Below are 286,724 nucleotides of genomic sequence, written 5' to 3' on the forward strand. Positions count from 1 at the left end.
GCTCCAGGGACTTTCATGGGTATCACTTAAGAGGACAATTAGAGGAACTTTAAATGCTACACAGACTTTCTTTTCCCTATCTATGGGTCCAGCATCTTCATGTTTATGCTAGTTTTATACCACCATACTTGCCTGTGGGGAGAACTGGGCCATAACACGCGAAATCATTTTCTCCAAATGACATGAGAGAAGTCCTATTTGCCATGCCTTTTTAACTCGCAGTCCAAGTCAAAGTGACACATTCTTGTTAAAAAAACCCAATAGTATATTGGAATGAAAACAGTTAATTTGGAATGTTCAACTTGTAATCAATTTTTCACTTAAAAGTCACTTGGCATTAAACGTTCTTTGATGTGACAGGTTTTGTTCTTTTTTCATATGTTCACAGGCTCATAGGTAAGCTGCACTTGGAAAGAAACGGGCACTGACAGACCAAAGCTGCCTGTGTTTTTTATAGCTCACTCCTGATACCAGCTTAGGTCAGAACCTCCTCAAGGAGATGAGGTGGCAGGATTGGCAGTAGCCTCTGCTCATGGAGAGAAATCACCCCTTTCTTCTCTCACCTCAGATGACTGGGGAGGTACAGGGAGGAGGATGAAGGAGTGAAGGAGCAGGACAGAGAACTGCATGGGAAACAGGTGACTGGGTTGTAATTCTCTAAGCCTGTGCTTGATCTGCTTTAGGATCTCAGGTGATCACTTCAACTCCAAGCATTTTTACTACCCTTCTTGCCCTGTGTCTTTCCATAAACCTTTTGGGCTGTTTGTCCAACACGGAGATCTGCCAAGCTTGGATCACTGTTGGGTCTTTAGTGTATCTTGCAACATAAATAAGGAACTGAAAAGGAGGAAATGATGCCTCTTACTTCACAGAGAAAGACCCCGAGCCGATGTGTCAGAAAACAGGCAGGTAAAGAAAGGTCTGCTTCTTCAGGCTCTACTCGTGAGGTTACTCGCTGTTTCATGACAGCATCCAGTGGGATTTGAAAGGCAGCTGTGAAATACACCCAGACTCTTGTTCCTTTCTATCTGAGGCTGTCTGGGAAAGCTGTGAGCAGCAAAAAAGACACTGGGACTGTCTGTCTGCAGAATCAGCAAGATCATCAGGAGACATTTACATTGTTCTCTCACTTGAGGGGTTATTTTTGCAAACATATGGCCTGGAGTTAAATATGGTTTTTTTTAAAACCTGCGGCCAAATTCTGTGGCCATTAATGGTGCAAATCACTTTCTCTACAGAAAGATACCCATTTGTAGAGTCCAGGGGAAACTCAACCTGTACAACAAGCTCCAGGTTAAACTGCTGCTTTTAAAGCTCTTTTCTGATCAACTCTTAGATTTAGTCACAGAGTGGTAAATATGCAAACCTTGCTGCAAAATCACTTTAGCATATTTATGCAACTAGTGACTTTGATGGGCCTGTTAACTTGAAAAGATGAACCAAATAAGTCCCCACGTGCCCCTAATCATGTAAGCGTCTTTTCCTTGGTAATAAACGGTAGTTCATACATCTTACTCAGCTAGGCTTCCTCTGCACTCCTTTAACCATAACTTCCAAAAAGCCTAATTGCAGAAAAAGCGATCTGCTTGATTTTTCCTAAAAGAATACTTGTCAGCATAGTAAGAATTCAGAAACAACGCAAAGCTGCAATTCATTATAAGCTTTCAAAGAGACAGAGGGTACCACTATGCATCTATTGCATAGAGTGATGTTGGAAGGGAACCATAGTCAGGAGCAATTTCAAGAATGGCTTTGCTTATATTATCATCTAGTGATGTTTAAACATGCACAGCATGTCCTTGAAAGCCTAGGGATAACAGGAAGAGAAGTGATGAAAAATTAAGCCAGAACTAAAGTGTTTGGAAAGAATCTGAAGCTTAGAGTTGTTTCTGGGCATATTAGTTTAACCTTCAAATGAATCAGTCATTTCTTTCCTTCTCTGCAAAGTAACACTTCTAAGTCCCGAAATTTGACTTTGAAGCTGAGATCAATGCTGGTAATGTTCTCATAACACCAACTCCCACTGGAGGTGAAATTGGGAAGGGGGGGGGGACTTGTGGTTTATTCAGAGATTCCACACAACACACCAGGCAAGTGAATTTTGCATCAGCTGTGCTTCCCTAACTAGGACAGAGAATTTTAATCTTGCAGACAGGGTTAGAGCCTTACCAGCTCCTACTGACCCGGCACCTCTCAAAGCCAGCTAATACACGATGTGGCTCTCAGCTGCTTCTTTCCCATGGTCTGTGAAATCCTGGAGGGGTGCGGGCTGCCTAGAACACTCCACAGATTAGAAGTAAAAGAAAATGTCTCTCGTCAGTTGGTGTCAATTCATCATTCGACAGGAGTCCGTGCTTCTGTTGGATGAATACAAAAGCAATCTATGATTTGAAAAACACTAAAAGTCACTAATCTTGTTTCATAGCTAGCCAAAAAGGGAATGAGGAAGCTATGAAATGAGCTATGCCTTAAATTCCTGAGTTATATGTGGTTGTTTATCACTGATTCGTAACTGCCCTTAGTACTACCTAGCCGTGTGGCAGAAGACAAGAAGTCAAGATCAGAAGAGTATTTAATACCTTAAGTGCATTTACTATATCTGTATTCATACACCAAAAACCGTTGATCTTCAAAGCACTGTACAAACACTAAGCAGCTAATGACTCCCCATGCAAAGCCACAGCAACAGCTATTTTTAATACATCTCTTACTTGTTTGTGCTCATAAAAGGCTGTTTTGTGCCATCAGCTTATTTAGCCAAGCATGGAAGGGAGAAGAATGAATGTGAACAGAGGAGGAAGCAAGGAATATTAAACGGCTTGAGTGGGTTCTCCGTGCACTAGTTAATGGAAATGGCTGGACAGAAAAAGAGTAGGTGAAGATAAGGTATGAAAGAGCCACAAAACAATGAAAGGGCTGGAAAAAAGTGAGTAGGTTACTAGATAGAAATGCATCTTTGGGGGAAAAAGGCTAGTTACTAATGATTTAAGTCTAGCAGAGAAGCATAACAAGCACCAGTAGCAGGAAAAGTCAAGTAATTCAAAGCCTGCTTTTTACTAATGAGTTACAAAGCCAAACAGAGAATTTCTCATCTCTTTCTTCAAATGCAGGCAAAGATTTAGAGGACATCCTATAGGTAGACCTTAGTTAGAGCAGATGTGCAACCCAACGGGGTGGCAGAGGGCAGATACCCCTTCTTCTCCTCTGGACTTTCCTGGAGCACGGGACAGCACAGCTGCCACCGCCGAGATGGCATGCCTCCGAGTGGCACGCAGGGAGAGCCATGGGCTCCTCTGCCGGGACATGGACAGCAGGCAGCGATGAAACCTTCCCCCCTCCGAGGCCACATTTGGCCTCTATCCTTTCTCTGGCATCTGCAGGCAGCCCCTGGGAGGACAGATCCAAGGATCTGGACCTGCAGGTCTATAGCTCACAGACCCACCTTCCTCAGAAGATGTCAAGCCCTGAGATGTCCCTTTCAGGCCATCTTCCTCACCGATGTCAAGCTCTGAGGTACCAGCACGTGGGGAAGTGCTGATCATCCCGCAAAACCAACTAAGCCCCCTCAACTCCACAGAAAACATGTCCCTTAGGGAGTCACCATCTGGGGAGGATTTGGGCGGGGGGTGGCTTGGCAGGAAGAGGGTGACACCAGGGTTTCCTTACACAGACTAAAACTGCCTGAGCGCCGCGGCGCTGAGGAGAGACCCCTCATCCTGCCGGGGGCACCGAGGTGGTCTCACACCCCCTTCCCGCCTCAGCTGCGGAAGGCAGCTGCCCTCCGTCCCCCCCGCGCTTTAAATAACGACAGGAGCACACCCCCCCCGCCCGGGCCCCCGGCCCCCCGCCCTCTCCCGCACCGCCGCTTCCCGCCCGGGGCTGGGCGGGAACGGGCAGGCAGGCGGGGGAGAGAGGCCGGGCTGGGCGCGGGCCGCTGCCGCCACGCTGCGGAGCCCGTCCTGCACCAGGCGGCGGAGTCAGAGCGAGCGCCCCGGCGGCACCGCAAGCTGCGGCGGCCGTGCCCGCACCGCCTTCCTCCTCCTCCTCTTCCTCCACCTCCTCCTCTCCTGCCAGCCCGGCTCGGCTCGGCGTCCCGCCTGGCCGCCCCGCGCGCGGCTCCCGCCCTCTATGGATGGGAAGGCAGCACCCAACGGCGTGGCCACCATCGAGGACAGGATCTTGCGGATCACGGGCTACTATGGATACTACCCGGGCTACTCCAGCCAGAAAAGTAAGGCGCCCTCCCGCCTCTCCCGGCCCTTGGGGGTGTGTGTGTATGGATGCGGGGAGGTGGTGGCGGAGCCCTCGGGGTGCCCGTGGCCCCCCCCAAAGCGCCCTCCACAACCCTCGGGGGTGCGTGTGGGGGCCCCGGGGCGGCTCGTGCCCGCCTGCCCCTGAGGAGACGCGGCGGGGTGGCCCCGCGGCCCGGAGGAGCGGGGCCGGAGCGGGGGGCGACGGCGTTTCGCCGCGCAACTTCGGCTCCATCCCGCAGCCCGCGCTTAGGGGGGTCGCGGGGGTCTTTCATTGTCGTGTTTAGGTTTGTTTTTTATCCCTCCTCCACCTCCATGGGGGGGGTGGGATTTGGTCACCGGGTGCTCCGCATCGCACCGGGAAAGTTTGGGTCCCGGTGGGTCTCCCCGGGCGGCCGCTTCGGCGTGAGGCTCCTGGGTTATTCATCTTCCTCGCAAAACTAATTAGATTATTCCAGAAAAGTGGGGAGTCACCGAGGGGTTTTCCTTCGTGCCATTTTAACATGAGACACTTGTGGTTTCGGGGTTTGGTGTTGCTTGGTGTTTTGTTTTTTTTTTGTATCTTTGTTTTTTCCTTAAAAAAGCAAATGAAATTAAACCAGTTGGTCCTGCAGAAATTCACTATTTTTGCTTCTGAAGTTTTTAATTAGGAGCAGCGGGTTTCTAGCAACTGGGAGAACCTTTGTGGGTTTCTCTAGTATTGTGGCTTGTCCCAGTGCTCTGTGGAGCTATTTAACGGGGAAAGTTAGGCTAATGAAAGAAATGATTCTTTTTTACCACCGAGAATATGGATGCATTAGGGTTTTATTGTCTGATAGTTGCTTTGCAGTTTGCAAAAGCTACAACATGCTGCAGCTTAAAAAACAAATGGAGGCAAAGGGGGAAGGAAAGGCAGAAACCCCCCACCTTAGTGAGGTGAGCACTAAGGAGCAGACTTTCTTCTGCGTATTTAAACTCCCCTTGGAATCAGAGGAGGGGAGCTGCTTTCCAGAACAGGCAGTGCAGTGCTCGCTAGCTCTAATACAATAAACAATAAACCAAACACAATTAATAAACTGATAATATCAGATAAACATGTCTGTGTGTTTTTTATGACAGAGGAGAGCCATGCATTGAAACCACTGAAAAAAAAAGTAATAATTTTGTAATGGTCAGATGAAAAAGCAAATAGTCAAGCCCAGTGGTTTTATTCAGCTGTTTTTCATAGCACGCTAACAGCATGGCAGCTGTTAGCATCATTTGGTGAGGTCGGCTGGTTTGTCTGTAGTCAGAGGAGTTGGGAAGAAGCTCAGAGCAATCTGGAGGAATGGCTGCATGACAGTGTAGGGACTATTTAAGTCTGAGCTAGGTGGGACTTGTGTCCCAAATCCTGCAGTGGCTCCAGAGGATCTCTACAGATCTACCAGGGGAGGATGTGGGTACTGGCTTAATACTTTGTCGCAAGTTTGCTTCAGTGGCAGAATGCAATTTTTCAGTCTGCAGCAACACTCCCACTCCCTATCAAAATGCAGACCTGAATTCAGTGTTGGCATTGCAAGTGGCTCTGCATGGGTGCATCAGGGAGGCCAGGAGGGGACTGCCCGGACAAAGAAAAGCTTTCTTAGTCCAGGACCAGGTTTTGCAGATGTTACAAATTGCATCTCCTTAAAATTAGATAAAGCTGGGAGAGGCCAAGGCTTTCAAAAGTGTTGACTCTCGGGTTTTAACTGCAAATCTCCTAGCCTTTTTTATTGTTGCTGTAGACTGGGTGCTGTGGCAAAAAAAAAAAAAATATATGGTGATTAGTAGCTCAGGTTTTGCTATTTGAAGAAAATACGCAAAATTTATGGTTGTCATGGTTAAAGAAGAAAACTGGAAGTGCATAACCCAGAGAAGTATCCCAACACTCAGATGCCCTCAGGTAAATGAAAATTATGCATCCCTTCTAAACTATGAATGCTTTTTAAAGCAGTCTCATAAGTTTTGGAACCGTCATCATCGTTTTTGGAGTGCTTGCAGTCGGCGAATTACTACCTTATCCTCATGGCTGTGTGTTTTGGGTTTATAAAGTGTTTTAATGTGTTAGGATTTTCATGAAGATGTTCTGCCCCTACCTGTGGAAAAAAAACCCAGGCATCCTGAACATACAGCCTCTTGGCACTGAGGCAGCCAGAGTTGCTCTTGGAGGTCCGTGCTTGGAGGTCTTGCTCCGTTCCTGTGTCTAGGCTGAAATATCGCCTTCAAGGTGTTTTTGACAGTACTTCTGCTAGCTGGTTGTTCAGCTACAGCATTGTCAAAATGTAAACACTCAAAGTGGGAGGTTTGTACAGCTACTTATTAATGTACTTGATATCTCAGTTTATTTTGGTGAGGGCATGATTTTGTTGCTGCTATTCAAATATTTAGTGCAGCTGAACAATGCTGGTGCCTGTTGCTGGAGAGCAGCATGCTGGTGGCGTGCAATGTGCTCAAAATCTCAGGTAGCTTGCATCCCTACCCTCCCCAGTGCAAAGGAGCCATTGTCCTGAGTATGCATGAACCTGTAGCATGTGCAGTCATCTGCTTACGCTGTCACCTTGGTCCTGCCTGGGTCTGAAGGGTGCCTGAGCAAGAGTGCAGCTGAGGATGAGCTTTTGGCCCCGGGATGGCTTTGTGCTGTCTGCTTCTTTGGGTATACCTCAGGTCTGATCGGAGAGCTGGCCAGGCACCAGATGGGGATGTTATTTGGATGATGACAGCTTGGTGATGGTCACCACCTTCCTTGAGGCTCCTTTTTGCTCCCAGCCTGCTGTGGTAGCATCCCTCCAAGGGACAGGGACAAGTCTCTTGATAAGGAAAGGTGAAGGCAGGGGATGGGTGGCTGCTGTTCTGTTCACTCTTGGGGCGTCCAGGAAAATGACAAAAAAAACCCAAGGCCCTATAAATTGTGCAGATGATTCACATCCCTCCCTTAGTGGATTTACATGTATTCCATGGTTTAACAGGAGATCATGCCTAGGTTTCTGTCTGTGAAAGCTAAAGACTAGTCAGAAATTGTCTTGAAATCTAATGTCAGAGATCTGTAGTGCTCAAGAGCTGTTATTACAAAGAACTGCAGTATCTTCTAGAGACTTTTGCTTCATCTTCTATATTTGTGTGCACTAACCTACTTCAGACTTGAGAGTGTGCATATGATACTTTTTTAATTTTAAGTCAGGCACTTTCAAAATTTTATTTATCCTTAAAAAAAAAAGATGTTAGAGAAGAAAAATACCTTCTTTATTTCTCTGTAAGTCATCTGATTAAGTAGAAGCATGTATTTTGGTCTGGTATTTGCATCCATGTATATTGCAAAAAACCCCCCATATCCTGCATAATAATTCCTAGGAATTGAAGAAAGATATGACAGGGTTCCCCCCCCCATCGTGTTCCTTAAATGAAAAGGGCTCTTCCTGATCCCAGTCATCCTGTACCTTTGGATGTGTGGCTTGGTCGCTCAATTCCTGCATTTAAAATGTACAGAGTATGTGTGGGGTCTCTGTCTTCTGTGGGAGGGAAGAGGGGCTGTGTCTCTCTTCCAGTAAATCTCTTCAAAGTCACTCCATGGTTTCCCAGGGCGTGGTGCTGGTGTAGAACGGAGGCTCCAGCCTTTCACTTGGGGCTGCAGATGCTGCGCCCATGTTCGTGACCCCTTGGCTTCATGTTTCAATGTGTGCATTTTCGTTCGGTCTGATCCAGCTTTTCCATCTATACAAACAGTGGGAAACCCTATTCCCTCTCCTCACCTTTGCCATAACTTCTCATTCTTCTCTTTCTTTTTGCTTGTAATTCAATCATGTTTAGTGTCTCCAGTCTTAAGAGTCTATGGGTTTTGTTTTCTGGGTTTTTTTCTTTCTTTTTTGACTCTTTCCAACTGCCACTCCATCTGCCTTTCATGTCAGTACCGAAAGCTTTTTTACTTTCACACTACAAAGTTCCTTCAAGTCTGTCCTAACACCTTTTCTGTGCCTTCCACTGAATTAAAACTGCTCCAGCCAAAGTTTCTCATCTTTAATCTTCATCAGCTTCACCAAGTCCACCTCCAAGTCAAGCAGTTTCTGCTTTTTTTTCTTCTGTCTTTTTGTGGGAGCTCTTTTCACCATCCACAAAGTTCTATGTCTTGTCCTGGCTCTCAGCATTGCAGATCTGTATTTCTGTAATGCTGTTTTCTCAGGCCTGGACAAAAACAGTACATAACTGTACAGAAAATGCAGTGGCCGCACTTATTCTCCTAGTTCTTTACACGGGCCATCATCTTCTCTTTTTCATCATGCTTGGAGAGTTTCTCTTGATATGTAAAGCTTATTTCTGCCCTTCTGGTGTCTCTCATTCAGATCTGGAGGGTTTGATTCCCACCACAGCAAGCCATGAATGCTGGTCTTCAGTAGGCACTTGCTAGTTTTAAACATTTGTACGTTGTCTCATGCTGCTTTGAGCTCCCCTTCTCTCCTTCAGACCTGCCTCAAAACCCTGGAGTTGTGTAAGCTCCTAGAAGCAGAGGGTGGTGTCTCGTGTCTATGCAGCAGTGGGGCCGTCGGCCCTGTTCCTGGGCAGACAGTGTCATAGTGGGTGACCGCTCCTCTGGTGCAGCTGTGTGATCGGACGTATCTGCCAGGGAGCTGGAAAACCCTTACAGCAGTGTGTGTCCTGCTGAAGAGAATAAGCTTTGTGTTTTCTTACTTCCCCAGAACAGCTCAAGCAAGGTTTTGTGGTCTAATTTGGCAAGTTAAGCCTCAGGTCAGCAATGACCTTAAGCATCTGCTTAAGTGTGATCTTGCACTAAGCCACTGGGCTTTGACAGTGTGTTTAAAGTTAAGTCCATGCTTAATTGCTTTGCTTGATAGGACTGGGATTACAGGCATGCTGAGCCAGCATCAGTGGCTTAGCATTTCAGCTCCCTTAGCAGACTAAAAGGCTGTAGAGGGGAAATCTACCTCCAAAACATTGGAGGGAATTTTCTTCTGGTTATTACAGCAGCAGTGCCAGCAGCTTTGCTGCAGTACGAATCACATGGCAAACCAAGATCATCTCTGTGCTTACTGAACACTGTGCCCTCCTGGTGGCTTGTCACTTCCAGCGAGAGGAACAAAGTCGCAGTCTGTTTACTGGAGGCACCCAGCAGTTCGCTGAGCCCTCGGTGTCTCTGTACAGAGCATGCACAGTGGGAGAGGCTGGGAAAGGAGCAGTTGAGGAAAGGTGCTTTGAAATTTTTTGGTGGATGAGGCTGATTTCATCGAGCTGTGTTTGAGGGTATCTGGGAGGGAGGGAGTCAGTGGTGTCTGAATCAGCCTCTGTGTGACCTGAAGAAGTCTCAGGGCTGCTTCATCTTGTACCACTTGTGGCAGCTGCCTCTCTACTGCCTGATACTGTTTGGGTCGCAAGGACTCCAGATGCAGGCCTGGCCTGGGATGAGCTTTATTTCAAAGCCCTTCCTTTACTTACTGGACAGGGATTTTTTCCATACGAGTTATTTCCAGCCCTTCTTTTAGGGAGGGTGTGCTGCAGTAGGGGCTGGATTGCAAACTGTAGATTTCGCAATCTTTTTCCCCACCAGCTCTGGGGGCACAAGCAGATGTCACCGCATGGGATGCAGTCCTGTTGTAGCTGCTTCTTCCTCGCAGGCTTGTCTCTGTTCAGGAAAAAAAAAAGAGATAAATGTATGGCTGTGTATCAGCACCGGTAGCAATAACTTCTGAAGTAATTTCTTTCAACAAAACAGATTTTATAAATATTCCTTTGCCCACTAATTTTGGCAAGACCAGGTATGTATTCTGTAATGGAGTAGGGCCAGACTTTGCATGGATTTCTGTTTGTGCTGGAAGGGGCAGTATGGCAGCTTTGCACTTGTGGTTGGAGTGTGGGACCTCCCCTTCACTGGGCACTCAAAGTGTTTTGGAGGATGCGGGGTCTCATTAGCTGATAGGAGAAGGAACTCGTTCAGCCCTTGGTCTTGTCAGGGACTGATCTGGTCCATTCTGGTCAAATCCCTGGTGAGCTGACCCATGAAACTGTGGTACCTGAGTATGCCATGGCATACAGATGTGGTTCTGAACAACTGAGGGCAGCAGGGATTAATTTAAATCAAGAAAGATGCCATGGGGACCAGGGCAACGGGGAGCATACCCTTGCAAGAAGGGACTGAAAGAGCTTGGCTTGTGTGGGCAAGCCAAGATGGGAACATGGCTGCTGCTCCAAATACATCTTGGGAGAACAAACAGGGAAATGTAGGAAAGAATTATTTAAACTGAAACAGGGTGTTGGCACACAGACAAATGGGCATGAACAGGCCATGAATAAATTAAGGCTGGAAATTAGCAGAAGGCTGAAATTAATGGCCAAAAAGTCTCTCCTGGTCTTATGTATCTAAATAAGAATTATTTCCGAAGCTTTAAAGATGCCTCATAAAGGGGTTTGCCAAGATTTTGAGAAAAATTACTCCTATTTGGCAGGCGAAGCTGAGACAGTAAGGTGGGGGGAGGGATGTTTGTTGGCCAGAGATGGTGCAGAACAAGCCATAATGTTTGTTGGAGTGATCTCTTCCTTCACTGGTGACTGCACAGCAGGTCTTGTGCTGAACCTGGCCTGGTGCTAAGGTTGGTAGAGGTGCTTTCAAAAACTTGGTAGCTTTCTACATGTGCTCTCTGCCTTCTTTTCAGTTCCTCTGCCACCTTGTGCTCATTTGCTCCAGCCCTTCTTGCAGAAAGGCTTCCTTGCTGCCTGGCCATCTGGGTGATGGCTGGGCCATGGCTTGTGCTACCACGTGGCACAGCTCTCTGTCAGCCTGCTGCTTTGCCTCACTCGCACTGATTCGCCTGAGGTGGCTTTAAGCTCACTCAGCTTGCTGTTATGGAAGCATGGAGCTGCATGCTGCCTTCTTTTCTTGTTTTTCCTAAAAGAGTTGCTGCTGCATATAGCTCATTAAGAAATGACCTGTGTATGCTGTGAGCTCCTGGCATTCTTTTGGAGTGCATGGAAGACACATCCCTTATCTTTACTGTCCTTCCAGCACTCTTTCCCTTATGTTGTCTTTGCCATCCTACTCAAGCAGGCAGAGGCATCTCTGGTCTTGATCAGTAAAATAATATTCCAAAGTACCAGATGGTTATGAGTAAACTTTCCCATGCTTGCACTCCTTTTCTTTTTTTATTTTTTTTTTTATTAGCAGTTTTAAAAGTTTGCAAATTTTTCTTCTGCACACTTGGAAATTGGTATGCTTTTGGTCAACTACCTGCACGGGGAATTCACCCATGGAAATGAGTTTGTGGCTTGCTGTTTGTTGAACAACTGGTGGCAGGATTTTTTGCCCACAAAGCTGCTGCTGGATGTTCACAGTAACAAATAATGAAAATACTTGCAAAAAAATTCAATGTCTCTTTGTGGCAAATGTGCAAATAGGATGGGGTGGGAGGGGGAAGTCAAGTGCTTAATTGACTGGTTAAATTATTCACCAAGTGGACCAGCTCTACTTAGTGAGACTGAAAATCTTTTTTTCTTGCAGTAAGGTGAAGTGGGACTCCCTGGTGGCCTACAGTTCAGGCTGGCCCTCTGCAGAATGGCAGATTTCACTGCACGAGGATGGACTCTGTAATGTTATGCCTAGCTAATAGCTGGGGTATGGCTTACACAGGGATGGCAGAGCTGTAAGTGAGAGCATCCCAGGCCCTTTGAGTGGCAACAGTGAATTTATTCAAAGGCATGCAGTATGTGTTCAAGTCACAGGCTTTTGGTCTGTCTGCCGCACAAAGACCACCTTTCTGTTATTACTTTAAAACATATTCTTCCTAGACTTCCCTTGCAAATTCTCTTGATAAAATGGACTTGCCCTTTCCTGCATTCTGCTGGGCTGGATCAGGGGTAGCAGAGTGAGGGAGTGAGAAAGCTGTCTCTGCTGTCCTTTTGTAGAGGCAAGGAAGGAGGAGCTGACTTGCTCCTTTTCTGGTTTCCAAATGAGCTAAGGCATGGGAGCGGGGTTCAGGTCTAGGGTGGGAGATGCCGTTTCCTGCTGTTTCTGGCAATCCTAAAAGCTGTTCCTTGTATCAAAGCTGTCCAGTCTATTTTGTTTGATGCAAGAAGGGCTCCCATGCCTATTTTGATTCTCATTCAAGTTTCCAATTACATTTGGGGGGGAGGAAGAGAGAGGCAAGCACCAGCAAGGCAGTTGATGGGCCAATAGGACTCCACCAAAACAGTTCCACCAAATCCACTACTAGACTTGGTAGTGATCTCTCCAACCAGAGTGAGAAAGAAATTGTAGCTTGAGGCCAACCTGGCGACTCTTATAGTTTTATTCCTTCTTGTTTCGGGCATTTTGTGCTTGCGCTATGACTGGGAAGTGGCTGTTTATGGCACTGAAGTTGTATTGCTTGAGCAATTGCCAGCTGAAGCAATATACAGTACAGCTATCTCTCTTCCTGCAGAGGCTTAGTCTTCTGGGGGACATTTTTGATGAGGGCTAACGCACACCTTTATTATTAATGGGGTAGCTGGAGATGCTGTGCACTTTGCTTACAAAATAGTTTCCTATTGGGGACTGATTTTTTGTATGATTCATAAGAACACAGCTGTGCAGGTCTATTCCAGCTAATGGGCTTCATACACCTGAATGTCTAAGGACAATATTGAAATCATGTGCTGCTGTTCCTGTGTAAAATAAATGTGAAACAGGGCTAGAACACACGTTCTCTGTCAGAGTGCTCTGAGACAGAAAAGCGATTGCATTAGTTCATATGGTGTGAATTTTATTTGGCATCTTGAAGTAAGATGGCATAGCTGTTATAGTGCAGTTGATAGTCCAGTTGTTATAGCCTTTTTCTTTTATATGTCTAAATCCTGGGACTTTTTAATACTTTTGTAGACAAAGCTTGCCATGTGGAGTTTGCAGCCTCAGAATTGTGTGGGTGCAGATTGGGTTTTTTTTCTGCAGTGCCAGAAATAACCTGTTGTGTGATGCGTTACAGGGGCTAGAATTTGTAGCAGCTTGTGTGCAAGTGGGATGCTTCGCAGTGCTCCACCAGAGGAAATTCTTCAATGCTGACAGGAACGATGGTAGAAAGGTGAACTCTTCTTGGTGTTTCTGTACCACAGTTTGGACTTCTACCTGAGAAGGACTGGTTTTACATGTGAGAAAGTACTCAATTCTCAGTACTCGGTGAGGCTGCTAACACAAAGAGCAGGTGGAAAATGATTGAACTTACTATTTACTGGGAAGATGGAAAAGAACACATCTGATGAAGTTTCCTAATTTTCTATCAGTTCTTGGTTCTTTCTAGGGTGGGATGGAATGAGTGAGGAATTAGATAAGAATAAAACTTTAAACATTTCCAGAACATTTCTTCTGAGAAGAAAAATCAGACTGGTGAAATGTCTAGAGTATCACTAAAGTAATGCCGCTTTTCACATGCATTGAAAAAAAGCACCTTGGAGGAAGGAACAAAAGACATTTTTCAGCTGAAAAACATAGTTGAGCTGCTGTTGGTGTGCCAAGCCATATGTGTCCTGTTGAGCTGATTCATCTAGTACAAGGCCTGCCTTCTGTCACTCTTCTTGGGGGTTCCTTTGGCAATGGGCATGGATTTATCTGTGGTTGTGTGGCACGAAGCTTGATGCTTGCAGAGAGCCTTTGGACTGACTTCAGTGTGCAGTTAAGTGCACAACTGTCATCTGACCTAGTGTCTTCATGGACGTGTGGGTCCAGGAATATGCCTTCTGAAGGCCATCTGCTCGCAGATGCAGACTTTGCTGGCTGTTCAGAGGGTCAACTTAAAAGGCTGAGGTTGTACTTCACCTGTAGATGCACTGCGGCAGGTGAAAGCGCTGAAGAGCTGCTTAGCTGGGCGTTCCAATGCATCCTATTTGTTTCCACACATTCAGTGTTGGAAAGGAGGTTAATTAGATCAAATTAGGGCAAGTCTGTTTCTAGTTAGGTCTGTGCGGCGCCTTTGTGTGCATCTGCTTTGAAGTGAATTCAGAGCAACTGTTTTGAGCATCCTTGTGAAGACAGGACCCCTCAGCTACGGGCTTAGAGAAGTCATCTAGAAGAAAAGATGTCTGTACGTAGCCAGATTCTAGAGAACTTGCTTAAACTTAGATATTCATACTGTGCAGATGCAGCAGTGGCTCTTCTGAGCGCCAAAGTTTCTAAGGCAGATGCCTGGAAACACCACTCTGGTGAGCATGGACATGTGATTTAGCTGCAGTGCTCTCAAATTTTGTATGTGCAACTTTTAGAGGCACTTCTTTGAAAATGTGCATCTTAATTATTATTGGTGTAAAACATTTATACAAGGTAGGGAAGTTTCATAGCACTTTGTGGAGATGAGACACTCCTTATAGTTTACTGCTCTAAGGAGGCAAACAAAATGGGAAGAACAGCTGTCAGATTTACCCTTAGTAGGGGAATGGAGGGTGGAAGAAATCTGTCACTATCACTGTGCACATTATTAACAGATCCTGGATTTGGTCTCTTATTTTAGCTGGAATTTCAGGTTTGCTGTACAAATAATAGTATGGGACAGACCACAGTTTTCTGGGTTCAGATTTACTTTAGCTCCAAAGCTGCTCCCAGATGTGGGATGTTCACAGCTGAGCATGTTTTCGGTTTAGTTGTAGACAAAAGTTAAGCTGCCTCTTTAGGATTTTCTGATGAGCACAGTTCTGGAGAACAGCACTAAGTTTCTGATCATTTCCTCTGCTTCCTGCCCCATTGTGAAGTGGTCCTGATGACTTGTTACCTGGCAAAAGATCACCTTAGATCAGAAGAATCCTGTGGTGGTTTAATGACTGTTGCCCTTCACATGCTCCCTGTGGTGATGGGTGGTGTGTGGCTGGGTAAAGCAAGTCATCCATTTTGTTCATGTTCCCCAAATTTTTCTGTTTCCCTACTTGGGACTGTGGACAAGTACTGTAGTTTAGAGCAGCTTGAAATGCCAAATATCCTTTATGCCCTTGAAGAGAAGATTCATAGGTCTTCATTTGAGGGTTACAGTCATTATCTCCTGTTGCATTCAGGTATTCAGAAGCAGGTCTCTTGGGAAGCCAGCTGGCATAACACGGTGCGGTTTGAACTGAGTATGTGGATACTGGGTCTTCTGCCGCATTTAGGCGTTTGATGTATATTTCAGTGGCTTAAGCCATTCTCCTTGGTTTTGACTTTCCCTTTTCACCCTGTCCATCTCCCTTGTCTCCCTGAGTCTGTGGCATCGGACTGGGCTTGTTGAAGGGAAGATCTGAGAGGCGATACATTTGGTTCCTTTGATGTGCAGAGCCTTTTTTATAGGCTATGAACAAAAATTGTGTGTGTGTATTCCTAAACTGAAGAATACATGATTGCTGCTCCCAGCCTCCCTCTGAGAGCAGGCTTTGACATCATTCATACTCTATAATTGATGGTATTTTTGTAGCAGTCTGTTAATGTCTGGAGGAGAGTAAAAGGGATGATTTAAAAAGGAAAGAATAGCCCTGTGCCTTGTGGTAGGTCTGTGAGTGAGCAGGTTCCTGCTCTTTGGAGTTGCTACTGGGTCTCTTTTATCATGGGATCATTTTTTAAAGATGATGTTGTTTTGCCTAACCTAAGCACTTGCTCCTTGTCAAACACACCCTCGTATGCCCTGTTAGGACTTTGCACCTCATTCCTGGGTGTTTTAAAAGCAGATTACAGAACGTCTTGTAACTCATCTCTTGATTTTTTTTTTTTTTTTTAACCTGGTTTCTTAAAGAAACAAGGCTTATGTGAACATCAAATCTCTGTCCCTGCCCCCTCCCCCTGTAACTTTTGAATCTATTGGCCAAATCCAAGCAAACTTACCAGGAGTCAGAGAGTGTGAAAGACATGGAGCCCTGAGGGGCCTTATAAAAACAGGTGGCCAGCTGGAAAAAGGTGGCCCTCTTGGTTCTCCCACAGTAGGAAAGCTGTAGAATTAGCTCACTCCTGAAGATGAGATGTACTGCATAAAACTTTTGGGGTCTTATCAAAGATGTGTCTAGTTGACATCCAGCTTGGACAGTGGTCAACAGGAGATGTGCAGAGAAGAGTACAGTGCGGGTTCCTGGTGCGCTTCCATCCTTCATGGATCTGTGCCTTGGGAAGTTCTTAGTGTATGTCTATCTTAGTAGCTTTTCGTGGATATTTCTTCTATGAATTTATCTAATTGCTTTTTAGATACCGGAGAATCTGGCCAGAAGACACAACTCTGTAGGAAAGTGACTTTGTCCATTTTGCTGCGGTAGAATTGCTTGTCTCTCTTCGGGATGGTTCTTTGGATAAGGCTCTTCAGCTGACAAATGAGGGTAACTCGCACGAGATCCTGCAGTCGTGTCCATGTCACCCGTCCCCCTCCTCCCCCCAATATATGTGGGGACAGAGGAGGAGAAAGAAAGCAAAGCATTGGCCTGTGTTGATCTGAATAAGCATTCTGTGAGGCTAATACATCTTTTATTTCATAATTCCTTCCAGTACATTGATAAGATAGTAGCCTGGGAGGAGAGATATTGGCTTCATAATATTTGACTACTACTTCGGGCTGTACTGGGATGCCAGGAGTCTCACAGGGCACACCTGCCTTTCTTTGGGATTTTGAGATTATGCAGTAAAAGAACCATGAAATGTTTCTACAGGACAGTTTCAGGTCTTGTTCTGAAATTCAATGAATGAAAGGTTAATTCCAGAACCACAGCTATTGGTAAAGGTCTATAGAGCATTGAGATGATGGCTGTGAACCCTTTGCAGTTTTAAAAAATGGAGAGGATGTAGTTGTTTTATTAAGGCTACAGCAAATGATATAAAATATTCATGATGATCATCTCCGCTTATTTGAAATAATAAATCCAAGGTTAATTTTGTACTTGCAGAAAACTGGTGGCTGACTATTGGCCCTGTATTTCTTTGCTGGTGAAACGTAGAGATAATACTTAATATTTTATCTACTTTGCAAGGAAGTTATTAGGCTCACAAATATGTCATGGTGCCCAGAGAAGTAAAAGTAAGCTTCCCCCTTTTTCTTCTGCAGGTTAGTGAGATAGAGGCTTCTGCAGCCATTTCAGACATCTTGGCTCCATAAGAGCCCAGGGAAAGAAAACAGTGCTGCACAGCAGGGCTCATATAAAGCATAAAAGCTTGTCTGTTAGCGAATTTAATCCTCAGTCTAACTCTTAGCTTTTAAAAAAGGCAATAAAGAAATGCCACCAGTTCTGTTTGTTTATTTTAAAGGCTGAGTTCCTGTAAATGATTTGTCACCCATGCCATGTGTTGTGTTGTCAGTTATGACATTTCTGACCTGTGTTGAAAATCAGAATTTGACATTGTGGTGACCGCACTGAATAAGGAAAAATGCCCCAGGTTTTATAAATAGGATTTAAAGCAGCCTTCCTATGGTTGCATTTTATTATTCTGCTGTATGTGTTTTTGTTATTTATTTTTTTTCCCCAAAGAAATGAACACTAGTTTTTAATATAGCCATGTAGCGACAACATGAAGCCTTTTTAGTCACTGCTGCTGCACAAAGTATTGTAAAGTCTGACATCCCTTTGAAGAGCTGTTCTTAGCCACTGCTGCTATTTTTATTTTTGAGTTGTTCTTTGCTAGAATATTTTTTTAATTTTGTCCTCACATGCCCTGAATTTTCGAAACACTTTCAGATCAGCTTACAACAAATCAATCGAGCTCTTTCCTCCCTCTGTTTTCCCCCACTCTTACTAACTTTTACTGGAGTGTGCCTTCAAAAATCTAGTTGAAGAATAGGTTTTTTTTTTTCCCCTCTTGAACTCAGAACACAGTTTTAAGAGAAATATCTGCCAGAAGCACTGACCTACAAAATCTATTAGGCTCTCCCCACTGGTGTGAAACTCGTTTATGTAACGCTGCCAGATTGGAGGACTCTGCTCTGGAGGTAAAATACAAAGATCAGCCTTGTTTTCATAAGCGTAAGTGCAAAGAAGTGGCTGAGCATAAGATAATGTTTGCAAACCCATGATACGAAGTTCTCTCCTATTTTTACCTTACGGGTTTGCAGGGATTCCTTGAGGGCAGGGGCCGTTTGATCAGGTTTAACGTACAAATGCCGCCAGCCGGGCACTCTGGGCTGGCTCTTGACCTCTGGGGGCGTGATAGGGAAAACCAGGCTGAGCACGCTCTGGGAGGAGAGATGCTGAAAATCATCAGTGCAACTGATCGGGTTATCCCATTTCTGTGCTGTTCAAACATAAACTACGTAACGGGCAGTTGGGAGCTGTGTGCATGGAGTTGGGTGGAGGACTCGCAGTGCAGTTTCACTGGCTGCTCGAGGTCCCTAGAGACCCTCTGCTGATGGGAACTAGGAAGTGACTGTTGCAGCTGGACAGCAGGTTAGAGCTGACTTTCTCTGCTTTGACAGAGGCTGCGAAGAAGCCTAGATGGCTTGAGAAAGACTAGTCCCAAGGTGTTTTTAATGAGTTCAGCTTCCATCATTTTCCTCTGCTAAGATCAGATACTGGAGTAGAATTTTTGGTGGAGTCCTAGGGGTGCTGCTGTGATTGATGGAGAGGTGCAGCACTGGCAATTAATGAGTTTGCTTTATTGGCAGAGCTAAAGACTCTAGAGCAACTGACTTTAGCATCTTGCCATGTACCTTTAGTCTGTGGGTAGAGCTGAATTTGCTTTGCTCATGCTGTGACCCATGTGGATGTCAGGCAACTCCCAGCTGGAAACCATGGTGCTATGGCAGCGCTACGCTGTGCTAGGTCTAATAAGCCCTGTTATGCATGGTGGGCTCTGAATGGGGCCACAACTTGCTGATGTCTACCTGTGAAAGACTGTGGGGACATACTCATAATTTCAGTACTCTCTCTCAGAGAGAGGCTACAGAGACAAGAGGTTAAGGAGCAGGTGGGTCAGCATTTATCAGTTCCTTCACTGAATTTTGTAAATGCATCCTTGTCACTAGCTGGAAGGAAAGCGTTGTAGGTTAACTGTGATCACATGTAACTTGTCAGTTCTGGTGTGGCAGAGAGGGTGGCAAGAATAGGGAAGTAATTTGCAGGGCATGTCTGAGAGAGAAATGGTTCTTTCCTCTGTTTCTAAACAGTAATAATTTAATGTAAGGACAGCCAGGATGATTAGTCTTATTACAACGACAGAAATATAAACAGGTGATGGGAAGCACATCACTAAATGACTATAGATTTTATAAATGATTTAGTGTCTTTTTAGTCTGATTGTTGCAGACATAACTAGCAACTTATTCACAGTCTGTATATCCTTTATAAATGTGCCCTTAATGCAAAGTGTGGCAGAGTGTCAGAAGCTTAGTTCTTTACCCTCTGAAAGATCTTCCAGTAGTGGAGATGCAAAGGTGCCTGTGCCTGCTCCATCAGAGCACACAAGTGCAAGAAACAGGGGAAATAAAATGTGTGTTTGGCGCGGATCAGACAGAAGGGCAACCAGCCCATAAATGGCAACTTGTGCTTGCCTGGCGTTGATGTGTGGGACGAGCAGAAGAAAGCTCTGAGTTTCCCTCTTCGACTGTTTTTGGGGATTTTGGCCCGGGTGACAGTTCACTCAGACCTTATGCCCCATTGGGTGAGTGAAGTTAAAGCATAGCAGTGCCTATAATTGTCATTACGTAAGGTTATGGAGCAGCTAACATTATATCCAGCTGTTCTCAACGCTTGGTCTGAGTGAGCAAGAAGCTGCCTAGAGCTGGATTAATTGGGAATGCAGCCTTTGGTGCAAACCCGGACCAAGTCTGATCTTTGCCTCTCTGGGTTGCTGAAAGGATGCCTTAATCCTTCTGCCACAGCACTTACTTTTACAGCTATGCATGCCCCCATTGATTTTTTGGGAAAAAGGTTTCTAATTTCCCTTGAATTCTTTGAAAGTGATCGTCTTTATCTTTTTGAAGAGAGATCTGAAAGCTGTGAATCCCCTCAGTGCCATCCCCCAGGGAGTGTTGGCATTTCTGAAGTGGGCTGGGGGATGTGTCCCAGACACATTAATAAAGTTCCACATCATGAACTGTCAGAAGGAGCTAACAGAATATATTATGCCTGCTCTTTCTCTAACCTTCCATAATTGCCTCTGATTGTTCTATTACAGCAGAACATTTTAAACTAATTGTGGGGATTGGATGTAAGTGTGAAACCACCAAGGTAGTCCTAAAACTTTACAAAATCATGGACAGGCATCCAAATTGTGAGTCAGTCTACTATGATTTTCTTTCTGAAGTGGGATGTTACCTAGACTGATGATTTGTTCCTCAAATGAAGTTATGTGGTGAAGACTGTCAGAACCTGACATGGTCTTTGATATTTGCCATTGATCCAGATTCCAGAGTCAGGGGAAGTTTTGTCTGAGTGCAGTGTTTGGGATTTGGCCACTTTTAAATAATGTTTTTGGTGAGCTCCAGGTATTGAGCAGTGGTCGTCTGAGAGGATCACAGACCTGTCTGAGGTATGGAGAAATAACTAGTGTCTTAATGAGCAGGGTGACCTGTATCGTTCTTCATGGATACCTGTCTAATCCATTTTTAAAACATCAGCGGTGGAGATTGCCCATCCTTCCAGGCAGTCTGTTCCAGTGCTTCATTTGCTGTTGTTTCCTCACGGCAAAATCTTTCCTGGGGTAGTTCAGACCCAATGCTTGTCCTACCAAATGACTACCTTGTGACTGATTTCTTCTTCTGCAGCAATATCCTATAGATCTCAGGACCTTTTTTCTTGTTTTTCTTCACCTTTACTAAACAAACCAAATTCTTCCACTCATTCTGTATAGTCATACTTTCTAGAAATGTGACTATCTTCTTTTTCTTCTGGATGCTATCCAGTGAGCCTACACCTTTCTTAAATCCGGTTCCTCAAATGGGACACAGGGTCTTCAGTTGAGATCTCACCAGTGCAGCCTTGCAGAGAAGAATTACCTCACGTTCTTAGTGTACAGTGGGTTATCCATCTCACTTCTGTGTCTGAATTTTTGGCATCAGTATATCAAGTGATGCAGCTTCAGCTTGGGGTTTCCTCCAAACTCCCAGTCCTCTTCTAGAAAACTGTGGCTATTCCCTGAACTGTGTCCATACAGCTGATTCTCCACTTAGGTGGGAGTAAGTTTTCACTTTTGCAAATAATCCTTTTTTTTTTCAGGTGAATTCTCCATGTTGTTAAAATCATTCCTCCTCCTTAAAATATTCCTCTGATGTACTTGCAGCCTTCCTGTTTAACAGAATTTTAGACATAATGATTAAGCTTCCTATTATGAAAATAACAAATGTTAAAAGGACCCTCACTTAGCATCCTTCTGTTTGACAGTGAGCCACTGATAACAGCCCCAGGTTTGGCTCATGAGCACTTTTCCACTCAGTGAAATCGTTTCCCTGTCTTGTCATGCTGGGCAGCGTCAGCAGCCATACTGGCATCAAGCTCTGTAATGTCTCCGGTTCTTCGCTATTCACAGACCTGTTACTCTGTCATAGAAAGAAATTACATTAATCTGGTGGGATTTAGCCTTGACGAACCTCTGAATGTCATTCTTCTGGAGGTTTTTTTGGTTTTGTTTTTTGTGGGTTTGGGTTTTTTTAAATGTGTAGCCTGTTTGATTAGTTGGTCTGGTATTTTTATAGGAACAGAGGACAGGCTGCCTATTATATCCAGCTACTCATACTCCTTTTTTATTCAAGTTTGTGCTTTTCCACTGTTTCAGAATTTCTTCTGCCTACCTAGAGTTGTCAAAGGTCCCTGTAACATTTTTAAATCAAGTTCCCAGAACTGAGACCAGTGCTTTTTTCCTGGATATACCAGACCAAACTGTTGATCTGAAATGCATCCCCCTAGATACAGAAGTTCCAGACAGACCTTGGTTCGGTGCCATCTCATCTCTTCAGAATTTACTGCTCCACAGAACAATGACTGCTGAGGCACATTTAAGATACAGTATTTCATTACTCTATTAAGAACTTAAAATTTATATGTTAAGATGAATTTCTCATTTTCCTCTGTTTGAGATGATCAAGGCCAGAGCTGGGCAGATGAGGCAAAATTGTTGCAAAGTTATCAGCGACTTTGAAATGAACTTTGTAACTTCTTTTGTGATCTTTCTCTCCAGTATTTTGCCAGAGTTTGCAAGTGAAGTTATCTCGGCATATTGTTCACAGATGGTGACACTGTTAGATGTGGTATACGACAAGCACAGGTTCAGGTACCATTTGGAGTTAGATTTAAGTGCTTTGTAGACACCACCCTGACCTTTACATAGGTTGAAAAATTCACCTACTTAACAAATTATAGGAGGCCAAATGAATAGTGAGGCAGAAACTGAATACCAGAAGAAACACGTTTAATGGTTCCAATAAACTAATACATTGTAGGAGTGTTTAGGAGTCTGTTTGAGATTGTCCAGTCCAGACCATCTAGTCTACTGCCTTTTGACCTGCAGCCTTGGGAAGCCAAGGATATTGGTTAAAATAGGAGATGGGTCTGCCAGCCAGTCATCTCCCACTTCATCACTGCATGAAAAGGCGCTTGAGTTGGACCAAGAGATGCAGCTGTATCCATGGGAGGCCTGAAGGGTAAAGGGGCTGGAACTCAAATCTGTCTAGCTCGTGACTGAAAAATTGGAATATCTGTAGGTAGGCTGTAAAGGATGTTGTCTTAACAGGGAGCTGTGACTGGGGTAAGGTTAGAGCAGGCTGCTGGCAGATCTATTACAGCGTATATTAGTTCCCACCTTGGGTAGGAGCATTTCCTTTCCATTTTTAGTGTGCTGGGGCTGGTCTCTGGGAGGAAGTGTCTGCCTATAGCCACCCTGGGGAAAGGGCCCAACAAGCTGAACTATTCATCACTTGCCACGTACCAAGCCTCAGCAGGATAGGTCATGACCATATTGGTTTCTGAAAATGCCTGAAAATAATTTATTGCGCATGTGAACATCAGTGTGTCTCTTGTTAGTGTGACTTTCACTAATATTTTAAAGATTTATATACACCCACCCCCCTGCAGTGCTTTGTCTCTTGTGAAGTGTTGTGTTCCTGGTGGCCTGACTTTGGTTTAAGCATCAAAATCCTCATGCAACTCAAAAGGGGTTGACGACTCATCTGTCTTAAAGCTACTGTTCCTGCATCTTTGGAGACTGTAGCAGTGCATGGTATATGTGACATTTTTTTGTCAAACTGTCAGCCATTCTTTTGTTTTGGAAAAAAGGAAAAAATTAAAAGCTAGAAATGTCTCTATTGGGAGCTAGGAGTTTGGGGTAGTTGCAGGGCTTCTGGAACCAGCATCTGAGAAATACTTCTAAATAACTGGACTCTTAATCCAGTGTGGCAGAGCACAAAATTTTCCATATGTCGACCAGAAGCCTGTTTAGCATGGGATCCTCACGTGGCAGAGCCAGTAAGAGTTGTTGTAGGAAATGAAACAGGACATGAATAAAGTGACCCTTTTCTGTCATCGCTTCCCAATGTCAGGCTGTCAGTCACTTTCAGAATGAAAACTTTGAACTTTTTTGCTTTTGGCCTCTATGACAACCTCTGGCAATGAGTGCCCCAGTCTCATTTTGCATTGTGGGGAGAAGCTGCCTGAAGTCAGTTGCCCCCAGACTCTGTGCTCCAGAACCATCTAGTTTTAGCGTTAGGTTGGGCCCTGGAGCTTGATTTTTTTTTTTTTTTTTTTTTTTTTTGCATGTCAACGACAAGCCCTTCGTGGCTTTCCCGTTGGCTGGATCTGGTGGGCACAGAGTGTTTGTGGCGTCATGGGGAATGGAGAAGCAGCTAATGAAAAGAAAAGTTTTGTTCTCTGTTACATGATTCAGGGAGAGGTACTGATTTCTGGTAGAGTTCTTTATGTGTTGGTTATTCAGCTGTAGTTAGAGTTCTAGAGCTGGAGTTCCGATTCAGGCAAAACTATTGGAATTAATGGGAACATTGCCTTGAGTCAGGGCTGCAGAAGTCCGCTCTTGGTCTTTTTTTCCCTATTGCGGTATTTTGTCTTGTTTGAAACTGCATGCAAATAGACTGTACTTACTGGAACATGAAGTGAGTTTTGATCTTGGCTTGTACTTATTTGCAGGTACTCATCTATCTGCACTATGCCTGTAATTGTTTCTTTTGGCTTTGCTTGCTTATATTATGCCAGATAATTTCTGCAGGTCTGAACTTGCAAACTAGAAAGAATCAAACTGGGAGAGCAGGTTGCTTAGGATACATTCAGGTTTTATCTGCCGTGTTGTGGAGCGTGTTTGCTTGTTTGAGTTGGTTTTTTGTAGGAAAGCAGACAGCTGACTAATAATCTTAAATGTTACATACTGTTTCAAAGTGATAGCAGTGCTATTAATTTAGTGATCACAAGAAGATGGGACTGTTGTGTGAAATTAGAGAAGATTTTATCTTTGTTATTTTCTTTTATCTGGAAAAGCAAGAAAGCCTACTCCATTAGTTTTTCTAGAGCAGCAATATGTTCTTATCTTAAACGTACCATGTAACATTAATTATTAACCACAAGAATTAAAAATAGAAATAAATATAGGGTAGTAATCTTGCATCTAGATGAGTCCTCTCTCCATTAAGAAAAAAAATACAGCATTACACTGGTGTATACCTTGTGTGAGTGTGATCAAAATTAGATCACTGAATATTTAGGTGCTCTGGCTGTGTTTAACAATTGTTATGTCTGGATGCTTTTCAGAAGACTGCTGGAATCTATTTATAGCACAGATTTTGAGCATCTGACACATAAGCTCCTGTGGACAGTCAGGATAGTTCTTAAATACAGAATACACAGGGTTTGCTCAAGTTGAAAATATCTTTTTTTTTTTTTAAATACTTCCTTGTTAAGCTGTCACCTTCCCCTCGAAGATGTGAAATGTGGCCATTTGTAAGCAGTTACTTCAGACTGAACCCCAGCTCACGAGTAACTCCATTACAGTGCAGGAGTTTATTTCAGGTTTATACTGATGTAACCAGTGTAGGAGTCCTGCCCAGCCCTTTGGATATCCAAATACTACAGAAATGGAGAGTAGTTTCTTAGAGTGCTTTGTGGTAACTTGGAACTGAAATTGCCTTTGAGCAGAAGTATAGTCTGCTATCCCTGTGGTCTGACTTTTTGTTGTTGTTTTTGCTTAAGAGCATAATCAAATCAAATTGGTGTAATTGTTTGCTGGGGGGCGTGTGTGTGTTGAGTGACTCAAATGTAATAAAGATGCTAGAATAGCTTTTGCAATTCTTGCAGACTTACAGATGAACCTCCTGGGGCAGGTAGTATAAGGGGGAATGGACAGTACTCAGCACTCTTACAGCTCTGTGGATGGCTATTAATGACTTCATTCCTCTCATAAATTTGCCATATGTTAAAGAATAAATTAAAACTTCTATGTTTTCTCCTCTGTGGGATTTCCCTACTAGTCGATCAAGGTAGACTCATAGGGTTTGGGTTGGAAGGGACCTTCAGAGGCCATCTAGTCCAACCCCCCTGCCATAAGCAGGGGCATCTTCAACTAGATCAGGTTGCTCAGAGCCCCGTCCTGCCTGACCTTGAGTGTTTCCAGGGATAGGGCATCCACCACCTCTCTGGGCAACCTGCTGCAGTGTTTCACCACCCTCATAGTAAAAAACTTTTTCCTAATATCCAGTCTGAATCTACGCTCCTCTAGTTTCAACCATTGCCCCTTGTCCTGTCACAACAGGCCTTGCCTAAGAGGTTGCCCCCAATCTAATTCACCCAGATCTAATGCATCTGAATTTCAAACTGTGTCTGGTTGGTAAGCATGTGGGAGAAGAGGTTTTGATAGCCCCTGAAATGAACAAGTAGTGGAGCCTTCTAGATATCGTTGATCCTCAGAGGTCTTTTTGAATTTTCCTGAGAACAGTTGTACTCTAGAGCCATTTCTCAAGGAATTCACTCTAGTATTTGGGTTCCAGAAGTCTCCTTCATGTGTGTGCTTTGTGATCTACTGAGATGAAACATGAAAGCAGAAGTTTAAAATGCCTTTGGTGTAAATTCTGCTCAACCTTTACCACTGTTGGTACATACCTGCTGGAGGTATCCATGGTACCACCGGAGACAAGCAGTCCTACCAGGACTGGAAGTGTCCTGTCAGAAGTGCAAGCTGAGAAGGACCTCCAAAGTTGCTGAGTTTCACCCAGCAGTATTATAGGCCACCATGTATGTCTAATAATTTCTTCGGAGGCCATCTGCTCACTGTGAATCATGAGCTTTGGTTGTCTACTAGCAGCAGTGGCATTGGTAAAGTTTGGAGATGTTTGAACTGGGGATTTGCTTATCTGGTCAGTCTCCTTTGACTGAGTTTGCCTGGCAGCTCCATCAGCTGGTTCTGTGTATGTGTTCTTAAAGCCTTATGCTTCATAGATATTTTGAATGCCAGAAAGGACAGTATGATTACTTAATCTGACCTCCTTTGCTTTGCATTAATTATATACAAATATACATTATTATATTGTCTAACATTTAATATATAAACCAAGACATTTATGTAATAGAATTTTAATGTATGTGCGTTAAAACCATAGTATAGCAGTCAATTTTTTTAAGCTATGAGAAATCCTTGGAGAGTCAGGGTAGTCTCTGGCTACCTGCTACAGTGGGACACAGGCTCTGAATCTTAGCAAGGGAACATGAAGACTTATGCCTCAAGCTTGCTGTGAACTCGGACACTGTGCCTAGCCCCTGGCCTCCCATGTTTGGACATAAATTGGTCAGTTCTTTCTTAGGGGAAAGTCATTTCAGGCTCAAAGTGAATGTTTACAGATACGAATCAATGAGAAAGGGACTATAATTATTTCTAGTCATCTGAGCAAACACAAACTCTTTGGTAATATACAAGTTTGTTCTAACACCTTATCCTTGGTGTGTGTCGTAGCTCAAGCTCATGTTAGTGGCGCTTGCCCATAAGTCACCTGCTTTTAGCAATTAGATTTGACCATAATTATGTGCTCTGGTTGACAGGCTGTATCTCTGAATGAACTTTTGATTTTTCACATTCTAAAAATAAAAAGGGACCAGCCTTGATGAGAAATTCAATTTACCTTTACTAGTGAAATTCAAGAATAACAGTGGCAATCAGGGGAGATCTTTCCACCTGTTTTACCCCAGTGGAAACCCACAGATTTTACTGGAATTGTTGGAGATTTATCCTGGTGTAATTGAGAAAATCTGGCCATGCGTTGTTTGTTTGTTTGGGTTTCTTCTCCAAACACACACTATGTGTTTCAATCAGTGCGTCATGTCTGGAGCATGAAATCATTAAAGGAGAAAAAACCCCATAAAATCCTAGAAAACCACGCAGGTTGGCAGATTTTCATTTGTATTTTCACTGACCTTGACCAATACAAGTTCTTCTGATATCCTCAGGTACTTTAGCTTCACCTGCTCTTAATCCTCTCTAGTGTTTGTAGGAGGGATGTTTGCACATATGTGTTGGTGGATGCTCAGCTGATGTGGACCTCCCAACTAAAGTCAGAATGATGGTGGATGGCTGGCCACAGGAATGGGAAAATCTGTCCATTGAATTTTCATTCTAATGTCTGATTGCAATAAACAAAACCCACACCAAAATTGAAGGGGTTTTCTGAAGTTTTTTTCAGGCTGTTCTGTCTTTGATCGGTATAAATCCAGGCTTGGAAGAGTATTTAATAATATATTTTTGCCTACTTTGCATACTGGATTACACATCCATCCAGGATAAGAATAATGCAAGGATAAGTCCAAGTATCCAGCTGTTCATTTGTAGTAGAAATTATTGTGCGATACTGAATTAATTAGTTCTTAATGCAGAGGAGACTTATTTGAATAAACACTTGGAAAGAAAGGACAGAGTGATGACAAAAAAATTTAACTGGTTATGATAAAATTAAGAATTAAACCTAAAAATGCTTCAGTAAGCTTCTTCCCATCACTGCTGATAAGAATTGTTTAGAAGTTTTATAGAGGACTGCATTTACTTCATGCTGTCTGATTAGAAGTTTTGGCCTTTTATACGTTTCAACTTGGTATGTTTGCCAAGCACTCTTATTACTTCAATCAGTTTAAATTTGCAAGACTGATGATCCTGACAGAAACCATTGGCATATCATGTGATCCTGGAAGCTAAAAATACCATTCTCTATGGGGCTTACTTATTTCATGCTTCAAAGCCTAAGAAATGATCATTTTAAGAGAGAAAAAAAGAAGTTTGCACTTTGTGTGATACCAATAACTTACTGAAGGAAAAATACCTGGTGTTTTTCATGGAGTCTTGGGGATGTTTTGTTGTTGCAGTAATGAATTATTTGTTTTATAGAAGTGCCTGAAGACTCCAGTTGGAATCGGGGCGTCATCCAGCTATGCACACACACAAATAGCGCGAGAGAATGCATACAAAAGAGCATCTCCTCTCCTGAAGCACAAGAGGGTGAGGCTAGGAAAGGGCTTGGGGCACAGTCACAAACCTCTCACCTGCAGGGGTAGGAATAGGACCAGCTCTCACATCTTGTTTGCTTAATCCATGCTGCCAAGCTTCAAATCTTTAACTAAATGGTGTTCCCTTGCCCCAGATATGATGGCTGAAAGATAGCTACAAGAATTGCATTGAGCCTACCTTGAACTGCGACTTCTAATTTTAGAGAGCGTGTGTCAGAGTCTCTGGCCATCCCAACTTTTGCTTTGGCCTATTTTGAGGTCATTTGGCTCCACCATTCACTTGTGCATGTGTGCAAGTGAATAGTAGTGGGATTCTTGAATTTTGACTGTTGAAGTCTTTTGCCGTGGTGGTTCTGTGCTTGCCTTCCTGATCACAATACAAAATGCTGCTGAGAACTTTAAAATCTGCCCTCTGTCACTTAGCACTCCTTCAAAGCTAAGGAACCTGAAGAAACTCAGTGCTCCGTGGTCTTGTTCTGTTTGACTGGCGTTGCATTGGTATTAACCTTTGCAGTAGCTACAAGCTGTAATCTCATCTTTTGAGAACCTCTAAAGTTGTTGCTGTGTCTTGCTGCCCCGGCTGGACATAAACGTAACAGTGAAGTCTAGCAGCCTATTAGAATGGGTGTTGCAAAGGTGATAGAGCCAAACTCTTCAGCATAATACAAACAATGTGATAAGGGACAATGTCATTCAAGCTGCTGCTTGGGAGGTTTATTTTGGGAATTTTCACTAGAGGATAGTGCTGTACTGGAGCGAGCTGTCCAGGGAAACAGCAGAAACTCCATCCTTGGTTTTCAAGATTCAGCCGGATAAAGCCATGGCTGACCTGATCTAATACTGGCCTTGGTACCACTTTGAGCAAGAGGTTGGTGGGATGTCTCCAGCATTTCTAGGATGGAGACATTTGAATGTCTCCAGCATTTCTAGGTCTGTGTTGTGGAACAGCTGCTTTTTACAGCTGATGAACGAGCAGTGGTTAATTAGTGACCAGCACTATGGGTTTCCAGCCGTTGATTGTGTTTGTGTTGTGTTGGGTTTTTTCCTAATTTTCACCTGCTTCTTTCTGCACAGGCAATGGGCAGCAAGGCCCATTGCTCAAAAGAGATCCTACTGTATCAAGAATATATTCTGTAGGCTTAGCTTTTGCACTGTACTTTGTGTGAGCACATACTTGCGCCTGGAATAGTAGGATTCAAAATGAAGCACTTTTTCCTCTGTTTGTCCTTCACATTTGGAGAGCTGAGCTTGACTTCATTCACACTTGGACTATTTTCTTTACTTGTGTTAATCCTTATTCCACAAGTATTTGTGCCCCGTCCTGAGATGAGAAGTTTGACATATGATGAGCTATCATCTTTCAGCTCCTCAGATATGAGTTGTGTAATGTGGAAAAGCCTGCATGATGGAAGAACTGCTTTTGAATTGCTTGTATGAGAGTTGCCTTAACAGTACTAAATGCCCCAGTGTGTTAACCTGCAGCTTGGTACTAGTGGAGTCTTGTAACATCTGTAATCCTTGGGGGGAAGAGTTGCCTGCTTGCTGTCGTGTCCACTCTCTGCTGCTGTGACTGAAGCAGTATGCAAAACCTGGGCTCTCTTTGCTCTTCAGAAGCAACCACAAGAAACTTTTTGTAGCTTCTGATGAGCATTTCCATTTTGTCATTCTGGACCACTTTGTGACACCTAAGCGTTAACTTAGTTCTGACAGAGGCAGGAGAGCTTGAGGCTGATGTGATAAAGATGAGAAAGTTGGAAGTAAAGCCTGATGCAAAGAGCTAGAGGGTTACTTAGAGAATTACCTTGTATAGTGAAGGATTTGACTCAGCATGATTGTCCTGGCAGGGACTTAATATAATTTGCAAGTGGTAAGAGTTCTCTAATGGGAGAACTAAACAAAAATTTGCACTTTGGGGATGAGCAGGTGTTCAGTCCTGCTTTCTTTTCTTTTAGAGGATTTTCTTTGCAAATAGTGTCTCAGGGTTGCTGGAAAATCTGGAGATAGTTTGCTCTTTATGTGTAAATATATTCTCTTTCTACAAAACCGTAACAATGAAAAAGGAAAAAGGAATTTTTTTGGATGGCCTGAGGAAAATCTTCCTTGCAAAGTCTAATAAGGATCAAATTAGAAGAAATAAGGTTTGATTAGCTCCAGAAAGGCCAGCTTCATAGCACTAATCCTTGGCTTTTTTTTTCCCCCTTAAACTACTTAGTCATCAGGCAACGTTAGGATTGCTTTCATCTGCTGGCGGCAGGAAAGAAATGAACCGATGTACTGAGCAAAACGCTGTCACCCTTCCTTCCATATTCACCTCTTTGGTGTGGAGCAAAAGAGGTTAAAACCTTGTAACGTTTGTTTAGGTATGGCCCTTGGTGATACAGAGTCTCACTACCATTGGTGCAAATTGTGCTAACTAAATCCAACATCACTCTACCAAGTGAAGCCTAATCACTTTCCATCTAACCACTTGTTTAGTCTACTTTGAGCTAAACAGAAGTCTGAGCTTGTTCTAGAGACCATGGCTGCTGCCCACATTGATAACGCACGAGCTGGGGCGAGGAGAAGGCTGTTGTGTCATCTGCAGTGGCGGAACCGGTGCATTGTTCAAGGCCGGTGTTCCCAAGTTGACCAGCAGTTGTTCCCGAAGTCTGGGATGATTTTTAGAATGGGTTTTAGGTCAGCTGAATAAAGAGCTATGAATGCTTGGAAACTTCCACAGCAACAAGCTGCGTTTTTAGGGTTGGAGGTGTGTGTGGTGTTGTGTGGGTTATTTTTTATTGGTTTGTTATTTTAAATATTTTTTTGTGTACCTTTGACAATGATCTGTCCTGTAAAACTCTGTGTAGGATGAAACTAGGCAAAGGCAAGTACATGGATTTTTAACTATTTTTGCTCAGCTCTTTTTCAGAGCTTTGGCTTAGTTTATCAGTAAAAGGAGCTTTTCCTGTCTTTCTGGATTCTATTATTATTTTGTCTGTAAGAAGTCTTTGATGGTGAAAGGAGGTATCAGGCGAAAGTAAGCCATTCCTAATTCTAGCAAGCAGAGCCTGCTGCTTCCTTTATAATCAAGACACAACAGCTGGATAAGAGAACCTGATATAAATACACGGGCCCATTTAACATTCTGGCAACTTGAAGCAGACAAAGTTCATATTAAATTTACTTTGTCCCTTAAAAGATCAGCATGGTGAGACATGCCCTTCAGGACTAAGTTCCTCTTATCATAAATAAAACATGCGCTTTCCAAGGAAGGCAAAAGATGGAAACAGAATTGAAAGATTCAGCAGTAAATTAAGACTATTGCTTTGCTTTTCTGTGGTGCTTTTCCCGTTAACAGTATAGCTTTCAGTTTTGGTTGATGCAGGCAAATGTTCTGTTTTGGTCTCCTCCCAACTCACTTCCTTGAATTTTGCTTTATACTGGTGTGAAATGATTTGGATTGTATAAGTAGATGTTTTTTTGTTGTTTTTCTTTCACCTCCTAGTATTTAATTATGCTTTTGTAAGGGTACAAGAAAGAAAACTCGTATTTGGGATCAGGTTGTCTGCTAGTTATAGTGCCTTCTCTTGCATCATATTACTGCAGCTGCTGGATTTCTGGCTTTCAAACATTTTTTATTGTAGAGTAGAAAATACGAGGCAGGAATCAATGCCTTACATAATCAATCAACCTTCCTCAGTGAGGTTCTCATGCTTTTGCTGGAATGCTAACAGTTTGTTTATCAAAGACGAATTTTTTCTTTCTTGAGGAAGATTCTTTAACTGCTGGATGCAGATAATCTCCTGTAAACTGTAAAACAGACACTAAGGTCAATACAGACCTTTGTGATCTGCCTGGCTAAGCTGGTAAAAACCAGGCACATTTTCTAGAAAATAACTGAATTTGGAGTAGTTGTTCTTGCCTTGCAATTAAATGAAATAAAATGCAGTATAAAAGCATTGCAGTGCTTGACCATTCAGTGGGAACTTTATGGTTATATTCTGAAGAAGCTGACTCAGATCTGCAGTAATGTATGTTGATCCAAGAAGAACACTTCTGTCAGTGAGTTTGATTTGGTATTGAGCATTTGAGAAATGGGAAAAAGGGAACAGTGGTTATAAATACTCCCTTGTGCCCTGGAATTTATTTTGGAGACTGTTTTCTTCAGACCTGTTGCACTGTTCTGGCTGACGCAGCTCGGTTATCGCTTCCTCTGATGTGGCCAGGTGTCCCCATTGGCAGATGATGCTCATCTTGAGGTTCTGCACTGATGTCAGGGTGGCAGGAATGTTTTGGCTGATCATGCTCTGAAGCGCAGGCAAGGAGGAAAGTGTATCTTTTTGCTTCAGTGTTCACCTTTCTGTTGATAATACAAACCTGAGCTGCTTCTTGTGGTGTATGGCACAACAGCTGGACTACACAGCTGGATGCTAGGAAGTAGACACTCCAGAAGGGAGTGCTCCTCTGCAGGGAGATCTGGATAGGCTGAAAGAGTTGGGCTAACAAGAACCTTATGAAGTTCAACACGAACAAGTGTAAGGTCTTGCACCTGGAAAAACATAATCTAGGAGTGCAGCACAGACTGGGATGCACCTGGCTGGAGAGCAGCTCTGTGGAAAGGGACCTGGAGGTCCTGGTGGGCAGGAAGCTCAACATGAGCGAACAGTGGCTGCTGCGGCCAAGAAGGCCAACAGGGTGCTGGGTTGCATCAAAAAGGGCATCACCAGCAGAGATAAAGAAGTCATCATCCCGCTCTACTCAGCGCTTGTCAGGCCACACCTGGAGTACTGTGTACAGTTCTGGTCCCCGCTATACAAAAAGGATGTGGACAGGCTGGAAGGGGTCCAGAGAAGGGCTACCAGGATGATCCAAGGACTGGGAAGCTGCCATACGAGGGTAGGCTGGGAGAGCTGGGTTTGTTCAGCCTTGAGAAAAGGAGGTTCAGAGGGGATCTCATCACCATGTAGCAGTACTTAAGGGGCGGCTACAAAGAAGATGGAGACTCCCTTTTTACACGGAGTCGTATGGAGAGGACAAGGGGGATGGACACAAGTTGCTCTTGGGGAGATTCCGATTGGACACCAGAGGGAAACTTTTCACACTGAGGACAGTCACCATTGGAATAATCTCCCCAGGGAAGGGGTTGGCTCGGCCACGTTGGACACCTTCAAGAGTCGTCTGGACAGGGTGCTGGGCCATCTTGTCTAGGCTGTGGTCTTCCTAGAAAGGCTGGACTAGATGGTCCCTGAGGTCCCTTCCATCCTGGGATTCTGTGAATGTGCTTCTGGTGGATGGCAATTCTGCAGGTAAAAGCAAATTCCCCTTACTCAGTTCCAGGGTGTTTGGCAGAATTTGCTTGTCAATGCCAGTAGAGAATTGCTCCCAGATCTCAATCCTCAGACCGTGCAGGCATTTGAGTTGATGGGGACTTCCCAGTCTGTGCTTCCTGTTCTCCGGTCCTCCTGTTTTCAAGGAAATACACAGCAGCATCAAGCCTTTTGCGGAATTGCACGTCTAAATCTGAGATGCCTTATGAAATGGATTGCTTAATGGAATGAGCACTGCTGTAATCCTAAGTAATCACCAATATGCTGATGTCTCAGGGGAGGAGAAAAAAGAATCTGTGAAATAATTTTTGTTAAAACAGTAACGAAGTAGATTGCCTGGTGTGTTCATTGCTGAATTAGTTACATTGGGTTGGAGCAGAAGCCATTATTTTTTTGCTGAACTGTCTGATTTTTAACGAACAGCAAAATTATATCTATGTTTGATTACTTGGGGGTGTAGTAATGGGGCAGGTGAGAGCACAATCCTCATTTTACTTTAGGAAGGGTATTTTCTGATACTTTATAACTCTATGTTGTTGACACAACGCAACAGCGCAATAATCAAAGGTCTTTGTGGAACATTTAGTAATTTTGATCCTTAGATAATTCCACTAAATGTTTTGCTGAAGCATGAATAATTTTGCAGAGGGTAACAGTGTTTTCTAGTCATCCATTCAGTAGGTTTTCCTCTTGTCATGCCACTGAGAGTGTGGTGTTTCCTGCTTTTGATTGACAGTAAAACAAATGCACATCCCATTTTGCTTGGAATGATTTTTATTGCATGATGAAGGGCACAGTGGTGCTGCCTGTGGAGTGTGGGATGTGCTGGTTTTAATGCAGCAGACTGAAGGACTGTGGTGTGCTCAGAAATCTCTCCAGTGATTTTAGGACCTTTCCCATGCCCACAAGTGTAGCTGAGTCATTTGTACCATGTATCCCACAGACCTGATGCTCTTCTGTGCCAGCTCAGTCTCTGATACACTTTCCTGCTGTGGTTACTCCCGTCCAGGTCTACACTTGGGTCTTTCCTAGAGCAAATCATAGCATCCTGACTTGAGGCTAATACCAACCTTTTAGCCCTTTCCTACCTCTGCATTAAGGAGAAGGGAGCACAGGGGCCACATAGCAACTTGCGTAATACAAACGGAGAGAAGTTTCAGACTCAGAGTCCAGCCATATCCGCACATGGAAATGCATAAGCCTCTGATTCTCCGTGCAGTTTTTAGCCCCCTGTGGCTTTTTGTTGCTGCTGTTTGGTACTCGGTGTTGCTCAGGACAGCTCTCCATCACTCCTTCATTTGTCTGCGTTGTGCAGGCTACCTGCCAGCTCTGCAGAGGGTATGGCCTTGGTAAACTAAATCCACTGTGCGAATAATCTTGCTTCTCTTGTTTGGCTTGCTCAGTCTTTTTAGAGGAGGCTTCCATACTCTGAAGCTAGTCTAGTGAAATAGCACAAGTGCTAAAGGCTACTGAAAAAGCAGGTGCAATCTGATGAAGACTCTTCATCAGGTGCAGGACAAGCTATCAAGCTTGCACCTAGCTTTGCACTTGCTGGGTCACATTTATCCTGCTTGAGTAGGACAGTGCAGTGTCTGACTCCTTGGGGTGAAATGGAGCTTGATGCTTCTCTCCAAAGGTTCCCTGCGAGCGGAGCCAGTGCATCCTCCACCTATGGCAATCCTGAGTGCTGTGTGGTAGATTTGCCCAAATACCACAGTTCTGTCTGTGGGAGGGATTTGGCATCTGTCTGTGCTGCTTAATTATTTAAGTACTTAAGCAGAGTCAGCCCAAGGGAATTTAGGAACAGTTGTGCTTTTTCTAGGCTTCTCATTCCTAAACCATCTAAACATTTCAAAACTCTTCAGCTGATCGTGTGAATGAAATACTTCAATTACAGGTTTTGGGTATTTTGCTGTGTTTGGAAAACTTAACATATCAGCCACAGGATTACAGCACCTGTTGTTGCTGTGCAGAATAAGGATATTCGCACTGGATCACACTAGGACAGGCAGGAGGTCGTGGAGAGGAGTCAGAACTATGCCAGTCTAAACCCAACTTCCCAATTTATTTTATTCTGCTGTCACATCGCCGAAGTATTCTCATTCTGCTCCTATGGCTTTTGCTCGGTATGATTGGCAGCATAGAGGTAAGGTTATGCTGGCGCACAGAACTGCATCTCCATTACAGGTTTGGATTTGCAGTCTTAACTTAGAAGTTCCTACGCCTGCTTTGTGTCTGATCCTGCAACGAATATGAGTCTATAGTGAATATTGCCCTGAAACTGAGGAATATGTTTTAGATTAGCTGTTCATAGTGATTGCATCCTATTTTTGGGTGACAAAAATGTTAAAACTTGGCTGTCCTTTACTTTAACCTTAACTTATTGATGTGCACTCCCAACTTTTCTTAATGTCTTTTTTTTTTTTTGCCTGAGTGTTCACATAAGAAAGAGCGCACAGCCTGAGCCAAGTTCAAATTATTACTTTTTTCTTTTGTTACTGGTTAGTCAGTTTCTGATTGCTCTTGCGCTGGCTCTACTTGATTACTGTCTATCACTATTTAGAGGCATTGGTTTGCCACTGGAAGGTGTCTGTATTGTTGACTGAATGCTACTATTTGGCCTCCTTTTCCAGCCCGTATCAGACATGCATTTTTATCAATATGTTCTGGGCAGCAAGCAGCGCAGTGTGAAGAGCGGCCAACTGAGGCAGGACAGATATTGGATCTGAGCGGTGCCTTTATCACATAACACCCAGGTGGGAATTTTCCAGCTGACAGATGCTAGAAGGTGGCAATTTGTTGGAGGGATGGCATTCTTGTGGGAGTGCTTCATCCGACCTGACAAATGAGGAATACCTTTCAGGTGAAAGAAGAAATTCTGATCAAAGGGAGTAACCAGTACACCAGTGCTAGGGCTGTGCTGCTGGGGCGTGGGGCTCAAAACTTGCCATTTGCAGGAATTTTCAAGAAGGACAAATGCAAAATCCTGCCTCTGGGGTGGAGCAACCTAATGCATCAGTGCAGGCTGGGTAAGCAGTAGCTCTTCAGGGCAAGACCTGGGGTTCCCGGGGAGCAACATGTTGAACTTGAGTCAATGTGTGCTCTTGTGGTGTTGAAGGCTAATAGTATACTGGGATGCATCAGCTAGAGTGTAACCGGCAAGCTGAGGAAAGTGATTAATTTCCTTGTCTCAGCATTGGTGAGGTCACACCTGGACTGCTGTGTTTTGCACCCCCTGCCCCTGGTTTGAGAGAGGTTACTGGACAGGAGAAAATGCAGTAGAGGTGGCCAAGGAGGCCAGTGCACAGCATGTAGTTGCTCTCTCCAGTTAGTTAAAGAGGTGTTATAGAAGATGGAGCCAGACTCTTTTCAGAGCTGCACAGCAGAAGTCCAAGAAGCAATGGATGTGTGTTGCAACATGGAAAATCCATTTGGATAATGGGGGGAAAATTCGCCATGAGAGCAGGTCAGCACTGAAATAGGGGTCAGTTGGTGAGTCTCTATCTTTGGAGGCATTCAAAACTTGACTGGATGAGCCCCTGGGCAACCTGACCTAACTGATGTGGGGTCCTGGCCTGAGCAGAAGATTGGACAAGGAAATGGAAGCCCCTCCAACCTCAGTTACTCTGTCATTGTAGTTTAAATATTGGTCTCCCAAATCCTGCTGAGTGCTCCCAGCTTTGGGGTGATGGCTGTTGTAGGGCGAGGCTGTTTCGCTCCTGTTGGAGCAGGCAGAGCCTGCTTTTCTACTCTAGTGGTTGAACAGCCTGTCAAGGAAGAGATGGGGCCCTTCTCTGGGCTGCTGGAGTGCAGGATGGGCTCCCTGCTCCAAAAGAGCAGGGTGCCTCTCAGATTTGTCATAATAAATGTTGTAGGGTCTCAGCTTTCTCCATCTGTGGAAAAACATTTAATGTGAAAATCTTAATGTCTGTTTTCTGGGCAGCTCTTGTGTTTCCAGGATGCCCTGTAGGCTCTGACATCAGCCTTGGATATGGAGGAGAGGAGAGACCTGGGCTGTTGGGTAGGGAAGGATGGTGAACTGATAATCATGGGCCCTGGGCATGCAGATGGCTTGTGCCTAGAGGAAAAACGTGACTGTGAGTCCTTGCCTGGTGAACTGTGTGCTCTCTGTGCCATGCAGACATCACCTGGACAGCTTGTAGGACCCTTGTAGGGGAAGGGAGGAGCCTCATCATAAAGGTGTATGCTGCTCTGAGACATTCTGCAAATCAATGGGAATAAAGTTGGTGCTCACACTGGGCCTGGAATAGGAAGAAATCCTTCCATTAGGTGTTTTGCTGTGGGAAAATGTAGTGTTTTAGAGGAGGTGGAGTGTACCTCCCAGCTTGGCAGCCTTTGGCAAGGCTTGTCTTCAACAAAAGCTGTGATCCGTTGCTTGTTCAGCAAATGAGAATTGCATTCCAGCTGTTGGAGGGTAAAATTTAAACTGTTTGGGGCGGTCATTTAGATCCAGTATCATAATTTCTGTGTCCTGTCAAGGTCACTCCAGTGCCTTTCTGAAAGCAGATGGGTGATGACATCTGTGGCTGTGTGAAGTATGTGGTATTTCCTCAAACTGAACGTGCGGGATTGTTCACTGCAGGACAGAGAAGACAGGTCACGTACGTATCTGTCTTCAAAACATTAAAAGGAAGGGAATGAGCTGTTCTCCATGTTCCCTGAAGGCAAGGACAAGAAGTATTTGGTTTGAGACTAAAACGAGATATGTTTAGCTTAGACTTTAGGAACGATGGGTCAGCATGTGGAGGTTCAGGGATAGATCTGAGTGGTGTTTTTCCAGACAAACCTCTGGCTATGTTTGGTCGTGTCTTGGACCAAGAGAGGATCAAGTGAGACCCAGCCACATTTCTATGATTTTATTGGTTGTTTTACATATGTTGGGGCAGAATACGTTTAGGGCACTGACTACTATGCTGCTACTACTACACATCGGTTGTCTTCCTTAAAAGCCATGGAGCTGATTCACCTGCTTGAAAGACTCCTTGTTTCAGAGGCATAAAGAAGTTAGAGAGGGATGTTTGAGTCCCCCTGCCTTTATGGCAAGAAGCATAAGGTGGAAGTGGGCAGGTGGCACGGCCACAACCGCCCCTTCAGTATCATCCCTTCTCCAGGTTTGCAGCTGTCCAGGTGAAAACAGCATGGCTCCTGCTGTCCTCCAGAAAGGCTGTGCTGGGCACAAGGCCATCGATCACAAGACCGCTTGACAGCTCCAGAGGCTGCACGGTTGTGAAAAACATGAACGGGAGAGCAATCTGTTCCGCTTCAGGTCTCTGTAGTGGATTTGCAGTGTTGGCACAAAAGCCAGCTCTGTCCTGAAATCAATCTGCCGCTTCACAGAAAGCGAAGGTGCCAGGGCTGCTTTCTGCCATAGCGATATTCAAGCTGGGTATGTTCATTGTCTGCCCTGGGCAGTGGTTGACCCACGCGATGTTGTAGCTAGAAGGCCCTGCTGATGGACTCCAGTTGCAGCGTTGCTTGAATCATTTTGGTTTCCTGCCTGAGGAGTTTCCTTTCTAATAATTTCTTTCCCTGCAGTGGTGTTTGCCTTTGTGTCACCTCCCCACCATGTTTGGGGTAAAGTCAGGGTAAACTTTTTTCCTGATTCTGTTGCAGTCGATGCTGGTACTGTAAGAAGCCCAAGGGATGCTGAGAAAAATGAGATAGGATATAAAACCACACACTTTTATGTAATGTATTTCACTTTATCATTCTGGGTGGAGATCGCTGGTGTGCCTGATCTGAGGGGGAGAGGTTCTGCTCAGTGATGCTCTCTTCTCCTTTCCTTTACCCTGTGTTTTCAGCACATTCCCAATGGGGGTGATGCTGACTTATCTTGTGTCACTTGGCACCATTTCACTGCAGTAATCTAACATGTAAATCTCATAAAATAAGTCAGCAGGAAGCAAAACCAGCTGATACATTTGTTTGGAAACTGTGCTACTCTTCCTTTAACCCCCAAGACTTCAAATTCTCAAATACTGGCCTTCACAGAGGAGTCGTAAATAAATCAGCTCTGTGTTTTCTAGGCTGACCTCTTTGAGGTACAGCACTCGGAGGGTAGCGTTTGTGCAAAAGGGAATCTCACCTCTATTTTGCTATGCCTGATTTATGGTAGACTTTGCAAACCAAGTTCTACTTGTATTAGAAAGGCACGCAGTGAAAATTCATGAAAAAAAGCAGCCTTTTGGGGCAAGTTAGAAAAAAAATCTTACAAATATTAATGTTAGTCTCTACCCTAACCATGAAAACAGTGTGGCTGTTCCATAATTTAAAGGTAACAAAATTAAATAGGTTTATAAAGATGGATCTGCGTAGAATAGACCTGGCTTACAGCTGTAACAGGCTATGAAGGATCTTTATAGAGCCTCTTTGACTCTGGTCTGCACCTGAATTCACCATGTGCATGCATTGTGTATGAAAGAACGTGACAACTGCTCCGGTCAGTCAAGCCTTCCAGCCCAGCCTCGTGTGTCTGGAAGTGGCCACAACTGGATTTGTCAAAGCAGTATGCAAGAAACACCACAATAATTGCTACCTCAAAGGAATAAGATTTCTCTCAGCCTCCCCTGCTGGTTAGAGGCTGGGTGGCATTACGGGGCATCAGCATCTACAAGGAACATCATATATTTACACTGGTTTTGATCTCTCACATTGATCTCGCTTTAAATCAGTGCTGTGACAGACAAGAAAGAGGCTGTTCCTTTAAAAAAATAATTGCTCTTTGACTTTGAGTTGTTTGGTGATGAGGGCATGGACTAACAGGCTGAAAAAAATTGTAGTGGTAGACCTGACAAATCCATTTGTCAGTATGTGGAGTGGCTTTATGGCTCAGGATAGGGAAAGGCAGCTCTCTGAATAGCTGCTGGGTTGCTCGAATAGAGTACCTGCTTAGGCGGGCAAAGTAGCTCATTGTAATGCTTGAATAGACTGTTATTTAAAGGCCTGCAAGTCTCATTCTATATACAGCAACATTTCAAGGGGTAAAAAGACTACATTTATATTGCTGTTTTATTAAAATTTATGCTGGCACGGCAGTACTGGAGCTCCAGCGGAAGCTGAGTTGGCTCTTTCATTCAAAGTCATGGTTCTGCCTGCGCATAACTTAGTAAAAAATTACCTGTGGAGACGACATTTCTTCTTCCTGCTCTCAGCCCGCCAGGGTGTTTATTCTTTTAAATGCTTCGTAACAGCTTTGTACTGATGTGGGTTTTTAAGTGGTGGGGCTGGAGGAAGGTGTTTTCCCAGCTCAGCTTTCCTTACATTTAGGTGTTGATGTTTTATAATTTTACTTGGCTAGTTCTTTGCTATTACAGAGTGTGAGGACATGGCTTCAACTCTTCCTGTAGGAAAGAGGGGAGCTCTTTGACCTCTGTACCAGGTGGGAAGAGGCAGGGAGGCACAAGGACATGAAGGGCTTTGCCTCCCCTGTGCAGGCCAGCCAGCAGCAGAGCTGAATCCCCGGCCACCGCTCTGTGCCCTGACCACCCTCCACCCTCAGTTAATTAGCTCCCCCTTCTAGATCTAACGGGGAAAGGCTGAAGTTACTTGGCCACTTGCCGTTGTGCTGGTGTCCCTTGTAATGTGCAAGGCTCGTATCAAAGCAGGACTCTGTTTCTCAACTGAGAAATTGAGTTGCACCTAATGTGTGTATGCTTGCCACTAACGATCTCTGTTCTTGTAGCCTCTTTGCTCAGGGGATTGTATGTGTTGAATTTATTGTTGCATGTGCCTCGTTGAGGAAATATTGCTACAGTATTTTGGACATGCTGTTTTGCTAGCTGGGAAGAAGTTTCTGGGGTTTTGGGTTTGGGGTTTTTGGGGGAGGAGGGGTGGGGATGTTCCCCTTTAGAATTTATTTCCATTTTTCCTTATTCTCATCTCTTCAGACGAACTGAGCCTCATGCTCATTTACTGAGATGCCTTCTTTACACATGCTGGGGAAGTTTGTACATGGCAGCCTTGGCCCAGGTGATGTCAGGGCATGGCTCAGTAAGGTGTCCTCAGAGACAGGAGCCATCTGTCTTCACTGCAAATTGATGTTCAAGCCTGGCAAATCTCTGCTAGGCTGTCTTTGAACCCCTATTGAAATTCTGGCCCAGTGCTGCTTTGAAAACCCCGCCACAAGCGTTCACGTTTGGAAATGCTGTAGCCTTGAAGGCGTCCTGACTTTTGGTCCCAGAGCAAGTCGTTCCACCAGAGGATCTGGTAAAGAGGTGTCCCTCAAGGGTGCTGATGATTCAGCAGAATTTGTTTTCCTGTCCCATGACTGCCCCAGGTGATTTAATTTTCATCTGAATGGTTACAAAAGTCACCTCTGAAGTCCTTGTGCCACATAATAGTCCTTGCTAGATAGTTACAGCCTGCTGGCTCGAAGGCCCTCTTGTAGTTTCATCTGTGTAAGTTTTTGGCTTTGCATCTTACAGTCACCTTTACCATGGCCCGCCACATGTGCCTGCCTTGCTTTGCCTCAGAAGCATGAGGCGTGGGTGAGCAATCCCCAGATCTGAAGTGCCTCAGGAGCCTCTGGTGACGTGCTTTGCACTGGAGGAGCAGACCAGCTGCTGGTCAGTGGTGGATGGGAAACAGGACTTGTGTGGGCTGGAAGTATCTTGGAAGCTCTTGAAGAATGACGGCAGGAAAAGAGATGCTTTGGTTCTGCCTTTCTTTAAGAGCAAAAATGTAGCTGTCCTAATTTTTTTAACTTGTTACTTTGTCATCCAGGATATGGTCAGAAAGAGAGACTAAAATGAGCAACTTGTTCTCTCTTTTCCCCCCCTGCATAGTTGATAAACATATCAACAGGATTGTGACCCGAGACTAGAAAATGTCTGGCTTCTTTCACTTGTTCTCTTCCTTCTTGCTTCTTAATGAGCAGAAAGAGGGTCTCTTTCAGGGTGCTTTTATGACAGTGATTGCTTAGGTGGAAATAGGTTGGCAGGGTTGGTGTGCTGCACTCACAGCACTCTCGTTCCTGTGCTCTTGCCTGTATTGCTACAGTGCTGTCATGCTCTGCAGTGTTTTTTATGATTTGATTAAGAATGTGTCAAGGCAGTTATGTTTGGATTCTCTGTCTTACCTGAGTTGTTCATGCAAGGTCTCGCTTAGTTTTCACGGTGCTGTACTAGCTGCAGACTCTTCCCTTCCCACCTCCATTATTTAGGGCTTGGTACAGCAAAGCTCTTAAGCCCATAGTTTATTCTGAGCCGGCAGATGATTTCACTGAGAGCAGAGTTTAGGTCTCTGTTCCAATTTTTGTTGTGATTGTTTCAATGATAATCAGAAAGCCAAGATAAGACAGGTAGAACCACAGACATGAGCTTGAGGTTATTTAATTTCTTGCATCTCTGCAGCAAAGAAGCCAGTGGAAAGATCCTGTGAAGTGATGCAAATACAAAGCAGATGCTCCAGCTGGTCTGGACTTACTCCAGATGTGTGTCCTTATGAGAAATGTACTCCTTGGATCTCACTAGCATCTGGAGGAAGGTGCTGGTGGTTCCACAGAGGGACAGCGTCTCTGCTGGTGACAGGCCCAGAAAAGGCATTGCCAATGAACAGCTCCTTCTGTCAGTCATCCAGCTGTTTCTGTAATGCTAATGAAGTACGTGGCTTTACCCGAGGCCTGTTTTGATGACTAAGCCATTACAAGTATGAGGCAGAGAAACACTGAGAAATTTTCTGCTTTGGAAGGGAATATTGTTGCTTGGTTGATTTGAAAGCCAATTTATGGCACCAGGTCAAAGGCAGCTGCTTCTGCTGCTTCCCAATTAGAAGACTTATTTATTGATGGATGGCTGAGGTGAGGAAGTGAAAAAATCTTGATTTGCTTTTCCTCCTAGAAGAGTTGGCTTACCATTGAAGTGGTCATTTATCTTCTCTGATTAGGTCCTTGTTTATCTTAGGAGTGTGATGATACCAGTAGTCATTGTGGCTGTTTTGATGCTGTGGAGATACCATCTACCAAAACTGGCCTCTGCTACCTCAGTGACTCACTGTCCTTCTGGGATGTTCTGAGGATACGCCATGGAGCAATCTCTGTCGTCCTGACCTTACAGATGTGGAACTGCACCTCAGATGGATGAAGTAATTTGCCCAAGGTTACCCAGGCAATCTGGGGCAGGGCAGGGATTCAAACTCATCTCTTGACACCTTTTGGATCATTCTTCCTTCCGCTGGTGGTGTCTGCTATGACTGAAAAATAAGAATTCATGCAGGAAAAGTGATTCTTGTACTTTCTGTCCTTTGAGGTGGGAGGTGGCGCTATCATGTAGTCATTTTAAATTGTATGTTTGGGTTACTTGATGAAGGAGTTTCAGCATAGCTGAAGGTCGCCACTCTCTGCTTCCCCCTTTTGGGTCCCATCCCCCCCCACCCCAGCAAATACAAGCAGGCCTGGTATGTTGGTGATCACAGGACCAGCCACATGTTTTTCCTAGTCCTGGTCTCTGTGTGCTGCCATTCAGAGTCAGGCTCTGTCTTCGGTCTTCTTGACACTGTCTCAGCCTGGTGACCCCAGGCTGTTTCAGCATCCTTGCCCCAGCAGGTCACACCCCTGCAGTTTGTCCTTAGGCTGGTGACACAGTGACCAGCAGCAGCCTTCCCATGCCCCTCCACTGGGGCACAAAAGAAGAGAACAGACTTACAAACCAACAGTCAGTACGGCAGTGCTGTGGATATTACGGCCTTGCTTTGTTTGATACCCTAACACACTTCCATGTGCAAGGCTGAGTGCTCCCTGTTATCCTCCAAGCAACTGCTCCCTGTTCATCTTCTGTAGCAGGTTTGAAAAAGACCCATTCCTCAGTTTTTGTGGCTTCCTGTGAGCATTCAGCAAAGCGGTAGTAGCAGGCTGGAGAAGGCGGCATCATCCTCGGTAATAGCTTGCGCACTGTCTGTGGAGTATTGGCTGACTGAACTTATTCCTCTTCCATGTGTCACCCTTACAGACACCTCCCACTAGGTTAAACTGGCATATCTATGCAATGAAGAGCTTTCTGAGTCTGTGCAGCACTAGGGGATTAGTACAGGGCTGGTCTGTCTGCCTGTGTGGGCTCTGAAAGACGTGACACCCACCAGAGAGATCACTGCACATCATGGATCCATGTGGTTCGTGGCTGTTGTGAGCAAAGCTGTCTCGTGCTCTGCTGTGCAGACAGAGCATCTCATGGTGGCTGTGTGGTGTAATCCTTGTATACTGGGGGAGCTCTGTGAAGGCTTTGGGGAGCATCAGGCTCACTTTTTGGCACATTGTCCAGGAGTATTAAGGGATTCACCAGTTCAGAGGGCTGATGAACACAGCCTATAGGATCTTTGAGTCCAGGTGAGACAGCACTGAGGAACACATGAGCTTTCAAATTTGCGAAAGACAGAAAGGAGCAAACCACTCTCCAGGACTGTTGTTGGTAGGACAAGAAATGATTTGGCTTAAGATGATGCAAAGGAATTGGGCTTTTTATCAGGAAAGACTTTTCCAAGATTCGGTAGGGGAAAAAAATGTATGAAATGGTGGGACTGACTGAAGATGACTGTGGAGTACCTGCTGCTGGTGACTTTTTTTTTGTAATCAGGGTGGATGGTGGTTTGTCAGCAATGGTTAGTACAGCGGAGCCTGCCTTAAGGCTGGGCAAAGGATAAAGGGCTCCTGAGGTTCCTTCTGGCACTGTCTTCTGTGATTTCTGGCTTTGCTGAGGAAGGTGGCTTTAGGAGCAGAAGAGGCTGTGGAGGAGGATTGTTTCAGGGGATCCAGAAGGTGCTACTGATCTTCCCATGGCGAATAGTAAGATGAAGGAGAAATTGCTGCTTCAGAAATCATACGGCTTTCTTTTATTTTCTGTGTGCAGGTTCAAACTCCTCCTTCCTCCTCTGCCCTTTCTCACCCCTGCTCCTGCTATGGGATGGATGTTCATTTCTAATGTAAAGAACTATTCCTGCTCTAGGGTCTCTGCGGCTCTAGTGGAAGGTAGAGAAGGATGGGGAATGAATGGTATGCTGCACATGTTACCAACCAGGATGGGCTTTGCTTGCTGTTGAGGGCCAAAGGGCTTTTGAATGATGGGATGGAGCTGGCAGTGCAGTCTTGAGGCAAATTTTAAGGGATCTGGGGGGGATCCAGCTTGCAGCCACACCTCTTCTTGTCCACATGGTGCTTAAAGAGTCCCTGAGGCACAATACCTAGGCTTAAGAGGATGGTTCTCATCCTCAGCAGGTTCTTGTGGGGAAAAAAATAAATCAAAAATCCTGAGTCTGAGGTTACTTAGGCTGCATTACTAGCCTGTAGCACTGAAACACTGCAGGTTGGATTGCAGAAACTGAGCTACGCACTCCCACTTTACTTTGCACAGGCTCTGGGTGTGTCTTAGTGCTGTGCTGATTTGACTCACTAAAGTGGCAAAAAGCAAATGGGGGGGGAAAGAAGCATGAATATTCTTTTTCTGCCTTTCACCCTTCTCAGCTAGCAATCTTAAACACCGTGAGTTGTGCAGGGGAGAGCTGAGCTTGGGTGGCTGGAGGCAAAACCAGGATCACTGTGGAAGGAAGAGAAGGGACGCATAGTGGGCACAGAGAGACTCTTCCTAATAGTCACAGTGCAAAATACACCTCTGACTGCACAAGTGAAGCAGGGGGGTCTCACAAGAACGTTGCATTAGCATCCTAGGCTTCCAGAAAAAGGAAGGTCGCAAAATTTTAATGAAGAGTGCTAGCAGCAGTCTGGGGAGCGGGGTTTGCCTTCCTGTTCTTTGGAGAGCCATTAGGTGAGGGTGGGAGGCGTGATTCATCTTGGAGCTGGTCACAGACTGCCTTGCCGTAAATCCTTTGGCAACAGCAGAGCTGACGGTTGGACAGGAAAGAGGAACATGTTCAGGACTCAGCTTGGGACAGTGCCATCATCATCTCAGCCTCTCTATGGCTGAGGTTTTATGGCAAAAAAAAAAAAAAAATTTAAAATCCTTGAATAAAAAACCGTAAAGAAACCATTTGAGTATCTGGGGAAAGGGGTTGGGGGTGGGTTGAGCTTTTTGTCTATGGAAATGTGCAAGTAGGTATTCTGTGCTCGTCTTCCCCTTCCTCCTCTTCAAATAAGATAATACTGCCCCAGCTCATCTGCATATTTTTGGTACTCGCATACCTGCACCCTGTCAGGTAATGGACTTCTGTGGCTGACTAACAAGATAAAGCTGCCATCCTCAGGGTTCAGCAAACCACCTCAGTTCTTAATCTTTGTCACTGAAAATAACAGGTTACTGTATGAACTGTGCAGAGAAAATGCATCTGAGAAACTGCTTTCAATAAATCCTGCTTTCAGGTGCATGAAAAATGTTGTGAGAATTTCTTTCCTTACATTTTAGCATGATTTCTTGGGAGGCAGTTGAGATGGCGTGTTGTTGTGGTTCTTGGCTCAAAAGTTACTAAGTAAGAACACGTTGCCGAATTTGAAGCAAGCTAGGTGCGGATCTTGGTTGTTTTATCTTACAAAATATTCTTACTAGAATAACAATTGATGGTTACTATTAAGGTCCTATAAATCCATGAGTAATTAGTTGGTATTGTAAGTCAGAATTGATGCAAAAGGCCAGTGTGGAGTGGGAAATCCCGAAGAGCCAGGCTTTGCTGGCTTTGGTGTTCTGGATTTGCTTATTTCCATCCTAGATGGAGCCAAGGGGACTTGAGCACATCCAGCAATGACTGGAAGTCATAGGGCAAAAAAAAAAAGAATCAAGGCAGGTTTTCAAATGTCTTTTAGTTTTGAGGTTTTTTTTCTCCAGGTGCACCAGATTTTTGCTTCCCCCTACCTCCAAATGAGGTTATATCCTCCTATTTCTTCGATTCTGCCAGCACTGAAGGAAAAGTAATTTTTCATGTAAATCTACCTTGCATCTGTGACTAGGACAGGCTGCTTGTTACTTCGTGTGAGATTTCTGAGCAGTTGTTGATGATGAGGCTATACTGATTAAACTAAGTCCCCAGTTTGGTTGCCAACTGAACAACAGAGACTTGGCCAAACTTCCCAAATGTGGCTTAGCCAGCAGCTATATTAGCTGAATCCCTGTAATTTTTCTACTGATCTCAGGCACCTTTCCCTTGCAGTGGGTCAGCCTGGGGCTAAAGATGGAGGCAAACTGCAGATATGACTTATCTTAGATGCCTCCACCCCATCACCTAATGGATACGGGAGCATCTTTCAGACAGACCTGCACAGATGCCTGAACAGCTGGGTATGGCAAAATGAAAGTTGCAGGGAGGAAACAGGGATTTGCAGAGAGGCCTTTGAAAAGGCTGTGATTAGTTGTGTTGGAGTTGCTGACCAGCTTTGAGCCCTTTAGAGGAAGCAGACAGCTCTAGAGCAGCATCCCAAGAGAAAGATTGAGGTTTTCTTGAACAGCTATAGCTCATCCTCAGGTACAAAAATCACGCAAAGTGAGCGGCACTGCTGCAGTACCAGCCCAGCTTGCACCTTATCCAGGCAATGAGAACTTATCTTACGCCAACTTTTACAGCCTCAGCTATATGTCCACTACGCTTCAGTCATCTGCTTCTCCTTCCTGTGATCCTTGCCTAAGAGGGACTTGTGACTGTGGTGATAATTATATCCCTCTCTCTATGTCTTCATATTCTGCCCCTTGAAGTGTCTGAAAGCTTCCTCTTCGATGTGATCCTGCTCACCAGAATACATTATACTTTCCCAAAACAAGTACTGTGCTTGTTATAAGTATTGCAGAAGTGCTGAGCATTTTCAAGTGCTTTTCATCATCCCCAAATGTGGAAATAGATGACTTGGCACTTTCTTTTTACTGCCAGCTGCTAAAGAGGCCAGTTCTGGATTAGTGGAGCACAGGCAAAGCAACTGCAAAGGAAATGTCTGTGGTGATTGTACAGCACTGGTATTGTTTAAGGACTGTGACCATGTAACGCTGGAGATTCTGGTTTCTCTCCTCCCTTGTAATATAGGCTGTTATTTCTCCTTTGACTTAGTTTCTAACTGCAATTAGTTCTCAAGAGCAGGTGCTGGGCACTGGGACGCAGTGTCTGGTAGAAGAAAGGGTCCTTCATGCTGTTAATCATATCACTTGAGGCAGCATATGGAAACTTCAGGGACTGTCAGGGGTCTTCATCTCTCCTCTGGTGGGAAGCATCAACGAAAAACCTTTGGGCTTCAGTTCCCCCTTGGCAAAGGGGCAGCAGTCAGATTATTAATTGTTTAATGGACCAAGCTAGCCCCTGGGTAGGGAGGACCTGTGCGCTAGGTGCTGTACAAATAAAGGGCAGAATGATGTTCTGTTAAAAATACTCTGCTTGTCACAGTCCCAACACTTGCTGTCATCTTCATTGTGGAGGAATTCCCAGATTCTTATAGCAGTTATTTGCTTATTAATAATTTTCGTACAGTAGAAACTAACACTAGTAATGATCATAGAATCATTTAGGTTGGAAAACACCTTTAAGATCATCGGGTCCAACCGTTAACCCAGCACTGCCAAGCTCACCACTAAACCATGTCCCTGAGTCACATATCTACATGTTTTTTAAATACCCCTGGGGATGGTCACTTCCCTGGGCAGCCTGTTCCAGTGCTTGACAACCCTTTCGATGAAGAAATGTTTCCTAACATCCAGTCTAAACCTCCCCTGGCACAACTTGAGGCTGCTGCTTCTTGTTCTATGACTTGTTACCTGGGAGAAGAGATCAACACCCACCTCACTACAACCACCTTTCAGGTAGCTGTAGAGTGTGATAAGGATTCCCCTCAGCCTCCTCTTCTCCAGGCTCAACAGCCCCGGTTCCCTCAGCTGCTCCTAATAAGAGTTGATCTGTCCTGGAGATATTAAACTGAGGTAGACATCACCTAAGCTGACTAACATAACCAAGACCAGGCAATTCTGTATAAGGGAGCCTCCCCTAGCAAGTTTTTGAACTAGACCTTTTTCTTAATTTTTTAAAAAAGGCTTGGTTTTCAGAATTGTACTCTAATTAGCCTGTGACTCTCTGCAGATGAATTTCTATCTCCAGAATGTAGCTTCTCTCTCCAACTTCTAACAAAAGCATTGAGAGCTACTTGCAAAAAATCAGTATTTCAAATTAAATCTCCAATGAGAATTCTTAAGAGAATACAGCTCCCCAGACAGTTTGATTCAATTTGTTGTCCTTAGAAAGAAAGCATAGAACCTATTAATTTAGGGAGCGGGACATAGGCTTTGCTGAGCTGCACAAACATATTATGAACACAAAGCCAGAAGATTCTTTGCTTGCAATTGAAAAAATAAAATTTCACTAAGCCTTTAATAATCTAATCACTAAAGAAAGCTAAGACTCTGAAACACAGAAACTTCTCCAGCTGGATTTGTTCTTTGCAGTGAGCCACTTTACCTGAAGACATTCGTGGATTGCTGGAGAAACAACTTCTGGTTAATGCTACTTTTTTAAAAATGGCCCTGGCCCTTAGTAGCTGGGAGTCTTCAAGTGCCAGGTTTAATGACGATATATCAGTTTGGCTGATGAAAGACAATACCCCTCCCTAAAAGCAAGCTTTGCTTGCACATTTGCAACTTATCAAAAAAACAGACCTATCTCAAATGACGAAAGTTGCCGAATGAGTTTGATATTTCTCGCTGCTTTGGAGTTCTCCAGGGGACAGGAAATCCTAGTTTACTTGCCAGCTTCAACTTCTGTCTTGAGACTAATAAATATTTTTACTACAAGACCAGTAATGTTGCATCAGTAGTGCTGGTCCCTTTCCCTCCTCTTGTTTCACTGCTGCCAGATGATAGGAAGATGGAGGCAAATTCTCACTCATGCCTCCAAGGTTTAGGGATGGTGCAAGCCACCTGATGTTGGTTTGCAGAAGTTCATTTTGTTGTTAATAGGTGCTGGTTTGGCCTTTACTAACCCTTTCATACTGAATTTCTTGGGAATCTTGTTCTGTACGCTTCTGGCTGTTCATTCACATATTTCAGATGCTAGTTGCAATAATGCTTCTTTCAACCTCATTTTCTCAGGATCTGAGGAAGTAGTGTTACTGTCACTGCATGTGTGTGGTGCTCGGCCTGTCTTCAGAATTTTGAATTTCTTGGGATCTCAGTTGAATTCAAATTCAAAGAGGTTGTCTTTTTGCTAGCCCTGCGCACACAGCAGGCAGGGTAAGGAGAGGAGCCCTCTGCACCTCACTCTGGGAAAGTGTGAGCTCAACCCTTATTAGGCATCAGAGGAACAACAAACAGGTAGCTCTTATCTACTTTCTAATGACAAGAAATTCTTCAGTCTTAGTTCACATCTTCTTGGATACCAAAGCTAAATAATGGTAGGAGGCAAAACTGCAACAGACTAGGATTTCTATTGGAAAACCACTTCTGGTTTTCCCAAATTGTTTGTTTTACTCTGTCACAGTTATTTCCCTGTTAATGTGCCTAAGCTTTTTGTGGGTTGTGTGCCACGTGTAGTGAAGAAATAGCAATGTTAGGGAAAAGCAGGTGGGTCATATTTCTCTCCAGGAAGAAGAGCGAGGATCCTGTTGTTCCTGAAGTTTCTGAATGATTATAGCGCAAAGATTGATCCCATCCCTGTGGATGCAGGAACAGGTCTTGTGTTGCAGCAGTGTCTGTGTAAGCCCAGGGAAAAGGGATGGTGCTTTCCTTGTTCGTATCGGGGCTTGTTGAGCCCCACTGTAGCAGTCCAGAGCAGTGAGAATAATGTTTTAAAATGTTTTTTCAGAGAAGTGAGTTTTCTTTGCCACAGAGCTGACCTGGATTTGATTAGGGATATTGTCTCTGACTTGAACCCAGCCTGCGTGCACACGTGGTCAGCAGAGCCATATCGGCTTGAGGAGAGAGGTGCTTTCATCGTCAGATGGTTATTGCACGAGGGTGATGGCCGTGGCATGATCCTTAATGACAGTGACTCACCAGGTTGTCATGGACATCTCATTGCTTTGCCTGTGACCACTTCTCTCAAGCAGAGGTGAAGGTGGGGGCAGATAATGAGCGATGTTGAGTAAAATTGCAGCCAGAGGAGGAATCTGTCATTTTATCTTTTAAGGTCATTTACTTTAATATTTAGCTAGGATTAACCTAACTGCACCAGTTTGGGGTGTGGTGTTCCTCCTTCCAAATGATGGCATCCTGTTTTCAAGAGTTTCTCGGGTATCCTGAAAGCCCTGAAAATTACCTGCTCTGAAGAAGGGATAGTTGCTGGCTTTCGGATTCACTACCTGAGTCAGGATTTCACTGGTAAGTGTGATTAATGGGGATGGTGGGGCCGCTAAAGATGCAGCAGGACATCTGGGCAGCCATGCTGTTGCACAGCTCGTGCTGCTTTGTGTGGGGTTAAATAAAACTGGGAGCTCCATTTGCTATCTGAGGAGCAAGTTGAATGCTGTGGTGGGAGAAGCGATTTGGGCTGTTTTGTGCCATGTATTTGCGTTCTTCATCTCTGGTGTTCTGCTGAGGAATTAGTTATTTAGCAGAGCTTGGAAAAAGACAAGGGAACCATATCACAATGAGGCTGTGCTGCTTTTGAATGGTCCAAGTCAGACAGTAATTTAAGTTCTGATTCATGACACAGAGCTGCATCCCAAAGCTGTGCTTAGAGGTAGGTGGTTTCCCCCCGCACGCTCACATGCGGTACCTGGGATCTGCTTTCAGGGAAGCCTTTAGGTGGGTTTAAGTTATTCCAGTACATTGTGGTGCCTGTGGGCCCCCTTTTACTCCTCTTCCTTGGTGAGAAGGTGGTACAGGGTCCTCTCTGCGTTCTTGACGCAGGACTTAACAATTCCACCTTCAGTTCTGTTTTACATTTCTGTTGTAGCAATAAGGAAGGACTGAATGCAGGTTGGGATCTAATGTTTAAAGCTATTGCTGGAAATCCACCAGGAACCCACTGAGCCACTGAACAACAAAACTGGGAGAATATTTCACTGTGCTTACGTCCAGTCTTAAGCTTTCTGCTGGACATCACTGTTGGCCCTTGTTGGAGATGGGATTCCTGCCTCGACGGACCTTTAGTCTGACATGGCAGGATTGGTTTTATGTTAACTTTCACTTCCCCAAGTGGACAGTTTTAAATGTTTTGGAGTTTTAATTGCCACTTTGTTCAGTGCATGTTATTGTTTGCTAGATGCATTTAGTGATACCATACAATAGGCTAAACAGAAGTGGTAATGGCTAGAAGTAGTTTTGTGCTGGGAGGTGTGGTGGCTTGACTTGGGCATGTCAGGTGCCCACCAAGCAGCTCTCTCGTCCCCCTGTTCAGCTGGACTGGGGAGAGAAAATATAATGAAAGGCTGTGGGTCAAGATAAGGACAGGGATATCACTCAGTAATTACCATCACAGGCAAAGCAGGCTTGATGTGGGGAAGCTAGTTTAATTTATCACCAATGAAATTGGAGTAGGATAATGAGGAGATAAAAACTAAATCTTAAAACCCCTTCCTCCCACCCCTCACTTCTTCCCAGGCTCCACTTCACTCCCAATTTTCTCTACGTTCTCCCCCCAAGCAGCGCAGTGGGACGGGGAATGGGGGTTGTAATCAGTTCATCACACGCTGTCTCTGCTGCTGCTTCCTCCTCAGGGGGAGGACTCCTCACACTCTTCCCCTGCTCCAGCGTGGGGCCCCTCCCATGGCCCACAGTTCTTTATGAACTGCTCCAGCGTGGGTCCCTTCCACAGGGCACTCCTTCAGGAGCAGACCGCTCCAGCGTGGGTGCCCCCAGGGCAGGTCCTGCCAGCAGCCCGCTCCAGTGCGGGCTCTCCACGGGGTCACAGCCTCCATCAGGCACATCCACCTGCTCTGGCGTGGGGCCCTGCACGGGCTGCAGGTGGATCTCTGCTCCACCGTGGACCTCCATGGGCTGCAGGGGGACAGCCTGCCTCGCCGTAGTCTTCACCACAGGCTGCAGAGGAATCTGCTCCAGTGCCTGGAGCACCTCCTCCACCTCCTCCTTCAGTGACCTTGGTGTCTGCAGAGTTGGTCCTCTCACATATATTCTCATTCCTCTCTCAGGCTGAAGTTGCTGCTGTGCAGGGATTTCCCCCCCCCCCTTCTTAAATATGTCATCCCACTGTCGCTGGTGGACTCAGCCTCGGCCAGCAGCGGGTCCATCTTGGAGCCACCTGGCATTGGCTCTGTCAGACATGGGGGAAACTTCTGGCATCTTCTCACAGAAGCCACCCGCGTAGCCCCACCGCTACCAAAACCTTGTCACACAAACCCAGTACAGGAGGATAATTTTTACAGGCCGTCCGTATGATTTTTTTCACCTTTTATTTGAGCTCTGAAGACCTGTTAGATTCTGGAGATGCCGTAGGACATGTCCTGACAGAGTTTTTTCTTTTGGGAAGGGTTTATCCCTAGAAATGGAAGTATTTTCTGTGAACAGATGTTTGGTTTTCCATCCGGTTGGTGTTCCCAGCAAATACATACCACTCCCTTATACATGGAGTTGGATGCTGGTCTTAGCAGATACTCTGACCTCATGGTGACTGGCTGTTCTTTTATTTTCTCATGTTGAATGGTTTTCTGCTGATCCTGGTGCAGAATGGGAAAACTTCCAATAGGCAGGGATCTGCTTCCTGCACAGCCCATTTCACAAGGCCAGTGCCTTTAGCAATGCATTTCTTCATTCTGTCTATAGCATAGCTATATTTTTCCCTATACCTTTGGCTTTACCAGGAATTATGGTAATGTCCGGTCACTGTCTACAGTGTTCTATTTGTAAGGAGGCCCTGTGACTCCAGAGGAATCTTGCCTCATGGGGACTGTGTGTCTTCAAGGAATTTTAATCAGTTAGCAATGCTTTTGTCCCCTCCTTTGTAACAGATAAGATCCATATGTGGATCAAGCTTTTTTTTTAATTTTTTTTCCTCTTCAGCTATGTTTTACACTTTCAAGGGTGCATGTGGCCAGCTGGATGCAAGTAGCTTTCAAAGACCTGTTTGTGAACCAGAAAATGGTTTGGCCTTGGATTGCTGTGGGCTGGGCCTCATCAGCGTTGCATTGCAGAGCAGTTCAAATGGGAGTGTTGGGTCACTGGGCTGACTGAGGGTTCATGTAGGAGATGTGCTCAAAATAGGTCTCCTTCCAGCTGGGCTGCAAGAGGTGGTACTTCTGCCTTGGCCAGAGAGTACGCAGTATCCCCATCATGTGGTGTAAACACCACTTAGTGCCTCAGAGATGACTTTTTGGTGACCTGGCTAACTTAAATGGAGGAAACTGCACACTCAAACCTCCCTGGGCTTTTTGTGGTGTTGCCTCTGCTGCTCCATCCCTTTGGAGGGGCCATCTGACCTCATCCCTCAGAAACAGCTCTCTGCTTGGGCTTGGCACTGTTTTAAACCTGGTCACTTCAGTGATCCAGTTAATGAAACAGGCCCACAAGCATGGTGCAGCTGAAGGGAGGAAGTGGTTGGAAGGGAGAGCATGGCACGAATAAATGTACAGGAAAGAAAGGGAGGGGATGGAAACACTCAAACCTGGCTTTTCTGCCAAAACCAGAACCTTGTCAAACTGTCCCTCCAGCATGAGTCAGATCTCTGCAGCCTGGCTGGGCTGGATGTGGAAAACAGATCCACAAGCTGCCATGGCTTGTCTTGACTGTCCCAGTGTGGTCACCACTGCGGCAAACCAACAGCTCAGCTGAGCTAAGCAACCCAACAGTGGCTGTGGTAGCACCAGTCACAGCAGCTCTGGCGTGTTCACAGCAGGCAGTTTGGTTTATATATAATTTATCTTGTTTGCAGGCAGGGAGCTTGCTGCCCTGTCAGCTGCAGCAGGGAACGGCTCTGTGCTGGGAATTTCATTCTGGACTTTAAACATGGGTTTTGAATGCTCCTCTTCTGCCCTGAATTCAAACTAGTTTCTTGAGTCTTTGGGTCTGCCTGTTACTTGTGGTTCGCCAAACTTGTCCCATGGGAACAAAGTAGGCTTAAAGTGCTCTGCAGAATCTAATCTGAAAAAAAAAGTGCAATGCTGGTTTGTAAGGGTGTGGGTGACAATGCTAAGCACAGTGCTAGAGAATCCAGCCTGCTGTCTTTCAGTGTTTCTTAGAAGATGGGCACACAGGTGTGATACACAGGAGTGGGTTCAGTGCACTGCTCAGATTTGTCTGCATTTAAACATGTAGTTCAGTGTTTGCTCTCCTGTTTTCTGCTGCCCTGGTGAGGCTGGGACTCATGTGGCCTGGAATACCTTGCATGCCACTTCAGCAACGCAGGACCCATTGCCTTCTTGCTGTGGGAATGTGAACCGATTTCATGCCCAGTGTATGAGATGTGGCAGCTTTAAGTGTAATACAGCTTCCCAATGCTAAACATTTTGCAGTATCTGTAGGTTGTGCAGAGATATTGGATAAGGTGAAAATAACGTGTTTTTAGAGTAGTTAGACCTGCTGCTGCTGCCTGCCTTCCTTCCTTGAAGTCCAGCTACAAATGCTCAAATAGGCCCCACTGGTGCTTGCCAGCCAAGTACTTCTTGAATGAATCGGTGAGTGTCTGCTTACTCCTGAATCCCCAAATAAAACCAGCAGGGACCAGTAAAAACACTGCTGAAAATTCATATAGGCTTTACTGGGCTTTTCAGCCGACTCTACACTCCTTGATTATTGCTTACAGAAATTTTCCACTTACTAGAAATACCTTGGTCATGTGAGCTAAAAATAACATAAGACTACAAGGGCACAGGGTGTAGCTGCAGTCTTTCAGCATTTCTCTGCTCCTGAGAGATGGGTGTGCTGATCCGAGCCAGCTTCTACAAGGTGTCTCTACTGATCACGGGCTGTTTAGCAAGGCAGAGTCCCAGCTTAATCAAATAATCTTCAGTATATCTAGTATGATTGTCTGTATCTGACTATTTATAGCCTGATACCATGTGTGTCAGGCACGTGTCCTAGACTGTGTCTGAGAGTATGTTTGATAATAGATTTACAACTGTGGGAAAGAGTGGCGACGGGCATAGAATTTAGATGGCTCTCCGCTGCTGCTCTGCTTCATATTTGTGTTTCTTAAGGATGTTGTAGAAACGCACTGGTGCTGCTGCAGCAGCAGTGATAGTTGTCTCTGGGGGCTTAATGTATTTACTTATACGATGACCCTGTCTGTGATTTATACCCTTGACTGAAAGTGAGAAACGGACTAGCAGCCATTTCAAGAGATACATATACTACTGTACCTGATCTTGGAGAAGCCTTTTGCAGAGAGACAGTGAATGCAGCTGGTGCCTAAGCCTCCATAGGATATGGGGTATACCAGGTGGATGTGTATGTTGCAGGCATACAGACATACCTGCCGGGTTTGTAATCGTCTATCACCTGCAACCTTAACATCAAGACTAAATGTCTTCAATTTGGCAAGATAAAAACGAAGCTGAACTAAAGCAGAAAGCCCCGAAAGAGGTTCTGCTTTGTGTGAGCAGGCAGAACCTGTTCTCCAATGGGTTGGCTTTAAAAGCAAAGAATTGCAAAGACGGTAAAAATCTCCAGTTTGCTCCTGCCTTCAGCTATACAGCTCTGAGGCTTGGAGTGATGCCTTGTGACCCTCCTGCCTGCAAACTCTGGGGCATCTTGCTTACCATCTTTATTTGTCATCTCGGTCAAGATGGTTCATCTTTATAACAGCTGTGGACAACTGGTGAGACTGCAGGCAAGTGCTTGTGTGCTCATTGCATCTAAATTAAGAGAGGGAAGTTCTATGTACAGAGAAGGAATAAGTGGTATATATATAGGCTAATTGTTCCCCAGCTGCTTTCTGTTTTTCTCAGCCACAGGTAGAAAACTTCAGCTGTAGCTTGTGTATGACCATTGAGGTCTTTCAGCTTGAAATGTCAGGGAAAGAGCTTTATAAGGTGATTCAGGGAAGAGAATAGTTTTTCCAAAATTTCATGGAGATTTGGAACTGTGGCAAAAGTGGAAGCAGGGTTTCTGCACTTGTGCAGAAAAGGGATAAATCTGTAGGAGAGCAAGGCATCATCTGTTCTCTTGCTCTGAGAACAGCTTGTTTTTTCAGAGATCTGTCCCTTCACATGGGAGAGCTTTGTCAACAACAAAAAAGTAACAAAAAAAAAAAGTTAAAAATTCCTACATAACCTACAATTCCCACTGGTCCCAAATAAAATGAACTGTAAGCACCTTTCTGACTTTAAATAGCATGTAGGTAATCAGTCCTCAGTCTGGTGATAGCGTCAGTAGCACTGATTGGATTCAGGGAATTAAACAAAAGAACCAAATCTGTGTTGCTTTTGTCTGCATTCAAGTGGCTGAGGTAAAAAAAAATCAATACTTGTTAGCTAAATAGGGACAATATGGTCAGTGCTGAAAGTTATTTTCCATTCTCTATACTCTAAATAGTGCTTGAGAATGATCTTGGGTCTGCTCAGCTGAGCCTTTGCAGAGGAGGCAAAGGATTATTTGGGGGTTAAAACTGGAAATGGGTCTGAGGTCTGGTTTTATTTATCTGCTGTTCCACAAGCTCCTCGTATGACCTTGGGAATATTCTTAAGCTTTCTGTAAGGTTTAGGCAACATGTGTCCTTTTTATGTGCCGCACTCATTTAGATGGGGAGCAGTTATGGGCTGGGAGTCTCTGTTTATGACCATGTTCAACTTAAGCCTTTTGTTCCTGATGGACTTGAATCTTTCTCAGTTTTGGTGTGATGATGGTGTCTCATCCTTCGATGACTGGAGCTGCTCTTTGAGCCTGCTGCTACCTACTCCTACTGGTTAAGGTGGGAAGGCGGGAGGGCTGCTAAACCTCTCTGGTTCAGGCTGGTCATGGCCAAGAGGCCCCAGCTTCTCCCTTTCTGTAAGTTTTCAATGTGAAAAACAACTCTGGCAGCCAGGAAGGGTGTCTCTGCTGCTTCTCTGTGCCAGCTATAATCTGCACCACCTTAACTGGCTGAACACTTTTCAGTGATTTGTAACTGAGACACTTTCAAGGTCTCAAAAAGTGGTTTCAAGAGGCACTTTTGTGGCTTTTTTCCCCTGGTCCTGCCTATGCTGACAGTGACCTTATCTGCATTTCACTTTGCCTTCCAGATTCTTGAAGAGAAACATGGATTTAGCAGTCCAAAAGAAAGATTAAGCTATCGTTTTAGCTAATCTTCATGCAAAGGGGACTGCCTGCTCTTCCTATCTTGGGTTTGAGAAATTCTATTATACTACAGCATATCTCAGAGGAAGGATTTGTGATGTTAGCAGCCCACCTTACACTAATTTTTATTCTCAATTGCACGTGATAAGTCTGCTGTCAGCAAAGTAGCATTTTCTCCTTGAAAAATGAGTCCTGTCATTTGTTGTGCTGCAGCATGAAGGCATTTTGCAATTTTCTCTCAAGAGTTTGACTCTAAGTGTCTGCAGCTTGGTGATTATTTCTACTTTGAACCCAACATGCACCTGAGCCACAGTTGTTGCTAGAGGTTACGGGAACTTTACAGTCACAGTATTCCCCATGGACTTCTTGCAGTGTACCTGATAGACTTGTGAGGTGTTTGATCACCAGTCAGTTCTCTGGGATGTGCCTTTGGGTCTTCAATTTGTCCCTTCTTACAAAGCTTCCTGCCAAAATAATTCTCTTAAAAGACACTGGGCCCCTTAGTCCAAAGCCACTTGAAGTCTTAGAGCTCTCAAAAGCCTTCAAACTGTGGCATTTCTGCCAGTCTGCCACTTGCGGAATAATCTCATGTATTTTCCAAAAGACAGTCATGGCTAATCTCCTGAGACCTCATTAGAAGATGCAAAGATCTTCCCCTATGGACTTAGGGCTTGGCCCTGTATCCTAGCAGCAAGAGGGTCCCTGCTAGCTGTCATTCATCTTTCTGTCCTGCCTTTCCCTCCTGGCAGATCTGCAGAGAGCTCTTCGGTCTGCTGCGAACACCTGAACCAGGGTAGCCTCAGAGCACAAGGTATTGTCAGGACAAACTCCTTTGTCCACACTTCTTCACACCTTTCATGAGAGCTGAAGCTGAGTTTCAGCTGACTGTCCTCCAGGGCATGATGTGGCTTTCATCAGGAGACATCGTCCAGCCAAATAGGTGGAGTGGTGGGAGACATCTCAAGCTGTCCTGTCATAGACTGGGAGAGATCTGGCTAAACTTTGTGCCAGCTAGCTCTGGTGCAAGAGCGTTTTGTGCTCTGCAAGGGAGGTGATCTCTGGCTGTTGTGTGATGCTTTGTAATGTGGAGCAGTGCTGGCAGTGGAATGTGGGCCGGGATCAGGAGGGATGAGAAGAGAGCAAGAGACTTGCAAAAAGCTCCTTGATTTTTATCAGAAAGATGCTGGGTCACAAGATTGTTGGCACCTTCTAGAGTGCACCAGACCCAGCAAACCCTTTCTCAGAACTTACTGCCCTTACAGAGGAGGGAGGCTTTCTTTACATCTTTGAAGGAATGGTGGCTTCAGGGCCATTGTGAAATCTGTACGGTGCAGTGTACTGTTGTAGCAAATCTTCTTCCTGAAGGATCTCTGACATCTTTGGGGTGTACAAACGCTGCCTGCAGTGTCACCCTGGAAGGGATGTATTGCATCATATACAGGGCAGTGGCAGATCAGCGTTTTGAGGCTTGACAGGATTGCTGTTTGCTTTGCTGGGTGGCTTTGAAGACCATACAGGTATGGTAGTAACTCGTCTCAAAAAACTTTCTTGCCCCGATCTCTCTTAGATGTTTTGACTCTGATCTTCTTCACAGGCAAAGCTTCTGCACAAATGCACAATCTCTGCTGAGCTCTTGCGCTTCAAGCTAATTCTCCTCAGCGTTTTTCCTTCTTTCCAGTTTCCTCATTTTTATTCTGTATTCTTCTTCCATGCCAATTTCCGCTGTCTCACCTACCTTGTAGTGAATTTTTCTGGTATCTCTGCTTTTCCCTTGTATCTTCCAGTATCTCCTTCTTTCCTGACCAAGTACTAGGACCTTTGTGCTAGCTTTCACCATCGTTTCCTGACCACGTCCACAGTCACTGAGGTGTGGCTTGTAAAGCTGGCTTTTCTTTAAAGTCAGTCTTGGGCCTGAAGTCTGCCATGTGGTACGTTTAAAATCTCTGGTTTTAAAAATCATTAAAAGAAAGCCTAGGAGCATCAGCTTTGCCTTTACAGACAGAATGTCATCAAACTGCTGGGTTGGCCAAAATGATGTGGTCATTAAATCACTGTGGTGATTTTCATTGTCAGGTTGAAGTTCTACCACTCGAGCCTAAAAATAAAGTGCTTTCCATTCTGCATGTGCAGGCAAACAGTCACTTTATGTTAAATGGATTGATTAAATGTTCTGCTTAAGTGTGCTCAGTGAAGCAAGTGCTACCGAAACTGGATCATCTCTGCTAAAACACCCTTTCCATTCCTAAGACTTCTTTTAAGAAATCGGAGGGCCTATTTAAGCTCAGTCTTGAGCATTCAAAATTGGCTGAATTTTGCCAAACTTGATCCTTTTCATGAAAGAATCACTTGCTATCCAGTACGCATAAATTTAATAGTGGCTAAACCGAAGTGGCGGAGCCTGCGCAGCAAGTTTGTGCTCTGCCCTTGAAAGTTTGTGATTCCTGCTGATGCCAATCTAGTTCTATTTGTAAGTGAAGCAAGAATTCAGCAGTTGTTTCTACGTTGGCTAGACAGCCTGGCAGTTGGAGAAATCACTTGTACTTGGGTGTCATGAGGGCTGACAACTTCCCCGGCAGCTTGAGCTGCTGCAAAGCTTCCATTTTAATTGTTTTTACAGAAATTGCACTCCTGAATTTAAATGTTTCTTCAGGCAATGGTGGATGCAGGTGCAGGCAATCGCAGTCACTGCTGCCGATGGGGATGGGTACCGCTCTGTCAAGTCAAGGTGGGCAATTGAATCAATGTCAATGGAGTAACTCTTTGAACCCGATGACTGAAACTGCTAAACCTACCTGGTCAGAAAAATATGTTTTAAAGTCACAGCTCAAGCCTTCACTTTTTTTAGCCTTGTCTTGAAACTTTGACTAGTATCTTAACACTATAACAGAACCAGTTTCTAGGAAGTGTGTTATTGCCTTCTTCATTATTTTTTTTTCCTGCTTTTGTTAAAACAGATGGATTTCAATGTCTCCTTGGTATAGCATTTGCTCTAGATTCCCCCACCTCACATACAGTTTCACAGGCTCTTTTCCTCAGAGAAGACAGATGAGTGTGATCAGAAGACCTCAGGCAATTTGCACAGCCCCTGCAAAAAGTCCCTTGGCCTTTGTCTCCTCCTCAGAGGAGAGTTTCAGAGGCTTCAAGCTGTACAACTTCTGATGAAGCAGCCCAGTCAACTGCATGATTGCCTTATAGCTAAATGAGCTGAGATGATTTTTATAAGCTGCTCTTTTTTTGAAGATGGACACATTCTATTGTTTAGGGGAAGATTTTCAAACAGATCTGATTGTCATGTCAGCTTCTGAGTGAAAAGTGCCTGTTTCACACTGAAGGGCTTTGGAGAAGTTCCTGCTCTAATATTTGTGGCTGTGTCCAGGCAACTTAGGCTGCATTGATGTTGCTGTGCTAGTTTTTCTTATTGACTGAATAGGTTTTGTGGTCTTTATCAATTTAAGTGGAAGTTGGGCCATCTTTGGCTTTACTTGGGCTGTTTAGTGGAAGGACAGAAACACCCCAGGTGAGTCTTTGCTGTGCGAGTTGAGGACCTCTGGTCCCGTTGGACTTCCCTACAGGCCTCATCACAGCTAGAACGGGGAAGCTGGGCAGGGAAGTCCTTTGCTTTGACAGGTCAGTTACAGCTCTGGGCATCATCAGCTGCCCACAGCTCCCAAGCGTATTTCTTGCAAAGCAGCATCCGAGTGCTGGAGTACTTGGAGTTACCTGAATCTCCTGCCCTGTTATATACTAATGCTCAGGGATGTCAGTAGCTCGCCTTCTCCTTTCACAGTTTGCTCATGCCATGTGTGGACAATTAGATTCCAGGCTGTGTTCTCAGGTGGCTTTGTCCAAGTGGGCTATATTACACAGAATCACAGAATCCTAGGATGGAAGGGACCTCAGGGATCTAGTCCAGCCTTTCTAGGAAGACCACAGCCTAGACAAAATGGCCCAGCACCCTGTCCAGACGACTCTTGAAGGTGTCCAACGTGGCTGAGTCAACCCCTTCCCTGGGGAGATTATACCAATGGTGACTGTCCTCAGTGTGAAAAATTCCCTTCTTGTGTCCAGTTGGAATCTCCCCAAGAGCAACTTGTGTCCATCTCCCTTGTCCTCTCCATGGGACTCCGTGTAAAAAGGGAGTCTCCATCTTCTTTGTAGCTGCCCCTTAAGTACTGGTACAAGGTGATGAGATCCCCTCTGAGCCTCCTTTTCTCAAGGTTGAACAAACCCAGCTCTCCCAGCCTACCCTCGTACGGCAGCTTCCCAGTCCTTGGATCATCCTGGTGGCCCTTCTCTGGACCCCTTCCAGCCTGTCCACATCCTTTTTGTATAGCGGGGACCAGAACTGTACACAGCACTCCAGGTGTGGCCTGACAAGCGCTGAGTAGAGTGGGATAATGGCTTCTTTATCTCTGCTGGTGATGCCCTTTTTGATGCCACCCAGCATCCTGTATTTCCCTCTTTCCCAATTGAATTATTCTTCTGTTTTGAAAATTTAAGTTTTCCACACTATCGTAAGCTGCTTGTATAAGAGCTAGAAGAGATGAAACACTGCACAGTGTGCTGCTTGGTTAGGACCTGCAGGGGGTGGACATGTATATTGAGCTGGTGGGTACTCTCTAAAAAGCCACGCCAGGTCACATAAATTAGAGCAGCCATTTAACTGCTGTAAATTGCACTGGCTTAGATCAGGCTGAGATCAACTATGATTAGAGAATTGTGAAGCTGAGAACAGCTCCCTGATTTATGCGAAGAAGATTCTTCTGGAAGCAAAATTTGACTTAATATTTTTAATGGGTTCTTGAGACAAAAATGTCTAGGTGAGGGCTTGTTTCCTAACAGTTGTAATACATATATTGTTGATGTTCTGGAGTTTAAATATGTTTACAGCTTCTTTAGCTGAAAGAAAGAGTATTCTTATGACATATCTGTAAAATATCCTGTATCAGCTATGATATCACAGCAATAAACACATCAAACCGTGGACTACTGGAATAATTTATAGCCTGTGTATGCAGAGGCTTTGTACATCACTGGGCGTTGTGCCTGACAACTGCAAGGATGTTAATTATTATGCCATAATTCATCAATTGAAGTATCTTGCAGCACTGTTAAGCCAAATTCCAAGGCCTTTACTAGGTCATTAAGCAAAAAAGTAAGTAAAGACTAATTTACTCTGTTATTAATCAATGCAATAAATACATTCTGAAGTCCTGTTTTAAAAAGCAATGTACTGCTTGGGTGAAAAGTGACTGAATTAAGTAAAAATGTGTAAAAAGAAGAATAAACAACTTCCCATCAGTTTAAATAATTTTGGAAATTAATCATTATTTCTGCAGAGCCATATGAGCCCAGACCAATTCCTAATTTGAGGAGCTACTAGGCTCACCAGAAACAATGAAAAATGTGGTGGAATTTTACCCGGTACAGTAAGTCCCGTTCTTGATCTGTGATCTTCTCCCTTCCTCCTGTCTTGTGCCTCTGCTGTGGTATGCAACTGGGGACCCTCTTAACTGACCCAGAGTAGACAAGATATCAGTTTTTCAAATCTCCCCCTGTCCTGCTTGGGCTTACGAGTTTATTGATCTTCTTGGCCTTGGTTTCAGGGCCCTCAGGTTCATCACCTACCTTGAGTAAGACCCAGACCTCAAAAAATGAGCTGTGCAAGGGGTGGCCTCGGCCATCTGGGGATTATGTGGTCCCAAGTATGAGTGACCTTGTCTTCAGCGGTCACTGAGTCACTTCTCAGATCCCAGGATTTGTGTTATCCTGAAGTCCCTCTGCTCTCTCTGGCACTCAGGTTAGTTTCTTCTTCCTTGGCATGTGGCTGACCAGGGACAGGCTGGTTTTCCAGCATGATTTTCCTGTGGCAGCAGTATGGTGTGACCCTTCAGCAGGAGCCAGGACCTTCCCACTGGAAGCACCGGTCAACTCCCAGTTTAGCTCTGCAGACCTCATACCCAGCTCCTGAACCAAACCCAGCTCTGGCCTCTGGGGTCCCCTGCATGGCCCACTGCTGCTGCCAGCGACGTTTCAGTTGCCAGGGCCACCTGTAGGTTTAAACACCTTTTGGAGGTGCCAACTCAATGGCTTCCCACAGAGACAGACCAAATTTAGGGGCCTATCAGCTGAGTGGCCTGTGGGGTTTCCAGGTTTTTTTGACCTGCTTTTGCATCAGTATCTGACAGTCTTAAATCCCACAGTACTGAAGAATTACAGAAAATATTTATTATTCTTTCTGTTTTGGTAGCACCTGAGAGGCTGTCTCTGAAACGTGAAGCGTATTGTGCTGAAGCACTGTTCATACACTTGAATTTGAGACAGATCCTGCCCCAAAAGCATCCAGTACAAGTGGATAAGGAAGCTGCAGAGATGTGAATGTATTCAGACAAAGTCACGAGGGTGTCTGTAGCAGAGAAGATATTAAAAAAAAATAAAATCCTCACAAGCTCCCTTCCACTGCAGACCGTGGTACCTTTTGTAAGCAGGCTGCCGCCTCATCGGGCTGGACTGCAGGGGTGCATTTTGTAGGCACACCATGTCTGCCGTCACCCCACCAAATGAAGGGAAGTTGGAGAATGCGGTTGTTGCTTGCTTTTTTTTTTTTTTGTTATGTAAGGATGTAAGCTGCTAGGATCATTAGAATGAACTTTTTCCCATATTTCAAAACCAATCACTTGTTCTGACATTTGCAATCTGGCTCTTTGCTAGTGTTTTTCTGGTGGTTGTGTCGAAAGGAGCAGCCTGCATTCTCTCATTCTGTTTAGGTGACTTGAAAAGAGAAGGTTGGGCATCTGTTAAATTTCCATTGAGAAACAAGCACTGAAATGTGACCTAGGTAAGATTTCATTCATCTTTCCTAATATTTATAGTTCAGTGATTTAAACCACATAAAGTAATCAAGTTTGGGTGAGAAACACATTCCAGCCTGTCCCTATTACTGTGGGATGGCCAAGGAGGGAAGCACTAGCGAGTAAGCAGAGAACTGCAGTAGAGGCAGAGCGGGGGACTGACGATGGCTGGCTGGTACCGGAGGCAGTTTCTCTTCTACTGAAGCATCTATTTCTGGCTCATGCAAATCATGGCACAGATATTTCCCAGAAGATAATGTGGCTTTTATTTGAAGCCAGCTCTTTCTGCTGACTCCAGGTGGAAAGCCAGGGTATTTGGGTTACGGGCTTATATGTGTGAACCACCTTCAGTGTAATAGGGAAAAGGGGCCCAGTTCTGCTCTGGATTTTATGTGAGGCTGAATCCTGCAGTTGGCATAGCTAACCTGTGGCTTTTGATCCACATGTGGCTTAAGTGCAATACAAATGGCTTATCTGTGTGCCGCTGGCAGTGGATCTATGCTGAAGGAGGTCCTATGGGCTGAAAGAGGAGATAAGGCACCATTGATCAGGGCCACAACAGCAATGCCAGCCCAACACTATCCTGTAGTGTGGTGGGGAGCAATGAGCCTTTGGGGAGCTGCTGACCCTTGCTTTTGAGCCCTGTTTGGAGACCACCTTGTCTTTTGCTCTCTGGAGAACATAGTTGCTGGATCTCAGCTAAATGGAAGCTTGGGGTGTGCTACCTGCAACACTGGCCTCCCTGTGGTGATTCATTGCTGTTTAATTACAGTGGAGTTGTTTTGTGTAGGCTTTACAAAGTTAAGTATGGGGTGGTCGAATGTTATCGTCTATAGGGCAGGATTGTACAAAGCTAGCTGGCCAGCCAGGCAGTGCTTTTTGCAAAATCTAGAGTTGTCCCAGGGCTGCTGCTGATCATTCCTAGCTCTGGGGAGCACAGCAAGGCAGGGACGCTGCTGACTCCTTGCTTGGGCTCCTTGCGCTGAGGGCAGGGAGATTTGTGCTGCGGGCAGTTGCTGTGAGGCTGTCAGCTGCCTGAGGGTGTATTGATGTGCTCTCAGGATACCTCGTCTGCCGCTCCGTGGCTGTTTTGTGGCAGCAGAGATGCACCAAGCAGCCAGAGCCAGGGTCAGAGTCTGCGTAGGGGCTCTGCACTGCAGTTTAGGAGTTGTCGCTATTTATCTCTTCAGGGTTGCAGTCGGAAAACAGAACAAGCTTTAACTGCTGTATGGGCAAGCAGGCGTGTGAGATCAGACCTGCGATTTGTCTTCAGCTGGGTTCAGCTTCAGATTTGTCAGAGAAAAAAGATGTGAAAACTAGTCACCAGATGCCAGATACGTTAGTATTTTGTCCATCATGAACAAATAAGACACGGCAAACTAGGGAATACACGTGAAGGAGTATAATACTACGGTGCAGAAAGGCCATGTTCTGCCAATGCAAACAGCACACAGGAAGAAAAAAAATAACAGTACAGAACACGGTTAACTTTGGTCACGAATGAAGTACTTAGAGCTGAAATCCATCACTGTTATAGCTCTGCAAGCGGAGCGAGAAAGGGGGAAACTGTATGAAATAAAAAATCCAGTTGCAGCAGCTGCTATTGTGCCATTGCTGTCTTCTGTGGCTCAGATGTGCCTGCCTTTGTAAGGGCTCTGCTGACCTATCCATGTCCTGTCTGTGATCTCCTGGTTGCCTTTGCAGATCAGCTCTTCATTGCCTGTTGAAGACAACTTCTCAAAAAGTACCCTCATGCTTTCACCTCTGCTGCCCTTTGCGTGAGGGGAAGCATCGTCTAAGCAGCCACATCCTTTCTGCTTGTTCCTCAGATCTCTGCTTAAGAATCTCATCTCCTGGTGTGCCTCTGAACCTCCAGAGCGAGTCCTGTAGCCCATCACCTAATGCCCAAAGGCAAACTCATGGGACTGTGTCTGGGCACTGACCAGATGCTCTGCTTTGTGTCTCTGTTCTTACTGCCTGTGGGAACAGAAGCCCTAAGGTGGGTGACTACCACAGCAAGCAGTTGTGTTAAGAGTCAGTTTTCCTGAACACTTTCTCTCTATGTCAGCAGAAGTGACCTGAAACTCCTGCTTTTCATCAGGCACCCTGGGGAAACCTTGCTATGAAATACTCTTGCTCCCTTGCAAAATGCTTTGAATCAGAAGGAGAAAGTGTTTTCAGTTAGGGTTCGGGGTTTTTTTTTTGACCATGGCTACCACAGAGGGGTGCTGGCTTCTCAGACAGACGAATATGCAGGCATACAGTCTGTCTAAACTGCCCTTGCTTTGGAATTTGGAGTGCATCCAGAACAGGACAAAAATCCTGTCCTGGGATGCTGTTGAACCATACTATATGTGAAAGATGTTGAAGCAGAGACCTGGTAGTTTTGGTCAGTTGTAATGGTATGTACAGACCCAAATAGGATTCATGGCCATAAGGACATCCTCACACCCACCCCCACACCACACCACGCGCGCCCCCCCCCCCCCCCCCCCCCCAAAAAAAAAAAAAAAGGCGACAATCCCCCAAAAATAACAACAACAAAACCCAAAGACCAAACCCCCCCCCAAAAAAAGAAAACCCACAACAGCTTTCTTAATGGACCAGAGAGGCTTGTTCTCCTTGAGATGGCATCTCTGTTCTCAAAGTGAAGCTGCAGACTTTCCTCACTGGATGTGCAACACCAATTCATGTACAACACAGTTACACCCAAGTGGAGCTAACACAGGTCTAAGCCTTGCTAAACACAAGCTTATGTGTCTCTGCAGCTGGATCACCACTGTGTACAAGGTACTGAGCATGTGACTTGTTTCCAGGATCATCACCCTAAAATCTTTTTCCTTATTTTACCTGTAAATCGTGTGGTAGAGCACGTAGCAGGGAGAGGAGCAGCAGCTGATGCTGTGACATGTCAGCCTGCTTAGGATATACTTGGTTGGGCTTCCACAGGTATAAAAAGGAGGGGGGGAGTATCAATAGGACTTGAAATATCCCATGTTTGTTAGCTCAGATACCTTATTTGAGTCTCTGGAACTGGTAAATAGGCACTGAAGTCAAAGCAGTCAGAATCTGTTAGTATTTTACTCTTGCAAATGGCTCTGGTAGGTGCAATCAGATTGCTGGCAGAACATGGTTTGAGGTATCTAACTTGAGGAAACACAGGTTTTTAAAACCTTGGTGTCAAATTCTGCTGGGGGAGAAAACTTTGAAAAATGAAGCAGAAGGGGAGGGGGGAAAAGAGGAGGAGGACTGGGAAGCGAGCTCTGACTCTGCAGAGGCGAGCGTGGCCTGGACGTGGCTATCATGGGACTCCTTTGGCTCTGCTCCTGCCAATCACCTCTCCCTGACCTGCCAAGCTGAGCCGCCCGGCTCCATCCCTTTCCCAAACGCTTCCAACCAGCTGACCCTCCTGGCTCTGTCCCTCCTCCCTCAAAGCAGTTGAAACCCTAATTCCTCATGCACTTCCCTGTCAGTTGTTGTTCATGTCAACTTGCAATATCTGTAAATAGCAAAAAAAATGAAGCCTTCCCTTTTGGTTAGCATCCACAGTCCCTGCTCCCTGGCACGAAGAGTCAAAACGATGTGTATGTGATGTGCAGTGAGGCTGCTCAGCCCGTTGGATCGATGCAGAAGGTACTAGCTGTTACTGAGTTAAGCACTGAAATGAATAAACAAGAAGGATTGAATATACACCCCTGCAAATTGCAGTGATTTTTCTCACTGAAGCACTGATCCATGAGGTTTTGAGTTGAGCACTGGGTAAGTGGATTTAAAAATGCATCCAGTTCTGGCTGTAGGCATCTGGCAGGCTGGGGCCTGGGGTGGTACAAAGGAACAGCTCCCAGCGGTTCGTGCTGCTTCTTCCTGCCCTGGCTGTGGTGCCTGCTGCTGTAGGTCTCTGGAGGGGATGGATGGGTGGCCGCCCTTAGCAGCTCTCTGCAGTTGGTTTGTGGGGCTGGGGCACAGATGGGTCCTGTTCCCCGTGGTCACGGGAGTGGAATGTGCTTGTTACGGCTTTGTAGAGAGCAGGGGTTGTGGGCAATAGTTCTCAATCTGCCTGGTGATTTTGGGGTGTTGCGCTTTAAAGGCTATTCCTTTTTCAGAGATGAAGCCCAATTATCTTCTGAAAATCAGGCCCATTGCAGCTTTCACGATACAAAGACCCCAAATTAGCTGTGTTTTTTAACAAAGCCTGGCTTGGGAAATGTCCCTTGAGACATTTCTAAGAGTCTTGCCTGCAAAACTATCTACTGATGTGCTCCTAAGTAGCGTCATCACATTATTTCAATGATGCCTCCAGTATAAAGGATTTTATCTTATTTTTTCCTAATACATGGTGTTTGTATTTGGATTTTCTTTGGAATTGGATGTTGTGATTAGAGCTTCTAGAGTCTTCTAGGGAGCATGTGCTCCCTCTTACTATACCAAAGGGTATATGGATAAGGGAGGGGCAGTTTCTCGCTCTTCCCTGCAATGAAGCACGCTAGAGAGCAGTGCTGGGGGTCAGGTTGGTTTTCCTTCAGGCCTTTACAGGGTTTAGTTGTCCGTTGCTGTGGTTGTCTTGTTCTTCTGGCAATTTACAGTTTAAAGGTCAGCGTGAAACTTAAAATATCTTTTTGGGACTGACTAGTATGGGGTTTTTTTTGTGTGATTTGTTGTTTTTGTTTTGTTTTTTTTTTTTTTTTTAATTTCAGCTATTGGAGCAGGAGGAAGAAGACGACAGGCTTGTAGTGAAGTTACTGGGCAGTAGCTGAGGTCTCAGTTCAGTTCTGGGTTTGACCTGTCTTCATCCTTGAAAAGGATGCATGGACTCTGATCTGCAACCGTACTTTGTACCTTAGCTGATGAGAATAAAGTGCATGGGTATCTTTGGGGGTGCATGAAAACAGTTATTTTATAAATATATAATCTCCTTTCTTTTCTATTTTATACCTCCTTATTATATAATGCTTCTTTTCTTTTCCATCTGAAGTATTTCTCTTGTATCTCTTTGCACGCAGCCTCTTCAGGCCAGGAACCGGCTCTGCTTGGTGTAATTGCAGTGCCAACTACAGTCAGGGTTGGCTCCTGTTATACAAGCAGAAGTGAAGGGAGCTTCATGGCTCTTCTGTTGACAAAGATTTGGCCTTGACATATGTTGCCCTAAAGCATGGTGGCTGGTATGATTTCTAGGAAAAACAGAAAAGAGACAGCGGGTTCAAGTCTTAATGGTACTGCCTGTACTGAAGGCGTGCAAGCCAAGGGTCGCTCTGCTCAGTTGGGCTCGCGGTGCTGGGTTGTGCTGCCTGGGTTACCTTCTGAGGTTTCTTCAGAACAGGTACCTTGGACACAAAGCCCTCGTAGTGTCCTCTCTCATGTTGTGAGAGCTCCAGGAAAGCTCGGCTGTCGTTCTAACTGGTGTGTAAATTCTAGTGAGGCACTTCTGTATTCCCTCCCACTCCCAGAGTTTCCTGAAAAACAGAATCTAAAGATGAGTTGTTTTGTCTGGGATCATACTGCCTGCTGCCATACATTGACTGGCAGAAAATAGGGTATCTGGGGTCAGGTTCTAAACCCAGCAAGGGGAATACTAGAGCTGCCATCGATTTCAGTGGGGCAGAATTTTATGTTTTGTTTTTTTTTTTTTTTGCATGGGAACAAACCCTAAATGACTAAAAATAGCCTGGACTGGAGTCGTGTTCTCCATTCTCTGGTAGCTGCTGTTTGTGACACGTGTTCAAAAAGCATTTTGAATCATTACGCTTTCCTAACCTGGCACTGTTTCATATGCTTCTGATGCACACTTTGCATAGAGGTAAGTGAAACAAATGAATCCAGAAGCTGAAATGCTTTTGAGCCAGGCCCCTGGGGCAGAGAAGGTCAGGACTGCCAGAGGAGATGGCTTTTAGAGGGTTTGCAAGCACTGGTGCTTCTTACTTTGGAAAACTGGAAGGAAAACGGTACAGGCTTCAGTTCCCCAAATGCCAGCAGAGTCGGCAAGAAAGTGTTCATGCTGACTTCTGTTAAGGTTGCTTAGAGCAGTGGTAAGTAGTGGGCCTGTATGCTTATTAATTGGTTGATGAATGTGGTTAACATCATGCAGTAGCTGTATTTTCAAGGATCAGGTCTGTGATACTTTATAATTTTATTAGTACCTTAATCTTCTTAAACCTGCCGACATTTAGTTTTTTTCCCAAGGGACTGAGCTGTGATGATGCTGGACTGTTTTTCTGACTTTCTCTGCGGGTGGATCTCAGAGCAGTTCTCAGGAATTTGTTGTCGGATTTTTTTTCCTACACCCATGTGAGGCAGATAAATACCACATGCACATCTGCCAGCTGAACCATCCCAATTCACAGGCATGAACTTGAGGTCTCATGTAGGCTGCTTCTGACAGACACCTAATTTAGGTAATGTAACTATCAGAGTGTCTGTGCTTAAGACAGTGAGTAGTTTGAACCATTTATTACCCAGGGTTCTGGTTTCCTATGTGGAGAGAGGAGCAGTCAGTGCCTTCAACAGCTGAGCTCAGCTCAATCCTTGCTGCGCAGTGAGCTCTCTGCTGCTGAATCCCATCGGATGGAGTCTTCCCATAATCAGGTATCCGTGTCAGTGCAGCAACATCGCGAGGTCCCTTCGAATCCTGATGACGAAAGGCAGAGTGAAGCCGCACCCTCCGGTAATAAGCAGAGCACAGCACTTTGATGTTTTCCTTGAAGTCAAATGGGAAGTTGCGTTGCCTCATGGGATTTATTTGCTAAACACACATATATTAGCATGGGGTTGGGGAGGGGGGATATCGGAGAATGTTAGGATAGTGTAACAGCTTTGTGAGAATCTTGCTGGCAAGGAAATACGGTGTCTCTGGGAGCTGGCTGCTCATGGAAAGGGGAGTCTTTATGCTTTTAATCACATGCACAAAAATGAGGAAGGGCAGGATTCCCTTCCAGACCTGATCCCGAAGGGGTTGTCTAGAGGAACCTGTCTCCTTCCATGACCAGCAAAGAGAGGGTGCCTCAGCGGGATGGTGTGAGCTGCCCTGTGCTGGGATGGAGGGAGTGACATGGCTCTACCGCGCTTTCCGCAGGCGACCTCAATGGGACTGTCCAGAGGCGCTTGGATGGGCATAGCCAGATGGCAAAGAGAATTACTGGGAAACCTTGCAACCCTTCTTCCTTCCTTCAAATACTAACGGGCCTTGCTGTTTCTAACCAGAGCAGACTAAGCACCACCTGTAGGGCTGTCTTCTGTGTGGGACAATCCATCTTCAGGTTGTATAAACCTTGCTCAGTATGTGTCCCTCCCTCATCAATTAATTTGCAGGGAAATACCTTTTAGGATGAGCTGAGCTACATTTGTCAAGCTTTGATAGCGTATTTGCTTACATAAGGGCAGCAGTTTCCCTCAAAACTCAAAACCAGCGGCATGACCATTGCACACATGTTTCAATGCTACTGGCAGCGCTGTCAGGGGAACAGCTATAGCCTGCCCATGGCCATGCATGAGAGAACTACTATAGCTCTAATATGATGCACACTCAGTAGCTCAGAGCATGGAAAGATGTTGGAGCAGACAGTAAAGCTTGAAAAGCTTGCACTTTCCCAGATTGAGGTGGTCAACTTGCGTTGGATGTAGCCGGCCACTGGGAACAGGATGAGAAGTAATAGGCTTCAGCTGCGGTCAGGCAGAGTTAGGTTATTTGTTCAAGGCAGTGAAGCTCTCGAGCAGATTGTGGAGTCATTACTGGAGGGTTTAAATAGCAGGTTGGGCACACATCATCCTGCAAGGCTGAGTGAATCCTTCACTGTGCCAGAGAAATGGATCGAGTGACATCTGGAGGTGTCGTCTTAGCCCTGTTACATGTGATTCAAAGTTGTAGCCTTGAAGAATAACTTTTTTTGGCAATTGCATGAAATTTATACTGCAGGCATTGTCCTTAAGGTTCCTTATGGCCTTGGTCTGGCTCTGGGTTTCAGTAGGATTGTAAGAAAGAAGAAATTGTGAGGGTGGTTCAGCTGCCAAGCTGTTTAGCTCCTTAGCCTCTCAGCAACGGTGGCCACCACTACATATGTCTTGGAGAGCTGGCAGAAAGCAGAGGCGAGGTAAAATGTGTTTCATATTTTATGGTGATTTGTAAGAGCTGAGTTTGACTCTGAAGCATGAATTGTGATGTCTGTCAAACTAATATCACTATTGGAAAATTTCATATTAGGGAGATTATACTCATTTACTTTGGAGTTTTGGCCAAACATCCAAACTCCGTGGTGCAAATTTAACTGCCGTATAGATTTGCTCAAACCATCGCACTACACACTTCCGAAGGCTGGCTCTCAGCCTTCAGCAAAGCTGGTCTAAGTGAGTTGTAGTGTTGGTGCTCTACCCTTCGGGTGCAAATCCAGTGTTGCTTGCATGCTCCAGATCACGTTGTGTGCATCTGTGTATAGGCCCAGAGCCAGGTGGTTTCCATGCAGTATTTTCAGTGGGTAAGTGACCAGGAAAAAGTACTAAATCTGGGAATAACTGGACTTTCACTTTAATTTTCAATGTCTGCTAAACACTCAAAGGAATTTTAATGTGGGGTGTGAATAACTAACACTAGCTATCAGTTTACAGCGGTTCTCTGACTAAGATGAAACACTATGCAAAGAAAGTAAAATTAAAAAATCACTCTTCAAAATTTCCTAAAGGGAAAAGGAAAGGTAAATAATTACCTAACCTCCGGAGATTCTGGTAAAGTCAGAATCTTCCATTGAAATGACTGAGAAAAAAACCTGGCCTCCCTCTAAGTCAATTTAAGATTTTTAATTGCAGCAAAATTGGGTAATTCAGTTAAGATTCCCAGAGAAAACTGTAGCTGTGTCTCCCTGGTTACACTCATCTCCTTTCATGATTATACGTTTTAAAGGTAGTAACCCAAAATACGGCCTGTGTATCCAGAAAGTTCTGAGGGAAGTGCAGTTCAAAAGGTAAAATATAGTATAAAAGCTGGAAGTCACATCTAGTTTGTCTGAAGGAGTAACCATGTTTTCCCATTCCATAGTATTTTTCTGAGCGTACATCACTTCGCCTCTGTGCTACTGTGTAGGGATGAAATACTTGCGCTCGAAGAGGGAGAGCCAGAGTGGTACTGCAGGCTTTACATCTCTGTCTCGCGATGTTGTACAATTCAAGGTCCTGATTTTGCTTTCACTGAAAGCCTTGTCTTCTGTGACAGATTTCCTTTTAAAGCAAAACAAAGAGCACAGTTTTGGATTAAATATGTCATCAGAAGATTGTACTGCTATGTATGCTGATTATCATAAAGAAAATACTGAACAGATTATACTTAGACTCTCTAAAGAAATTCACCTCCAGGCTGAAAGCCAGTGTGAGAAATATTGGCTTGGAAGGGAGCAGTTTTGGAAGGTGATAAACCCCTAGAAACTGGATGAAACTTCAAAATGCTCCAGAACTATAACAAACAGCTTATGGTAATAAAGAGTTGACAAGAATAATCCCTGTTTGAGAAGAGCTTCGAGGGGATGGAACAAAATAAAGTCACTTTATATCCGTTGAAAGTCTAGCCTCATTAGTGAAGCCATTTTTTTCAGCTAGAGACTGGCTCATCTCTGCACAGGGGGAAGAGTGAAGACTTGCCTGTGGAGGCAGGAGATGCACCCAAGGGTTATTTTCCCCATGGACTCAAACCTTCTTTCAGGAGTTCCCCGTCTTAGCACTGGGGATGAGGTGGGGTAGGTACCTGTGCCCTGTGTGTTCATCCGCTGACTCCCCTACAGCTGCCAGGGTGCTGAGCCCCGCGTAGGGTCTGCCTTGGAGGAGGCAGGGTTTCGTTGTTAGCTTCTCTCCCCACTTGGCCTGAGGTGTCTGGGGCCACCTGGTAGGTTGCCACTCAGGACTTGTGCCTGAATGAGCAGCTAGCCTAGGCCAGACAGTGCCTGGGTTATACTGGGAGGCATCTCGTGGGTTGGAGAGGGGGTTGAGGAATAGGTGGCAAGAGACAGGCAATAAAGCAGACATGGAAAGAAGACCACAGCCAGGCTGTGGGCAATGAGGGGGTATCAGCGAATGAAGTTTCCTACACCCGTGCTCCTACGGCAGGCCCTGCTCTGTCATCCCAGGCATGCTCTCTGTTAGCAGCTTTGTGGTGACCATTGGACCACATGGAGGCATGGTGTCCCTGCTGCGAGACCTGGCATCCCAGCTTGATCTGGTGATACCGCAAGGAGGCTATTCCTGCTTCCACTCGTTGCTGCCTCCCTGACATGCTGCAGAGCACCTCCTGAGGTGAGGACAACCATTTGTAGAGGGTTGATGGAAGCAGCAACGTGGCTGTTCTTGCCCCGCACCTTTCTGTCTTCCTTCTCTGGCTTTGCAGGCACAGCAATCCTAGCAGTGACTGGCTCCTGATGCAGCAGAGATCAAAGGCAGAAACTCACTGTTGGCTTGCCCAGCTACTGATTCCTTTGAATGTATTTGGCATGGTGATCCCTCCTTGTTCTGTGATGGGGTCACCTTATAAAGTAGTTCCTCCTGCAGGGTTCACTACCTGCGTGGCCACGTGATTCAGTTAGGTTTGTTTAATGGTGACTAATACCTGGTAACATCCATCAGAGTCAAGCTGGTTAGTGGAGAGCAGCGCAGCGTATAAATCTCCTTTCCTTCTGTCGCCACCTTTCAACAAGCTAATTCCATTTAATACATAATAGTAATACTTAACTGGTGATATAAACTGAGAGCAAACGGGCAAAAATGGATACAAATGCATCTTGGCTCTGATTCAGCTGGTCCTTAACTTCCTCTGAATCCGAAGAGGAATATTAGAAAGGGACAGTGTGTGAAAAGCCTCATCAGGAAAGTGCCAGTGAAAATACACTGTGTTAATGTAGCTGCTGTCAGGCAATCTGACAGCTCTCTACTGCAAAAAGCAGGATGCTTAACACATTTCCCTTTAAATAAGGGTGTTTTGGGGCATTTTTGTGTGTTTGATTTTTCTCTCTGAATTTGTTCCTAACCCTTATTTTTTCTTTAAATTTTCCTTTTCTTTGGAATAATTAATAATTTCGTCACATAAAATACAAGAAACACTATTCTCCCAGATTGGCTTCAAATGTACTTGAAACCTCAAACCCAACCACTTCATCAGGTGCAGAATTACAGCAGTATGTCACTGCAGACTTTTCTTTTCTTCCTGCAAATATATCCAGATACCATGTCTGCCCCAGAGCGTGCTGTGGGATGCTGACTTCATCCACTTGCCCACCTCGATTTGACACTGCCTTGAGATATTGATCTATGACCTTGCAGCCTGGAAAGTGTCGTGTGCAAGAAGGAGGCATGAAAAATAGGAGACTGCGGCTTGACTTGCAGGTTTCCAGTGAATTTATGATGCAGGTGGGATGAGTTTGTGCCTGGAGGTGAGAGGTGTCCAGATGCAAAGTGTGGCCTGTGGGTTCACAGGTGCAAGTACCAGCAATGCTTTAGTGACACAAGAGGGAGCTATGGGCTCTCCTGAGATACAGCAGGGTTCACCCAGGCATAAAAGGCACATGTTAATCGGCAGGAGAAGAAATCTTGGAGTACAGCAGCCTCTGGAAAGACAGACCAGACATCTGTTGTGCTTGTACTTTAGGGTTACTTTACGACTAGTTAACCCTAAATGATCTGGAGAGGAAGCTGGAAGGGAAGACTACTTCTTTGGGGAATACAGATAAAAAATAAGAGGTGGTTGTTCCTGAATCTGGTACTGTGTGGACATGTGAGAGGGATGCAAGGAATTAGAGTTGCTGTCTGAAGGTTAAGCTCCATTGCATATTCAGTACCTATTTATTTTAGAATAGAGTAAAATTATTTCAGTTGGAGAGGACCTACAACAGTCATCTAGTCCAACTGCCTGACTCCTTCAGGACTGACCAAAAGTTAAAGCATGTTGTTAAGGGCATTGTCCAAATGCCTCTTAAACTCTGACAGGCTCGGAGCATCGATTACCTCTTTAGGAAGCCTGTTCCAGTGTTTAAATTACACCTGATTGTAATTCCATCTGCTAAATGGTCAATGCTTTTTAAATTTGCTTTGCGTGAAGTGTTTTTCCTACCTTTGCCTTACAAAGGAAAGGATGGCCCATGGGGCAAATGCAGTGAGCTGCAGAGATATGTGGCTCAGGCCTCAACCTGGAAATGAGATTTAGGGAGAATTTAGGATGTGAGACTTGGGAAGGGATTCCTCCAAACCCTTGCCTAGTTCTGTAAGCACCAGCTCATCAGCAGAGCTTACTAGAGGCTTCAGATCAGCTGCTGGGTGAGTCCAGGGCTATCGCCACTGCTTGGTATTCTGTGGTCTCTCGTGTAGGGCCAGCCATCATCTTCAGAGTGGGAAGGGACATGCTCGCTCATCTCACAGCAGCGTGCTTTACACACAGCACAACGCTTTGCTTCAAAATCATGCCAGGGTGGAGAAGCAGTGTACATATGAGCATTGCAGCGTAGCGGTTAGAGCACTTCCCAAGATGTAAGAGTCAGTGTCTCAATGGCTTCCTCCAAGCTGACCACTCCGGTTGTGAGACTTTGGGCATTATGAGGATACCTACTTAATCTGTATTTAATTTTTCTTCCTTTTTAAGTCCTGATTTTGGAAAAAAAACCCCAGGTAATTCTGCTGGACTTTGTAGACTTTTTAGTATCTGATTATGGATGGGCAAAGAACTGCAGATATCCAATTTTCACATTGCCTGGCTCAACCTCGCCTTATAGATGATGGCATTGCTCAGGTTATCAGCTGTGTAGCTCTGAGCACCGTCAGCATCCCTTGACCATTGGGTCCATTCCCTGTCCTGTGTGTTGGGCTGTGCCTCTTCTCAAATAACCAGTGTATTTTTTGCTAAAAAAAAAATAATAATAATAAAAAAAAAATTACTGTTTTCCCTCCCCCTTTTTCCTTTAAAGCTCTTTAAACACCTCTTGCATTTTTGTCCTCGTTCTTGCCTTTCACCCCAGTTCCTGGGTGGATACTACGTGCTATACTTGATACAGTCTGAGCTATAAATAAGGAACAGTTTGTTGGAAAGTAAAATTGGCAGGCCAGATTTTCAAACGCGCTTCTAAATCTGTCCCTAGCCACCTCAGAGTGTACATGTCCTCGTTTTCTGAGGTGCTGAATCTTGTTGTTATCCTTGATTTCAATGGGAATTTGTGATGCTTGGGAGTCCTGGAAATCGGGTCACTTTTATATTTGGGGCCTGAGCCTGGATAGAAGAGTCTGATCTCCACCACTGTGTTATCAGTGGAGAGACTAAGTCATGGAAGGGTTGGAAGCTTGCCCCAGGGCAGTCCCTTACCTAGCAGCAGAGTGAAGCAGGGATCTGGGGGAGGAAGGCCCCTTCCATATATGAGATAATATGAGACTGTCAATGAGTGACCATAGACTCACATCCCCGTGGTGAAAAATTGCAAGTCCTTGAATTCACATCCATTGTTTCACTTTGGCTTTCGTGAAATGTGGTTGGAGGCATTTGTCAAAAGCTGGAACCATTCCCCTGATCTGAATGTTGCTGAAAGGGGTTTGTCCGCAGATCCGCTGCGGGAATGTTGCTGGTGAGTTATGGCTGGAGGTTAACCGCAGAACTCTGTCCCTTTGTCATTATCCTAACGTGGTGCCAGCTCTCTTAGACTCACTGGAAGTGTTGCTGTCTGTGGGAGTACAAAAGGGTTCAGTCAGGTCAATGAGCGAGAATTTCTTTATAAGAAAATAAAATCAGGAATTTAGGCACATGGAAGAATACAACTGTGAGTATCTCATGGAAGCTCTCGGGTTAGTCTTCAGATCCCATTAGATTACCCAGCTGAGTGTATAGGACTGAGTTACCACACTAATGAGCACAACTAGAAATGCCCGCAGGTAGATTTCCTGATCTTTGATTTTTGACACTCAAAGAACTGATGAAAATCAGAACGGGGACGGCAGGTTGTGCCTGTGGAAATGCACTCTGTTGGGGTGCTGCTCGCTGAATAACGCCGTTTGTGTTTCAGGTTAAGGGAGTGTAACACTGACATTATCCCAGTGATGAGCTATTTGAGATCAGAGTTTCCAGCCAGTATCCCACTAATGCGAAGGAAAATCCTTTTGAGGTGCAGATTATCATATGGATTGCTTCCTGTATCAAGGAGCTGGTAGCCTGCTGTGAAACAACCAAAATGCAGCTGGTACTGCTGGGGAAAATAGCACCTATATATCTTTCTTTCCCAGGCTGGAGGCATTCACTGACTAAACTGCTGCTGCTGCTGCCCTGGTTGGGGGCAGAGGGAGCCTGCACGTGCCTGTGCTGCGCTCTGGCTCCGGGGCTGCCCCTATGGCCAGCACAGCTGCCACACGTTAGAGACGGGACAGATTGAGTAGATGCTGGGGCCTGTGCCCGGTGCTTTTCAGCCTCTTTCAGCTTTGCTATGCACTCGGCATGTGCCACTGAGAACCGAAGGATGTATTGTGCAGCGGTTCTGCAGCCTGCCCTAGCCTTCATGCTTGCAAGGCCCACTGACCTGGGCAGGTGTTAGAAAATGGGCAGAGAAACAATTCATCTTTCCTAGTTTATGAAGATCTATAAACTCTGTAGGAAGACTGTAAAGGAAGTGGACCCTGTGGCTACTTTACACATGCCACAGAAGCTCATGCAAGACAGCATCGTCAAGGGAGATGATGCATTTGTTACGCTGGAGGCTCCTGGTGCTGTGGCTGGACCTGCTGGATGGGTGCCTGGTCCTCGTGGCTCTGAAGAGTCTCCTTGCAGGCTCTCCTTGTTCTGGGACAAGTTGAGAGAGTTGGCCTGGAAAACAGGGGCTCCACAAGTGGGAGAAATGGCCAAATCTCATTGAAGCACAGGCATCATTTTTGTCTTTTAATTTGCTTTGAGGTTTAGAAAAAAACCCAACAGTGTTCGCCTGCAAGCCAAGTAAGAGGGAGATGCAGCTGGAGTGACAAAGGGAAGGGATGACAGAAGAGACGCTAGTTTGATGGATGCTTGTTGACACTGCAAAGAGAGAGAGTTGCTTCACATGCCACCAGGAAGTTAGTTTTGGGCTTCTGTGTTTTTGGCAGCTGTGCTTAGCACAGCTTTTATAATTAAATTGAGCCTCTGGTTAGGAAAGCACAGGTAGAAGATGATGAAAGCTTCAGTGGATGTGGTTGCTGGATTTCTCATTTCTACAGCCATGTAACCCAGGCCTCTGCTCTACAAAACCAAAACAGACAGAGAGTATCAAGGAGAAAGATGTTTGCATGCAGAGCATCCAAAAGAGGTTTTATTTGTTACCTCGAGAGCCTCCAACTTCTCCCTCCAAAGCCTCCTGCGTGCTCGTACGCCAAGATGAGTACTTGGCATCCTGTTCCACCGCTTGGAGCTTTGCTGGAGGAAGAGCAGCTGCTTCAGTCTACATTTTCCATGCCCTCTCCCAAAACAGCTTTTCCCTCTTTGGAAAGAGTGTTTAAATAGCTATTTTAAACAAGCAGGGATTATAGGAAGGAGAGGTTGAAGCTGAATTTGACTTACGTGACTTCCTAAAGTTTTATCTTGGAGAGCTGGTCTCCAAGAGAGCACCAGTGTGGCTTCAAGCTTGCTCACAGTCTGCCATCCTCCCTCCTCATTGCCTCCTTGCTTCTCCTCCTGGGCTGCTGCCCTCTGTCCTGCTTTTTGCCTTGATCTCCATAGCTGTCTTCTCACTCCTCCCTGTGCCCAGCGCCTTCCCAGAGCTGCCTCCCGTCTGTCACCCCGAGCTGCCTCTGTGCTGCACCGCTTCCTCTGTTGCCAGCCCCCTACTGCTGCATCCTCCCAGGGGTCCTTCATGGTGGTACCTGGTCTGGTGGGGACTAGGAGCTCCTGAGCCCGGAAGAGGACTAAGTTTCAAGATCAGTTAACTAACTCAGGCCGTGATGCTAAAGGGCTGGTCTAGTGCCCTACCTGGCCCGTGTATGCTTAGCTACTTGTTCCCGCCTCTTTTTTCAGCTCCCCACTTACTCCAGTAAAACCATCACGAGGTCATTTGGGGACCAGGTTAAAACTAACTTTTCTTTTGCCCACGTTGGAGCCCAGCTCAGCACCATTCCACAGCTCTGGGGATACTTGGGCCAGGCAGGGAAATCTCAGCTGCCCAGGCTCAGGCCAGCAACACTTGGCTGTTACCTACAGCATAAGCCAGGCCCCGGGGCTGCCTGGCACTGCTGCCTGAGCAGGCTGGGCTTGAGCCCTGTGCCTGTTCCTTGCTGTACGGCAGGCAGAGCGGTTGTGTGAGCCAGTACATACCCTGGCTGCCTGAGGGAGAGATGCTGTGTCGCTCCAGCAATGGCAGGGGATGGCTGGCCTGGGCTGCTGGTTGGTGTCCTTGCATGCCAGCTGCCCTCACAGTGCTGCAGTGACGGCACAGAGCCAACATGTATGTGTACATGTGTGTGTGTATCTATATATGGCTATACACATACCCTTTATAGACACACAATGGCACAGACGTGCTCACAGGCCAAAGAAAATGAGGCCAAACCCTCATTAGCTGGAGTGCTACTCTGCATTGCTTTAAAGACCAACTTGCTCATGTGCATAAAATCCCTGTCTCAGGTGGGCTGTCCTGTGCCTCTTTTCTTTTACACCTTCCTGATTGCTTTTGGCATTCAGGAGAGAATCATATTAAACACCCAGAATCCTGCCATGGAAAGAGCAGGGGGCAGGGGAACCTATCTAAAAGAGAAAGCAGAGATAAAACCCTCTGCAACCTCCTTTTGAAGTAATTAGTTAGGTTAATGCTGAGTTTTTCTTCTGTTACAAACCCCAGGAGATAATAGCTGGAGAAGCTCTCCTGAAATAGGGTTCCTCAGAGCAGGGAAAGCCATTCCGGAGGGCGTACTGCAGAGTAAAACTGGTTCAAAATACCGCTTGTGGGACAATCCCTGAGGGAAAAACTGCTGTGCAAACGAGAGCGTGGTGCAAGAGAGGTCCAGCGCTCTTGTAACGGTGCTCAAGCAATACAGGGGGACACGTGGTTCCCCAGGTAAGTTCATGGGATACTTTGCATCATTAGAGCAGTTTGTGTGCATATTAAACGCAAATCTGAATTGCTGGGTAAGCCACAGCGGTGTGAACCTGGAGAGGCTTGGGTGGGCATGACACATGGAAATCTGTTTTTTCTTCTTTTTTTTCTTCTTCAGACTCTTGATGTTTTGGTGGAGAGAGGAAAACAGGTTGTTAGTCCGACTGAGCTCTCCCAGGAAACTGCATTTGTACTAAGCTCTTGCAGATTGAGGCCTACAGGCATTTTTTGTGCTTAAAAAAACTAATGCAAAGGTTTTTTGCTTCTAAGATGCATCTGTAAGAAGCCAAAGAGTCTGTGCACTCTGCCAGAGCCTCTGCACTCTTCCACTGCATTCCCATTACCCCTGCAGCGCTGCTCCCAGAGGTCCCCTTCTGCCAGATCCCAACATCCAGCTACAAAAGGACCCCTGTGGAGAAGCCAGCGGCGTTGGTACTGCTGCATCGCAGGGGCCGCTCCTTCCCCAATATCTGGCACACCTGAGGGAAGCGCACCACACCCAGCAGTGGGTTTTTTTGTTCTTTCCTTGCCGTTATCTACATCTGTTCATCCGTAACCTGAAGCTTGGGATGCTTGCCACAAAGCATCCTATGGTGTACCTCAGTTTTGTGGCCTCTTTAATCTCCTGCTGAGAAGGGTGGTATAGTCATGTTTCCTCACTGATACACTGCTGCCTGATTTTGGACTTTTGCATTTTTAATCCCCCAAAGTTACCAGTTTAGTCACAGGTGTGCTGGACCAGCCTTGTTTTATAGTGCCAGTTCGCAGATGCCCAGGCTGCTGTCTGTGCTGGAAGCCGAGCCCAGGAGAGCCAGTGGGATGTGCCAGGGAGGTGAGCCCACAGCACCCATGAGTGCCAGCAAATACACTCACTTTATGAGAGGCTGAACACACCAGCTGTGTGTTGAGGCCATCGGGTGGCTAGGGCTTGCTGTATGTGGTCCACGTGGCACTGGGAACCTTATGGTGAAAGTTTAAGCGCCGGGATTAATCATGGTCCCTCTGTCCCCTGGACAGCACTTACTGGGAGTAGACCTTTTGTACATTGGTACAGTGGGCAGGATGTGGTGCCTAGTCAGAAATGCCGGAAATCAGCTGTTGTGCTGTGATTTGTTGCATGGATGGGACAAAACTTTTGTAAGAGCGTCATCAGGGAGAAAAGTCTAAAAAACACCTATCTTTTAATTAACATGGATCCCAGGCACTGAAAGATTTTGGAAAAGTGGGGGAACCCTGCTTCAGATACTTGAAATGAATGCTGAGGTGTTAGAAATAAGCCTCTGAGTGAGTTACTGTGCCCCACAGGCTGTGGCAAGCTGTGCTGCTCTCTGCTGAGTCTCTCGAGGACTGCACACTTGACCTGTTCTGACCAAACCAACCAGTTCCTCTCTGTTAATGAGCCGTGCTGACACACAGTTATTGTAGGCAGAGGGTTATCTCAGGCTTCAAGATGCCCCTAACCAGCAGGGGACACAAGGGAACGCTTGGGTGCCAGATTAATTGTTTTGGGCACTGAGTGCTGATAGCACAGCGCGTTCTCTAATGAGAAGATGAGCTCTCCAATAACTTAATAGAATCCTGCTGCAGACTCTGATTTACCTCTGACAAGTTAAACCAGCACCAGATCAATACCGTGCTCTGTTGCAGTAAATAGGCTTGACTTTAAATATTGAGTAAGACTTTATTTCAGATTAAGATCTGGTTTTTAAAGGATAGAGCACGCTGGTCTTTCAGGTAAGGAGCAGATCAAGTCTGTGGATGGCTGCTGGCCACCGCTGGTCCAGATCTCTGCTCCTGCAAAGCCTTGATTGGGGAGCTGGTGGAAGCAGGGGTACGTCTCTTTGCTGGGAACTGGAAGGTGGCAGAGATCTCAGGGTTACTCTTGTTTGGAGTAATTGCACTTTGAGCCAGCTTATTGTGAGCCACTGGTCAGTTCTGTAAGTGGAGTGAGGACCTGAGGAGACTACTCATAAAAATAACTCCCATTTCCACCAGGTAAAGTGGGTTTGCATGGGACTGGGTCGAGAACACGTCCTGTGGTGATGCATCTGGTTCCCTGGCCCAAGACAGGGATGTGTGTGGGGAGGGTGAGCTGTCAAAGCATCCCTGAAAGAGGTTCATTGTGCATGGGGCTGCCAGTTCCTCTCTGGAAAAGAGACCCTTCTGGTAACCATAAAACCACTTTACTAAAAGGGTATCATCATCCTGAAGAAATGTAAAGCAGTTCTCTAGGAAGAGTCTGTTTTGCTTTTGCTGTCCATATTCTGGTGCAGATGCACTCAGCTTTTCATATATGTTGAGAACAGCGTCCGTATCCATCTTCTTACGGTGGAAAACTGTCCCCAGTCATGAGACGATGGCTGGGTCCTGCCACCACTTGTCACACCAAGCACAGTCCCGCGGGACAGGCCAGGGACTTCTGTAACTGACCCAGGGAGAGTATTAGAAACCAGACTAATTATGGTGAACACACAGCTTCAACGTTTTCATTGTGTCACGACTGTTTAATCCATCCTTAATCCCCTAATGCTGCTCAGTAGACTTTTCTTGTGTTATCTTCATTGTCTTGCTAATAAGATGTTGCACATAAGAGATTTACACTGAGAGGTATTAGGGAGGATTATATGAAGATTAGACAAGAAGTACTCACAAAAGGTTGGAGATTTCTTAGTACCAAAATTTTTAATTTCTATAGTGCAAGGATTTTACCTTCTTTTTCAAAGAATTTGTAGAGAATTTCTGCTAGAAAATTCAAAAAGTTGCTACTGTTCAAAAGAATTCTCTTGCGCTTCAGCACTGGTTATTTTTCAGACTAGTACTAGCTGAATTTGTCATCTGGGTGTTTTTTTTGTTTTTTTTTTGGTTTTTTTTTTTTACATTGGCCCAAAATATGGGGGAGTAAGAGAGGGAATTAAACTCATGTGGGACCCTTCTTCTGCTGATACGCATCAGCATCCTCTGTGGTACCCCTGCTGACGAGTGCAGATGGACTTTGACGCTCAGCAGAGATCACTAATTTCAGAGGAGCTCTGTGGGTGCTGGAAGACGTTTTGTGCTGAGCCTTTACAATCACAGTTACCGAACTGCTAACTCCAAGGACTGGCTGTGGTGTGTTAAGGCTGGTGTCTTGCAGCTGAAGTATTGTGCTGTTATTTCATCATCAGTAAATAAATAGAGCTGTAATTATGCAGAGGCAAAGCCACCCTGGCGTCAGATGAGCACTTAAAATGGAAAATAGAAATGCCTTTAAATAAAATAGCAGAAACAAAGGGGTGTAGTAGATTTTATGACTAACCATCAGAGCTACTGGAAATTAATCTTACTTTAGGGCCTAGACCAGAACCACACATTGAATCAGGACTCGGTCACTTTGTTGTCTTTCAAAAGCTACAACACTGTTCAGCGTCAGCTCCTGAAGCCAAGCTGGGACACAGAGTGGCTTGTTCAGGTTTGTTCCCTGTGAAACCCTGACACTCTGCCATAGGAGTTTTTCACAAAGCTTCACACATGCCTCAGGAATCTTCTAAAATCCAGTGTCTGATGCTAGTGGGTGTCAAACTATTTTAACTTTTAGAGATCTAAATACCTTCCAAAGAAGGCAGAGAAGCCCTAATAATAAGCAGTATTTGCTGGCAGCAGGCTTGCTTTTCTTTCTAACATTTCCTGCTTGTCCTTAACAGTGGTCCCGAGTTGCCTGTGGTGTGCAGGTTGGAAAACACCACTTGCAGTGATGGGATACTTACTGGGGAATTCTGCAGAGCATCCTACTTCTGACACCCATTCTGAGCTCACAGTATGTTTCCTTCACCCTAGTTTTTATTATTAGCTCAGCTAATAATAGCTAGTTTTTATTATTAGCACCTTTTTATTGTTAGCTCAGTGTTGCTCGATGAATATAGGTTGAGTGAATGAATGGGACAAGCTATATGAAGTGCAAGGCCTTTACTTTCAGGAGGGCATAGGTACCCACATGTAGTCACGTTGAAGGATTGCTATTTCTGAATATGTTTATCACCTTCTGGAAGTTTGGTCTTCATTGGGAGGTAAAATTATTTATCACAATCACTTTATGATACAAAGTGGACCTGCTCTGTCTTCATGCTCTGAGGCAGTCAACATCCACTTCATCCACGGCTTGATCTGAAAACCCTCCTGCAATGGGAATGTTCCACCTGGCATCATCTCATTTAGTGGTTCACTGTTCTTGTTCTCCAGTGGCCTGTCTTCCCACTGAACTTTCCATTAACGCAGCTAAAGTCATTAATGCTCCTGGCCCTGTCAGCACAGACGTGCATATTTAATCCTTTCATTTGTGCAGGAACCTTTTACCCACATGGAGTTGACTTTGCTGTCTCCTCTTTGTCTTCTTTAAGTTGTTTGACCCTACAGACTATGGGGTGTGTTGGTTTTTTTTAGGCCTCTGATCTCTCTAGGCCTTTTTCAGACCTTTTCTGAAGCTTCAGATCTTGCTTCCAGAGGTCTGTAAATTCTGCACGCAACGTTTAAAATTAGAGGGGCTGTGAAATGTAATGCAGCACCACTAACATGACAACAAACATTATCTCGTGCTGTAATCTGTCCTAAAAATTGGTTACGTTTCTTCATCCAAGGAGCTTTGTGGTGCCATCTGGGGTGGTAGGGGTTGCAGTGATGCATGGTGCAAGCTCCTACTCCTACTGCAGAACCTGCCTAGGCAGGAACACACTGATGGGTACATTTTGGGACTAACCAGCCCCGGATTTCTAGCCTGCTTTCCTATTCTGATTACAGTATTGAAAAAAGCCTGAAGCCATCTAATTAACTGCTGGCTACCCAAAAGATAGCAAATATAAGAAGTGATTTACTGTCTCACTGACATGCTCTACAGTCACGATGAGAAACACAAAATGGAAGTTTTCTCAACTCAAATGCTCTCTCGCAGTAAAGAGGCACTTTATAACTGCAGAACCAGAAAATGGAGACAGCTTATTTCACTTGTGGCAGCTTTGTTAATAAAACATTGGGAAGGCAAATAATTATCTGGCATGCAATTACATCTAAGCTGTTTTCCTCAGGGAAAAAAAAACAACCCAATGAAAGTGCTGGGTGTCTGATTTTATTATTCTGTCTGGAAAGCCTGTATTGGATATTTGAAATTGATAGCCAATATATTCTTTGTTGCCGAGCAGACTGTGCATTGGTTGTTTACTTGTGATGTGTTTTACTGCCAGGGAGTTTGGAGTGGCCAGGCTGAAGAAGGAACCTTCCTCTTAATCTCTTAAACTTGGAAAACGTTTGAAATTCAGGTGACTTTTGATGGGGGGTGCCCAGACTCTGGGTAGCTGAAGGCTACCCAGGTAGTTTTTCAGAAGCTCGTGGTATGACCATAGAATCATAGAATGGTTTGGGTTGGAAGGGACCTTTAGAGGCCATCTAGTCCAATCCCCCTGCCATGAGCAGGGACATCTTCAACTAGATCAGGTTGCTCAGAGCCCACCCAATGATCTCATAGCCTTACTGTTTTGCCAGCACTGCTTCTCTGATGAGCAGATCCTCCCAGCTCACACAGGTAGGCCCTATTGTAGGGAGTCTGGTGAGCTCTGCTCTCACAAATGAGGTCTGTGCATGCCACAGATGAGATTTCTGTACGTTCCCCATAAGGTTCTTGCTCTTCACCATGCCTGGCTGTCAGTAAAGCCCCTAAGCTGAAATTTATGATGGAGTACTAAACACATTTTGTCGTGTTGATTCAGGATTAAGACAGCAGGATCCATTTGACCTGGCAAAGGCTCTGAGGCCAGTGACACCGTATGCACTGTGCAGCTGAAATCAAGCTCCTCTTGAAGCCTTTTTGGTTTTTCATTGAGCAGGTTTTTTTATTCTTCTGATTCTTCTGTAAATATGAGTTTCTAATGTTGGAGGTAACTTTTAATATTTTTGGCAACCTGAAATCCATGTCTTGTTTCTTTTAACGTCAAAACGTTGGAGATGCATCGAAGTTGATATATTTGCTGTTTCCATGAAACGCTGCATAACGTTAATTAAAATTGAAGAACGGCTCGCCATGCCCACAATTCATATTTTTTCCTTGTACCTTTAATTGAATTAGAATTTTAATATTTCTTACTATATGATATTTTCGTGTTACAACAGAATTAAAATAAATCTAAGGAGCTGTATTGCCAGCTCTGGAGACATTAGCCTGAATATCCCGATCATTGCAGGTGGGCGGCTTATGTTTCAAAAGTCACATGATGAAGGAAAATCTGAGGTTTATTTTAATTGAAATTTTCATCCCTGTGCTTCCCACAAAAGCACTAGTTGTCATATCTATAAAATCACGTAGCAATAAAAAGCTTTCCAAAAGCACTGGGGTAGAAAATGTTAGTACTTTCAAGCCAGCTGAGTACTTCTTGGGGAGGTGGTGCTGATATTGGGGTGGGGAATCACCAGAGACTTCGGGTTTGTTAGTAAGCAATGTATCGTTGTGATGATGTGTAACATCTTGCCCATTTGGTAGCATCAAAACTATTAGGAGCTTTTGAGGTACGTACGGGATCTGGCCTTTGGTAGCCAAGATACAGCTGGCTGTCAGTGATCTGCGTGGTTTTGCACTGGTTTCGCAGTGCTGCGGGAGCCGGCTGCAGTCAAGCTGCCAGCTGGTTAGCACCAGCAGCTCCTTGGGGTCCGGCGGGACATGGCAGACTGAAAGGCTTTTACATGTGGCAGCAGGGAGGAGCTTTCCTGTCCTGGGCGACAGCTGAGTACCACTGCAAATCTTCACATCATCATCTTTCAGTGGATGTTTAGCTGGTAGTGTTAATCTTATTTCTGGAAATAGTCTGCTTGGGAAGCCTAAAAATAGATTGCATTGCATTTTTCTGTTAGAAAAACCGGGGTGAGCATTAAGGAGTGAATTCCTGGGCTGATTTACTGAAAATAGCAACTCACGTTAATGTGGATGGGAGATCAGTATATAAACATCCAGCCCCCAGGGGAATTAAAATCTCATCAGATTTATTAGGTATTTCTAGCAGTTATTGGGTGATATTTTAGCAGGCAATGGGTACTCTGCTTCTTGGTATTTGCAGAATACCAGGAAATCTGGGTAGAGTTCAGTTTCTGCCCCAGTGAACAAAACATGTGAGACTTTAGCGTGCCTTCAACATGAATATTGTCAAACAAATCATAATGGTTTATTAGGGAAGTTGAAGTGAAATGTTTCTACCACAAATCAAGTGATGGCCGGGAGCGGTGGCTCCCAGGCTGAAATGCCATTGCAGGATCACACACCTGGCTCCAGCTCTTTGGACGGAAGATGTGGAGAAGAAAGGCAGGAACCCATTATTTCTGGAGTGGTGATTCTTATGCCATCCTTCAGTTAGGTGATGGAGAACACCATTGCTTTAAACAAGTGAGTGGGACCCTCTAAGCACTTGAATACTCTGAGTTGGGGCTGCCGTGCACCACGCAGCCCTGCCTCGCCTGCAGGTGTGTGAATCTGGTGTTCACCACCTGAGTAGGGGCTTGTGGGCGCTGATTAACTTACACTTGGGGAATGATTAATTGCCATTGCCGATTCTCTGTGGGGGAGTCGTGTTTGGTCACGTAGCCACTGGATGTGTGCAGAGACAGTTGCTGCTCCTGCAGACAGCACAGAGAGAAAAGGGGTGCACAGTCTTGTCCGCACCACATGATGTGTGAGTATGCGCTGGTGGGGCTGAAGGACTGTGACCTGCCTGGTAGATGCTAATGGGATGTTTAGCAGAACAGAACTGATATTCTGGTTGCTGAGCAGGGGTCAATGAGAGTTAAGACAGTAAGGAATTCAGGATTTGATTCTTCAAAACCCATATGGCATGACTGGGTGCAGCAGTAAGATGTACGGTTCTTTTTTCTGAGAGCCTTGGAAGTTGTTTTAGATTGAGTTTGTTGTTTGACTCAAGTAGCATTTGCTGTATGCTTCTGATTTTGCTAGAAGCAAGTTAAAAGTTCAAACTAAAGCCTTGACTTTGCTATACATAAAAATCCCTTTTGTAGGATGCATCTGTTTTCATCTCAGTTTGACTGTTTGTCTCTTCTGTGCCTTGTATCTAATTTATATTCCAACAGGATAAAATGAACTTGATAATGGCCTTTTAGCTTGTCATCTTAAAACACATGCTCAGCCTGGAAGAGCAAATGAAAGTCATGTTTATGAGAATCCTATAGTCTAGTGATTGGGAACGGACAGACCTGTCAGCTGCAGGGACGTATGCAAAGTGGATTTCATATAGGTCTTGTAGCTAAGTGGTGTTCAAAACAAAGACTGCTGTTTTGGATCTGAATACTGTTCCAAAATTGATTAGAGTCAAAGAAAGTCCTTTCATGTCTTTATCAGGCATTCACACAGAGTCTTTCCTACTGGGAACATCTGCCCTAACTAAGGTGTCTAAAAGCTAGATGTAAGCAAGTCACTTCTCCACAGTCATAGTCAGTGGGAAGAAGTGTGTGCCTTCAGAGAGCTGCTGATCTCACTTTCCAAGAGACATCTAAGAGAGACCAGGCAAGTTGTCTTCTAGAGTTATCAGTTTCCCACCACTCGCCTTAAAAAGATTTCAGTAGAGATGGTTCAGACTTTGGTGTCCAAAGTCAAGTGAGATGAATCCCGTTATCAGTGTGGAATTGTGGTGTTTCATGTACTTGTGCAGCTGTTTTCCTTTAGCTGAGATGATTCTGTCTCCCTGGGGCTGTAGCACACATGTCATCTTATCTGGATCAGATATTCTGTCACTTCCTGTCAGGATTATATTAATATTGTAATTTTGGTTATTAATTGTTTCCCATAGGGAAAAAAGCTCCCCCGACTGAACCTGACATAGCTCAGTTTGTTCATTGATTAGGACTACAGACACCATAACCAGCTAGCGAAGTGAGATGTAGTGTCCTTCATGGGGACCTTATCCATTATATCTTACCACAAGGTAAACCTCCAAATGATTTTACTCTCTCTTGCCGGCTTTGTCAGCGGACACTGAGTACATCTGTGGCTGGAGTGCAGTTCGTTGCAAGCAAACATCCATCTGTGTGGGGCTGACAAGATAAACCGGTGGTTACCTGGAGTTCGACTACAGCTTTTGATGTGGGTTGCAACTTCATTGAAGAAGAGTAAATTGCCTTTACTTTTGCAGTAGGTCCCTTAAATATGTATGACTAACTACTGCAGAGATGTAAGCCAAGAGCGCAGTGTGTGTTTTGACAGCATCAGCCCCTTTCTGCTGTGAGCGTGGAGTACTTGTTAGTGGATGTGATTCAGCACACTCTAATTCTGACTCCGCTTCCAGCATTGGGTTGCTGTCTGGTTGATGAGTCAGCAACACTTGCAGCTTCCCCATGCTCTCATCTGGATTAATATTTACTGAGCCAGGGGACAGAGTGTGCTGCAGGCGGCGTGCACCGTGCCTGCACAAGGAGGACGGTAGGAAGCAATCTGGATGTGGTTCAGAGGCCTCCAGCCGCTGGGACTCTTGGCTGGGGATGAGGAATCTCTCCTGAGACACACCTTATTCAGTGATTATGTTTTATGGTAAAACCGGTGCAAGGGAGTGGCTACTTCATCTGGCTCAAGAGCTTTGGTTAGTGTCTTAACAGTGTTTGCCTTAACTAGGAAAAGATGCTGCAACCCTGCAGCATGGGTTATCATTTCCACTGTAGAGTTCCACACTGTATAATTTACACTGCTATAATTCATATGTCATGTATCCTTGACAAATAGAGACTCCCTGAGTGAAAATAATCGGAGATGTAGGCTGATTATGTGGAGCATTGGATTGTGTTGGGCTTTGTTAATGCGAGACTGCTGAGCCAGCATGCTCGGCAGGGGCTGGCGGTGATCTGGGTCTCACGGTCAGGGAAACCACGAGCCAGATTTCCAGGTGTCACACAGCTTGCACGCCCTGCAAATAAGAAAACTTTTAACATGTTGCAGACTGGAAGTGTGGAACTTGAGTCAAGCAACAATGCATGAAGATCTGTTTTAAAGGTACCTGGAAACTAGTTTACTGTTGAATTTTGGGGAGAAAACCCTGTATTTTCCCACTGTGGTACCTTGCATAAACATTAGGTGAGGACGATGGCAAAAGACTGCAGATTTCACGCTGACTTTTGCAGTCTGTGGAGAAACTATTGTGCCATCCTGGTAAATCTGGACATCACATTCCACTTGTGGATGGATTTGTGTCTGATTTACCTCTGAAGAGAGGGACAGAGTTTGCTTCTCTCACTTCCACTCCATATTATTTTATTCTTCAGCACACTTAGAGCTGAGAAAGAGAGTACATAGGAAGGATCAGAGGACCTATATGAATAACATCTCATACAGAAATGCAATCAGCTATTCATAGTAGGAGCAGAAACAGATGGCCAAAGCTCTTGCTTGTGTAGCCAGAGAAGCTGATGCTTTTCAAGTTGCAGTCTTTGATGGGAGTTATAGGTACCAATCACACATATTTTTAAAACAGTTTTGTATCTGCTGCTTTTCTCTTGCAGCTGCTGTACAAAGCAGAGATAGCTGGGGTAGTTATTTGAAAGAGGGCTTTGTGGGTTTGAGTATGGCTTCTGGGTTATAGTGTTAAAACGATGACTGATCTTTCTTTGAAAAAAGAAGCAGCAACTTTTAGATGCAATCGCGTTCTGCCATTAATGTTGAAATTGTCTGAAAGAAACGTCTCGAATTGCTTGACATTGTCTCATGTGTTTCATCCTCACCATTGTTAAGGTTCATTAATGATTCCATTATAAGCTTCTATTTGCAGAAATGGTTTTCTAAAAACAATCTCTGTGTTATATTATTATGTTGTTCATATTATATAAATGCTCAAAGACTAGATGTGTATTAATAGATAGCCTTGTGACTGTGGAGCCAGCAATTACTTGACTAGTGATTATTCTATCACGAAGTCTGCTGACTCTCAGTACTTTGGAGGGGAGAATAAAATTCCTTCTGCAAATTGGGAAGATAATTTTCTTTGGAAGAGTGGTTGTTACAGAGAGCTGGAAATCCTCTGCATGCAGATAAGCAGTAAAAGCTGGTTAGCTTTGTGCAATGCAGTGTGATGCTTTGGAAAAGACTGTCACGGTGGAGAGCCTTATCAGTCACAGGGGATATAAAGAAGATCCTAAAGGAGAGCTCCAAGCCTTCCAGGAGAGGACATGCTAGGTGGAACACCAGGCAGCTGTAATCACATTTTTTCCCTGTACTTTTTCCATAGTGAGTCCAGGTACTCAATGCTGGGGCAGGATGGCCTTGGGAGATGGGGTGGTGAGGTACTCTTGCCTTTCTCCTGCACTTCCACAGACCACTGTCTCTTCCTTACTGTGTCGCCGCACCCTAATAATAGAGTGCAGGCCACTGTCTCCCAAAGAGAAGTAAGGAAGCAGGATTAAAGGGATGTGCAGGGCAAGATTGTGCACTTCAGATGATGTCTTACACTGCTGGCTTGGTTGCCCCAAAGACCTAAGGGTCACTTCCCCCTACCCCTCTGGGTACAATGGCATCATGGGCGGCCTCATCAGTTAGGATGCCATAGCTCACTTCTCCACATGTGCCAGGCTCTTCTGTGGCTGCATCCGAAGGATGATCTGGCCGGGGACTCTACATCCTTCCCTCTGCTCCCCGATATGTCCTGGCTCCTTACAGGGGAGTGAAGGGAACAGTCCTTGCACACATACCCCATCATGGTGCTTGTTACTTGTAAAACACTTGAGATCGCTGCAGGCTGCTTTAGGAAGCCCAGCACGTGACATTCTAGGTCGGTGATTCTTGATCCTTTGCAGATAATTTTATGGCCTTCCTTACAGCCGATAACTTCACCCTGTTTGGTGGTATAGCAGTGGATGGAGGACCAAGCCCCAGGCCAGAAATCCCCGCTCTCAGTTGCCATCAAAGGCACAAAAACTATAGGTGAAAGGTATCTACTTGTGGCCCTTAAACGTTTGACAGCTTTGCTAGCAGATTCCAGTAGAGCTAAGCTACTTTTCTGTCCTTTTCCTTTGTGTTTCCCATAGTTCCTATAGAAGATACCTTGAGTATCAATGGTAAAACTTTCTACCTACAAATTCTTGGATAAGACTTGATAGTATTTCTCTTGGGAAGAGCTCTGAAGCCAGGGCCCTTAAGAGATGTTGGTAACCACCTCCTGGCAAAGAAAGCTCCCAGCACGGTGCCAGGTTACACAAGTGAGCAGTGTTTTCTAAGAATTGCAAAAATTGTACAGGCTGTCACTGTTTGCTCAATGAAACTTTCTCATTGCTCCAAGTGAACAACTTCCAATAATATAAATAGCGATAATAAAAAGGGTGTAGAAGAGAGAGAAGATGTCGGGGAAAGAGGGAAAAAATGTCCTGGCTGCCTCAAGGGAAGCGAGGAAGGAATGTAGACTAGCCATGGCCTATATATATCTCCTGGTTGTGACAATTTTTGTAGGGCATTAAAAGAGAAGAGACTCCTGCAATGTCATTGCTTCGTTACCAGATACAGAGCTGGATGTTACTGGCTCTGTTGCCCAAGGCATCCCTGATTTAGGGGCTCTATAGGAGTTACATTATTCAAAGTTTATTTAAAATAATTACTGCAATCATTCGTATATTGTCACAGTGTAAGGAACCGTAAAATTGCATTGCATAATTCCCTTGCAGTTGTCTGAGAAATCTCCCATCTGCTTTGGTAACACAGCACGGATATTTGATGTGAAATCCTTGCTTTAATGCAAAGGGGCTGCCACGCTTTCAAGTTTATGAAGCGCGATAGCTAATATATTTATATTTTATCTGCTGCGCTTAACAATTGAATGAAAGAAAAGTGTTAGCAGAGGTCAAGCATTGTTTGAATGTGTTGCAAATGGTTTCCCAGGGAAACAGCAAATCAGTACTCGTAGCCTACTGCAGCATCTCCAGAACAACATCTAGCCACCAGCCATAGCTGAGTGTTTACTATAGTACTCAGGACCCGAAGCGATGCAGACTAAAGACGAAGTGAGCGTGTGAGTGGGAAAGCAATTTCAAAGGATGAAGAAACATTCAGCAAGAGTGGCACCATTACCGTCTTACAATGTTTCAGAATTAAATTCACCTGTGCCAGACGGTAAATGTTTTTTTTTTCCTGTATATCTAACCCTAGGCAGGAATTTACTTTGCATGCTCTTCCTGATCTGTTCCATGCAAAGTGATGTGAATATGTGTGTGTGTGTGTGTGTGTTTGTGTATTTTTAAAGTAACTAATGTTTGGGTAGTATTTTTAGCACTTTAATATCATCTGGGATAAGTGTAGTTAGGTTTCTGTTGCTTGTGTTCAACTGCTGTGTGAATTATTTCTGATGAAGAAACTAACGCTGAAATGTGAACAACTGATAAAGAAGTTGTACTTCAATTCTGGCTTTTAAAATGATGTGAAGTTAGGTCCATATAATGTTAACTAATTTTCTGTCATATTTTAATATTGTGGTCTAGATTTATCTTTTTCACTTCAAAGACAGAGACGTGAACTTTTTTCTGCTTGCTGTCCCTCAGCTAGAGATAGCTTAGACTACTTCCCCCCCCACCTTATTTTCAGAAGTGTCAGCTCTGAAGTAATTCCTTAATACAAAAACCACAAGATAGAAATCGTGAAATCTGTTGTGTGCTCTCGATCAGACATAACAGCCTCGTTCCTTGCAGAGTGCAAACCAACTTCACATCACACTTTTGTGTCAACTGGAAATGTGGTGGTGTTGTCCAGCATGAGATATGACTGCGCTGATAGCTGTGATGCAGACAGAAAGCTCGGCAGGTAGAAAAAATACAGCGGGTATACGTGCTGTATAAATCAAAGGTCGAAAGGCAAGCTTTCTAAAAATATTCCTGATGTTTAAGTTCAAGCTTTTATTTTAAGCGTCTGTAGAAATCCTGGGCTTTAACTGCAGTGTTGCAAGTTTATTATATTCGGTGTCAGATGTTTTGAAGAGCTGAGTGGTGCTTTCTGAAGTTGCTTGTTCTGCCAGAAATGAACTCTTTTCCCACCAGGTGTGGTACGTTGTTAAGAGCACTCAAGCTGTAAAATTGCAAGGTGTCTGCTGTCTCTGGTTTGAGCTTTGTTATGCCGGCCAGCAATGAAAATGTGATTCCTTTTTGTGAGTTAAATTCAGCGCTACATCCAGGATAAAAACAAAGCAAGAGTCACGGTCCAGTGCTTGCCAGCAGAGCGTGACTTCCAGTTCTTCAATCCACCTGGGTTGCACTGGCTTAAATTACAAACAGGGCTGGGTTTTGATAAAGCAGGCAATAGTTTGTGTCATTTTTCTTAGGAGTATACATGTGATACTGAGAATTCTGCTGGCTTTGCTGAAGGCGCTCATAGACCTGGCTGCTGATGTTGGGCCATTGCTGTTGCACCACGCCAGGTTTTAGGACGTGTGAAATTGTAATTTGTACGCTCACCTACTTTTAAAGGAGCAGCGTTACGGCTGGGTGAGCTGGCTTGCTGTGCTGGTTAACGGGGTGATTTGCTGCTTTTTACTCCCTGAGAGCTCCTAGCACCGACTGGGCTTATGTCACGCCAGGCAGTGAATGCAGAGGATTAAAGACTGTCCCTACCCGATAGGGTTGAAGACAACTCACAAGCTGTGGTTGCCGCCAACTTAACCAGTCCAACTGCTGTAGGCGCCTCTGTTCAGTCCGGTCTTAACCTTCTCCCCATGCTGGGCTGCAACAGTGTCAAATATTGCACTGCCCGTTTCCTCAGAGAGGGAAAATCCAGTCGTCGTAGGAAGAAAGGGCAATAGACTGGAAGTGACGACCTGACAGCACCTGTCAGATCCGACAGGCTGAAAATGGAAAGGTTCTTGCTAGGAATGAAGCTGGCCGAGCTGAACTAATATTGGACCCATACATTAAATGTGAGTGTTGGCAGCCAGTTTTACAGATCAGCAAAGATTTTAGCAGGGATTCCCAAAGAATCCTAATGGGGTAGGGCAGCCGGCTTCCCAAGACCACTGTGCCTGTCCCCAGTTCCTTCCCATGCCTGGGGAGGGCACGTGGAAGAGATGCTGCAGCAACCTGGGCTCTGGGCCTGTATGCTGGGAGGAGAGCAGGGAAGCAGTGCACTCTATATTGGCCGTTTTAAAAACAGTTGAGGTTTGTGGCTTCCTAGATATCTTCTGGTAGAACCACAGAGACTGCTGACTCCTGGATAGTGGAGTGAAATCCAGGTAAAAAGGCTCCTTCGGTAGTAAAGAGGCACCCAGCTCAGAAAACACTGCTCGTGTGGGAAGAAACAGAGCAGAGACAGCTGCCGAGAAGGGTTGGTATGAGGGCTAAGTAGTTCTAGAGGATGTGGGGTGTGTATCAGGCTGAGACCACGGCCACCAAATACTTTTGAGAACGTGTCTTCATCTCAGTCTGGCCAGGCCTCGCTCCCCAGCATGGCATCAGCTACAGCGAGAGGACGGTATGTACGTGAGGTGGGTTGTATGGAGACTGCGTGGAGGAGCCTTGTCCCAAATGTGCCATCGTGGAAGGGCGGGGGGAGACCTGTCAGAGCTGTTGCTCCAAGGACAGTGAAGAAAACAGTCAGAAGTGTCTCCTGGGGTTACAAAATGCAGCAATACAGTGATAAATACTTCTGCCCCAGCTGCTTACCTGTAAAATGTTGTTTTAACACACCCTTCCTCAAATATGCTTAATTAGGCTCTAAGTCAAGCAAGGAGATTACAGCATGTGTTTATTGCGTGTACCACAGTGCTGCCATGGGCTGAGCCTGGGATGGTCAGGTTTGGACTCATCCAGATGCATCAAAATGTAAGCCCTGGTAAGTACGAAGAAAGTTGTCTGAGCTGCCTGGAGTCAGCAGGAGAGCTGGACACCTCTGAGAGGTGATTCATCTCCTAAGATTGGTATCTAAGGGAGCGAGAATGAATCACTCTCTGGGGGCACCCATCAAACAGGAGAGGCAATAGTTTGTGTAGGAGATAAATACAAGCAATTTGATGTTGTGTGTCAGTGTGCTGACTGCTTTTACACTCAGATCTTAGGAGATCCGTGAACCAGCCTGGATTTATTGCAGTGTTTCTTGAAAGTAGAAGCTATATCATAATTATTTAATAATGAGATGCATATAAGTGATTTCTGGAGTGTCCTGGGTCTAAACTCCTTTCACAACAACTTTATGTCAAAGCAGCCTCATGGCTTTCATTGAAGCTACTCTTGATTTACTGCAGTGAAAGTAAAAATGAGAGTTTAACTCGGAATGTCTGTTTCTTTTTGGAAATGTCACTGAATTTTAGCAGTGACAAGATTAATTTTCAAAAGATTGTTTTATAGAGATTCATAACCTTTTATTTTGGAGTAAAGTGTATAAATTGTGAAACTATTGGAGGCACATCTGGTATAATTTATTACAAATTTTGTAACAGAGGTAACAGGTTTTCTTTAATGGGATGGTGTGTGGCTTTGAATCAAATGATTTGTGATTACCAGTCAGTGCTGAAGTGTTGAAGAGCTGGTCTGATCCCAGGCCAGTGAATCTTGCAATTGGCTTGAGCTGGTGACGGGTCAAGCATATCTGGGGAAAAGGAAGTCCCGGACGTCTGTTGCAGCGATGGATATCCCTTTAAATGTGCGTTCAAGGGACTCATTCAGAAGTTGTTATTGAGGTGGTCTCATATGGACTGTTTGTGTAAGCAAAAGCTTAAAATAAAGTCCTTGCTCCAGAGCTGCAATAAGGGGACAAAAGCTTGTAAGTCCTTGGGGGCTGTTCCCTCAGACAGGTATGTGTGGTTTCACCTGAATAAAAATATCTGATGGTCCAGCTCCCTCCTCCTCACAGAGCAGTCCGGGGTGGGTCGTCCTCCTTGTAGGCTGAGCCAAAGCTCACTAAAATCAGTTGGTCTTCCCAGGAACTGCATCAGGGATTGGATCAGTCCCTGTGATCTGGAGCTGTTTGCTGGCATGGGCTTAGCTTGGCTGGATACTGGGGTGCAGACATACTTCTGCATGCCTCTACACTGCCCTCTTCTTCCTCTGCAGCACCGGGGCACCTTGGCTTGGTGCCCCCAGCAGCACTTACCCAGAAATTTGCCCTCCGAGACGTTCATGGTGTGGAGGAGTCTTACAATCTTTCACGCGACTTCTTTGCGAGTTGCGTAGGTAGTGGAGGGAGCATATTTGTGTGTCTGGTCCTGCCCTTCCCAGGCTTCATTCTGGAGTCAGAGTCCAGACAGGTAAGGAAGGAGCAATAAATAGCTGCTCTTTGCACGGGAGAAGTCTGTGCTGAAGGAGGAGATGCTCATACCTTTACTGGAGGTCAGTGTTGTCACAGCCAAGTGTGAGATTTTGATACGGCGTTTGTTTTTCAAGGTGGATGGAGATGCCAGCAACGTTTTCTGACAGCAGAATTCAGTCAGAAATATTCCACTCCAAATGGATGTTTTAAATAATTTTTTTGTAGATCGGTGTAGATCATTTTGTGTAGAAGGCGTAGAAGTTTTGATTTCAACATGCAAAAATCATTCTTCATTTGCAGCACTTCTACATTCCTTCAAACTCCAAATATGTCATGTCACACCCAGTAACTTTAAAATATATGTAGGCAGTATGTTTCAAAACACATACTCCAGCTGCCAGTTTCATTACAGATGTTCTCAAATGAACTTTTTTCCAAGATCTGTATTGAATCTGGTGCTGGTGTATTATTTTTGGTGTCAAATCAATGGAATTCCTTGTCAATGCTTAAACAGAGGCAGTGATAAATTTGTTTGAGTAATGCTGAAATGAGAATGGGGGGAAAAAGTTGTCTTGGCTTAAAGTGAGTAAGGAGAAAAAAAAAAAGCCAGGAAAAAGTATTTCCTTGCTTTTAACTATACTTTCAGTAAAGTGTAGATGGATGAACAAGTGGAACAAAGATTTGAAGAAAGATTTGGGGGTTTTAATAATTGTCTTTATGAGTTTTGCGGAAGGGTCTGGATCCAGAGCAATACAAAGAGGAGCCATTTGCTTCAGTAAGGAAAAAGTTGAGAAGTCCTCCAGAGATTCCTGGCCATTACGGTCGTGCATCAGGGCTCCTGAAAAGGCAGTCTGCAGGTTGCTTACAGCCAGCAAAGCCTTTATATGCTTCCTGCAAAGGTCTTTTTTTTTTTTTTTGCCATTTTGTAATGGTTGCAGCCGTTCAACATAACGGATGTTGCAGCCTGGATTCATTTTGTGCTGCAGTGCCCAGCTGGAGATTTTAGGACACAGCATTGGATGCAGACCATGCACATCATATTCCCTGGTTTGCCCAGAAAGCATCCATCTCAGAGCAGGTCCTTCATAAGAAGAATGTGTAGCTGATGTGCAGAAAGATGGATTTACAGATTTGCAAGTGTGTATCAGGTTTGCATGCAGAAGCCAGGCATCAAGCATATAGCAATTAATATGGGAACCCCTGTCTCAGTGATCAGCAGCCAGCTGTGAGGATTTGGAGAGGTGAGAATCAAACATTGCATGAGTAGATGCCTTTGTGCAACTTATTTAGTATTTCCCACTTTCCTTTTTTGCAAAAGGTGATTAATCATATATATATCTCCACCCATATGACCTGGCTGTATTGCCTCTTCAATATATGTGTGTTAAATCTCAGCATTATTACTGCTACTACTTCTAACCGTAACATGGTGCATTTGCATGTCTTTTGTGTACAGATCTCGCCATCTTTCCATTCCAAGCACAGCCGGTGCGTGCAAATGCTACACCTTGTCTTGCTGGGCACTTTCACAGACCTTGAAGTTTATGTGAGCAGGTGTCGCTGATGCTCTGACTGCAGATTTCATCTAGCAGATCATATCAGGCACTGGGGCAGTAGCATGATGTAGCTGCCATGTTGGCAGTGCAGTCCAAAACCATCTTCTGTGTGGCAACCAAAGAAGCTGGGAGCAAATACATGCTGCAGGTGCCAGCACCAAGTGGAATCCCGGGTTTTCACAACTGACGTGGGTCATGCACAGATGGTCCTGCCCCATTCCGGTTTTTTAAATTTAATTCTGAATTCCTTAAGTTGCCAGATCTCATAGCTGTAGATGCAGATGCACTCACCGCCTCCTCATTAGCTCTTTACATTTCTTTTGCTCAAAACTGACTTATGGTATTGCAGTTGCCCGAGTTGGGCACACCTTTTCTTTCTGATTTAATGGCGCATCCTCAGTCTATCCAGTTATTGAAAGGTTTTCTTGCTGTTTATATATTGGTTTAGACTGTTATGCTTCTTTTCCAGATCTTAGTTGTAAGTGAAATCAAGGTCCACAGCCTTACTGTTCAGCAGTCTGGGTCTTAAATCAGGAGCAGCTGCCACCTTGGGACTAGGTCCCAACCTGTTACCATCATAAAGCCAAGGAGACGCAGGGCTGGAAGGTGACTTCAAGAAGTTACCTGTGTCACCCCTCCTCTGAGGCAGAGTCAGATACACCTTGACCATCCCTGACAGATATCTCTGTCACTTGTCTCTGCAGTGAGACCATTTCTGAGGCACTTAACGGTCACTGTGGTCAGAGCTTTCCTTCTCCCCATGTGTGATCTGAGGGTGGTGTTTCCCCAGATCACAGAATCACAGAATGGTGGGGGTTGGAAGAGACCTCTGGAGATCATCTTGTCCAACCCCCCTGCGTGAGCAGGCACCCCCAGAGCAGGGGGCACAGGACCGCGTCCAGGTGGGGTTTGAATGTCTCCAGGGAAGGGACCCCACAGCCTCCCTGGGCAGCCTGTGACACTGCTCTGGCACCCGCACAGGAGAATTTTTTTCTCATGTTTAGCTGGAAATTCTTGTGTTCCAACTTGTGCCCATTGCCCCTTGGCCTGTCGTTGGATGGTGGATGGTGTAACAGGGAGGGACCGAGCTCTGCCGTCACAGTGTCTGTTCTGATCTGGAGCGCAGTGCGTTGGTGGTCAGAGGAGTGGGAGGTGGGAAGCCGTGTGGGTGAGATTTGGTACCTAAGCACAAGACAGGACTGCTGTATAAAGGGTGGGGGGATTTTTTTATGTCTGACTTACGATTTCCTCACCTGACAATTAGGCTGGAACTGCTCATCTGGAAGGGTAAATAGGTGCAAGGGTGTAGGGTGATGTATCCCTTGATCAGGCACTAAGTTAGTTATAAGATGTGAAACTGAAGTTATTTACTCCATCTGCTGCCTCTTTGTTCACTTTATTGCAAGGATAGGAGGGCATGTGGAAGTTGTTGAGGTTTCTAATTGTAAGTGGAGTTGCTGATTTGAAGTGAACGGCTGTGTACAGACACTGAAGGGATAATTGGCAGAAATTGCTGATGGGTTGTCACTATTAAACTACAACAGAAATATCTGCTTTTTTGCTTTCTGCTCTTGACAATAGTTAATCATAGTACAAGGCAAATGCTGTACACCATCACTGAGTCATTTGTTTTTCATTAAAATCTGAAAATCTTTCTTTCCCGTAGGACAAAAAAGAAATTGTTGTAACCTTCTCATCCCCTTCAAACATAAAAACTTCCAGAACAAGCAAATAGCGAATGAACAGGACATTACTCTGAACAGACATATGTGCATAACTGATACACAGAGACCATTGCAGCGTCTCGGAAGGATGTGTTTAAATGGAGAACATTGTCTTCAAACATCCGAGACATGGTGAAATGGTTTTCCTTCACTGAACAAGAGCTGCTTATTCCTCAAACCTGTGTGGCACTCTGTCTGCAAAAACACCCTCCCTGTTTGTTTCCTTGGGTTTAGTAAATGTAATCACTGCTTCATGTCCTGAGCCAAACTGCTAGTTCTGAACTCATCAGAAGTTGGGGAGAGTTTGCCCTTCAATTTTAACTTCCCAGGTCAGCCATTACCTTCAGGTACGTCAGCGTACGCCCAGGCAGCTTTGGCTGATTGTACTGAGTTGCTGTCGGTTTATGCCAGTGTAATGAAGGGCAGGGTTTGATTTTACAGACAGTCCCTTTGGCTGAAATAAAATTACCTATGGACCTAACTTGCCGTTGGCCTGGTGGTGTTGGAGTGCTAACAGTAGCAAACGATCCAATTAAAGTCATGGCTAATCCAACCTAATGAGGTTTTATTGTAAAATAAACAGAATAAGCTCTCTTCACCTCTACCAATAGCAGTGCAACTCAGTCCCCTTTCCTGTAGGGCCATGTGCATCTGTTATTTCCCTGACCACAAAATTCACGTCGACATCTCCTTACTGCGTGGCATTAAGACCAGAATTTCATTGCAAAAGTCTCCAGCCCTCACGGTCATGAACTGTTACCACCGCGAGCTTGTGTACAGGCTGCTGGAAACAATAGGCTTGTGATGTGTGAGCAGGTCCGTCATCACCGCGGATGCTCGCTCTAACAGGTAACGTTGCAGTGTAAAGGAAATGTTGTCAATTCTTTCACCGGTGCCCAATTTAGCAGGAACATTCAATTGACGTACTTTCCACATAACACCAGACTGGCTTCTACCTCCATCCATCTGTCAAAACCCAGCAATTGTGTCCGCAGCAGCGGTAGGAAGACATCATTTTGTCAGTGCAAAAACAATGACATATTAGGAGCTGAGATTTTGAGGACATGGTAAAATAAGCATATTTTAATACTGAATAAGTAAAAAGGTAGATTGTAGGTGCCTTGACTGACTTTTTGGGAAAGCTGGTCTCTCTCCTGACTACAGTGGTAGCCGCAGGTGACCACTGCTCTGCAGGGCTTTGGGATCATAATACAAAGAAACTGTCCAGCTTATTGACATCACCTATTTAACCATTGGTTTCATTGTGTAATCAGAAAAAGAGTAAGTATTTTGGCACATATCAGCAAGCCAGATGTTGCTGTCTCTAAATAAGGCAACACTTTGTGCCAGTGATCCAGTGTTGTGAATTCACAGGTGGATTTCAGAAGGGAATTCAGTTACCTGTTTGAGACGTTCTTTATTTACATCAAGGCAGTTGGTTAAAAAAGAAAGGATCAATTCTGGGATGACCTGGCCATAAAAGTTACTTCTAGGGTTGCATTTTTATGTTGTGTTGATTATTTTACTGGCAGTCCATTTGATCCAGTTTTAGTAATAATTTTGAGACCAGAAGAGTTGTCATAAATGACATGGCATAAGGATGGACAGCACTGCTGTCACATGCTAAATATGTCCTATACATGAAGATAATCCAAAAAAGAAGTGTTTTTGAACCTCAAAGCACAATCCCTACTCTCCAAGCCCCCTGCAAAATAAAAAAGTGATTTTTCTAGCCAAGGTGAGGACATCTTTTCTCACTGTGTGAGCTGCATATTCATATTTGTAGACAAACAAAAAGCCATGAGTCACGTGTCGCATCTCTCAGAGGGTCAAGGGGCAAGGGAGCTGTACAGAGTTTACAGATGGATGGTGAAAATGGCTGTCAGGACAAGGCACGTGCTGCTGGCTCATGGTTTGCATGGGCATGGCAGCAGCAGCAGCAGCGCATGGTGGTCACCTCCTCCTGCAGCCGGGACTGAGAATGGTGTACAAGAACATGAAAAGGCACAGACTTCAATGATACTAATCATGTGGTTTAGGTTAGTCACAAGTATCATTACCTTGCTAAATTGAAGTACACTGGAATAAGTAGGTAATAATTAATGCAAGATAAGGAGAGACTTTGTTAGAAGCATGTGGAAAGCCAGAGGTTCCCCTTGCTGGTGTCCCTTTGGTTTCCATGTGCAGAGAAATTGCTTTACTTCTTATGCTATAAAGCATCTGCAGTTGCAGGGCAAGGAAAAAGATTTGTTGAACGGGAATAATAATAAACTAAAAATAATCTTAAAAAATTGGAAAGAGCAGGGTTTTGGTTTTATCTGATAATGAAAAGTCATCCAGATGGATTTGACTCATTAAGATGTGCTGTATACAATCATGTGTGGTCCCTTCCAGTTCTCCCTTCCCTCCTTTGTCAATCCCTGGGCTGAGTGTTGCTTTGACACTTGATTATAACCTCCAAGTAATGAAGGAACCCTTGTAGCAGCAAGATCTGGCAGTCTGGCAAGGTTTTTCCTATTTGTTAGTTTTTTTCCAATCTCTTTGTGTAACATTCCCTTAAAATATCAAATGATGCCCAAAATGTAGATTAATTATCAGCCTGTGATTCTTCTCTGCTAAAGCCATGAACTGTGTTCACGCTCCGCATTGACACTACTAGTCTACAGAAACTGGATGAGGCTTCTGTACACAGTGAGTTACAGATGTCTGTTGCAATCTCTTACATTGAGTAGTCAGTTAAAAGGAGGTCAGGCAAAGTAGTCAGATAAAAAGTCCCACCCAGTGTAAACATCTCTGCTCAGGATGGATGTCCAGGGCCAGGTTGGACAGGGCTCTGAACATCCTGATCTAGTTGAAGATGTCCCTGCTCATGGCAGGGGGTTGGACTAGATGGCCTTTAAAGGTCCCTTCCAACCCAAACCATTCTATGATTCGGTTATTCTCTGTATGGTCATAGGGAGATGCAGATAGTTCCAGGGCACTATTTTTCTCATCCTAAGGCTGACATCTAAAATAAGCCAAATGAATCCAACCCAAGCAGTGTCAATCCTCCTTTGGAGATGTATTATGGTACCTCTTTAGTACATAATCGCTTCTCCATTTGCATGTGGCAAGTTGTGGCAGCGCCCTGCTGTTGTCCTCTCTGGCAAGGGCATGATTTTGCTGCCTAAGACCTGAGGTCTCAATAAGCAAGTGGGATTTATGAAGGTATAGGGAAGTTCAATGGAAAATGCTGCTCTTGATCCCCCTAAATTTGGAGGGTCTTAGTGGATTCCTGCTTGATAGCTGGTAATTGCTGTGTGAGACGAAGAACCAGAGTTACATGAGTTCTGCCTTCCGTTCCTCTCATGTGGGGTAACTGCACACGTGTGAGGTTTCATTGCTGTACTGCGTAAACGGTGATTTGTTGTCCTTGGTGCTGATACCAGGTTTGGCTAAGTTAGCCCAGCATGTATCTGTTCACCTTCCCTGTCCAAGTATATCCTTAAAATATGTTCAAATTCAGTAGTGTTAGATGGCCCGGGCTTTCTAGCTGTAACAATGAAATATTGATAAATTGCCATGCTATCTGATTACTTTCAAGCGTAAGGGAAGAAGAATTCAATAAATCAAGCAGTGACTTTCAATTAAATGCAGTCTCTTGAATTGCAGTTTAGGTCTCAACTGCTGAGTTTCTCAATGTACAGGAAAAGATTGATGCTGCTTTGTTGTACCAGATATAAATAACTCAGAGTTCTTTTTGCATGTGAGGAGAAATAGGTTTCCTTGAAATTTTGGTTGCAGATCATCTGCTAGACTTCTGCTGAGTGTAATGTGAATCTTGATCTTGTTCTAAATTATATCTGAATTGAGATGTAGCATGTGTCTTTCAACTTAATGAAATCTCCTTAGATGATACATATCAAAGTGAGTAGTGATTTGGGTCGAGGCACCTTGGTGGCTGATTCTCTGAGGACAGGCAGTCAGAAAACACTTTCTGAAAATAAAACTTCTTCAAGTGGGGTCCTGAAAATTCTCAAGTGCCTGTTTGAATATTTAGCCCAAAAAGTACTGATTGTCTCAATCTCATGGAGGCTGGAACTAACTTTCAGCTGTCAAATAAAGGTGTTATGCTGCTTCTGGTGGGGTGAATAGCCCAGGGCTGCCATTTCTAATGTACTATTCAACCTCAGGGTGACCTGCAAGATGTTTACAAAGTAGGTAATGTTATCCTTGTTTGTTACAAGTGGGAGGAGTAAGACTTGGAGTTACAAAACGAGTAGAACAAAGTCATGGGTGGAGTTGTGTGGCTGTTAGAGAATTTTCTCCATTAAAAAGAAAATATATGAAGATGAACGTTTTTTTAAAGGTCTGAAAATATCCAGTAAGCTCTAAAGAGCTCTGTAGAGAGTAATGTTCTTCAAAAAAAATGAAGAGATGATAACAGTGCTTAGACATCATATAGGTCTTAAGTCTTCAAAGTTTACTTTTGTGGGTCTACTGTCATAGACTGTGGCTTGAAACTGCACTGTTTGAATCTGTAGAGCTATGTGGCAAGGTGGGACCTGGACTTGGGCATCCCTCTTGTGTCAGAGTTCCCTCATACTTGGACAGAGGAGAAACGGAAGAACATCTTTGAGAGATCCACCTCTAGGGGGTTAGCTACTGGTTCAGTTGCTTGTCTACGTGGTCGGTAAAAACTGACTTTGGAGGCTCTAAATAGGCTGAGAGAGGATTTTTCTGTATAATACCATTTTCTATACCTGTCTTCCTTTGCAATCTTTGTAATTAGACCTGGTGAATCAAAGATAGCTTTAAGCTCATTGAAGTTTATATGAACCCTCTGAACTTCATCTGGCAAAAGAGTGTTGACTCATGCAGTCTCTTGAATCTTGAACAGACCTTGCTTTGGAGTCTACTTGTATGCTGTTGCTTGGCATGGAGTTATTTGCCAGTTGGAGTGTACTTGAAGGGCTCCTGTTGCGAGGAACAGTGTTGCCCTGTGAGATATCTGCCACATTTGTTGCACATTTGGCACCTTACAGATGAGTTTGTGTCTCTTTTTGTGTTCTTTACAATGTGAAATAGGTGTGATTGTCAAATTCAATCTTTCCAAGTCATAGCAAGGTCAGTGGCTGCTCTGGGTATATGTAAGTTTAGGCAAGATGGTCACCAGTTGAAGTAGCGGCTGCAAAACAAGCTGTGGGTGATCTCAACTGACCATGAACACACATTTATACTTACCAAGATGGCCTGTCATCTTGACTTTCTGAGAAGAGGACTCTCTTGTGCTGCTCGTGTTGACCTCTTACGCAGATGCCTTCAATAAGTTCAGGAGTATGTGCAAGACCACAAGGCTCACTCTGCCACATTCCAGCACCGCACTCTTTTTTTTGTCATTTGCTGGTTCTTAATCCTGTCCTTCAAGCTCTTGTAAATTGTGGTGTCCTTCTCATTGGAAAACATTTCATCTGGTATTTCTGGGACCTGGGTCTTGTCTGCTGCCTTGTGCCTCTATACAGCGTCTGTGTGAAATGCAGCATCTTGGTGTTGTCTGCACCTAGCAGAAGAGGAAAAAGCAACTTCTCTGAAGATGTGGAGATTCTGATTTGGTGCATGTAAAGGCTTAAAACTGGCATCTTCAATGGTTTAGCAGAAGCCTTCATCCAAAAGACCTGTCACTGGCCGTGGCTTCATTCCATACAAAAGTCTCAAGGATCATTGTGGAGGATGGAAAGGGGAAGCTCTCCTCTGGAGAGAATGTCACCACTGACCCCGGGAGGCAGTGGTACCTCAGCCCTCCTTCCCACCCTAAGGGAGAATGGTGACCTCTCCTTTTGCCTGATTCAGTGTTAGTGCTCAGGAAGGGGCCCACGTGAGTACAAACGCCTTTGACTGTTCAGACCCTATGGATGGAGCCATGGGGCTAAGAATATACAGCAGCATAGGGCGCTCATTTCTTCAGGGGGAAAGACTGGTTTTCATACAGCACCTTTTTTTTCTATAAGGGGGGAGAGAGTTAAGTATTTATTTACTTACTTATTTACTTTATTCTGACCAGAGCTGAAACCTTGATTTTTGCAGTGTGCTTCCTTTCTCCCGCTGAATCATTTGTATGCATTTCGCTGACAGAGTGTTTGAAAGTCCCGCTTTCCTCCAGGGAGTTTACAGCCAAACTGATGCAAACTCTTTCTTCTCAGGTGCCTCACGATCATCTGTCATCCAATGCAAGCCAGGAGGCAACTGCCCCAGCAGACACAGAGGCATGACTAGGCAGCTCTCCCCTCTATCTGTTGCTGAAGATTCTGCTGCTCCCATTCTTGAGCTGCAGAATCGAAGTCCCTCGGGAATCTGTCGGCACAGCAGAGTCGAGAGGCAGAGCAGATCAGGTAGGCATAACAGCCGCATTCCCGGCGTCACAGCATGCCTGCGAAAGACCTCTTTCGTCTGTCTTTTGAGAGATGGTGCAGAGTCTGAGCATGTTGACATTCGTTTACGGTGCTGCAAACAGAAAATCCACATGAAAGTCCTTCCTGTACCTGTGTGCAAACTGGGGTTAGGCGGGAAGGAAGCAAGGATGGGAGGAAAAGGCCCGGGCCTCAGGAGGAGCATGTAAAGTGTTAGATATCTGAGAAATCGTAAGGTCAGTAGCCACAGAAGACCTTGAAAGGATGATTAATGTTAGCACACAAGTTAGTTTTTACAAAGTGTTTATGCTTCGTCAGCTTCAGCCTGGCCGCAAACCAGGACCCTTAAGAGCCAGCCATGTTCCTTCTCAAAGACAATGTCAATCTCAAGCTCATACCATGGACGGTCTGATGAAGAGAAAGAGAAGGAGCAACAGGTGGAAGACTATCCAGGGAAGACCATCACAGTTCAGATCATCGATCAGCTGCACATCAGGGCTTCCATCAGGAATGTGTCGCCCACTTTACTGCAGAAGTTTAGCTCAAATGAGCCTGTAGGTGTGGTGAACACTGACTTCTTCACCATGGCATCCATCCGTCACCAGCAGGGATGGGACGAGAGCAATTACAATACGCAACCACAAGCCTTTGAGTCTGCTGAACTGTACTGTTCAGGAGGAGACAGCCGTTAAATGACTGAAATAATTTAACTGTCCAGGTTCTTTGGAAGACTGTCTGTATAGATACTGTGAGCAAAAAGGAGAGGAAGAACAGGTTGGATCTCCATTGCACACTGGAACCGAGGGAGATGAACCTTCCTCTTGTCACTTCACCACTGATGGCAGCAAGAGTCAGCCATTTTCTTCTTGTGTTGGAAAATGGCAGGATCTCATACTCCAGGAGTAATCTCTTGATGGAAACCCTCAGAAAAATATTGGAGGTGATTATTGCTGCAAGGAGTGAATGATTTTTGCAGTAAAAATCATACCTAAGATACCAGAAAACCAATTTATCCTCTTTTTTGCAGATATCAGGCTGAAATAACTATGCATGCTGGCACTAGAGTACATCCAAAATCAGAATCCATCTTCTCTAAGAAAGGACCTTAGTCCCGTTGAGAAAAGAGTAGTGCCTTGACATCATACTCTTCTAAACATTTATTTTGCATTTTTCAATTTACCTTTTTATCCTGATCTTCTCTTCCTCAGCAGTGAGGTCTAAGTAGGACTGACCTGACAGGTAGGTAAACAAATATAAAAAATATTTTCTGGGATGTAGATGCCAAATAGTCAAAAGAGTTCAGAAGAAAAGCTGTAGGTTTTGATTTTCCTCATCTCACTCTTCTGAAAAACAAAAAGAAAAAGGCGCTTTTGCGACCATCTTGTCACAGAGACATCACAAGCAAGAATTGTATTACAGACCAGAGGACCGTGCAGGGGTATTTCTGCTAGCTGACTTTCAACACAGTTTGCCACTGACCACTGTCATCTCCATGTGTCACCTGCAGTGTCATCTGCTTTCTTTCCCTGTTGTTTCATTCTTGTTGAGTTCTTAGATTGTTCCTGTGCTCTTGACAGGGTAAGGTTTGCTTCAGACCGAACTAAATGCAAACCCCGAGGGTTTCTCCCACCTTGCTAATTGTACAGTGCTATCTACCAACCACTTTGGCTGATTGATTTGTTTTCTCCTCATTAGCATATCATTTGGTATCTGAACACAAGTGCTACTTTCTAGCTCAGTCCAGCCCCAGCTTCATGACTCGGAAATCCTTAAATCTGTTTAGTATGAATTGTGTGCCTGCTTGCCATGTGTATTTGAGTTCAAGCCCGGTGATTATTTTAAAAGATATTTCTTATCTTGTCCTTTTGATTCTTTGGCCAAGATTTAGGTGTGAACAACCCATGGTTTTTGAAAGCAACAGGCTACTATGTCACTTTGGCCAGGGATCCATCTCAGTTTTTCTTAAATGTAAATATCCAGTCTAGGGAGAGATAAGGACCTCCAGTGGGGTTAGGTAAAAAAGGATGAAATCAGCTACCTTCTCACCATGCCTGTCCATTATCATTAAATATAAAGGGGCCCTAGACAACATGTTTAGTCTGGATGCACAATTATTTGCTAACTACATTACATGGGCTGAATCCTACCCATTAACCACTTAACGAAAACTCCACTTTAGCCAACTCAGGCTAAAACTTCCATAGGTCTTTTAATTCAAGGTAGGACTTACAAGAATTGTATATTTCTGTGCCTTTCCTTAATACTCATACCTGGGACTGTAAAATCCAAGTCAAATGCTGATGGTAGTGTCATGCAAGGTAACAGCAATTACATAGTTACTTGGTAATTGGAAAACAGAAAGCATGGATAAAGTTGCTTTAGTCTTCTATCATTGTATGATTATTTTAACTGTTAGCTGAAGAAGGGCTAATTGCATGGTAGTTTTGCTTAGCAGGAAAACCTGCAAGTGGATGTTACATAATACATTATTTTTAAGCCATTCTGCCTTGCAAATAACTGTAATTTACCCCGTAATAGAAGATGTCAGTCATTATTAGTACCATAAAAATATCTATTCTCTCAGCAGCCAAAGCAAATGATAAAACGATGCTTGCCTTTTCAGAGCTGTGTCTGATTATCCTCTGCATGTTTTTAATAAACCTGTAATTTTATTTAAATTCTTGATTCACCACTAAACAATGGAGCCACTGAATACTGATTATTTTTAGAAAAAAAATACAGCATACAATTACAATTACAAACAGCTTCATGTCCTGGTTAGGAGAATTGTTGATTGCAAATGCGTTCCCTGCTATGTGAATCATTTTTTAGATGTAATGTTGGGCTAATGTAATAACTTTGAACCTCAGTTGGACATTTCTTTATGGCATAGCAGAAACAGTAATATAAAAGGAAAGTAAACCTGAGTCTGAAAGGGTATCTTTTTCACATTTCAGTTGAATGTAGGACAGCATATGCTCTCACTGCAGTGGATCTATAGCACTTCTTAACATCAACGAGTATATTGTTTCTTATATATATCACATCATGTGTTGATGCGACTGATAATTGATAGTAATTGTTAAGAATAGCTGCAGGTCAAGATTTTTGGATATGGTCTACTGGGGTAAATGGTTGGAGCTCAGTGCTGCCACATGAGTTCGTGGGGCAGCAGTATTAGTGCTTCTCAGTATCCAATGCAGTTCGATAAGTTGTTTTCAGCTGGGATCTGTGAAATCAAAACCAAGTTCATGGGTTGCATCTCTGGAAGATGTGTCTGGAAAGCAAGTCATCAGTCAGTAAGGTTAAATTCTCTGAACAGTCTGCACTTCTGATAGGAAATCGGCGGCAGTGTGCAGATTAGGTCTGAAAATTACTAAAACGGGAAATGACAACTTTCTGATTCCTCCTTGCTTATGTGTAGAGTTTTATTTCTAGGCATGCCAAGCTTCAGTATTGCCCAGTTTAATTTTAAACTTCAGAAATGTAAATACACTAACTTGTCTGAAAAAGCCTTTCTCTGGTTGGGTATATAAAACCATCGAACTGTTTCTTTTTCCCCTCCCAGCTTGCAAATAAAAAAGTTATTCTTGAGTTAGAATCTTGAATAACAAGAATGTGTTCCTGGCTTCAGATGTACAGGCTCAGATAGCTTTTATGTTGCACACATGAACAGTAATTGACTTTATAATGTAGCTGGTTCCAAGGGGTGTAGCTCTATCCTAGATGTTTGGCTGACAGAAGGAAAGAAGGGCTGATAAAGCAAAAAGTGGCAACAGCTCAACCATAACGCTCTTAGCTCAGGCCTCTGTATTGTGTTTGCATTTTGTTCCTATCCCCTTGAAAGGACAGAGGTGGTATTACTGAAGTATTTCTGAGCAGGATTTCAGTGTTTGTGGGGCATAAAGGAATTACAGGGAGAAAGCAAGAACTGTTCTGAATGCTTTCATTTTGTGTACAACTCCTCCCTTTTTTCTTTTTTTTTTTTTTCCTTTTTTTCCAGGAGAAGAAGGAACACAAACGCACACAGAGAGCAGCAGCCAAGAAGCTGAAGGACAGGCACGATGCCAGTCTTGCACATCCACATTTCTCAAGCTTATCTGGAGATTTCTGATCATTTTGTCCGTCTCTTCCTCCTGGGTTGGGACCACGCAGTTTGTCAAAATCACTTATGAGACCTTTGACTGTCCTTTTTTCATGACTTGGTTCTCAACAAACTGGAACATTATGGTTTTTCCCATTTATTATTCTGGGCACCTTGCAACTGCACAGGAAAAGCAGTCTCCAATCAAAAAAATCAGGTAAGCTTTATTGTCGCAATATCGCTTTAAACAACCTGATTTCTGTGGACTGACATCACTGTTCTTCTCAGTTTGACCCATGGTGTCAGAAGGCCAAATAAAGGTCATGCTGCAGAAAATCTCATTCATAAATAGGTTACAGAAGGCTAACAATTGAGTGATATATGCTTGAATAAATGGATAATTGATTGTTAGAGTGTTTTTTTTGCTGATATGGGAAGATCAATTTACTTACAATCTTGCTATTATATTACCTAGTATCTCTGTATTTTGTGTTCATGTCTGGATCAGGCTTCCACTGGCCATTATTTAATCTGTTCTGGTCTATTTATGGTAGAATGGTAGTACGAAGTCCAACCAAAACAACTCATAAGTTGAGAAGGTGCTCAAAGCTGAGGAGATGGTTTCCATGAGGAAGACCGTGGCTTGCTCTCTATGCTCAGCAAGTATAGCAGGATAAAACATGCCCTTTCCTCCTCCTGCCAGATCATAGCATGGAGGAAGGGCATCCCAGTAGCCTTCTCTGCTCCCTTCTACGTGTGGTAGGAATTAAAGCAGGTTGCAGACTCTTGGCTGTCCTCCCCCTATAGCTCTGAGGGTTAAGTTGGCACAGCTGAGTGGCTGCCATCCTGAGGAAATTATGTGAAGGCTTTGTCCCATCTACTTTGAGGCTCCATATGGAAATACTTCTTGCTGTGTATTGTGAAAGCCAGGGGAAAACATCTCTCTGACCTCAGCCTTTCCTTACACCACGTGGCTGCATGTTGTAGCTGAACTGTCAACCTCAAGTGCAGAGGATTCCATAGCACTAACTATAGCATTGGTCTGCAGAGGAGGTAATTTATAAACCCCTCTTCAGTAGCCACTGTGAAATCATAGAAATACAAGGTTGGAGGGGAACCCAAAGAGATCATCTGGTCCAACTACCAGCACTGCAGCAGGACCAAGCTGGCTTAGCTTCTAGCCATTTCTTAAGATAGCTGTGTCTAACCTGTCCTCAGGGCTCGGAAGTGCCACCACCTTCTGGGACAATTTTTTCCACAGTTCCTCCTCTACTTCCATTACTGCACCAATCTGACAGTGAAGTAGAAGCTGCTTTAAAGGATAGAGCTAAATTCAGCTTGCCAAGAGATAACACACCTTGCCCATGGAGGGAAGAAATTCACAGAATAATTTTGAGCTGGGACCCAATTCTGTTACTCCAGTGCAGACTTGCTTTGAAAACTCTCTCACTGACTTCAGCAGAATTGTCTGTTTTGCAACGTTATTAACCAGCATGTGGCCCATACCTTGCTCCCGCTGACAGAAGGTTCAGCACAGCTGTCATTGAGCACACAGGGAATTCAATTTGTGACTGTCAGGCTGGAGTGTAGCAGGGCCAAATTCTTCCCTCATCTGCTTTTGCCAGGATCTGGGATGTAATTTAGCCCTAAATTATCATTTCTGTCAAATCAGCGTGACTGAAATTGAACAGTTGCACTTAATTAACTGCTTCTCTGAAAACCCTGGTACTCTGTGCGTTAATGACGCCTTCATTCAGATTCTTGCTGGAGTATTTGTAAGAACATTAACAGTGTCAGCTTGGCGTCTGGGTATGGGGTAAAGTAATAACAAATGCACAGAAGACAAGGAAGAAGGTGAGAACAAATATCCCTGCAGATAGATCCTCTGCACTTGGTTGGTCAGTTATATATCCATCAGAGCAAAATTTTGGGCAAAACATTTGTGGCAATGCATAATAAAAGTATGCTTAAATAACTGATACGTTTCCCACGCTGTTAAAGTTGAGGACACATGCTTACATGCCCGGAGGAATTTCGGCACACAGGAGATGTGAAGTAGTTTTGTGAATGTGTGGAAGCAGGAGACTGGTGTCAGAGCTGATGGGCCAGTGGAAAGGCATCTCCCCAGGGTATTTCCTACTCCAAATATATCGGGAACTCACATCCCAGGGAGGAGGTAACTGCTGGCAAACACTGACTTCAGGATGAGCACCAACTGCTTGGTCTGCGTCGTGTTATAACTTGACAAGTCAAACTCTTTCAGTTTGGGTATGGGAATTGACATCTCTTCACGATGAGTACTTGATTTTCTGATGTCTTAAAGAATTGAAAAGCATCATTTGTAGTTTTTAAATTCAGAGAGTTATAGACAGATTTAGTTTGGAAAGGATCTTTGGAGGTCATTTAACCCAGCCTTCTGCCCAGAACAGGGTTATTTTCAAAGCTAGATCAATTGCTTGTATAATTGATTGGTTTGTGTTCTGGATATTGTTCCTGCTACAAGGCTTTTTATTACATTTTGTAAGATATTTTTTTGTTGCTTCATTTGCTGGTTTTATTTCTGTGGAGTAGCTAATTCTTGTCAATAAACCTTGTCCTGTAGCAATTCCAGGCCTGCCTCGGAGTCCAGAGGTGATTTGTCTTTATTTCTGGAGGATGTAGTTACTCACTAGGAGCTTTAAAGACATGACATTTTGTCCAGCAGATATTCCTAGTGGATCAGAACAAACAGCTTCTTTGATATCTTGGCAGATATCAGTGATCACGCGAGGGACTTGCAGAGTGCTGCCCCAGGCTGGCAAAGCTGTATAGAGCCACTGTTACTTCAATAACTCCCCCTTGGAAGGATAAAAGTCTCAATCTTCAACTTCTGATCGGCTTTCTGAAAGGTTTCTAATCTTTGAGATTGTAAATTGTGTATTTCTTACCTTCCACAATTTACCTTAGAGATTAAATTTTGTGGTCTTAGAAACTAACTCACGGTTTTTACCTCCCTGCTGCATTTCAGTAAAGTGTCTTGGTTGTATTGAGGCAGAAGCCACAGCTCTTGGTATCCCCTCACTGTTGTAGATAAAAGATATGTCCCACATAAAGAGCTTGAAACTGCTTGCATTAGAGGTGAATAAAATGATCTGAAGCTCAGTAAGCTCAGCAATAGGAAAGCTAACCCTGCTGGTATTCACCCCAGCAGAAGACACTCCACAGACTTTGACGTAGGAGCCTAATAGAGTTATGATTTGGAATAGGCGGATGATATTTTCAATGTCAATAAATTTTGCCTCCCTATCCGCCGTCTGGGCTTCTCAAGGACAAACGCTGTGATGTTCAGCAGCTTTCTGCCAGAATATCTCCCCGATGTAATAGCTGAGGTTAGTCCTACAGGCGCTATGCAGCCTTGATGCAGTGGCTAGGAAGAGTATTGGAAGGTGCAGGTTTAATAAATATGAATGTTTTGGGAAGAGTTGGTTTTCTAGGAAGAAGGGTAACAAGTTGTGAGCATTACTTGAAGTAAAAACAGCCATAAGTAGCTGATATTTGCTATCATTTGTCATCTGCAAGTTTGTCACCCAGAAATCTCTCCACTTATGTTGCAGCAGTAGCTCGGTCCAGCTTCCTCTCAGCCCCATATGGAACAGCATTGCAAATCTAGATCTTCACTGCAAAGGGCTTTTCAGAGGAGAGATGAGGATCTCTGTTGCCTGAAGCTGATCAAACCCCAAATGGCTTAACAGTAGGGAGGAAGAACAGCAGCACAGAACCAGGGCTTCCTTTGGACCATTCCTTTTGGGAGACAGCACTCCTGTGGTGCCGCCCCGCAAGCCAGCCACTGCTTATGTGAGAGGTTCACGCACAAAAGTAAAAGGGTTACTTTTACTCCAGCTCCTGAGCAGACAAATACAGCTGGTCAGGCTCTTTCTTAACATTCAGACACTGTCAGTCTTGGAAAACAATTCACCAGTTGCTTAACCACCATTACTCTGTTTGGTATCTGTCTCCTGAAATGGAGCTGGAAGATATTTTATTGCAGCAGATGCCATCATTTAGATAGAAGCACAAAACGACATAGTAAGAACTTGTGCGCACAAAAGGTCCCGCAGTGCTTCTTGCTGCCATAATGTCACTGGTGGCCTTGCCAAGTTTTAATTCGGGTGATGTAATTACATTCGCTGTATTCACATTACCCCAGGTAATGTCTGTTAGCTCTGTTTTTTCTGTAAGCTGTTTTAAAACCAGCTGCTGCATTACACTCCAGAGGCTGCTGTACGTCAGGGGTGAATAAACCCATTCTTCTATGGGGGCTGGCATCAGCATATCTAAGAGGCACGCAAGCTATTTAGTGGGTGCCAGGGGCAAAGCTACATGACTGCCTGAGGTGCTGTAATTCCTGAGAGCATGGCACGCTGCCCAGAGCTGATGGCTGAGGGCTACCTGCAAGCAAAAAGAGCTATTTATGTTAGAGGGCAGGTTTTAAATAGACTTCTTGTGCATTTGGAAATAGTTTGTGTCATGGTTTCAGGGTCAGCTGCCCTTAGATATGTCTCTGCCTTTAAGTCGACAGCCTACGGATATTATCTGTATGGGGAGGCATCCATGGAGCCATCTCTCTTGAGCCCAGGGTTTTAATCACTGCCATGTGATGACTCCTGCAAGTTTAATTTTAGTTGCATGCCAAAGAGGCTGAGTTAACCACTGAGTGACCAGCCCTCACAAAGCCCGAGGCAATCCACTGTAGCCATGACTGGGAAAATAAAGTATTCTTCCTAACTCCTTACTTGCTGAGCATTATTCACAGAGTTCTCCTAAGCACAGAGGTGAATTTGTCATGTCTCCGTCTCGCTCAGCCCAACCCTGTCACAAGTGTTTGCTGTTTATTTTTAATTGAGAGGAGAGGAACCGCTGGCCCCTGTTTTGTCTGGTCATTGTACACTGCTGTGTGTGACGGAGGCTCTTCCACCTGCTTAATCAGTCCATTGCCTGGGGCCTATGAAGTGAGTGTTTCCAAACTTCTTTTGCTAGCTGTTAATCTGCTGGTCCCTCCCACTGCTTCTGGGAACTGGGAGATAACTGGCATTTGCAGCATTACCACAACTGCTGCTCCCAAATAGTTGACCAGCCCGCAGAGTCCAATCCAGAATAATATAATAAACACTGACGCTTCCTCCTTCTGAGGAGTCACAGTCAGGGCACTTCAGACTCCATCCTCCTGACTCTGCTCTGAATTTGTGTGCAAACATCCCAGAGATCTGCAGGACAACAAAACCTGACCTTTTTGGCTTTGGAAGCCACCCACCCTCCCCGTGGAGAGAAGAGCAGAAGCGCTGGGCTTATTCCCAGCATCTCCCTGGCAGTGGGGGGGGGGACATGATATGGATGCCAGGGGTATAATTTCCCATAACACATTCGTAGAAGAGCTTTTCCTGCTGCCTTGCAGCCTCGACCAGAGTGATGTGCTTGGATGGTTTTGCTGTTGCCTTTGTACGCTATTAGCATAGCACTGGGGTACTTAACTATGCCCTGCATTACTGTAAGCAGCCTGAGCACCCTTCTCTCTTGTTTTAACACAGTTCAAGCTTGTTTCCTCTAAGACAGATCCTGACAGCTTCTGAGGCAGGTTGGATTTACAATCATCTAACAATCCAATCGTGCATCAAAACCGATGGCAGATACCACTGGGTAGGAGAGATCAGGCTCTGTAGAGGTCTGTAGTTCACAATGCAGATCTGTTCTTGCCAGGAGATGGGGTGTCGGGCTCTGGTGTCTTGTAATGGCAACACAGCCACGGTGCATCCAGGTCAGAGGCCACCTGTATTGAAGTGAGATATAGTCTGAGCTCAGAATCGCCCTCTCCATCCACCGAAGTCTCAGGGGGAGAAAAACATCTTTTAAACATAAACTGCTATATCTGCATGTAAACAAGCATTCAAGTCTGTGCGACCAGTGAGTCCATTCTCAGACAAGGAAACTCGTCACCCCTAACTCCTGTTGAAATCAGTGATACAAAAGCCTACAGTCAAACTTAAGCATTAATTTATTTGCTTCACTGAGTATTTGCTTTGCATCTCAGATAAATGATACAAGCTATTTTCTTTCTATGTGTAATAGTTCTGTACTGATCTTTGGAGAAAAGCCGATTTCTGAGAACGTCTAGGTCAACCAGAGTGAAGGAGGTAATTAGTGGATCCGCCTGTCTAAGCGTTAACTTATTGGACACCCTTGCAGAGTTTGAGAAAGGAATTTATTATTGCCAGAAATTACTGCTTTGTACCCCAGGTCATTTTAGTGGCAGCAGGGAATGAATGGTTATTAAGTAAGACATAGCTGATCTTATGTATTACATAGATGTTATAATTCTACTTTCCTCAAAACTAGAAGTGGTGGTTTCCATTCTTAATGGTAAAAAAAAAAATGCAATATTTTTAACAGCAGAATTCCTCTGAATTACTAAGAGTGGTTTAGGAGACCTAAAAATGATTCTGTCTTTACCCTGATTTGGCTTTGCCTTTAATGATTACACCAACAACAACAGTGACCAAATAACAGGGTTTTTTGACTTCACATTGCAGTGCCTTCTTTGAAGTTAGTACTTAGTTCTACATAATTAGTGTTTTAGCAATCTTCCAAACACAGCCATGTTTGGCTGTGAATACTTTGGGACCCCGAGGCCTCGTGGCACTTTGATTAGTCCCTTAATGTTGCCATGTTAAGGGTGCGTTGCATTTTGATGGTACCTTGGTTCACTCCATTGGTGTTTCGCTTGTGTGAAGCATTCACTTGTGGGACCTCTTGTGTTTTAAATAGAGGGGTCAGAGAGCCTGCCGTGTCACGAAATGAAGCATACCAGGAATATCATGAGGAATCCCAAGAACACAGACAGTGGAGTTGCTAAAAAGCTTCCTTCCCTGTTTGGGAAAGGTAGGGATGTTTCAGGAGGGGTGCAGCGATGGGCCTTTAGTGGCGCTGTGTGCTTAGCCTCCTCTTAGTCCATGCAGGTACCACTTTGCACAGGAGTGCTGTCCCTGAAAGCAGTGTCTTCTGAGCTGACCCTTCCATTTCATGAAATCCTCAGAAGCAAACAGTTCACTTAAATTGTGTGTGACACTGTTTGGGAAGCTAGAGATTTTCTTTGCAATTTAGTCCGCAAAGAAGCATCTCTAAGCGAACACAACTTTTCACTGTAATAAAATACAGCTGTTAAATACCCTCCCCCTTTCCTTTCTTTCCTTACGCTCTTGCTTGACTGGCTCAGTCTCACTGGCCAACGGCTCTTTCTTGATGTGTCTGGCAGTAATTTTTAGTATTTTTAGGTGATTCTTAAAGCTTACTTGCCCTTAGAATATACTTCAATATGAAGAAAAACAGGCTTTGGAGCAAAGCAAGAAAATATTGTCAAGCTACAGAGAAAAAAAAATTGCAGTTATAACCCCTCTGTTCATGGCCTCGAAGTCAGAGTCAGAGAACGTTACAGATAACCTACCTTTCTGTGTGTGAGTCCCTGGGATTATTGTTGCATAGAGTGTGATTATTCCAGGTAAGTTACTCCTTTTCTATTTGCAAAATTGTTGTTTTAAGAAGATTGTAGGTTGTTTTCTCTCTGTGAATTAAACAATAGATTCTTTTGGGTGTGCAGAGTAGTTAGGAAAAGCACTTAACTGAATGCGATAAAAGTCTAATGAATGTTTGTTGTGCTGGAGTGAATGAGAAGGAAAATCCTAGCTGAGTTTTAAACTCTTTTCTTTTCTTAGGGAATGCAGTCGGATTTTTGGTGAAGATGGTCTGACGCTGAAAATCTTTCTTAAAAGGACTGCTCCCTTTTCTATTCTGTGGACTTTGACTAACTACCTGTATTTACTGGCTTTAAAGAAGCTGACAGCCACAGACGTCTCTGCCCTATTCTGTTGTAACAAAGCTTTTGTCTTCTTGCTTTCTTGGATTGTGCTGAAAGACAGGTTCATGGGAGCAAGGGTAATGACATGCCTGATTTCCAACTCTCTCCTGTTTTCATAAATGCCCTTAAATCCATAAGCTATTGTGCTGCCATAGTACTGCTGCATTATGGTATGTATATACCATGAAACCATTTCTTATTTAATTTTATGATGCAAACAGAAGCCTGAAGATCAGTTAGAGATCTCAGACTCCAGAGGTAATATAATGTGGGAATTTCAAGAAGCTATTACAGCTAAGTGTAATTGGATGATTTAGAATAGCAGGACTTGCAGTTTCTCATAAACTTATTCTGTCTTGGGTTACAGTGCTGCTGAAGTGCAGTCAATTAATTTGATTTTAAACTTGGTGATAAATGTTTAGGTTCTAACTAAAGCAGTTTTATTCCTTTTTTGGGTAGATAACTGTTTTCAGTATGTAATGTATTTTTTCTTATGCCACCCTCTTACTTTTTACATTCACATAAACAAATACACATGTGCATGTGCCTAATGTAATTTAAAAGGGACAGTAACCGTTTTGCATGAAGGTGTATTTTGCACTAAAGTGTTACAGGACTCACTGGTGGTAATACGGACCCTGCAAAAAGACAAAAACAAAAGAAAAGAACTTGAGCAAAATTATGTGCGTCTGGATCTAGCAAGCATGTTTTCTGTAATTTTACATACACAAATCTCCTAATATGCAGCAGTTTAAACTGTTGACTTTATACCTTGGCTGAGGACTAGCTAGGCCTTCTGCCAGGTCTGCTGATGCAGATTCCCCTGTTGAAATGGCTCGAGGCCTAATGGTCATGTTGGGTACAATTCTGACTGAACTATCAAGGGCCTTGAACTTCATCAGGGACTGGCTGGGGCCAGATGTGATGCCTGCAACCAGAAGGGGCCACCAGCAACTGCATTTATGTTCCATGGAAAGCAGGATTGATCAGGACACTCATCCAAGTGAGTTTGGTTTTTTTTTAAAAAATGAACACAGCAGCTTTTTTCAATTAATAGTGTGTTAGGAAGGCTCAGAAATGAAAGGCAAAGGTGTCCTGTTTTACAGGCATCTGGTCTAGCTCTAGAAGCAGCCACCAGCACACGGAACAGAGCTCTGTGCCTGTGGCTTGGGAATGGGAGAGGAAATCGTTTGAAGCAGAACAGCTCCCCTGCAACCCTGGTGACCCGGGGCTGGCTGGGCGGTTAGTAACAGCACAGGGCCTGAGCACCTCAAGGCGTGTGCCATCACGCAAGTGACCTCTTGGGTAGGGATCTGCCAGGAGGGTTTGCTGGACTGGCTCAGTGGAGGTTCTGTCCAGACCAGGCAAAGTTGAGGAGGTGAACCACTGTTTCACAGACCTCAGCCATGGTGCCCTTGAAGGTAAGGGCACAGACATTGCGTCTTGCAGTGCTAACGCCAGACATCTGTATACCTATTTCGTATACAAGCTAAAATATGGAAGCATCAGGTGGATGTGACCTGCCCTCAGCCTGCTGATGACTACTCAAAGAATAATCAGGGTTTGAAATCCTTGGTTCTTTTCTACAGAAATTAACAGGAATGGTAACTTTGGAGGCTGTAGTTCCCTCCTCTGCCTCTTGATCATCTCAGGTTCTAGCTGAAAAATAGGAAATGTTGTACCCTTTAAGGTAATTTTTGTCTGAAATCAACCTCTTTCTAGAAGCAGCAGCATAGCTATATTTTCCAGCCTACCTCTTAAAGAAACCTAGATGAAAAATATTAAAGCTATTTTCACTTATTTTTCACTGACTAAATAAAATATTGCTATAAATACACATTAGTATTAATGCTGTAAACACCGTGAGATTTGCACAAGAAAAACCTGGCAGAAGAAGTGAACAGCAAATCCTTTACATAAAAGACACTGCTTTTGCTGCGAACTGGCAGATTCTGGATTCATGGTGCTGGAAAGGTAATTAGCAGCATTTTCCAGCAGCTCTCCTGCTGGAATAATACTTAATGATGTTAATAACCACGCAGGAGAGTGAGAATTAAAATACGACAAAGCAGTGCGGACCCAGCCTTTTGTGCTTTGAATTCCTCTACTGCTTTCACCCCCCAGCCTCTCAGAGAGCAAGTGTAATTAGGTTATTTGGACAGTAAGGGGATGAAAAGAAGTAAGGGCTTAATCATATACTCTGAGCCAGTGTTTGTGCAGAAGCACTCAGCACCCAGGAGCACACCCAGTTTTTCAAAGGAGCTCAGCTCCTAACAGCTGTTTCAGAGCTTCGGAGCCGTCAGGCACCTCTGCGGCGCATCGGAGGTGGGGATGCAGCGGCGCCTGTGTACCCAAGACAGCTTTCATCCACCTGGGCTTGAGAACCAGCAGCCGTCAAGGCTCAGCGGCTCCGCGGCAGATTTCCAGCATCACCAGCTCCCTGCCCGCCCGGTGTTGCTGCAGGCAGTCTCCAAGCTGTCTCTAAGCAGCCAGCTGCCTGACGGCTCTCCGATCCCCCAGCTGCGTGCCAGCACAGCGCTCCCGCACACCTCGGAAAGCACCTGCTGGCCAGGCTGGGGGGGCGGGATTTTCAGATGGACTGTCTAAAGACAAACTTGTCTTGATGGCCACCTTGTGGTATGGCATAATAACGTGGAAGTGTTGACTAGCTGTAGAAGTGCTGCTGGGGACTCCATGCAGAGGTCTCGCTGCCCTGGCTGCGTCTGAGCTACCCGGAGTGTGTGTCGTGCAGTGAGAGCTGTGCGCCCGCAGCAGTGATGCTGGAGCGTGGGAAGGAGCTTGCACCCAACCCAAGAGGCAAAAGCACCAGCTGGAGAAAGAGTATTCCTATGAGAAGGACATATACTGTAATCACTATATGGCTATTTACCGATAAAAGTAGTGCAGGTAGACCTTAGGTACCTTGAGTATCTACTGCCCTGCGCAAGGAAACATAGCACAATCCCTGCCTGCACCATAATCTTCTTTCTGTAGACATTTCTGAACATCTCACAAAATAATAATGTATCTGTGTGACACTGGGACTCCTGGAAGTCCAGACAGCTTTGGCTCAGAGCAAGCACAAATATTTAAAAGACTTTGTGTATTTGAGTTGTTCTGTTGGTTTGTGTTGCTTAGATTTAGCCATGTGCTTAAATGTTTTCATGTTTGAGCCCTTGGTTGTGTTTCATCTGTGAAGTTGAACTAACGCTTATTCGGTAGGTACAGAGTGGTCTGAGGACATTTTTCACTCCCCAAAAGGTTGGCTGCAGTCTGGAGGCAGGTCTCTCTGCTACAGCACCTCTCTACTACAGCATCCTCCAAAGGACTGGGAAGCTGCCATATGAGGATAGGCTGGGAGAGCTGGTTTTGTTCAGCCTTGAGAAAAGGAGGCTCAGGGGGGATCTCATCACCATGTACCAGTACTTAAGGGGTAGTTACAAAGAAGATGGAGACTCAGACTCCCTTTTTACAAGGAGTCCCATGGAGAGGACAAGGGGGATGGACACAAGTTGCTCTTGGGGAGATTCCAGTTGGACACCAGAGGGAAATTTTTCAATGAGGACAGTCACCATTGGAATAATCTCCCCAGGGAAGGGGTTGGCTTGGCCACATTGGACACCTTCAAGAGTCGTCTGGACAGGGTGCTGGGCCATTTTGTCTAGGCTGTGGTCTTCCTAGAAGGGCTGTACTAGATGGTCCCTGAGGTCCCTTCCAACCTGGGATTCTGGGATTCTGTGATTTACTGCTGTGGTCCACGTGGAAAAAGAATGCTCTGGAGTAAAATGGTGGTTGGCCTCAATCTCTTCCCCAGGGCAGGGGGAATAGGCAGCCTAATTTCATTCCTTACCTAGGAGTCTCCAAAACAAAGTTACTACCCTGTTCTGTTAATTAAAATCCTTGTTTAACGAGCTGTCAGCTGCAACAACCAGCTTTGCTTTACTGTGGCCTTGCTGCTGCTTGTCAGCCTACAGAACCCTGCAGCATGTGCTCTCAGGTTTCTAAAGCAAACACACGACAATTGCTAGGCAGAGGTCAACTGTGCTAACGCAGTGGTGTATAATTTGCAAGAAGGGGGTTGAACTTGAAACTTAAATAATGTTCTCACTGTTTTCCAGTGTCAGCTCTTATTTATCTAATGTCTCATGAGATGGTGCTTCTTACATGTCCATCATTCCAGTCGTTACGGGGGGGGGGAAAAAAAGTGCTTGGCTTTCTAAATATTTGACTAAATGAGGAAACTGGCTCTCTGAATGTGGTGTAGTCAGACTGGGAAGATATTTTTCCCAACAGGAAGAATCCCCTACTGGGGCTGATGGATCTATTCATTTCGACTAATTCAGGGAAAGGACTTACTTGCTGGGTCTGAGCAGTGAGTGCACTAAGAGTTAAATCTTGATCCTTTCCCTTTGAAGAAGGGGATAACTACATTGGACTTCTCTGTTTTGCCTTGTGGGAGACATTGCTTGAAATATTACAGCTGAAATATTCCAGCTGACAGCTGAAATGCTACATCTGAATTTATGTGCAAGGCAAGATGTATAGTGCAGCCTGGGATGAAACCAGCCAGGCAGTGTAGCAGGGCAAGGGAGGGGCTTCTTGAGACTGATAGAAGGGGCCCTGCTGATGTCTGAGAGGTCCTGAGTGTAATTCTGCATTGCTTCAAGACTGTACTTTTGTGGTATTTGTGTCCCAGGATAAGCTGTAAGGAGAACAGCAGTATTACACAATCATGTTACTAACGAACTACTCACTCAACCAAAGATAGGAGGGAGGAGCTCTGCAGGGACTGTCCCTGCTGCATGGGACTGAAACTCATTCTTCTAAGAGACTTAACTTTGCTTTGCACACAGGTCCTTGGGTAGATGTGAGCTCAGGGATCAAAATAAGCATTGCTGCATCTTGGGTGATGGTCACTGTGCCAGATGTGCCCTGACTTCTCAGCAGGGTGATGTCTTCCAGCACCCCAGCTCACTTAAGGAGTGACGGCCAGATTCCCATTTAGGTACTGGAAAATGCAAGATGCTCCCCTCTCCTCCTCAGCAGCTTGCTGGTGAGAGCCCTGAGTCCAGAGATGGCAGCCTTGGATCCATGTTCCTCCTCTGGATGACAGGACTCAAGCCCCCTGCCTGGGGTGACCTGGCTGCTGGGATGTGTTATTCTGGGAAGGAGGGGAGGGAAAACTCCCCTGGTCCCCTCTTGCTAAGGCCCTTCCAGATCTCATCAAACCATTGCATGACACCTGGGAGACCACAAGTACGTATGTGACTCCAGTCCATGTCACTAAGTTGGGGGACCAGGATTTCAAGTGCCATTTCATGGTGAATTTGGAGTTATCAGTGGTATCTTCAGGTTTAGGTGACAGCTAGGCAGCTTTGTTGCTTGGAGCTTGGATGTTTTAAGCAGAAATAAGGTGGGATATAGGCATGCACTGTGGTTTGTGACTCTGCCTTCAGCATTGAGACTGCAATGCGAGGAGAGTACCTGAGTGCCTCAGTTCCTGGTAAAATAGGGCTGATGGAGCGAGGGAAGGACTTAAAGCTGCACCCAGGAGGTTAGTTCCCAGTGAAGATGTTGGTCCAGGTACCAATGGGATTTAGAAGCACTAACATTTTTACCTGTAGTCTCAGAGATTGCCTCCACCCTGGGAGATGATCCTTGGTTCCCCACTGTCTTCCGTGTGTGGACACCTTTACCTGAGTCAGGCATGAGTCACTGCCCTGTGTGTTCCTTGAAACATGGTTTTGCTTTACTAACTGGCTCTGTTGAAATTGTTTTGTGGGTTTTTTGTGCTTATTGCCTCAGTCTGACTCACATCTGCTTGGTATGAGTATCAGTGGGTTTTCTGGGACTCCTGGTAAAACTGTGTGAGATCTGGAAGTCAGGCTTCTCTGCAAAAGGGCACATGATTTGATCAAGATGCCTTTAAAGTCTGTGGTGTGAAGCATGAGAAGCTTAGGCTTGTCTAGTAGTAAATATTTCTTAAATGAAGTTTAATGAGTTTTTCCAGGAAACAAGTGTCCATCTTATGTTGGTCTTGGCTCAGGAGTTGTACCAGGGCTGCAGGATCAAGAAGGTATAAAGCCCTGCCTGGCTCAGCAGTTGAGTTCAGGAGCCATTTAGTGTGGAAGTGCTTGCAGAGGCTAATGCTGTTGAGGTGAACCACATTAGTTTCTTCCTTTGTATGAATAGGGAGAGCCTGCCTTACCTATCCACCAGGGAGTTGTGTGGTTTAAAGGATATCTGGGAATAGAAACAGGGTCTGAACCTTAAATGTTGCTGCTGGTTCTGTAACAGCCAGCTTTGGGTATCTGCATTTGTGCATCTTTTGCTCTACACCCAGCTCTAGTACATGAACAGCATTTTTATAATGGTAAGATGTTTAATGTAATACTAATTACAAAAAAAAATAAAATCTATAAACCCCCCCATCAGAAATGGGGCTGTGATTTTCCACAGGTCTGAAGAAATACATTTTCCTTTGTAGTCCATGGAAGATAGGCATTCAGTGCCTTTGCAAATCAGATTCCATATTTACCTGCTGAGGGCAGTTAGGTAGAGAGAGGGAGTTTTTCAAAGAACAAAACATGTCAGGATCCCTACCACTTCCTTAAGGTCCTCGGAGTCAAGACCCAGGATTTTTGATATGGTGTAGTTAATTATTTTGTTGTTTTTCTTTGAAGCTCCTTAGAAGCTCCCTCTGGGATTTTCAAATGAGGCCAAAAACCTAAGCACAAAGGTAAAGGCTTCATAAAGAAACTTGGTTGTGTCTGTCCAAGAAAGCTGGCAGGGCTGTTAGGAAATACCATGCACAGCCGGAGCAGCCTGGAAGAGCTCCCAGTGGTACATTGGTGTTCCATAATGCAGGGGTCATTCTCCTGGACTCATGTCCAGGAAGGTTGTCTGTCTAAATGTTTGCATTTCGAGCCAAATCAGTGGCATTGCTAAGTATTTCTTTTGTTGTATAGTACAGCATAATGTCTTAAAATTTCTTGATCTTGGAGTCATATTTCCAAAGTGGATATTTAGCTTGTAAAATACTTCATGATGGATGTTCTGTCAGTAGGTACCAGGAAAATCTGCAGCACTATAGATCCTTATCACTGGCTGCGCATACACTTTCATTATGTTTTACATCTCTCCCAACCATACATAATTTTCCCTATTTAAAGGAAAACAAGAAAGCTTCAAGTCAGAGAAAGTAGCTAGTGACACTCATTAAAACCCCATGCAGTGGTAATCTCTTTCCATGTAATGAAATTGCACTGAGCTTTACATTGCTTTGCTTTGTCTGTGCAGATAGTTGCAGCAATAATGGCAATCACAGGAATCGTAATGATGGCATATGCAGATGGTTTCCAGGGTGATTCAATTATCGGGGTAGCATATGCTGTTGGATCAGCCTCTACATCTGCATTGTATAAGGTAGGTCATGACTCTTTATTAGTATCCATATATTCTTTAACATTGGGTGTTAAAACTGCATGAGTACAAAGTGAATCACTATAAAATAAATGCTTTATTTTATTCATCCCTCCTGCTCATTCAGATTGTGACCAGGCGATGTCACAATGTCAGGAAATCTACTATGAGGGTAATTAGTTGTTAGCTGCCAAATATTCAGAATGACTTTGCTTTACGAGCCTTTAATGAAACCTCCATTGCTATGCTGCAAGGAGTTTAGGATCATGTTTTAATCATTTCCTGCCACCGCAGTTTATCGACACTATTTCGAAGGAGCTTGCCAAATGCAGCAGGGAGGAGAGCCTGAATGCAGGTAGCGCTGCTTTCCCTGAGCAGGGGCGGACGGCTCATCCCCGATCTGCACTGCAGCTCTCTTGCGTATTCTGCGCTCGTGCTGGGCTCGGAGCCCCTCTGTGTTCCTGGTTCGGGCCATGCGTTAGAGACGTGCAGGGCTTTGCACCCTGCTCGAAAGTAGTGGCTGCTCTTGAAGATGAGGGATGAAGAGGGCAGGGATGTGTCTGAGTTAGAAAGAGGTTGGGCTAAAGGTGGCTGTATTTATTGTCAGCTCGGGGAGGGTGAAGTGTGTGAAAGAGATGGAGAAGTTTGGCGTTGGTTGTAGTGGAATGAGAAGTTGCCTCCCAGCTTTATACTTTGGTTGTCTCGCTGATAAATTGGTTGTGTCCATTTACAAGTAACTCAAGTGCATTCATTTAAGCTTGTGTAGAACAAATCCTCTGGGAGGCTTGTGCTGCCTGTGAAGCTGAAGTGAGTCCCTCCAGGCTAGGCTTTCCTCTCACAGCAGGGTCATGCTGTGGAGGTCACTGGAGTCCCCTCACAAATCCTAACGGTGCCAAGCAAAGCCCAAATCCTGTAACTTTTCGTTGCATGAATGGTGGTGTCCTTGGGTTCTTAGTTACACTTGCTCCTTGTTGCACTGTGTTAAGTTTTGTTGTACAGACTCAACGATCCCCACTGTAATAACACGGTATCCCCTTCTGTGCTAAAACACAGGAAAGGGCAGAAATTGGACTAAAACTCTTCTGCAGGAAAGGGCTGAGTTGTGGCACGCTGTCCTGGTCAGGGCTGTCCCCGTGCCCCACTCTCCCCAAGGGAGCAGAGGACTCTGCGCAGGCAGACTTTGCTTCCCATGACAGGCTTGAAGTCTAAAACCTTTTTCTTTCCTCTCCTTTGCAGGTTTTGTTCAAAATGTTCCTTGGCAGTGCAAACTTCGGGGAGGCAGCTCATTTTGTTTCTACTCTGGGCTTCTTCAATTTAATTTTCATCTCTGTTACCCCGATAATACTGTATTTTACGAAAGTGGAGTACTGGTCCCCCTTCTCTGCTGTGCCGTGGGGTTACCTGTGTGGAGTAGCCGGCCTCTGGTTAGGTACGTGTTAAAAAAATTTAGTCTTTTTTTTCTCTTCCACCCCAATACAAAATCAGCCTCAGACACAAGCATCACCCCTCCTTAAGCATCAGGGATCTCTCTCAGATGAAATCTGATCCCAGTGCAAACTGGTATGCCTTGCAAAATTATTCATACTTTTCACAGGAAGCCTTAACACTAATGTTAACAGCAGAGAATAAACAAGATACTAAATGCCCACTTTACTTCTTTGCACACCTACTGTAGTTTCATTGGTCTTTCCCTGTCTCTGGCACAGCTTGATTGCTATAAATCCAATTTCGGAGAGCTGCATGTACACAGTAGCTCTTGGCATGCTCTGTGAGGGGTCTGTGCACTGACATAGGGACCCACAGCACTGGGGCAACTTTCTGCAGGTGCTGCAGCGCTCTGCGCAGAGCTTGCGCAGCTTTGCCTTAGCCTGCAAAGGCTGGTGCTGTTTCTTCTCCTGCGGTCTTCACCTCCTCTCCGCTCTTCCACAGCCCTTCCTCTTTCAGAGCCACAACTGCTGTCCTCTAGCCAGGCAGAATAGCTGTTGGATTCAGCCCAGGGGCATTTCAATTTCAAGATATAACAACATCCTTTCCTTTAGTTAAGGCTCTCTTGAAGAGGGTTTTGTCTCCACTGCAAGTATATTAAATGGAAACAAAGAGGATGTCATTGCTCATCCACACAGCCGTCCTGAGACGTGGTCGGGCTGACAGCTGCAGTGCTGTGAGCACCTTGAAACTGCTCTAACCTGAATTGCAGCTGCTCTGTGAGCACCTGAGGGACAAAAAGTAGGGACAACTTACCACCCAGCGATCTACCCAAATGTATAATCCCAGCCAGGACAGAACAACCTTGCAGGGCAAAAAAACTTGCTCCTTTTACGTACGGGACTCACCAGCAGGACTGGGTGGTGGGTGATCGGGGGGACCTGGGGTCCTACCACAGCACCAGTCCTTTGGCTGAGAGAGCTGGAAGAGCACCCTAGGGAATGGTGTGAAAGGGAAGTCTTTGCTTTTGATCTCTCAGCAAAATTGGAGCTGGCTGGGAACACTGTCAGTAAAAAAACCCAACCCATAAATTAAAGGTTTTGACCATTTGTACTTCTGCCAGCTTTCATTTTGCCTTCAACATGGCAGAAAGACCATGGTCTCGCTCCAGTCTGCTTAGTTGGCAGTTAACTTGGTCGGCTAATTTTATTTAGTGTCCTTTAGAGTATGAGTTCCTGCTGCTGTCACCTTTGGTGTGTGGTCTGGCCTTTCATCAGTGAGATGTCCTGCTAGGCCAAGGACAACACAGCCTCAGCCGAGAGGGGAAGCTGGGATCACCAGCCTTCTGGTAGGAGGAAAAACGATGGCTTATGGCAGCAAAACTGGGTTCTTGGTACCTGACTGAAGCTGGGACAAAGCTGTGAAATACAAGTGTGATAACTCTGGTATTGCAGTTTGTGAAAGGACGTACAGCCCTCCCTCTTCCCCCATGCACGACTTCCCCTCATTTCACACATATATAAAAAAATAAAAATCAGTCACTTTGTGACAACCACATCACTGTGGTGTGCGTACCGAGGATATATCGTACCTGTAGGGGCAAGGTGGAGAAGAGCCTCACTCTAGTGTTTTCCCCATAATCATGTTGGGTTTTTTTCCTCTGTTTTTCCCTAGCTTTTAATATTCTGGTTAATGTCGGCGTTGTGCTTACATACCCCATTCTGATCTCTATCGGCACAGTGCTCAGCGTCCCTGGAAATGCAGGTACAGGTACCATGGCTGTTGGTGGAAAAATAAGGACACGGGCATGCAGGCAGCGGAAGCGGTTTATTGTCTAAACAGTCAAAATCTGTTGTCACGTATTTCAAAAGCAGTTCAGTCTCCTTGAGCTTCTACGGATGCTCCTGGTGATGGTGGTAAAAGCCTTTTCTTTTTGTCTTGCCTCCTTTCTCTGGGAGTGAGGGGATGCATCTGTACGATGCAGAGGAGAGGGCAGGCTGATCCCCAGCCAGCAGCCCAAAGCTGGTTGCTGCTGAGACGTGGCGGGGTCAGCGTGCTGCTGCTGTGGCTCAGCACGGTGCTGCTGACTTGCCGTGCAGCAGCAGGGCAGGGGCTATAGGTGGAAGTTCACTCCCGAGTCCTAGCTTGTCTCCTCCTCCTCCCTTCACCCTCTTAGCCTCGCCACTCCAGATATTTCAGCATATTTTCAAAGAAACATCTATTTTTAGGGAAATGCAGGTCAGAGCTGTGAAACAGTCAGTACCTGTAAGAGGCTGCTGAAGGGCTCAGATGTGCTGTTGTGGAGTTGGGCGGCTGGGCCTGGAGGCGTCGAATCCAGCTTTCTGACCTGCATGCTGCCCTCGCCCCATCACTGGTCCGTGCAGCCCGAGGAAACATCGTGGTGATGCAGCCTGCTGTAGATAGCGTTACCGTAAAGTACCTTCCCTCTCAGAGCAGAAATGGAAACTTTGAGGCTTAGACGGGTCCTACAAGGCTTCCTCAGAGCCTGCATGAAGGCAGTGAGGAGATGTGGCGCTTCCAGTACCACGCTGTCAGGTCAAAGCTGTCCTCTGAACTCAAGGAGCTGGTCACTCTAGAGGACCGAGAGCGATGGGGCCAATATCACAGCCAGAGTGCAGCACGCAGGTCACAGAGACGTGCCGGGCTGTAGATCACCCTGCTGCAGTTTTGATGGCATTGTCGTTTCTTCTTCACAGCTGTGGATCTGTTGAAGCACAAAATGATCTTCAGTGTAGTGAGGTTGGGAGCCACCATCATCATTTGCGTTGGTTTTCTGCTGATGCTCCTCCCTGAGGAATGGGATGAAATAACGCTGAGGTTCATCAACAGCTTGAAAGAGAAGAAAAGCGAGGATCATGCCGACGACATCACAGACACCAGCATTCACACGAGAAGCAGAAGTAGAGCTAACGGGACAGTGTCTATACCACTAGCTTAGGGCTGGTGGACTTCAACTGCACACAGATGTATATTCTGTGAATATAGCTTAAATTTCCTCACTACTTGTATGCTTAAAAATGACATTTACTCTGAACTGGAGATGAGCTGTAAGATAAGAGAAATACATCTGTAATAAATGTTTACATTTATACACTTATCAAGGAACGGGTGTAAATAACTACAATAAAATGTTTTATAATAAAAACAATTTAAGCTTGTGTCTTACTGAACTGGTGGGTTTAAAATATGGATGGGGTCTACATCGTTTATCTCCTTTTGCTGGCAAAAGTAGAGCCATTCTCAGGGATACAAATCTCGGATATTTCCAGCTAAATCTCAAAACTGAACATGTCGACTTACTCTCAGTAAAGTAACCTTCCATTCCAGACCTCTCCCAGCATTTTTGAGAATTCACTTCTCAAAGAAGCCAGTGTTCACATTGGTATTAGGAATCATTATCAGAATAACTATTCTCTGAAATGCAAAACATCAATTTTCCATTAAGTTAATGTTATTGTGAAATATGTGATGAAAGCTACTTTGCACATAACCTGGGCAGGCGTCTGTGCGCCTAGCCTGGAGGCGCAGCGCTGCAAGCTTGTCACCTCTCCATTGCGAACCGCACCTGTAGCCAGCAGAAATCCACAGCTCAGCACCCACGTCCTAACCCACGCCACTCATACCCTCGACTCCAGGACTGCTGCGGCACCCTCAGCTGGCTTCACGCCTTGGCCCAGCCTTTGCTAAAGAACCAACCCCGCTCGTGACACCCATGGGCTGCTCCAGCCTGTGACCAGGTAGTCACAAACGTCCTGTAAACCTGAACCCACCCGTGGCTTCGGCCCCCCCGAACGGCACGAGGCTGCGGCGCTAGCCCCGCATCCCTCTCGGAGCCATGCTGAGCTGTGCCGCTTTCCAACACCAGCTTTCCTAGCAGTGGCGCTGGATCTTGATTACCTCTAGTAAAGCTAAAAATAGCTTTAGTTCTCTCCTCTTCTCCCAGAAAAGCTGTACTCCCAACTGAGCAAGCTTCTCGTGAGCGCTTGAACACCCCCGTGATCGCCAGCATCCCTGGGGAATGTCCGTTCCTGTTTTCTAGAGCTTTTCCTTTGGGCCAAACAAATACTTTTCTTAACCTCCAACATGAAAAAAAAAGCAAGCTTTCAAAAGCCAAAACAGACCAACCAGCCCACCTAGCGCCTGCCCTAAGCCTGTCAGTGGGTAATTTAGTGTGGCTGGTTTCTGTTACAGCAGTCCTAGGCTCAGCCACGCGAGAGGGCGGTGATGTGCAGACAGCAGCATTTTTTTCTTCCTCTTTTTAAGACGAACAGAAACAAATGGAAAGTAACACAGCTTGCTGAGCTCTACTGGCCTGCCCCCGGTTGGTGGGCTTGATTAGCAGCTAGTAGGGGTTGTTTGATGGTATTTTTTTGCCAGGGAAAAAAAAAATCATTAGGGAAAGGAAGTGTTTGTCATCAACAATACCAGCTACATGATAGCAATGACTGCGGTTCTTATTACAATAACAGCAAGAGCACGCCCAGCACTGAAGCCATGATTAATTTTGGGGCTGACTGCAGGCTCACCTCTCTGCGAGCACGTCCCGGCCAGCGAGTCCTGATGCACGAGGGGGGTCCCGTGGCAGCCCCATGGCTCGGCGAAGCGCACTGCTGAGGCGGCAGTGGTAGGGCTGCAGGGTGGTGGGCAGCCGCCGTGTCCCCCGGCCCTTACAGCCTAGTACTGCTGCACAGGGCAATTCATGCAAATAGTAACAAAAGCACCTTTTTATTTGAGACTCTTCTCGTTGATGGTTTTTAGCTTTTAACATTCATGTCTAAACGGTTCCTTGCAACCATCAGAGCTAACAATATACTTGTGTATATTAAAAAAAGAAAACAAAAACAACCCCCCCAAAAAAACCCCAAACATACCAGCTTGGGCTCTTCCATCACAGAACTGCAGAATTAGGGCTATAGAAACCAACCCAGACACCCCCCGCCCCGCTTTGCACTAAAGCCAGAGGTATAAGTTTGGGTACAGATCGTCTTTTTAAAGTCCCTTCTAGCATTTGAGAAGATGAGCTCAAGCTCCTCATCTGCTGCTTTTGAAAGGAGCTTGACATTAAAAATATTCTGAAAAAGTGAATTATATCTAATAGGAGATACTGATGGGACGATATGGCTGAGAGCAAACAGCACGTGGCAGCTTGGGTACCACCAAGTTGATATAGTCTTTTACACTAATAGTTTTAGCGATGTGGGTTACTGAAATTTTAGCTCCTGCCAAACAGAACGTGTGGGAAGAACAAACATTTCCTTTTAGCATGCATTGGTGAGTACATTTTGGCAAGCAGCTTCATGGCAGCATCTTCAGGCCCAGGACTGGGTCCTTCAAGGAACCTCATTGAGTATTCAGCAGGGAAAATCAAGTGAAATCTCCACGTTTGAGTCAGTTTTCCCCTACTTGAGATGTTTCATGGCCAGGGGCACAGCGTGTTACTGTGCCAGCCTGTCACTCTCTACAAGCAGCCCCTGTGCACGTCCCATCCCCAGGGACCTGTGATCACCTTCGCATTCCTGCAGGCAGGGAAGGCGTAGCTCTGAGCCCAGCAGTCACCTTCCTCCTTACCTCAGGATGAACAGACAATGTCTAACCCAGCCCAAGCTTTCTGCTAGGAGCAAGCACCCCCCGCATTGCTGCCTGTACAGCGAATGGTGCCGAGGGTTGCACAGGGGCTGTGGAAGGCCTTCCCCTCTCTGCCACCGCTTCGCTCCCCTGCTATGGGAGGGCAAGAGGGACTTGCTCCTGCATCCTTCCCACCATCAGCTCCAGGCAACATCCACCACTGTAGCTACAAGTGCCCCGGATCCCCAGAGGCAAGCAGGTACCTAATCCCTCAGTTGCATCGTGCTCAGATGCTTTCCAGCAGTGCTCGTCCTGCTCAGCAATTCATTAAGGCGCCCTCGTTCACCCGCTGCCCAACCTGCAGTTTATCTTCGTTATTAAGCGAGGAAGGTAATTGTTTTCCCGAGAGTACAGCTCAGCCTTTCAGCCAGAGAAAACCCATTAAACCCAAGAAATCAGACAATAAATGGAGGCTATTTTGCATTACAGCACTGACAACCCATCAGAGGGACGCAAACCAATAATCACACCTGTCAAGTGACCGATCAGATGGTTACTTCTGCTGCTGCAGGTGTCTCTGATGAGTCCTTTTATTGTCTCCAGCAACATGAGAGTTTCATTTCAGTTGCACCATCTTGTTTGCACCCCAAGGAAACCGCCAGTTTTGATCTGGCAGCTGCGTTATCAGATTCTCCTTCACTCCAGGGCCCGGCTCTCTGGCAGGAAAACAAAACGTGCTGTGAATAACCCGCCTCGAGCATCGCTGCCTGCGCACGCCCTCTCCGGGGGGCTCAGCAACCAGGCACTACGGACAATGTTATCTCGGCACCACAAGTATCCTCAGCCCTGGCTGGGATAAGATGAACATCCCCTATTAATATAAGCGACAAGCAGCTGAGGGAGGAATGAGCCATATTTCTTGACTTTACAGATGTGTAATAATGGGATCTATTAGTCGCACCGGTCTGTATCCCAGGCAGTGCTGGATTATTTTCCTCTCTTCACTGCTCTGTTTGTTCACACTATCACTAGCTAAACCTGCTGCAAGCATAATAAATGACAACAAGCCTATTCACATCATTATGGTTCCTTCTGCTTTACTCACTGGAGATTTGCACAAAGTCCAGCCGTTGTTCTGGCAAAAATCCATGTTGCCCACTTTCCATCTCCTCCTGGGCCCGTGTTTCCTGGGATTCAAGGGCAAAATCTGCATCAGGCTCTGCAACACACTGGGTTCTTGCAACTCACCTCTTCCACTTGCCCTCCCAGCCAGTAAAAGACAATGGGGATAGGAAACACCTACCCGACCATGCACTTAGAATCACAGAATCATTTAGGTTGGAAAAGGCCTTTAAGGTCATCATGTCCAGCTGTTAACCCAACACTGCCGAGCCCACTACAAACCATGTCCCTAAGTGCCACATCTACACGCCTTTTAAATACCTCCAGGCACAGTGACTCGACCACTTCCCTGGGCAGCCTGTCCCAATGCTTGACAGCCCTTTCGGTCAAGAAATTTTTCATAATATCCAGTCTATACCTCCCTGGTGCACCTTGAGGCCGTTTCCTCTTGTCCTACTTACACAAGTACCTCTCAGCATTTGGGTTTTTTTTTTTTGCCCAGTGTTTTTCTTTTGGACCTTAAGCTTCCCCCCACCTCAATCTCTGTGATGAGCTGCGATGCTCTGACAAGCAGCTGCTTTCCCTGTGGTTTGGCACAAGACGCACACCATGGAAAGCAACACACGCCGCACATGCAGCTGCAGCAGTAATTTAAAACTCGTTTTCAAAGAGAAGTTTCAAGGCAGAGGCAATCCGTTGCTGTGGCTGGACATTAGGTGGGTGTCCCGAGCCAAATCCTCCCCTTGGCTCACCTTTGCTCCACCCACTGGTGAGTAACAAACTGCTCCTCTGTGGGAAAATGCCCTGCCCAGAGTCATGGCACTGCCCTTCCCTCGGGCTTTTCCCTGTATCTTCCTTAAAACAAGGGCATCAGAGCACTTAGGGGTCAATGATTTCATTTTGACTACAATAAATCTTCTGGAAAATCCAATTCTGGCAAGATCAGTATCACTTATAGGTTCCAGCTGAATTTGGCGGAGGGTTTCAGGGAATAAATAAAGTGGCAGAAAGGTATAAAGAGTTTTCAACTCTCTTGGGAAGGCCCACACACTGTCCTTAACAGCGACGTATAGGACCAAAGCTCCTTCCAGCCCCATGTTTCTACAGCAGAGCACTTGGGTATCAAACTGAACCTTAAATACAGGCAAAAAACAGCATTAAATAACCCCTCAATTAATGAAAAGGATAAGCTTCACATCCCCAGGAGGGCAGTGATGACACCAGCCTGAAGCTCAGGCTTACCTCAACGCATCCTTGCCCCCATCAGACGCCAGCGCCTGGTGTTAAAAGCAGGTTTAAGCAAGGGGGTTGACACAGATTACTTTGTGCTGTAGCAGGGACTGTCACTGCTCACTCTCGAGCCGAGCAGGTCAAGGTGATGCCACTAACCACCATCTCCCCCACCACATGTGCACAGCTCACCTGGCAAACCCCGCAGCATCCACCCGACACCCTGCACAGCCTCAGTCCAGGGGTAATTTTGGCCCAGCAGTTGCAAGTGATAATATCTGGCAGCCTCTCCCAGTAGCATCGGGCCCTTCTGGGACCCAGCTCAACCCCAAGCTTGCTCTCAGTTTGCCCCAGCAACCTGCAGGAAGGACATCTTTTTGCAGCCTGCCTGCCTCCTCCCACCCCAAACCCACAGCTGCTGCTCTTGGCCCTCTTTATTTTATACAGTGAAGGCATGTGGAGACCAAAGCACGGCTCCAAATTACACAGACACTGATATTTTAAGGTTTTTCTGGGAGATATTGGTCATCAGCTGACGCAGCATCAAGCTGTGAGCAGTGCTGTCAGGCTGACGTCCGTGGGCACGCGTACCTCGGAGCTGTACCGTAGCAGGGGAGATGGGCCTGGCACCCATGAACCAGCCAAAAAACACTGCATCACTTTTAAATGCAAAAAGAGGAGCGCCTCTTCACCTAGAGCTCCTCGGGATGAAGTGCTTGGAGCAATATCAGCCTCGGGTATGTTTGCCCCTTTGCAATCACTGTGCGACAGGCCGTGGTGCCAGCCTGCACGGCGGGCAGGGAAACCCATCCGGCTTCGAAAGAAACCTGGCCAAGAGAAGGGGCTTCACAGAATCCCAGCATAGTAGGGGTTGGCAGGGCCCTCTGGAGCTCACCCCATCCCACCCCTGCGTGAGCAGGCACATCCAGAGCAGGGGGCACAGGGCCGCGTCCAGGCGGGGGGTGAATGTCTCCAGGGAAGGGACCCCACAGCCTCCCTGGGCAGCCTGTGCCCCTGCTCTGGCACCCGCACAGGGAAGGGGTTTGGCCCTTCACGTTTAGCAGCATGGGGAGCAGTGGGACCCTGCAAGGCTTCAGCAGGGTCAGGGCCACAGCACCACACCCAAATACAGCACGGCAGGCACTAGCTTTAACATCCGCGGATTTTCCACAGCTCTGACACATCCATTATGACATTTAATTCACATTTTTCCCAAGCTGCTAAACAGGAATTACCTGTTCTTGGAAGGGGAGGGGAAAGAGTGGTGGTGGGGAGGAATAGATATTAGCTTTGGGAAACTCCGGAGGGAAGCAGGGTGTTAAGTTTATATTTTCATTTGAAAAGGAGAAAAAAAATACCGAGTAAGATACTCTGCTCCCTCATGCCCTGTGTGACCTGTTGTAAAGTAAAGTCATAAGTGATGTTGGTGCTTTGGGGCTGAAAACATGAACAAGCTGGGTTGTTCCAGGGACGAATAATTTCTTCTGGGAGGTGCCACCCCTGGCCAGTAGCCTTTTGCAGCTCAAAACCTCTCTATTTCCATCAAGGGGGAGCTAAGTGGTTTATCTGTGCATCTACTGGCAATGAGTGCTGGATGCTTGACTCTGCCATGAACCTCGGTTCCCTGTGCAACCCTCCTCTCAGCACTCCTGTCCCAAGAGAAATGCCAAAAGAGGGCCCAGTCACTCCACACCTGTACAGGACTGTTCCAGGAATCCCAGTGGGATGAGCTTCTGCTAAACGAACCCCAGCTCTGACACTGTTTTAGGCTCTCCCTCACACACTGGGTGTTTGCCTGTTTCCATGTTTCACAGCAGAGCACACAGGTGCTCTGACCTCCTCCACAACCCTATTCCTTCCAAAAACACCCAGCCTGCAATAGTAAACTTGTTACATAAATAATCCTCCCTAAATATTTTTCCAGCTGCTCCACCTTGGAAATGAATGACTGACTCCCTACAGCTCCAAGGAACCTGTGCCCTCTGAACCCCCTCATATGCCTTGGGAATAGAAAGGAAGAAAAAAATGAGACACACACATCTTTCCCTTATGCACCGATCCTGCTACATTTGGCCCAAATCCTGCAGCAGCTCTAAGACTGCAGAATATGGCTCACTTTGGCTGATGTTTTCAGCTGGGTTTGTGCTAGAGCTGTATTTTTTCCAGCAGTGCCACTGGCCCGCAGGAGCAACGGCAGAGGATGCGCCTCAGCCAGCCCCTCCCTCCAGGCTGCTTCTCCCACGCAGGTGGGAGATGCTTTAACCCTTCTGGTACTCTGAGGATTGAATTTCCTTCCAAAAACCAAAGATTTAGCAAAAGAACTGCTTGTAAAAATACCTCCAGGTCAGCCAATGGCCAGGTGAGTGGTGCGCCTGTTGAAAATTACTTGTAGGTAAAAAGGAAGCTTCCCCAGGGCTTGGTGCTGGCTCCAGGAGCTGCCTCCCCCTTCTCCGTCAGCAGCAGCCACCTTTTATCCCTGCGGGGGAATGGCCAGGGCTGGGTCAATGTTTAACTGAGCAGGGAAGGACATGTGGGCACGACTGTGGGAGCCAGCCCCGGCCTCGGCCACGAGCTCCCTGGGAACTGCGGTCGCTTGCAAAGGTCCCTCTGTGTGCAGGGAAGACAGTGCATGAGGGGTTTTCCTTCTCCTTTCAAAGCCACTGCTCTGCAAAATGGGCCTGAGCTCTTCCAAGGCACACCCCAAGGTGACCAAGGTGGCACCGATGCACACCGGGGAGGACCTGCCCGCTCTCGCTGCCCCGTACCAGCTCCCCGGCGTGCCAGGAGAGCCCAGCCTGCGCCCGCCAGCCACGGCAGGGTGGGGAAAACCCACGTTTCACCAGCAACTTCCACCTCTCCGGGAGACCTGGTATGGGAGAGCCTCTGCAGGTAAGGGGGTCAACAAATTATTGCGAAGCACAGGGCAGAGACCCACGGGACATCAGCGGGGGCTGCGGGTTTGCTTGCTGCAGTGCAGGGTGGGGGTAGGTCTGTGCACATGCCATGCTGCATCAGCAGCTTTGCGCCATTTCCAGGACAATTTAGCTTTGGGAAAACTCTTTCCCTGCCACCCAGCCTGTTTTGGAAAGCATCTCAGTCACCAGAGCCCCAATCCCAGACTCCTTCCTCCCACCCGTCATCCCCCTGGGAATGACCCCACTCCCCAGCATCAGCCTGGCATGCAATGCCGCCAGCCCGCATCCGAGCAAGCCCTCGTGCGGCAGCCCCGTAACTCCCGGTTACACACCCGTTCTGCTCACCTGCCGCCACTGGGCATACCCATATCATTAGCTTAATTTGAACTAGATTGTGGGTAATGTGCTCAGCAGGTGAAATTCCGCATTAAGATAAATTATAGCCATGTCTCACACAGGATTAATTTCATAAACCAAGAAGCAGAGGAAGGCAGCGTAGCTCTGTGTGTTTTTCTACAAGTAGCATTGTGCAGCCTGTCCTGCAGCCTTTCACAGTAGGGTTTAAACTCCATCCATACCCAAACCTTTCCCAGAGGCAAAGGAGGAGGTTTGCACCCATCTGAACGTGGCTGCATAGCTCTGTACAACAAGCCGGACGGTGACGAATGGCCTCCCACAGCCACAGTAGGCGAGTGTAGAGAGAAACCGCCATGAACACCTACGTGGTTCGAGGCAGGGCAATGCAGAGGAAGGAGGATCTGCAGCCCTAGCACCCCCCTCCCCTCTTTTCCATTCCCAAAAGTTAATTTCTTACACACGCCGAGCAGCGTTAAGCACCGCTGCTTCACCAGCGGCTGGATATTTCTTTCAGGATCATCCACCGAGAGGCATCAGGAGAAGGTGAAAGCAAATAAACCTCTGGCACGATAGCAGTGACGCTCCCGGAGCCGGAGGTCGTGGGGCGAATACAGATCAGGTCTGGCTGTGCAACAGGGGGTTTCAAGTACTTCATGACAGCAAGAACAACCAAATATTCCTGTTCTGGGAAATTATCATCACTGGGTATTTAACAAGTGCTTGAAAGAGTGTACTTTTATAAAAAATACTTTAAAATCCCCTCAATAAATGTCATTTTCTATTACTTTTCGTTTTCAGAAATAAAAAGCATATGCTCAAGAGCACTTGAGCAATGTATTAGTTTGAGCTGCTGTCTAAATAAGCAAAGCCTCCAAGAGAACAGGTTTTGCTTGGTTTATGAGGGTTCGTCTTGGCTTGTGTTAAATCCCGCTTCCTCCAGTGCAGAGGATCTGCTGCTACTAAAGTGCAGGGTATTAAAAAAGAAAAGCCACAAGGATGACTTCAGCTTGGGCCCCACGCTGCCTCGGCGGTGGCTGCGCAGTGGGACAACAGTCCCCACCAGCATCACGCAGGTGGGCCGGGGACCGTCCCTGCCCCGGGAACGAGCAGGTCTGGGGACAGCGAGCACTTGGCTCTCGGTTCTGTATCTGTAGGGGATAAGGGCAAACCTCCTACAAGACACACGCATTGATAGGATGAGAGGGAATAATTTAAATATTTTTTTAAAAAAAAAATCTCATAAGGAAGAAATAACTTCCCAAAGCCATACACTTTGCCAGAACGAGGCTCTCCCAAACCTGTGCCAGGTCCCACGTTCCCAGCACCGTGAGCCACCTCCTTACATTTTACTCCCCCTTTAGAAATTCTTTATGCACTGGCTTGTCCTGCAGATTGAGAAGCAATAACTTCACCACCACCACCACCACCCCACCTTCGCTATTACAGGCTGCTGTTTCAGCGTGTGCTCCCTAGCAGCTGAAGGCTGTCTCTGGAGCTGGAAATTTTCACTTCACGCTCCCATTCCTGCATGTGCAGAGCTGCCGCAGCTTTTCTCGGCTGTTAATCATTGCCGGTGCTCAGCAGAGCCCAGCAATCATTTATCCAATGCAGTCACCACCTCGTCCCATACCCCATCACCTTCTCTCTCTCCTCTCCAACAGCCCTGCCTTGGCAATCTTCCATGGGGCTCATTTAAAGGGACTGCTGAAGTCCCCCATGAGGTGGCCGCCAAGTTCTAATTTTTCTTTTTAATATAACTCTATATTTGGCACCAACTACAATGTAATTCCTCCACTTTATCCCCAACTGCCGTCCCCTGCAGCCACCTCGGGGCTCCCACCACAAGGAAGCAGGAGCTGCTCAGCAACACCTTGCTTGCTCCACATATAAAATGGCATTTGAGTGCACCAAGAGAATTTTTTTGGAGAACAGTTGGAACAGAGAAACTCTTTTGTACAATAAATACTTACTGTGCATGCAAGTATTTACTCGTGCAAGGAAAAGACAAGGCAGCATCGTCCATCCAAGAGCACCAGCACAGAACAGACCCAAGCCCAGATGAAGTCCAGGCCTCAGCAAAAGCACTGCATTAATAACTAGAAGGCAATCGCCTGTGTGTAGCACGTTATTTCAGGCTGATTTCCAAAGACGATGACACTCTGATTGTACTGCTTGTCTGTCCATAACCAACTTCTGAACCCACTGGCTGGCTGTAGCCCAGCTCTGCCACAGTCAGTAAAAACATCAGAGAGATTTCCTCAATTCAACCAAAAAAGATAATAAAATCTCAGGGATTGTGCAGCAAGAAGAGACCCAAACTGCTGCCCCTTCCCCACTTTAAAAGGGCAGGCAGGTTTCTTGGCCAGCTGATGGTCACAGGCCACTGAAGGAGAAGAGGACCCTGGGTCACACAGGGAGGCCACAGGAGACTCGGAGGATGGTTATTGTCACATACAGGATGCACGAGAGCTTATGGGGGGAAGGAGGAGAGGTACGTGGCAGGCACTTGTTAGAAACCACAGGCACAGGTACGTCCTCACTTTATTTCTGCAGCTAATGGAGTAATTTATACCATGTGTTACTGGGGTACTCAGACCCATTAGTAGGACATGCCAAGCAAAAAATAGGGCAGAAAACTGTTGCTGACCACAGCCTAGCAGTAGATGATCACACAAAAGTAACTTCATCCATTTCTTCTCTAATTTTTAAGGGCCCCTTTCTTTCAACACCGTGCCGGAAAAGGGAGAAACCAGCATCATTAAACAGCACCCGCCTCGAAGACCTCAAGTAAGACAAGTTTGAAAAACTCCCTGTGGAATGGCTCTGGTTGACCCATTGACATGGGCTTTCTTGGAGATGTGGGCACATGCAACAGCAACATGGTGGGGGAAACAAATATCCTACAGCAATGCAAGTAGGAGATCCTACCTCTAGATGATCATCCCTAGATGAACTTTATCACCAAACCAAGTTTGATACCTGGGGCAGAGGTTATTTTTGGTTCATTAGCACAAGGGAGAGGTCTTCATAGTCTAAGACACGGCAAGGCCCTGCCTTTGCCCATCCACCTGCCTCTGTGGGTCTGTGTCTTGCTGGCCAGCCCTTGTGTGCTACGGAGACACCCAACAAGGACACATGTCCCAGCGCTGGCCACAAGGCCACCTCTACTGCAACGACCGGCTTTGCTTTGTGGTATCTGTGTACCTGCTGCCAAACCTTAGTGCTCCCACGGGGCTAATGTGGCCAAGGCAGAGCCCTTTGTGGGGGGATCCATCTTGCATCACATGGGGCTCATTTTGGCTGTTCAGGCCAAATATCCCATCAAGGTCTGGCATCAGCTTAGGGGCACAGAGACAGGTAAAGCAGACGGACGTGCTTTGCAATAGTGGCCAGTGAGAGTATAGAGAAGTTATTTAGGTTTTAAGAATTGCCATGCATGCTGTGTACCTACATGTGCCTTCACCTTCTCCCCCGAATAGCACAGTATATCCATGTGCACGCACACACACCTGTATGTCCCCCCCCAAAAATACAACACCCTTGCTCAGTCCTCCATGACCTTCCTTTCCCCTTCCTGCACTCCCCAGATCCCCTCCCCTCCTCACCCTGAAACCCATGACTCTGCCTGACCTGGCAATTGGGGTTTTTCTCCACACAAGTGTTATCACAACACAATTAAAGCTGCAAAGGTATATTTATAACCTTATAATTTACTGCAAAGAAGGAAAGGAAACAACACTAATATAGCTTGGCACACAAGGGTTACAGTTGCTATTTAATTAAAAAAAAAAGACAAGAAGCCCTCCACATGCATTTTCTGTGGCGATATTTTTATGCACTGGTGCTTTTACACAATACAAAAACCTGGCTGAGGCTCAGGCTATCACATGCTCACAAGGCTAAGCTGGAGCTGCGTTACCGGGCCTGTACAATTCTTGCTGTGAACCAAGTTATTTAAAACCCAAACCCAGAGAAGCACAGAGCTTTCTGTCCTCCACCTGCATTTTCATTGCTTCTCCACACCCTCCCAAACCAGCCAGCAATACCTTACAGCTTCCCACCTCTTACCTGCTAGCTATTTAAGACACAAAGCTGTCAGTGTTTGGCTGAGACAGAGTTCTCCCTCATTGCCTACGTGCCCACAGGGGGTCAGGAAGGGATGCTGGGGAACACCAGGATTTCCCAGAGCGCAGCTCCCTCACTTAGCTCCTCAGATCCTTCTCCTTTCAGCTGCATTTCTTCTCTATTGCTTGGTCCAGGTCTGGGGACTCCAAAACTGAGAGCAAACAGGGCTCTGAAGAGTAAAAATAAGACAGGGAAAGGGGACAACTTGAACAGCCCCCTCCAAGCATGGATGCAGCAGGGTATCCTGCTTTAAAAAGCAGCCAGCTGCTGGAAATACTACCCCACACACCCCCACCCCATGCTCTCATTTAGGCAGGACTTTTAATTAGCAATTAAGTGCCAATGTGGTACCTGCTGCTGAGACCCTTCGAAGAGAGCCCAGCTGCACGAGGCACATCAGCAGCTTAATTAGGCAGCTGGAGGGAGTCCTCGGCAGTCGGTGGTTGGGGACAAACAGAGGCAAATGCACTTCTTGGCTGTTTAACCCATGAAAGAGATGTATTTGTCCCGACTGGCCATGTGCTTCTCTGTAGCACTCCTGTAGGTGCTGGGTCATCCCAGCACTGGGTGCCGCTTGGACCAGATACCACTGGGCATCTTCCTTCCCAGGCACCTATATCACCCCTTGCCATTAAAATCCTTGGGTGAACATCTCGCTTCCCTGTGTGGCTTCAAGACCCCCCTGCTCCTCCCTGAGGGCATCTCCACTCTCCCAAAATTTGGTGACAAACCGTTTGCAGGTGTCCCACGGCAGCAAACCTGCTGAAGCAGGGGTGCTTTGCTCAAGCCTTCCTTGCTGTGATTAAGGTCTTTTTAATATAATAAAGAACAGAGGAGCCACCAGATGGGGTCAGCTGAAACCCAGGCTGTGGCTCTGGCCAAGACTGGTGGGTTCAGAGAGCTCAGGTGGCCACCAACTATTGAATAATGTGTCCTTGGATTTGGTGGGGGGATGAGCAGCAGCAGCACCTGGAATGAGCCCAGCTACGCCCGATGAACTGTCACATGGAATCACAGCCCCATTTAAAAAAATCTCCTACCAGCATGTAGTTCTTAGTCGTTGATCTTATTCTCATTACGGCTGTATTTACATACTATTAAAACACTGATAATACTCATTGCACAACAACACTGTTAATCCTACCCCGTGCTTCTGCTGTTGCTGTTTTGGAGTGTAAACAGCACCAGCAAAAGCCCTTTTCCCTGCGGGAATATTTTCAAAGGCAGCGGAGCAGGAGGACGTGGCCTTCTCAAGGACTTTTACAGGATTTTGGTCGGGAGCGTTTCCAGGGGAAAATCCCATGAGGTTCACAGAGACGACAGAAAAGAATCAATTTTCCAGCCTGTGACACGACTTTAGCCAAAAGCCCGAAACTTGGCTTCCCCGCCGGGCGCAGCGAGATGAGCCGAGCCGACAGATGCGGGACTTTATCTGCCTTCAGCCACCCTGCGCTGGTGGCCTTGGTGGCACCTAGGCCTGATGCACAGCCCGGGCCACAGTTTCTGGTGTCACATGCTGCCATCTAGTGCCATTTTTTTAAGCTTCATATTCAGTTTTGTGGGGTTTTTTGATGCCGAAAGACTTGTGAACTTGGCGTTCAGGACTGATGGGGATGCCTCCTTTACATGATGATGCTGACATGTTTTTCTCCTGCGTTATTGCATTCACTTCGAGGATGCTTCAAAATTACGGCTCAGGCTTTGGCAGCGTTCAGTGCAGACACCCAGAGACACGTCACCATTTAGAGGGCACGCTAGTTCATATTCAAGAGGTTAAGGATGTCTCACGTAAAGTGTAAGTCAGGTCTCCTGATGAAGTCCTTGGTGATGTTCCCCTTAATTTTTATGGAAGCTGGACTGAGCTCCTTTCCTAGAAGGGGACACTGGCAGTATCAAGCCGTGAAATGACCCAGTGTCATCTAGTAGCTTGGCACAATTTTAAGACACAACTTAGGTCCTTAAGATAAAAATCCATGCTCAGGGCAGTCTCTGCACAGTCCTGCAGAGAAAGGTCGTACTCAAGCCAACACAAAAGAGACTCGTTTGACAGAGGGAATGGCGCTGTGGGTCACAGGTATCTGGGATCTGACCTTGGATGACCAGCTTGGAGACTTTATGTATTAAATGATGCTTCAGTTTCAACATGAAGCAATCTGGGCTGGGGTTTGTCTTCACTCTTGTCGTGGCTGGAGCCTTGGGTGCTGTTGAGGCTCAAAGAAAAATACCTACAGGGATGAAACTAATGTCCAGCTGGATTTTTGCTGCTTTGACTCTAATGCAGGAGCTTCCCCCAGTTTTGTCCACTCCCGAAGCACCTGAGGAGATGTTCATCTCCCCAAGCATCTGCTGGAGATGCCAATCTGCTTCCTGTATCCGAAGCAGCTGGGCCAGAATTGGAGCTGGAAAAATGTCGAGGTAGTTTCATATCAGGTTTTATGATTGTATGGAACAAGCAATGCTGAATATTATAAATATTAAACTTGTAGAGGCTTGAACCTGCTGTCCCTCCACAAGCAATTGCTCCTGCAAAGCCCCGGAGTCAGCAAGAAGTGGCTGCGAGCCCAGAAACGAAGGTAAGTGCATGACTCGAGCCCTGTGCATAGGTCGTTGCTGGCGGCAGGCTCCTTTCCCTCATGGTTTGGGCACCTTGAAGAGCCAAAGAGCAGCAGCTGATGTTTTACACCAGCTGTGCTCCCATCCCTGGATAAGCCCAGGAACACACTGAAACACTGGTGCGTGGGTGAAAGGGTGTAAAATAAGAGGAAAGTTTTTGAGTCTCAAACATGACAGTTCCCTGGATGAGGAGGACCTGCTGAGCCAGGACCTTAAATATTTTTTAGGCTAAAGGTTTGAGGACCACTTTTTTTAACAGCTGAGCAAGTTGAACACGCGTTGCTTGCAGCTGGTAGGGAGAGGGCTGCTAGTGCTGGGTGCCATAAACACACCCTGGACACCCCAAATGCGCAAAAGTGCTTCCTCCCTTTGGATCATGAGATTATTTTGGACAGCTGATCCAGAGCGGTAACACCTTGGGGGAGCAGAAGCATCTATACATTATTTTAATGAAGATTTTTTTCTGTCATGCCCCAGAGCTGTGAGACAAACTGCAAGCACAGTGGGAATCTGTGATAAATTTCTGCAAGTTGGCTATGCACGGAGACACTCGCTGCCTTTATCTAGGGAGCGCCCGAGGGGCCGGGCGTGGATTTGTGAGCTGGTGGCTGTTCCTTTCTCTTTCAGAAAATGCAGGTGTATTTATTTATTTATGTTTTTAAATACTTTGTAGGCTCTGGAGAGGAGGGGGCAAAGCCTGAGACACCTCCCTGGCAGGCGGCAGCACTTGCACAAGCTGCAGATGCTGGACTTGACCCGCAGGCGCCGAGAGGTAACGCCAAGATGGATTTGGGGAGAGGCTGGGGCTTCCCCTCTTGGATGGGGTCTGCCCATCCCGGGTGTCTCTCCTGTGGACTGAGAGGCTTAAAGCCTGCTGCTGGGAAGCGCAAATGAAGCTTTCCTGGTGGTTTAGACAGAGGCAAGGTGGGGGACATCCCCGGGGTCCCCATGATCAGTAATTTCTTCTGATTTTTGCAACACTTTGTCCTCATTTGGCTGTGTCCCATGGAGCACCAAAAAATCTGTCCAGGTCATGTTCTGTCACATGCCTAGTTTGGCAAATACCATTTGCCCTGGTTAAACTACTTGACTGTGTAATTATTTTCAGTGCCAACCCCCTAATGATATGCTGCGTCGAGCTGTTAAAATGTGTTCGCTCCTCTGCTGCTTGTGTTGATGACTTGTTTGCAAACCCAGGCAGAGCTGAAGCGAAATCTCCACAGGGAGGCAAATATCAATAAACAAAAAATCAAGGAATTGAGCCCAAAGAAAGTCCTTGACACTCTCCAGCGTGGCGGCAGTGATGAAAGCCGAGACCTCGTCCCTGCTGAGCACAATCAGGGTTTTCATGGAGACAACCATGGTAAGTAGAATAATTTTCTAAGGAGATGTAAAACTCACCAGCCTCTTAAATGTCATCAGAGAAGTTTCCCTGTGGAAGCTGCTTCCACTGCTCTATCTCCTGCTGTGACACGGTGCAAGTTCAAAAGACTGGAGCAGGGGGGAAAGCAGTGAGATGTGGTCATAAGGCAAAGCGTTGGGATGCCTTGGAGCAGGATGCAGGTCTCTGGGATGCTTCCCTCAGCATCCAAACAGACCTGAGTAGATGTGAATCAAGAGCTATGGAACAGCTGTAGGGGCTTAAGAGCAAAGACCCCAGGGCCAGGCCCCTGCAGGAGCAGGTTTCCACCGGCAGAAGAGTCTCAGCTTGTCCCACATGTCCCCTGCATGGCAAACTGAGTGCAAGAACAGAGGGTGTCCCTGGGGTCCCATGCCCTCGGAAAGGCAGGGAGTCCATTGGGTAAGAACATCCCAGGAGGTGAGCATATAGACCGCTGCATAGGTGAACATATGTGGGCTGGGGGAAACCTCTGAGCCTCCACCAACTTCAAGGCCAGAGGGGTGAAGGAGAAAAAAAATTGAAAACGACTGCCTGAAGACCAACCCTTACACCAGGTTTCGCCTCCTGCCCTCTGCCCCAGCACTGGACACCTCCTGCCCAAGCCTGGGGCATGCTCAGGTGGACGTAGGCTGTGACAATATCACAGTGGTCACTCTGGCAGGGTTGGCAGTTGCCCATTAAAACGTGCCCTGCCAGCTTTCCTTTAAGCACAGGATACGAGTTACTCTGGCAGAGTCTCCGCCACAACATGCATCCATCCTCAGCTGGGGAGACGAAGCCAAGCCCCAGCCCCGCACTAACCCGGCGACTGCCCCGTGCAGGCATGGAGCTGGTCCCTCCTGGAGGGAGCGCAGGGCTGACCCGCTGGTAGCTGCCGCCATTGGTGGGTACACAACTGCGTGGTTCCCTGAAAAAGTATACCAGGGCACATGGTGCAAACAACCAGCTCAAGTCTTCAGCTGGGGTCAAGCAGGGTGGGCTTCAGAAGAGCTCTTCTACTGCACCAGGTTGGTTACATCTCAAATTCTTCTGCTTTGGAGAAAGGAAGCATGACTTTCCCTTGCAGCAAAAGGGAAACCTGGATGATTTGAGATCACTGGTTATTTTCAGGGACCTTGTGAGACTTTTTTTGGGACAACAGTCAGCCTTGTCTCTCCCCTTTGACATGCATGAAGGACTGAAGGAGGGCACCCACAAGCATTTTGGGGTGTTGAAGCTTGCAGTAAGTCTTCTCTGGCAGGGCACCCTTGGGCATGCTGGGAAGCTGGAACTGGGCTCAGCGGGGCAAAGAAATGGAGAATGAGCTGCTTGAGCGATAGCTGCCAGAGATTTGCTCCAGGCTTCATCATTGCACTGTCCACCAATATGTTGCATTCATATGGATGGTGTGACCACTGGGCTCCTGCCATCCGTAAATGACCATGGGGTAAACGTTACAGTCAGTGAGGTTACACACTTTTTAGGTTTAGGTTTATATGATGTATGGAAACTGCTTCCCACTGCCCAGGGCAAGGCAATTTCCATTGCAGCTTTGCATCCCTCTGGGTGATGTGTAATTAAGGTGAGATGGTCCCGGTTAAACGATTTCCAGCCATGGCTCCATGCTACTTTCAATGTCTGATGTCAAAATGCAACAGGTGAAATTAATTTAACAGCGACAGCTCTCAGCCTCTCTTGGGCATGTCCCTCCTGCAGCCCATGCTGTAGCGCAGGAGGGAGCACAGCACGGTCTGCGTGCCAGCGATGCCAGCAAACACTGAGCAGGGGCTTTTCATTCCCCTGGGCGCCTTGAGGTTGGGTGAGCGGCAAGAATGGACGTAGCGTAATTCTGGAGGGCCGACCTGCAGGGCTTTGGATTCGGCCATGACTCCGACCTAAGCTTTGGGGCACTGGTTGATGCAAGCTGGGGAGCAGCTGGGGCTCTGGAGGTGCCAGGGCACCAAAGTTGACCCTACTGTCCCCAATGAAGGGGAAACCGAAGCAAATCTCAGCTGCCACTCCGTACGGTCATCCCTGAGTCACGAGCCCAGTTCCGCTTTGCTTGCACATGGCAACCTTTGGCACAGGCTGGAAATGTATTGCCCAGGATAAAAACGCTTAAATCAGTGAAAAACTTGTCTGTCGGTGAACTTTCATCAGGAGAAAGGGTGAGGAGACTTTGCTGCTCCTATTCCCTCGTGTTTCTTCACCTCAGCTCTCTTCTGGTTGGGGATAAAACCATACTGCCTCTTGCCAGACTCTATAATCTCACCAGATATGATCCTGAGTATATTATACCTTACCCTGCCCAGCCCTGAGCACAGGGTCTGGTCTTACAGGGGTCTCTCAGGCTCTTTTTTACCTGCCTCCAGCTGCCCATAGCCATTTCCAGCTAAAGTCTAGGGGACTGGGTCTGCAGTGCTGCAAAATTATGAATTTTTTTGTCTCCCTAAGGTAATACATGGGGCAGAGGACTCTCCAGGCACCATGATGGGTCTGAACTTTCTCCAAGCAAGAGCAGGAAGGTTGACCTGTGGTTCTGCAGGGAGTCACGGACGAGGGATCTGTTCTGGGACACATCCAGCACTGGCTCTGACGAGTGGGAAAGGGAAGAGAGGAAGATTTGCCACAAGCCTAGGCTTGTGAGAACCAGGACAGAGAGAGTTTCTCTCTTTGATGACTTCTTTGATAAGGATCTCTAGTGGCATGGCTTGGGGTCAGAGGGAAAGAAACAAAGCCCAGCTCTGGTGGGGCTGAAACCCCCCCCCCCCCCCGGCTGGAGGGACTGAGGGTGGAGACATGATGCTTGCAGTAAGCGGCGTTTCTGGGAGTATGGGCCGGTGGGAAGGACAGCTGGAAATAAGATCACTGATGTGGAGTGAGTAATGACTGTGGCTGAATCAAAATATCTAGGGAAAAAAATGGCTTGGACTTAGCAACAGTGAAGTGGGGTTAGAGGGAGGAGGAGGCTGGCAAAAAAACAAGCAGAAGCTGGAAAATATTATGGGTTAGCCCCAAATATTATGTTCCAACTGAAATGCAATGTTTTGCTTGCCTTTGGGTTACTCAACCTTTCTGTTTAACTTGTTTTTAACCTTATGGTCTTTTGTAAACCACAAAAACCCAGTTCAAAATACGAAGTGAAATGATTAATTTAGGAAATCTTTAAAAATAAATATTCTGGTATTTCTAAAATTCTTTTTTGACATTTGTTTTTTATTATTATTTTGTCTTCTTCCCTGCCCCAGACACAGAAATACATGTACTTTTTTCAGTACCAACTTCCAGTTTTATGGATAATCTTCTGGAAAAGCTGGCTTTTGTTCACTTGCCTTCCCCGCCCAGGGTTCAGCGCTGCACAGTGAGTGGTGGAAACTGAGGGCTCTCCAGCACGGCCTGCAGACACATACCCCAGGGGTGCTGGTCGAGGCTGCTGCACCCACCAGTAATTTGAACAAATTGCCCTGTTACGACCTGACATTTCCAAGTATATTGAAAAAGGTGATTATATGAAGGGTACCAGATCTATCAAAGAGATCCATGCAGTTTCCATCTCTCCTAAACTTTATTTTTTTTTCATAAAATTATCTGCTTTTCCTTATGAAATTATTTGTTATCTGAGAGAGAGCGTCACCCAGTTCTCCTATCTCTATCTGGTTGTCTTTGTAGGACTGTAAAGGCTACTGCAGTAAAGGTGCATCATCCTTGTGGAACACAGTAAGTCATTCAAGCACAGATATAAAATGATTCCCTGGGCTTTCAGTTACACATTGTTATTGTGAAAACGGGATATGTGGGGGGCTGGTGCTACACAAGGGAGGGAGAGAGCCCGTCACCAGCCCTGGCCCTGGGAAGAAGACCTGCCTGATTCCCAGCACCGGTTTTACCTCTGTTTGAAGTTGCAGAGCTGATGAAGGGCATTGACTCTTCCTCGTACCTCCTGCTTGTGTCCCTGGGTCACTTTCCACTTGGTCTTTCTAAAACCTCCCAGAGGGTAATACAGCTTCAAATCAGCCCATTGGCACAGGACAGGGACCCCAGGAGTAACAAGTATGATTATCATCACAGCAACCTTCATTTCCTTCAGTTGGAAATCTTATCCTCATTTTTCAAGGCAGGACATTCAGAATAACTAGATCTGGAGTCAGTTCTAAAACACCCAGGACAGCACAGGGGTTGGGTAGCTCAGGGCAGATGAAGCACATCCCACTTCACTATCTTGAACCTCCACTACCTCCCACAAAGCTGTTCTGGCTGTGTCCACGCTGCATCCTCAGTTTCCTGGATTGCATAGCCAGAAAAAGAGCAGGAGACACATTTTTAAACATATTTAAGGGAATTAGACACCCATGGCTGACTCAGTTTCAGCGGTATTTAGCTATTTGTCTCTCGCAGGCTTTATTGAAAATCCCAGGTAGAGCAGGAGCTGGAAATCACAGCCAAAGCCCCAAATCAAAGCTGGAACCTCCAGCACGGCTGCCCAGCACTGAGCATCTCTCTCCTGATTTCACCTTTCTCTCTCTTTTTGACATCCCTAAGCGTATAACCCATTACAACATGACTACATGCTTCATGGAGAAAACTGCTCCTTGGAGAAAGCCCACACGCCATGCGTGATTTTGCTGAAAAGCCAAGAAACCAAACCCCAACACAGAGAAGGAAGAAGAGGAGAACTGATTTTAATGAGAAAGGAGAACTGCTCGTGGCTAATAAGTCCATGTCTGGAGTCTGTGCATTTTAAAAACACCCCTGAGAACTTTGCTGATAAACACAGTCATCGTGTATGAGCTGGAAACATCGTGAGAGCTTTGAATTCAACGTTGAGGGTATGCTGAAAAGGTCAATGATTTAATGGGCTGGAACAATTCATCTGGCACTTGTCTATACACCTGTCCTCTTAATGATGTGACACATCTCCCTTCTGTGTTCCCATCTGTCAACAATTAAGCTATAATTGGTGGAAATGCAATTTATCTCCGATAGAGCTGCTTAGTTTTCCAATAATCATGTTGCCAGCATTGGGGAAGAGTGCTGCCCACGGAGAAGGGTGTGTGGACCAGTCGATCCATATCACAGACTGTGCAGAGAAGAGATTCTGAGCATTAATTTATGAATTTGCAGGGTGCAAAATTTGCTCTTATGGAGGTGATAAGACCAGCACACCCGCTTTCTACATCTGGTGCTCAAAATCGTTTGACCGTATTGCTCTTAATTGTATTAATTCATCATAACCTGTAGAGAGGCAGATGGAACCTCATCCTCTTCTCATGTTTTCTAACATCCTTTCCAGAGGCTGGAAATGAAAATGTTTTCTCTGTTACTGAAGGTGAAACTTTGACTTTTCTACAAATTAGAGAAGACGGAATAAACCCCCACAATGCATGTGCTACAGCTCAGCAAGGAAGACTTTACAGAGCTGTTTTTCTCTGAATAGCTGCCGATTCCAAATGCTCGATATTAGCTCATCATTTGAAGGCTGAGTCATTACAGCCAACTACGGAGAGGATGAAACTTGCCACTCAGTGTAACTGGGCACACACAGCTTCAGTCCAAGTCACGCACTGCAGAAACCAGCGCCTGTGTTTCGGCAGAGCCCCTCGCCTTGACCCCAGCGTGCTTCCCTGGGGAGGAGAACCTGGAGCACCGCCGCATCCCGGCTGGCAGCCACGGAGGCAGGACGAGTTTTAAAGGATAACAATGAGGAAACCTGCGTGGGGTTTGATTTTGGTGGTGCAGAGCAGGTCAGAGGAGGAAGAGCCAAGAGGGAAGGTCTCAGAGCAGGGAAGCAGGGTGGGATTTGCCTGATGTAAATCTGGGCTGTGAAGCTGATATAAAACAGCCACCTGCTCTATTTATAGCTGAGAGCACGAGAGGAGGAGCAAGGGGCATCTTGAGAGGGTGACGTTTCCCCGTCTATCCTGGGATGGTGTGAGTTACCTGCTGGCGAAAAGGGTTTCTGTATCTCACACCAGCCACGCAGCTTTGAGGCAAGGCTGGACCCATCCTGCAGGTTAAACGTGTCTCCCCACAGGAGCTGTGCCGAGGCAGAGGCTGCTCAGCCCAGGCGCAGCACCTTCAGAGGATTCATGTTGTCACTTTTCACCAAAATGACTAAGACTGGAGGTTTTATGCAGCTAATGGGTATCCGCACATGGCACAGCCCTGAAGAAGGGGGAGATGGCGATCGATAGATCCCTGCCCCAAAGCACAAGGATATTCAATCTTCCTAGTGAAATGATTATAGGATGTCTTTGCTGGTGGTATGAACATGGCCAGAGCAACCCAGGTTCCTCCAGCTCAGGGTTAGCTGAACCGGTTTTGCTGAAATGTTAAAACAAAATGATAATGCTCAGCCTGAAGCAGACACCCGAGCTGGGGAAAGTCAGCACCAGCGGTTAATGTCTGGCAAAATAATCAGCAATTAAACGTACAACTTGTAAGAGGAAATGTCAATGAACCTTACCTCTGTATTTAACAAAGCAGGAAGGTATTTCAGAGACTTTACAGCCAGGGTTGCTGTAATATCTCTGTTATTGTTCCTGAGCAGAAAAATTACTTACTTACACTTAGTAAAGAGACATGTTAGGTAAATAAAGTTGAATAAAGCCACGCCGTAATTGGATCCCATCAAGTAATCTGGATTATTGTGATTTTCTAACCTTCCTGGTGCTCAGAGTATTTGACCTCCTCAGGAATGCAAGTTCTCAGCATCATACGACATCCTCCCTTCCCTAACGCATGCACACGTTCAAAAGCAGAAAAAAACCCACTACCATCAAAGGCACCGGCATATATCCACTAACCTTATTAAACCCTTTATCTGCCCTGCCTCCCTGGAAGGCGTGTGGTATGTAACTGGGATTGCTTCAATCTGCTTACACAAAGCCGCAAGAGAGAAGCGCCCGAGAACGTTGACTTGAGCAGCTCTGTTTCAGGCTGTACATGAAGATTAAAATATTATCATCAGCTTGAAAAGTATCAGCCATGGAACGTTTTGGTTTGGTCTAACTAGGTATCCTCAGACTGCGCTGTGATAGCACAGCCCTAAACCTATCGTTTTCCAAAGCTGGAAAGAGCAATTAAGCCCTTGGATTTCCAGCTTGCTTTAAATAATTCCTGAGCAAGGTCAAGAGATGGCACAAGGGTCCCCTGACGAATTAAGAGGAGGGAGGCAGCTCCTATTTCTCTTCTGAGCCTCTTTACCTGCTCCCGATATGGGTTGTTGCCCTTTCTGGGACGTCCCCTCCCTCCCAGCAGTGCTGGTGCAGGGGTCCCTGGCCCAGCGGGAGCACGATCCGTCTCCACCGATGGGAGAGAGCTGCCCACAGAGATCTCAGGTTCTTGCAGGAGCAGGAAAAATATTTATTTCTTGCTTAGCACAAGGGTTGTAGCTTTTTGCCACCTACTGACACGTTGTGGGAACGGCTCATCCCGTGAGTTGCTGCAGAAAGGCTTAATCGTGCGCTGGCTCTGGCTGAGAGTGCGCCCAGCACCCGCTGAGCGGTCTGCAAAATCAACAGCGAGAGTAAATACGGCGCTTGGCACATCGACAGGAGAGCAACACGTATTTGATTGGTTGTCCCTTGGTGTAATTCCCTCCTTGCCCCATACCTTGAGCACCTCATTTCATCATTCCAGAGAGCAGGAGCATGGGAGAAATCAGGCATCTCACTTGCAAAACAAAGCCTTGGCTTCCTCCCCTTCTATCTTCCCCCCTGGTTAGTCTCTTTTTTTTTTTTTTTCCCTTCATCTCCCCTGAAAGTCTCTGCCTGGCTTTTGTCCTTACCCAAGGGACCTTCCTTCTTCCTTAGCTCTGCTGGGGGCTTCTGGTCAGAGGACAGAAGGTCTCTGTGGGACCCCACACACTGCTTAAGCTTCATTTAAATCCTGTTTTGATGGCTTAAGCAATGCACAAAGCTAATAGCGCTAACTCATTGCTCAGAGTGGACTTCAGCCTCCGCAAGGGAGCTGAGCATGTCTATTCACGTCTCCTGCAGCAGATGCTGAATGAGGTGCCACCTCTGCAGCAGCACTTTTGACATGGCTCTTGGACCCTCGTGGAGTTTCAGTGAAGCTCAGCTGGGGCATCCTTCACCTTCTCAGAGCTTCTCTCGTTTCGGTCCATGCAGCTTTCCTTCTGCTTCCCTCCCGTCAGCAGCGCGCTTTGCTAACACACACCCCCAGTGACGGGCTTGAGCAAAACCCTGCTGTGATGCCGATCCAGCCTCGAATTTCCCCGTTCCTCCTAAGTCACGCCGAGACACAGCAGGTACCCGTGCTGGCATTAGCTGGTGGTCCAGGCAGGCTGCAAATGACCTGTTTAATCAAACTAGGTTTTATGCAGCATATGATTTAACATCCAAAATTACTTTATTAACTTGGTACTCAATTAAAATGCTAGGTAACAACTGTCTGGGGAGAAAAGAGGAGCAAGGAAGCACCAGTTTTGGAGTCACCCCTTGCAGAAACACACCTTTCATTAAACATTGAGGATGAAGAACTTGCCTCTTGCTGGTAGCCATGTGATCCTGGTTACAAACACCATCCAAAAGCAGCCAGCATGGCTCCGGCTCACGACTTACGTCTGCACCGCAGAAAAAGGCTGAGCTTAAAAGCCAGGCGGTCCTTCTATTTAACACACAAATCACCTCCTTCAGTTTAGCCGAGCTGACCTAAAAATACAGCTTTTTGCCACACAAAGCCTCCCTTGTGAGACTTGCTGGAGCTGATTCTTCTGACAGGGCTCCTCTGTCTTGGAAAAAAGCTACTGAAGCTTCATTTCACTATGTTGCACTATACGGGGACTGTGAGCCCATTACTGCTTCTGCGTGATGGGGACTGATAAAATAACATGCTTAAAGCTTTTTTTGAGCTCAGGTGGAGAATTAGCGTAGTGCTGCCAAGGTTCTGGATGTTTTTCCAAACTTGATACTTGAAGAAATAGATATTATTTTGAGCAAAATTAATTTTGTTCAAAAATGTGTCTGTATGTCTTTGCAAAAAATATTTTTTAAATTGCACTTTTCCTTAAGAATTGGCTCCTCCTAAAAAAAAAACCAAAACAAGCTTAAGGGTAGGGTTTTGGTCTGGGGTTTTTCTCTGTTTTTCATTTATTGAAAGCCCAATTTTTAGCCACAAGAAGTTATTGTCGCTATTTTGGTAAAGGCAGTTTGTCACAACGATCTAGCTAAATGTTACTAAAAATAATCACAAAAATGTAGAAGAAAGTATTGTGCTAAAGCTAGAGCAGGCAAAAAGGCAGAAAACAGGATCTTCGATCTTTAAAACCAACTTTTGCAGTAACCCTTGCTTCCAACCTGTATTTTGAATTTTCTCATGCCAAGGCTCTCCAGGTCCACTTTGTGCTTGTGAGCAGAAGGACTGGAAGTGGCCATAAAGCAAAAAAAAAATTCAAATCTTCCTGCAGACCCTAAATCTTTTTTTGCTGAAGGATTACCTGCTAAAAACAAATTGCCCGGCCCCACTTTTGAAGCCAAGGGTGCGGAGCTGGGAACAGCCCTTTGCTGCTCTGGCTTTTGATAACTGCTTCCTTCATCCTTTGGGCATGTTACATTGCTCTGCCCTCAGTTATTATGGTTTTTTTCCTCCCTTCCATCCTTCAAAAGAAGATGATACTTAATTAACTACCTCCAGGGATCTTGTGCAGCTCAGTTAATGTTCAGAAATTGCTTTGAAGGCAGCCAGCCTTGTACAGTTTCTAAGGATGAGGGGCTCCTCCCTTTCTGACTCCCAGTGACACCCATGTGCTGCTCTTGGCCCCGGGAGCCCACTCCGACCTCCTCGTACGGACCGGTCCTGCCCGGGCCTTTGCAGCCTCTCACACCACGGCACCGACTCCTGCACTGTAATTAGCAGAGCACTTTCTCCATGCTTAAGCAAACAGATTTCCCATCGATATCTAATACACAGGGATGGCTTCAGGCATGGACAAAATAAGCCATCTCCTAGAGAAAGAGTGCCACGAGGAGGTAAAGCCACCACGAGGAGGTAAAGCCACCACGAGGAGGTAAAGCCACCACGGGCCCGGCAGCTGCAGCTCAAAAATTAGGGCATATGGGGCTTTGCCAGCCAGGCACTCACTGCTCTGACTTATTTTCCCAGCTCTGCCCCGTTTTCTTCCTTTCTACCACCCTGTGGCAAAAGCCCCTCTGTGAGCCCCACATCTTTGGCATATCAAGCTTGAGGTTTTCCTGCATGGCCAGGAGAGCCAATCCACAGTTAGGCTACAGGCAAAGGAGAGCGGCTCTGCAGATCTCGGGGAAACGCTTCAGTCTGGTTCTGTAATCTTGTGGTTTTACTCCACGACAGTGATACTGAGGTACTGTTTCATCAGTTCCCTTCTCACAACTTCCATCCCTCTTAAAGACCTCAGTACAGCAAAGGCTGGGGTGACCGTGTGCACCAGCTTGTGTCGGCGGGAGGCCACTAATGATGTGCAAGAGCAGGAATGAGCTTTACGGCTTCATGCGAGCACCTGGCTTCTAGGGGTTGGTGGTGGTCCTTGATGGGTGTGGTGGTCCGTGGAGGTGGCAGAGGGCTTCCCTTCAAGTCAAGCGGAAGAGAGTATGATTTTGCAGCTGTAGGAGCAGATGTTTGGTCTCCTCTCTGTGGGACTGTGGCCTCTGCAGAAAGGTGTCACTTCTGGACAGGGAACTTGAAGGGACACAGCCACTGCGATGCTTCTTCGCTTACCATGCCAAAATAGATGTGCGGCTGCACATAATACAAGGTTAGACACTGTTTTCGCTCTTTTGATGCAATGCACTGAGTTTTCTGATGCAGGTGTTTTAGTTACAGGAGCCTGGTCTTCATCTGTGTAAGAAGGAGAAAAATAATTACAAAACACTAAAAATTGAAAAAAAAAATCTATTATAAAAAAACCCTGACAAGACTGCTAAGTATTTGTCTGAGTTAGAATGAGGTAGCTGCAGAGGTGGAAGAGGCTTTTGTTTATATTGAAGAGAAGTCTTTAAGTGGTTACGATATGGGAATAGTTAACATGAATGAGGTCTTACCTCTTTGTTTCCCAGCTTTCAAGAGCTCAGATTTTGTAACTGATGTTCTAGTTAAGCACAATAACACCTGCCTTTGTGCTCGCACCACGAACTGGAGAGGGGCGCTGAGATTTGGAGCAGGGAGTGAATCTGTGCTAACAAAAGCCTCTGAAGAAAATCATTACTCTTAACCCAGATGTGTTCGGATTCAGGCCCTGTACCAACAAAATAACACCCACCTATGGCAACACTACCTATTTACTTTGCTTGTTTGTAGAGAATGAAGTCCTTTGCCTTTGGGGCTCACTGTACTGATGGTCATTAAGGGCTGTTTTTGAAACGGTGGTGTTTCTGCAGAGGTTTCACAAAATTGAGGAGGAGGGCATTATAAAATTTGGCTCAAGGTACCAAAGTGCTTCTATTCAGACAGCTTCTTTCATAAGAAAAATAATGAAATGCTTTTAGGGCAACGTTTTCCCTGAAGTTACTTCCCTTCAGTGGTGGATTTTGCCAACCATATGCAGATTCCCCTACTAGACAACACCGGTGAGTCAGGTATAAAGTCGAGTCTTACCCTGCTCTCCGCCAGGACTTCCACTCCTTCCAGGGATGCCTCCAGCACCACCAGCTCCCCTGGCCATGGCTATCATCTTCTAGCCATTCCCTAACGACCTGCTTTGATGTCCAAGTGTAATAGATTCAGCGGTGCTGGTTTCATTGATTAGCATACAAATCACGCCCAGAGGCTGGATGCTTCCCGCACTTAATCATCCACTTGGTGCATTTCAAAGAGCCCAAGAAAGATGATTGTCTTTTTTTTGTAAAAGACAAACAAAAAGATCCCAGACAGCAAAATAAAACAAACAATCGCCCCCAAACACGTGAATATAATCATCTCAGGTTTTCTGCTGATGCTTTTTTCACAGCACAGAAAGCACTACCACCTTCCTGTTGTCACAAGAAGAAAGGTGTTACTTCGGGGAGCAGACAAATAAAGGCACATGAAGCTCCTAACCTCGAGGAGAACCGTCCTTGCTTTCAGAGGACAGCCAGTAACCCAGCACCTGGAGAAGCAAGCGCATTACCCACCCAGTTAAAACCTGTTAATGTGAAGCCCAGCCTTTTCTCTCAGAGAGATGGCTTGGGTTAAATGTGCTGGAAGATCAGGAGAGCAGAGCCTGCTTTGAAAGAGCCACACGGGCTTTTTCCCCATCCCCTGAGGTGACACTATGTGACACTGTTCAGCTTCTGCCCATGTGCCCGACCTGCAACACCTTCTGCTGCAGCGATACGTTTCCTAAAGGTTTAAGACTTGTAGCTCCTCAGTCATTTATAGCCAACGTATTTCTCCTCATGGTGGTTTTTCAGAGAAGTACATGGACTTGGGCTCAAGTACCCTTCAGGGGACTCTTGAGGGATTCAAGCATGATGATATTTTGGTACCGAAGCAGATGAAGTGAAGCTCTGAGCAGGGAGCCCTGAGCATCCATCTCCTGCGATGCTTCGAAGCCGACGCAGCTGGCTCAGGGGGATGCAGCCAAAGCCTTCTAAAGTGGCTCTTCCGACCTGAAGGAGAAAGGGTTCTTGCACAAATTTTCATTTTTTTTTTTCCATTTCAGTGACTAGCCAGAACCAGACAATAACTCCAAAAGCATTCTTAAGAAAGAAAAAGCTTTATTAAAAGGAAACAAGTGAGTTTTCAAATGGAATAGTACGTTTTATAATTTCAGGATTCCTTGGTAAAGCTTAATCTTGTTTACCAAGAAGGATTTGGCAGGTGTGATTAATTCCCTGCTCTTAAACATGAAAAAATTTATCTGCCTGCATAAACAATCTCAGAGGAGGCTCAGCTCTGCAACAGGTCAGAGCACCCAGAGCATGCCTGTACGAGAAGGACGCGGTCCTTCCCTGGCCATGGGCACGTTGGGGCAGGGGACATGGTGGGGCCAGAACCTGGGGGCAACTTCCTGAGAACTCCCTCTGCTTTCCTGCTCCTCTGGGAGAGTCCTTGCTGCTGCAACGTGTTGGGGAAAGAAAGGTTAATCAGAGGGGCTGGAAACCCAGAGGCTCAAGGGCAGGTATTTTTCTTCCTAGAGGAGATGCACACACATGAGCAGGGTTTAGTCTGGGTTTAAAATCTGGGTTATTTTATAAGAGTTGGGAGCTACTCAATGGGAACACACCCAGAGAGGACAGCTAGCGGTGCCAGCATTCAGCTGCGACCTCAACTCTCTCTGGGGGAAGTTACAATGGCTGAGCTAAGCCACTCTCTCGGTTTATCACAGCCAATATATGGAGGTTCACCTCTCCCTGCCTTTCCTGTGCTAGCTGAACCTTTCCGGGGGCTGGTTCAGCTCACTAACCCAGCAGAAATACATCACAAGATGTATATCCTTGCCAAAGAATAGTTTTCTTGCAGGAGGGTACATACCTGGTCTGCAAACAGGACTGCTTTTTCACCCTATTTCCGTTTTCCCATAGGGTCCTGTGGCCCATTCTGCACCAGAGTGGAAGGTTTTTTTGGCTGGTCTTCCTGATCTCACCTCTCGACCTGCTCTGGTATCTCCTTCTGGTCACACGCAGCCCCACAGATGAGTTAAGTGTTGCCCTTTCAGTGCAGAACCTCCTGAACCCTCTGCAACAGGCATCATGTTTTCATGCTTTTCACTCACAGATTATCTGCCAAACCCCACTGCAAGCCAGCCAGAGCGCCTGTCTCCAGGCATGCAGAAGACATGGGAGACAGTTCATCTGCTCCACTCCCATCACTGCCGCCTTCCTCCCCTAATCACTCACCAGCCCCCATCCCTTTCCCCCAGCCCTGCAGGGTAATTTGAGGGGTGAGTAACCAAGCACTTACTGTCAAGGAAGAATCTGTTTAGCCAGGTTTGGTTTACCCCTAGTGTGTAAAGCACATGAAAGTATGGGACTTTTGTGTCCTTCCTCTCCATCCTCTGCCCCGTGGTACTGCTTTATCCATCAGCACAGCCTTGCCTACCTGCTTTTCCTCTTATTTCCTATAAAAAACCAAGCAGAGAGATTAGACCTATGTATCCCAACCTAATTTCTACATAAACTTCTTACCAGTCATGCCAGCAAGCCCAAACCACGGCTGCTGCAGATTATTCACCTAACACATACGAGCTGGCTCATGTAGGCAGTGGTGGAGCAGACTCCCAGCAGAATCCAGACGCACTGTACATACTCCAGATCTTCGGAAAGCAGCCTGGTAATACTTGTCAAACTAGATAAAGAGCAGTGTGGGGCACAGCTGTAGGAGCCAGCAGACTGTAAAGCAGTTGGAAGCTTTACAGAGCCTTTCACAAGGGGAAAAATCTTGAACTGCAGTAAATTTTGTCTTTAAGATGTGCCCAAATGTTAACATGGAGCAAAAACTGGCTACTCTGAATGAACTGTTTCTCGCGAAAGGACAAATCCTTTCTACGGGGTCCATACCCTGAGATTTTTGAGTGACCACCATGAATTCAGAGAAAGAATATGGAAAAGTCTGAAGCCCCCCAGCCCTGTATCCAGGTGTTTACATTTACACCCAAACCGGTGCGCTTGTGGATGGAGAAGTCAGACAAGCCTAAATGAACCAAATTAAACATGTAAGGCAAGCTCACGATAAAGAACTGTTTGAAAATTCACTCATACATCTGCGGTAAGGCAAGCAGTCGGAGAGCAGCAAACACACGGCGCTGTGTCTGAGAACTCCAACTTTCCCTTAGCCTCTGAATTAAAAAATAATACTTTTCTATTCATTTCTAAGCAAGTTGGGCCGGTCTATGGAAAAGTGGGCTGTGAGCACCATTTAAATCATGCATAGCCTGAGGTTTAGGAAAGGTAGTTTTAGCATTCGTTCACTGCTTAAATCCACGTGTGCATGGGGGTGAGCTGGCCTAGGTTAGGGAAGCACCGTGATACGCAAATTTTGGGGATGAAATTCAGCTTGTCAAATGTACTAGGAAACTAGCAGATTTCTAAAGGAGATTTGACTTCCCATTCAGCAGATCTGCACGTTTATCCACACCAGATAGGTGGACAGTGAAAATATCCCACCAAACTCTTCTTTTTACTCACCTTCACGGATTTTTTCATGCTGCCTTTTGAAACCAACCCTCTTCCCTGTACCTTCTTCAACACCTTCACCACCCAGGTCTGCTGGACAACAGCAAGGAACAGGTAAAATGGCCAAAATACCTGGGGGTCGGACTGTGGCTGTAGTTTCACGGCCAGGGGGCCCTTGGCTGTCAGTGGTGGGTAACGGGGAGCAGCAGCCCAAGGCAGGGTTACAGCCAGGATGGCTCTGATGGGCAGCAGTGCTTTAGAAGCACTAACTAAACCTATTGCCTGTTCCAGAAAGGTTTCCGACAGCTTCCCAGGCTGAGGCAGCTTCTGATGTAGCTGCTATTTCAGGTGTCCACTAAAGGATGCTTTATTACTGTTTTCTTAGCTATAACTTACTGTAGTTCACAATTTTTCCCCAAAATCCTAATTTTAAAGAAAAATTTGGTTTCTGTGGGGTGGTCTAACCCTCGAGCCTCATCTGAGTCACAGGAGTCAAAGAGATCCCACCCTGTGTCAGGACCAGCTTTAAGGATTAATCCCGTGGCTGCATAAAATCCCCAGCAAAAACTGCTTTGGCGCAAGTCCATGAGATCAGGCTCCTGTAATAACCAAGCACCGACAAAGGGTAACTCCCAAACCAAATTCCTGCTTTCTGTTTTTTCATGCATTTCCCCCACCAACGTATGATCCGCTGCTTTAAGCAGGCTAATGCTAGTTGAAGTCATTCTTTCTTGTGCAGAGAGAAGAAAAGCGCGGAGGATGAAAATTGCAGGTTTCCTGAGGTTACACACCCACGGTGCATCCCAGGCCTCCCATCTGTACGAGACTCAGACAATCCACACGCTCCAAGGTATGCTGACAGCACTCACCACCACAGCAGCAGCAGTTCTGATTTCCAGAGCTTGTGTATCCAAAGGATGCCGGCACACCCAGACTCGTCTGCCTCAGTTTCCTTTCTCTCCCCGTCTGTGGACCGCAGGTCTTTCCTAACCTGCCCCACGACCCTCGTGCGACGCTGGCTGCACCCAAGCGACCGCACAACTGCGCCACGCTCTTCGCACGGGGGCGCGGGGGCTCTCTGCCTCGCCTGCAGGAACGCCGCCCGGCGCGGCATCGGGCAGCGCTTCCAGCAGCACCGTAAGGTGACAGGGAATGCTTTAGAAGCAACTCAGCGCAAAACAGCCCCAGCAGCACTGCTCGATTTCCGACAGACACCAACAGGAGATAGGTTTGGGGCTGGACACAATTGGAAGGAACCTCAGAAAATTATCTTTGAATTTCAAGGATCAGAAATTTGCTGCTTAAAGAAGTTTAAATCGCCCTGGAAACTACCAAAGAAAACTTACTCACAGTAATACCTTCTTTCAATGTTAGAACAGGTTGAAAATTAAAAAGTTTGCAAAGCTCAAACAGGAGCGGGAGAGGGCTGAAGCTGGCAAAAGATCTTTAAAAAGATTTTTAAGAAATGTGTTTTGAAACCTTTTTTATTTCCACGCTTGGAAGTACTTACTAAGCTCTTCAGCTGAAGAGCAAAAAAAAAAAAACCAAACAACCCAGGAGAAGTTAATTCCAGGATCTGCGAAAGAAAAAGGGCTCTTTCTGTAGGTTTCAAAATGTTCCTGGGATTTTGATGCTGGAAACATTTTCAGAGCATACTTCTTCCAAAGGACTCCCCAGGAATGCAGAGTGTACACAAAACAATCTCACAGAGAACTACAGAATCTCTGTCGAGAGATCGAAAAGCTGTTTCTGTATAGACAAAGCCAAAACATTGAAGTTTTACATTTCAATAAATGTATTTTTGGCATATTTCAATAAGGTACAGAGCATCGAGTGTACTGAGACTCTACAGCAGTCTCTTAACTTTGCCCAACGCAAGGGAGCACCCATGTAGATGCCTTCTATATATCCCCTTCGTCAGCTTATATATGAAGCTGTTTGAGTGATTGTTGGTTCATTGAGAGCCCAGAGATTGCCAGCTTTTCAATTTTCACTTCAATAAAACAAAAAACCCCAAGGAGAACACTTTCTCCTTTTAATCATATCCAGCCCTGCTTTCCGTAGTGATGAACTTCTTTTCCAGCCCCAAGAGAGCAATTTTTTTGAATGTCACTTTCAGACAGCAAGACAAAAATCTCTGCTATTCGCAGAAAAGGACCCTGACTGCCGTTTGCGGCTTGAACCACTTCCCAGTTTATTTACTTTTTTGAGACTGTTTACATTTCAGACAGCCCAGCTAACTCGTCCCAAACAAGCTCGTTTCAGAGCTGCAAAAGTGCCCTCTGTGCCGGCCACGAGAGAGACTTCAGACCTAAGAAAGCCTAAAGGTTCCTGGATCAAGTAATCTATGTACAAAAAGTGGAGAAAAGAAAAAAAAAAAAAAAAATCACATTTTCTGGCAAATTGTATCACCTGAAACTTCCATTTATTCCCTAGAAATCTGCAGGACCCTCAGAGGAGCATGCCGCTGTGTGGAGAAGGGAGACGAGAAAGGACATCCCTAATTTGGCTGAAGAGCAGCTGGTTTTCTTCTTAATATAATTAGCTCCTCCAGCAAGCCCTTACGCTTTGAGTCAGTGAGGTTGAAGCACACTTAGCGCAATTCAGAAGTGACACATCAACCATTTCCATCAAATGCATCAAACTCAGAGGGCTCATTTGTTTGTTCTTTCCAATATTAGAGACTAATTTTGATTTAGACTAAGAGCCTTTTCTAGTGCAACCATTCCTCAGGAGCAAGCCGCGGCAACACAAGAGTGTTGGATTAGTTGTCTGCTCTAAATTACCCATGGAAAGGAGTTTGTTCACGTGGACAGAACATGTATTTTCAAAGTCCTATCTGGAAGGGGGCCGCACGGCTAACAGTTTTGTCCCCTGCTTTATTGTACCAGTAATAACTCGAGCTTTGCGTAACTCTTACCTTAGCAAAGCTGCTCACTCACCTACGTTTTCAACCTTCACCCTTACCGGTTTTTTACCACCTGCTGCCTCCTTTTTTTGTTTGTATCTTATTACAGACAGAAACAAGTAGAAGCCAATTGCTATTAAGCTGCCGTGTTAGATATTTAGCCACTACCTCCTCTTTATTGGCTTCTTCCACTCTCCAGCACCTGGAAAGAAGCATTCACTCCAGCAGAAATTCTTCCCGCTTTTCTTTCTTTGAAGAAAACCCCAAACCTGAAGGCATTGGACGTTGCAAAAAATAGGAAAAAGGTCTATCATTTTGGACATTTTTGTTGTTGTTGTTGCTCTTTGGGATCAGGGTTTTGATTATTGGAGAATTTCTTAGATCTAGGATGAAACTTCTGCTTGATGCAGAGGTGGAATTTAAAGCTGTGTCTCCCACCTGGAGATTACATGTTCCAGTGACCTGCAGAGCGACGGCTAAAGATTCAGGGAATCGTTCTCCATCCCTGCTTAAAAGGAAGTAAAATACTGAGATTTAACAAACTCTGAATGAAGGATCGTGTGTGTGTGTCTGTCCCAGGGACCTTAAAATTTCTGAAAAAGTCTTATTAAAACTTTTCAGTAGGTTCTTGTTTCTACTCAGGTCTTTTAAAACCAAGAAGATCTCTCATTTCCTACTCAATCACCTAAAATCAAGGAATCACCAACCTAAGGCGTATGGATAAAACAAATACACAGGACAAAAGCACGCAGCGACCTGCCTTCGAGCTCTGGCAGAAGACTCTGCAGACCATAAATCATATATTGGATTTGTCCTTTTTCCTATCTTATGCAGCTGAAGAAAGATCAATAGGGATTGCTGGCAGTGAGACAGAGGGGACGTTTCTTTCATTTAGCTGTGTTTTCTAAATAACAGATGTTCAGTGAAGGAAGAAAACAATTGTACTTCAGCAGTGGGTCACACCAAATGTGACCCTAGCGAGGTGCAAGAAGTGATCAATGAGGCACATTTTGGAAAAATCCAAGGTCAGAAAGCACTACTCAGTTTGTAACGGGATATTGCACTCATCTCTCTGACTGTAGAGATGGCCTGGTAGGAAAACACATAGAAAATCTGATTCTTCTCAGGGCAGCTTTCCTGGCACTGTATTAAAGCAAAGGAGTATTACTGAGCAAAAGCACCACTTGTCCTACAGAGCACAAATCCAGTGTCTACAACTCAGAGGCCTTTTCAGCCTGTAATACCCGCGAAGGTGGAAAGCAGTCCCCGTGAGCTGGCCAGCTCCCTGCCCTGTGGTAGCATCGCTCTGTCCTACACTGGCACCCTGGCTCAGACCAAGAGTCCATCCGGTCCCATCCCCAACCTGAAGTATGGGCCATAAAATGGGAATCCAGGAAAGCTGCCACAAGGAAGTGTCTGGGGAACAGGAAGGGTGGGGCATGTATACACAGCGGGCGATGCTTTGCCTAGTGGTCTCCCAGCTGTTGAGGCTTTTCAGCTCTGGAAGCTTCCTGAGCCTCGTTCAGTTTGTCTACCTGGCACCTCTCGACAGATCCGTCTTTCAAGTATTTGCTCAGTTTCTTCTTGAACCTACAGAAACTGCAGGTATCCTTTGAAGAGGGTTCACACAGACTTCATCGAAGGGGGACTGACCTCCTGTGGAGGACATCAAGTTTAGAAGATCAATACTTCATCTGTTCTAAATTCTTTTGAATTTCATTCTTATTTATCTTACCCTTGAGCCTTACAATGAAGAGCAACGATCAAGAATACAGTGCAGTCACAGTCCCGTCTTCCCCACAGGGAGTCAGTGAGCAATGGAAGGAGAAAAGCCTCAGCTTCTTCACCAAAAACCTTTCTGCAGACCTACTAATATCTCTCTTTCCCTTGTACGAGTCATAGCTCGGGATCCCTCCGCACTGCATATTTAAAGAAATCACAGATTTTTAAAGCGTGTATTGGTGGGCAACACAAAATGCTCATTCCTAAAAATATTACCTAACCAGTCTTGCATAGTCTCGACTATCTGTGAGAAGGCGACTTCTTATAATTTCACATTAAAAGGAATGTTAGGCCTCTCCAAATCTATTTTAGCCCGTGCATACTAACTAGACATACTAGGGCTATAAATACATTGCAGTACAAGACAAAGAAAAATAATTTAACCCTTATCTTGCACAGAATTCAATACTTGGAGGAATTGGAGGGGTAAAAAAAAGCAGCAGGACTGTTTGCCACTGGTTTATGACCAGATAAAAAGTTACATGCAACACCCAGCATCCAGTTTCTGAAGTTGGAAAGAGATTTCCATTTATCTACAGCAGTTCCTACTACAAGGATAAATAGAAGCGTAAGAGTTGGTAAAATGTCTGTGAAGCCTTAATTCACCAGAGAGCCTAGCTGTAAGGAATCAGAAAACAAGCTGGAAGAACAGAAGACTTGGAGCTGCTCTCAGGCCACCAGCAATTTGTAGCAGAAGTTGGTTACAGCTCTCAGTCATCTGCACGCCTCTTAACAGACAGGCAGCCAAACGCGCACGACACTTGCTGGCAAACTTGTAGGAAGTTTTAGGAGTCTAAATGGAATTGTAGAGGGAATAAAGCACAAAGGATTTTCCAAATCCATAGGCTGTCCTGTACGCTATTACGACAGACTGTTCTCGGCTTTGCAAGGGCTACAAGCAGTTCTCATCTCTTACTTGTACCGTGAAACCATAAAACAACCCCCACCCTTATCTCCCAGGAAAGTCCAGAATGACTACATTAATCATAACGTCATAGACATGAAAAAAGGATCCATTTTAGTTCAGCGATGACACTGATGTTCACATAAATGTTATTCAAGATGCTTCTAACAGAGGCATGGAAATGAAAATCAAGTAGCGATAAACAATTCTCTTGTAAAAATTTTTCCACCATTTCTCTCTCAAGAATAAGCATGTATTCATATTTTGTAGACAGAGCAAAACAATCATTAGAACATTTCCATTCAAAAGGAAATAGATAAACAACTTAACCATTTATTTGACTGCATTGTATTTAGACAGCTTATACATTTCATAACCCCACTGTTTTTGTTCTCATCAAAAAATGATAAAGGGACAGAAGAATATAATCCACTCAAAACAGCAGTCCAGTATTTTGAGATACACTTGATACTTTCATAGGTGCCCACCTGATACCTGAACTCCAATATAGGTTGCAATGTTTATACAAGACCTGAAATCTTTTTCAGCATAGCACTCAGTTTTAGCAATGTCTTGCAGTGCCCTGAAAATAGTACGTGATGTACTATGCGACGCCAATTAGATTATGCCTACTTTTCTTGAAGGTGACAAACCTGATTGTTTCTTAAAAAAAAAAAACAAACCACAATATAATGCAAACATCCATACTGACATGTCAGCCAACAGCAACATTTGGGCAAATTTAAAGATATAAGCGATCAAAACTCCTTAGTTAGATTTGTCAATGCAAAAGGTGAGGGGGAGAGGACTGTGTTTTAGCAACAGACATGAGAAATAACCAACTTTTCATTGCTATATTCCTTCTGAAAACCTATTTTCAGCTCTTTGCAAATTTGGAACTTCCCACTTGATATCCGAATCCCAAGCAACACAGAGAACAAATCTGTTTCTTTTAATACGAACCAACACATACAGCTTCAGCATCTTCCGTAGTGAACTGTGTGTTACACAGCAGCAATATCAGAACCTTTCAGGCACTGTGCTCTTTTAAAAGAAACGCGCACCTATTTTGCACAGTATTTTCAAAACACGCGTGGCAACAATTCCTTCTCACAATAAACAAGCAGAATTGTATTTGAAGTTTGCTCAGAAGCGATATTTTTGGCAGTGCCTTCACAAAAAAGGATTTTGGCTAACTTCTAAGTCGGCTTTTGAATCTAAAGACACCCACGGCTTAAATATTAACCAACAGAAAACTTGCCTGTCAGGACTTTCACTTTTTAAACATCAGCAGACACACAAGATAGCCTAGTTTGCAATTTGCGATACAAGTCCAACAGCTGTTAACAAGGTACGAAACCTCCCTGATCAGCCTCCTTAGCTCACGCAAGCCAGAGCAGTCACTGCGTCCTGGACCACTGGAACTCGGTTAAGTCCGTTTCGATTGACTTAACATTACCAACATTTAAGTCTTAACTATGAATGGAACCCCCTGAAAAGCCACCCAGAAAAACTGGCAAGCCTGAGGGATCAGGGTAAAGTGAACAAAAGGTTTTGTCACAGGGCAGCAGTGGCAACATCCAGCCTTTACGCTGAACGGCAACATGTTCTGTGAATAACAGACTCCAGTTTATAAAGCTTTGTCTTGGGCACCATTTTAAATATGAGTTTTCTTTACTGAGGGGAACAAACCCCCTCAAAAGCAAAATGGTGTCTATAAGCAGAAAACTCAGAAGGGCCAATTTCCATTAAAAGTCTTTATTTTCAAATACAACTCATAATTTGTACATGGTAAGAATTGTCCATCGCCACGTGCGATTGGTCTGTGCAAAATAAGGCTTTCCTTTAAATCCAGTTTTCCTGCACAGGGCTCTTTTCCAAACGTTACTGGAGGTAGGGGTTTTGTTGGTTTTGTTGTTAAGTGAACAGTAATTAGCAAAAAAACCCATGACTCAAACCAAACCCTTAAAAAAAAATAAAATGAGTGTAGTAAGGCAAATCTGAAGAGTACGCTCAACTACAGCAGAGCGGATTCACTGAGACTTCATCCTTTTCACAGATTACATAGGTGCTTCCACAAGTCAACTAATACCTTTTTTTGTCAAAGTGAAAAAAACCCCAACTGATTCATACAACTGGGCTATATAATCACACTGGACAAGAAAGCCTAGACACTGTAATTACTGAAAAAAATTGATGGGTATTGGTAAAACCTATAACAGCCCAATTAAAGAAAGAAGGAAAGAAGAAGAGAAAAACAGAGCAAGAGTGAATGCGAGAGAGAGAGAGAGAGAGAGAGAGAGAGAGAGAGAGAGAGAAGTCCTTCCCCGCTGCTTTGATTTTCCAGGGAGAAAATCCCCCAATAATTTAGCTCATATAAGTTTAGAGAAAATGAGAGCAGCTAAAAATGCATACAATACACCTTGAAATTTATTTCCAAGACCAAGAACCAAAGATTGAAGCATTTTAGAACACGGAAGCAAAGCAATCTGAACCTGGAAAAAAAAAAAATTGTTCCAACTATCTTAAAATAGCTGTTTTTTCAGAGCTTCTAGCAATAATTTTGATTAAATAAAATCATACCAATTTACATTAATTTTCTATATCTTCTTTTAAAAGTCCCTCACTCTTTTAATGAAAAAAGTGCATCCAAAACCAGCAGAGATTTACTGGTGACATCAGGTTCTCTTTTAGCAGCTACTCAAGGTTTTCAAAATAGCTTACACTTCTTGCTATAAGAAAAGAAGGGCCTTCCAAACCCTCGTTTGGGAGAAGTATCCAAATTATAAAAATCTGAAATAATTTATTATCAAATCCAGAATTTAAATAAAAGCAGAAATTTTCTTGCAAAGACAATTGAAAAAGTAAAAGAAAAGCATGCACTCCAAACTTAGAGGTGAAGACAAATATACTTATCTATACAGGCACTGGCAGACGCAATTTAATTGTTACTGTTACTCATTGTAACACACACCCCACCCTACAATACATTTTTTTCATTCACTAATCACTGAGGTACCAATATTTAAGAATGGAAAATTCAATATTGAAAAATAAAACCTAAAATTGAAGCCTTTTTCCAGAAAACTATGGCAATTTTTTGTATGAAATGTTAGTATACTTATAGAATTTTACAATCTACATTGGCTTTTTTCTGGAACCAAAAGTCACGTTCCACATACAGGTTCTTTGATAAAATGTTCACTGTGTATGGAATACAGTCAGTAGACTTGCAAATGAATTAACATATCTTGGCTATCAACTGGCACATCTTGCTGGTACCAAAAGAACTCGAAGTTTGAAACAATCGGTTTTAATTCTGAACAAATGCGCCATGCCAAAGTGCAACAAATGTGCGCGACACTCAATGAGACACTGACAGATTAAGAGCTGCATGGAAATTACTAAGTCCACCTGCAAAGCAATTTTGTACAAATTGCATTGCATGCAAAGGACAACTCTGCGCTGTTGGGACGTTGGTTGCTTGATGTGATGGTTTCTTTTAACGCAGCCATAGTTTAAGACGCAGTGCATCAACTCCATTTAAATAGTATCTGAACAGCCTCTTGTCTCGCACAAAACCAAGGTTTTCATAAAGTTTCAAAGCGGACTTATTTGTGATTTCTGTTTCCAATACAACCTTTAAGGAAGGAAGGAAAAAAAAAAAAGAAAAAAGCATATTGTATTAGAAAGCAGTTGCAATTACATGACTACTGAACCAATTTCAAACTTTTTTTAAGATACTTATTAGCAATGACTGAAATTATTTTTTTTTTTGGCCTGACTTATTCAAGCAACCCCTCTTCATTCCCACATTTTACAAAAGAAAAAAAAAAAAGGCAGTTAATCAGCAACTGCAATTGTAAACAACTTTCATTCATAACAAGATTTTAGATCTTTGCTGTAAACAGTATTTCAACTCATTACTAACAGCTAGGTAACCCAAAACGACTCGTCCCCCAAAATTCCTCTCCCCCACCCCCCCACCCCCTCCAAAAAGGCAAAAAAACCAAACCAACCTACAGAACAGGTTAGGGTCCAAAACATACTTTGAATTTTCAATGACCAACTGAACTTTTGCGTATCACGAAAATTTGGCACATGAGGTTTTGTTTAGTCATTTAATATCTTTGACCCCAAATTCGATAGATTTAGACCTAGATACAGGCTTTGGCATTCTATGCCTAGCTGCCAGACCCGATGTTTGCAACTAACATCTGTGCTCAACACAAGTATCCCAAACTCAAATCAGCGTGCACACCAGAAAGAAAGGGCAGCTTCTTCCATCTTTTTCCCGCTGTGTTGGTAAGATCCCAGTTGCAGGAAGACCTGTCATAAACTGCTCAGACCAAACCCAAGTGTAAGAGTAGTCCAAATTAAGCAAAGACTAAAAATTATCCCAGAAGTTTCAAATACAGGCAAAAAAACTACACTGGCGTTAACAAGAGGTTAAATACAAAACCGCTGAAGTATGTCCCTCTGAATTGTTTCCCCCCTTTTCCCCAAACGCACCGAGCGGAGCTCTGGCACAGCTGGTAAGCTGTGTACCTGCTCCAAATGAAAAAACTTGTTTTGCCTCTTTACTGTTGCCCAACTCAATTACTTAAGGATTCTGCTACTAAGGACAGATCATGGTTGCGTGAAAACACAGGCTGCACTAATAAGCTGACTAGACTATATACAGTCCCATGACAATGTACATTCATATATTAAACAAGACACTGTAGAAAGACCATATAATGAAAATACAGCCTAAGCAATTTCTGCAGCAAACCAGTGATCACTGCTGGTGTTATGTGCACTGATGGCTATTTCTAAACCAGCATTTGATACCCACTCTGTGTAGTTAGAACCATAAACATAAAGCTCCCTTAGTCCAACAAGTGTCATCTACCCCACCTCAAAACCCAGGGCTCCCTTCTCCTCCAATAAAAAGCAGTAAAACTGGTTAACATCACCCCGCCCCCTTAAAATCAGGAACAAAATATTAGTCTGATTGTGTAGAACAGTTTAAGTCAATCTACTTTGTGGACTCTGCAGCCACACTGTCTTCAGGCTTGTATCTCCACTCCCCCTCACCTCTCCTGCCAGCTCACCAGGCTTGTTGCTGAGCTACTGCAAAAAGCAACCTGGTAGAAAGCCTTTCCTTTTTCTCTCCATCAGGTTTGTTTTCTGCAGTCTGCGGAGTGGCTAAGCCAATGTAAATGAGGGAGGCAGCCGGCAGTTAGACCGCTCACCTTCAATAGGATTTAAAAATCCATTTAATGTATATATTTGACCATTACTCAAGTTTCAAGCCACTCTAACTACACTCCAGTGGATAATTCCCCTTGCGCTTCTCAGTGCAAGAACATTGAAAGAACAGCAAACCTGGGGCTAACAACCCAATGAACAACATAAGACTTCGAAGTTTGATTTCCGAAAAGGAACTAAGAGTGACACATTAAAATATTAATAGTCAGAGTTCTTAAATTACAGTAGGACAGCCTGTTGTACCTGCACACTTAACACAGCCTAATTCAATTCTTAGCCTTATGGCAAGAGCTACAGATTTAATTTCTCTAGCTGGTACCACATAAAATACTACTAGCAAGTCTTGTGACTTGACTGAGTACTCTTAACATCCTTAAGCCATTAAAATGGCTAACTTAATTTGTAGCAAAATAAGGAAGTGCAGTAGTTTTCCTGAGTGCTACTTTCTACACAGTTATGCATATTGTACATCTTAATTCGAATTAAAACAAAGCATTACACCTAAGAGGAAATCTGACCCATGCAAATCCACAGTGCAGGAGACTATTATTTGAACTCTAGCTACAAATGGCATTTGCTCTCACAAAAGTTTAGTAACCTGGCAGAGTGATACAACAAGTCTGTATTCAACTGCAAGCTTGCACATCTTGCAATGCTAAAAGACTTCCAACACTGCAGATCACTGAATTTAAGGGAGTGGTTAAATGTGGAAATTCAGGTTTGTTGGAATCCCGCTACCTGCGTGAATGCTCATCTTGAAAGCAAATGCAAGAGATTTGCTCTGGTATTTCTAAGAAAGACTCAGAACAATGAAAAATAATCAATGGATTGCGTTGACCTCAAAGGGCTGAAGGGTTTCTATTATCTAAAAAGGAAACACAGTCATATTTTATCCAGATTTCAATTAGGATTGTTTTGTGAAGGATTCATCTCTTCCCGTGTGAGATTTTCAATCAAGCTCCAAATGCTCAATCATTATATTTATTTCTGGTCTCAGAGGGTCTATTTTCTTGTACACATGTGCCTGTTAAATCCTCTAATAACACCATCACATCCTCCCCTGGAGGCCCGCAGAGGTCTGATTGGATTTAACAGCATTTTCTGCACAAGCTGCAACTTTCTGAAGGCTCGTACCTTCTCTTATGTCTTAAATTTCATAAACCTAACATTTTATCTCAACTCTCTAATTTTAACTGGGTTTAGAAGCAAGAAATCGTCTATAGTGAGTGGAGTGAAATGTTTCTTGTTATTATGTTTTCATACCCAGAATTTATTCCTAAACTGAATTAAAAATGGAGGGGTCGAGTTTTCTTGCTTCTTCACTTCAAACTCTGAATGAACTTAAGTTTAGAAACCAAGTCATAGAATGAATACGGCCAAACCAAATAAGCAAATGAAGAAAGTATCTCTTAGCACTCACTGAAGAGGTTGATATTCCTACTTGTAACTCTGGCATAGCATCAGACTCAAGTTATGGGTGATTGTCCAGTGCCCTTCATCAGTTTAATCATCTTAACTTTTAAAGAAAGGTAGTATCCAAAATAAAACACTCAATATCTTAGATGAGTGGTAGATTAAGAAAAAGCTAAGATGTCAATAGTTTGATAATTTCAAATAGGATTATTTACAAATAGGCATTTAATTTTTACAAGCGTAGTACCGAATCACCCACTTTTGGTCAAAGGTCAGGTGACCCACTTTAAATCACCCTAAAGTTTGAACAGAAATTCTCATGAGAAGTTGCACCTCCTTTCTGCAGTCTACATTTTGCTTAAAAGAAAGCTCCTGAAAGTCCCACTTACTAGAGCCTTATTTTGATTAGTTACCAGTTACATATTTCAGTAATATGAAGTAAATGAATCGTATGCAGATTACTTAGTCATTTGTTACAGATGTAAAACCTACTTATGAATGAACAACTCCTCCTTTTTAATTGCGATTAAGGGATGTAGCAGTTCCACATGAAGGTCTGAAGCACTACAATTTTTGAAAATTGCTTGTCAGTAAAAATGAAGCAAATGAAGAAAAAGCGGCCAGATGTCTGACTTGCTGAAGTTAGCACATACTTTCCGTTTTACACTGGAAGAACAGTATCTTCAAAACTTTGGAGGTAGGAGGAAAACTATTCCCCTTCACCGGAGTTATTTCCATAGTTCACATTTTCTACGCAACCAGCCCATAAGGTATTCTAAGTTTTTGTGACCTACTGGAAACTCAGCCCATTATAACATTGAAAACCTTCAGTTCACTACCCCAAATACTAGAATGCCATTAACATCAAATGCCTGAGAAAGTCACCAAGGCTAGAAAAAAAAACAGAACAAACAAAACCCAAACCAAAGATCCCTCAAGTTTTGTAATGTTATATCCAAGTGCTCCAACTCAAAGTATGCTGTTGAGTACTTTCTTCAGGCTTGAAGGTTATTTCCGTTTCAACCACCCACCCCCAGCATCAGATTGCTTCCCTTGTTTCTGTTCTAATACAGACCATGGCCAGTTTTGTGGCCATCTCTTCCCCTCCACACAGATCCCATGCCAGCCAATTCACTTCTTCACTTACTCCACAGCTTCCTCGAGCTGGGAAACAACCCCTGGCTGGAAGGATATTACCTTTCAGCTTTGAAGCATGGCATATAGCATAAACCACCTCTTAGACGGCTGACTGACCACAGAGCTTGCACTGTAAATCACTTGTTGCATAGGCCTGACTTAGTTTATTCCCACTAAATGAGCTTGCAGGAAAAAAAAAAAACATGTCCTTAATCACTAAAATATTGCAGCATATTTTGAAATGCCAGCACATCAGTAGTAATTTTTCAAGATTTTCATCTCTGGTGTTGTATAAATACTGTGTTTTTCATGACTCAATGTTGATACCTCAAAAGTCCAATCTACGGTGCTTTGAAAAGTAACATACTTAATGAAGCATTTATCAGATTATATGCCACAAATTATTAAAGTTAAGTACATTTACTCTTCTATTCCATAATTAGATTGAAGGGAAGAGTTTCCAAGCAGCCTTTGGAAATTTTTCATGACACCCACAGCTGCATATTCATGTTTTTAATCCTATTCCAAGCAAATCTCAGAAAATAGCTTTTTTTTTTTTAATTGCAGATCTTCTTATATGAAGTAGCAGCATCTTTTTATTTTCATTGTGCTTCTGATTTTATTCAGGGATGTAGAAAAAATACCTTAAGAGCAGCAGAGATGATTAAACTATTTACACACCTCACGAAGACAGATTACTCTGATGCACTATGTCATGTTTGACCAGCTCTAGGCATCAACTGGACAGCCAGAAACCATTCTCCCAACAACTGCTGTAAAAACTGGTGAGGGTACGTGCCTTGGCTCTGTCAGACAGAGCTTTTAATGGGTGGCGAGTTGGATTTTTCAAATTCTGGTCATGACTGAAAACTCAGCAATCCACCATGCGGTACAGGTAACCAACATAATTATTTTGTACCACGTGTGTCTGGAAGAAACCTACACTTGGTGGCAAAGACTAAAGCGTGAAAGCATTGGCTATTTGGCTGTAGATAATCGGTACATGAAAAGGAACAACACAGATATATCAAATCGGTGTGGGTATGCCTCTGCATAGAAAGTCAGAAACATACTTGGCTTGTGCTCCACGTCGCCCGGGCATAATAAGCTCCCGTTTCAAAATTTTGTGCCAGCACAAGACTCAGGTGATGCAAAAGCCCCCAAGAAGCAGGGCATAATTAGTTCAGAATCATCATCCCACAAACACAGTTAGTTTCCAAACTGGAACTGAAACATGCCTGCACCTGTCCCACACACACTTCCAGGAGCTTGAGTTGTAGCGTGTTCGATTAAGGAGGGTTAGGAATAGTCTCTGAAAAATGCCCTCTGCACTTAGTACAAACATTTATACAGCACCATAGATTAAAATCTGTGACTAAGGCTTAATGAGGTCTCACTGCAGACTAGCCTGCAACCCTTATCACATTTATTTCATTTTTACAAAGATTAAAAACATTAAGAAGGACTCTTGGACTAATATTACAGCAGTAGAAAAAAAGACACAGAGGAGGTTGTTATGTGTATACCTGTTAGATAGTCCAATTCAGAAATGAAGTTACATGAGAAGTAGTACATACGCATAAATCATGTGGTAATTATTGCAACTGTGGCAGCTTGAGTAGAAACAGCCAGTTGTACTATTGACTAACAACAGGAGGCAATTCACTTCACTTGTCTGCCTCTCAGTTCTCCAACTGCAATGTGAACAGTGCGATAACATTCCTCAATTATTTTCTACTTTTTGAATACTCTAGTAGCAAGAGCAAATGAATTTGAGACCATAGTGGAAAGCAATAGAAAAAAAACCAAACAAAAACCCTATTCTTGATTAGTTCAACATAGCAAGTAGTAAAAAAGATTAGAGCAAAGCATATTACATATGATGATAGAAGCAACAAGCCAAAACATGGAATTTAAAGAATTACAGAACTATCAGATTGCACTACACTGCTTGAGTACAATGTAAATTACAGAGGGGAAAAGGAAGGAAAAAAAAAAAAAAAAAAAAACCAAAAAAAAAAAAAGGAGGACACCAGTAAGCAGAGGCACGAAGGAAGCTGAAGGGAAGAATAAATATCTCAAACAATGAATGAAGTCAGAACATATGCAAGGGTGCTGCAAGAGGCGTAACACAAGTGGAAAAATAAACAAGAGTATGTGCCAGAAGTCCTGCAACACAAATTGTAGTTTTGCATAAGAAACCTCACCACACACAGCAGGACAATTGAGGGAGCAGCTGAAAGGAGATAACAGAGAGATCAAAGGATCCTTAACTATGACACACTGAAATGACACAGTGCTCACATATCAGGAACAAGCTAACAATTGCATTGTACCAAGCAGAGGAAAGTTAAAGGGACAGATAACCAGATTAAGGAGAGGAGGTGGAGGGAGAATTCCTCACAAGTTACATGTGGCACATAAAGGTTGTTAGCTGCTTTACATATATATATATTACACACACATATATAAAACAAAAATTAGGGAGTGTGATCTGGTAAAAGGAAAGGCTGATAACACATAGGCCAGAGAAAGTCTGACAGTGATTCAGTCACTTTCCTTCCAAGTTTTCACTGACATGCTAAATCTTGAGATTTCTGTCAGTGCTGCATAACACAGCTATGCACTGTCAGAACAGCCTGACAAATTGTTGTGATAAAACCATATTCTGCAATACCACAGCACGTACTGTTCCAGTTATCTCTATGTGTTCTGAAAGGATGGAAGTGTTACGCACAACATGCAAGTTACACAGTTACGCTGGTCAGTAGCACCTTAAACTAGAGTCTTTGGAAGAAAATGTGCCTGCCACCCAACACTGAAACAGCTTCGCAAAGTAAAACAAAACCTGCAACGCTGAATTTGAGCCCTTATGACAAATTTAGAAAATCCTTCTCTTATTTGTGCCGTATGTTTTTCTGAGGTTATTTTTCCTTTTATTATAAAAGGAATAGCTTCTTACCAACCCACTCCCCACCTAAAAAAGTCCTGTAGAAAAAAAACCTGTGAAATGAATCCACATATAGGAGAATGCAAACCATTTACATTATGAAAGTGTTTGATTATAAAATCTTACCTCATCACAATCTCCTTCAACCATAGCATAAATAGCTTTCTTAACCAAGTTTGTACCTGAAATATAGATTTCAGTAAGTGTCAGAGTTGCAATGCAAAAGATGCTAATTTATATATGACTAACATGTGCTACCTACATGACATGACACCTGGGGAAAGTAGGGAGCAAAGAAAGAAAGAAACAAGAAGTTGCAGTCAAGCTACAGTCTCAAGTTTGAACATAAAAATAATCTGAAAAGTTATCCAGAGACTCAGCTTGACCACAAGATTCTTCTAACAAGGATATTAGAAACAGGCTTCTATGTTTAAGTAGTGTTATATATAGCCTTCCAAGATGTGATTCATTCCTCTTTGTTGCATTTAAAGTCAAAATCTGCTGGCACGTACTTGAAGGACATTAATCTTTCAAGGGAATTTCCTCTTACTAAAACAAATAATTCTATTAGTAACAGAACTTATGAAACCACTTTTCTTGTGGCTCAATCCCATTTGGATTGGCTAGTATATAATAATATGGTTGAAGCCCATCCCTTCCCCTCAGTCAAGCATTAATTTAATTATTTATCATTATTTTTCATCTATTTCACAACAGTTCTACAAATGTAATATCCCTACCTGTCTGTAGAATTGGGGTGAAATTGAAAGTTGATTTCAAAGTTATTAGTGGAAAAAACTGCTGTTCAATGAAATTGCATAAATCTCACTTCCATAAGAAGGCTAAGGAAAAGGAAAAAAAACCCCAAGGAATCTAGAGAATGTTTTAAAGTATTCTCAAAACTTTAATCAGTTAAGATTTCCATTGAACGTACGACAAAACTGTACTACATTTAAAACAAATTTTCAGATTAACTGCATACTTGGAGAAACAGCAAGGTGGCAAGGTGGGAAAAAGTCAACATACATAATGCTAAAGTAAGCAAGGCTTTAAATACAAATTCTATTTATATAACTTTAAAATACGAACTGACTAAAGCAAGGGAAAAATCTTGCAGAGATCTTCATAACAACAGCATTAGTTCATATTTACTTATGAATCCAAGCACCTGCAATTAAATTATGGCAGGCTCCTTCATGACTCAGCTAAAAGGAAAGGAGAGGCAGTGACTTCTCAGTATCCTCTTCCCTCTGCTCCACTATAGAAACCCAACAATGGCTTCAGAATTGCTCTGAAGAAAAGAAAAAGAGTCTGCACATGCTTGAATAGTCATGATAATACGTAGTGCTTCAAGTTTGTTGGAGTTTGGTTTTTTTTTTAAGAGAACATGCACAATGTTACCATTCTGCAATGTATCACTGTATTTTTCCATTGCAAGTAATTTTCTGTCCTTAATCGCAAAAGTATGAGCTGTTCAGTGTGAACGAGTGGTGAAGCACATTTCTAGCCTTTAAAGCTGATGTCTATGTTTTAAGCTAAAAATGTTACAAAATGTGATTTCACAATAACCAACACAAATAAATTAAGTTCCACCAGAACAAATCTTTAATTAAGCCAGCTAGGATAACTGGTGGTAGAATGAAAACCCCTTCATCAGGGCAAAACTGATCGTTGAGGGAGGGCAAACTCCCTGCCAAGAGTTATTTACCATATAAATTCCCGACAAAACAGACCTCTGTTTCAGTCATTCAAGTAGCGATATGCAACTATTTTTCTTCACTTATTAATACAGCAATGAGCTACATACATTCTCCCCAATGGGTGATATAAGCATAACTGGTAGGGGAAGCCAGGGGATAAGTTCACTGAGAAAAGATAGACTAAACATTACATAGGAATACAGTGATGAGGGCACATATGAAAACACAAAGCAATTCCCACTGTTGTTATTTGACAGTGGTAGCAGGCAGAGCAGGCAGGCTGCTGACTGCCTTTCTTTTTAGCTTTATCGTACCCCAGATGTAAATCTCACAGGGCATTTCAGGTTATTTTAACAAAAATTAAAAAAAAACCACAAAACACTGGGGAGCTTGTGTGGTCAAGTAAGGCGGGAATGACAGACAAACCACCACATCTAGAAGTTCATTTCTGCTTAAATCTTTACGACAGCTACAGTTATCTCAACTACTGGATTTAAGGGAGAAATAACAAAAAAGGCTATTCTTACCAATTCCTTTTCTTCTGTATTTGGAATCCACTGCTAACATGGCTATATAACCTCTGCGGAACATCTTTTTGTGCATATCCAGCTTGCAGACGATGGCACCTACACACTCCTCACCTACCATGGCCTTAAAGACAAACATACACGTATGCATTCTCAGTTTGTGATCTACAGTGCTACCAAAAGTAGTAAACCAGTTCATTTTAAGTGAAACAGCCACACCAAATATGTTTGCATAAAGCCATAAAAAACCCCAACTAAATAAATTTTAAAAACATCTCCAGAACGGTAAATAAGATTAAAGGACTGTTATTTCTTTATTACATTCCAATAAAGTTACAGTCAATAAACAGCCAATGAATTATCCAGGAGGTAACCACAGTGTTATTCCATGAAGCCTACAGGCAAGAACACGTATGGCAGAAAGGGGGGGGGGTAAAAAAAAAAAAAAAAAAAAAAAAAAGACCAGGTTAAGTCATAAATCACCCTTTCACATGGGCTGCCACAGAGGAAAAAAGTCCATCTCTGTTTTATAATGACCTGAATTTTCATGTACAAAGGCTGTGGTAGATAACAAGCTTAAATTTTGTCTGGTTTAAATGTCAAGGCCACAATGGATCACAGAAAAATGTTTAATCTTTAGAAGCTGTCATTTTCAGTCATAGGACACCCAAAGAACAAACAAAAAAGCACATAGTTAATTTCACACATTTTAACTGTTCAGAGTTTTCATTTGTTAAGAGCTCTGCACCGACAGTTAAACACAACAGTATTGTCAGAAAAAGCATGGCCAAGGAGATGTAGTTATTCTGAAATATCAAGAAAAAAAAATCACAAGAAGAAAAGAAACCAACTCCACCCCAAATACTTGTCAAACCACTTGCACGACCACTGTGTTCACCAAAATTTTACCATGAAATGTATTATAGAAAGAGTGTAAGAAAAACTAAGTCATATGCTAACTGCAGGATTAGGCAGCATGAGAGACTAAGGGCATTATAACCTGCAGCAGTAAAACTGAACAATGCTGCAGAGCAGGACAGCATCCAAAGGGACAATGAATTACTGCTCATTCAGGAAAGATTGACAGAGATAAAAAAGAAACTCATAATTGTATGTATACGTGTAAATGGACCCACAGACTTTGGCAGACCTGTATCTGTATGGGGGGAACTAGCCTTCGGCTCAAACGTAGCAACTAAACCAGGACTAGAGCACATGATTGGCACAAGCATGTGCTGGCACAAGCACTTCGGGATAATCCAAATTTACAACAGTAAGACACGTCAAATGAAAAGGACTTGCCGGAGCCAGCATTGCCAGGCACCAGCGCAGCCCACCTGTGAACCCAATGCTCGCTTCTCCAAAGTCCATGGTATATACTCCATAGTCTCCAACCACCTGAACCTTTCTGTATACAGCTTGTAAGCTAAGACTCTACAGACAGAAGATTCACTCATGCACATCATATTGCAGGCGCAGACCCACAGATTTTTTGCCCCAAGAATAACAATATCTTCTAGCATCTCTACCTGGATGGTGGGTTATTTATGAAGTTAGCTGTCAACCAGGAGCTGTATCAAAGGTGAAATGAAGCAGCCCAAAATGTATGAGCTGCAGTTCCAAAGCCCTATGGTACAGCGTGATCCTAATACCATTTCTAAAATGGTTTAAGCTCATCAGACAAATATAATTATTGCTAAGTTTTTATTTGGCAGGAAAACATGTTTTTTAGCAGTATCCAAGAAAAATCCTGAACAATCTAAACAATTGTTTTTTAAAAACAAAAACTGTAGCATGATCTAAATGGACTGAAATACACAGCCTCTAAGCAGTCTTTCATTTGTCCTAAAACAGTTTATTCCGTAGAAGAGAAAAGCTGTACTTATACTAAAACCGTGTATGCAAAGTGTCAGCTCAAGGCAAGTTTTGTATCTCGGCTCAGACCTGAGAAAACCAGGGAGTTAAATAGAGAGTATCATCAGACAGACTGTTCATAACATTGCTATAATTATGCAGAGTACCTAGATGTAATCTTACACCCCACTAAAAAAAAAAAGCACACCACAAACTAGCATGTTATAGTTACGCTTTGCCCTGAAGTGAACACGTGCAAATTGTTGATCGTAACAGTCATGCAGAGAATTTTTAAGATATATTTTTCACACACTTCAAGAGTAGTGACATTCTAGACATTTCATATCCATGTTCTTTCTTGTTTAGGGCACTTTTCAGAAAAGCTATGTTCATGAATCGTATATTTAAAATGCTAAATGAACAGCAAAGAATTTTGTTTCAGTGATCAAAGCAGCAAATACCCACTGGTTCTACCACTGTTGCCAGAGAGTTGAATAAAGCATGACTTTGTTACCAGCTCCCCAAGCACACAAATCTATTTCTCTGTCTTTAGGCAGGTAAGTCTGCCAGCTAATCTACGGTTGTTCCACTCAGAGAGGGAGTGCTTCATTTCCACCTCAATTTGAGTTTTTTTTTGTTGCCTTCCCTCTCCTTTCTCCTGCTCTCCAACCTTATCTAAAGCTGGAAACAAATCTAAAATGTGATGTAAAACTTTGTAATTTAATTTCCTGGAGAAGGTTAAACTGTGTAAATAAAAAAAACCAGACTGAAATAGGGAGAGTGGGGAGGACAGAGAAAAAGTAGTTCCCACACAGTAACATTTATGAAAACACAATCATGGGCCAAATTTTCTTTTCAGGTGTATAAGACTACTTCTAAACATAAAAGTTTCTGCAAACAGAATTCAGCCCGTTACTACTACATAATATAAACTCCACAGAGTACTATAAGATTTACTTCAATTTTAAGTCATTAGCAGGATTAACATACATGAATTCAAATCCAATATTTGCATCAACTTTGTTCTTATGAATAAGTTTAAATGTTTAAAACAAACTAGATTCTAATATCTGCGTATTGCAACCATGCATTGCTAGAAGAGTTAGCACAGGAATGTCTGTAAATCGGCAAGAACATGACTTTTCACAAAATTAAACGCTTGGCATTAATTTCATTAGCAAAGATGGCAACAAGTCCGTCAGCCACAGTCTGAGTATGCATTTAATACCCAGATCCTGGAACATTTGTTCCCATTTAAAGATTAAAACAACCAACTAGCCCCTGGAAGAGAAATATTTTGCGATTCAAATGCAGTAGAACTTGCACTACTGCAATACAGCTTCCATCTTGCACATGCACCAAAATCCCTCCAAAAGTGTTGCAGAAACAGCTCTGTATGAATCCTTTGGCTTACATTTAGCAATCATGTTACTGAATGCCATTAGAGGATACATTTAGGCTAATGGTTTTAACCTGAAGTCTGGCAGTTCAGTCAGAGCTCTTCACAATACTGGGCAAATTGCTAAGTCGCCCTGTTTCCACTCTATGAAACTGGACACGAGCAATTCCCTCCTGTGCAAGGGCACTGCCAGAATAACGACACTAGCTGTTGTTAAGTACTCAGACGCTGCAACGACTGAAGTTTTCACAAAGCTGCTGACAGTGGGAAACGGCTCAGCAAGCCTGTATCTAAAACTACGATCACTCCTAAGAGGAAACTGGAATACAGAGAGAGTTTGCAAATTGGGAATGGATGTTATAGAATTTCTTCCTACATCTGCCATAAGGCTAGGAGGACTTCCCAGACAGTTTCCTAACTTTTCTGGTTCTTCTTTTATGCCCCAGGTTTTCCAGAACAGAAAAACAGGGAAGATGTCTTACAAGTCTTAATTTCAACATCAAGTACGCTTAAGACTCTTGAATAAAATCCAATTTAAAAAAACAAAAAGGCAAAGCATTAGTATAAAACAAGACCTTAACTGCAGTCGTTCAGGATTTACAACACATCTAATACCACTTACATGGAATTAATAGGTTATTTTTAAACTTGTGAAAGTTTAAATTATAAATGCTGCTACAGCTAGCGGCAAAGTTAAGACCCAATAAAAGCAGATTTTCTAGATTTTTTGTAAAAGGCAGCTGAATGGTGCTGAGAGGTTACAACACTCAGCCAGAACTCTGCTTTTATTACATCCTGTCTTATCCAAACTTTGGCAGAGAGCAAGGTTTCCTAAGCTCACCTCTCCCACGCTGAAGTATTTTGAAAACAATTTTCTGTAATATTTAATGTATCAGTTCTAAATGGAAGCGTTAGAACTCTAACACTGCTAAAACTAGAAGCTGCAGAAACAGTTTGAAATGAAGCAACAACTTTGAAAATGCATTTACAATCCATACGTGGACAAAGATGAAGCGATGCTTAAAAATGCTTCACATGAAGCAAAAGACACCCCTTTCCTCTGTCAGTTTTTGACAGAGGAGTGGTTATCATAGGTCACTTGAAGAGAAACTGGGCTGACAGAGCTCCTGGGAATAAGGAAGAATCAGGCACTTACAGGGCCTCCACACCTAGTGCACAGTGCGAACCTGCTCATCCAAAGACAGGCGACAGCTGAGTTTAAGCACACAGTTGCAGTTTATGGAGAAGGAGGTTATTACCTTGCAACAGCTCAGTCAGATAATGCTGCAGCATAACACTTCAGAACTGATCATCAAGTATTACCAACTTGTTACCCCTACAGTCAGGAAGATAGTTACACAGATGAATTTGACATTAAAATGAAGAGGTTCTGAAGATCCCTAGTGTCTCCAGGTCCTTTTAAAGTGGAGTATGAACTACTTTTTTTTTTTTGAGTCTACAGTTAGGAATTGGTTTGATACAGCACAACCACACTAGTGACTGGTTAGGACTGGTCCTATACCCTCCCTCCAGATCTGCATTCTCACCTTTTCCCTTGCTCTGACACCGGTGCCTGTCACATCCCACTATGAATATGTTTGGAGCCTTAAACCAACAGAAACCTTACCCTAAAACATACACATACACACACACTTATAAATATCTGGTAGTGGTGAGAGGGATAGTTTAGCTTCCCAAATCAGAGAAACACCAGGAATCAGAGAAGCACAAGCCAGGAAGAGCTAGTTGAACAGAAAGGAAAAGCAAGCAGCCCTTTTGGTTGCACTAGCCATTAGAGCAACAGTGCACCTTGGGAAGGGAAGACCAAGCCAAAACTCAGCAAGTTTCAAACCCATGACGGGAATAATGTTAATAAGGCTCCCAGAAAATAGCTCTGCACTGTCAGATATCGAAACGCTAGACAGCAAAATTATGGCATTTAAGATGGTTTACTGACTAAATATCAGCAAGGAACAACTGCTAACCATTTATAGAAAATACACATCCCACCTTCAAGTTTAAATGTTGTTAGTACTTTCCCCTCCCGTGCTGAGGAAGGGAAAGGAGCCTGTGACAATGCAATGTAGATGGGAGATTTTTAAAAACAGTAATGGTGAAATTCAGTAAAGGAATTGATTGAACTCCTACAGATATTTTTAAAAATACAATTGAATTGCAGTCTAACCCCTCTCCCCAAGACCAACCAAAACCTGAAACCAGAAGGGTGCGAGGCCAAAAGGCATTAAAGACAAATGATTCTGTGAGATCAGGCACTATGCTTCTGTTCACCATCCTGACGCTGTTCTTGCTAATTGGAATATGCAGTCCCTGACTGAAGATAAATATTTTAAAGAGACTTACTAGATAGAAGTAGTTCAGGAATCCATTAACTGCAGGAACAAATTAAATTTTATAGAACAGAAAGTCTTCAAGACAACCCCTAAAAAATAAATCTTAAAAATACTGAAGTCGGTCACAAAAACACCCATCAAATTTGACTCAACATACTGGAAGAACTTCAAACTATTAAGTAGATAACAATTTGCTAACATCTTTAGACATTCATAGCCACATATTCTTCTCTGCAGTTTTATGTACTTTACGTTCCTCCACCCTTCAAAAAAAAAGGCAAATTGAGTAGATTTAGAGTTCAAGCAAAGTTTTGTTGATTCTTGAAAGCTATTAAAAAAAGAAGCTGTCACTACAAAATAAGCTTAAGGCACTTTCTTCTCCTTGAGTGATATCTTAAGTCTTAGAATGCAGTTGTTAAAAATAAATATTAGAACTCATCGGTTTTAGTGGTCCATCAAACAACTTGCCATTGCTTTTTTGGTCACAAAATTCTCAAGTTGCTCCCTGACAAAAACCATAAATATTTAAAGTCTAAACGGATGCATTGTGATCTAACAGTATCCAATACTGCCTTGGCATTGACAGAGATACACTTGATGCTGGAAGCATGGACATTTGTAGTTCACAAGCATTTGTTTTCAGTATGAGGTAAATCAGTCACACACATAGCTCAGTGCTTGAAAAATACCATTCTGCTTTGATCAGCATCCTTATAATGGCAAACATGACTTTGCATCAAACAACGTTTGCAGATACTTTTGTATTTCTATTTTGTTCCAGAAGGTAATGCTTTGCTCAACTTCCTATAATCCTACCGTATTCCCTCTTCAGGGTTTTAAGAGGCATGGTTCTGAAAATCCTCCTATGAATCATATATAAATCCCACAATAAATTATACCAGACCCTAAACCAAGAACATTCAGGAAGTTTAAGGCCAGATGGATTCCATTAGCCTCACCTCCTGTACTCGTATCCTATTAAAATTTTACAGAAATACTCCTGAATTGAAGGGTGTCTGGGCTCTGGCTAAATCATACCTTTCAGAGAGGTGTCCAGCCTTGATTAAAAGATCAAGAGATAAGAATTCATCATTTACCTTAGCAAGGAAGTGCCATGCACTCCCAAAAATGTTCTGTTTTGCAGACAAGTTTTCCTATGAGTAAATCAAACACAGCTAAGCTCCCACTATACACATATACCCCTCAGGCCAACCTAGGCTCAGTTTCATATACCTGCGGACAGAATACCATCCTGAAGGCATACTTGTCAACTGAGACACAAGTTCTTCCCTGAGAAGTGCTAAACATCTAGAAAGACAGGGTGACAGCTAAATCAATCTTTTCAATAGCGCAGCAAGAAGGACATAAAACTAAATACATGGTTAGGACATAAAACTAAATACATGGTTAGTACAGCAAGACAATCTAAGCAGCATGAGAACTTCTGCATGCTGCATACGCTGTCATGTCTGTAAGAAGCAATACAGTTGTACCTGTCTTTTTCAAAGCTAGCAGGTCAAAATGTCTACAAAATCTTTAACAGTGTCACTTAACATTTATATGCTAGCCACCCTGAAGCCTGTTTTAAAACCATTGTGTAAGAATTACTAAGTGCTTGTAAGACATTAGTGGACTAAGCACTTTATTTTTTAAATACAAACCTAGGAACTGAGACCGAATGATAAATGAGCTAGCAAAGGTCACAAAAGTCAATGTCAAAACCATGATTAAAAGCCTTGAATTCCTGGATCCTATGCCTGTGCTCAAACCACTTCCCCACCGCTTAAAACATATTAACAAATGTAGGAACTTCAGGCATATGTTTTACTTAGACATGCACAGGTCACAAGGGAACTTCATTAGGAAGACAGGTACTTCCAAAAAAGCTTGGCCTTATCCACAAAAAGATTACAAGATGTACTTCTGCAAATGTCAACCCTTTAATCCACTCCTCCCCAGCCCCAAACCACTCCCAATTCCTGCCCTCCCTCGCTCCCTCCGGCACTTACCAAAAAGCAAAGTTGTGGCCAGTTGTGGATAAAATACCTATATGTGTAAATGGAGTAGGGTTCAGACAGATCTTTGGTGATCAGTCTCATGATATCGGGCATCTGCAGCTCTGACTCATATCGGACGTATCGTATCGTTAGGTCCTCCTCGGGCTGAGAGTCCGTTCCCGAGCCTTTCAAACTGCAAGCTGCTGCTAAGGACCTGGAGAGTAGCAGCAGGGACTCCTCCTCCTCCCCTCCTTCATCCCCCTCCTCCTGCTCTTCCTCCTCCAAGCCAGTCCCTCCTGCCAGTCCATTGCGGGCTGCAGTCTTAGCAGCAGTCGTAGCTGTGGCAGCAGGCTGGCTCCTGTCCCCTGTTGCTGCTGCTGCTGCTGCTGCTGGGGGAGAAGGAGGAGGAGAGGGTGCAGTCCTTCCCTGGGGAGGGAGGTGGTTGGTAAGAGGGGATGAGCACGGTGCTGTGGTCGGGGGCGATGACTGCTGCTGCTGTCCAGAGCCCATTGTTTTGCTGGCTCGCTTGTTCTCCAGCCCCTCGGGGGCTGCCCCTGCCTCCGAGCTGAGGATCTTGCTCTTGAGGGAGGCCCGCAGATGCCGCAGCTCGGGGCTGATGAGGCCGTTGAGCTGGTGGTTGTGGTGCGGGGGATGGTGGTGGTGGTGGTGGAGGCGGTGCTGCTGCTGCGGCCCCCCCTTGCCGCCGTCGCTGCTGCCTCCTCCTCCTCCTCGCTGCTGCTGCTCCCGTCCGCCTGCGGGTCCCTCCTCTTCCTCCTCCTCTTCGGCCTCCTCGTCCTGGGCCCCGGCGCAGGCGGCGGCGGCAGCAGAGGAGGTGGAAGAGGAGGAGGAAGCAGCCCCCCCTCCTCCTCCTCCTCCGGGGAAAGGGGAGAGCGTGTCCCCCTGCGGGGAGAGGACGCTGCTAGGCCCCGGCGGTACCTCGGCCATATCCTACGGGAGAGACCGACACAAACCCACCGAGGAGGAGGGCGTCAGACGAGACGGGGGCAGTGGGGGGGGGTGTGTGGAGGCGGCGGCCTCACGGGCCGCGGCCGGGGCGGGGGGGGGGCACGAACAAAGGCAGAGACGGGCGCCCGGGCCCCGCCTCACCGCCCCGCCGCCACCTCCTCCTGCTATCCCGCTCCCCCCGCCGCCGCCGGCGGGGCCTTTCCCCGGTCCCTCGCGGTCCCCGGACGGCCGCCCGCCGCCTCCCCGCCCGCCGCGGCGGCCACTCACCCCCGCTTCTCCTCAGCGCCGCGGCTCCCACTCTCCGCTCATCCACCGGCCGCCAAGCGCGGCCGCCGCTGCCGTAACCCGCGGCCAAGTTTCCTGTCAGCCGTTACGACACTTCCTCCCTTGGCGGTAGGGCCTAGCGACGGGCGGGGCGGCCCCGGGCGGGACGGGGCCACGCCGCCCTCACCCTGACCGGCCCGGCCCCGGCAGCCTCGCCTCGCCCCGCACCGCCCTGCCGGCCCCGCTGGCCAGCCAGGGGTGCTCGGGGAACCCGCTCCCGAGCCCGCGGTGCGGGTCACGGCCTGCCCGTGCGGCGGGGTCAGGCCTTGCAGGGCCTCGGGGCCCGCTCGGCCTAGGCCGGTGCTCCCGCTCAGCGCGCCGGAGCTGGTGTGCGGTAGTGCCTGGGAACTCTCTGGCGAAGTGCCCTCAAAATCCTGCCTGTGCCGCCTCCCTGCCCGCCCTCACACCCCAGGAGACGCTCGCATTAGCGCTTGCGCTTCGTTTCCTTCAATCAGCCCAAACGTGGCAGGGCACAGGCACAGCCCGCAGCGGTGGGTCTGGGGTCGGGGGACGGGCACGAGCAGTGGGTGCTTTGGTGACACTCCGTTGCAGATCAGGGAGGAACGCCGGAGTTGTTGCTCTTCCTGACCACAGCAGCGTGAGGGACGTTATTCCTCGCCTGGATCGGCGAAGGCAGGCCTTGGGCTGCGTTGTGCAACTGATAACAGTGGGAACTCGGCAAAGCTGAAGCTGGAAGAAGTAGTCTCAAGCGATCCAGTTTCTCCACTGCTGTTTGCATTAAATAATCCCTGTTTTAAGAAGGCACCACAGCAACAAAAGCGCCCTTTAGGTGTGAGGATTCTATTAAAACACACGCATGGCCCTTCAAAATACAGAGAAATAGTGGGTTCTTCCTTTTCTCACATGAAAGCTTTGCAGGGCTGTTTTAAGACTTGCTCATTTCAATTCACTACAGTTATTTTTCAAGGAAGTGACAGATCTGGACTTAAAAGGAAAATGCAGCAAGTTCTCTACGTGTCCTAACAGGGTTCTTTAATTAGGAAGAAAATAGGCTGTGGGGTTACAGGCTTCCGCTTATGAATTGCTGAGTTCTGAGGTAAAGTATGAAACGAGTAAAATGCCTGTTTGAAAGTGAGTGAGCTATAAGGCTTTTTTTCAAAGTACTTAATGACAAATACTTATTTTTTGAGAATAAAATGTCTCTCCTTTTAGATATATTTCTTTTCCAAGACTCCATTCAGAAAGATTAATGCCTATTATCTCTATTCTTGTTGGCTTTACGTGCCCTGCAGTTGCAGTGCAGATGAGTTTTTAGACACTTATAGCTAAAAAGGTGTTCACTTGTTCAAGGGTTTAATGGGTTTTCACATGTTCTTTCAGGCACCAAAGGACATTTGTGGGCCTAACTGGACTTGCTCTGGCACCTGGTAGTGCTGTGAAGTTCACTGTCCTGGGGTAGTTTAAACAGAAAGAGCAAACAAATGTCACATCAGGGTAGGGATGGCCCAAAGTCGGTTCTCATTTGCCATGTCGCAGCAGCGCAATCGAGACCGTCGGAGCCACATGTTAGGGTGATTTCTGAAGAAGGTGATCCAGCACCAGCAAATGTTGCTAGAGAGGGTGAGGATGATCAAACTTATGAAAATACTGCGTTACCTGCAATGAGGTTACCATGAAAAAAAGTACCATGAAAAAAAGATGAAAAAACTCGGCATGACCTGTTTGTCAGACAGATCTTGGATGGTATCTCAGATGGATACCCCCACTGTCACTCTCTGAAGTTAGGTGGAAGTTGTCCTATGGCCGCTGTTGAGTAGGTCTGAGTGCCTACTGTGCCTCTTAGTTGTCTTATTTCTTGTCTTTATTATGACAACAGCTGCTTTTTAAGTGGATATTCTGAACCAGAAGTAGCACGTTTTTCTTAATAGCTTTAGGTGCATTTTGTTCCTTAGATTTCCTCTCGCTGCTTTTTGAACCGCCAGCAGCCCTGAGCACCCTCATGCTGTTGCGAGCCACACCTTCTGAAGTAGGGATGGTGCTGGAACACAAGCCTCATTGTTTCTAGTTCTTTGTTCAGTAACTGTGACCGTGGGGGTTTCTGTGGCTAATTTATTTGTTAAGAAAACAGCACAGGCTTCAGAAACTCTTCCTGTATAGTCCTGTTATCTATGAAAAGAAAGGGAGCTATTGATGGCCTTCCTCTTTTTCTCTTAAGTATTTAAGGCAAGTACCTACACATCAATTTAGCTTCGCAGTTGCTCTACATTAGAGCTGAACTCAAGGAAACCTTGGTGGAAAATGGACATCTAAACATGCCACGTTCTCTGTCATAATAAAGGTGACATCCCAGCTGTGCCAGAAATAAGGAGGCTGGAGAGAGAATTGTACTTAAATCTGTGCAATAATCCATAGGAGCAGGTCAAAGCTTAACAAAGAAACATTCTTTTTTTTTTTTTTCTCAAAAAAGGGGTAGTAGTTTGACATAAGCATTTGACATGGCAGTAGAATTCCTTCCAACTAAAATGTTCTCCATTTTTCTTCACTTACCAACAATGATTCTTTAAAAAATTTATCCAGCATGTAACACTGACCATATTACTTGAACTCTGAGTTCAGCAGCAAAGCAATAATAAAATTATGTCTCTTTTTCCTTTCCACTTGTTCAAGTCAGAAATAAATGAGACATTTTGAAATCTGATTTTTCAGGTAGGCATGTAAAAGTTTTTCCGTGGGCCCTGTCAGTGTTGTGGCCCCCTTCCTGGGGTTTGCCCAGTTGGGCTCAGGGACAGCTCTGAGGTAGTGCAGTTGATGGCTGAGCAGCACAGCCATGCTTGCTCCACCCTGCAGGTGCCCCATCGCCGTGGACTTGTCTGGTGCCCTGGACTCTCAGCTGAACCTGGCCACTGTCACCAGAGTGTCTCTGCTTGTTTTGCTTGGGTACTGTTGGGCTGTGCCTTTGTCAGTGAGGTCACCCCGCTGTCCTCACCTTTTCCACCCAGCCCGCCTTGCTGTCACGCTCTCTCCCCAGCTCCCCTTCCCTTCTGGAGCAGTGTCCAACTTCACTGTTCTCCAACAGCTGGGTGGAAGAGCATGCCTGCACCTCGTGATGGAGAGCAGGGATCCCCATGCTGAGTTCCTTGTCTTCCTTGTGATGCTTTAAGGATAAAGAGAGGGTGTGAGTAATTGGCAGGCTGTTCAGATTCGTGAAGCCAGCTGAAGCGGGACTACTGCTAAATGCCTGCAGCCTTAGTACTTTGGCTGCTGCACTTACGCACCCCTACTGGGGCAGGAGCTGAACTAGCACCTTCCCAGTGCTGCACCAGCGGCTCTAGCTGAGCTGTGATCTCTTCAGAGCCCAGCCATGAACTCTGTGGGCAAAGATGCTGTCATTCAACTAAAGCAGCTTGGCTTTGGTCCTCTGCAGCTTAAATAAATACAAGATGATAGCAAAGATGTACATACGAGTCTGAAATTTCTGCACTGAACTTTATGTTCAGAGAGGAAATGCAACATGGGCCAGAAGAGGTGGAAATACCAGGTCTGTCCAAGTTCCTGAAGCAGCAAATATAGAATCATATAAAAATTATACAAGGTTATTGGCACAAGAAAAGAGAAATTCGGTAAAAACAAAATGTATATGCAGTGCTGTTCAGTTCCCACTGAGGAAACTGGCTGTTTAATGGTAGGATTCGTGCTCAGAGAGGGCATCTTCCATGTAAAATGGTCAGTGTGGAAAAACTGCATTTTAGAAAGTGCTGTAACAAGGGAAATCACAAGGGGGTAGTGTTGTACAGCACTCCAGCCTCTGCAACTCCCACAGCACTGACCCCGTGCCGTAAACCAAGTTAATTTTACCAGAGGAAGGTACAGAAGTCACTACCTGCATCTCTTCTGACAGCAGTCCCTGGGAGGATAACATCTTTCTCCATGCGAGACAAGGACTTGTAGTGTCAGGATCAATACAGTGACAGAATTGCTGTCTCCACCTTTGTAGCTACGTTGAAACCAAGTGTGAAATGACAATGAGATAGGTTTGAGAGGTTAAAAAAAAAAAGCAGTGATCTGTGAAGGATGAGTCAATCATGACAGTATTTATTCCGTTTCTTGGTCCTACTTTTTTTTCCTACTATAGGTGAAATCAAGTGACTTCTTGATAACTGAAGCTGTTACTAAGCTATTACCCATTCCTCCTCTCATTGACAGGAAGGAATCATGGCTTAGCAAGAGGAGTAAAAGGTGTGTCGGTAACCTCATTTAAGAGTTCTTCTTCTGATAAGGAGCTCTTGAGCTTTTCAGGAAGTTTCTTTGTCTTTGCTACCTTGCCAAGACTCCTCTCAGTTCTCCTTGTCTCATGGGTCCACAGCAGCCCTCACTAGTTTTGGAAAACAACAGAAGGAGCAGAGGGAATCTCCCTGCCTTTCTGTTGAACCCAGGCTTGATGTGTGCTTAGAAACCCAGTGGAAATGTACTTAAGAGCAGAGATCCTTATTTAGAGATGATTTCATAGAAAAGGATTGATTCCACTATGCCTGGCATCTGGCCTGTGAAGCTAATGGGGAATGATTAATTTAAAATGATGCACTGCAAAGAGCTGGAGACAGCTCTTCTTTGCCCAACCCTTTATCGAAAAGGGGCGGAGAAGGAGGGGTTCAGGTGGAAGCTGCAAATGTGATGTACAGGAAAGCTCGGTGTATGGCTGCAAAGCTTAAGGCGGTAGCTAAGATCTCAGCTGGTGTTTATAGACCCAGCTCCACTGAAAATGGTCCCTGGCACAGAAGGGAAAGTGCTGTGAGAATTACGCATGTTTGGCCTTCTCATCCAGCTGGTTGCTCGTTCCATCATTCCAGTATTGCACAAGGAGATATTTTCACTTGAGCAAGTCCATACGTTGATCTTCTTGCATGAACTGCTCACCCACACGCTCTGACCCATCCCACTTCATTGTGTGAAAGGAGCACACTGGCAGGAAATTCAGGCGTACTTTCTTGCAATTACACCCATCAACAGTTTTAGACTCAGTTTGACTACTTTGGTTGGGTCAAGAAAAAAGGGGAATGTAGTTACAGTGTATTAAGAAAATCACGCGACTGTGTGTCGGTTTAAGTGAGCTTGCTGAAAGCTGTACAATAGACACCATCTTCACCATTTACGATATGAGTGTATATTGAACGTCTCTGGACTTAGGGAAATAGATTTTCAAAATCTGTCCGCTTCTATTGGAGCTAATGAGAAATCTCTTATTTACTCCAGCAGGAACAGAGACAGACCAACACTTCAGTCTTTTGAAAAAATCTACCTCAGTGTTTAAAATCTGATTTAGTGTGTGGTCATTAAAGTATGATGATCTTTTTAAAGGTTGTCTGCCAGTTGCTGTTTTTCTTTTGCTGATAGACTCCCTATGGTATGAAATATTTAGGGGGAGTAAGTACCTTTAAAAACTGTGGAGGATGAAGAAGACGGGAATGGAAACTTACTGAAAAAGGGGAGTCAGGAAGGAGGAGTCAGGGAATTACAGACTCATCAGCTTATCTTCAGTTTCCTGAAAAAAAAACTAGAACAAATAATCAAACAATTTGTAAGCATTTAAGAGAAAACAAGGAGATTAGTGACAGCAACATGGGCTTGTCAGGAACAAATCATGTCAAACCAATCTCATTTCCTTACGTGACGGGGTAACAGGCTTTGAGACAGAGGAGAAACAGTTCAAGTTGTAAGTCTTGACGCTAGTTAGACTTTTAACAGGATATTCTCGTAAGCGAGCCAAGGAAACGTGGTATATATGGGCTCATAAATGGCTGAATGCAAATTGTGTCAGAGAGTAATTCTCGGTGGTTCACCAGTAAAATGTAAGAGACTGTGAGAGCTGGTGTATTATTCAATATTTTCTATGGACTAGAAAGGATATTTTTTGCATTTGGAGGCAAAGCCATGCAAGGATGGACTGCAGAGACAGGGCCAGAGTGGCAAAGGATTTTGAGAAATCATAAATACAGTCTGAAAAAGGCAGGACACTTTGATTAGGATGAGCACAAGGTGCTAGGCTTAGGAAGGAACAAACGGCTACACAAATGCAGGCTGGAGAACAACTGGAGAACAGCTGGAGTTCTTTGGAAAAAAGCATGAAGAGGAGCCCTTTCTCTCCCCTTAGCCATCAGGAAGCACCAGCTGGAGCCCAGCTTTGGGCTTTTCTCTGCAAGAACCGTGGGGGCTAAGTCAGAAGCATGCAGAGTAGCACGAAGCAATGAGCAGAGGGCTTGAAACCAGGAGCTGTGATTGAAAAGTGAGCATGCTGGGGTTCTTCAGCTTATGAATGAGTCAACTAACACGGGACACCGTAATCTTTTCTTCATTTCCATGGCGGATGGGGCAAGAAGTACTGACCAGGAGAATTATGAAAAATATGTTCACTGTGTGGGTGGTGAAGTCTTGCAATAAGCTCCTGGAGAAGGTTATCATGGAAAGCTTTTAAGAACAAAAAACATACAGCTGATCCTTTCTTGTTACACAGGAATAGATTAGAGAAGGTTCTTGAGGTCTTCTCATATTCTGCTTTTATTAAAATTTCAGCAATATAATAATCTTTTATTGTCAAAAGTGGATTTTATATCACAGGCTCATGTGTCAAACGAGAAGCCAACGCCATATCACTCATATTAACTTCATTGGAAAGGCACAAAACTAGCAAAGTATTTTGTGACTGTTAATCTAATTAGATTAAAAGTTACATTACACTGGGTATTAAAAAAATGTTTCAGTGTGAAGTAGTATACGAGACTGTTGCTTGCTTCTCTTGTCTGATGCTACAGGGGCAAATTTCCCCTTCAATGGGACTCCCTCAGGGAGCAGAGAGGGAGAATTAGCAGGCCTGGGAAGTGAAACTCCCGCTTGCTCCACACCACAGTGCAGCAATACTGATCTTGTCACTCTCTCTTCATCATGGTGTAGATATTTAAGATAACCAGAAACAGAAACTCCAAAATGCTGTCGGGAATTAGGCAACTTAAAACATCATCCTTCTTAGAATTTATTACTGTGCATGCATAAACCCATTTTTATTCACTTAAGACCAGTACATCCAGTATTTGATTTGGGACTATTCATGACCTTAAGCTTAGATGTGGGTTTAAGTATATTGCTGGCTGGGATTTCATAGTTTTGCCTTGATTTTTTTCCCATTCACACTGAATCAAATCCTGATGCCACTGAACAATAACCCAGCTCTGATTTCCCTGGGGCAAGAATTCAACTCATACTGCCTATTCTACACTGCGGCTTCGTTGGCTCATGCAGGGCCTGAGATAGGTAGTGGTATTTTGCTTTTAGTGAGGAAATACAAGTTTCCACATTCCTTTCTGAGGCAGAAAAGTGCTGCCTGGAGTGCTTTCAAGGGAATTTTTTTAATACTTTCAAAAATATTCTTTAAGTAAGCCTTGGCAGTGTCTCCTGCACCACCTGCTACTGATACTCAGGAAACCAGGAGTGGCTGGAGGAGGATGGCTGGAGTAAAAATTGCTGGGGAATCTCACCTTTACCCTTGTTTTGATGGTCTGCAGCACCAAAATTCAGATTTAGCTGGATTTTCAATCTTGTTTCACTGTGTATTTTCCTGGAAAGGAGAATAACGGGACCCTTGATGCTCTGAATGCTTTTACTCTGCTCTTTCACTGATGCTCTGTCACAACTCTGGACAAAACTGTTACAATTACAGTCTTGATCTAAAATTTGAGCATTGGAGAAAAATAAGACTGGCTGCTATAGCCTTTGCAACAAACAGACGATGTTTAATAGTAAAGCTGTCAACATGGCAGTGGTCTTCTACCATGGAAACCTCTTTCTCCACTATGTGACTGCTGGTTTTAATCTCTTTCCTGCTTTTATTTCTCCTCTCCTTTGAAATGAGGATAGTAACTTCTACATTCTTCAAGGCATTTTGAACATATATTCCATGCTGCCTAAGCACTGAATGAGCACTGCTAGCCAAAACCAAAGCTGTGGGCATTTCAGGCATAGACCCTGGAAATGTAACGGGGACACATGAAAGGAGAAGACAGCTCATTTTGGCCCATGCTAATTATCTAGCCCCGTGTTTGCATAAAAACGCTCCACCTACTGATCTTCACTGCAGAGTGCATTGCGTCCTGTAATTCAGCAGAGGACTAAGTAGCCGAAAGTCTGATTGGAGAGGCGTTTCACCAAAAAGCAGGACAGAGGATGTTTTCTTGATCCTTGGCTTCCTGGATGATCTCTTGATACCGGCTCTGTTTTGTGCATGCACAGACTAACCATCTAGCACAGCTAGCGCAGTGCTTCTCCCCAGAGCATCAGTGCTATGAATCTGGGTGCTGAAGGTCAGCCGGAAAGATGTGAAGCTGAACTTTGTGTGCTGCATTGGCTCAGCGGACAGGAGATGGGGCTGAGGGCATGGGTGGCTGGAGAGCAGCTGTTGGCTAGAGGTCATGCTCAATGTGTAAGCTCTGTACAAGCTTGTCAGGGTCCTTCATCGAGAACAAGGTTTCCAGAAATCCCATGCAAACCTCAAAATCCAAGTGTCCAATAATTCTGCATGGAAAAAGAACGTGCCTCTGAAGAAATGGTTAGAAGACAGCCTTATCAAGAAGTAGATGTCGCATAAATGACTCTTAAAACTCTTCTGTAATTACAACTGGGAATATAGATTTGGATCCAGTTTGGTCTGTGCGTCATTTTCACATATTCAGATAACGGCTATTCTGCTCTGTGGATGTGCATAAGGACAGCAGTACCTCTTGCTCCTCGGCATAGCAGGAAGTCATCACGCAGCAGACAGCCGAACACGGGATAACTTATTGTGCAATATAACCTGCTTACTGGGAAGCCCATTGTCAAAGTCTCATTAGATCCACTGGGAAACCAGAGGAGAGAGCTTTGCAGGCAAAGGTGTGGTGGCAGGGTGGTGGGACTGGCTGAGCTGTGTGATCCAGTACTCGCCACCGAGTTGACTGGTGGGAGCCTTCAGGAGGGTTCAGGCTGACGTCCTGCAAGCGGCAGTGAGAGCCCTTCCTCCTTCTGCCCTGCCACTCTGCGAGGACGAGTATTACGGGTGGATATTTAGAGTGGCCCTTTCTGTCCGAGGCTGGAGGACAGTGCTTCCTGCACACAAATCCTCATTGGGGTTTATCCTGTGGGATTTGCCAAAAGCGGAGTTTGCAGGATCTATCCTTGTAAGGCTTCAGCGCATGTTCTGCATCCGGTGTAAGCATGGAAACTCAGATATGACTCAAGTTTTACCTGTGCCTATGTGATAACCCTCCTTACACTGCAGGATAGCAGTCGGTCTGACTTAGGCCACATATTGACTACTGTTTGTTACAGAGACACTTGAGAGTATTTTGAAGCGAGATCAGGAATCTCAGCTTCCTGATGCGTGTGGGGTGTCCGAGCATCTGCGTCAGAACTGCCCAGGTGCTTCAGCGCTCTGAAGGAGCATCGGATGCCGGCAGCACCAGCCCCAGCTACGCAGGAGCTCTCAAACCCTCTCCCAGCCCATCTGAGCTCACCCGAGCCGTCGTGCTGAAGGATCCTTGATTATTGCCTAATTTGAGCCTAGGGAATCAGCCATAATGAGTAGGTGATTGAATGAATCATGCCTTGCTTTCTTTTCCCCAACACAGCAATTCACCCACATTTGTTCATTACTCAGACTTGTTTGCCAAATAATTTATGCACATAATTTCAGGTCGGTAGTTCATTCATATGCAGCCTGGGTGAGTATTTAGCAATTGAAATGAGAAAGTCAAGATGTTTTGTTTGGGCTCACAAGTTTTTGTTTCTTGATTAAACTCTCAAAATGGTGTTGGAGGGGTGAATGCTCGTGTCAGTGAATTCAAAATGTAATTTCTGCATTTATCTGCTAATACACACATACATTCATGATGTCTTCAGTTGCTAGTAAACATGTTGATTGCAAAGTCTGTGAAAAGAGAACCGAAACGGAGCTTAAATTAAACTAATTATTTAAAACAATAAAACATATGAAAAACTAACCTGTTGTATGATCTTTTAATTCTGCATGAAAGAAAAAAGGCTACACTGAAATCTGGCCAAAAAGTAAAGTGATAAAATGAGTACTGGATGTTTTCCACCATTCTCTCAAATATTCGGGGTAGAAAATGTCAAACTTCCTGAATTTGAATATTATAAAGAGAAAAAATAAGCATCAGAAATGTAACTAAAGAGCCTTATGAGCACAGTGATACAAGAGGAACGGAAAGTGGTAAACATGACACCGGATTTTAACGTTGCCCTGTCATGATGTAAATCTATGACTCGGTCCATCTTGAGTGCCTCAGTTCTGGTTGCTTTATGGATGTAGAGGGGGATATATATACATATATATGTGTACAGGGGGGTGGCAAAAGGCTATAGTCAAAGTGGAATTGTGAACGGCAACAGTTTATGTGGCTTCAAGAGGCCAGAGAGAAGCATCGGCTGAGGGCTTCTTGCTATCTGCAAACATCTTTGGCTCAGGAAGTTCCCAAGAGGCAAATCGTTGGAGGCTGAGATAGTATCGGAGGAAACACACTCTGTGCTCATCCTGTTCTAGTACTTTTCCTCGATGCTCACTTTGGCCAGTGCTGGAGACAAGATAAGAGGCAAGTGTGGGTTGGATCAGTGTGATTCAGTGTGGTTATGATGCTGGGTGGTGAAAGGGACACTCTGGAAACCACAGACCGGCAGGTCTTGTTTCTGTAGCGGGCAAATTGGCAAGATGTACCATCTAATTTTACACTAGGATACTTGGAAATATTGGAGACTGGGGAAGATCAGTCACTACAGAAAGCTTTTTAGCAGGTTTATCACAATGAGTTCTTCAAGAAATTACATTATCATTGGAAGCCCTGTCAGGAATTACAATTTTTTTTTTTAAGAGAGAAAAGAAAATATAGAAATGATGATCATTTTTCACGACAGAGAAGTTATCAGGCAGGATCCCCTAAAGGTCTACTCAAACTGTTCAGAATATTTGGAGCCGGCCAGAAAAGAAAGGGACTTCTGAGGTGCCACAGCTTGCTGGTAGTGCACAATTACGTGGGATAGTCAAAGCTAAAGATTTGTGACAAGGGAAGAGAATGGATCCCGATACCTAGTGACTGTAAGGTAATCTCCAGGGAGATTTGGTGTTGATAAGTACCAAATAATACACATGGAAAAATTCTCCAAATCCATCTTTTGCTGGGAGAGGCAGATCAGAGCTGGGAGGCCAGGTCAGAACATGCACCCCAACTCTGCTGCACCCCAAAGTAGAGGGAGAAAACATTTAAGTGCACACATGGGGCATCAGTAACATCCCCCCACAACGGGCCCGCAGAAACAACTCTGCTGAATTTCCTGAACATGAGGACAAACCCCTTCCCTGTGCGGGTGCCCGAGCAGGGGCACAGGCTGCCCAGGGAGGCTGTGGGGTCCCTTCCCTGGAGACATTCACACCCCGCCTGGACGCGGCCCTGTGCCCCTGCTCTGGGTGTGCCTGCTCACGCAGGGGGTGGGACGGGGTAGGCTCCAGAGGTCCCTTCTAACCCCTACTATCCTGGGATTCTGTGAATTAATACAACACAAGCTGTTCAAAATGAGCTTATTTGAGGAGCCATGTAGGTGGAGAGCCAGAACCACTGCTGGTGAAGTAGCCAGGTAGTTTCCAAAACATTCTCTGCTCTAATGTTTTCATAGCATGCATACGATGTTCAACCCTCCCACTTATATGCTTAATTAAGGGTGATGTCAAGACCAACGAACAGATAGGGCCGGCCACCAGCCCCATTTTAGAGAGCTTAGACAGTGAACCAGGAGGAACCCTGGCCTTCAGATGGGTAACATGTCATTTTGCTCCTAGTAGGCTGTGAGCACACTTTGAACCAAATGTTTATCTCAGCCATCTTATTTTGCCTGGATCTTGTGCAGAGAAATGTCTGTGTCCAAGTAGGCTGATACAGATGGCAATGGCTGGCAGAGTTTGGTCTTCATTCGCAGATGGAAAATGACAAGGAGCTATTGCCAACCCAAATCCATTTTCCCCATCACCTTTGCTTTGAGGGAGCGCAGCTTTACACCAAGCCCAAGACTTGGCAGCTTGGCCTGATTTCTACAGTGGCTCCCATACAGCTCCATCCAAATACCCATGGATGTGGGGAGTGTTCAGCTCCAAATCAGACCTCAGATCCTTGGTGTGAGCCCACCCTATGGAGCTGGGTGTTGTGAAAACCCTCAGGCCTGTGCAGGTCAGCAATCACTTTTATCACTCTGGTACATATGCCACTGTGAATTTAATGGCACAGAGCTTTACTCCGAAGCCCCTGCAGATAAAAGCCTCTTGCCTATGTGTTGGGCCTTGCAGCTGGTGTTGGCTACAGAAGGCTGCCCATCTGTGCAGAAGGTGAAGCCATGCAGCACTGACTCACTGCCCCCTCACCTCCTATTTCTGGCAATAACCAGCACGGGATGATTCAGAGGACACTGGCAGAACAGAGCTCTTGCCGTAAGGGGTCAGAGTTGGTCAAATGATCTGAGATCAAGCCATGCTCAGAGTAGTCATTCCCAGCTAAATGAGTGATACGCAGATATGAACAGTCCTGCGTGGAGAGCAGGTCTCAAACAGCAGGAGTGAATTTTCAGATCAGTTTGGCTTCCCCTAAAATAATTCCCCAGGTGATACCTTACCCCAAAGTACCATACAAACATGTGTCATATCCGGGCAGGGTAGGTGAGATTTGCTGGGCAAACACAGTGTCTACAAGCGCTGACACCTAAAGCTGGACTAGACACCCTTGGCTCCCTTCATGTGGGCTACAACATGCTTTTTAATCCTGCAGTCCATGCTCATCCTACAGCCACTGACTGAAGCAGTTCAGATGGGTCTTGCCCTAGAAACGCCTGTTTATAATAAAGAACCTGAGGAACCAGCTCAGATGAAGTTAGCAGTTAGGGTGGTTGGACTTGATGATCTTTTCCAACCTTAATGATTCTATGATTCTATGACACCCCTTAAAGACTGGTGAGAAGAATCCTACCCTGCAGACGCAGGGACTCATCTTCAGAGTTTACAACTTTAAGGAACATTACTGATGCCCAGTGCCATATGCCTGGAAATAAAAATGTCCTTGTGGCAGCAAACCCCTACCCAGACACGTAACAAAAGACAGCGCCTGCTCCAAACTCCTGGTTCTTCTTTCCAAGCCTACAGAGGATCATGGCTGGTCCTTGGATGAAAGGAGGATCAAGACACTCCCAGATACCTAGACCTCGTCTCAGTGGTTCAGGCAAAACACAGTTTTGCTGGGGACAGAGTGGGTGCAAGATGAGGGGGCTGGGAGGAGTGGGGTGGCTTCCAGAGAGGACAGTGATGTTTTGGGGGATCTCGTGTGGTAGAGCCAGGACCCTTCTCTTGCAGATGAGGAGGAGAGGTTTTAACATCATTTTAGCAAAATGCTAACATTTCCCCAAAACTGTGGTCCAGGCACACTCTTGTGGTTAGAGAGAGCTAGTGCACACTTGAACGAGGCCCTTTCTGCACACAGGAGCCCGGAGGAGCCGAGGTGGCCTGGTTGCTTGTCCTGCCTGCCCAGGGCACAGGCTGGCAGCGGGCACTGGACTCACCCCGCTGAGAAGGCACCAGCTAATACGTTTCAGGCACTGCATCCGCAATGATCGAGGCTACTGCAGCAGCCCCAAAAATGCTTTAAAAACCTGTGTGAGTGCTTTTACCCAGCTTTGGCTCAGAGCACCGTGCATGCCCTGAGGCTGTTGATAATTTAGCAGTGCAGTTATTAACCTTTCTGCAGGCATGAGTCTGGTTCTGGGGAAAGGGGCTCCCCAGCTGCTGGACTGAGGGGTGGGGGTTTGGCTCGATTAAGAGGGATGGGATTCATGTCACCCGGCACAGGGCATCCTCGATGACTTTATCTTGGGAACAAGCAGCTCTGCCTACGCATCCTCCCCAGGTGAGTGGTTTTGGATACTGTCCATCTCATATCCCGTGGCCTTGGCAGTTGGCCTGGCTGTGCTGGATCTCCTCTGCCTCTGCTTTTTGTGGTTTTCCTGAAAGAGGCTGCCTCTTTCCTGGCAGCCTGGGTGAAGCCCTTCAGCCCTGCTTGTACCTGAGTGATGAAAGAGGTGTTGGCACTTGGCTGTGAAAATCAGTAAGTCCCAAAGTTGTGCTGAAAGGGGGTTTTTCTTTTCCATTGCTTCATGCTTTGCTTTTTGTTTGTTTGTTCGTTTGCTGTCAGGACACGCAGATCCCAACCAGGAGGCTCCACACTGTGCCTTGTCTGAGGTCCTGGGGTCCATCAGAGACACAGCATCAGTGACCACACTAAGTTCTCTGTAGTCTGAACAAAACTTCCTTTTCCCCTACTTTCTGGGAGTTCCCAGGGTCAGGAGGACTCCCCTTGATTTGTTCCCTCTTCTGACCTACTTGCCACATCTCCCTGCCATCTGGAAAACACAGAGGCTGTGGCCCTGCTGTACCAATTACATGGGCTGTGCTGCTCATCCAGCCTCTCTGCTTCAAAAGAAAACATCTTAGTATAGCTCTGATCTGTGCCTCTTCAAAGCAGCCTGTGTAAGGACAGGGATCCCTGTGAGATCAATGAGAAGAGCTGTCTCATGCTTCCAGTCTGAGCTACATATATACATGAAAAGAGATATATGAATGGGAAATAACTGGGAAATTAATTCATTGATATTCCTACCCAGAGGTACTGCTGGTTGCTTCCTACCTGTATTTTACCCCATATAACCTCTGGGGGTTTGGATGGGAGCTCCACTGACTCTTCCCCAGTGAATGGCCGTTGCCACCGGCTGCTTAGTGCTGGGCATGACTCCGCTGTGCTCTTAGCGGGGAGTTTAAATCCTTCCCAAGCCCTTCCCTCTGCTTCCCCGCACCCTCCTGGGTCTGGGGTGAGGACTTGTGCAGGTAACGGGACAGACTGTCCTGCCCTGGTGCCATACCATTTCTGAGATGACTTGCTGTCACACGGAGAGGAGAGAGTCACCGAGTCCCCCTGCTCCTGGGAGGTGCCATCGGAGCAGGGCTGAAAGGCAGCGGCACCCAGAGCAGAGGGCAAATTTGGGGTCCCTTAGCTCTGCCCCATTTCAGACCTGGTCATGGTGACTTCGGCTCAGTCTGGAGTCCTCCCGCAGCTCTCCTGCCCTAGGATGGACTCTGAATTACAAACGTCAGCATTAGTTATCGGCTTTGAATATATTGTGCACTTCAACAGCAGGTTGGTCTCCGAGAGACCCCGGGGGTTGTTTCCCTGTACCGCCTTGCTCCAGTTCTGCCCTGACACTGGAGAGATCATTTGACAAAGTTGCAGTTAAAAATCGTCCCCCAAAAATAAACTACCCAAACCAGCCCTGAACTGTTCGGTGGGACTGTAGGACGGTGGCATGGGGAAGTGGTCTGAACAAATACTGGTCCAGCGCCTTGCGATGATACTGTCAGAAAATCCCAGAGACCCTGGATCTCCTATAAGGTTTCTAAATATTAATTTTTTATTTTCTTGCTGATGGGAAACATGGCATATTTGCATTTTTGAGCCTGAATAGTTTTAATTCAGTTTTTTATTGTACAAGCTCAAGAGGAACATTTACTTTGTTTTCACTGATTAGTTATACAATTATTCCTTTCAGATACCACATGAACCATGAACCATAATATTGTATTCTTTGCTAATACATTTTGGCAGAGGTATTTACATGAAAACACAATACATAAATGTAATGAATTTTTCAAATGAACACATTGGTAATATAAAGTAATCGTACTTTTTTTTTCATACACCAAAAATTCATTAAACTTTTCTCAATTAGCAAACTGACTTTTCTAAATAAGCTGCTGATTGAGCAAGAGCCGGTCACGCAAACCGGCTGGATTTGATAACGTTGGATGGTGCGTGTCGCTGGGGAGCACACGAGAGAGAGAGATTATCTCCACCGGCCGGAGGCAGATGTCTTCCGCTGGGTGTATCACCAGTTGAAGGGGGTACCACTTCCAGCCGCCCACCAGTGAGAAGTCAGGGTTAGCTAATACCTAAATGGGAATAACCTTCTGTCTAGGAGGTGAAATGAAGTCCTGGGCCGTATCCAGCCTGCAGGCTTGTATCAGCATCTGTGCTGTGGCCAGCCAGGTCAGGGAGAGGATGCAGCTGAGAATGAACCTGGTGAGTTTTTAGCTGGATGAGGGGGCAGATGTGGCTGCTCATGCCCTTGCAGCTGCGCCAGGAAGAACGAGGCCCAGCCGCAATGCAGAGAAGTCTCATATACTGCAAAATAATTCTTCCGGGATTCAGGAGCCTATGAAAGTATAGTTGTTTTTTGTTTTCCCTTGTGTGAGTCTAAAACACATGATCATCTGGCTCATCTCAGGTTTGCTAGGCCGGGTCTGGTAGAGCAACAGCGGTTCTGTTCAATGATTACATGAACTGTTGCAGCATCCTCCTTCTGAAGTCATCAGTGAGCTCTAGCTTTTATTTACAGACTTTAAAAAAGAAAAATCTGTTTCTTTTTTCCATACTTTCCAGAAAGAGTAATTACTTTTGTGGACTCATTAAAATATTACCTGTACAAACCAGTGAATAATGCTGAAATCTTGGTCTCACTGAAGTTAGTGGGGAGCTTGCTACTGGCTTTGTTGGGAAGATTTTACTCTGGTCAAGTCTTTTCCTATGAAAAGGAATAAATCTGTCAGGAGTGGAGTGTCTCTGCACAATGAGCACTTCCCGGTGCCTTTTACATAGATCATACTGTTTTATCATGTACCTGACCTACTTGGCTTTAATAAGCTCATCTGTGTGCAGTGAAAGATAAGCAAAACCGCTCTTCTGACACCAAAAATCCATCCTGTCTATCAATACCTGTGTGCTGCCGTTGGTAGGGGCTGATCCTGTGCTGATAAGGGCTGGTTTTCCCTCTCATGCAAGCAGAACTTCCATGGCACCCAGTGAGGCACATACTGGGAGGACTGGACCTGGTTACTGCGGTGGGAAGGACAAACAGCAAGCTTCGGGGCCTGAGCATGGACAAAGAGTGAGGAGTGGGCTCAGTGGTGGAGTTTAAGAAATATGGCAGGGTGGTCCCTGTGTTGGGACACACAAGGCTCAAGAGGGGGTTTGCAAAGACCACAGGCTCTGCATCCATATCCTTCAGGATGGGCCTGTTTCTCTTTGAAAACTTTGTTTTCAGGATAGACCTCCCGAGGGTCACTGTGGCTCCTGCTTCCGTGGGACAACCCAGGCTCTCGCTCCTGCAGAGCATCTACATGCTTTGATTTCCCACCGCGTTAACACAAGGCTCCATCCAAGCATGGGTAACCCCATCTCCTGCATCCCTGCCTTTGGATGGGCAGGTTCTCCTATCCTACCCAAAGATATCAGGTCTCCTTTGAAAGTCCCAGCCTTTCTTGGGAGAGCTTCCACCATGAACAGTGCTAAATATGTCAGGGTGGGTATTACAGCTCTCATCATTACAGGCATCCCTGAGACAACCCCTCAGAGTTTGAAGAATTTCAGCAGCGGAGAAAAGCTGGTTCGGCTCCCAAAACAGCTCCCGCACGTGACGTGGCGAATGGCAGAGCTCATTACCTGGGTCACATTCCCAGGTGTAGCTGGCAAATGTCTCCATGAGAGAAAACCCTGCCTGCTGAGAAATGCCCTTGACCAGCTCTAAATCTGCTTTCCCAGGCTGGGAAGGGCCAGGAGCACGGATAGACCTGGCTGAGCAGCACAAAGGTGAGCAGGACCCTTGACGTAAGCATGAACGCAGAATCAAGGTGCAAACATCTTTTTTCCCTCCCTCTTTCTTTTGTTTTTGCTTTGCCACTGATTCTGGGCCAGTATTTTTTCCTTTACTTCTCTCTATTTTAAAAAAATTGTTCTCTCCTTCTCTTTTTTGAAAAGCAGAGAGAAGATGGAACAATAAATAAATAATACTAGTAGCATGGAGGAGAGAGATTTGCTTTTCCTATACTCCCTATTTTGGAGACACAGGGATTTTCCAGATGTTGCTTTGATTGCCTCAGCCTTCAGGATGAGAGGTGAAAAAAGAGCATCACTTCACCTACTGAAAAACAGATAATGGAACAGATCTGCATCAGCGTCCTTCAGGTTCTGGTCCTGCTCTGATTTACACCACTACTTAACTTTATTTATTTTCTCCGCCCTAGGTGGTCTTGGAGCAGCAGTGTAACACAGTGGCTGCTATAACACAGTATAACACAGTTGCACAGGGCCTGATCTTGGCGCTGCTGGGGCCGTTGCATAAGGGCCTGTCCATGGGCTGTTGCAGGATGATGCTCCTTCAGCCTGGAGAGCTTCATGGCTTGCACTGAGCCCAGCTTTTTTAAAGGTCTGAGGCTGCTGCTTTGAAAACTCTGTCCGTGAGTAGACACAAAGGGCCTTCATCTGGAGCTGGGGACAAGAGGAGCAGCGACTCCCAGATAGGAAGTACACAGGGACATAAATAAGATCACTGACAGCCTTGGATGGAAATAGCCACTTGCAGGGTGTCATCCACAGGGAATCACCTTTCAGCAACGTGGCAATAGGAGCTGTGACCTGTGAGGTGCTTCTGGATCCTCACAGTGATGTTTGGGAAGAAGGATCAGGTTTATTCATGCCAAACCCGTTTAGGTTCCTGTTCAGCAAAATCCCAAAACAGGAACTGAAAATTAAGCACGTCTTTATGTGCTCTGCTGAGCAGGGCTGGAATATCCCCCCTCAATTACACGCTCTGCTGGACCAAGACCTCGATTTCTCACCAAACTATGGTGCAAGGGAGTGTGGCATCTGCATGAAGACAGCCTGGTCCATCTTTGGCGTTAATTTGCTGAAGCAACTCCAGAGATTAATTTAAGCACTTGTGTTTTACCGGTGAGATGAGGCATGCCAGAAACCAGGCGAATCCACAAAGGTCGGTCTTATTCCTGGGAATAAGATACCAATGTATCTTCGGGTCAGCAGCGCCTTTGTTTGCAGTTAGTGATGTTAATATTTGGTCCTATGGGACATCTTGGGTTCATGTTCTTTCTATTTAATAACAGCCTTTGTGTAGTCTTCCCTTTGCTGGGGGGAAAGGCTAATGCAATACTCACTGCGCTACAGCTGCTGGCTGGGAATTGTCAATAGGTCATAAATAAATCTACCACCGCACAGGAAAGACAATGAGATTATACATCCTCCTACTACTGCCAATTACAGTAAGAGCAACAATTATAAGGTAGCACTCCTACAGCTACCCTAGGGAGAAAATGAGAGGAAAATGTTCCATTAGCCTAATGAAGAGAGTGTGGTAGAGCTACAGTCAAATTTTCTCACTATTAGCCCCGACTGCATGCCACTAACACACAAGGGAAGCAGGAGTCATAGGGTAACAATTAAAGTTTCTGACAATTAACCCCTACGATGTACATGCCTCTAACCTGATGAGAAAATTAAAAAGAGGCACGGTTACATTTTCTCACCATTAGTCCCCAGTATGTACAATGTGGCATTTGCCGGTGACAATGAAGGTTTCTCACCACTGAGACCTGGGAAATGCCATGCGTGTTGCGGATTTGGTGTTAAATGCTCTCGGGAGCACTGGGGTGACGAGAAGGCATGTGGAGATGGCTTAAACCCCCTCTCTTTTAACACGGAGGGAAGAGTTACTGGTACATTTCCTCATTAGCTGGAGCAAAGGATGGATTCGCTGTGGGTAATTTTCTGGTGTCCAGCCCCTGCAATATCCCCGCAGAAGAAAGAAGAAAGATCAGCTTTGGAAGTAGCAATGGGAAATATAGGAAATATCTTGCTGGATTCATATTGGCTAGCAGTGTAAAAGGATAGCTTGAGCCCCGGTTTACAGCATCCACTGGCCTCACCAAGAGCTGCTTAATTTCTTGTGGGATGATTTGGTCAGTGCCATTTAAGGACCACGGTCCAGTATTTACCAAGGTTTACTGCACCGTGCTACCTGAAATACTGATGTTTTCAAGGCTTTTTAAGGCAAGGGAAAGACTATGGTATCTTGAAAAGCTGCCTTTAGCAAGTGTTAGGTATGCTGATTTTTAATGGTGACTCCTAAGGTATGTTCCAAACTCATAGATCAATTTTCACGTTAATAATTCTGAAGCAAAATTCAGAACCTATGCTAGCGTGCACCCAGGCCCTCTCTTCGCATTTTTCATTTCTGCTCTTGCCTCTGTGACAAGTTAACATTAGCTTGAGGATCACAATCAGGAGCCAGATTGGCATCTGGCTGGGGGATCTGGCCTGGGATGTGGATTGGCTTTATTTCCACACCCCATAAAATGTGAGAAAGGAGAAAAATCTGTTTTCAGACCTCACACAGGCTCGTGGTGCTAGAGTATCTCAACGCCTCTCAGCCTGCAACATAATTATCCTCATAAAGCTCCTCTGTAGAGGATGTCGAGACCTTCCTGGGATCACCTACAGATCCATCCCCTCAGGGGGGCAACAGCCACCCCTGGACCACAGGCTCCAGCAGGTTCCTGGGCATCTTTGGTCTACAAGCCATGTCCTGGAGCAGGAGCAGATAACAGTCCAGGCTTAGCACTGTGTTGATAGGTCTATGGGGTCTTCTGCCTGCGGCTGCCTCCTGTCCAGCCTGCGTAGGTCTGTTTGCACTAAAAGTCTTGCCCCACATCTCAGGAGGGTTTGTGGCACTTCCCTAGAACAGGTTTTTGAGCTTGCCCTTGCTGAGGGCTGAGCTAGTGCTCAGCTTGCTGGACCGTCCTGTCTCTGCTGTGGAAGGGGGTTGTAAGGGAAACCCCTTTCTCTTGAGCTGGACATGGGTCCCAAGCACAGCTCAGTCCCTGGATGTCCTGCATCTGCTTGTGGGTCTCATGCCATGTGTGGGACCCTGGGCACAGGCTGGGGCCAATTGCCCTTTCACTGCTGGTCCAAGCAGTGAGATCTGCAGTGCCAGACTCTTCCTTGCTGGAGCTGAGATAACCACCCTGAGATGGTTCCTGCCTTGCCATTTTGGGGAGCAGCCATGGATTAAGACATGCTAATTCCCTTGTACAGCTTTAGATGGTCCTCCCTCGAGCTACACTGAACCACAATTTTCTAACTTGCTGCTCAGCAAAAGGGCAAGCGGGGTTTTTGCAGCATTGTCATATCTCTTTGCCATGCCTACAAACACAAAGGGACTCTCAATCTCTCTCTTTCCCTTTCTTTCCCACTGTAAGCTCTCTGCCTTCCTAAATGTCCATCATCGCTACAGATTTACTATATTTTTGGTAACTCATTTCTGAGTCTAAAAGAGAACTTGGCATCCATTTATTTATGTGACACTGGGAATGAGCTTCAGGATGGGACTTTCAAAGCCAGCAGAGAGGTTTAGAAGCACAAAAGAGTGATAGCTAAATACTATGGCTGATTGCAAATTACCTGATCAAAGAGTATGTCTCAGCACACCCCCTGGATGACTTGCTACTAGAGTGAGACTTGCCCGAGTGCTGCCGTTTTTGAACCTCGATTTTGATGGAAGGAAGATGAAAACGTAAAAGAGACAGGAGTCACGTGTTCCCCAAATTTGGCCCAGTCTGGATGGTGTGGATGACCACGCCCTAGCACAGCTGAGCACAGAGCATGGGGAAGTGTAGGTCCAACCTGTGACACCAGCTGGGCTTGGCCAGATTGGGAGGTCCCCTTGCTCTGTGGGTGATGGTGTTGCCCTTCACCTGCTCCTCGGGGTTAATGCCTTGAATTTGGTTGCTTTAGAGATGGCTTTTTTGCTTGACTCCTGGTATTATGTAGCAGAGGGATGCATTAACAGCACTTGGAGAAATACTAAGATGGAAAAATCTCACATATCCACCCAAATGTCCCATTCATTGACAAGGAAAATCATAGCAGATGGGAAGCTGGAGCAGGAGGGAGACGGAGGAGGAAGATGGTGGCTATGAGACCACATTGGTCTCCTCCAGAGAATCCTTTCCTTGCTTTCTGTGAGGTAGAGGCAGTGGGGCTAAAAACTTCACTGCTCTGAGTGATTTGTGTAGTAATTTCAGAGCTGACAGGCACTACATGGCAAATCTGAATTCCACTTTTAGCCCCGTTAAGAGATAAGGAATAGTGATTATTATAATTACGATGTGGTTACTTTATTGGTTAAATTAACATTTCGTTGTTGGGGTTGCTGTGCAATATACAATATTATTTTACCTACTGTGCCTTTAAAGTCATCTTGTCACAGCAACAGCATGGCAGCATGGAAAAAGCCTTTTAACAAGTAGGTAAATACATGCCTTTGGGGAAGTCAGAGCGATAATTATGTCAGCTTCAATACATTTGACAGTGAAAAAAAGGCTAAAAATAAGTTGAAACAAAAATGATAGAAAATATTTAATGCTTTAAATAAAGTCACTGGAATTAAAAGGGTGCAAAAGATTTTAATACAGTGACCTTACTCTTTGGACCAGGGGTCAGTAGTCCAACTATTCATGCTGCTAGGGACGCTTAGGTCTTACAAGGGTGTGTAAAGGAATCCTACAGCCATTCTCCGGGGATAAATAAAGATTTATTTCTAATGTCATCTAAAATGGGTGGATCAGTTCCTTCCATACACGATCACACTTTTGCAAAAGAAAACCAGCGGACACCTTTCCTCTCCATCCTTCCTTACTGCATGATGCTCCAAGTTTCACTGCAGAATACGATTTAGCTGGACACTGAGAGGAGCACCTGTGGATTTTTGCTTGAGCAAGTTTTTTAGATTGCGCTTTTGTGAAACTTGCTGGTATCATTGTACAAGACACAAAGCAAAGATGGTCCTTGCTTCAGGGCTGCACAAGAGGGAACACTGGAGGGCAGTCACAGGAAGGATGGTTTATGCCAGGTTTGGGCCATCAGAAGGAAAACAAAGCAACACCTCCTTGTAGGCCTGCAAGGCTTGCAGCGGTAGCTGGCCAGCGTTGTCCCATTGCAATTCAATCTGGTGCAGCTTTGGAGGTCAAGATGGACCTTGGCCATCATCCCAGATCTTTGGGCTGGCTGAATGCGGCATCAAACCTCCAGCATAGGTTGGAGCTGTGACGGCATGTTCTAGCCTTTGCTGCCTAGGAAGAGTCAGAGCGAACACGCATATGTTTGCTGCAAGACTCACCTTGTTGGGTTGCTTTGGGATTTATTCTCCTGCTGCTTCTGGAGTGTGGGGCAGGAGAGAGGTCATGGCCCATGGAGTGCCCCCATTTGGGATCTACAGGCAAAATATCAGCCCCAAAATGCTCTTGCCCTTTATGACTGTGTTGCCACAGTGCCTGCCTGGTACCATGTCCACACGCCAAGGCAGGCTGGACAAGTGTGCCTTCTCCTGTCGGGGAAGAAGAGCACTGGAGGCTCACAGCTTTCTAGAGAAAGGCAGGGCCTGGGCGTGCAGGTCACCAGCAGCCTCGCTGGCCAAGGGCACCCAACACACAAATCCTACCCCTGGGGTCTGTGCCGAGCCTGGGACTGGGGCCAGCACTCCCCGAACCCAAGGATCATGGACTGGCTGCTGCCCTTCTCATCTTTCCTTCCACTCTGCCCCTAGATGTCAAAGAGGAGAGAAAGGGACCACAGAAAAAATTTAAAAATCTTCCTGTGAACAAGTGCTCCCTTGGCTCTTGTCTCTGGGCCAGCAGGCACGAGCGGCAGGAGAGAGTAAAAGGATTTGGGGCTTAGCTTTCCCAAATAATTGACAAGGACAGAGCTGGATTTGAGGTCATTACTGCAAAAAACATCAGCACCAGACCGGCTCTCTGCTGTGTGCCCCGTCACACAAGAGCCAAGGAGGAGGGTGGCAATGGGTATTGTTCCTCTATAGCAGCAGGCCCCAAGCTTTTTAGGTCAGACTCCCCGAGATGGTGCCCCCTGCTTGGACATTTGAGGTCAGAGCCCTTCCCAGAAACACGAGCCCTGGCGTGGGACCCGCTGCATCGGAGCCAGCACTGCCACGAGAGAGGGGAACTAATGCGCTTAATTGCTGTAATTATTCTTCCACTTGTAACCATTCACTTGGGGTCTAACTGGGTATGTTTCCCTTTTCTTTCCCCCAACATTTTATTCTACAGGTGCATTGGTGCTTTATTACCTATAAAATAAAATCTGGGACGTCAGTCAAAAGAAGGATGCTTCACGATGGGCGCTCAATTTGCTGCTTGTCTCTGCTCCCCCAGCTCAGCTTCCCCTCCCTCTCCTTCTCCACTACTTACTTAAAGTCAAAAGGTTCAGTGGAAATTGCAGCTATGAACATGCAATTATTCTTTTTACAAGCTAACGAATATCCCGTGCATATGTGATCACTATATTCAATTACACAACCACTTAAACAATACCCACACGCTAGTTTGCATCTGTATAAAGCTTTTATTGGACACTTTGAACAGATTTTTTGTTGTGTACCCTGGTGTCCATGAAGGAAAGCAGCAGGACTTTTGCATAAAGCACATGTCAAGTCAGCCATATGCATAAAATGACATTATTTTCAAGAGAACTTGATTTGGAATCAGGAAAAAATCCCCTGTACTGCATTTTTCCTAATAAGAAGGAGTCCTGGGGGACGAAAGCTTTTCCTGAGTGTACTCTTCAAAACCTGAGTTTCCTTTCATTAGGCTGTGAGTAGGAGATATGATTCCCCCCGCCCCACCCCACTAAAATGCTTGTTTCCGCTAGCCTTCCCTCAAAATGGTGTGGTCCATCCAGAGCAGTTGAAGGAGAGACTAATCTACCTCCAACACTTCAATAAATAAAATGTAAATGTTTGTCATAATAATGCCTCCATTGTCAGCACCATCCCGGGATTTTTCAACCTCTGACTCCCAGCAATGACCGGCTGAGTAGCAACAGCCGAGTGCTGAAAGAATTTTTCAACAGCAATTTGCTTGTTCCAATTTGCTTTTCAGGGCTGCTGATCAGGATTGCTGGCCAGCCTGTAAAAGGATCTCGTCCTATTAATTTGGCCCAGCCTCTCCTCTTGTTCTCGTCATATTTAGTTTCTCTGGTAGTTCCAGTGAGTAAGTTAATTGAATTAGAAGTGCCACCAGGAGCTTGCCTGAGGATCTACAGTTTCACGTAGGAAAGCGGCTCCCTTCGGCTGCAGAAACGGATACGCGCACCTGTTGAGAAGGTGAAGAAATGTCTAGCGATGACTTATTCCCCCGGTGATAGCCCCTGATTCTCTTCTCAGATTTGTCAGACAATAAAACTCCCTTCATCTGGCACCGGGTATTCTCCAGCCTGCTCCTTAGGCAAACACAGGTGAGACTGAGAAGCATAATCGATGCATTAGAGCAAGGATTGGGAATGCAGCGATTTGAAAAGTGATTTTGCAGGAATGGATTGATGTCATTTCATGCTGCTTGTTCTCCCTGTGACTTGAGGCCAAATGTGTCTGTTTTAGCAATGCAAAGCCTTATTTTTCTACTTGTTTAGTCTGCAATCCCAGCTCACCCACCAGTGTCAGTAAACACAACGATACCAACTGGAGTCTGGCCTTGTTTCTACTGGCCTTCAGTTAAGCTCAGGGTTAAGTATGCACACGCTTTTTCTGCCAGTAAGTAGATAAATGGAAAGAAAATCACAGTTCATGCTGGATGTTGCATTTTGAGTGAGGTTTAGAGGTGAAGGGTGCATAAAATTGCACTCCCGAGTCTTGCAGGTGTGGCATCTCGAAACCAGCATAAACCTTGGAGAAGTCCTGCAAGTGGCAAAGGGATTTCATAGCAATTTGAGATTATAATCCTGAGTCTGTTTCAGAGCTTTGCACAGTCTGTCATAGTCATCGGAGGCTTTCCCAGCATGAGGCACCTCTGCTCCCCTGGCCCATCCCAGGGAGCCGCTGTGGCCTTGGCTGAAGACAGGTCTGCTCTGGGCTCGGAGGGGACGGGAGCTGCTGCGGCGTGAAGCTGAGAATGACCCTAAACAATTGCAAGGGCCAAGCCTTGGTAACAAAGTCATTCCCAACCCTCTTCCACCCCCCAAATTAAGCCAGACTCTGAGGAAACATCTACCTAGAGGAGAAATAATAATAAAATAAAATAAAATAAAATAAAATAAAATAAAATAAAATAAAATAAAATAAAATAAAATAAAATAAAATAAAATAAAATAAAATAAAATAAAATAAAATAAAATAAAATGGGTGAAGACAGGATGGCTGAATCCAAGGCAGCAGAGCAAAGGAGTTTGCAGTGCTCACATGATATAATGGTGCAGCCAACCTGTTGCAGCCATGAACCAGTGACCCGCTGGATAACCCACACGACGTATATAAGCACCATAAATAAATGAGGAATATGAGGTCATCCCTTCCTGCAAGGCTGGTGTTTGCAGCTGAAGCGCTGGTTTAGTGTCACCACCGGGGGGCAGAAAAGGCCTTTGAAGATTACAAGCCTTTCCCATAAAAACCGCAATGTTGCTGAAGTAAATAAAGTTCTTCCTTTATTAATATATCCCTGCCCTTTATTGAAATTAGGAAGTTGACCTATTATACATTACATTTAAAACAGAGCTCTTTACAGTGGTTTAAGGTATTTGTCCTCTAGAAATGCTGCTGAGGGCTGAAAAGAGGAATTATGCACATGCTAAGGGTGTTGGAGACGCCTTCATTTTGTGAACAAACCCCTATTTCTTAAGAAATTAAGCAGCAGATTACTATGATTAATTAGTAAAGAGCTTTTATTGTAATCAGAATAAAATATCATCCTATACTCTGTATTTGATGAAAGTTGGTCATCACTCAATTTGGGAAAAACAGCCAACGAAACTGACAAATGCCATTCAGATATTTTGTCTTAAGATATTTCTCCTCTTATTTAGCCTCCCTCTATATATGCATATGTTGCATACACATGAACAGACACACACAACCACTGCAGAGAAAGAACCACCCCCTCCACGTTCTTCTGTTTGCTTCAAACGCAAGTGATGCAGTTGAGGCATTTTCTGTATCTCATATAAATACAACCCAGTCTTCCTAAATAATTTAATGTAGTCATTATCTAAGTCCAATTATCAATTATCTATCACCGAGGAGGCAGCACGGAGACCAGCGTGGGGCTTGCGGGGCTTTGCTTTGATTGCTTCTGGTCACTGTGTCGTATTTGTTATGCTGTAACGTTAGGCAGGCTACAGTTTGGGCTTACTTTCAAAGATTAATTTATTTCCTTCACTGGCTCGTGGTGGAGTTCATATAGTCAATATAGTAAATATAGAAAATATTTTTAAATCTTCCCTTTTTATTTTTACTGAATCATAAGTACATGTAACATTATATTTACCAGAAAGACCGTAAAGCCTTACAGACTATCACGTTACTCCAGATTTTGGCATTTCTTAAAAGGGATTTCTTTCTTAAACCCACTACACTGTAATGGCTCTTAAGAAGCTGTTACTGTCTCGAGTGCAAATCCTTCTTAGTTTGTGTATTATTGACCTGATCAAGTGTGATGGGGGCCTGCAATGAGCCTTTGGGGGGATTCTGCAGCTCTTGCGGGCGAGGAGACCCGTAAGGAAACGCTTCGGAAATTTTCATTGGAAATGGGAGTACGTGGGGGGACCCCAGCACAGGCTACAGCCCCTTCACGTGCAGGTACTCACCCTGTGGAGCAGTTTTTTAAAAAAATCAAAGTATTTTACGTAAGGGAATGAAAAAACCAACAATGTATCTGAAGGATGGTTTAAAGGTTGCCTGTGGAATGTAGAAATGCCCAAATACAGCCCTGATTCTGCAAAAACATGGTACACGGTTTAGATTTAGGAGGTTGATTTTAACAGATCCTATAGACAAGGAATTTGTTTAAGCAACTGCCTAATATCTCAGGATGAGTGAAGTCCTAAAGGTGGAATAAAATAATTTTTCTCCCCTCTATCAGGCATATTTACCTACAAAAAACCCCTCTAAAATCAGAGAGTTTAAAGTGACAATCCTGGAAGCCACTTCAACAACAACAAAAAATATATATCCTGCAAATGATATTGTTCCGCCTTTCCACTTGCAATAAGAAAATACAGCTTTACGCCCAATCCCGTAATCAGCTTCTCACGGGCTGACCCAGCTAAGCCCCGGATCAGGACCGCGCTCCCGCGGTGCCGTCTGGGTCGCTGCAGCACTTTTGCAGGTTGTGATACTACAAAATGATGGCGTAATTCAGCAAAAAGACAACATATTGGTGTATGAATAAGCAAAGAAAAAGATATATTATTTTGGATGTCAGGCAGCCGTAGATCAGTTGCCTTAAATCTTTTATTTTAGTGAATGACTTCGGTAATCCATCATGATGTATTTTCCTTCATGAGCAGGTTTTGGCACAAAAATATTGCACCACGCCTGCATTCGCTGGAGAAGTAGAAAAGGGCTTTTTAGCAAAAAGCAAGGTGAATCCCAAGGAATAATATTGAACAGATTAAAACTGGAAAATGTCATGCCTTATCTGCTTTTTCAAAAGCAGAGATCTTTTACACGCGCCATTCGCTAATCTGAAATAAAGCAGCGGCTTTGTAAGAGCGAGGAAAAACCCGGCTGCAAAGCAAGGTCTGGGGTAGGTCATAGCAAAAATCACAGTTAGTGGGAATATCTTGGTTCTGAAGACGATGTCTCAGCCGTTTGTCCCGTTCCGTCAGGACCAAACACTATTTGGTATTCAATTGACTTTCTAACTTAGGAGACAGGACTTTCCATCTTCAAATACTGAAAATAGATTGCATTCTTGGCCCTTCGCTTTGAACAGTTGGGGAGAATAAACGCACACCCTGGTCGTGTTCTAGTGATCTCCCTAATCTCGGTTGCACTTTGTCAGGACGAGGTAACTGGTAGTTAAGTGAAATACCTTAGATCAAAGGGGGATTAATCGCCAACTGAATCCTTGCTGAATAAACCTGTCATTCAAGAAAATTATTTCCACTGAACTTAGCAGAGGATTGAAGGTATTTGCATAACAGGGACCAACGTACTTCAGCCAGGTTAAAAGGTTCAGAATTCAGGCAGTGTTTAGCTTTTTGGCTCCTTTTCCTTTCAGCGGCCCTGTACAATGGTTTTTAATCTGGTAATACAGCTAACTATCTAAATGATGTCAGAACAGGAAAGTATTGCAAAGTTTGGCTGAGGGATGGATCAATTTCACTTTCAGTAACTCCTAAATCTGATTTGTTGGAATTTAAGATGTAATCCTTAAAAAAAAGTCCCTTTAAACCAGAGGGCTGTTTATTAACATCCTTTTTTTATTTGACCTTTGTCTTAGAAACACCAGCTCTTGCCTGCTGCCTTACCCGGGGCTCTTTGGGATCGTTTCGTACAGGTTTCTGCCGGCAGCTGCAAGCGATGCCCGCGGGTCGGTGTGCCCACCGCGCGTGTGGATCTGCGCAAACACACGCACGCAAACAGATTTGCAGGCTTTTTCTTTCTTTCCTTTTAAGCCCGTCTTTCGGAGGTCATGCTGAATTCGAATGTAAGTGAGATGGAGATAATTAAATAACAGGACCCAACAGGCTGCCATCATTTTCTAGGATCAGCCCTTGGAAGAGATTTAAGCACCACAGCCTTTTTCAGGGTTTGTTGTGCAGTTGTGGCAACGATTTTAAAGCATACGAATTATCCCTGTTTTATGGCAGTTGCTTTTTACTGTGGAGAGTTCATTTCTCAAAGAGAGAAGAAGGGGTCTTCCAGGGCTGCAAGGCAACGGCTTTTTAATCTGCACTATAAGAATTGGGAAAAACAGGTTAAAAAAAATGTAGATTTCTGGAGAATGCTTTCTTGCCATCTCCCTCCCCAGCCTTCCTGGGGTTCATTTGCAAGCTCTTCCACCTCTCCTACCTTTTGGGCATATGGAAGGATGTCAAGCTACATGGCGAACGTCAGGGTTCATAATCAGATTTTGACAATAAATGGAATTTAGCCACTTCTGCATCTAGCCTGCGCCTGACACCATTCATTCTTTCGGTGGGCGCAGTTCATATTCATTGCAAACTCAAAGCATCTTTCAAGTTAAAAAAATCGCAAAGAATGGTTATCAAAGAAAATGAATAAAATCCATATTGAGATAATTTTTTAGAAAATGATTGAAGTTTTAACCCAAGAAAGGACTCTTAGAGTTTCTTATAGCTTAGAATAAGAACATGTCAATCACGATTAAGCTTCTGGAATTGGAATCCCTTTGAAATGCAGCTGTTTCTTCTTTAATTGTGGCAGCGGACTCAAAAGAAAAGAAAGGTCCAGCCTTAAAGATGAGTAAGGAATACAAAATAGCTCAGGATTAGTTGTGGAGTTCAAAGGTCACTAATTACACTAAGGAGTTCCCAGACACAGGGAAAACATTAAACAGGTCACCTACCAAACGGGAAACAGACTTTGACTTAAAAAAAAAAAAAAGAAGAAAAAAGATCCTGAAGAGATAGGTTTCTAGAGAAAATCAAAAGCGACCAGCTGATCTCATTGGGAAGAAAAATGGGTTGGGTTTAGTTCTCTGTTGTTACATGTCGCTACAGATGGCATCAGGCTTTCAAAATATTATCTAGAGCTCAACCAGGTTTCTAGGAGGCTCCGGGGAAGAAAGAAGGGGAAAAGGGGGCAGGCCTTTGCCTTAAAATATCCGGTTTTTAGTTGCATTGTGGGTTGTGAGTGTCTGAAAAAACCCATGAGGGTTAAGACCTCCCCATCAGCATTTGGCTTGATTTGTTGAGGACGAGGTATCTGTGTGAATGGGGGCATCTTGACTGAGAAGCCTTTTGGGAGAGCCTGCAGCCCCTTTGAGGGCAGAGAGGTGAGGTTCAGGGCACGGTGGGCCATCCCTTACCCTGAGAGAAGCCCACCTCCTCTGTTTTCCAGCTCCTCTCTGGCCTCATTGACTTGGGATGGCCTGATGGGACTGCTGTCCTTCCAGACATCCTGCACGTGAAGCAGCTCCTTATGGACCAGCACTCAAGTTTCAAGGATGCTGGTTTCTTCTGAAAGACTCTTGGGGACATGCTACTAGTTGTCCCGTCTCCTGGAGGGGCTGCAGGAAGCAATGAACCTTTGGTGCTTTGGATCTGGGTGTGGGTGGAGACAGCCAGCGGCTTTATTGCCAGTCTGCTCACAAGAGAGGCAATTTTAGGATAACATTTTTAGGAGAACAGAGCCTGTTTTCTCTCAGATCCCACTCCCCTGCATGGATCATCATCTTATTCCTGCAAAAATTGGCAGATTGGTGCATCGAAGGGCAAAAAAGAGATCTGTGGAAATAATGAAGGAAAATTTTAGATAATTGAGGAGATGCATCTATCCAAGTAGCCTATGCTGGGCCCATACAGGATCCTGTTTGTGCCTAAGGAATTTTTAGTATTGATGTCAGTGGGAGTCAGACTGAGAGTTAAAACTCTATTCGCTGTTCCCTGCACCTGAATAACTTGGGGTGGCATGGTGGGAGTTTAGGAAGAGCCCCAAGGTGCCCCTGTGGCTTCCCACTGACAGCCATATGGTGCTATAGCAGCTCTTCCAAGGAAGCTTGCACTTCCCAAACTGGGAGTTCCCAAACGCTCATCTGACAGCTCATTCGGGAATGAGGGATGCAGGGTTTTCCTGCCGTGGTGCTCTCAGGTTGGACGCAGCTTCAGGTGGCCTTGGTTTTCTCCACCCTAAAAGATGCTGTTGGTAATACCTTGTATTTTGTCCATGCTATTTGATAAATTCTTGCTGCAGATACAATGTGGTCCAGGTTCATATCCCAGTCTGAGGACTGAGGAGTCAAGGGATGATGGGACAGTGGGCGCCAATGTGGGAGATGGTGACAGTAAAAAAGCTCGGAGAACTCCAGCCATGGGAAAGCGGGGGAATAGGATGAAATTCCAGTGTGTTCGTGAAGTTGGTAAGTGGGAGCCTATGAGCAGTAAGTCAGAGACAAGGCTGCCCAGGGGCACGGGTATTTTCTGATGTGCTGCCATCCTCTAAAGGATGAGAGAACAAGGTGGTGGTGGAGACAGCAAAAGTAGTGAAGGACAAACATGGGCTTACCTGCAAGCTCTGTTATGGCTTAAAACTCAGCAGGGCTTGTACAAATAGGACACGGTGTAACATTTCTAGGATAGCGTGACTAAATAGAAGAAACTGCCGTTGAATGTTTGATGCCTCGTTGTTCCAATGTTTACTTGTTAACAAATGGCCAAAGTAGTTAACACTGGTAAAACCAGGATAGAAAGACAGAGGACAGAAGGGCTAAATTATGTAGAAAAAGTTGCTTACAAATTACCTGAAGTAACAGGATTTACCCCAAAGTACTTGAGGAAATGGCATATACCATCTCGGAGCTGTCACCAAATAACCTGGGGCCCTGATGGGAGGAAAGCGCTTCCAGAGCACTAGAAAAGCACCAAACTACTCAGTAGTGATAAGTAACAGCCGGCACAGATTTGACAACACTGAACCGTGTTAGGTGGGCTAATTCCCTTCTGCGTTGAGAGGAACAGGCCCTGTGAATTTGGCGGGGGGGGGAAGGGGGAAACTTGCTGTATCACACATGGACACTGGTGATGCTTTGACTCTGTCTCCCAGCATGACTGGCAAGCTCAGGAGATACGGCTGAGGCGACAGTGGTGGGAGGGTGTTCCCCAGGGGGCCTGGGAAGCTGTGCTCCAGCAGTGGTTACCAGTCAAGGGAAGGTGGGCTTACTGGTCCTGTCTTGCTTCTGGTACAATTCAAGATTTGGAGTGGGAGGAATGCATGTAAGACACCTGGAGGGATCCCTCTCCTCACCACAGCATCTCAGTACAACCCTCTGGACACAACACTTTGAGGGGGAGGCAGGCTACGCTGAGGGTGGCGAGGGGGTGGGGGATAAGAGCAAGGGAGATCTTGGCAAGGAGCTCAGGAGCTCTCAGAAGCTCCAGTTGGGACATTTTTCTAGAATAGGGGTCACGTGGGTTGGTGAGAGTCGCACCAGCGCTGGCTACTCCTGCATTTGCTCCTTGTGCGTTCAGCGCTTATGCTGGTCCTTCTGGCCACAGCAATGCACACCTAAGCCACGTACGAGGTCTTTTTGGCAGTCCTTGGCCCCCTTTTCCTCTCACCCTGTATCGATGGCATCTCTTCTCAGATCCACACCTTTGTACCTGCTTGTGCTGGAACATCTATTTTTTTTACCTTTTCTTTTTTCCCTTACCGAAGCCATTCAGACCATCGGGGTTTGAATGAGGGCTTCAGCACCTTCAGTAATTATTGCTTCTCGGCCATTGCACCCACTGCAAACTTCAATGCAAATTCCCCATTTCCTTCCACACCTTCCACAGAGTGTTAACTAACACAGTCGGGATCCAAAACATGTTTGATGATGGTTCCCCATTGCCACTGCATTTGGAAATACCAGCCAGCTTTTACTGTTTAATGGTTATACATGGACTTTGGATTGTTTTAATTTCTTAGAGGTCTGTTACACCAATTCTCATCTGTAAAGTTTGTTTGACAGTAGATATTTGCTTTAAATTCATATTAATTGGCATTAGCTACATTACCTGAAAATCTTAATGGAATAAAACAAGTTTATTTTATTAATGAAGTGAGTTCTATATTAACTTCCTATTTATACCCTTTATTTTGTTTGGGAAAAATGTTGGGTCAACAAGACAGTATTTATTTAAGTCCTTCTTGTTATTCTTTTCAAGGGTTCGCATGTTAGTTTTCTTCTAGCCCGCTGAAATGCAGTACTAAGTCTGGAGAACTCCTTGGTTACCTCTCTTGAAAGCCTCTGTGCAAAGCCATCTGCATAGACCTCATACAGTCGATACCTGTAATGAAATTATAAACACTTCGAGCAGCAAGCACTCTTGAAGAAACAGCACACTCTACCAAAAGAGAATTATTTTTTTCCCTTTGACACAGAGAACTTTGAAAGAAACTGTTGTATTAAAAACTTGGGTTTTTTTTAAGAGCTAAAGGAATACCACCGACACGGGGCTGAATCACCTTTAGAGCCCACCAGAACTACCGCCAGCAACCGCCTCTGCCATGGGGCCACGTGAGCTCCCAATCGTACCTTCCTCATTTAGTTTTTGAAGTGGTTTTTCTCCCTTTTAAACCAGGAAAAATGGCCAGAGCATATAGAGAAACAGTGAAATTGTCTGCAGAGCTACCAGGGAACACACAGAGACGCAAAGAAGAGTTTATGCATTTACAACTCCTTAAACTTCGGCTGCCAGGGTCATCTCCCCAGTGTCCCTATTTGCTGCCCAGCCCTGGAGGCACGTGAAACCTCTGCAAACATCACTCGTTTCTCTCCATGCCTTGTGTTCTGCAGGTCATACCTAAAGGAACCACCGTCATGATAGACCTGAGTTGCCAGCCATCTAGTTTACTAGCTTCCTAAGCTTACTGTTAACTTTACTAGTTTACTAGATTTATGAATCATCCATGAGAATGGGCCCTTCCCAAAAGACAAGCATAACCATCAGGCCAGGAGAAAGGCTTCATCTGACTCCTTCTCCACCAGTGTGGGTGTCCCACAGTCGTTGCACAAGACTGTTGGATTACAGCATGTGCCGATTTAACTAGGTCTGTTCTGCTGTCTGACTCGTCCGTGGATGCTTTCCAAAGAACAGAGCATGCTGCATGCTCAAGCCTGCCGAAGAGACTTCAGCTGCACTTTTATTAAAAGGCAGTCTCCTTTCCCCACTTCTCTTACTAAAAAGCTGCCCCTCAGCAGGGGCAGAGCACTGCAGCAAGAGCGTGCTAGAGTTATAATTCAGAGGTTTGTGGAGCAAACCCCTATCATAAATCAAAACAGGTGATGGCTTCTTGCATGAAGTTGTAGAAAACTGCTCGGGGCTAGAAGAGAAACATCACCCACCCCCTCCCTCCCCCAAACCTGCACTGATAGGCGTGCGCAACGTCTTCTAAAGCAGCTGCCTTCCATTCCCGAGCACTGCAGCTCTCCTAACCTTGAGACAGTTAGAGGCATGGGCAAGAGGGAAACAAAAAGGAACATGATTTGGGAAGGACCCCCTGCTGTTAAGTGCAAGGGGATCTCTTCTAACATGCTGTGAATTTTGACAGTCCCACTGTTTCACAGCATTTCTTGGGGAAATGCTGAGAAGAAGGAAAGCCGTTCCTCCACGGTGCTGCTGTGCCGAATAGGCAGCTCCCATCTTTCTCGCGGGTAGGTGGAAAGCAAACGCCCCACACTGAAATCCTGTGGTGGGCGCCCAGCGTACAGCGCATGACCTACACCCTTCCGAGAGCCGCCCTCTCCCCACTCGCACTGTGATGTCCAGGCATGCGGACGACTGTAACAGGGAGGGGCTGGATTCTGGGCAAAATCATTACCTTTTGCCTGCTAATCAAACTGGACACATCGCCTGTGTGAAAGGGGTCACAGCATAGCTCTGGTTTATAGGTCTGCATAGCAGTTTCAGCTGAACGGCATGTTTCACATGAATTAATCCACCCTTTAGAACATTTAACCAACCAATTAGATTACTATCTCAATCTAAGCATTTTTTAAATTATAGCTTAAATTTTTTCTCCTTACATAATCACTAATCTTATTTATCACACAGCGTACAGTTAAACAAGAGGTACGGCAGGAGCAGCCGGCACGCTCGGTTATTAGACGGCATTCTTCTCTTCTTTTGTGCTGCTCTCCAGGTTCTCTCAGTTTTTCACCAGCCTTTCAGAATTTGCTCATTTCCTGATAACTTTCTTAAAGTCCATTTCCTGTGTTCCTGCAGATACCAATTTTCTTCTCAAAATTAGAGGTCTGCCTCTGTAAACTGAGCCCTTTTCTTTTACACCTATATTTCCAGAGAAAATGGCTCAGTGATGTTTTTGGTACCTCCAGCAAAGTTAGCTGGTTTTGCCTGCTCAGAGCTAGTCTTGTGATTTGAAAAAACAGGCCCACACCTCTGGGTCCTCACTAACATCAGCTTTCAGAGCAATGCAGTTCACAGGCACGTATGAAAGGGAACTCACCCCTTCTGCTGACCCCTGTATCATCTCCAATTTTAGAGGTGTTGCTCATGCCATACTCTCCCTCTTAAAATTCTTATAAACTCTTGCTTTTAACCATCCTGTTAATCTGGAGTCTGATCAGAATCTTGTGACTTCATGACAGCAACAAGACACTGAAAGCTTTCTCGTCCCCGTTTACAAAACCAGTGAAGTAACTGGGAGTCCTGGTGGAAGATGCCCGATCATACCAGCCTGTATCAGAAGGTACTTATTTTGTACCAGTTAATGTTAGAAGGGACAGTAAAAATAGCAAGTACGTTTCAAATTGTCGTCTCTAAGCTGTTATCCAGGACTAAACAATTTAAAACCAACTTATGTTTTTAAAAGAAGCTGCTTCTTTTGTTTTTTTTTCAACAGAAATCTTTAAGCAAATGTACAAGTGCTGGATAATATTTATTTTCACTGTAAAATGACATTACTCTCATTAGCTGCCTTGTTTCGTTTAAGTACAGAAATCATTCACGCGCAAATCAGTCAAATAAGGTTCTGTACGCCATAGGTGCTGGTGCTTTGGAATTCCAGAGGTAGTAATCAGAAGAAATCAGCTCCCGTGCTAAAAAAAAGAAAAAAAAAACAGGCAAGGAAAAAAAAAAAGCATTACAGGGTGCCTTACAATCAGACATTCCTTCACCCAAGTTAAGAGACTACTAATCCATCCTTACTAGTTTACAGAAAAGGTATAATGGCATCTTTAAACTGTAAGACTCTTAACTATTATTTGAAAACTGTTTCTGATAATGAGACATTTGAAGTCTCAGCTTCAATCACCTTTACTAATGTATCAGTCATAAGCTTAAAATTCAAACAGAGGTTAAGTCAAAAGCAGGTGGATGGTCTGGATTTTGTTCCATGAATATACACACTATATGGAAATGTTGCTTTTTGGTATTACAGTTTAGGACTGACTGTGACCTGTCACAAAATTAACAGCGTAGATCACAGTTTTCAAAAGGCGTTTACAGACTTCTGCTAACATGACTGACAGAAGTTGCAACAGACAGACAGCAACAAATAAAAATGCCTCCATTAGGCAGTACGGCTCAGATTTAATGAGTGCCTACTGTGTTCCCAATTAGCGTATTTTTGGTGCAGACTTGGAAATAGTCACGTGTTAACTCAAGAATACACAGATTTGGTTTCCGCTCACAGAATCAATGTGGAGCCACATCCACCAAGGGACGTTGGCATGATGACGCTGACAGCAACGGTCTCACCTTGCACACAGGAGCTGAGTTCTGTACCTGGGTATTGCCAACCCATGTTATCTCGCCTCTGACAAAAGTGTCCTAAACAAGGGGCCAGGCTACGGCGAGACATTCTCTGCCCCACCAGTAAAAGTTCTGCCATTATGCAGATCACAGTAGAACATCACAGGGCGAAGGGGAGAGAGCCCAGGGAAGAGTCTGACTTTGTAACTGAGTAATAAGAGCTTTCGTCTGAAAGGGAGATGCCAGTCCCTACTCCAGGAACGCTTTAAGCATCACCAAAACCCAAAAAACTGTACCAGAGAACAAAAAAACGAAAAAGCAAACCAGGAGAAAGCTTTGTCCAACACAAGCGACATGACTTTAGTCGTTGACATCTAGTTCATAACTTCAATATGCAGTTTCAGTTAAATAAATTACATTTTTAGCAACTCACATGCAGTAATTTTGGGTTTTCCTGGTACAAAGATCTGAATAGAATGCTGGTCTACGTAACATCCAGTAAGTGTAAAGTCTGGGATCCTAAAATACAGCTATAAAAAGAGAAGGAAAACATGATCAGATGCATACTGTCATGCTTGCTGTGCAAATAGTGGCAATCTGTTACATGCTCTTGGTGGGCAAGCATACTCCAAAATGACAGGATGTCCAATCCTGTAAGCAAGAAAACAGAAAACTCCATGCTGAGAGCAAAGAGGCTAATCATTATGTCTGATTTAAAATCAGCATATCTTCATAGCTCATTTAAGGTAATAAAAAAATGACTACTAAGGCCTCTTTTCAAAAAGCCTGTGACTTACTTTAACATAAGCAGTGTTCCCAGTGCAGACATAATTAGTTGGGTGTTCTTTGCTTGCGGTGCCAAAAGACACTGTTCCAGTCAGAGAAACTTCCAAGGATTTCGGGAACTTCTGTCCTAAAGCCAGAAACGGTATCTGTAAGAAACGATACAGCTGTGCCTACACTATACAAAACTGACTGGGGGAGGAAGAAAAAGTGCCCAGGGGTATTCTGCTCACCGATGACCCAAACCAGCAGGCTCTTCTCTCGTGACAAATCCAGTTGGCCATAACTAACTTTGTACTCTAATTGAGCGATTGGGCCCCTACAGTACACAGACGAGAAATAAACCATTTGAATTAGTATCACTCAGTATTTGTTAACACCCATTTCATTAAAGAAAGCAACAAAAGGCTGAAAGACATTATTTATGTGCATACAAGCAAATGATACCTTCTGAGCACACCGCTACTTTATGAAATTACAGAGCAGGAGGAAATCACCGTGGTCTCAACCTAGTAATCATTAAAGAGCTGCTTATATTTTACTGTCTTTAGCTCACTGATAGTGTTTTATATCACTGTGATCAGCATCAGCAACTTTATATCATTTAATCTTTAAATTTTCATGATAATTATGTGACAGCGTAGTCATGGCAGTTGTCAGACAGGCTTAAATGAACACTATTGTTTTAATTTTAAATAACTATATTTTTAATAAGCTGATCTGTAGCTAGGATTAGCAGTCTTAAGGAACGGGTAACCCTGGGTTGGAAGTGATCTCGAGCTTAATCCACCCGCAGGATTGAGGCAGTGTTTCACCTGAAAAAATACCACAGGGAAACAGGATGCGCAACAGAAGTATTCCGAACGTTGCCAAATATTATTGTATAATTCTGTATTCTGGAAATTACAAGAATTCTAAGGGGACCTCCTGACCTTTGGAAGGTCGGTGTCCACTGGTAGTACTTTGATGGACCATAATCTGTTATACTGACTGCTGACAGGTTCATTTCAGGAAGATCATAGAGAAATGGAAGAAATTCGTTCAGGATTTCTTTATTCTTACCTGTTGAAAAACGGTATACGGGCTTCACAGTACTCAAAAGAATTCTTTATGCTTTCATGAAGCTTTAAATTAACTGTTATTTTAAACTGTGATCCCTCTTCAATGAGTTGGTAACATCCCAGAATTGGTGGAACTGGAACCTGGAAAAAACTATATTCATTCTCAAGATAAATTAACACCATCATCATAAGATCAATTATATACTGTTGTAATTGCTAAAGTACTTTAAAAAATAAAAATGTATTAATTGCTGACTGGTTTTGAACAGTATATTCAGACACGTTTAACAACATGGGTATTTTTATTCCCGTTTGAAGACTGGAAAATAACAAGGGTCAGGTATGTTATTACCTGGGAAGTGTAGTAACACAAGTTGAATGAATCTGAAGGAGGAACGAAAGGAAATTTATAAGGTCCGTTATACACAGAATCATCCAGTGGCTCGACACTGCTGGACATCAGCATGGCTGGGTCAACAGAAGTCACACAGTGATGGACCACGATATCTTGGAGCGGAGGACCATTAGTTGGGAGATTCAAACTGAGGGTTACGTTTGGTGCAGATCCCTCGATGTCACACTTGAAAAAAATCAAGTCAAGATTATTCTAAAATGTCTCCCTCAAGTCAGAACGAGATGTTAAAAAATTGAACACAAACATTAAAAAGAGGCAAACTACAAATTTTCAGCTGGCTTCAAATGTTAGTACTGACAAATAGTTTCAAAACAAAGCCCCTTTCCCATTCCTCTAGCCTTTCCCACAGTAGGGCTAGTGATGCAGTCTCAGCTAAACGTCTCTTCATTGACAAGTACTCTTTAGCAAGAAAACAGCAGATAAGCAAGCCAAGGACTTACCATATAGCTACATCATTTTCAGTGTTACATAAACACACTTGGTGATAGTCTAATTAATTCAGTTACTTTTACAACATCCGCTTAATGGATTCGAGCATGCTGTTAATGTCCGCTGTGGTTCCATGTCAGGTTTCTCACGGCAACCATGTGCAGCGCATCCATTGTCTCGTCCCTCCGGCTGCCAGCTCTGCAGTGCACGATTACACCAGGGCTTTCTTCTTATGTAAGGCCATCTACTCTGCAAGATGATCTAGAAACTTGTCCCTCCGAGAGCAGGAAGTGTTCACCCACATAATCCCTACCAGCATGGCTGGTGGGAAATAACCCAGTCTTCAGAAGCGCAGCACTTAGGTTGGCTTCCTTTGGAGATGAGTGTCCCAACTCTTGCAAATAATTAAATGACCGTGACCCACTTTATTAGGTCTTTCTCCTCTTAAAACACTGGCCATTAGAAATACAGTGTACTATGATTATATAGTGTGCTTCCTCAACATAATTCAGGACAAAGAATGTTAAACCCATCAACTACAGAAAACCCAAATTTTAGTGTATTTCATAATTGTTACTGATCTATGTAGTCAATATTCCCAATTTTTAGTATTAAACAATGAAAACCATTGTCACATACAAAAACATTCAAAATAATGATACAACCAGTTTCTTTCACCAAGTTCTATATCAACAGTTCTTATGTTAGCCAAACAAACTGCATTTGTGGATTGAAAATGTTGTTGTAATAGAATAAAGTAGGACAGAAGATTAAACTTTCATTTGGTAGGAAAATGAATTAAAAATGCTCACGTAAAGGCACTAGGAGAAGACTCATTCAGAAAGTTTGTTTCTAATCATTAACACGTTGCTTTTTAGATAGCTGGAAATAAACTTGGTCTTAGCACTACCACTTCTTAGTCTCTATAGGCAAAGACTATGAATGATTTCTCCCTATTTCATTTCAAATAAGAAAAATTTGGGGAAATACATGCAACATAGCTACTGCTGGAAATTTAAGTCCCATAAACAGCTACTGAAAAAATGTGCGAAGCATGCAGGAAAAAAATAGTAAAGATCAAAATAAAAAACATCGCTAATGCAGCAGCCTGATATGTAATAGTCCATTACGCTTTGAAATATTACGGTATTAGAAATTCACTGATCACATACCAACGTAAAGAATGCCACGAGTATTTAGTTTCTTGGCGTGCTTGCATGGAAAATACTTTGGGACTTGCACATATAAAATGCTCTCACCTTGCAATTTACAGCTCCATAAACTTGCCACGTGTCTACAACATCTCTTTTGTTGTACTGCATACACTTGACTTTTTCAGTGATACAGACGTTAACCTGAGGTTTGCCTTTATACGTGTTGGATCTCCAAGCTGGTTGATTCTCATCTGTAGGCATTTCCTGAATGTCATCAAACGAGCTGTTCAAGCTGCGTATGTTTGTGTTTAAGGGGGTGCCAAGCGGACAGGCCTGTATAAGCAAATTTCGAAGCTGGGCTATTTTTCCAGTCATCTCAGCTTCATTTTTCCAACTTGGAGAGATGTAGTCGGCAATGCCTAACAAAAGAGCCAGTCCTTGCGAGAGCCCACAAACAGTGAGGAGGGGCGGCCGTGGCTCCAAGGTCTCCTCAACCAGTGGAAGACACGCATATATCAGACCGCGCTTCTGAAAAGCGAGCACAGGCCAGAGATCCCCACCTTCAGTGCGAACTGAATATACTGACGAATGATTGATTCGAGTACAAGTATCTCGATGCTCCACAAAAATATGGTCATCTATGAGCCTCAGTTCAAAAAGCAAGGCTTTAAGAAAAGCGCTGTCAGATGGTACAGGCACGTGTGTTGAGCCGTTGAAGGACTCAGCGCGTACTTCAACGGTGGGGTAACGTCTGTGACATGGAAATAAGAGCGTCTTAGTGCTACTCTCATCTTTTCCCACCCAAACCATCATACCAGCAAGAGTTCCTACAAGCAGAACCACGCAGTTCCCTTTCTGGCTGTCAGAAAATGCAAACGCGTTATAAAAATCTTCGGAATATTGATACATAATCAAGGATGGGATTCTCTCGGGTATTCAAATAACTCCCAAAGGGCCACCTGGTCCTAAAAGTAACCTTGTTTAAATTGAAATCAGCAGCATCCTGACAGAAACACTGATGGGATCAGGATCTAAACCTTTGCCAATAAAACTATTTCATGGGTAATCAGGATTCATTCTAGCAGGTGGATTTTTACTGGAAACTTTGAGCCAAGTCATTCACTCATTTTTTTTAATAAAGCGTGAATCTGTCTGTCTGCCCTTCCTGGTGCACAAGGGTATAGGATGTTTAAATGACACTAATGAACCCAAGCGTGACTCACACCGGTGCAGCGAAACTTCAGCAGTGAAAAATTTATAAGAGGCGAGATCGCACTCAAGGCAAGTTTTCAGACATTTAAGAAAACGGATGTTCCGTGTAATAAAATTCAGCTACATCAGCTTTTCGCCTAGATACGGTATGCTACTGCTACAGCTTTGCTACTACTAAATACTATATTTATGAGACAGGATAATGGAAGTTATTTATAAAGAGGTTCTTCATTGCTGATCTGAGCTTACACAATTGATCTGCAGCAGTTGCTTTAATTGATTAAGATTAACTAGAAATCTTTACAATATTATAAATACAAAAAGATTTCACTGCACATAGGTCCATTTTTTCCAGCAAGAGCTGCACGGTTTTTGCAGGGGGGCGGCGAAATGGATTCCACACTGCAAGTTCAATATACGTGACTTAATGCTGTTATAACTGCTTCTTGATTTTTTTTTTTTTACTTTTGAGTATTTAAGATGAAATCATGTCACAGAGACACAAGGTTTTGTATAGTTTAAAACTGCTATGTTGCAACAACATATATATTTCATTTCAAATTTCCTAGAGATAATGTTTCAGAAAAATCATACTACTGTTTAATGCTACATCTGGGATTTCTTCTTCTGAAGCAGTTATTATTTTTTAAAGGAGAGAGAGATGAATTTCTTCTCAAGCTAACCTAAATCTAGCAAGAGAAACTGAAGAGTTGTCTTTTAATACATAGCCAAGAAAAAAAGAATTATTAATTCCACTAAAGCATTGGTTTTCATCCTTTTTTAGAACTACAGACTCCCCTGAGTCTCTCTTACATGAAGCTTGATACCAGGCTAGCTTTTCTACATTCTTGTTCATGGGTTCCCTTAGTTCCCTTGATCTTCAAACTGCATATCACAGGTTACCCACCAGGCAACTAGGTAAATCGCTTTATGAATCACATTGTAGCAGATCTGTTTTCCAGCTGCATGTTTGTTTGTGCTCAGAGCCACGCTTACACACAAACATGGGAGCAAAAATGCACAGATACATAAATGCCTTAATTTATTCCCCTTTTTATACCATCTTTTTAAAGACGCGTTGACAGTCTGCTGCTTAAAATGTCATGGAACTTGTAATCCCAGTAATGTGGGACTTTGTTTTACCTATGACTTCCATATGTAGCACTCCCCTTCTGCTCCTTAACACTTGCATGGTTCTTACCCTGTTGCCTTTGAGTCCCACCTACACCATCTTACACCACCTTTTCTTAACTGAGTAGCTGAGTCTTACTGGAGGCAGCTACACTTCCTCAGGCTTCTTTCCAGTGACTGTGCTTTTTTGTTTGATTCTTGATCAGGCATCTAGAGGTTTTTTGGTTTTTTTTAAAGTAAGGAAAAAGCAAGCATAGGCAGAGAGAAGCCGGAGCTACTAGACCCGTACACAGGATGCAGGCGACAGTAAAATGCCTCCCTGCAGTCTCGCATCTATTTTGAAGAGCAAAGAAACAGAGTTGTTTTGCAGCTTGAAAATTTATGAGGACTTCCAGAGCAAGGTTGTTGATAACAGGCTACATGTAACCTTGGTGAGCATCTCTTATTTTTGGCTGATGATTCCAAAACAAAGGAAGAGGTGGTATTTCAGTCTTGTTTTGTCTTACTTATGTCCCAATCTGCCCGCTCCATTTGCTGAAGCCGTCCCCATGCCACAGCAATCCTCTCCTCCTCCCACTGAATCTTCCCAGCTTTAGCTGAGTCATTAGAGGATTAGTTACCCCTTCAGATCTCAGTTTTTCAGTACTCCCTCTAGAAAGTGATGAAAACTTAAAAAGATGAAAGTTTCTAGGGATGAATGAGCTTTGGTGATTCGAGAGAGAGACCATACTTGTTGCCTGAATTAAGTTATGATCAGCTCAAAAAAAGTGGAATGCTTTGATGTCCCAGATGTCTTCTCTGAGGTTAAAGATCAGGGCTCACGTATCTCCAGCTGAGTGCGTAAGTCCCGAAACCAACAGTTTCCATGTGATCCGGCATTCTTTATATTGTCTGCACGCTTTGTTGAATTTAAGGTCAGTTAGGAGGATAAACTTGGGGTTTCCACAGCCCTATTATTTCCTCTGGGAACTTGAAAGATCTAAGTCTGGAAATCACTTGAAGTATCAAGTATAGTTTGCCCTTTTCAAAGGGGCGCTACTCCTTGTCTCTGCCGCTTACTGTGTGACAAGTTACTTCACATATCCCTGTCACGAGCCCCCCCGTTCCTCCATGGTGATTACACTCTCAGATTTTTGGGACAAGGCTTTCTCTTTCTCTGTGTTTGTAGAGGGGAGGCCTCATCTCTAGTCTTGTAGGTAATACAAGGACCATAATACTAATCCTAAAACAATCAGAGGAATGTCCAATGTAGAGATCTGTCTGCACCTGAAGATGGAAGATAGCCTACTTGCTCTTTTTTTTTTTTATCTTTTTGCTTCCTTCTAGGTTCTCTCTTCAGTTTTACTGAATTCACACTAGGATTGTAGGTCACACCTCTTTATCCAGGTCTCAGTATCTTTCCTTTTCCTACTCCCAGCTATTTTTCCTCTCATTCTTTGGAACTGTGTCCTCTGAAATCAGAGAGTACATGGCAACGGCAACAGATTTTGCCAGACCAACAAAAGCAGCCTGCCTAGCCCAAAGTCCCTGTGAAAACTCTGTGCAAGTTCTGAATAAAAAGTCCTCTTTTGGTTCACTACATTAAAAAAACTCTCTCTGCATGAAAAAGTTAAAATCAAACTGAAAGTTAAATTTCTGCCTGAGAATACTGTATTTTTGGTACAAGTGCAGAACAACATGAAGAGAATATAAGCAAAATACATAAAAACAAAATACCTAATAAATGTACATAGTGTACTTTGTATAAATGTACAAATGATCTACAAAACATAAAGGTACATAAAAAATACATACATAAAAACACACACAAAGTACGACAGTACTTCATAATCACTACCTTGTCCTTTTCCATGTAAGGACAGGGAAGAGCTAGGTAAAATCCTTAGAGTAACTAACAGAAAGAGGAACCGAGAAAGAAAAGTCATGTGCAAAATGCAGAAGTTACAAAAAAAAAAATTGTGGAAAAAAGCATTATCTGAACGTAGACATTTTAAAGGTCGGGTTCGGAACCGCGGTGGCCAGTGGCGCTTTGAAGGGCGACGCGATTTACGAAGCATCAGATTATTTTGGCGGTTTTGCACCCGTTTCGGGGCCCCGAGGCAGCCTCGGCTGCTTCCACAGGACCGGCGCCCCCCGGCGGGCTCCCCCCGCTCCTCCCCCTCACCGGGGCCCGGGGCCCGGCAGGACTCGCCCCCCAGGGCGGCCAGAGGGGCCCCCGCGCCCCTCCCCGCTCCCCACAGGCGCCCGGGCCCGGCGCGCCGCCGTTACCTGGAGAAGAGGACGGCGCCGCCGGCCGCGGGGTCGTGCCTGAGGAGCCACAGCGCCCGCAGGGCCATGGCGGCGGCAGCGGCGGCGGTGCCGAGGGCGGCCGGGGCGCTGCCGGGGGCTGCCGGGGCGCTGCGAGGGGCGGCCGCCGCTGCCGCGCAGCTGCCGGCCCCTCCCCGGCCGCGGCCGCCCGGCGCAGGCCCATTTCCGGCGGGCGGAGGCGGCGCCGCGGCGGCTGCTGCTGCTGCCGGGGCGGCGGGACACAATGGGCGGCAGCGGCGGGGAGGCGGTGGGCCGCTGAGGAACCCCGCCGAGGGGCCTCGCCGCCCATCCCTGCGGCCATGGCTACCACGGCCGAGCTTTTCGAGGTGGGTGCGAGTAGCGCCGGGGCTCTCCGGGGCGGAGGGGGCCGCGCTGGGCCCCGGCGGCGGGAGGCGGTGGCGGCGGGGACGGCCCGGCTCTCTGAGGGGATGGGGCGGCCTCCGCCCGGTCTGGGAGGCGGGGAGGGAAGCGGGACCTCCCGCCCGGTGCGAGGGCGGGTGCGGGGAGCGAGAGGAGCCTGGGGAAGCGGGGTGTCCGTGTGGGGGGCTGAGGAGGTGGGGGCGGCGTCCCGGGGGGGTGCAGCCCCTCGCCCCCTTCTCCGGCAAGGGTTTAGGGTTTTCCCGGGGCCTCCTTCCCCTGGGGACGGGGTGCTGCTCCCAGCAGGTCACAGGCCGTGGTAGGCCCGGCCGCCGAGCAGATAACGTGACCCTTCTCCTCCCGAAGGCACGTACTCAGTCGAGCCCAGCACCACGGTACCTCAGCACAGCTTCTACTTTTCTGAAATAAGGAAATAACTCTGCCCTGCCTTTAGCCTCTGGGGAACTGAGGCACAAGAAGCCAAATAGCTTGCCCAAGGCCGTGCACAGGCAGGGCGGGAATATTGCAAGAGTCTGGCGAATTCTTCTCTCATGGCCTGGACCGCAGGCTCTCGTGATGTGACCTGTGATTAGTACAACGTGTTTGTCCCCGCTTGCAGCTGCGCAGGGATGGGGTGTCCTTACCAGGTATCCTGTGCTTGCTGTCTGAGTCACGCCAGGGCCGGTTGTTCATTTGGCGTGTTAACGCTGGGACACGCTTTGCCCAGCCTTCCTGTTTCTCTGGAATATCCTTTATCTGTGTTTCATATAAATGCATTGTCCGCGCTCATATTTATGAATCACTTTGACACAGGAACGTTATGACTCATATCTTTTGGCTTGCATGGTTTAAAACAAATAGCAAGCCTGATATACCACGTTTGAAGTAGCCAGATGCCAGGTTGTATACCCTCTACATCTCTCTAGCTGTCCTAGGAGTCCATTGACTTCTCAACATGATGACACTGTGGTTCTGTTCTTGTGGGATGTTGAATGTGAGAGAACTTGTATGTGGAAAAAACCCCTATGTTTTGTCTGCTTTTCATCGTGCAACAATTTGTTCCATTTTGCAATAGCAGTAAAGATGAAATTGCAGAGTAGGTGAGACCTTTGTGTAGAGACAGGGCTTGGAAGTATGTTTTCCAATATGGAAACCAGTATTTCTTTCTCTCCTGCTTTCGCTTCTCCGTCACTCCAAAGTCAAGAGAGGTTTTGTTGACGTTCACTAAATTAATATTGCCTGCTACAGTAGTTTGAAGTTACTGCCATGAAGGTTAAAACATGGAAACACATGCTGCTTATGGGAGTAACCCTGAGCTGCATGCTGAGGGTAGTGTTTGCCTGCAATGTTGACGTGTAGTGTGTTTGAAAGTAATTTTTAGTGTAGACGCGTGACATTGTGTAGAAGGATCTCTGCTGAAAAGGGACACAACATGGACTCAATTCTCCCTCATGTAACTCAAAGCGTAATTTAACAATGGTAACTCCTAAACTGGATTTTAATGTGCCGAGGTCCAGTTTAGTTTCATTTATACAGACCAGATCAAACCAGGGTATCATCCACTTCAGGCTTATCTCTTATTAAATCAGTAGTGTTGGCTGAATGGATAGGATTGTGTTAGTTCATCCAGAGCTAGAGGGAAGTTCAAAGCTGTGAAGAAATTGACTGTTGGGGCTCATCTGATAACGAGGCAAAGGACTTGCAAATGACATTTGTAATAGCTGATTTTCAGCAATTTCTGCAGAACTGGATAGGAGACTTAAAATAGGAATTAGGCTGTCATAGCTGTAGGTAACCCTATTATCAAGATAGCATTAAAAAGAGCAAATGTATATGGAAGGCATGATAAACAAATAAAACTAAAAAGTTTTTGGATTTGCAGTGGAATGTGTGAAGTCATGTCTTAAAATGACGCTGTTGAACTTCATTTATTCCTTATAAATCAAATAGATTATTTTTAGCACACCCTTTGTGAAAATTTGGAGGAAAAACCTCATTTTGTTTCTCTGTTGGTCAGTATTCTGCATGTAATAATATCACCTACGGCTACTATTTATTAAATAATACAGAACAGGGTTTATATGATAAAAAAACTGAAGGACAGGTCTCCTATGTAAGTGTTCTTGAAAAACAGGTGTCTTCCAACTTATGCACCTTTAAAATATTAGTACACCTGCATATAGGAGTGATTCTGCCATCATTTAGTTCTAAGTAAACTGATTAACACTCTTTGCAGATGTGTCAAATTGTTAAAACAGAATGCAGGTTTACAATTTTCACAGAATAGCGGGTGTTGCAGAAGGAGAGAGGCGGAAGGGGAGATGGGACGAGCGCTGTGCAAGAGGGGCACGTATGTGAGTGCCTGCGCTATGGGAAGGGCAGCGGAGGAGGCTGGGCTGCTGCTGCTTCAGTTTGGCCTCGTGGCTGGCCAGGTGGCACCGAGTTTGGGGTTAGCCACAGCGTTTGTGGCCATGTGCCCGGCTAGCTTTGGGGATGCAGGGGAGGGAGCTGCAGGTGCTCTGTGTACACATGCACTCGAGGGAGCTTTCGAGGAGTACAGCGGCGTAATGGATTGAGCGAGACTGGCACTATAATTTTTTTTGAGGGTCTAGGGCATGTATGTCTTATTTCCTTAGGAGAGGAGGCTTTGATAAGCTTGCAGAAAAACTCTGAAAGTGTTGTTTTGCAAAAGAAAAGAAAAATAATTCAAGGTCATTATGTGCGTATGTGAAATCTTTTTAGTGCGAATGTCTGAAGGAAGGGAGAAATATAGGAAATGTTACATACACACATGGAGTATCAGTAAACAGCGCACCTTTATGCAGGGTCCTTGCATAGCGCTGTACTTGGCGTTGGTATCCTTGTAACTAGAGTGGTACTCCAGCTGAATTACGGGATCTTCAGAGGAAAGATTGTGATTTTCATATAAAAGAGAAGTGCTGCGAAGAGCCATAAGGTAATTAGGAAGCTGGAGGACTCCCCTGAAGGGAATGTTACTGTATTGAATGGCTCATTTCACCTATAATTAAAATTGCAAAAATGTTCCCTAACATTTAGATGTAAAGGTGACGTAAGGAGAGAATTTACACTTGGTAGGAAAACACTGCATTATAAATTTTGATGAAAAGGATTCACGTAAAGGAAACTAAATATTGCGTATCAAGAAGAACTGGGCCAAAGTGACTTGTAGAGAAATTGTATGTGGTATCATCCAGTTATTTTTGGAGCTTAACCAAAGAGGCTGAGCAACACACAGTTACTCTAGCCAGTCTTTTAATGAGGAGTTACTGGGTGATCTCTTGGAAGGGTGAAACTTGTGTCCTGTCTAGCAGAGTTCAGCGTGTTGCAAAGTATATTTAAAAAAATGTTCTATTTCTGTTTAATAGCTGGGCCTGACTGGATAGGGCATAATGTGGTTTTGAGGAACATCAGACCTTGAACTGACAATATTTGCTTTCCAACCCGTGTTTTTAGTTATTAACATAATACTATAACAGTGTTTTTTCTCCTCCCCTATTACTCTGACAAGGTTTTAGACTATTGATACAAGAACCAATTTGAGACCTGCGGAGGGCTGCTTATTTTTTATTTTCATTTTTTGTAAACCAAACTTCATCAAAAGCAGCGGTGGCACCTGTTTTGTTATCAGCAGTGAGTTGTGGCAAGTACCACTATTAACCAGAGCCACGCTGGCTCTGCGTTGGGCTGTTTTTCACAGTTTTAGAACCACTGCTGCATGTAATTTAAAAGCTTGCCGTGAAGTCCCGGTGGTTGTGAGAACACTTTGCTTGCTGATCGTAGATTTGCCGATGTTAGCACCTAACCGGTACTGCTAGATCACTAATGAAGCTGAAGTGATAAATACTAGTTTTTTAAAGGATAGCTGTTGGAATGTGTTTTGAGTATTTAATATTAACTCCGTGAAGAAGTGTTTGAGCTGGCTTAAGTATTAGGCCAACTAAAACAGGAGCTCTTGGTTTTATAATGAGGTCTCTGCATTCAGAAAACATTGTTGGGTGGTATTTTTATGGAAGATCCAGCAAATATTATGGAAGAAACTCAAGTAACCTTGTGTTTTTAGCATCACTCATGCCCTGTTTTTACTTTTTGGGAAAGTCAGGTCCATCATCTGTTTTTATGCTTGCTTTGGTTTTTTTCCCTTTTTATCTGCCTTGTTTCTGCAGCTGCGGTTTGATGTTGCACAATGTCCAGTAGCAAACTCGCACTGTTTTTGCCATGGGGCAGCGCCTTGGTCAGCTCTGCTTGTGATGCCAGGTTGTGAACTGCATCAGAGAGTTGAGCAACTGCAAAGAAAACTTACTTTTTCACATAATCTTTTAGACAGACTGGTTCTGCTCTCTGATTTGCTGCACAGCTGATGTCTGGGTCTCGTGATGTAATATCTCAAATCAGTGTAGCTGCTGCATGGTTCAGACACTTTGTAATGACAAGCTGTAAACTCACCTGGAAATAAGGACAGGTAATTAAGAGCCAACTCTTTATAGACCTGCAGCAAATTCTTTGCTAAGTTTGGCAATCTCAAGACTAGATGTTCAAACCCACCATATTAAGAACAGTGTTCTCTGTATTAAATACGTAAACATAAGAGGTGACGGGGTAATTGTGAGCACTGTACTTGCTCTTGATTGTAGTAAAGCTTCCAAACGCTTTCAAAATTATTTGTAAGCAGCTGCTTAAGGACCAACCTGCTGTGGCACATTGTAAGGAGTTTTTATTCTGTGGCTAGGAGCCTTTTGTGGCAGATGAATACATCGAACGCCTGGCATGGAGAACACCTGGAGGAGGTTCCAGAGGTGGAGAAGCTTTTGATCCAAAAAGGTAAAATAAAATTGCATGATGGTCGAAGCGAATGTATCTCTAATTGTACAGTTTTATTACACGTATAACAAAAAGCCTGTATGTAGTGTTGGTGTGTGCCCAAGGAGGCTTTCATTTGGGAGAATTGCTAGAATTTGTGACCATGAGCCAATTATTCAGTAACAAGAGTAGGGAAAGTCACTTTCTGATTTAGACCTTTTGAATGAAGAATTGTTGTTTGTCCTTGTCAGACATGAATGTTCCAAAGCGCTAGAGTTGCTGGATTAATGCATAATATGAGGCTTCACTGCTATGACAGTTAAGTCAATTTAATGAGTTTCTTGCTAGTTTAGCTCCCTGAGCTGGCTTGTTTTTAGACCCAGCATTTTACAGTCCTGATGCAAATAAAAGGCAGAAACAGGTAGGATGGGAAGAAAGGCAGGAACGTGGCCATTGTTAGATTGTTTTAAACTGAATTTATATAGTCTGAATCAAATGAATAGCATGCTGCTGCTGAATGAAGATGGGTTTGTGCCCTTCTTCCTTGCTCTTAGCTGCACACCGTGATGGCTCACCTTGAGCTAGCTCCAGGCACATGACCTCATGATAAACTAGTCTGACCCACTAAAACATCAGAAGACTAACATGACAGGAAAAAGAAATCAACTTTTTTTTATAGTTGGGTTAGCAGTTTTGGGGGACTGGGAGAGCTTGGAAGCCAGTGCAAAGGGAGGAGGTTGTGTGTCTGTGAGTGAGTAGCAGGAAGGGATGTGGGTGTGGGAAGGAGCAAGTCTAGGGTAGGGGAAGTGGGGAAGGTGGAGTTAGTGCAGGACCTTTTCTTGTTTGTGGTGAGATGGCTTGGTGCTGCTGAGAAGCCTTGCTCAAAGCAGCAGCTCTCTGGTTACTGGGCCAGCAGTGGGTTGTGCATTGGTAACTCAGATGCACAATTTTATACAGCAGTGTTCAACATCTTGGCTTCTGTACTCCAAACCTCTGGATTTTCTTTTCTTTTTGAAAAGAGGGACTGTTTCAAATATGCTACATTTTTAGCCTTTGTACCAGTATTGCTATTCTTTCTGGAGATGTAATTAACTCAAGTGTTGTCATTTCTCACGTGATTATAACTTGGGAGATTAGCTTCATCTTCTTCCTGTTGTGGTTATTGGAACACTGCTGAGCTAGCAGGCTCAATAAAAAGTTTAGCTACCTGAATGTTAATTTAGTTTATGGTGATATGAATTCAAAAGTGCAATAGCTGTTCCTTAGTGACTTCTTATCTACAGGATCTTATTCCCGATTGAGATTTTGTAGTAACCGGAGCTGGAACTCTTAAGAAGTTTAGGAATTACTAACTTCATAGACAAGCTGTTTTTATTCAAAAGCAGATACAAAAAGCTTCATTAGCATGGATGAAGAACATTCCTTCTGGAGCAGTCAGGCACTTTGGAGGGTATGAGAGGAGGAAGGATATTGGAGCTCTAGCAAGATGCTTGAACCCTTGACGTTCAGCCTGGGGCCTGTATCCTATGCAGAGCTTTACAAGTGCATTAAGCAGGAAGAAGCCTGGATATACGCGCCATTGCTTCCTGTAGCTTTTTCCCCATAGCTGTGCCTAGTATATTCTTCAGGGTAGTTAATGATTTGTACGAATACCAACTCAGTTTAACCCATCTTCCATATTTCTGCTGGTTTGTTTGTGTTAACTTCTGTGAAGCACTTGCATATTTTTTTTAGGACAAGTGGGAGAATCCTGCAACAGTAAATATTTTTCTTGTGTGATCTAGTATTGGGCAGGGAGCCAAAGTTAATATAAGAAAAAACCAGACCCTTTGTTATATGTTTTTCTTTTCTGTTTTTAGAAGATGATCCTTTGTTTGATAGAAAGAATATTGGATTCTTTATTTCTGTTCTGAGTAACCTGATCAGCAGCTACCTCTTCTACTTGAGCATTCTTTCCCCTCTCACTATATTGAATGCTTTTGATGAGTTGGCACAATACCATTTTAAAAAACAAACCCCAAAGTGAACTGAATCAGCTTGTTAAAATGCATAGAAACTATCTGTGCTTCTCTAGGCTTTTGTTTAAAAGTATGCTTTGTGTCACTTATTGCTTAAATTTTATTTTAAAAAGACTTCTGTAAAATTAAGTCTGTTCCTTATGGTTTTCTGTGGAATCTAATGCAATATGCTAACTCTTGAGCTTCTGGCAAGCAGGAAATGGAGAAAAGAAGTCATAAACATCTGTCCCAGTCCAGCTTTCTTTAACAAGTTGTGCCTCTAGGTCGCTTACTGCTGTAAACATGTCACTTGAAATAGGTTTTTAGACCAATACAGTGAGCAAAAAGGCAGTTCACGTGCTTTGAGCAGCGGGGGAAAAGCCAGACATTTTAGCAGCAGAAGTTAAAACTGAAAATTTGGTGACCACCCTCCGTGCTTGTAAAGAAAATCACATTAATATCATTTAGGTGTTGGTCAGAGAAAGCTCTAGATGTTGGCCAAGAGGGGTACTGTTACTGGGAGGGAGTCATGTGGGGGTAGAATAGTATGTTCTGCTTTTCCCTTCTGGTTGTTGAGAGTTTCTAGCCTGTGTGTGGGGAACCAGGAGAGAAACAGCGTGCTCATGCTGCCTTTCAGCAGCACTGCAGGTTGGAAGGGCTTCGCATTCACAGTCTACCTTCTGAGCAGGGTATATGTGAAAGCGCAGATTCCCGAGTAGTCTAGAAATAGCTCCCTGGAAGGGATTCCTGTTTCTTCTCCTCTCCTGCTTTGACATTAAACCTGGGCAGCAGAGTTCTTAAATCTTTCATATGTTTTCAGTTATTAGCATGGGTTCTATGGATGTGCAGGATCTAGGAATAATCCACTTCTTGAGAAAAGTATAAGCTGAGAAGATGACTGGAATGGGACAGAATGGACCAAAACAGGAATGAGAAAGAGGTAGACATTGAGAATGGAATGAAAAAGAATAGAGGAAATTTAAGAATGCATTCAGATGTAGTGTGTTTGGGAAGAGTAAAATGAGGGTCTGAAAGAAAAATAGAAGTGATGGGTAAGAGCAGGAAAAAAAACCCCTTTAAATGGTACTTGTTCTAAAAACCCTTTAAATAGTATATGTTCTAGGAAGAAAAGAAGTGAAGTCACAAAGCAACATGGTTATAACCAAAACAACATTATGAGACTACATGATTGTATCCATTGCCTGTTAATAGGATGCTGATTTACAAGTTTGCAGTAACGTGTACAGTAGAAAATACTTTCCTGTTATAGCCCTTACATTGAAGGGATGTAGTGGCCTAAGCTCTCTTTGTCCTTACAAGACTTATTTAGGGAAGATGGGGATATAGGGATTTTTGTACTTGTGGCAGAGCCACGTTCTTGAGTGATTGGTATTTAGGTATTCCCCTCTCCCCGGCCTATATTTTATGTGATCGCATAGCTTTTACATAGGCATAGAGTCCGCACACCTTGAGCGATGCAGTTTAAAACAAAATAGCATTTGTAAGTTAGACATGATTGTATCAGCCTTGTAGGCAAGTTCTTTTCCTTGAGGTTTTTTAAGCTCTCTGCAGAAGACAATGTCTTTCAAACTAAAGTCTGCTTTTGTGTATTTTATTTTAAATCAGATTATTGGAAGAATTTGTAAATCATATCCAAGAATTACAGGTAATGGATGAAAGGATTCAGAGAAAGGTGGAGAAACTAGAACAGCAATGCCAGAAAGAAGCAAAGGAATTTGCCAGGAAAGTACAAGAGCTGCAGAAAAGCAACCAGGTAAAATCTAAAGAGTATAGTCAGTGCTAAGCTGTGCAAGTTTTAAAAGCATCACGTGCTCTATTAACATTTCTTGGTACGAAGTGCTACTGTTTGAGATAAGAGTAAAGAGGGTTTGATGGAAAAAAAAATTCCCCCTGTCAAAGGGGGCTTATCTGTGTGTTCCATTAATGAGTGTTAGCTATTCTGAAAGTAGTGAGTCTTCACAATAGTTTAAAGGAAGACACTAAACCTTAAGCAGTCGTGTGTACTTAAGTAATTAGTGGTTCTGAGTAGTTCCACGAGACAGCACCTGGAAAGCTGGTGCCTGCATTTGCTATGCTTCTTACTGAAGTAAATCTAGTGTTTCCTAAAGTACAGTAAATGGAAATCAGGAGTTTTGTGTCCGTGTCTACGTTCTCCCAGGTTGCCTTCCAACATTTCCAAGAACTAGATGAGCACATCAGCTATGTAGCAACTAAGGTCTGTCACCTTGGCGACCAACTGGAGGGGGTAAACACGCCACGGCAACGGGCTGTGGAGGCTCAGAAGCTGATGAAATACTTTAATGAGTTTCTGGATGGAGAGCTGAAGTCTGATGTTTTTACAAACTCTGAAAAGGTAAGAGCTGTCAGCGGGATGAAAGCAGTTCAAAGCAATAAGCAGTACTGCCCTAATTACAAGCTGCTACCATGACTTACCATGGTCAGACTTCAAACCAGTGAGTGACTGACTTGTTAAAGTTTCATTGTTCTGAAATGTAAATTAACAACACTAGGCTGCAGATTGCTGATAAAGCATTTGTATTCAGTGATGCTTAATGTGCCAATGTTGGCATTTTTCATTTTATGAAATTATCAGAGATTTGAGAAATGCTGGGAGGGCAACTTTAGAGTGCATACAATATCTGCCTTTTTCCTTTGAACCCATTGCCTCAGATCCATCCTGTAATGCAGAATGTTTCTGAATACAACTTCTTTGTGAGACTTTACTCTGTTGGGTCAGTCCACTGGCCTTGGATACCTTTTTGTCACAGCATGCCTTTGGGCTTTGTATAGTCCTGTGGCTACATCTCCACCCTCTGAATTTAGAGGAACCGCACAGGAAAACTTCAAAGAAATGTTAAAGCATTTTGTTTTTCTTATGGTTCAAGAGTATGTCCATGAAGCAAATATAATGTGAATGGTGTGGCTAATGGAAATAAACTGAAGTAAAAGTGTCCAGCTGTCAGCAAAAGGGCACGTATTTGATTTCCCGGTGCAGTTTGAAAGATAAGTAGTTGGTTTGGATTTGTTTTTATTTTTTGAGGTGTGTCCTGAAGAATCTTTGTGGTCTCCTTAAATTCTGTGCACTGGTATGATTGTAGTCAGGAAAAAATTACAGTATGTGGGAACAGCAAAAACATGGTTTGCACATTCAGCAAAAAGTATGTGCTTGAAATGCAGCTCATAAAGGACCCGAGAATAGGTTAATAGTCATCCCCTCTCTACTGAGCTGAGGTATCTCTCAGTGAAGTGAAAAACTAATAATTTCATATAGTTGTAGTTCCAAGAAGTCAGCTGCATAGTGACTTTCAGTTCATGGTCTGTGGTTATATGGTAATTACCAGTTGATAGTTTGCCTTAATCAAAGCGGGAGCACATCAAAACTTCTCTGACTTCCTAGGAAAACAGGAAGGTTTCAACACAACAGAAGTTCTTCTATAGATAGCCTTTTCCATAAGGTTTTGTTTTGTTCTGTTTTTTGAAGTAGAAATAAAACATGCATTTTAAAAATATTTAATGGCAACATGGTAAATAACAAAGCATAAGTTAGAGAATTGTATGTTGTCTGCTGAACAACCTCATATAGAATTCAACTTTATTTGTGGCTTAAAGTTTTGTAATACTTTCTGTTGGAGGATCTGAAAGAACTGGTAGATACATAGGGTAAACCTGGAAATTGGTAAACAGATTAATCTTTATGCACCCTGAAGAATAATAAGAGATTCAGCAAATCTGGAGGAAGGCAAATGTAGTGAAGGCCAGAAGTTCTTGTGCCAGTCTGCAGAGGAAGTGTGTGGAAACACAAACAAGATTTTCTGGATACAAGTTATCTTACTGAGACTAATTTCAGTCAAGGTGGGTTAGTGCTGTTCTGTAACTTTTTGCCTCCCAGTTTAAATAGTAAGTAGAAGTAGTGTTTATGAAAGAACCTGCCTAGACATGTGCTATCACATCTTAATGCATCTTTGAACTAAAAATAGTCTTAAAGTATGAGAATTAACAAATACCCTTAAATGTAAAACCTTAATGCTTTGTCAGTGTCTTCTGATCTTCAAACTGATGTGAGTTTTAGATGGTGTTTTGGAGGATGTTATGATTTTTTTTGTACTATGCCATCCCTCACAAGTGTGGGGTTTTTTTTGAGACATTGAGGGCAGGAGATACTGTGAAAGGAGAGGCAAGAAAAGAATTATAATGCAGTTATTTCCTAGGGAACTCATATTTTTGTCAGTAGTGTCAGTTCTTAATCTGTTGGATTCCTTTCCCGCCCCCACCCCCCCTCAAGTTGTTGCTTCCCACAGTCCTTTCTCCTGGCTGTACTGAGCAATTCCTAACTTACTGTCTTTGTGAAGGCTTTTCCTTGCTGTCTTGTCCCACATTGTATCATGTGTCTTCATCCTCTGAATCCTATAATTTCCCTTGCACTGCCAGCTATCCAGTCCCTCTGCTGTACTGAAGTCTTGAAGTGAGCAAATCACTCCAGTTAAAACAACTAAACTATCAAAATGATCTAGCAGCACACTGGTTTATCATGCAACAGCGTTGTCCTGTGTTTAATGTGTTTGCTATTCTTCTTACATCCTTTTCTCCATTTATGTTCTGTACTCAACATTATTCCATTATGCCTTTTGACTTCTTCATAAAAATGTGTTGTATTAAAATTCTCTTGCCGTTATTTGTCCATGATTTTTCAGATTTTTTTCTAGATATCTTATAGCCTTTAAGTTGTGTTTTACAGAATCTGTATTTATTTTTATTTAATAGTTTACAGCAGAAGCCTGATTCAATTAAAAATGAAATATGTCCAGATTTAAGCAGAAACCGTGGAGAATTGATTTGTCATGGCTTCTGTTGTGCATAAGAACAGGCCCTGAATTCAATAAAATCTAAGTTAGTTAACAGCTATTATGTGAAGAGGAGACAAAGGAAATGTTGCACTTGTGGTGTGTTTTGTTCTTTCTCTTTTTTATAACATTGGTGAATAACTGCTAGTATGTAGATTATTCCAATGACAGGAGTATCGATCACGATTGTTAGTTAGGCATTAAGGTTGCTGTAAGCTAACAGAAATAACTGCTGTTCCATTGGATTTATTTGAGGAGCGTAGCTGCTTTTGACTTAAGAGGCTATTGTAAGCTGACAGTTCAAAACATAAGCTGCTCTTAATAAGCAGAATGGATATACTTGATGAGAGCCCCTATTTTTTGCTGAACCAACCAACCTAGAGCGATGCCTCTTCTCTCTATTCTTACCTGTGTGCCTTGTTCTATTCTTAAAAAGTTTTAATCCCAGCCTGCACTAAGTGATGGGAGAACGGGATTTCATGACTGACTTTCCTTTCACTCCAGTTCCTTGGAACATGACTAACAGGAAGAACAAGACAAACTGCATGTTCTCCATGTTCTCCGTTGTGTCATCTTACAAAGATTTTTGCTTGAATGTAGTAGCTGGAGCTTTCATTGCCCCCTTTGAGGTGCCTTCCAGTCACCAACAGAGCATGATAACGCCTCTAAAACCACGCCAGAGCTGTGTCCATTTTGGGCCAGTCAACACTGTGTGCTTAAATCCACCAAACTTCAGCTGTAACCAGCTGCATTCCCTACATTTTCAAATTGGTGTGTTCTGTAGTTTTAGTTAGCCAAGGGAACAGTCACTAAGTGCTAACTAGGTACACTTCCCGTGCTGATTGATCGTGGAAGAATAAATGATAAAAGGTTTTGCTGCCCAGGACAGAGCAGAAATTTGCGTGCTGCATTAACTTGTTAGCTTTTGTATTCATGCAACTATTAATATGTTGTAGATGCATGATTAACTAACTTTCATCTTGATCTTTGCTTTGGACCTCAGAGTTTATAGTTTCTAATACAGCTTCCATTTCTTCCTTGGGAGAATGTGAGGTACTCAAACTATGCTCTGCTCTGATCCCCGTTTTCCCCTTTCTCCCCTCTCCATGCCATGATCATTGTCATGGCCTTTTTTGGATACAGCTATACTGCTAATTTCATCAATTGCAAAGAATTCTCCAGTGCTTTTCCTGACGTGTCTGAAAGGGTTGCAAGCCATTTTATTTCCAAGTTCAACAGAGATCTCTTTTGTTTGGGTATGATTCAGTAAGACTTTTATCCTAACCCCTTGTAAAGTATAATGTTGCAGTTCAGCCATCTCTGTTACAGCTATATTTTTTACTCCCTGATGGAAGGGGACAAATTTTCATGAGGTTGGTCTAGCCACATTCTGATCTAATCAGCCCTGAGGAATCTTTGGTCTGCAAGCTGTATGCCTATGTTGGCATAGTGCAGTGATGAGCTATTTGTCCAGGTAGCTTAGACACAAACACAGATGTGCCCAATGTGGATGTATAATGAAAGATTTTTTTATCATGTTTTGACCTAAATAATTTTATGTTTAAAAAAAACCAAAACAACCCAAAAACTTAAGCATCATAAAAATACATACAGGAACTTTAATGGGGTGGTCTCTTCCATGGGTATATCAACTCAACCAGCTTTAGAAATAGGAACTACGTGTATGAAAACTGGACAGTGGAGGGGGAGGAAAGGAGTAGCCCACAATCAGACCTACTGTAGTAATTCTGTCATGTTTTATTCTTAACAGATTAAAGAGGCAGCTGATATTATTCAGAAACTGCATTTGATTGCACAGGAACTGCCTTTTGACCGGTAAAATTCTCTCTGAACATCTTTTAAAAAAATCTTCACGTAGCTATAATTTTTGATGCTCCCTTGTCTACTTTATTGGTGCTTTACTTAGTGATTCTTGTTGCTTTTGAGATGGATTGTCTGCTTATTTATCTCTCCTCTATTCTAGAATTGGCGTTCACATGCTCATGGTGTGGGATCATCTTTACATACACGTCCTAAACTGCTTAACAGACTTTTAATGGGATAATTTTGCTGTGCTGACTTAATGCTAGATTTGAATTAGATGCTTGTAGGTTTTTATGGATATAAAGCATATAACTTTTCTGTCGTCTTTGTGTTACATGTTTTCATTTTGAAGTCAAGTGCCTGTTACTTGTGGTCTAGGATGTCTGTGACTTCTCTTGTGGTGTGGATTTGAATTTAATCACGGTATTTTTTTTTGTTAACAGATTTTCTGAAGTAAAATCAAAGATAGCAAGTAAGTTATCTATCTAGTTCAATCCATATTCCTATATTTGAATTGTTAAAGATGGTTAAAGAAGTATGCAATACTGTCAGTATTGTAGTGTTTGTCAGTGCTTGTATTTAGCCTGATGGATTTTTGTTGTTATCCCCTTTCCTCTCCAGGTAAGTACCATGATTTAGAGTGCCAGCTAATTCAAGAGTTTACCAGTGCACAGCGGAGAGGGGAAATCTCCAGAATGAGAGAAGTAGCAGCAGTTTTGCTTCATTTTAAGGTAAAAGCTGAGGGTTTTAATTTAAGTATATAAATAAAACAACCCACAATATAAGAAGTGCCTGTTTAAAGTGAACATATTAGTATGGGCATAACCACCATACCAGATAACACATATAAATTTAAAAATACTGAGATGTTCTAGCTGAAATCAAGTTCAGGGGAATAAAAAAGGCAGATGATGGGTGATTGGAGGCAGTGTCAGAAGAGACCATTCCAAGATCATCTTTCCTTCTGTGTGTGTGAACTGACTTTCATACCTGAGAGAGAGTGTTGAAACCTGTGGTTTATCTCCATGTAGGGCGATGATGATAAGTGACGGTACGTTAGGTTTGTGACAAAAATGGGTTTGAAAGAGTCTATGCTCTTGATTTTTTTTTTGCAATAACTTTTTCACAGGGCTTGTATTTCCTTTAGTTCATTCTATACTGAAAGCATGGAGAACGTGCTTTAACATTGAATTGTTTTGCTCCTTCCGTAGGGCTATTCCCATTGCGTTGATGTGTACATAAAACAGTGTCAAGAGGTAATGTATTTTGTTTTACATGTATCTCTCTGGGTGTTGATTTATTTAGTCGTATAGGTAGTTGTAAATATATTGTGAAATGTGCTTCTAAAACCCTAGGGTGCATTCCTGAGGAATGATGTCTTTGAAGATGCAGCTATTCTCTGCCAGCGAGTGAATAAGCAAGTTGGAGAAGTCTTTAGCAATCCAGAGACTGTGCTAGCCAAACTCATTCAAAATATCTTTGAAGTTAAACTTCAGGTATTTCAAATTTTAACATGCTGACGTTTATTGAGGAAACTTTTAATCCAAAAATATTGTATCTAGTAATAACAATGAGAATTTACAATATTTGTCATCTTGTATAAGGATGTAGAGTGACAGCCGATTGCTCTGAAACAATTCAGACAGATAATCAAGCCTATATCAAATATAGCTGCTTGTACTCTGAATACAGTGCAACTGAAAATACTCAGATTCAGTATGTAAAATTATAAGGGAATCAGTGTGTTCATTAGCTAGTTCACAAGATATCATATGCACTTCTGATTTCTTCTGTATGCTCCCTACCAAGAATATGTCAGGAAAAGAAGTTTCACATTTAATAAGTATCTTCAATCTGTTCATTCTAGGAATTGGGTTTCGTGTGTGAGGTTAGCATTGAACAAGTGAAAATAACTTATGTTGTGAATACTGTCTTGCAGCTAATGCAATATTTATATGAAAACCTGGAATAGTTGAAAATATTAAGTTTTCCATCCTGCCAACACACTCACCTAAGTGTGTAAAGTCAACAACATGACTATTTGTTGCAAAAAGCTATTTCCCTGTAGATGTTATTCTCCTTACAGTGTAGAGATTGAGCTTGTCTTTCAACCCAAAATTTGTGTGTCAGTTTTGACTTACTATTTTATGGTAAATATTTTTATCCAAATATTCAATGACAAGAAGGCTTTAAGCTTGTATCTGCTTTGTGTATGTATTATGATAAGCAAATATGTAAGCATCTCCTTTGCTTACTGTCAACTGCAGAAATGCCCCTAGGCCTCCAGTGCTTTTGATCCTTAAAAAGAGGGAATTTTGCATCGGTCAAGCATGTTTTCAAAGCAATCTGTCTTTTGTCTTTGCTTCATACACTACTGCTTTGTATTATTAAACAATTTTCTTCTGAAAGATGCATTTAACTCTATCTGTAGATAATGCAGGATCTATAAATTGGAGATTTAAAAGCAATGAATGTATGTGTTACCTTAAGACATGCGCTTTGCAGCCAACTATGTATAATTTAGCAAGTAGTGAGTGGGACCTGTGGCTGATAGTTATTCTTCTAACAGATGTACCCAAATTTTACAGAGTTATGTAAAGGACCAGCTAGAAGAACACAGGAAATCAGATGCAGAACAGTATCTTAAGAATCTCTATGATCTATATACAAGGTATTTGTATTTTGATGATGAAATTTTTGTTCTAGATAGTCTCTTGTAATGGATTGATTTATTATCAAGATTTAGAAAGAGAAGGCAAAAATGTAAACTTCTCATAAATATTGAAAAAAAATTTATGGCCATTAACTTTTACAATGGTTGCTTTCCTAAAGAAAATTTAAAATTGCCATTATTATTTTTAACGGGAAGTATTTAGTATAGGAATTTTTGAGAGTAATTTTAAAACTGCAAAAGCCAGTCCTCCACATCTCACTGGCAACTTACTTGATTGCAGTTGTACTGCATGTAACTAAACATGAATTATGCGAAGTTCTTTACTTAAATGTAAAGCTGCTAGAAGACTTAATCGCAATCAGGATTCCGTTGTGCTATGTACTTTACAAACATGTAATGCTATAATTCATACAAATTCAACCTTTTCCTCCTCTCCCCTTCTTTGTTTCTTTTGCATAAAGAACTACTAATCTGTCAAGCAAATTGATGGAATTTAACTTGGGTACTGATAAGCAGACTTTCTTGTCTAAGCTTATCAAATCCATTTTCATTTCCTACTTGGAGAATTACATTGAGGTGGAAATTGGTTATTTGAAAAGTAGGAGTGCTATGATTTTACAACGCTATTACGATTCCAAAAACCACCAGAAGAGGTCCATTGGCACGGGAGGGTAAGTTTTTTCTGTGAAGTTTTGTACTTTTAAAATGGAAGGGAGGTGGTAAGGGGAGAAGCATAGTATTTGCCATGTCAGATATACAGCAATGAACTGTGAAAGAGCAGGCTTCTAAAATGACCTACAGCTTTTTATAATTTGCTATCACTTTATGTTAACTTCTGCTAAAAAAGTGTATTGCTCTCGGTACATGTGAAAGGTGATGCATGGTATTTATGCGCTCATGGGAAATGAAAAATACCAGTTAAACCTATGTTTCAACTTAGGATCCAGATCCACAAAAGGACTGAAGCAAAATTAAGGTACCTAAAGCATGTATATGTGTGTATCTAAAAGCATACATTTTTTTTCACCTGCCCAGGTCTTGTGGTCCCCTCCCAAGACCTAGGAAGGGGAAAAGACCATAGCAATGTCAGTGAGAAAGCTCTTAATGAGCCCAGAAGATGCAATGGACTTAGAGAAAGGTAAAACAAGACTTCATTATCCTCAGGGTAGAGAAACTCTAATAAAGGAGTAGTGAGAAGTGGGAAAGGAAGAATTAAAACTTGTGTGAAGCAGAGGTGATAAGACTACTGCACCTTTCAAAGAGCTACTGGGTTCGGTGTGGCAGGAATGAGGAGTGATTTGGAGAGAACAGCAGCAGCAAAGTAATTAAATGAATTAAAAAACAAAGATGAAATTTAATTTTCTTGGGGAAAATTAAATTGATTGTAGTGACTGACTGTGGGTTGTTTTATGCATGGAAATGTGTTGGAGCATGCTTGACTACATCAGGACTGCTGAGAATAGTGGATGAGGATGAGAGGATTTGTGGGCATGGATGAGATAGAAAGCTGTCATTAGTGTTTCAAAAGTACAGTGTGACGATGTATGGAGGCTAAACAGTGTCCGCAGAGCATAAGTGCCATAGGATTCAAATGAAATTACTCTTATTCCATAATGGGGAATAGCTGGTCCCATGGTGTGAGTGTGCCGTGGTAGAATGCAGTTGACCATGGGATCAGAGGTGGTAGTTTTGCATTTACTGGCAATTTTTTTTAAGCTTGCAAGACCGACTTAATGCTTGTGTATCCTAAACTGTGTCTTGGGTTCTGTTTTGTAAGTTAACAACTAAAATATCCTAAATCATTGTTGAATTTGAGCATAACGATTTCCATCCAGTGAAATCTTCTTTCGGTATATCTTTGTTCTAGTATTCAAGACCTCAAAGAGAGAATAAGGCAACGTACAAACTTACCGTTGGGGCCAAGTATTGACACACACGGAGAAACTTTTCTGTCGCAAGAAGTGGTGGTTAACCTTTTGCAAGAAACTAAACAAGCTTTTGAAAGATGTCACAGGGTAAGTTTGCTTCCTGTGATCTCTATTAATGACATAATTTTGTGCGTGAAATTAAAACTTGAGTTTCAATTTGCAGTTGAAGTATGATAGGAAGAAACAAAGGACATTATTAAATGAATTAATTCTCTTTTGTATTTTTCACTGAACCAGGGTCATAATGGAGGCCAAGGGTTTGATTTTTAAATGTGTATTTAGTTGTATTTTCTGGTTTTTAATACTGTATTTTTGGAAGAAGTGGGGAGTGTTAAACCTATTGTCTGCATTGCTTTTCTTACTAAATTAGACCCAAGACTTGAAGCCTTTAGTGTATTTTTCCTGCTTTTAAAATGTAGAGAATAGTTCAACAGTTGTTTTTGTGTGTCAAGTGCCATGTCTTCTAGCATTAGAGAATATCACCAACAAAATGTGGAGATGAATAATCTTTAACATGGTTTACCTCGGTAACCCTCTGCTGTTCTTCAAATGCATTAGTCTAGCAAAAAAAAGTGTTTTCCTTCTGATTAAATCACTGGTTTTACTGCCTGTCAATTGCCTTTTGTCTGACACTTTAGTGTAAATGAAAACCCTTGAAACTGAATTGCAAACTTAAATGCTAGGGGGTTTTTTATTAGCTAATTACACTGATTTCTAACAAATTTTAATGCCTCTAACATGTGAAATTAGCTTAGTGAGGAAAAATATTTAGAACTTTTAATATTTTATACACTTAGAAGGGCCAAAGGTATAACAAAATACAGCACTGTTACCCATACACACTGGGACGACCATCTTCCTAGTGGTGAAAGTCAGTGACTGGAAGACACACAGGTAGATCAGTATTTTTCTCAATATGGTAGTTGCTAGAAACAGATGTTGAATTCACAACATAAATTAACTTTTTACCGATTGTGCACAACTTCTGCCCCCCCCCCCCCCCCCCCCCCGATCTGGATCTTTCATAAATTGTCTGAAAACAAGTGTATCTATTGGGGTGGGAACCAATGCTAAATGGACCTCAGCCTGTAAGGAGACTTCTAGAATTACAGGTGTATAACTTCTCCACTGTATGCTGCTAGGGTTTTGTTTGTGGTCAGGGCAATTCACTATGCTGAAAAGAAGTTAAATATGTCCCTGGCTAATTAATTGTAATATTTATATCACATGACAGATGCGTGCCGATATGCTGTGTGTCCCAACTGGGACTGCTTTAGGAAAAATAAGTTAGTAATTCTGGATGTATATTGTAACAGTTCAGTGTTTGGAAATCTCTGTAACCATGTTTTGTTGCTGGGGTTTTTGTTTTGGGTTTTTTTTATTTTATTTTTGGGAAATACAGCAGAAATCTTTGGGGGTGCTGTTACATAAATTAACTTGAACTGCAATAGTAGTCTTCCTTAATCCTAGCTTCATGAAGCCTTCACATCATTCCTTAAAAACCAAAGCCGTATTTCTTATGTGCAAAAGCCCTGCGTGTTTTTCTTTAGAAAAGGGGATTTACTGACAGGTTGCTGTCCAAAATCCCATGTTGCTTAGAGCTCATGAAGGTACAGATGCTGTGTGTGTATGTGGGCATTACTTAATTTTCATGCTCTGTTGACTCCAGCTGAACGTGATAAATGTAACTGAAGTTCAGTCTGCATTACTTTCCTGCAGTAGTGTGGCAGTGATAAAAGAACAGCTGCACTGGGTGAAACTGAAGGTCCGTCTAACCCAGTGTCCTGTCTTTGACTATGGCCAGTGGCACAAGCTTAGTAAAAAAGAAAAAGGCAGGGCATGGATAGAGTCATCTTTCCTGTGTACGTTTTCCCAGCACCCAGCAGTGTGCAGTTGAGGTAATTCTTGAGATTACATCTGGACGATTGCGGTTTAAGGACTATTAATTAATATCTTCCTCTATTATTACTGTTGCTGTTATTATTAGAGACTGTCTATACTTTTGCTTTCTGTAGCAACCTGTGGTGTGTTGGCTTCAGTTTACTTGTCAGTGCTGAAGGGTTTATTGATAGTAAAGGCTGTTCCTGAAAAGTTCTCTGTATGGATACTTCTAATTTAGAATAAAATTCCAATTATTCTGGAATACTTGTTACATTTTAAGCTTATCCCCTATGCAGTATCAGATAAACTTTCAAATGTACGTAGAACTGACCTTTAGGATAATTTTTTGTCTTTTTTCTTAAAAGCTTTCTGACCCATCTGACTTACCGAAGAATGCTTTCAGAATTTTTTCTATGCTTGTAGAGTTCTTATGTACTGAACACATCGATTATGCATTAGAAACAGGCCTTGCTGGTGAGTATAATAATTTCTGAGCATTTCATCTCACTGGCCTTTTTGTGGAGATGATCTTTGCAGGTCCTTGCTGTGCCTTATTGATTGGCCTTGTTCAGAATATATTGGTTAAATGATATTCCTTTGGTGTATTTGGGAGTGAGCATTTAATGTCTTCTGAAGTGTGGCTTCCATCTGGGGAATTCATGCACAGTTGGAAACATGCTGCTGTCTTCAAAAATGTTTGTCACAGAAATTGGGACATCAGCAATCCCGTCCTCTTTTAATTGTTTCCTGTGGCATAGCAGGTGAATATTTTTGTTAAGGCTTAGTGTCCTACATTTTATAAGAATTTCATGCTTGTTTGTGTACCTGTGCATTTTAAAGAGCGACAGTAAATAAGAAAACTTCTTGTATTAAAGAACTTTAAAATCGTGGCAGTGAGAACCTATCTTTCCTACATCAAAGCATAAAACTCATGTTCTGAAGAAATATATAAATTGGTCTTCCATTTTGCTTTTAGAAATTTTGAAAGCAAGATACTTCTATGCTTATGGTTATTGCCTGATATAGCTGTGAGAAGTATTCTATATATGGCACCATGGTAAATTTTTGAAACTCTTAAATCTGTGATTTAAGCATTCATGGAAAAATTCTGCATATTTAAAAAATCATCATGCTAATTTTAAGAGCTGCGTATCATTACAACCCTAATGAAACCTTCTTTGCTTTAGGCATTCCCTCTTCTGATTCAAAGAATGCAAATCTTTATTTCTTGGATGTTGTCCACCAGGCCAATACTATTTTCCACTTATTTGACAAGCAGTTCAATGATCATCTGATGCCATTGATCAGGTACTTTATTTTGATTAGCATTTCCTTTGTGAATGGTCATTTTTGGTGGAGAAAGCAATTTTTTTCATTATTCTTCTCTGTTAAGAGGAGTTGATTGTTGGAGCCGTTCAGCTTGATGTTGTGGGAAGATAAATGCTGTAATGAGAGGGGGAAGAAGGGAAGTTATAACAAATCAGTACCTTGGAGAATAACGGGAGGGGGGGAGTATTGATAGGAAGGAGATACAGGTTGCTCCTTAGACCCTCACTGCTGCATTACAACAGGCCAGGACTAGAGGGGGTTTGTGGCTGCCACTGTGGGGTGAGCCGGCAATATCAGGGCTGCTGAGATTCCTCGGGGTACCTCACAGGTTCTGCAGAGGGAACAGCTGGCTGTGCCTTGCGAGCCACATGTGAACTACATGAAAGTTGCATGTTGTTGGGAGCCACGGGTTGGATCCACTTGAGGTAGAGCGCACTGATGTGCTGTGACAGTGCATGTGAAAGGCTGGGTTTGCTCACTTACCTGCCAGGGGCTGGCAGCAGCTGAGAGGCACCGCTCGGAAAGCACAGTGCTGCCTGAAGTGTATTACAGTACTGCCCATCAGCGCTCGGCAAAGCCTGCTCACAGTCAGGTGGCTGCTCAGGCCGTTGATCTGTTTTTCTGAAGCCAGGTTAACTCCATCTAAAGTAGCCCTTTCTGATGGGACAGGAAACGTTCACAGAATCCTGTTGTAAGTACCTGCAGACAAATTTGTTTTGGTATTTTAACGCTCTGTCACACGCCCAACCCTTTACACTGTTGCAGTTCTTCTCCTAAATTATCCGAATGCCTTCAGAAGAAAAAGGATATCATAGAACAAATGGAAGTGAAGCTGGATATGGGCATTGATAGGCAAGTAGAGATTTAAACTTTCTGTTAATCATTAATTCTTGTAAAAGTCCTTTGTTATGGATGTTAGCTTTCCTTTTAAGGATGAGTTATTTCTGAACACAAAATTGCTTTTTTTCATTTTACTTTTTTTAAAAATCCGTAAGCATGCATTATTGTGCATAGGAAGTTTAGATTTTGTTTGTTTAGAGGGTCTTGTTTTCCATGGCAGGCTTCTGACCCACAAAGACATCTGTAAGGACATAAAAGGGTTTTGGTTATGTTGAGAGTGTGTAATAATTCAGTTTTACCTTACTGTCTCAAACTACTTTTTTTGTACTTTAAAGAAGGGAGGAATGATGATTGAAATAGGTTAAAGACTTGCAGGATTTCCATTAGGAGCAAAGTTTGACAAAAATAGGTTAGACGATTTGCTTGAATCTGTGCAGTGCTATGGATTAGACCTAGTCATAGAAGTCTGCAGACCTGGAATAATTTTGATTCTGACATTGACTTGCTTTGAGGTAGTGACTCATTTAATCTCCCCCCCTCCCCCCCCCAAAAAAAAAAAAAAAAAAAAAAACCCACAAAAAAAAAGAAAAATGAAGGGGTAGCTATAAAAATTGTAAATTAAAATCGTAGCTGTTTTGCAGCAGAGGAAAATAACAAACTTAACAAGCTTAATATTAGGAAATGGAGCTGTTGTGCAATGCCCTACTTCGGTCTGGGAAGCAAGTATTTCAAGGTGGCATTAGTCAACCTAGAACATGATACCTAAGCTTTCTGTGCCTCTTTTCTCTCTGCAGTAATGGAAATAAGCCATCCTGTGGGTAACAAGGGCTACTCTGGAAATTGTTATTGAGGTTTTTGTAAGGATCACACCATACTGGAGAGGGATGAGAACAGCACTGTGCAGGAAAAAGAGGCATTGCATTTGTGTCCTACTGGGCACTTCCTGCAGAGATGAGGAAGAGATTCGGTATGTTATTTGCACCTGCGTTTTCTGCAGGTGCAAAAAGAGGTGGAGATAGAGGATGTGTAAGTGGCAATTGAGATCTTAGCTGCTCCTAAGCTGGAAGTGACCTTAGATGGCTAAACACAGTTTGAAATACTTCAACCACCGAGGCCATAAGCTTAGATCTAGACAGATATGTCACTCATCAGCATTAGAATAGTTGATAACTGTTTGTGTAAAATAGTTAATCTCTTAAAAGTGATAGTAAGACTTTCCAACAAGTACCTGTTGGAAAATGGTATGTTCAAAGGTTTGTGGATGGAGACTTCAAAAACATCTGTGCTTTGGCACATAGAAAAGAGAGATTAGTTTTGAGATGAATGCTAGATGTAAAATGTTTGTGTGCCTGCTTACATGCTGCTTTGTGGTGCCACTGATGCTGTTAAGAATTTATTGTCTTGCTTAAAGGAACGATCTAGTTTAAAAGAAATCAGATTTATACACGCTGATGTTTTCAACGGTATCCGATTTGAAAAAGTCCAGTAACAGCTTCTTGAATGGCATTCATAGCAACTGTCTGCCTCTGTAAAAGTGATTTATTAGCCAAACAAAATTAGTTCAACTGGCTTTCCTTCAGTTTGTATTCTGTGTAAACAGCCTTCTGGGAGTATTTATTGAAAATGGAAATTGAGGAGAACGCAAGATATGATTTCTCCACATTCCTGTTGGCATGTGGATTGTTGAATGAAGTACACTTGAAATGCAAGTCTGAGCTCTATATATAGAAAATTAAGGGTTTTTTCCCCCCCTCTTTGGATACATATGTTCTCCCTCTCACACCGACTTGAATCCTTCAAGGCTTGCAATGGCCTGTGTTTTCTTTGGAGAGGTTGGAGGGTTGAAAGGGCTGAAGAAAAGGCGGGGGGGAAGGAGAGAAAAAGGGGGACTCCTGGCAAATGTAGGCACCAAGAGAGGTGTGCAGCCTCTCTCGGCTGCTTTGCTGTTTGACCTTTGGTTTGGACTTAAAATAAACCAGGGCCTTGACCTCAGGTAATGTTCTGAAAAGATAAATCCTGTGAGGGAGAAATAAATGACACTGTAAAACTCTATTAGATTTCTGAGAACAAGAGAAATACCAGGCTCTGGCAGAGGAAGATGTTTTTTCCTCCCCACCCTGCCTCCCCTTCAGTTTTTTCCAAGTGTTTTCTGATGCTTGCTTCTGAGTAATACACAATGTGATCTAATTCTGCTAAACTCTTTGGAATGCTTCCTTCAGCTTTCTGATTCCCTCTGCATTAAAGGATGCTATCCAGTCTCTCTGAAGAGCTGGATTTGAATGGATTACCTCACAATTAATGTGTCCCCTTTAAAACCAGCTGGCCAGCATGCAGTGTGCTGTGCTCCAAGACACTGAACTTGGAGGAAAGAGCTTTTAGGGTTGGGTTTTTAATTTTTTGGCTGATTCTCGTTTTTCTAACTGCTTATGTAAAATCAAGTGTATCTTCTCTATAGAATTGCACTGGGGCTTCAGAAGAGTGCTTATGCATGTGTGCATGTCTGTTAAATGAAGTATTTCCTTTGACATGTCCTAGCACCACTTGCTTCTTACAATGTTTGCTTTCAGTTTATCTTCTGTAGATTATTCAAATGTTAGGTAGTGGGTTTTTTCCCTTCTTGCTTTATGCTGCTTACTTTTGTATAGAATCATATTAATATACATAAGTATAAAAATAAAGGAAATTAAAATGGTCCCTTCAAAATGCAATGTGTATTTGTAACTTTAAAGGACTCTGAATTGTATGATTGGACAGATGAAGCACATCTTGGCTGCAGAGCAAAAGAAGACAGATTTTAAACCAGAAGATGAAAACAATGTTTTGATTCAATATACTAATGTAAGTAAGCTAAGTCCCAGCACATCACTATAGCTTCAAATGTTCATGAGTGTTATCAGGTATGAGATGTTCCTTACCAAACATGCATTAGACAACATGTGCATTTGATTAATTTACTTAGCTATTCCATTTTGCACTGTGCACCTCCAAACTCTGTTGTGGACTGTTTTCTCAAGCTGAAAAGGAACATTAGCAGTTTTATATCTAGTGTCAGACACAAGTCAGTAGGTGCTGAACAAACTGTCATGCTGTTTCCCCTCCCGAGAGGCCCAAATTTGGAACAACATTTTTAGCTGATAATTAGCTTTAAGCTATTGGTTTCAGAAAACCAGTTATCAGGTACTATCTAGCTGCTGGGCACTTTTCCCCCTTAGAATGGCAGGAGCATGACAAAGCATCACGGGTATGGTAAGAACATTCTTTGCTCCATAACGTTGTCCCTTCCACCGAATCTGAATCCCAGCCTACAGGCTGCTGAGATGCTGTAGTGCTGGGTTATGTTAGCCTCTCATTAGAGGAGAGGAGTAGAGAGCAAACAACAGTCAATGGGAAGCAGTGAGAGCATTGCCTGAATACCTGTAGCCAGGTGGAAGTGGGAGAAGTGGAGCAGTAGGACATAGTCTGGTACTATGTAGGAAGGGTGAAGATGCCTGCGTGGCTGTTACTTTGGCTTTATAATTGCAGGTGATGAGGCTTTTAATGACTTCTCCCTCCCCGCCCCCACCCCTGGGTTGATCACTGTTTGAATTAAAAGCCCAAATTAAACTATTCTGAACTGATAGGAACTGTAACTGAATTGAATATTGTCTTGCATCCATCATTCTACTTGTGTTTTTGCACCTTTGTCGCAAATAAACTGTTGGAACATTATTACTTGGAAAATTACTAATTTCAATGATGCGTTTTGGGAAGTTTAAAGACTTAGTGACTGATGTTCAGCTTATGATGTGGAAGCTATTTTGAGAAGAACAGATTTCTAGGAAGTTACCTAATTTTATCTCTCTTTTTTTTAATTTAGGCTTGTGTTAAAGTCTGTGGCTATGTTAGAAAGCAGGTGGAAAAGATCAGAAAGTCTATGGATGGTAAGAATGTGGACACAGTTTTGATGGAGCTTGGAGTTCGTTTTCATCGACTCATCTATGAACACCTACAGCAATATTCCTACAGTTGCATGGGAGGCATGTTAGCTATTTGTGACGTGGCTGAATACAGGAAGTGTGCCAAAGACTTCAAGGTGAGCGTGTACAGGTTGGTGCTGTACAGCCATGTCGAAATTGGTAGCAGCACTCTATTTTTCAATCAGATGTTTTTCTTCAGAAAAATAGTTTTCTGTTTGAACATCACCATTCTGTATACTGATTTATATATTCTGTTACTGTACCAGCAGTTCTTTATCACGCCCTAAAGAGCAGTTTCCTGATACCGTTATATTGCTTGCGGGCTGTGTGTGCATATTGAAGAAATATTGAGTTTGCATTATTATGTGTTCTATGTATAATTTTGCACATGTGTGTATCTCCCTACAGGTGGGTGCGTGCGTGTGTCTATATTTATGCACTCATGAGGAGAGAATAATAGATGTAAATCCTCTGTAGGGAGGAAGTATTTTGAGAATCTAAGCGGACATTTTGTCACAGGAGTTGAAGCAACTAACTCAATATCTGTCTCTCTCTGTTTTTCTCTTAACCACAGATTGCGCTGGTGTTACAGCTCTTTGATACTTTGCATGCACTTTGCAATCTTCTGGTTGTAGCCCCGGATAATTTAAAGCAAGTTTGCTCAGGAGAACAACTTGCTAATCTGGACAAGAACATCCTTCACTCCTTTGTTCAGCTGCGTGTTGATTATAGGTCTGCTCGTCTTGCTCGTCACTTCAGCTGAGAGCGTGGAAAGAAATGTTGTACCTTTGGGCAGGCCTCAGTTGTTAGAAAGCACAGGGAATGAACGATTTCTTACCAAACCACACTTGTAACTTTTGTGGGAAAATGACTGTTCAGAACAAAGCAGCAGCCATATTTAAACATGACTATGTAGAAGGTGAGCAGGTAAAAATCTGAATGATATTTCATGTAAGCTAAAGTTCTCCCGGTGAAGAATTTTGCAAATCTACTTGCTACTGATTATTTTTTTTTTAATTGGAAACATGTCAATGTAGGAAAGCAAGTGGTGCATCGAAAGTATTTTAGTCTTCAATATTGAATTATCAGATACCATTTGTTGGACTTGAACTACAGAGCATAGCGTAGGTAATGGATTACATAGAATAGACCAGTGTAAAAACATTCTTCATCAATTTTAATGACTTAGACTTCAGCACAGCTAATCATAATCAAATTATCTTTGATTGGTGTTTCTAAGTAATTTCTTTCATTTAAAATGTTATCCTGCTCAATGTAATTTCTTGCTCTAATTAATTAGCTTGGAATTTCTTTGAGATGTAGGAGTAAAAGCAACACTATCCCAAAAGATGTAATTTATTCATTGCGTAACAGTCTAAACAGAACTAAAGTGGTGAAAAGTTTTGGGGTTCTTTGGTTGCTTGGCTTTGGTTTGGGGTTGGGGTTTTTTTGTACCTAATCGTTCTGGTGGGCCCTTGACTTATTGGCATTGTATGATCTGACATCATTGTTTCTGTTTGATACTGGCACACTGAATTTTATATATGCTCCTAAAGTAAATGCAGCTGCCTTGCCTAAGGCGTTTGTATTGCAAAGTGAAGGTGCCCCTTTTTGGGTTAATATAAGAGAACTTTCTCCTGTCTCTTGTTTTGTATGTAAATAAATTCAAATTATAACGAAGTGAAAGGACAAAAGGTAGCCCAGTTTTTCATATGTGGGAGGAATAGAGAGTGGCTCTAGCAGAAACCTAGAGTTGAAAATTCCTGTGCTGGAGATAATTGATCCTCGGTGCCTGAGCAATATAAAATGTTGAAGTGTGCGAAAGCTTCTCTTCCACTGATCATAATTTGAATACTGGAGACAGTCCACTTTTGCGTCTGTTATGCTCCAGCATTTATTCAAGGTGTTTCTGAGGTGGACCCATAGTGGGCATATAGTGAATTGAAGCAACAGTGATGTTTGAAGACATCTGGGGTAGCTCTTCCACAAGTGGTTGAAAATTGTTGTAAATAGACCTTGTTCAGAGTGAGCTCTTGTGGGAAACAGGTTGGAACTGCTGTGGTTTGTGTGTTCAACCTGACTGACTTCATCCCTGAACAAATCATCTGTAACACTTTATTTCTACTGTGGGCTCAGCATATGTCATGGAAAATTCTTTCTCTTCCATATTCAGAGCAGTGTTTCTATAAATTTACTTAATGGTCAGTCAAATAGAATTATTTTCCTCTTTTGTTAATGAATTCCCAGGTGTAGTCAATATTGACAGACTTGTGTGGAACTTCTCTTGGCTAGTTGAGGTTTTCCTGCTTCGTTTTGTATTTAGCAGAGCATTATATCAGCAAACAAGAGAGCGGGTGCCAGACTGTCTCAAAATATTCAGGGAGACTGGCTGCTTTGAGCTGCGCAGCTCTGTTCCTTGGCCATGGCAAAGCCACAAAGGGTTTTGGACACTGGAGGAGGCACATGCTTGTACTGCTGCCATTTTTTTTGGTTTTTTTTTTTTTTCTTCAAAAGCTCTGATGTGAATTCAGATGATACCTCTCTTACCTCTGTAACCAAAAGCCGATGATTTTAAGGCTGTGGTTTTATTAACCAATACAAAATCTTTCTACAGAAAAGTGTCACTATGTAAACACTTCAGAACAGTGAACATCATCTTAAGATTACAGATCACAGAAGTGCTTCAGAATTTGTTGTATGATTGTTTGAGTTATTTTAAGGTTGTATGAAGTGTATTTACCATGTTTCTTGCTTTATTAGCTGTGTTTTCCATGCATATGCCCAGTGCAATATTTTCATTATGCCTGCTAACAGGAGGCAGCAAAAAGTAAGTGAAAACTTAGAGATGTAAACTCTTCCTTAATAAAAAGAATTCCCTCTAGATACTTTTTTCATTTCATTTCCATGTTCTTCAAATATCTTTATACTCAATTGTATAAGCCCTTCTATTTAAAAAAAAAAAAAAGAATAAAAGTAATTTTACTGACCAAATTTATCACTGGTGTGAGCTTTCCCTCTCCCCTCCCTTTAAAAGAAACCTCCCCATGCACACACTGAAAGAGTTTATATTTCTAGAGAAGACTATGCTGCAAAGTTTTACTTTACAATGTGAGTTGGATTGGGATGGGGCGGGGAACTGTAATTTTCAGACATTTTTAAGTTTAGAGCTCTTATAGCATGTAATTTGGGAAAGTATTTCCAGTGGCTTCTGAATACAAGAAAATAGTATCCAAAATACAAATATGTCTTTTAATGCTCTTGTAATGAGGTTAAAGTATTGCCTTTCTAATGTTTGCTCCTAGAACGCAGGCAGTTAACAGGCTGGCAGCCAAAGGAATGCCTGAGAGGAGCGTGTGTATGTGTGTGTGATTATGTTGTCTACAATAGGTGAAAATGGCTTTGCAGTAAACTGTTGTAGGCTGGAAAATCAGCTGTGTTTTTACAAGTCATATAATTTATTAACATGATTTGGTATTGTGGTATGTTTGCGTATGCACAGAGGGCAGGAAGGAGTTGGTGTTCTGTAAGAATACTTACAGCACAAACAAAAGTATAAAAAAATTGGCAAATGGAAGTGCTTGGAAAAATAAGATCTAGATATTTAGAAAGAGAGAGTAAGGAGTGAAGGAAGGCATGAACTAAAAGGATACGGAGAACACACACTTCTAAATGAAGTAGCATAGCACATGGAAGGAGGTGGTTAAAAAGCAATTAATAGAAACCTGGCCTACACATCAACCTAGGAGAATAAGCAGGATTGGAATTAAAATCTCTTCACAGCTCTGTCCCACGCTGAAATGAAGTGAGCCTCTGGATGATGGGGACTGGCTAAAATACTTTGGAGAGGAGCTGTTCATTCGTCTTGAACCTGTTGGATTCAGCAGAAGGGGCTGTCCATACACGAGTGTAAATCTGCTGTGAAGAATAGGTAGCAATGCTGTGAACGTGAGCTCTGCTTGTTTCCACTGTGAGGAGTAGCAATACATCAGCAATATGCGGCCTGATTGGAGGGAAGGAGAATTTGCCAGGGCTGAGCTTGCTTTGCTTTTTTTTTTTTCCTCTGAAGACCACAGTGATCTGGAGAATGGTAAGTGACACTTGACTTGAGAATGGCACGGTAATGAGAGCTGGCAGAATCGTTTATCTCGTAGTTAATAAGAGAACATGGGTCGGATTTTGTTTTCCTTTTTTCCTCTTTGCTTTCACACAGTCATTTTAAATCACTGGTTGCTTCAGTGTTGAACTGCCACAGATAACCCACAATTCCAGTTGCCTGAGGAGCAATCCTCTGCCATCGAGCTGGTGCTGGGGTGTCGTGATTGAGTGTTGCCTGAATTGATGGCTCTGTTTCTGTAGGAAATGTTGTAAACATGTGGCAAAAATGCGGCATCTTACAAAGCGCTCTGAAGAGGGAGAGGCCCGTTGGGTTCCTTCACCGGACCAGTACATGCTAGCCTGTTCTTCAGAAGCTTGTACCTTCAGGTTTCTCAAGCCAATATGTCCATGTTATTAAATCTAATGTACGTGGTTTTCAGTGTTGTGACATATTCCAAAACAGAGGGGCGCTCTTTGGCTTATGTTTCCATGGCAATAACTCTTAATTTGGGTTAGCGCTTGAGTTGAACCCGTCATGGCTAGGGAAACCAGGCTGAGGTGATGGGTTTTGATACACAAAGGAAGCAGATATATAAATAATTGCATGTCTAATTTTAGATGCAGGTAGCAGCTCTTCTTTGCACTTTTTGTCCCAAGAGCAGTAGGGAGGATAAGCCAGCACCAAAAACTACCCTTCTAGAGGACAACTGAAAGGTAGGAACAGCTTTCCTGTCCTCGTATTCTGCTGGATATTGGCTTCAAGGCATAATCCACCACTGCCACCTCTGTGCTAGTTGTAAGTGGAGATGGCTTTGTGTTCTGCTATCTACATTGGAGTATTTTGTTTGTGTTTTCTTTCCCGGCGTTTCTACACCTGTTTTAAGGAGGGGAGGGAGCCAGATCTCCTGCCCAGTCATGTTCACTGCTTTGCTTGTCTTTTTTTCCAACGTCCTAGTTTCTTTTGCTGGTAGGAGATTTCTATACGATGTCTTCTGCTTATCTTAGAGTGAGGAAGCAGCTGCATCTCCCTGTTGTCTTTTCTCTTGTGTGGGGCACTGCTTACTCTGTGTTAGTACAGTCCTTAGTGTATGTGGGAGCCTTGGTTTCTACTTTTATTCTGTTAATTTTGCATCCCTACGCCCTGTTTTCCAGATTTCAGGATTGCACTATCTCTTTCCCTGTGTTACCATGCTACCAGAGAGAAAGAGAGAGAGAAACCTTTAACTTTGCAGCATGGCTTCTAGGAGACCTCTACATATTATCTAGTGATTCTTTTCCTACCAGGCTACATGTGGATGGAGTTTAGCTCCCTTCCCCTTTATCCCTCTACCTTCCCCGCACTCTCTAATCTCTCAGGTCTCTGTTACTACATGCTCTTTCCTGACCTGGCTCAGTGGTGTGTTATACTGAAACTTCATGTAAAGGTCTGGTCATGGCTGGCGGGAAAGTGTCAGGTACCTCAGCTTCAGCATTCGTTAGGGAATGTGCCAGGAAAGTAACATGAAATATAAAGTCAAGTCATCTCTGAATAGTATCTTTGAAAACAGCTTAATAAACCAAAATGAGTTGTTTTGATACTTGAGGGTTAAGATATTTTGAAATATTACTTGTAATTTATTTAAGTTCTTCATCCTGATTTGGGATGAAGATAAATCTAAGACTTCCTTAGATCAGAATCAGTGGTAGGTGTTGGAAAGGACCTCTGGAGATCAGTCCCAAATCCTGCTTGTCTGCACTGCTGTTTCCCTTCTGAAGCGAGGAGACCTTGGAGCAGAGGCTGCAACACTGGCCAAGCCACAGGCTGGGGTAGTTCCCCCCCTTGCCGTGCTAAAGCCTGTCCTGGTCCCAGCCGAGCAGCTTGCCCCCGCTGTGAGCGGTCAGCATGTGCGTTCCCTGCCTGCCCTTGCCTTCCCCTGGTTGCGTAGCCTCACCACAGATTAGCATGAGGCTTTTGTGTCACCTTTGTGCTACAGAACAGACCTTTGCTTGCCCTGTATAGGCTGCCCAAAAGGGTCCAGTAGCTCTGAGCTATAGTTTGCCATCCTCGGAGGTTCAAATTTCTTCTGCCCCGGTATTGTAGCCTGTGTGACCGCCTCATGAGACACTTGGCTGTAAGTTCCAGCTTGTTCAGCTGATCTTCTAATATGCAATATTATTTCAAAGTTGATACTTCCAAATTTTTCTTCTTGAGGTGTTAAAGCTTCTCTGCCTTTTTTCACTGAAAACTGAAATTGTCCATAAGGCTGCTGGAGCCAGAGTGTGAAGAAACAAATGCTGTTTTGGGAGAGAGGCATCACGCTGTGTTTTGTTCTTCTCAGACCTGGATTTAGCAAGGATAGAGGAAAGAATGGACTAGGAGATGTCGGTCCTTTTCATTCCTCCCCTTTGTGTGCACAATGGGGCTCTAAGTTTTTGGGGCTGTTTCTGCTCCCCACCTCTTCATCAACCACCTGTTGTCACAAGTCTTCTTGCAATTTATTCACCTTAATCCCACCTCATCTGTGTTCAGGGCAGCCCTTGTCCTTCTCAGCCCTTTCCCAGCTTTGCTTGTAGCCGAGGGTGTAACGGCACAACCGAGCACAACCTGGCACAACAGAGCCCTTGCAGTGTCATGGCTGTATGTCTGCTTTTCCCGTTCTGGTCACCAGTCTGCTGGGGACAGGAGCTGCTGTTCTACCAAGTGCCCAGCCTCATCACGGCCACCTCTTTGCTTGAAAAGAAAGGTGAGGCTGTGGAGAGAAGGTGTCTGTGGAATTGATTCGTAGTTAGCAAAACTGCACGGTATCAGGGTAAGTAACTCCTGCTGAAAGGCATGGTTAAGGTTCACCTCAGTTGATGCTGCCGGTTGACGATGGTCATTTTGAACTGTACACTGCTCTGATGCGTGGTATTTGAGTGTTGTGGAGAAGTCAGCTAATATGAGCTTGTGTTTGAAACATTTTTGTAACATTCATTTTACTGTAAACAATTCATTAAAATGACTTGCTAAGTCTTAGACAAGTGGATTTTTGAAGGTTGCTCATTTTACTTATGCACCCAAAGTCAATTTGAGTATGAATATATAACATTTTACTCATAATAGCAAACAACTTCAGAGAAGAGACATTTATTCTGGAGGCAGAGATTCAAACTAGACAGCAATGATGCATTACAAATATATAATTATTTGCACTAATATTTGAGCAGGTGGAATGGATTAGTACATGGTCAACATTGCACTGCTGATAACATGTATTTTTCTATATTAATATGTACTGTGCAACATGTATTAAAATTGTCAATAATTCATTTTAACAGAGATAGCAATATTTATATTGCTGTGTTCTACAGACAGCAGAGTGAATTGTTAAAATGTGCAAAGCTGGGCTAGATTTAACTTAACTTTGTTTCCCAGTGTGTGTGGTTTTAATTTCTCATTTTAAAAAAAAAAAAACACCACGACCCTTCAGCCTAGAAAGATTTTTGCTTTTCTGTGGAATTACGGACCCAAATCACTTTCATTCCTGCTCTCCCTAGCCTGGTAGGAAGCATCTTGAAACAAGGCTTCCAAGGCCCAGCCCCTTGTATTAATACTGGGATACAGCCTTGGTTTAGATGCTTAATAGGTGGATTTCCTCTGGGGATTTTCTTGAATTCACTAAAGATCACATTCACCTTTTTTATTTTTAAGACCTTACTTGTTTTCTCCAATGTTTGTTATTTTTCTCTCTTCGTGCATTTTTCTGGAAGCCTCTGCATTATTCCAGAAGAGTTACTCTTTTTAACTAGTGAATGCATATATAAGGGCATCATATATAATCATATATACATGTTTTATATATATATGATTATAAAGGAGGAGCAAGAGGAGAGACTCCTCTATGGTCCTTGCTGTCACTGAAAAATCCCATGTTAAGTAGAAAGTGCGACATGGGTGACCCAATGAGTTTTAGAGCGGTATCTTGAATCACGTTGTCTGCAAGTGTTTCTTGACGATTGCTTTGCTCTGAGGTGCAGATGGGGTTATAGTCAGGAAAAAAATGAATTTTGTTGCTTTTCCCTCCCAGGGCTGCCTGTCTGCAGGCAGGCAACTGAGGTGCATGCAACAGCAGAGTTCAAAGCAGGCAGAATCCATGCATCCATCTGAAGACTTGAAAATTAATTCCCTGTCCAGCCAGGGAAGTTCAACTGGACTAGTGAATCTCTCAATTTTTTTGTCTTTTTTTAATACATGCTGATATATATTGATGTCAGAAGTGGCTATGGGGATGGATTGCTCCTTCCTTTTGTCTAGGTAACTTTTTTATTCTGAAATAGTATATTACATTGGTAAAGCTTCTTTAAAAGTGTAACGGCATCCTTCTGTGGTGTCTGAGCGTCTGCCATAAATGCCTGCATGAACTGAGCCCCCAGTTGAGACTAAAGAAAAGAAAGTCTTGCTTATGTGTTGAGAATCTACTTGCTGGTTTTTAATTTACTTTTTTTCTTCCTGCAACAGCGAGAGCCTTAAATAGTAATTTTGAGGCAGGACTTGAAGTCCAGGTCTTCTGAAGGAGACTAGAAATAGCTGGTTTATGTTTGCTCAACATACAGGGCACTGTGCCAAATTCACTGCTGTTGTGAGCAGCTGTAACTTTGCCAGCTTCAATGAAAATATGAATTTTTAAAAGTCCATAAGCATGTTAGACACATACCTTTGTCTTTCCACAATTAGTTTTGTTGCTTACATAGCGTGAGGCTTTCTGTAGTACATAATCCAATGCCTAAATATAGTAATTCCAATGCACTTGAGATCAATTAGATTTGTACTTTTAAACTCAGTTTTGTCTATAAAGATAATGTTATATTGCTGAAGGGATTTGGTATTTAAAGTGTCTGAACAAGTCTAAGTGGCTCTTGGGCATTATAATTTTTATTTAGCTGCTTTTAGCCCAATCACTAATCAAATTAAAACCTACCATGACTGGTGTATAACTCAGAGCAGACGGTGGAGCGGGTGTAGCTGATAGCACTTAATTTGTTGGCGAGTGAGGTGCTAAGGTGGCGCTTTTGTTAGAAACAAAGAATGCCTCTTTTCTAAAAATTGAAAAGTAGGTTGAAGTGGCTTTTGGGGGACAAAAGGGCATATGTCCAAGGTGGTGGTAGCCCCTACAAAGATGGGCAAAGGTCCCTTTGAAGTCTTTACACTACAAAGGCACTTTGCTTTAAAGGAAATAACTTTATTTGGTCTTAATAAATAACGGTCCTGTAAGAAGAATCCTGCTAGCTATGTGTAGGGAGGAGGGGAAGGATGTGAAAGAGCTGTCACTTTTCCTGTAGGAAATTATTCCAGAATGTACCCCCAGATCAGGCCATCAGAGGGAGAATGCCTTGCGCAGCAGCTGTATGATCCAAAACATAGTTTGTTTCCCATTTAAGAGACTGTGCTCGTTGAGAAGCCCAAGCTATTCTTTGTGCAACTCGTAATTCTCTCCATGTTGGTGTTTTCAATTCAGGCCCACTGTATGAGGTAGCGAACAGGAAGGTGGGCAGTTTTCTGTTTTGTTTCATTTAAAAATGGCACATTTAGAAACATTAGGGACCTAGCTTAAAAAGAGAAGGGAGAAAATGATGATTCGATGGGAGTGCTTAGTGCTCAGCTGTTCAGTCATGTTGTGAGGGTAGAAATCAACAGCAATATCAGCTAAAGAAGAGAGTTCATCTTGGTTCAAATAAGGTCCCAGTCAGGCTCAGGAAAAGTCTGCCCTTTAGTCTTAGAAACTTCTAAGCATTTGTCAACTAGTTTCAAAAAATTGCATGAGTTATTTGGTGTGCTGTCAGACACACTCTTACACTCGTCTTGAACTTCGAATTGAAGTGTACTTTCCTTTAATTTTAAGTGCCAGCAAATTGCTTCATGCTATAGGAGATGAGAAATGGCTCACATTCTTGAGCTGAACTTGCTCTGTATAAAACAGACATAAAAGTAGTAGATGTGCTGACGAAGCTAGGGGAGAGCGACGTAACATTTTTAAAATTTTTTGTTTTAATTCAGTGGGGTGTTATTTTTGGATGTCAAACTATGTGGATTCCAAGGGGAAAATGAAACAAGATTGCAGAAGGCAACTCAGCTACTCTGCACTGCCATGCAAGATGTAATCGGAGCCAAACAAGGCAAAAGTGGAGCAGTTCTCGAGGCATAGTAACATCATGGGGGACTGATAACACCAAATTCCCATTCTGTGAATTTAAATGTGTACTGTGCTAGTTGTGTAGGCTCCCTATATCATGGACTAAGAGAGAAGGGAGCTATTCCAAAGTCTGATTCATTCTGGCATAGAACTAAAGTAGGACAGATAATTTGCTTCCTGGAAGAGTCTCAGTTGCTTCATCAGTTATGAAGGGACGCAAGCCACTTGTTTAGACCAGCTAAAATGAGATGCCTAAAGAGTAAGATGGCCAACTTGTATGGCCAACAAGATGGCTACTTGTAGAGGCCAAGGAAGCCCACTGATACTTGTTATTTTGAACCCTGAAGACTGTCTGTAATGAATTCAGCCCTTTCAGCTTGCTTGGCTCATTGGATTTCTTTATCCCTGGCAAATGGAAGAATCTAGAGCTGATTTTGTTGTATTTGGAAGTCTGGTGGTAGACTAGAGAACAGAGAATCTGATAGCAGGCAAATACTGCCTTTCAGTGTTCAGTAGTTGTCTTTACGAAGGCAGCACAGTAACGCTGGCTGCTATGGCACAACATTGCTTATGGATTTATCTCCAGTGACGGTGCTGTGTGAAAAAACACGTTAGTGTACATGGTGATGCAGGCATGAAAACTGTGCTTCCTAAATTGCTTTGATCTCTGGTGATCTCAAAGCCAAGGGATGAGTCTCTTCTGGAGGAGCCATTCTGTTGTGACTGGTGAAGAAAACAAGCAAATGGAGGAACAAGAGAAAAGAGGTTAAACTGGACAAAAGGCTTGGACTGAAATCTGAAGAATGCTTCCTTTATTTCTCTTTGCTTTACTCTAAACAAGTCTTTGATTTCTTTAATCTGACACTGGCTAACTTCAAACAAAATGAGTTTTCTTCTAGCTTGGTTCCCTTCTGCTTGGCATCTCTCTCCTTCCACACCTGCTGGTCCTTGGCAGAGAAGAACAGGCCCTCTCATTTTGCTCCCCCTTGGATCCCAGCTCTGCCTGCATGAGTGACAGCTGCTATCTGACTGTTTGGTCGACTGATGATTGTGCATTTGTTGAAGACTGCACAATGAGGTACAATACAAGTTAGACAATATACAGATGCTACCCATCTGTTCCATCACTAGCATCTTGTAGAAACTGACTTTCTTCCATTGCCCTCGAAAGTGTCTTTTCTGGATCTTTTCTTCCACACTGAACACTGAACTTTCCTTCATAGGTGGAGCTGTGCAGTGCTGGTCCTGGTCCGAGTGACTTCTCAGGCTTTTTGATATTTCAGAGCTGCCCTGGCAGTCTGTTGGGGTGCACCTCATGTCTTCCCTTTTCATGCAGGACTCTGTTTATGAGCTGCCCACATATGTCCTCACCACTTTCACCTTCTTGTTTTCCAGGATCCATCTCCTAGCTAATGCTTGTCAGGTCATAACAGAAATAATGTCTGCTGTTCTTCCCAGGGGAGCTGAAAAATTAAAGAATTTTTTCCCTGTGGAACAATGAATCGTATTTCTAGCCATCATATTTGCCCTTCTCTGTTATGAACTGTGAACTGCAAAACATCTTTTTGTCCCATCAAAGAACCATTTGGGCTTCCTGATCATTTTTTTTCTTAAACCCGTTCCCTCAGGTTAGGACTTCGAGAGTCCCTAAAGCTGGAGGCTGCCACCAACATCAAGGAGAAATTATTTATCCCCTTCTGAAGAAAATCCTGGGTTTGGCTGGACATCCTCTCAGATGCCCAGTCTCTCCTAGGGTGCTTCCATCTGACCTGCCATTCTTTTTCAACCCTGCCTTGGGCCTGCCTTACCTGGAGGCAGTTTTGATCCTCAGCACTCCCTCCCCTCTTTTCATCCCTCCTCCCAAGCCACTACACACTCTTTAGCCAAGGCATATTTGGCAGGATAGACAGGAACTATTCCAAGAATAGGATCTTTATCAGTCAAGCAGTTGCTTGTCATCTTGTCCCCTCCTGATTCACAGGTGGCTTTGAGCTTCCCCCGTCTGGCAACACAGGAGGCAACAGCTAACAGAGCCTAGTTGATTCAACTCAATAAAAGAGAAGAATTGGGAATGACAGGATGAAAGCTCACCTTTTTGTACTCTGGTACCCTGAAGGCAGGCTTTTTATTCTGCAAAATCTTGGAAATTGTGGTTGGTATCATCCTTGATGGAATTAAATATAGGTCCTGTCCAGCCCAATGTTGCCTTGTTGTGTTTAATGTTTGATTAATTGGTTTGTGGCATCATTGTCTCCTGTACCTCTTGAGAGTATGCCATAGACTTGCTGTGCCAGTTTGTCGTATGTGGGCTTAATCCTTATTGAGTTGGATTTTTCTGTAGTCTAACTTTTGCAATTGGCCAATTCAAGTATGGCTGTGCTTAGCTGCATGGCAAGTATAGGTCTTATTACTTGTGTTCCTAGGTATGTGATAGACGCAGAATAACTCAGATTGAAAGGGACCTCAAAGTCATCTGGTCCACCCCACCCTGCCATAAAGAGCAATGGGTTTAATGGCACTGGAAAGAAAGTGCGGAAAGCTGATTTGCTGATTGTGTGTATCTAAGTCCTATTTTGTCAGGGGGGTGTTAATCACTTTTTTCATGTAAGCTCTTTTAACAGTGGAGTAAACCAAGTCTGGTTTCCTGGGGAATGATGTCCAGGGTTCCTCCCCCTGAAGACTCCTAAGACTCCCTTAAATTGTTCTGGAGTACCCTCCGTGCTGTGCTGTGCCCCCCAGCTTCTGGGTGGGTGAGTGGCCATCTGCGTTGTGGATCCTTGTGAGATATGTTAATGAGAGATATGTGAGATGTTAATGTATATGTGCTAACTGGACACCAGTTCACACATTTCAACTGGTCAACAGATGGGATAAACAACAAACTACTGCTGGGCTCACTTTGTAGCCTGCGTTTTAGTGAGGCACTAATTTGTATTTCTGAACTTTGCATTGAATGTTCTGCATGAAATTTATTGGGGCATAATTTTTTTAACCTTTTATGCCTCTGCCACATTTAGTTAAAATGGACTAATGGGCTAAAAAAAACCACCCCTAAAAATTCAGAGAGAAGAGTCGGTTTGGATATATCCAGGACAAGACCCTGAGCTTATGTGCTGGTTTCAGTTTAGGAAAAAGGTTTAGATATAGACTTTAACATAGGAAATTGTGAAGTTTGTAATGGAGGTGACATGCAAGGCATCATCGCAAGACCTGTATGTTAAAGGAACAACTGTACGTTAAAGGCAACTGCTGAAAAGTGCCTTAACTGTTGCCATTAAGTGGTCTTCTAGAAAAAGCACAGTCTATAGGGCCATTGGATTATGAACTAGAATAAATCACAAATCCTTGGGTAACAACCCATCTCCAGTTCTCACCAGGTTCTCCACCTGCCAGCTAGCATCACCTCAGTTGCACCTGGTTTAAAGCTTAGCTGGTTAACTCTGCGAGTGAGGTTCAGTCAGATGCTGGCTGAAATGATTGGGGTTTGCTTGGCCAGATAAAACAGAGACACTGAACTCCCCATGGAAAGTGATACAGGGTTATTCCTGGGCATCAGTCCAAAGGTGTAAATCTGAAGTAAATGGCTCCCAGGCTTAAGGGCTTAATCTTTATTACAGCACAAAAGACAAAGAATACTCCCCCAAAGTCAGAGGATACTGGGTTGGATGCTGTGAATGAGGGGTTGGTTTGGTGAACAGGCTCATGTGACAGTGAAAGATGTGTTTTAGGGCAACATCATGCAGAAGGAGAAGTGCCGTCAAGCTGCAGAGCAGGAGTTGTGCCTTCTGGAAATATTCCTATGGGAGTGGGGCACTGATGGCAATGTCTCTTCCCTCCTTCTCCTTCCCAAGTGCAGTCCAGTGTTGTGCTTCTCTCCTGCTTCATGTCCAGATGGCGAATGAGTGACTTCCTTGGTCTGTGTTTCTGGTGTTCAGGCTAGCTCAGGTATTGCTTGTATGAGGGACAGTTCCCTTTTATACAGGAATAGAAAAATAGCTTTAAATTGTATTTAGAATAATAAGTTCTTGGTCCAAGATGGACACTAGCCATTTTTGAAGTTCCTAGGCAAGGAAGGAAAACATGAAACACTTCCCTAAGATTTTAGCCAGTTAAGTTCCGGATTCTCCAAGAAAGGCTTTCCCCCCCATCCCCATACCTCTGTGAAATTTGATTTTGCAACATGGCTGTCGTCTGAGGTCAGAGGAGCATGGCTACTGGTCTCTTTCGTGTACACAAAGGAGGGAAGGTGCCTCGCCTGTAACCCAAGCAGAGAAACAGTTAAGCATCTTAAGCTGTGTAAGCGAAAAAGAGGAAAAAAAAAGTTGCCAACATATTTTTGACAAAAGACAGGAAAATGACAGGCTGTTTGGGGTATGCAAAAAATTTTTCCTTTCATACATATTGACAGCCAGAGGGGGGTTATTATTGAGAATATGGGTAAAGTTACTGCCAGTTTCTGCTGGTACTCATGTTTAAAAAGAAACTATGGAAACCGGGAGTAGGAATATTAATTAAGTTCAAATTTGGAATGCCTTTGCCAGGAGCGGCTGCATGAATTCAATGAAGCAGTCTGTTGGGTTGCAATTCACTGCGTTGTTTGCAATTTAATAGAATGCTGAACTTTTCATAAATTAACATGTTGTTTCAATAATCTGATTAAAAGGTTATATGTTGATAAGATTAGCCTTAGCTGAGGCTTTTTCCCCTTTTTGCTTAAAGAACCAGTGTATATTTTCTTTAATCAGTGTGCAGCCATAAACTGCACCTTAGGGGCAAGATCATTGACTCATTTACATGGTGGAAGTGCAGATGAAGTCGGTGCACCTGTGGCAGTTTACACCAGCTGAGGATATGACCCTTGTCCCCAGATTCTGATGAGCATCTTAGTCATAAAGACATTCCAAAAATATTGATTTTGAAAAAGATTTTGATTTGCCGTGGAAGTAGATTTAATCCTAATTTATAGACTAGGATAGCAGTGGTGATACCTTATTCTCCCTTGTAACTGAACGATATTACATACCATATGTTTAAAAATACATGTACCTGTGTGTCTAAATATATACAGAGAGAGAAAAGGGAAGGGACACACACTCAGATGCTAGAAGAAACCTTTGCTTATGGAGGATCACCTCCTAGGACACTTGGGGTATCTACGATGAAAAGCTGGGTAGACCCAACACTGAAGCACCCAGTTTAGACACTCAGATCCACAAATGTATCAGGGTGTCTAAATCCCATGGTTCTGAAGGGGCTTTACGTGCCTGAATAACTTCAATGGGCCTGTGCCATAATGTGGCACACCTTAGTGCCCTGCAAGCATGAGCTGAGTCCGTGAGGGTGGATGTGAATGATGGGATGTATATTGTGGTCTCTGGTAGTAGCCAAAGAAACACAGAACCACAGATGGAAATGTCTTCAAACAGAGCGGACAGGTCCTTGTTTGTGTAGCCAGCTACCCTCTCTCCCTGATTCCTTGTGTACCTTCTTTCCTACGTGGATTTAGCCACACTTGAGTCCCACAACTGTTCGTCTGTGTCCGTCTCTCCATATAGCTTGCATGTGCAGGTACATCAGTTGGCATGACAGTTGTTGGGCAGAAATAACCAAAAGCTCCCAAATGACCTGAATTTTACATATCAAATAGGGAAAACCACATACCTGTTTGCCTGGAAAATCAGGTAGTAAGTGGTGAGTTAGGGGCCAAACAGAGCAGCCAGTTCTGTTAACTCTTCCCATAAAGTATTCCCAGATCATGACCCAATCCTGAGCTCATTTTGCTGAACTGACACACACATTCAACGTTAACATTTTGGACCAGTCTCCCTCTCCCATCGCCTTGTCTGGCAGCGAAGGAGCGACTTCTAAAGTGGCAACTCCAGCTTTGCCAAAGAGTCTTGTGGCTCAACCAGGAGAACGTAGAAGTGGCAGAGGAAGAGGCGGGGGGCAGAATAGGAATGTCGGCTGTCTTGTGTGCAGGAGGACAGGTGGAGTTGTCCGTGGGATGCTGCTCTGTTTTTAGGAGTACAATGAAATACATTCCGAGTAATTCTCTCAAAACCCTTCATGTGAAAGGCAGTGATTCAGGAAGGCTGCCAGTTCTGTATAAGAATAGAGTAGCTGCTTTGGTTTTTAACTGCCTTACATCTTTGTGATAAGAATGGTGACTGTGTTCAGAAAGCACTTATTAAGCCAAAAATAACCCCCCATTTTTCTGTGAAAAGTGAGTTATAAATATAATCACAGTCAGCAGTAGACCTCAAATCTAAATTGTATGCTTTGCTGAGACCTTTTTTTTCCCCCCCCAAACAGAGGTTAGCAGATGGTAAAGATGCACTTCCTTGAGATGGTAGAAGGGAGGCAGCCTTGTTTCAAGTAATGCTGTTTCTGGGTGATAATCCAAAATGCACAGTAGGCAGAAGTTAAAAGGAAGTGCTTGCTTTTAGGTTTTTAAACTATATCCCTTAATCCTGGGTGATGATTGACAATCATGATTTAGAGTACGAGGTGCCCCTTTCTAATCTGGCAAGTTTGATGTTATTTGCGTATCTAGTATGGCTTTATTCAACTAAAACTAAATGGGAGCCTGTGCAATTGATGCCACATTTCAGAGATGAGTCCTGGACTGGGAGTCTATTTACAGATTAGTGGATACAGAGTATCCATAGTACTGGTCTTTTTTAATGTGTGTGCACCTGTAATTTAAAGACTCGAAAAGGCAAATTTACAATTAAAATGTTCCTTGCTGGCTAAGAACACTAGTGGGGGACTTTTTACATAATTTAATTGACTGTGAAGGAAAGCAATATACAAGATTAATATAATCCTAGTTTTATAATTATAGTAAAATAAGAATACATGTTTGTATTTAATAATGGTAAAAAAGCTATTGTTTATTGGCTTTGTGTTTTTTATTATAACATATGTGCTTGATCTTGGTTTCAAGAGAAATGCTTCTCTTGTTGAAGTTTGCAGTAAGCAAATGTAAAATGAAGAAAACAAAACAGTTAATGAGTATTTGCCCATGGTTTGTTGTTTGTAAAGGTGAGGTGACACTTGTTATCTTCTGTGATCAGCAGCTTTTAAATCAATTTTGCTTAAAGAAAAGTAGTAATAGATCATGATACATTAGAAATGGCAAATCGAGGAAGCAATTGAAAAAAGCTGGATATGACTTAGGCATGTAAAGCTTTGCAGCATCTTCTGCATTTTGTAAGGTTTACTGTTGATTTACCAAATACAGACTAGCTAAGATGCACACTCTTGCTGATTGAAGCTTGGCATGTATATTTAGCATTAATCACAAGCAGCTGTGGTGGAGGGAAGCCTTCTTTCTAGCCAGCCAGATTATATTAGATTAAAATGATCCATATGTAAGGTGTTGCAATACCTACTACTGGGGCAGGAGGGAAATCACATTATACTTGCAACTAGATTAACACAGGGATTGAGCTGACAAATAATTCTCTGCTGCTTTTTATTTTGTCAGGTGGGAGAAATAAAATGTTGCTACACTGGTGAACTGCCTCGACGAGGCATGCTTCTGTAATTGCTTTGGACGCACACGCCGGCTCCTCGAGTTGACGGAGGATCCCAGCAGAGCCCGATGCTGTAGGATATACGTGTTTAAACCCCAGTTACACAATCCCATCTGCAGGGAATGCAGCTGCCCGTAAACTGCAACGGGCCAATTAGTGGATGATGTTGGGTGCATAGTTTTGCACCTTGGATGCTGGAGAAGCTGACTGTCAGCTGGCTGAGGGGGGAGCCCGCTGTTGGGACAGTGCCTAGGGTAACATCAGCTGGGGAGATAGGCTGCACTTGGCTATAGTCTGGCGTACCATACATCGTGAGAGCATACTACCATGAATGGGGCGTAAGCACGTGCTGCGTGCTTGCAAAACTTGTCCGTGAGGGCAAGAATATTTTCTTTTGTGGCTTGAGACTGTCAGTGGAGGACAATACATGATGTTTTCTGTACTGTCCTGGAGAAACAATAGCTCACTAAAATATTGTGTAGAGCTAAGGAGTGGGGGAGAGGGGGGCTGAGCTGGATTTGCATAACACCAGTGTTGGAATTCGGCTGCCAGTGGGGCACGGAGAAGCAGGGGGCTATAGAATTCACTCTCTTGATCGTGAATAGCACTGGGGGCTCCATGCTGAACTACTGGGATGGAGCCATGGTGGGCCTGGGCATGCTTCCAGCATGCTCTGCCACAGAGGAAATTCTTCTCTTCAGTAGTTTTGTCTAAGCAAAGAGGACAGGGCCAGGAACCTGCTTCTCTGGGACTCTTGAGGAATCCATCTATATTGTCATCTTGTTACAGATTTGGCTGATTTTTTTTTTTCCCATAACCTCTAACAGCATCAGATTTTGGGACACCGTTGGACCCCCAGTGAACCACGTCTAAGGCTGCATTCTGGCATCCATTCTTTCCTATGCAAAAACACCTCCTTACTACTTTTCTGGTCTTGGACATTGAATGTGAAGTTCAGAGCTGTCTCCTCCTCCCTGAAATTGAAAGCTGGTGTCTCGTACACTCGTGCTGCTCTCCTACCTTGTGAGCCAGCTGTAGCTGTTCGCAGAGAAGGGTCTTGGACTGTGAGAAGGGCCATGGTGCTGTGCTGTGGCTTGGGTCTTGTGTCCCTGCAGCATCTTGTGCTCTCCCTGAGAGAGGTATATTGCTGGATTGCAGCTGAGCACTCAGCTTTTCCTAGTCCTCTAACTCAGCTGGTGAGATGTCACATGTTGGGAGAGAAAAGTCCTGAGAGGTCTGGTCTGTTACTAGGAAATAAGGTCCAAGTGGTGTCTGTGGAATAGGTGTTTGCCATCCGTAACAAGGTGCTGGGGTAACAACAGGGTGGCCAAAGGAGCAAGGGGGGCTTGGAGAGAGAGTACCAAGCTGCAGTTTTGATGTTTATTATTAGACCTCGATCCCTGCCTGCAGGGTAGAACAACTAGGATGCATGATTACCCCAGCCCTCTCCTGGCTCAAGGGGAGAGTGTGTTTGGGACGCAGTCCAGCGCTTCTCTTTTGTGCCTTGTCTCCATGCTGCTGGTAACAGACTTTTTCTACTCCTTTTCTCTTCTGCTTGTTGACCACTTCACCCAGCAGCAACATGCTTTCCTTTTTCTGCTTTTTGTTTGTACTCTGCCCCCTCTGTCATGGTCAACCTGCTTCCTTCATCAACCTGCTCCTCAGCTTATTTTTCATTTTCCACCTGGCTTGTGGCACCTAAGATCTGCTGGCATAAGAGCTTTGAGTCCTACCACACTCAAAGACCTCTATCTGCAGATTTATTATTGTGCCCTTTCTAACGTAAGGTCTGTATTATGTATCTGAAGAACATAGTAGGGTCTGAGGCTTGTCTTTATGCTTGCAGACCTGGTATGGTCTCCAACCAAATCCTATGGGTGACAACGCTCAACTAGCAGTTTATTTCAGTTTTAGTATCCTACACACTAATGCATTTAACTCATGTGACAAAAATGTCTGGGTAGGAATTTTTAAATTGTGAGGCTTGCAGAGGACTCACTTGGAAGTTAGTCAAGGTGTGCTGCAAGGTATCTCAGAAAGGCTCTGGCCATCTTCTTACCCGGTCCTGTTAAATATGACACCATGGGACCATGTTTGATGCTTCAGGCCACTTACATGTGAAAAATGCAGGGAATACTTTGGTTTATAACAGGATTTGGATGTCTGTCATTTTGGCCAGGCAGTGACTCCATTTTGATGGGATCTCAGGCTGCATCTGCAGCATATTGCTGCAGTATTGTTGTTCAGTAACAGGCAAAGCAGGGCAGGGACTTTGAAGCACTTTCAATACATCAGGAGTGGAAAGATCTGAAAGATCTGGAAGATCCTGATTCCACTCAGGAATCCTTGAAAATTAAATCTGTTGAGCTCAATTAAACCCGTTCCGGTTTAATGAATACTGTGGGTACCTGAAACGCGTGCCAGTAAACCTTAATAACATATTCCACAGCTTTTGGTTTCTTCTTATTTTCCTTTGTATTTCAGAGTATTCCAGCAAGCTGTTGGGTGAAGGATCAGCTGAACAACTTTGGGGTAGCACTGCTATTGAGGTATCAAATCAGAAAGGTCTTTCAAATGGTGCCTGTGAAACCTCTGGCCCTGCAATTACCGTCTCTTCAGTTTAAGATGTGTATTTCTCAAGCAGAATTGGTGGGAAAGACCTTTTCATACTCTTATTTTTATTTGGGCTGATTTTAGGTATGTGTCTAGCTGTAAAGCCACACGTCCTTGTACCATAGTTGCAATGCGAGGGCATCTTCAAGAGGATGGAAGTGATAACTACAAATGCCCAGAGCAACTTTTGCAAGTTATAATCTTACATATTCAGGAATCTTATCTCTCATAACCTGGGACATAGCCTCCGCTTATAAGCTTTGGTAATGTGTTGAGAAAGGCAAACTCTGTGATGATGAACTGCTGTTTTCTCCATGCGGAGGTCATAACTTGAACAGGACTTGTCACTGCTCTAAGATTAAATGCTGTTACCATTCTTCTAGGGTAACTCTGTTTTCCATCTGTGTGAAAAACCTCTCTTTCTTGTAAACTTGTAGATTGAAACAGTGGTTCTTTGGAAAATTGGCATCTTTAAAAAATGTCTTGTTCTGTACATCTCAATGAGATTTAAAAATCAAAGTCTGAAAACTATATACTCTCCACAAACCTAATGAATGCATGTCCCTATGCGAAATTGCAGCTTGCATTATATTTTGAATTAATTGACAAAGTTACATAAAGAGATCATATTAAGGTCTCTGAAAAAGGAAGCTGGGTTAAGAATGAGCTTTCATCTTTAAATCTGCTTTTCTGACTTTTTAAAAGCTTGATTTGTCAAGAAGTAGCTGACTTCTGTTTTCTGTATAGATTTTCTATCTTTGTTTTTCATTTAAACAAAGCATGGGGGGGAAGCCAATATAACATCAAAGCATTAAAATAAAGAGCTTTAAGGGAAGGAAGAGAGAGATGTTTAGATTAGGTGAATGAGGGAAGGCAAAGGTGTGGAGGAGATATAATCAAGTAAATAAAGACATGGCAGTGAACTGCTCTAATGAGACACAAGGCTAATTAAAGAAAAGGAATAGATTTAATTATTTTCAGATATCTTACAAGGCATGAGAATGAGGCTAGCTGAAATCTCAGTCCTGCTGCAACTCTTTTTTTTTTTTTTTTTTTAAATTTATTTAATCTTCCCCTATGAAGGCACTGAAAACCTCCCTGAGATCTGGCATCATGAATCATGTGTTATCTTCCTTCTGGAGATGCTGTTTCAAGAGGTAGGGTGGGCATCATTTTCCTGGCCCTGCTTTTCACTTGATGTTTAGGGAACCGTATTGGAAGCCTGGGTTTCAAACAGTTTGCACCTTCTGCTCCATCTGGAGAGTAGAACCCTGGGTCTCACATTCATTCCTGGATGAATCCTGTTTTAGGACTCAAACTGTGGGCCATAGTATCAATTCCTATTAATCTGAGCCTACCCAGAAATGAAGTGTATGTCCCTGACCCACCCCTGCCATCCTGTGGTGGAGGGAGCAGCTTGGACCTAGCCTGCATCTCTCGGGCTATAGACTGGCCTATGGGGATATTGTTCCTTGACTAATCTTAGGAGAGGATGGAGAAAAATGGAATTTTGAGTTGTTTGGACCATGCTGAATAAATGTGACAGAGCTACTGTTTTAAGCATGGGCTGCTAAAGACTCACCAGCCAAGTTCGGAGGCCTCCAGCTCTCGCCATCCATTGATAAAGGAACCTGGGCACACACCACAAAGCCATAGGGTCTCTTGGGACGAAGCACCTGCATGTTAGGCATTGCAGCCCTGAATTCATCAGTGCCTGAATGCTTCACTGGGTTAAACATGTGAGTC

General features: G+C 44.2%; 5 protein-coding genes and 1 long non-coding RNA gene across 8 annotated transcripts; 3 read left to right on the top strand and 3 right to left on the bottom strand.

Moving 5' to 3' along the window:
• The first annotated feature begins 3,833 nt into the window (after positions 1-3,833).
• SLC35F4 (solute carrier family 35 member F4) lies at positions 3,834-133,725 on the top strand. 2 transcript variants are annotated; one of them, XM_075104248.1, is made up of 8 exons: positions 3,834-4,231; positions 109,569-109,757; positions 113,779-114,076; positions 121,602-121,821; positions 129,044-129,169; positions 130,403-130,595; positions 132,266-132,355; positions 133,309-133,725. In XM_075104248.1, the coding sequence occupies exons 1-8, from the start codon at positions 4,129-4,131 to the stop codon at positions 133,548-133,550; spliced, it is 1,461 nt and encodes a 486-aa protein (XP_074960349.1). In that variant the 5' UTR covers positions 3,834-4,128; the 3' UTR covers positions 133,551-133,725. The 2 variants fall into 2 exon arrangements, with proteins under 2 accessions (XP_074960349.1, XP_074960348.1); XM_075104247.1 differs by lacking the exons at positions 3,834-4,231; positions 109,569-109,757; positions 121,602-121,821 and having other exon boundaries at positions 113,999-114,076.
• On the bottom strand, positions 132,400-142,559 carry LOC142062172 (uncharacterized). Its single transcript, XR_012662391.1, has 5 exons — positions 142,259-142,559; positions 136,708-136,893; positions 135,139-135,295; positions 133,913-134,026; positions 132,400-133,441 (listed from the first exon to the last, which is right to left on the bottom strand). It is a non-coding gene; the product is annotated as an uncharacterized LOC142062172 (long non-coding RNA).
• On the top strand, positions 141,036-153,109 carry CCDC198 (coiled-coil domain containing 198). Of its 2 annotated transcripts, XM_075104246.1 has the most exons (6): positions 141,036-141,418; positions 144,512-144,588; positions 148,413-148,499; positions 149,213-149,311; positions 149,737-149,902; positions 152,375-153,109. In XM_075104246.1, exons 1-6 carry the CDS (start codon positions 141,202-141,204, stop codon positions 152,620-152,622), a joined length of 894 nt encoding a protein of 297 aa, XP_074960347.1. In that variant the 5' UTR covers positions 141,036-141,201; the 3' UTR covers positions 152,623-153,109. The 2 variants fall into 2 exon arrangements, 1 of the variants encoding a protein (XP_074960347.1); XR_012662390.1 differs by lacking the exons at positions 144,512-144,588; positions 148,413-148,499; positions 149,213-149,311; positions 149,737-149,902; positions 152,375-153,109 and adding an exon at positions 142,316-142,638 and having other exon boundaries at positions 141,328-141,418.
• Positions 153,110-170,901: 17,792 nt separating this feature from the next.
• Positions 170,902-192,802, bottom strand: NAA30 (N-alpha-acetyltransferase 30, NatC catalytic subunit). The gene is made up of 5 exons (XM_075104242.1): positions 192,415-192,802; positions 191,194-192,129; positions 183,581-183,704; positions 181,480-181,535; positions 170,902-174,240 (listed from the first exon to the last, which is right to left on the bottom strand). Exons 2-5 carry the CDS (start codon positions 192,124-192,126, stop codon positions 174,103-174,105), a joined length of 1,251 nt encoding a protein of 416 aa, XP_074960343.1. The 5' UTR covers positions 192,127-192,129; positions 192,415-192,802; the 3' UTR covers positions 170,902-174,102.
• A 35,989-nt stretch (positions 192,803-228,791) lies between these two features.
• On the bottom strand, positions 228,792-238,254 carry AP5M1 (adaptor related protein complex 5 subunit mu 1). Its single transcript, XM_075104244.1, has 8 exons — positions 238,079-238,254; positions 233,573-234,218; positions 231,822-232,049; positions 231,471-231,610; positions 230,642-230,727; positions 230,423-230,538; positions 230,059-230,155; positions 228,792-228,970 (listed from the first exon to the last, which is right to left on the bottom strand). The coding sequence occupies exons 1-8, from the start codon at positions 238,144-238,146 to the stop codon at positions 228,888-228,890; spliced, it is 1,464 nt and encodes a 487-aa protein (XP_074960345.1). The 5' UTR covers positions 238,147-238,254; the 3' UTR covers positions 228,792-228,887.
• A 7-nt stretch (positions 238,255-238,261) lies between these two features.
• Positions 238,262-267,578, top strand: EXOC5 (exocyst complex component 5). Its single transcript, XM_075104243.1, has 18 exons — positions 238,262-238,443; positions 243,222-243,313; positions 246,916-247,063; positions 247,469-247,663; positions 251,923-251,987; positions 252,419-252,447; positions 252,597-252,706; positions 253,187-253,231; positions 253,331-253,471; positions 254,564-254,646; positions 255,111-255,320; positions 256,517-256,664; positions 258,824-258,932; positions 259,646-259,766; positions 260,553-260,639; positions 263,357-263,465; positions 264,484-264,699; positions 265,158-267,578. The coding sequence occupies exons 1-18, from the start codon at positions 238,417-238,419 to the stop codon at positions 265,344-265,346; spliced, it is 2,124 nt and encodes a 707-aa protein (XP_074960344.1). The 5' UTR covers positions 238,262-238,416; the 3' UTR covers positions 265,347-267,578.
• The last annotated feature ends 19,146 nt before the right edge of the window (positions 267,579-286,724 follow it).

Source organism: Phalacrocorax aristotelis, chromosome 9, assembly GCF_949628215.1.
Source record: "Phalacrocorax aristotelis chromosome 9, bGulAri2.1, whole genome shotgun sequence".
NCBI lineage: Eukaryota > Metazoa > Chordata > Aves > Suliformes > Phalacrocoracidae > Phalacrocorax > Phalacrocorax aristotelis.

Coding starts and splice junctions, on each gene's coding strand:
- SLC35F4 (XM_075104248.1), top strand. CDS start 4,129: ATGGATGGGAAGGCAGCACCCAACGGCGTGGCCACCATCGAGGACAGG. Junction 109,758..113,778: donor CGAGAGGCAGAGCAGATCAG/GTAGGCATAACA, acceptor CTTTTTTTCCAG/GAGAAGAAGGAACACAAACG. Junction 114,077..121,601: donor TCTCCAATCAAAAAAATCAG/GTAAGCTTTATT, acceptor TTCTTTTCTTAG/GGAATGCAGTCGGATTTTTG.
- EXOC5 (XM_075104243.1), top strand. CDS start 238,417: ATGGCTACCACGGCCGAGCTTTTCGAG. Junction 251,988..252,418: donor CAGGAACTGCCTTTTGACCG/GTAAAATTCTCT, acceptor TTTTGTTAACAG/ATTTTCTGAAGTAAAATCAA. Junction 255,321..256,516: donor AGGTCCATTGGCACGGGAGG/GTAAGTTTTTTC, acceptor TCTTTGTTCTAG/TATTCAAGACCTCAAAGAGA.
- CCDC198 (XM_075104246.1), top strand. CDS start 141,202: ATGGGCCTGAGCTCTTCCAAGGCACACCCCAAGGTGACCAAGGTGGCA. Junction 141,419..144,511: donor GTATGGGAGAGCCTCTGCAG/GTAAGGGGGTCA, acceptor CTAATTTTTAAG/GGCCCCTTTCTTTCAACACC. Junction 148,500..149,212: donor CTGCGAGCCCAGAAACGAAG/GTAAGTGCATGA, acceptor AATACTTTGTAG/GCTCTGGAGAGGAGGGGGCA.
- NAA30 (XM_075104242.1), bottom strand. CDS start 192,126: ATGGCCGAGGTACCGCCGGGGCCTAGCAGCGTCCTCTCCCCGCAGGGG. Junction 183,705..191,193: donor GGCCACAACTTTGCTTTTTG/GTAAGTGCCGGA, acceptor TTTGTCTTTAAG/GCCATGGTAGGTGAGGAGTG. Junction 181,536..183,580: donor ATACAGAAGAAAAGGAATTG/GTAAGAATAGCC, acceptor TCTATATTTCAG/GTACAAACTTGGTTAAGAAA.
- AP5M1 (XM_075104244.1), bottom strand. CDS start 238,146: ATGGCCCTGCGGGCGCTGTGGCTCCTCAGGCACGACCCCGCGGCCGGC. Junction 234,219..238,078: donor GGCGCCGTCCTCTTCTCCAG/GTAACGGCGGCG, acceptor TCCATGTCACAG/ACGTTACCCCACCGTTGAAG. Junction 230,539..230,641: donor CCTGCTGGTTTGGGTCATCG/GTGAGCAGAATA, acceptor TTCTGGCTTTAG/GACAGAAGTTCCCGAAATCC.